Below are 268415 nucleotides of genomic sequence, written 5' to 3'. Positions count from 1 at the left end.
TATTTTTAATATTATTATATTTGGGGGGGGGAGGAAAAGTAGCAATAAACGAAGCAAAATCCCTAAATCCTTATAGTATAGCCAAGTTTCACAAGGTCACTGTAAAGAGAGTGACCTTCTCTCCTTGGATTTGTCAATACGTGGCAGAATAATGAGAAGATTTTTTAATTTGACTGAATGTTTCTCCCCTTTTTTTGCTTAGGAGCTTGATAAAGAGAAAGCACTTTAAATACTGATTTATCATACCTTTAATTGCCTAATAGGAAATGTACATTTTTCCCACTTTTGTAGTATTTCTGTTTCATAAAGTACGGATAAGCACTTTGCATCTAGCGTGTGTAGAAATAGTCAGGGTGTTTTCCCCATAGACCTTCTGCTTCTGTGGTGATACTCTTGCAGAGCCATGTAAAGTAATTTTTGTGTAATGTTGATTTTTGTTGTTTCCTTTCCAGTTGGTCAGGATTGCTACACCAGAATTTGGAGTCTCCAAGACACCCATCTGCTTAGAACCATCCCTTCTCCCCACCCATCATCCAAAGACGCCATTCCTAGTGTGGTGTTTTCTTCAAGACTTGGGGGTCGCCAAGGAGTTCCTGGCTTACTCATGGCTGTCAAACAGGACCTCTACCACTTCTCCTATATCTGACACAATATTCCCCTCAGACCTGGTCTACAAAGCTGCCAGTCTATACATGACTTCAAAAGTTTTACATCAGTCATCAAGCTATTGAGTCATGTGCTGCTCTTGCATCTGCTTTAATTCTGAACCTCCTTCAGCAGGTTTAGCAAATCTTGCTGTATAAATCTCAGACCTCTTGTAAATAAAAACTGAATGTTGATTAACTCTGTAGGCAATATTCAGCCTCTTTGAAATCTAACTTTAAGGCCTGTGAAGCGGGTAATTTTAAGGGTCTGTGTTGTCCTAGCTGATTTTGCTGTCAAGAGACTGTTCTAACTTAATCCTAGTTTAGTCATAGGTAGCTGTGGTCACATCCACCTGAGCAACTAGGCTGGCCCAGCGGAGTGGATTAGCAGAGTGAAGCAGCTGGAGTTGAGAAGCTGATGCTTTAAGCGTTCTGGGGCTTTTTTTGGAGTACCTTTGGTCTGGGTCCTGCTTCAGCTGCCTCTACTACATCTATGGTCAGAAGCAGTCCAAGGAATAGCTGTTTCCTCACTCACAGTGTTGGTCGTTTGAGCTGGGCCATACTAAACTTTGTCCTTGTCAGATGATGGTAGCATGCTACTGTCGTGCCTTTAAAAAGCAACAGGCATAGAACAAAGCCCCTTTTCTGGTCCAGTAGCAAAGCTAAATGTCCCTGTTGATTTCTCATAGCGTTTCCTAACTAAGCCCACATCCCTAACATGATCAGCAGACTGGAATGGCAGGCTTGCTCATGCAGCTGTAGCTGGACACAAGCCCAATCTGGACAGACCACACCCTCTTTAGGATTTGAGATCACCCATGCAAAGTCAGGGCTTTTGCACACAGAGGTACAACCGGGCCCTCAGCTACAACGTTGTAGCACTAGCTCCCAATAACTGGGTGATACCATATCTGTATTTGAAAACAATTACTCTCCCAGGGAGCCTCCTTACTTCTAGCTCCTGCTTGGTAACCAGTCTGGGTTGGGCAAGACTGTCCTGCAGACAGTATCTGTAGGAAGCACTGACAGGATCAGGAACCCATGGGGGGTGAAGGCCGATGAACTAGGATGGGCTTCACAGGAAAGACACACTGCACTCAAGTTTTCCAAAATTCTTATTAAAGGAGTGCAGGAACCACCTTTTCATCCCGGGATCCACTTAGAGCATTTAGATGTATAATTGATATGTCAGAAATGTACTTTCCATGGGGTCCTGCCAGGTCAGCAAGTGAGACACAAACGGGTTATAATCACACCCAGGCTGCACAGCATGTCCACATGGAGGCTGTGTCCAGCTGGCTCAGGGAGGTGGCTGTGTCAGAGCAAGGCTGGGCATCTGCATTCCAAGTGCCTTGTGACAGCAGGCATAGGCTGCACATGCACACACAGATAAGTGTTGCTGCTGTCTACAGGTGTGGCCTATTGTGGGGTGTACCTAGCACAGCACCCTCACCTGGGATACCATCTGTATCCTCACTGGAAAGGGGTTAACAGTGCTAAGGCATCCTAGGAAGGAAGGGGCTTTCAAGTCCCCCACTAAGCAATTCTGTTTCTGCCCTCAGATAAAAACCACCCTCTTAGGCATGTTACAAAGGTTTCTAGCTATTTCATTTCTTAAGAGATATTATTACTCTTTTGCACCTAAAGCTTTTGGCCAGAGCAACCTATTTATGGAGACATTGCGCCCTGCCCCTTTCATCCTGATGGCCCATCAGTTTTGTTCCACCTCACACTGGTGCATATGCAGGGAAAGCTCTTACTTCTACTCCTCTTGAGCCAGGAGTATTTGGAGTTTAAAAAGTGGGTTAGTAAAACTGTTTAATCAGTCACAAAATGTTTTTCCCAGACAAGGAGAGTTTCAGCTGCAGCATGGGCACAGCACTGTTAACAGGGATGAGGCACTCAAGGTTGTGGCATGAGCTCCCTAAGAGTTCATCGAGGACTTGGTGGTGCAGACAATTCATCCCTCTGCATCCCTGCTAGTGTCCTGAGCTCATTGAGCACACTTCACGAGTGTGTCTCTGGTTTCCAAAAGGAAGCCTCGCAAGTGCCCTGCAATGCAAGTCCTATGCAGGGAGATCCCCTTCCCAAGCCCCATGCAAACCTGACCACAGCCTAGGGGTTTTTGTTTGTTTCCAGTGGATTCCTCTCCCCTTCCCTTTTTCAACTGACTTTGAATAAGAGGGAATTATTCAAATATAGGTTCCAGGAAGGGTAGGCCCTATTAAAAACCCCCTCTGCAGGGCTCCACATTTAGTTCTCCTGTTCTCTCACAACCTTCAGGTGTAAGCAATGTGCTGTTCTAGGAAACTGTGTTCTCAGCAGCTCTTCTTGCTCACCAGCACTCCAGTGTTGTGTGTGGTGATCTCCTTCCCTTTCTTTGTATTTCTTTTACCCGTTAATCTTTATAGAAGACAATATAGAGCAGGAAAACTCTCCTCTTGGGAGCAGTGTAAGACTTTACAGTGTGAATATACTCTATATGAAATAGCTGTTGCAAGGGTAGTCAAGATGAAAGATGAATCCCAGCAAATATTTAAAATGGTTTCCTCCCCCTCTGAGTATACATTCAAAACCCCCAAATCTTTCTTCTACCCCATTAACAGCCAACTTCTGTTTCCCCAGGGTCAGACTGAGCTGTGAATTCCTTACAGCTATGGCTCCTCTGATACATCTGGCTTCAGCATTCCTGTGCAGAGCCTCCTTTCTCATACAAAACAGAGTGGATGCTGCTCACAATGTACTCTGTGCTGCCCCTTCCTTCCACAGACATTGTTTATAAGGCATGAGAGTCTCCCGTTCTCCTAAATGGTAAATCTTGCAGGCTCTTCCCATTCCCTCTACTACCCTTTGATAACCAAGAGACTCAATTCCTGGCTTGCTTTTTTTTTTTCTCAATTCAAGTAAATACTTCGAATTTGTCTTGATTGGTTATGTTAATTTTCGACATTTTCTGTTGCATGCACAGTGATTAATGTACACAGCACAACTTTCATAAGCATTTGCATTGCCTTAGTTAATAATGCATACTGCAACTAAGCATCTGCTCAGAAACAGAAATGTAGTTAACCCCATCCCACTGCAAATTCCTAATGTTACATCTGATTATCAACTCAGAGTTGCAACATACTTTATATTCATCTTCTTGCTAGTAAACGTGTGGTTCAAACCCTTGCAGGTAGCAACCTACAAAGATCATGAACTCTCTTAAAACAAAATTAATTCCAAAATTTAAATTAAAATTTAAACTCTTTTCAGTGCTCTTAACTCCAGTAATGCCTGTTCTGCAAGAACAAGACCGTGCAACAAATATGCCGTTACCGTGGGAAACACAAACTAGAAATTGTGGCAGAAAGGCAACTTACATAACTGAAGATAATTTCTTTCCTTTGTTCCCTTTTAGGCAAAACTTGTAAAAGAAAAGAAAATAATTTCCTTTCTGTCCTTTCCAGGAACAAAACGTACATACATGTCCCTGCAAACTCACTCACCCAATTAGTGCTTTTGCAGCCAACACTTCTAATTAGGCCTGCAAGAGCTGTAAGAAAGGAGAAGGGAAGGAGGGCAAGAAGGAAGGCAAGTTGGCTTCAGTGACAACAGCAAGCAGCCTGCAGGCAGTGGCTGAAGTATATTAAAACATCTATTTCATTATGCAGCAATATCAAGACCCTAAGGTAGTTAAAAATGAACTGCAGCACTCTTTCTCTCTGCTACAGTATCAAAAATAACCTTACTTCTTTGCCTCAGCTTCTCAGCAAGTACTGAACTAGAGGGCAACTTCAGAAAGGCCAGACCTGCACTCCAAGACAGGTTGCAGCATCCCTTATCCTGCAGACACAATTTCTTTGGTCCCTTTTGTTCATTGGAGCACAGCACAGAGCAGACCAGGCTCTTCTCACTGACCAAACTGTCCCTCCCATCAACACAATTCTCTCAGAAGCCACAGTCTCACCCATGCTCTGTTCCATATACTCTGCTGCTATTAGTCATCTCTCAGCCCTGATGAATAAAGCTCTTTCCACATAAAACCCTTTAGGTCACATAAGGTTCTTAGACATAACAGGCAGAAAAATTTCTATTTTAACTTGAAATGTCTAAAGCAGGGAGGGGATTTGTTTCTGGGTCTTCTGTAGTGGTGTTGGTTATGTCTTTCTGTTGGTCCCAATTTATTGCAGTACATGGCTTCACGGTCATTCCTCCTCTATTATCCTGATGAATACTGAAACTAAGAGATTAAAAAAAATCAAGTTACTAGTCACAAATTCACACAGGCATTTTTGCATTCCTGAGTTTAATAGGGACCTATTCTAACAGGACTAGAAAATTAAGCATTTGTTGTGAGAATTCAAACCCAAATGTGTACATAGTCCCAAGGTGTCCCCTTACAGAAGCTGCTTTCAGAAAAGTTATAATCTGGCAGTGGACAATTCAGCTTTGGTCCCCAAACCTTCAGTTCTTAGTGGCTGCTTGTATGTACTATATATACTACAGATACTGTAAGCTGAATCAAGCAGTCAATGCCAACCTAAGGTACTTTCTAGACAGGGGTTCTGGGGTAAGGGACTGGGGTTGAGAGATGCTGGATCCAAGTGTTTAAAACACTTCACATATTAGTTTAATGTTTCAAAAATGGAAGCCAAGGCACCAAGTTGATAAACCTTTTAAAGTAATGTCTGAAAATATAACGAAGATCACCTGCCTTTTCTTGTTCAAACAACTTCTTTCCTATCTGCAATTCTATTGATATCATGGTGGCTGTGAAGCACTCCAATGCCTTCCTGACAAGTCATCATCTCTACATCATCATACATACGCTATTGCTTCTCTCCAGTGCTACTGAAAAATTGCCTTTTAAGCAGAAGCAGAAAGATTTAACCAGCTTTTCAAAACATCAGAAATCAGTGTTTCAAAATCTCCAGACATTCTTGAAATTAGAATTTCTGTAATACCAGAAAACATTTCCTACATAAAGACTCCCATATATATATGTGTATATATATGTACACCACTTGTATTTGTATCTTTTTTTGCTTGAATTATATCCAACAAAAGTGAAGTTAAAAAGCTGAATGCACTTTAATTTTGGCTTAAGATAACTGATTAGCTGCCATTCTACTTTAGCTTTGTATTTGTCACACTATACTGTTGATTTTGAAAACCCTCATATCAAGTTTTTATTTATTTTGGCATTACCATGATTTCACAAATACATTTTAAGACATACTATGTGCTGTGACTGACAGAATATATATATCAACATTGCTTTACCATGAAAGAGTGCTCAGGTAAAGCAGGGGGTAGGGACAGGACCTGGATGACAAAAAACAGACAGTTCTATCACTTGCCCAAATCACTCTGTTCTCAAATTACTAGCAGGCAAAGACATATCTGTTGGTGCAAAATTATATTACAGCCACAGCAATAACTGAATGCAAGGACAATGCCACGATATCTGGCATTATAGTGACTGACAAATGAAACATGAAAATGAGAGGCTGCAAAATAGAGTGATATTAGCATTTAAACCTTATTGGAGTGGTTATGCTGAAAGCAAAAATATGAAGAAGAAAGTCTGTATGATCAGGTGGAAAGCCAGAGTCCTGCAATGTTAAAGCCCAGGCTCCAATGTAACTGGGGCATTTATGAATGTCTCAGCACAGTCAGGGCAGACAGACACCTGATATAAATACAAGGCAAACCTAACATAATGATGGTGTTTATTTCCAAGAACTCTTGTTGACATCAAAAGCTAGGGAAGGTTGTCATGTTTTCCAGAACACAACCAAAGGTCCAATTCACAAGGGACATAGATGGGAACACAGAGGATACCTTGGCCAACTTCAGCACATGCAACCTGCAAGGAACTGGGCAGGAGAATGAATGAACAGGAAAACCAATGGGGGGGGCGAGGGGCAGGAGGGGAGTGAAAGACAAAGCAGTTTTTCCTGTGCAAGTAACCATACATTAGAGCCTGCTCCTACCCTGACAACAGCTACATGTTACAGCCGTGCTGTTCTGCCATCCGTTTCCCCAGCTGCAACTCTCAGGGGCAACGCACACACGATACACATTTAAGCCAAGATTAGCCTACAGGTTTTGGGTAGGGAGCCTAACTAAAAGTGTGCACATCTACACAAAGCTCACATATATTTGCTTCACAGAATGAGAGAAAAACCCACATCACCTATTTGAAGATGAACTTTCATGCTGAATTGGCATACGTACCTACAATGGAAATAAATCCATCAGAACAGAGCAATCATATCAGATGTTTTTTTCCTCTATAAGTCTAGGCTTGTTTTGGGTTGCTTTGGGTGAGGAATGTGTTTTTCACTGGGGCACACATCTTTGTACATCAGTTAGATCATAGGATTCTGATTTTACTTGATGTTTTCAATAGCATTCCTTATAAGAAGAGGTGGGGACGCTGCTTGATCTGCCAATAATTAATCTGATATGATTTTTTGCCAAGAGATTTACATCAGTCAACTTCAATCTGTAACTCAGAACACGCTTTTATCGTGTCACATCTCAGACCAATTGAATTCATTATCCTACCAAGTAAGAGTGTCAATTTTAACTTCTGAAATGTTAACATTACAGTGAACTTCAGTTGATCCAAGGGACACATTATCATCTTGACCTACTGCAACTTCATGGTAAGTAATTAATTTCTCTTCAGTATAGCACACATAGTGATCTTCTAAAAATTTCCTGGAAAACAGTCCCCTCCTATTGCTGCCCTTGTAAATACACAAGACTTTTTCACACAGGAGCTGCATTAATGTCAGACCTGTCTCATACTGCCATTATGAAACAATCATAGTTTGTGCTTTTGCAGAGCTCCAGCAACATTGCTGTTAAATTTTGACAGGTTTTCCAAAGACTCACTCTGGCTAGATGCTACCAATACCTCAGCACATAAAGCATCTCTCCTACTAGTTTAGGAATAAAACTCTCGCAGGTTTCTACGCATAGTCCCATCCCCCCAAGCACAACATGCTCCCAATATTGCTTCAGTGATATTTTTTTTCACGATTTCCATTTCCTTCATTTAAGTTTCCTGTAGAGCTTTCTGTCCACAGATGTATTTTAGAGCTCTTTTGTTTATTGAATTTTAATGTGTTAATACCCAATAGTGTTGGGCTCCGCTAAAATACGCATCTAACCCTTTTAAATAGCTAAGCCATTTAATAACCATAATCCTATATCGTGCATTCACAGCACCAAACAGTATCAGAAAAAATAAAGGCTATTCTGTACAGAAAACAGCAGTGAACATAAACCTTACAGATCTTTTTTTCATTTTGGAAAACAGAGATCCCAAATACACCTCTCAACACTGTCCATAAAGAGTAACACCAAGCCTGTTGTAGTTTAAGCACCACATAAGATTTTGCTTTGTTGAGAAACAGCATAAAAGATTCAGCTCCAGGATAATCAATCAGGAATGGACTCAGATGCTGACAGGTTGCTAAGTGATTAAGATCACATATATATTAAAAACGTTTAGACAATATTTTTTTTTGATTGAGTCGTAATTCTGGCTGTGACAAGGAAAAAAAAATCAGACAAGTTGTTGAAACAGATGCCAAAGATTTTATACAAGGAATGTCATGGCTGCTTTCTCTTTGTGCATTAACATGGTAGTAAAGCTACATGCATAAACAGCACACAGGGCACAGCCTACAAACCAAGAACACATTGCTCACCCATTAAAAAAATAAAAAATACTTTGAAGCACAGAATTATGCTAGATATACAGAATGTCTTTTAAAAGAGGATTTCTACCTACTCATGTCCTCACTTGGACAACTCTCAGTTTATGGTGGACTTTTGCTTACAGAAACATGAGACAGTCCCCAGTAAACTTGGCCAGTACCGAAGGTGTCCTGGAACATCTTCTAAATCTACTTCCTTGTGTAGGCTGGATGTAGTTGCAAAGGGGCAATCACTTTGTGAATATGTTCTTTCAGAAACAAAGTGAGAACCCACTTGTTACAAGGAAAGTCAGTACGCTTGTTCAGAAGATAAAGTCCTTTATAGCAGTTAATTTAATAATACAGTCTTAAAACAGGGTGTTGGGCACTCATCTACAGAAGAGCACATTTAATAAGCTGGGGATAAAATACCACAGTTCCAGGACATTGCATTAAACTCCAGCCACTCCAAGAGGAGGCAACTCCCATGGTGAAAGAATTCATGTCTATGTAAGCCAAGAATGGAGCATTTTAGGCAGTTTAGTCCACAATGGTCTCTTACTTTGTATAAGTGGAACCACAAATCCACAGTACATGACAGTATAAGTTAGGTTAAGTGGGGCTTTTGATAATAAACTCAGTGAATTCTTGCAGTCCTTTAATAAAAGGATGAAGTCCAGTGAGTGCCAGTTGCAAGGAGCAAAGAAGAAAGGTTCCCATTTTCCAGGTTGATTCGTAAATTCATACGATTAGAAGAAAGATGAGTCAAATCTGTGCAGTTTCTATGCAACCACATTTGAGAACATAGAGGCTTCAGAGACTACAGGATCACTTAAAAAGTGGGGGGAAAGAAAAGTCATCACAACCCAAACAATTTAAATTTCATATTTCAGAACTGCCTACAAAACTTGTTCTCTTCTGCTCTGGACAAAACTTTTAACTGCAATGATCTGACAGTGAAACTTGAAGAAAACCTGAGTACATGAAAATACTGTCAGGGAGAGCAAGACCCTGCTACTTTTTGATCTGGTATTAAAGTTGAAATGGCAAAATCAGAATGCTTTGCCTTGTGCCATATGATGTGCTTTACTTTTCAGAGCTCTACTGGTCTCTACCGAGAGGTCTATTTCAACTTGATACCTCTTGCACTGCAAGACCATTGCTCATACCACAGTTCAAACAAACTTGCTCATAAATCTGAGTTTAATCTTGCATGGCCAAAAGGACAGCACCTCCAGATGTAGGGCTAGTTGAATTGCCAGGTGTAATTCATACATCAACATTGGAGATTTCCTGGCAGCAGAGTCCAAACCTTCCTCACAGGACATCACGATCAGCAAGACATTCCAAAAGAAGAATTAGAAGGCCATAAGTCTGATCCAATATAGTAAGGAACAACACCATCCATCATTTGAACTAGGAATACTCGAAGCTTCATTAGCCAACCGTATTCTTAATATCCTGAAGTATACATAGTTGATATATATATATATTTTTAATTGGAATAAAATACACTGGATTTTGGTTTGCTCATTTACAAGGGAGCTCCGTCCCTTTCCCAGTTAATTTGAAATTAAAACTAGAGGCTGAACATAGGCTCATTCCCAGCGTTTCAAGATGGATATAACACAAGAGGAGGCCAGAAACTGGAAACATGCACTCTGGCTGCAACAGGTTAAAAGGTGAAAGGGAGACCAGATATTTTCATTTGTAACCCTGAGAACATAAGGAATTGCAAAGATCTGGAGAGGAGCCTGGGGTTAAAGGTCACCAGGCTTTTTATTACAGTTAAAGCAAACTCGGACTGGGTGATCCCATCCGCGAGAGGGAACCGCTCTGCGGTCGTGTGAGCATTCGTCACAGAATCCCTGGCCACAGGCCCGACAGTGGTGTTTGGAGAGTTTGATACTGAATTCCTTCCGGCAATTGTGGCAGTGCAGGATTTCATGGTCTGGTACCCAGTATGCAGGTCGGGCAGCATCTTTTACCAGACCTGAGGAGGAATTGAGGTGAGGGGATGAGAAAGAGGGACAAGAAAATAATCTGTCAACATAAGCAACATCAAGAATGTACTCCAGGGGAAGTACGCACGCACTGCAAGTCATACTACTGCCATTAAGGGGAGGTGATCTACTGACAGAATACTTTAGTGCAATGGGTAGCCATTTAAGGCATTCTGCCATTCTCCCACATTCTACCTCTCTTCAAAGGGGCAGACTGTTTCTCCTTAAATAGCGGCATCTTCCCTTACTCAGACTCTTCCAGAGGTTGAGACACTTGCTTTTTCCTATCTTCAGGTTCATGTGTGGCCAGAAAACCCCACAGTTACCAAGCTAAATATTCAGAAACACATGTACTGTCTAAACTGAGAAAGGGATTTATTCTGCCCTTCATGGACTCTGAGAGCAAACACCCATAAAAGTGATAGCAGGACATGCTGCAGGCAAAGCAGTTGAATGATGATCTGCATAATGAGCAGGAAATCAGGTCCAACAACAGAAGATTCAAATGTGAAATGTTTGCTGACATACCTAACTGCCACCCAGCACATGAAAGAGCAGCAAACGTTCCCTGTACAAGTTCACCATTAAAGATCACATTACTGATTACTTCCCCATCATTATCAATCTGGACAGCTTCAAATTCTCAGCCCTCCCCTAGAGAAGTACCAAGTGCCAGCAGTATCTGAACACACTTAAAAGGCACTCAGCATCTCTGGAAGAAAACCAAACCTGATAAAATGCTTCCTAATTGGTCAGTCTTTAGGGAGCTCCAAATGGCAGGTCACTGCAGTGAATGCATCAGGGGAGCACGAATTACTCACAGCTTGGTGCACAGAGATTTGCATAATAGGGACAAGAGAAAGTGTGAACTGCAGAAAAAACATGTTGAAAACCAAGAGGAAACATTAGGCAGAAGAGGTAGAGAGGGCTGTAGAACTCTCAACCAACAGTGATAGCATAGAAGAGGTGCCAGCCTGTCACACAAACTCTTGAAGTTTAATCAGTTTGAGCACAAAAATGCCTTTAGGCAAAAAATCCATCAGAACAGAACAGAGCTCACCTAAGGGAATGTCCATGGCTGTCACCACTGCTCCAAGTGTGTTTTGCACAGCTTCCCCCACCTTCCTGGCAATAAGTGTCCCCCCTTCCTCATCTGAAGGCAGTTCAGCCACATCTGCATGACACAAGAGTGAAGGGTTCAACACCTACAACCACCACAATTTCTGCCAAGTTTCAGTTAATTTACATTAACAAAAACCAGCAGCAAACCCAAAAAGGCATGTTGGAGTCCCTCCTCAGCCTTTATCTCCCACATCCCCAGTCTTGGATTGCAGAGTTTTCATTTTAGCAATAATGGACAAAATACTAGTCTGCTGAAACAGCAGCATGCCTGCTCTGATGGTAGTGCCAGACCATCAGAGTTGTTGGAAAAACAAAGTAAAGATACAATTAGAAAGTAATTTTGTCAAGGGGTAGCTCTTTGAAAGGGTTATCTTTCTTCCAAAAGGCATTGAGCTCTTGAGCTTCTCAACCAAAAACTGTATGGAAGCCCAGTTTGAACAACACTGTCTACACCCAGTGGGAATGGTTGTGATCCAGAAATCAGGGGCAAAGACTTCAGGCTGTTGCCCAGGGATAATTCTGTCACAATCCACTCAAAATTACCTAACTGGATGCCCCTGTTTTCATAGCAGTTGTCACACACACGCACTGGTGCTGGTCCCCAGCCTCGCTCAGGCACTGGACGGGTCTTGGAAGAACAGCCATCACAGAAGCCCTCTCCGCAGGCCCGGCAGTGATGCTTAGTGTCGTTATCTTTAAAAGGCGTGTTGCACTTATTACAACTCTAATCAAAACAACACAGAGAGGAAAACTGTTAGTTTCATCTTCCTTAAGTCAAAAATAGAGAGCAGAAGCCCAGGACGCCAAGTCTCAGACTGAAATTGTGAAAAATATAGTTACACACAAGACTTGGGTCCTACCAGCTTCATAACTTTACCCTGGGGAAGTGATTCAGACAGGTAGGTGCACAGTGGTTAATCAAATATATTGCTATGATCCCTTCATTCACAATCACAAATAAACACAGCCACATGATGCAGGGCTGAATGGTGGTTGTTTGACCTTCGTGGGGGGTAAGAATTCAGAAGGCAGTTTTCATTGAAGATGAGTGAAGATGAGTCTGTTTCTTGTGAGACATAGGGAATCTTTTCCTATTTGAACTGCTTGATGCTTTTTGCATCTGGTATGAAACCAGAGTTTAACATCTGCACCCACAAAAATAGTACTATTAGCTGCAATAGTCAGATTTAATATGTTGTTTCTTTGCTTTGAAAAGAAAGTTCATGCAAGCCAGGGGTTTCTGTGATATTGCTGGGAGAGGAGCTCACAAAGAGTAGGGAGAAACGGTCTCTCTAGCAGGGCTGGGCCAAGTCTCTGTTCATACTTTCTCTGGATAAGTCAAGAATGGGAAGAGGAGAAAACATTTCAGTTTTCTCAGAATTGTAGGAGAAGGGATTGTTGCAGTAAAACAAGAAGCATTTGGAATCTGCAAAGTCCTCTATCACTTAAAGGGTAAGGAAAAGGGATTTTAGTTATACAAAGCCTTTCTCTCTAGCAGCTGCTATTTACCAGGATCTGAGAATTGGGTCTCCAGTAAGCTGGGGCAATCTGGTCTGTCAACCAGGAGGTCACAGCTTTTGTGGGTCCCAGGCTAAGTTCAGATACTGATTGAGCCATGAAATTCATGCCATCCAACAAACGCTGAGCTGCATTGTTGTTGTCTTTCAGAAATCCATCAGTCTGGAAAGAAATGGATATTTACTTGAGAATAAAAACAGGAAATATTTGGGTTTTTTAGATGCAGATGCCTCTGCAACCCATTGCTCCTCTTAAACTGGAGGGCAATCAGGAGAAAAAAATTCACCAGCCATGCTCTGAAACAGGGGGGTAGGTCCATATACATAAAGTGTTCATACACTGGCATCTTAGGCATTTCAAGATAGCCAAAAGATGACTGGAGGCCTTGCAAAGGTTCTTTTGAAGAGTAGAGATAGGAAACAGCTGTAATGAAAGCCAATCCATTTTCTCCATCAACATCCAGAAGAACCAAATTAACATGGCTGCCCACATACGCAAAGACTATCCAGCAACCAGACTTACCCCTGGCCAGACGTGCTCAATTTCTGTCCTCACCACAGTGTTCACAGGATCTTGGTTGCCAAACCAGTACTGCCGGCTGCGGTACACCACCCCACAGTTGGGGCACTCAATCACATACCTGCAGAAGAGGAAGACAGGTTACCTCGGTGGTAACCTGAAAGCACCGGAGGTCCAGTGCACCAGGTAGCTTAGAGGCAACAGGGAGCAGAGAGATCTCAGCTGCAGTACTCACCCTGACCAGGCATACTTGGCAAGACCCAGCCAAGGAGAGTCCGTGGAAGCAGAGGTTTTTGGCACCACACTGACCTCCATCCCTCGTTCATAACAGGCCTGTAACATAAAGGCTCAACTAAAACTGCATTCTTGAGAATCCAAATGTGGATCTGGCAGCTGTTTGGACACCTAAAGCATATAATTAAGATACAAGGGTCTCCACAGCAAAGGAGCACTCATCAGAACTGATTTATAACAAAGCAAAACTGCTGTTAATAATGACATCAGGGAAATATTTCTATATCAATAAAGACCATGATGGTAGACAAAAATTTCCCTGTCTCCTGCAGATATCCTTCAGAAAAAGTGGCTAATACCAAGCAATGGGCATAAGGAAATAGGAAGAGTAGCCACACCGAATACGTAGAAGGTCAACATTACCCAAGTTAAGAGCAGCTGGCTTCACAGTTTAGCTAGAAAAATGAGACACAGCACACAGAAGTGATAACCTCTCCCAGCAAACATACAAGTTGAACGAGGATCAATTTTTCTTGTCAAGGCCATGAGCACCTCTGACATTTTGAAAAAAAATGGAAGAAAACAGGTACATGCCTATGATATTCCTCATATACTGGGTTATACTTTCCTTTCTCACTCTTCAGATCTTGTCCTTATATCGCTACTCACCTTGCAAGTGTAGACTCTGTTATCATACTGGTGAGAATATCTGCATCGACTTTTGGATTCATGAGGGACTCCTTCCTTTGCATGGTTCATGCTCCTCTTACAGCCACACCTGAGTATGCAAAAGCAAACCCTGAGTTGTCACTGTTAGATACAGGACAGATGTCACCAAGATTTCATTTCTATTACTATTCTTGCATTTATACAGATGCTGTACCCTCAAACCATTTCCACAACTGTATATACAGCAATGACAACATTTATCATTGAAAGGCAGGCTTTTCAGAAGGAGGTGTAGCAACTGTTTCACATACAAAGCAGCACTACACAACAGTTCACTGCAGAAAATGATCACCGTAGCAAATTTAAATTTCAGAGAGTATTTTGGGAAGGACTAAAGAAGTTTGGAAATTGACCACAATGGACTTAACAGTGCAGCCTTTGCAAGGAATTGCTGGAAATTCTCTAATGAACATAAGAGAGCAGAAACATAGCACTATATCACATTTGAGAGGAAATGCTTCCAGAAGTACAATCAGCCATAACATCATGCTGCTATACACCTCACAGACTCACACCACTGACTGCCATCTACTGCCCTTCCCAGGTTCAATCTTGGGGCTCTTCCCAGAGAGCTACAAGTCAAGGTCTAATCAAATCCGGAGCTCCACTTAGACGTGGTCACTGAACACAGTGGCCAACCATGATGTATGCTTTAGGACAGTTTATACCATTTAGGTAACAAAAATGTCAGGAAAAAAACACAGGAAATTTCAAGGGATTTATTTAGGCACTCCTTTCTTCCTGCCCCGCTTGCATTTGGGAAAAGATATGGGCAGCACAGGTTTGTAGCCATGCACAAAAACAGAGTAGGCAAAAACCATGCATCCAGTTGGGATGCAGCAATAATAGTCATCCAATTCACATAAGAGTTGAATTTCAAGATAATTCTGCCTGGAAGTACTAGCTGATGATAGGTGATGTCAGCTGTCAAGATGTCACAGAAACTTTACGTTCTGTGGCTGCAGACCAGAGCAGCACTGTCCTCTAGAAGGATGGAGAAGCATTTTTCATCCACTTACCCACAGCTGAGGCACACAGAGGAGCATGTGAAATATTCATCTGGAAAGAAAGAGCTGTGAGCCATCTGGTCATCAGGGATCTCCCCACTGAACCGGTCACTTAGAGCCTGTCAAACAGAAAAGAATGAACTGGTAAGGGATGAAGAGCAATGAAGACATTTTACGCAAGCTTTTGCAAGCAAAAGCATGGATTCCTCTACTGGAGGGAGAGGCAAAGAGAGTACACAGCTAACAAATAATGTCTTACTAACCTGGAAACCAAGACAAGGATTGAAAACCAACAAAGAAGACAGTCTTGCACTTGTTGGAAAGTGACCTGATTACTTGTAAGATACTCTTCTCCTCTCCTCCTCTCCCTGCTTTGAATTTTGTAGTAGAAATGGATGAACGAAGATTGCATCCACCTTTGTGCATACAATCCATGCCCAAAATAGTAGGGCTCTTGCTAAAAGGGCTTTGCATTCTGGAAACCTCACAAAGGAAACTCAGAGGATCATTTCTCACAGTGCATGAGGACACATTCTTTGCCTCTCAGCTCAGAAAGTGCTGCCCTGAGCTTTCTTCTGCCCACTCAACAACTGCTCTTCTCTGGTGAAACTGCAAAACTGAGACAAAGGGATTTGTATCCTTTCCTGGAAACATCTATTCTCAGATTAAATCAGTCCTTAGCCTTGGCATAATTACCTTTTCCAGTTCTTTTGGGTGTTATGATTAGGAAAAAAAAAAAAAAGCAAGCACTGGAACAAAGCAAATGGTTAAAGCTTTTCTTGACAGAGATCTCTGAAGGCATGAGGTCTAACTGAAACTCTTCCTACAGCTGAGGTTAATACAGTGGCTGTCTGTCTTTCTCTTCCTTCCTCTCCCCTCACAGGGTTGGGGGTGTGTGGAGTGGGTGCATCTCTGCTGTCCTAACAAGGGTTGGCTGCACCAGACGTGTGTGTATCTCTCTCATCATAGCTTCCCTCAGATAAGATCTCTATGTAGACATTTGATTTTACATAATTTCAAGGAAATTGGCTTTACATTCTCTTTCAAGCTTGACTGATACTGGACAATGAATTCAAAAGTTAGAGGAAGTGGATATAGATCTCTAGGAAGCCTTATGTCCTCAATAAGTGAAGCAAAAAAAGTTAATTTGTCAGTAGCGATCTGAACACAGCAAACACTCTACTGGACATGAATTTAAGTATATTAGTATCTATATCTGAAACCAGGTTACTTCACTATTGCAATAAAGTCCTAGAAATTAAACTGAAATTAACCACTCCAGCTGTTTTCCGCTTGCTGCCTGTCTGCTCCCTAATGCATACATGCCACCCTGATACTCCCAGTGCTTCAGCTACCACAAATACAGAGCAGACAGAATTATCTGTTCCAACAGCTGTGACTAACATCAGAAAAGACTGCTAGCACTACCTTCTTCTGCAGATATGCCCCAGCTCTGCCTGCCCCTCCCTGATGACAGCTGTGCTCTTCAGGCCAAAGAAAATACGATGTTAATCAGGTAGTGGTAGCAATACAAGTGGAAACTTGTAGAAAGACTGCAAATTTGAAGACCCCAAAATCCCTCTGACACCCTAGCAAAGTAAACTGTCTAAAAAGATCACTCATTCAAGTAATACATCATTTGGCTTTATCCCATCCTGTTCCCTAGCTACCAGCACATCTCCTAGGCCTTGGGTTATGCTACATTCAGTGCTAGGTTTTGCCAACTACTAACTCCCTCCAAATCTGTTGCATTTTCTCCTCTTGTGCTGAGGCCATCTTTAGGAATTTCATTAAAAAAACTCCTTCTGAGCCTTCTCTTTGTAAATCACTAAATGCTTGTTACTCACAGCCCCAGTCACTTTTTTCTTCCCAGCTCAGTTTTTTGATTTTGCTTAGTTTTGCTCTACAACTTTTCTTGACCTTTCATGGTCTTTACTAAGGTGCTTGTTAGTTTTCAAGTAAAAAACAACCAGCCTCCCTGGTTGTTACACAAAATTATCATCTTCATGGAAGACTTGCTTTATCCAGACACCTGCTATCTGCATCAGTGGTTCATGAGCTCTACCTTTATGAGCTGCAACTGAGTTACTAGCAACAGTGATACAAATAAAGACTGTGACAAACTCTTCTCCACTTACTTTTAGTGCTTTGTAGATAACCCCAGGCTGTCTAGGTGACCGAGTAGTATTGTTCTCCAGCTGCTGCTCCACAGCTCGCCTAAGCCCAGAGAAATCTGTTGGAGGATTGTATGTCCTTGTTCCCTTGTAGTGAATTGAGCTGAAAGCCTCAGGAAAACAGCTTAGCTTCCGAAACCGATCCTGAATGAGCTTCTCAGGAACCTCAGAAGGATGATCTATACATAAGAGTATCAGCAAGTACATAAACAACTGACTGTTCAAAATAATATTTAAATGGCATAGTGCTTTCATATGCAGTATAGTTCTAGTTTCCTTAATTGAATCTTCTAATACATCTGGAATGCAGTTATCATTGTATTTTAAAACAAAGAAAAGAAACAGTTTCCAAAAGCAGCCTTTGCTTTGTGATACAAAGCTTTAGATTCTAAGACCAAGTTCCTCAGGTAAAATTGGAGACATCTAAGTTTCCAAACAGATATCCAGATTAAGGAGCAATTTAGGACATAATACAAGGTAACATCATGTCAGCACACTAATTAGTTCTTCTCACCAGATCATAATTTGGTATAGCTAGTACTAGCACCTGATAAGTGGAGGACATGAACCTTACATGGATTGCTTGTTCTCCATGCCAGTAGTGTAGCAAGGAGGACCAAGCCTTTATCAACCATTTGTATGTGGCAAAGCACTTCAGAGCTGGTCACATCAGGTCAGACTCCACAGAGCCAATCGAATTCTTCTGCCTGCTTCCAAGTACCTGCTGTACATTTCAGAATAAGGCAGGCCCTTTCTTCCCTGCCCTAAAACTATATAAACACACTTATCTCAGTTGTCCATTGAGACAGATGGTTATGGCTTTCCGCATATCCACATGCTAAGTGGTTTCTTTCCTATTCCTACTGTGACCAGCAGTGATCATAAAAATATAATTTTTTTACTACCCTGACTTTGCATACGGGTGCAAAGTGTCCTCACTAAAGGCTGACCTGCTGAAACAGTAAATGTCAACAACTACATGAAACTTTGAATTGCTAATCAGCAAACTGGTATGTAAGAAAAGGAACTGCCTTGCAAGTAAGTTAAAAGTTATTAAGAGATTACTCTAATAATAACCAGAAAGAATGTCAAGTTCTGCTAGCTCAAGACCTCACTGGTTAGAAAAGCCCAAATGAGAATGTGGGTCAGCCAGGACTGCTGTGGTATTACACAAGAGAAGTCTCCTATATGTTCACAGATAGCAGGACTAAGCCTCAGCTGTTGCAGGCCAATTCATCATGGATCTTGTTTATCAGAACACCAGAAACGGACCAAATTAAGAAAGGTTTCATCATACCTTTTGAAACATGCAAAAAAATGAGAAGAAATTTAGATCCCTGTATGGTCAAAACCAGAAGACACCATGACTTCCACAGGACAGTGCATTTCACTCAGATACACAAATAAAATATGAATTTAAATACAAATAGTCAAATGTTACATGAGCCAAGTTAAAAGTACTGGTGAAGAACTTTGAAATTGGTGGGAATAATAGTGTGCCAGGTCTGCTCCTTTGGCCATATCAGATACTTGCACAGAGAGAAGTGGTGTCAAATCATCAGCTCCGTGCCACCACAAACTCAGTCCCACCCTCAAACACCATCAGCCTCAGAATGATGTTGGTCCACAGAATTAAAAAAAGTAGAGTGACATTCATCAAAGTCATTATTCTTGCTCCTCCTAGTTTCTACACAGAATTTTATCCTTGTTTTATTTGCAACAGGGTAGTACATATCCTTGCCAAAATCCCAGGGTGTCTCAGTTGTGTTGGGTTTGTGTGGCCAGGTTTTGGTAGCAGGGGGGCAACGGGGGTGGTTTCTGTGAGAAATTGCTGCCCCATGTCTGGCAGATCCAATGTCAGGCAACTCCAGGACAGACCTGCTGCTGTTTAAGGCCAGACTAATTAGGGATGATATTAACACCTCTGTGATAACATATTTAAGAAGGAAAAAAGTTATTGTGCAGATGTAATTGCAGACAGAGAAGTGCAGAGTGAGAACATGTGAACAACTGCAGACACCAAAGTCAGCGGAGAAGGAGGGGCAGGAGGTGCTCCAGGCACCAGAGCTGAGGTTCCCCTGCAGCCCGTGGTGCAGACCATGGTGAAGCAGCTGTGCCCCTGCAGCCCATGGGGGACCATGGGGATGCAGAGATCCACCTGTAGCCTGTGGAGGAGACCTGCGCTGGAGCAGGTGGATGCCCGAAGGAGGGCTGTGAACCTGTGGGAAACCCATGCTGGAGCACGGTCCTGGCAAGGACCTGCTGACCCATGGACAGAAGAGCCCACGCTGGAGCAGGTTTTCCTGGTAGGACTTACAACCCTGTGGGGAACCCATGCTGGACCAGGCTGTGCCTGAAGAACCGCACCCCCTAGAAGAGTGACCCACCCTGGAGCAGTTCATGGAGGACTGTTGCCCATGGGATGGACTCACGTTGGAGAAGTTCATGAAGGACTGTCTCCTATGGGAGGGACAGTCCCATGCTGGAGCAAGGGAAGGACTCTGCTCCCTGAGCAGCAGTGGGAACAACCTGGGATGGACTGACCGTAACCCCCATTCCCCATCTCCCTGGGCCGCAGGGGGGGGAGAAGATTGAACTTGGGAAGGACAGAGGGGTGGCGAGAAGGTGTTTTCAAGATTTATTTTACTTCTCATTATCCTGTTCTAATTTTATCGGTAATAAGCGCAATTAATATCCCCAAGCTGAGTCTGTTTTGCCCGTGATAGTATTTGGCGAGTGATCTCTCCCTGTCCTTATCCCAACTCATGAACCTTTCATTATATTCTCTCCCCTGTCCAGTTTTTGGAGGGGAGTGATAGAGCGCCTTTGGTAGGTGCCTGGCATCCACCCAGGGTCAACCCACCACATCACTTTTCGCCTTCCTCTGCTGTATCGCCCATATTCATGATTTTGTATGATGTCCCCTCCTATGGCTGGGAGAATTGATGACTAGTCAGTGCAAATGTACAGCTGGCTAAGAGGATTATTCTAGCTGATCTGGAATAGTCAGATCACCAACAGGGAATGCTCTGCTAGTTCCACAGCCTGGTTCCCAGACTTAAACAAGTGAGAGCAAAACGTGAATCATATCTTTACATGGTAGTAAAGAATGCTGAATATTCAATGCAACCTGATAATTTATAGATAGTGTTTAGCACATTGTAATTCAGTTTCTTACTGCCTACTCACCAGAGCCCAGTAGTTTGGTGTACACAGTCTCGTGAAAGATGATGACACCTGGACCCAAAGTTGACAGAGGAACATCTAGGCCACAACGGGCTGTGGTAGCTTTTAGCTCCTTAGTGAAATGTTTTAAATAAGCCTCCGAGGCATCACCAAGGAATTTGAAGAGATCATTGTGGAGCCTGTCAGCACGAGTACGGTAGATGACAAGGTCAGAGATGGCCAGGACCTTCAGCAGCAGCCGTGTTCTCTGGCTCAGGTTCACAGTGGCCCCCAGGAGGCCCTCTGTATCAATTACCACCACTTTGCGGACAGGGTCATAGGCTGCCCAGACGCCAACTGTGCAAGACTCTTGGGCTGGAGACGTCTTGAAGACTTCCCGGCCATAGAAGAAAGTGTGGTTAAGGGTGTGAGACTTGCCATCCCCTGTGTTCCCAAAGATGGACACCACCTTTAGATGCTGGTCAGGACTGCAGTCCAGTTTCTTAATAAAGTCTTCTTCATTCCTTACCTTCCAAAACAAAAAGAGAAAAATATTATAACTATGCAATTGGAGTAGACAACACTGAAAACACAGCTGGTTTCAGGATTCATAAGTTTAAAAAAACCAATTATCTCCTCTTCAGATTTCATCATAAGTTGCTGAAGCACCAAGAAGTACAAAGCAAAATATTAGAATACAGTTTCGTAAAACATACACATCAATGTGATTTACTGTTCCATCATGTAGCTGTTTTGAAGTGATGCCTCACTGTGATTACATGTCTGGTCAAACCTCTTGCACCTCACCCCATTCCCTGAGGCAGTCCTTTCAGAAGGAAGCACAACTCTCTTCCAAGTCTGACAGAACAGCTACTTGGAGCATGGCAGACTTCCGTAGTAGCATTAGTCTCCTGGCAAGCATCCAAATTCAGGGGAGTGCTTTTGTCACTTTAACTTGCCTCATCCACTGAGGCTGAGCATCTGTTTAGGGAGAAAAACCTCTGCCATGCATCTGTGCTGCAGCCTGTCCTGCTCCCATTGCTCTCCAGCTGATCAATCCTTCAGCTGGAGAGGCAGAAGAGGGGCAGAGAAGAAGCAAAGTTGTGCACTGGAGTCAGGTGCTCAAAGCAGGTCAAACTGGCTCTCACAGAGGTGCCACAGCTACCTCAACAATCCATTTCATAATTTACTGTATTGTACTTCCATTAAAAAAAAAAAACCACAAAAGAACATGGAGATACAAAACCAAAAGGGAGCAAACAGCCTTCAGCAGTTAACTTCTCTTTAGCTTTGCATAAATTAAGTGACAAGTATCATGCTATCTAGGTTAAAGAACAGGGCATTTTTCAGATACTAGAGCAACAGACACAGATAAACAAGCAATGAAATGGAGTTAGGGCTCTGTACAAGAGTTTGCCTTGATTTTGTTGCCGAACATGGCCTTGGCTTTCACAGGTTTTATGCTTCTGGCTACAGCTGTTTAGTTGTCCTAGTTAGAGCAGCCAGGAGCAGTTCATCACTGTGTGGGTGTAACTCAAACTGTGTATTCTATACCCCCTATGTAATTTCCCAGGAACTGTTAACAATAGACTATTTGCAGCAGCTGCCCAAAGCACACCTGACCTCCTCAGACTAAAGTTATGGGTGATGTTAACTCCCCTCCAGGGAGTCATTAGCACTTCCACACCCAGCCTGAGGGGTCAGGTCTGCTAATGGGCCACCAAGGATTCAAAAAATATCTCACAACTCACAACCACCCATTGTGGAACTCCTCGCCCTGGGGGGGTATTGGACATTCCCACTCAAACCTGAGTGTATATAATCTTGGGGTCTTGGGAATTCTGGTACCACTCATCGGATTCAGAGGATCCATTGGAACCTCAATAGGACTGCAACCACCACTCTCGATCAGACTGTGATCACCACCCTCGACTAGACTGTGACCAGCACTCTCACCAACAGGCTTTCCCCCCTCCTTTTGCTTTGGACTCAGGGACCACGTGGCGCTCAGCATGGGGGCCAACGAACACCACTCTGTTCATGCCCCACGGTGCTGGGTTATACAACTGGGTTTTGTGGGTTAAAACCAATTGCTTGTCCATATAATTGTATTATTGTATTATTTTTTATTAAATTGTAACTCTGACTTGCGGTCTCTTTTGAGTTGGGTTCATTTCTCCTGCTGGTTTACCTTTAAACCAGCACATTAGCCCTTGCTTTTTCTTCTTCCAACAGGTTTTATCCATGTATTATGTGACACGGAAGAATATGACAGAAGCACTCTTTGTGAAGGATTGAATTCACTTTCTCCACTTCAATTCCCTCTTCAAGGAATCCCCATCAACTGAAACGATCAGGGCTTCTATCCCATCTTGCCTGCCTCTCAAGTTCTGAAGCTCTTAGCTATTTCCCTCCTGAGAGGACACTTGGAAGGTCTCACGATCCATGATCGGGAGAGCCCATGAGGTAATAAATGGTTTCTTTGAACAAGTTCATTCTTAGATCCGTAAATTAAAGCCTACCCAGCCCCATTTGCTTTGGTCAAATCTATCAGCAGCATCTAGACTTTGAAGGAAAATAAAAGCCAGCCAGTGCACCAAAAACATAAAAAGTAATCAGTGTGCCAGATTGTGGTTGGGAACAGCATTCACAAAATAAAACTGTGGGCTGTGGGGCTGCAGTAGCTTCTCATGGACTCAAATCATTCAAGGCAGCCTCATAGAGTAGAAGAAAACAGGAAACAGAGAAATCAAAATGCTCTCAACAGAATATTTCCTGGTGTCTGTGGGAGAACATGAGGATACACTCAAGTTACAGGTGAACCCAAGAAAGGGTCTGTTTTTTTGGTAGCTGTTATTATTATTTTATTATCATTGTTATTATTACATTATTATCATCAGGAAGGTAGTTTAGATGACAGATGCAATTTTTCTTAGTGTATCTGGAGATGTCTCTGTGGTTGAAAGGAAGCTCTTGGTTCATGAGATAGCTCCTAAAAACATTTACAGATTTGACAATATGTTACGTGTGCATAAGCAAAAAGGACATAATACTGTCTTCTTCAAAGGATTTTGTTTTTAACTCCCACCTTCCAAACTTCTAACCATAATGGTGGCAGATCCTTTCTGCCAGAGTCAGTGGCTAGGCACTCCCTGGACAGCACAAGGAAATAGTTTTCAAACAGCTGCTTAAGTATTGGCAGGACAACTAATGACTAAAGTCTTTCAGGCAGCACTGGTTATTATTCTGGTAGCAGTTTGGGAGAGTTTGTGGAAGGGGCTGAGTCAGTAATGTCAGAAGACACAAAGGACAGTAGGGACCACAGGGATAAGGGTAGCTCTGTGATGCATTCCCACCAATAAGAGGCAGGAGTCAACTCATGTGGAAATTGTCCTAAGCTGAGCTAATGCAAATGTCCACACCAACAGCTTTCTTTTGCATTCAATGTACTTTAAAAACTGCTGATGCCAAGGCAACATATTGTGGAAAAAAAGAGGTGGATTGCTGAGCCAGACAGAAGAAAAACTGGTTCCAGATCAATAATTCAGATTACTCCAGCAGAAAAAGTTATGCTAAATATCAAATCACACATCCAAAGTACTGAGCTGTTACCCCCTTCTAAGGTTCTAGGCTCTTTCAGGCCTCCTTTCAGGAAGGAACTCAGGAGTGATTCAGACAAGCAAGTTACCCAGGAGCACAAGAATACACCAAAGTCTAGCTAGTCCAATGCTGTGTCTTACAGGTCTTGGTAATGACTGAGAAAGAACTTAGATACAAAACAAGTAAATTTTTCCTAGCATGCTTTACCAATTCTCAGAAGTCACATAACAAAGGACTTCCTGAGCAGCAGTTGCTGAGTAGAGAACCAACAGACCTATCCTCTGGGAGGTGATCTAACCCCATAGTTTTGGATACTGCAACATCCTTACAATAAATTCCATGTTGGGGGAGAAGAAACAAAACCAAAAAACAAACTAATACAACCAAAAAAACACCTTCCCTGCACACCACTTGTCGTGCATATGCTTGTACGACATTGGGTGCTCTCTGCTCTTGTGCACGAGTTGACTTTAACCAAAGCTGAGCACAGGGATGATGCTCTCAAAAAACCATCCACAACAATCCCCATACCAGTAGTCAAATTTACTTCCCTTGAGCAAGTTTCTTTAAGACATTTAAAGTCAGAGTGTACGCGTACTAATCCCTACTAGATCTATTAAGTCCCACTTCTCCGTTTTGCTTCTCATCTCTAAAGAAATTTGTATGGTACCGCCTTCTGCTGTATATGCAAAGGGATCATGTTTCCATAACTGTGTCTAATCCCACATTGCCAATTGCCAATTGCTCCAAATCTCTGATGTTAACAGTAGAGGGTAAATATGAAGCCTTCCTTAAATTGCACAACAATGTAAATTAAGAATGAAAACTATATGTCTAACCTAAGATCAGAGTCATATCTCTTCAGTCCCTTCCTATTTTTGCCATTTCTAGTATCGGAGACTCATTTACACTTTTGTTACAGCTCTTAGAAGACCCTCTTCTAAAAAGAACAGTTTTTACTCTATCATATGGTAGAATCCTGGTTAGCTTTCTTTTATAGTTTTAACTACATTGCTTTTAGCAACTGTCATCCAGCTCCTTATGCAGTCCCTTTGCCCAAGCTCAGCTGAACTGAAGGTGAAGGTCTTCAACAGGAAAAAAACAGAACTTGATAGCTAAAGTCTTCCATAGCTAAAGAGGGCACAAAAACTCATACCATGTGGCTGTGGAGCACATTTAGGACTGAAGCTTCTTTAAACACCCATATTTGGAAATCTATTATACCTAACATAACAAGTTTCCTACATCTGAGCCCTAATAAAAAGTAGAACCATTTAGAAACAACTGCTAAAATGAAACAAGAACTGCTAAACAAGAGAGTTCTTGTTAAGAAACAAGAATTGCTAAAATGACATTCCTGCCTATGAGTTTCTTAGTAACAATGTTATTAAAACAAAAATGTTAAAAAGCTTAAGAAAAGAAAATCTAAAAAATAGAACAGAGTTTCCAATGACCTGTACTTGTACAACTTTAAATCTGCCTCTAGGCAAAACAAACACATTAAGAGCATCAGACATTTTTACCACAGTTTTCTCCTTTTAAAACTCTTTATGAACCCTTTAGGGCTTGCTAATATTCACGGAAGTAGTGCACAAAGCCAGAGTTGTGTCACAACACACAATAGCTCAAAACAAAAATCAAGAATGCTTGGCATAGTATTCATCAGAGCGCCTTCATTTGCTAGTCTTACACTGTCATTTTGACTCACATTGGTACTTTTGTTGTTGTGTTTTGAAAACTTACTCTTTGCCTGACCTCATTTCAACAAAGTATTTTTAATAACTAACATACACTTTCTGCAATCAAGAAAGATATCATCATATAAACAATTAAATTTCTGAGTCAAGGGTTATCAGGCATGGGAACAGGCAGCCCAGGGAAGTGGCAGAGTCACCATCCCTGGAGGTATTTAAAAGGTGTGTAGACATAGTGCTTAGGGACATGGTTTAGTGGTGGACTTGGCAGTGCTGAGTAAATGGTTGGATTCAATGATGTTGAAGTTCTTTTCCAACCTAAATGATTCTAAAATTATACAACCAGCACATGACAATATCTTCTGATACACAACCATGACATCAATAAAGAGGATATAAATTTAACACTGTTTTCAATGAATGGAAATATAAGCTACAAGATTTGTAACAGCACATCCAAATGTACACCAGCATAAAATTGCAAACATCTGAAACAAATCAGTCTTCAAGTACAAGCAGTCAAAACAATCAAGTGGAAGAAAATAAATACTATTTCCCCTAAAGGATTACTTAACACTGGCAATACAAGTAATTCTGCTCACAGTTCAGAAAATGCTTTAAAAAGATAATGCTTACAAGAATTCAAATTAACACCTGAAATCAAAGGGAGAAACAGCAAAACAAGCTAAAGTAAGATCTGCAACCTTTTAAGCAGCCCTGAACTTCTAAAACAGAAAACTGAGACAATATTAGGTAACTGATCTTAAGGACAGAGTGTTATATCAATCACTGAACCTGGAAACAGAATAGATCTGTCAGATCTGCACAGCTCAGCACAGACCAGTTCTTTAATACACTGCTTCTAAATCTGTGTTTTAACTTTAAAAAACTGAGCTCTATCCAGAGGTAGATTCACACAACAGTCTTATGGGTGCATACCTAAAGCCCCAGGTCCTACCTTTAGGTCATTAAGTCAGAATTTCAGTGTACATTGAAAACAAGAGAGAAATCTATAAAAAAGATTTATTCCTTTAACTACAGCCTGTAAGACTAACCTGAGAAGAATAAGCCCCACCATAGTACAGTGCTGCCACCAGAATTCACACCTCTGCAGGGCTCCTCACAATCACTCCTGAAAAGGCAGTGCATGAATGCAAAGAAGTGTAGCTGGCTTACCCCAGCAACTCAAGTGCAACAGGCTATTACAAAAGGAACTGGAAACTCCCCGCTTTTGCCCCAGGAGAATTTTTTTTGATATTCCCAAGTGTTTCTTGTTATCAAGTGACAAAAAGAATTGGGTAGCTCCCTGTGAGGAAGACAAACTCTGCTATGAAACCCGTTACACCAATAGAGTTCTGAGACAGGCCCTAAACTATAGTAATTCAAATCCCATTTCCTATAAGATCATAGACTTATTCCAGTTAAAAGAGACCTGAGGAGGGCATTACTCCCTCTCAGCTTTGAAGATTTTGATCATAAGCAGGTGCTCAAGAAGAATCAAGGCTGACTTTTAAGTTCAAGCAGCTATAGTTTTCTACCTTAGATTGCCTCCTATACCTTTTGTTATGGATGACTTCCCCAAAAAAATATAATTTATGCTATTGCTCAAGTCTTCCATATATAACTTAAAATCCATAATGGAATTACATAGACATATTTGATAGATAAATAGGTGCCTCTAAATTTCTTAAGAGTTTGATGAAAATAAACAGCAAAGTAGAAAAGAAAGACTCTAATAACGTTCCTGAGGAAACAGCATGTTTCATGTCCACCCCATGCAGCCTCCAAAATACAACAGTAAGCTAACCAGTCATATCCCTAGTTGCTAGCTAGTAAACATGCTGGCTGGTAAATGATAGCACACATACTGCTTCTTACCCAAAAGACAGAAAATGTGGATAAGCATTGGATAATGGGAGGCAGCCCTCTCAGAAACTAGACTTCATTAATTCTATAGGACAAAGTTACTTGTTACTATGTAAATGTTTCACAGTAGCTTGGTAAACTTTCCCAAAAGGGTTGTGTCACCAGGTTAGTTTATAAAATTGTGTATGTCATACCAGTAGTTACATTCTGGTATTCAGGAGTAAGTTATTAATCATTAATCCGGCAAACACTTAAATATATTAATCATTATTGCCCTCAGTAATCTCCTAGACTTCAGACAAGCTGACAGTGGACACATCAGCATTTTCAGGACTGGAGTCCTACAGATTCTCAAGCCCAAACTGAGGGACCTGACACCAGATGCAAGGAGGGCAAAACAAAGGAGAGGACAGACACACCACAAGGACCCAAGGTTAGATTATAACAGCCCTCCTCAGTTCTAGCTGGGTTTGATCTTTTTCCCATGCTGGGTATAGGTCTGGCTCAAGCAAAGGAAAGCATTTGTATTTGGAGTGTTTCCCAACCTGAATTTTTTTTCCTTCTTATTTGCCTTCACTGGGTTCTGTTGAGATTTGTTATTAGCCTGTGTACAGACCTGTGACAATACTGTCCCTGAACAAAATGTCTTTTTCATCACTTTATCCTGCTCCTTCCCACAGCTCTGGCAAAGAAACTCAGGTTCAGTATTTTCATGGGTTTGTACAGAGCTTAACAGCATGAGTCTCAACAGGACCTACAGGTGCCTGCAATGAAGGATGGAGGATGCCCATGTCTGAAGCCCATGTCTATTTATTACAGGACTCTTTCAGAGGCAAGGAGAGAACAGTTATCCTATTTCAAAAGTTTTAAGATAGTCGTGGAAAAAAACTTTAGGGGATGGGAGGTAACCCAATTTGATTGGACTCCTTCCTAATCCAAGAGGCGATATTGGCTGAAATATTGCTATTACCAGATAAGTTACCCTTGTAGATGATTGCTGAGACATATGATACTGCTGAAAGCAGAAATAAGACTAGAGATGCCACTAAACCGCTTGCTGAAAAACTACTTTTGCAAGAACTCAAAATCAATAGTCTTTGAGGTAAATGCAACTGCTGCAAAAATAACACTAACATAACAGTGTCATCTAACTCTTAAAGAGAACAGTTAACAATCATTATTTTGCATCCTAAGTACCTTTCAAGTTCCCCACGGATGTTAATTTGGCTACAGAGCTACCAATCACCACCCCAATGTCACATCTGTAGCAGCAGACCACATCCAGGTGAAGAGGCTTGTTCAGAAGACAGCAAGTTAGTGAGCAAGTTCATTCTACAACTATTAGTCTTCCTCAATACTAAGAATAGCTAGATTACCTGTGTGGACACTACTTTATACCACTGTCCTTGTTAAGAGGGCCATTTACAAACTTACTTATATTACAGTTCCACTCTTCCTATAAAATAGGAACTCTGCTCATTTTCCCAGTTTCAGGTTGTTTTGACAGGCAGACCAAAGGACTCAAACTTCTGCCTTTATGTGATCCTACAGCAGGGCATTAACAATCCAGGCAAAAAAAATCGAAAGTCTACTGCAACAACATCTGCAACAACTTTTAGTGATCCCTGCAGCAGTGAAAAAGCGGAGGAGAAGGGACAGAAGGGCTGGAGGACAGTAAACTGACAGTTCCCCTTTTCTTTCTTGAATGTACGCCAAAGCATTTACATTCTCCTCCTTCTGGCAGCACCCAGGAGCCAAAAGGATTCATTGGATAAGTGCAAAGAGGGGTACAGTGGAGGAAGCACTAAAACACACCATTTTCCCCACCAATACTATTTAGTTCAGGAAACGAACTAAGTTCAGGAACTCCTTGAATGAAACACTGGGTAATTCCAGACTAGCTTGTTACCAGCTTCTCTCGCCTGTGAGATGCTCTCCTTGGCTTCCACACCCACACTCATGTCAGCATATGGACAAAAGAGACAGGAAGCAAGCAAAATACTTGACTTTAATTACTGCCCAAGAGTACTGCATCATGAAGAAGGTGTAAGACTGGTTCCAGGAAAAAGCAATATTTGTATGTGGCTATGTTCAAATTAGCAAAGAGTCAGCCAGAGACTGTTAAAGGAGCTGTGTATTTGTTAAAAGGATGGCTCCTCTCCTATCTTCTAAAAATACCCTTCAAAATACTGGTATACGTCCAGTGGAAGAAAGAACACTCCTAACCAGCAACTGCTAAGTAGTTTTTCTACTGCTTTATTCCAAGGACAGGAAAACAGTGCACTTTAATGTAAGTGAACTGATAACAGACTGGGATGGGAAGAATACTGAAAAATAACAAAGTATTAAGAGAAAAATTCCTAAAGCGTAGGACAGTAAACTCCCAAAAATACTTTGGGAAGGAAATTTCTCTAAAGCACAAAGAGGAAGAAAACTCATTAATAGCACAGCAACAGTATCAAGGGACAGAAATTACATATCCTGATACAACAGATCACGCTGACCTAAAAAAATTCAGATCCTTCAATATTTTTTCCTCCTCTTTTATATCCATAGCAAATATACTAGCTGTGACTTCTCAGTTTATAGAACATGGACTAAAATTCACAGAAACTTACAGCTGACTGTGCTACCCCAAAGCACAAAAAAAACCCTACCAAAAAAACACAGTCTCCCAAAAACGGATCAAGCAAGGGTGTCAAAAGAACTAGCACTATTTGCTAGACAAATGCAAGCAGTAAGACTTAATAGATCATGATCTTCTTTTAGGAGAGAAGACATACATTACCTCCCATTAACTGCCAAAGAATACTTGACAAGAAATAGCATTCCTAGTGACTCTCCATTCTCTCATCCCTAGACTTTAGTCAGGCTCAAATCAATAGGTAATAAGGAAAAAAATCACAGTACTTTCATCAGGTTTACAGTGGGAGTGAGAAAAGCAAAGCAGCTAGCATCCCTAAAATTATCACTATGTATGTGTAACTTTTTAACGAGGAGGGACAGAGGAGGACAGGTGAACTATTGCACCATTACCAGCTGGTTATTTAATGATTGTATAAAATGGTCTGCATTTAAATAAGGGCTACAAGTGCTTTCGTGTCATCTCAACTGACTGAAAAGCATGGTATAGATCCTGCTTTGTATTTGCTGAGGGGAAGAGTTTAATCCTTTAGATGTCTAACCCCACCAGAAGGCATAAAAATAACTCAAGGAATGGGGCTGGATTTAGGGAATTGAGATTCCTATTGGCAAAAGAAAAAGACCCTGCAAATTGAAGAAAGGGAGCTCATACAGGTATCTCAGAGGCAAGACAGTAATAAATGTACACTCCTTTCACTCACATAAGATTACACTGCTGGGAATATTTCTGTGACTAGCTAGAAGAAAAACAATCTTTTCTTCTCATCTCCTTAGCAGGTCAGGCTACAAAGTCAGTACCTTTTATTTTTTGTTGAAACCCATAGATTAGGTAATTTCTTGTGACAGAGTTAGTTTTTGGTCAAAGATCTGTAAACTCTAAGGCAGATTACTAATAACCACACATCTCCTATCTTCTGGGGTAGATGAAAGACTTTCTCTACTTCTGTTAAGTGTATGGGCTGAGTCCTTAATTAGGGCTTTGGACAAAGTGTTATCGTAGAAGCCACTAGTGACACTACAACTAAGTTCTGATCCTGTGGTAAGAACTCCCAACGTCTGTTCCCCAAGATAAAAATATCAAGTTGTTGTTATGCATTGTTAAGCACTTCTCCCCTGCCTCAGAAGTAGTAGTAAATAAAGTTCATTGTACAACAGATACATAACTCCCTGCTAAAGCAGCTCTATTGCAAGTGTGTTGTATAAATACAAAGCAAAAATGGATACTGTTCCAGAAACTGCATAAACATAAGTACCAGAGACAAAGACAGATGCAGGTGACATGGGACAGTGAGACAGTATCAGCACTTGAACCAAGTATCCTAACCTGAGTCACGTTTTTATTGTTGTATTTCACTGTGCTTTTCTTAATAAATCCACAAATACAGGGGAGTTTTAAAAAATATCAGTTAATTGATTCTGTAAGTTCTTAAGGGAAGTGTCTCCTGTGTGTAAGGGGCAGCAATAGTGACAGCACAATAATGCTTATTTGAGAATCCAGCAAGTTAGAGACAAGAAAGAAAAGCTGACATCTTGACAGAGCAGATCAGGAGATTCAGTTGGGGGATTTACACATAAAAAAAGAAGGCGAACAGTTTGAGTCTAACAAAGCAAAGAGGAGATGTGGAAGATGTAAGGACAGCAGTGACAATACCAAAGCAATTGACTGAGGAAGTAATCTCCACAATATCATTCTCAGTAGAGTGAGCAAAGAAGATAGACTATGTTAAAGCCCATTAACAAACAGATGCTGCAGTTATCAAGAACAATTTGATTGAAGCCTCAACTTTCAATATGTGATAGATAAGGTCAAAAGTTTAATACTGTGTAAAGAGAAACTGCATAATACAGCTTGAGAAAAAGCACCTAGAATAGGGTCTAAACTGCAGGTGATGCCAATTTGTTAAACAGTTTTGTTTTCTGATAGAAGTCAATAGGGTCTTATGAGGGGCAACAACCCCTGGAAGAATGAAGGAAAAATTTGTCATGTATGTCAAGATGACTAGGGTCTAACTCACAAGAGCCACAAAGCATTGCACTCACTGCATGGTGTGTGAGACAGCTGGGGCAGGACTCCACGAGGAATAACCTCTCTCTCTGTTCTTCCACAGACTTGCAGTGCGAACTTGGATTTAACCCCTAACAGCATTTTCTTACCATGAGATAGTCAACCTCTTTTTGAGGAGCTCAGATATAGTGCTGTTATGATGAACATGATAGAGAAGCTTGTATTTCACAGATACAAACTTTAGCTACCATCAGTTCTCTACAAACAAGTGGTGGTCTAAAATGGGACCTTTCCTGACTAAATGGATTTGAACAAGCACAAGAAGTCCTCAGCTTTCTGAGCTTATAGTTATGTCTGCAAAGCACAAAAAGCTTTGAGCAGGCCAACACATCTGTGCAATATGGCACAAAGACAGTTATGCAGATCTCAGAATTATCATAGCTGTATCAGTGTGGTGCTGAGCCCAGGCTCAGAATTTCCACCTCTCAGCTAAATGAATTTGCTCAGGTACAGCTCCTTATGGATTAATCCACAGTGCTTCTGCATCTAGAACCAGATCAGGCACTTGCTTACATGCTGTAAATGTTCTTTGGTTTCAGAGCTACCACCTCCAAGAAGTCAACAGGAACAGTGAGGTGAAACATAACTTCTTGAGCTTAACAACTCCAAGTTCCAAAGAAAACTAAAAAAAAAAATCTTTTGGCCTTTTGTCCCCATTTCACTGAACCACTGTCAAGTTAGAGGTTTGTAAACAAGTATACACCTGTAATTATCTCAATCCATCATGTTTGTTCAGCAGCATAACTAGTTCTGCCTAATTTTGTATTTTTTGGTAGCTTTTAACATTGCTATGGCAGAATCTAACACTGATAGCAAATCAGCACTTTCCTCTCTTATTTCCTAACTAATGCAACAATTTTCAAGTTCCAAAGGTCATTAAACACAGTTAAAGATAACTAGACTCCAAATTCTGATAAATCCTTATTTTTCTACTCAAGCTTAAAGAGACACACACCCTCAAACTCTGAACCTCCACATTTCAGTTATTAATATTTTGGCATTTTTGGACAAAAAGTTGGTTTAAATAAAGAATATTCTAATGATTTCTCCCCAAATAATGACAAGCACAAAATTATATATATATATATATATATATATATATATATATATATATATATGTAATATAGCTAAATTGGCTGATCAGTATTATCAAGAGCAAAAGATGCCACACAAGATGTCTTCAAAGCTAGCTATTCATCTGACAGGCTTCTCTAAAAAAAGATCCTCATGTTCACTAGCAGAAACATTACTATAATAGCAAGCACTCTTCAAATTCCAGCTGCCAGAAAATATTTTAATTGAAAACTCGCAAACTCCTTTGACACTGGCTGTGAGATGTCACAGAAGTATTCAGCTGTGAGGAAGAGAAGATCACTCCAGATGGAAGAGCTCAGATTCAACATCTTGATAGTGATACAAGATCATTTTTGGAGGGCTTTTTCAACCCAACCCTGTTCTGACCAAATTGCTATGATCTGATAAAGGACCACTGCTGTCCAAATAAGGAAGTTGGCTTTATTGCCCGTGACATTTAAATAGCAAATGCAGTTGCTTGCAAGAGGCAGCCAAAGGTCTACCTCAATAAGGCTTACAGATTCATGAGTATAAATATAACTTAAACCAGTACAACCACAGTTGTCACAGTTCGTGAGCAGCTTTCCAAGACAGCCCTGTTCCAAGGCATTTCAGAGCTTGCTCTAGTGGCTAGATAAGGATTATTGAAAAGCCTGCATCTTAAGAGTAATAGTTGCATCTGTCATGCATTACAAGGAAATGTATGTTTGCTCAGGGCTTAAAGATACACAAACTTAGGACTGCTACTACACCTAAAACTCAAGCACTCATTTTACAGTCACTAGTGTCCCTCAAAGTGTGTTTTCTATGTCAGTGCACCACAAGGACTGTCATCCTTTCCTCCCTTCCCCCTTCAAAAGCCACGTGAGTTGGCAATCCGTACACCTGAATGGACAAAAAATGTGACCTAAGTATTTTGCAACTACTCTATACTATGGTATAATTACTGTGTACATATATATACATACACACACACACACTCTTCTATAGTATAGAATAGCTATGAGATACTTAAGTCATATTTCCTTGCAATGCATGATTGGCGCATTGACTAAGATGGATACAAATAACTACAATACCAACAATCACAATATCATCACAATTCTTTTTACTGATGTTAGCATGAATATGTTAAATTAGAGCAACCAGACATGGAATCTTCAGGTGACTATACATTTTCTTTCAGTGTCTCCTGAACAAGGTTTAACATAAAAAATGCAAACTGGAAGTCAGAAGACAAAGTTGAATTTTTACTTGTGTAATTAACCTGCTCCATGACTTCCAAGCATTGCTGCTTTTATATTTATAAATTATTTTTACCTTGCAAAGTGCTTATGCTCATCAAACGTAGGGGTCAACAGAAGAGTTCTTTAACTGCTTATATTGAACTCCAGACACTCTAAAATAGTGCCTCATGAGCAGCTGTTCCTAGTCAAATAGTTTCTATCATTTTTATCAGCAGGCCTACCCCAAATTGCTGGCAATTTCCCCCTCTTTCACCAAAAGGCTAACATGTAACAGTATTTGTGACAAGCAATATAGCTTAACCACGATATCTGTAGGACTTGGATGGCACACTTGGGACACTTATTTCTACTTTGTTCTATTTCCAAAAATCAGGTAGATTTACTGGTACTAAAGGAGGGCAGCAAGGGGCTTTAGTCTTGCATTAGCACTGCTTGGTACAGTGCCCTCTCCTAGTTATACAGTAGGAGATTGGCTACCAGTACTCCCATTTGCAGGATATACTGCCATACTGTCCATACAATTCTGTTCAGGAATGATCAGCATCCTGCACAAACACCTCTTATCTTAATTGTGTGTGTCTCAGTACAGTCAATTCTTCCACCAGCTTTGCTTACCAAGCCTCTTAGAGGAGGCCCTTGCCACACGTAAGGTTTTAACGAACTTGACCTTTTGAGGAACTCATGAGCAAGGCCACTCACTCCAAGGTGCTGTGTCTTCTTAGCCCAAGATGCTCCAAGGCACTTAACTGGCCACTGTTTTGCTACCACTGCTGCCAGTTACACTTCACATACTAACCATGCATCACAGTAGCCTGTTAGAATAAGATAGAAACTAAAGGATCTTGCCTGTTCAAACAAACCACAGTTCTTACCTGAATCTCCTCAGTTTCATCCACTAAGAGGAAACTCACTACTTTCTCTGTCATCTTCCTTCTCTTGGTCTCCTCATCCATCCCCTCCTCCTCTTCCTGTTCTTGGGCTTTGCCAGCATGGTACACAGTGACAGGGTGCTTCCTTCTGTTCCCCCCAGCATGTGTTCTCTTCTGACACTCCACACAGAGGTTGATTTTGCACACCTGGCACCTCACTGCTGCTACTTGCCTTGAGCCCGTCATACTGGCATGCATAATGTTCCCATTGGCACCTTTGCAGGAGTCACAGTACGGGACATGGCCGGGTCTTATACGGGTCCGTTCGTGGTTCCGTAACCTTTCTGGCTGATGCAGCTCTTCTTCACAACGCTGGCACTGTAGGCTCCTGCACTCGTCACACTCAAAGATTGCTTCATCTGTCCCACTGCAAACGTAGCTTTCCTGGCACAGGAGTGTCGTGTTCTGTCCCTTCTCTGCAGTTTGCGTGTGGGCACTCATCTTCAGATTTCTTTATAGCAATGTTTTTCCCTCCTGTTTCTGTTTCAAACAATGATATGTGTAAAAGTCAGTTGCAAATTTAGTATTTTCATAAAGGAAAGAAACACAAGAGGAGTGTTGTCTGTACTTAATTTTAAATAATTAATATATATGTTTCTGTAAGCTTCATACACTGACCTGCCTCACGGGAAGAGTCTTTTTAAGTGTTAATGAAGTTTTCTTTCTCCAAAATAAACTTAAACACCGTGGCTGGTTTCATGTATTACTATACCCAAATGTCAGTGTACATTCTTTCTCTGCTTAGCTGTGTCACATACTTTCAGTGATGAGGAAAAAAATACCCCAGTCTGGTGCACTTCAGGAGGTACAGCAAGTATTTCCCTGAAGCAGAGATCGAAGGGAAACAGCTGCTGACAGAGACAAAAAAGGCATCAGAAACACACAAGTACATATACATGTACACACACACACAAAAGGACCGTGTCAAGACTAGAAAATTCTCTGCTTTCACTCCACAGCTAAGCTCCTCCTTCAGAGAGTTCACAGTATTTATTTGCTGGGAATTTCCTGATGTGCTTCGCCAGATAAACAAAAATCCGCTCTTTTGGTGCGCTCCTTCTAGTAACGCTGGAAGACGATTGCTACCGCGGCCAGGCTTGTCAGAAGACGGATTTTCTCCCTCTTCCTCAGCGCCCCAAGTTGCCAGAGCAGAGCCCCGAGCCCCGCGCCCGCCGAGGGCAGCCTGCGCACCCCTCCGCCGCCTTTGTCTAGACCCGCTGCCTCCGGGCCGCGCGGGGCACCAGCCCTGGGCCGCCTCCCTCCTCCAGCCAGCGCGGACGCCCCTCGCTCCAGGATGACCCCCTGCGCCTCCTCTGCCGGCCGGCCCCACAGCCCCGGCGCCAGGCGGGCGCTGCCCTGCGGCGGCCGCACTTGTGGCTCGACCGCCCCCGGGGGCGCCGGGCGGACCCCGCGACCCGCCCGCGGTTACGTAACGGCGGTGCCGGCCGGCGCCTCCCCCCGCCCGCGCCTACCTGGGGCTGCGCTCGGCGCCGCGCCGGCCGGGGGGAGCGAGGGAGCCCCCGGGTTCCTCCCGCCGAGCGGCGGCAGCGGGCGGGGAGCTGCGGCGGGGCCGCGAACAAAGGCGGCGCGGCGCGGGGCGCCGCGAGCCGGGCTATTGTTTACAAGCCGGCGGCCACCTTTCTTCCCCTTCCTCCCGCCGGCACCCGGTGACTAAGGACTCGGGTCCCGGCCGTCGCTTCCTCCTCCCCCCCGTCCCCTCCGCGCCCGGGGGGGGTGTCCCGGTTCTCCTCCCCCAGGGGCCGACCATGCAGTCGGGGCGCCCGGGGGGACTGAGCAGGGCAGGGCCGGGCAGGACCCGCGCCCCCTCCGCCTGCTCCCCTCGTTGTCAGCCGGGATCAGCTGATCGCGGGGAACTTCGGGGTTATTTTCTCACCGCGGAGACGGGAAGGCGGCGGCAGGAGGCGGGGCGGCGCTGGCACGCCGGGAGCTGTAGTCAGGGGGCCGCAGCGCCCCGGCCCCGCCGCGGTTGCCGTCGGTGCAGTGCCCGCGGTGGGCAGGCGGTACCTCTGGCCCTTGCCATGGCCCCGGGGTTCTCTGCTCCCCTCGTTTTGTTTTCCATCCCCGCCTCGCACCTGTCTGGGTTCCCCGAGGAGCTGCGCCGGAGGAGTGTAAATAGCCCCCAGCAGGGTTTGAGAGCAAAGCTCTTTACTCCCACTGCACGGAGAACAACCAAGCGGCTGCTCCCAGGCCTCCAGGTTTGGCAGATGAATAGATCATGGTTTAAACGAAGTCTCGACAAGGAGAGCCACCGGCCACTGTCATTGCGACCTTGTTTTTATATTTTTTTGTGACAGTAGCCTCAACCAGTGGGTGAACTGCTGCCATTTATTTAGCTGGAAGAGAATGCACATCTGAAATAGAGGCACACACCTGCCAAAAAATGGCAGATTCACAGTCACAAACTGGAGCTGTGGGGGTGGGTTGTGGGAATGCCAGACAGAAATGGTCAATGGAACTGCAAGGTGAGGAAATAACCTTGGCCAGTAATGGCTCCACTTTTGGCTCATGGTACTGGCTGGAATAGGTATGATGCTACAAGAAAATGATGAGTTATTTTTTCATTCACTGTACATGTATATGAAAGTATATGATTTAGATAATAATATAATAGTATTTTTGTTGTAGCATAGCCAGTACACAGGGAACTTCTCTTCTAAAGTAGCAAGAATTTTTGGCTGGATGCTTGGATCAAATGCTAATGGTTACCTCACCAGAGGAAGGACACGCCGTTTCCCTTCAGTGGACAGGCAGCTATAAACTGCCCCTTCTTTGGTCCCCTGCTTTGGTTATAGACAAATAATTTCAAGAGGGAGCCAAATTACATAACTGGATATCCACGTAGAAGGCAGTGGTTGCGAGTTTACCTTTTCTAAGTTGAACTACTGTCATTTCACAAAACTAAGTCAGCAGGTCCAATTACCACAAAAATGAGGCACTGGTGAAGTTCCTAACACTAGGAGTGACTGAGGCCCTCTCAGAATTCAAGTGTATTGTTGAAGTATCACAGAATATTCACAGAATGTATTCACAGAATATTCTGAGTTGGAAGGGACCCAGAACTATTGAGTCCAACTCTGGCCCATACAGGGACCAAACCCACAACCTTGGCACAACCATATGAGCACCGTGCTCTAAGTACTGTTGTTCTACTAGATTCTACTATATATATTTGTGTAGGCATCTACATGATTTAACTATTTCTCTCCTATGCAGTTTAGTGATAATGAATGAATGAAGGTTGGCACAGTAACTCTCTTCCCTGTTCTCTTCCATACTGTTATGATAATGTATTTGCACTCAGTGTTATGCATAAAAGATTAAACAAAAAGATTAACAAAATAGATTGACACTATGGAATACAATATAGCTGAACTAAATGTCTTCGGAGTGAAAAAAATCCTAAAAAGCGTATATAATGAATACATATGAGATAGAAACTTTATAATCTCACAGTGCTATTCACAAGGAGCCAAGGAATGCAATAACTGAGTCTGGCATCTAAGGGATACTCCTCTAAGTGGCTCTATTTAGACTTGTAATGTGATAGAGGGAGTTATTAAAGAGTATGAGGAAGAAAAGAAGAGTGTGATTATTAATTTTGTGGTGTTAAAAAAGTACACCTGAAGACTACTCTGTTGCAAATATTACAAAATGTACAAAGTAGTTACTACTTTCTGCATAAAGCCTAAACCTTTGTCACCCACTGTTTCCTACTTCTCTCTCTTAATAAAACTGCAGCACTGCTCCTCCTGGAATAGGAAGAGTAGATTTAATTTCTCTTTTTAATTGCCCTCCCTATAACCATAGATTTAGTTTTGTTATATGTCAAAAATCATCTCCGTCTGTTCCTTGAAAACAAATTTTACTGATTTCCATTAGTGTAACATAGCATATGCTGAAGAGAGAGAAACCTGCACTGATTAAAGCAGATAGGCAATGAAGATCCAAGTGATTAGTCACAGTGTTATAAAGACACTATCCCACTATCCTTCACCACTGTGGCAGAAGATCCTTTTCATACACAATTCTGGAACTGTGAACTGTTCACCCAGAAAACATTTATAATGTTGAAAGGTGCATATATATATATATATATATATATAAAATGTTTAAAATGCATAGTCTAGAAACAACATGACCCCTGTAGCCTGAGGTGCTGCTTAACATGTTTGGGATGATCTCTGATGCTTGAAATGCAAAACAATTTGTAGACATAAAAAGCATCTCTTTTCATTTTGGCCTTAATACTAAAAGCAATCTACTGCACTCTTCTTCATTGGCTTGAGCATGAAACTCTGGAGTTTGCAGCAAGGAACTGAATAAAGTGAAGTGCAGTCAGTCTCTGGAAAGGGATCTCAGTTTCATAACTGAAGGGTAAAAAGATAACATGGATAGGTTTAGTGGTAGGTAATTCCAAAATTTTATAGCAGAAAGTGGAGAGATGTGAAAGTAGCTACATTTGCTGGGTGCTTCTGATGCTGTTCTTCCTTGATTAAGAAGGATACTGGAGGCTATTTGTCTAAACAAAACAGATGAATGTGTACACTAGGAAAGCCTTTGCAATGTTTCCTGTAAATACAAGCTTATTACAGCAGTGCAAGTGAGTTTGTGTTTCACATTTCTTTTTCAAACAGGCAAAAGTTTCAGTCTAAGACAAGAGCATAAAAACAGAAGACTGAAGATTTTTGTTATGCCCTTTCTCTTTTCCTTGGTTTTTCTAGATATGCTTATAAATTATTTTCAATATTAATAGTAGTCAGTATTGCAGTTATTAAATTTATGTTAGTTAAAGGGAGATATGCAGGCTGCTTGGAATAAGCTGTAATTAATAGAAAGTAAAAAGGCTGTTTCTGATTGGGGGAAGGAATTGCATTCAAACTTGCAGTATTTCCTAAATATGCTACTGCTAGAATATTTACCCTTACACATCATCATCTTGTAACGCAAGGTGATGAACAGGACCTTAGTTCTAGCTCAGTTGTTGACTCTTCAGTAGCATGTATGACATTAGCCAGATAGTTTTAATCTGCTTTGTACTGAAGAAGTCAGTCTGCTTCAAATGTTTTTCTTGCCATTACAGGTGGAAGAGATTTTGTCATTCGACTCTAGTCTTCTGAGCACTTTTCCTTGAACAGGGGAAAATGTAATACAGATTTTTTAAACAGCTTTATGCACGTCTGTTTATTTTGTGGTCTACCTCATAATCATCTGTGAGATTGCCTTCCTTTAATTCACAGTCACTTCCTCTTTCCTTTTGCAAATCCTTGCCATCATTGGTGTGACTCCAGCAATTACTGTCTCACACGTAATGTGGAGGGAAATTGTACATTTTAAATTGTCTTTTATTGTAATCTAAATGCTGGAAGTAGGTCAGGGAAAACAACAGTTGTAGACCATGGCTAGGCCCAGCAGCACAGTGACATCTTTCTGATGAGCTTACAGCTGCTTAAGACACTGGTGTTTGCTCCTCTTGCTCTGTAAATCCTTAGGTTTTTCCAGCAGATAGAGCCTTCCATGAAAGCCAACCATATCCTGAGCTGCACCAAAAGCAGTGTGGCCAGCAGGCTGAGGGCGGGGGTTCTGCCCCTCTACTCTGCTCTGGCTCCACCTGCAGTTCTGCATCCAGCTCTGGGGTCCCCAGTACAAGAAAGACATTGACCTGTTGCAGTAAGTCCAGAGGAGGGCCACAAAAATGATCAGGGAGCTGGAGCACTTCTATGAAGAAAGGCTAAGAAAACTGGGGCTGTTCAGCCTGGAGAAGGATGCAGGGAGAAGTTATTGCAGCCTTCCAGTACCTAAAGGGTGCAAGAAAGACGGGGACATGCTTTTTAGCAAAGCCTGTAGCAACAGGACAATGGTTTTAAAGGAGGGTACCTTTAGACTAGATGCAAGGAAAAAGATTTTCACAATGAGGGTGGTGAGACAGTGACCCAGGTTGCCCAGAGAGGTGGTGGATGCTGCATCCCTGGAAACATTCAAGGTCAGATTGGGATGGAGCTCTGAGCAATGTGATCTAGTTGAAAATGTCCCTGCTCATTGCAGAGGGGCTGGACAAGATGACCCTTAAGGTCCTTTTCAACCCAAGCTATTCTGTCATTCTGTATCTTTACATCTACTGGCTGTAAAGACTTCTTTTCGTTGTAGCTTTCTAGGCCCTTAAAATTTGCTGAACACGGCTAAAACACGTGTTCTCTCCGTATTAACAGCAAAAGCAAGAGGAGTATTTACCACGCGGCTGTGCCTGAGGTGCAGCCCGTCACAATCGGGTCGCAGCTCAGCCTGGCCCAAGAGCTTGGCCAAGTGGTCCAGTAGGACGGGCAGAAAGGCGTGGAGTCGGTGACACCCACAGCCGGCGGCTTTCCCGAGGCTTTCCCGGGCCTCCAGCCGCCCCAGCCCCGAGTGGCGCCGCTTGACCTCAACATGGCGGAGCTCGGGGCCGAGTTACGCCTCCGCTCCACCTGCCCGCACCAAAGATGGCGACCGCCCGCCTGCCCTTTCCCTACCCCCACCCTTTTATCCTCTGCCGCTCTATGGTCGGTCGCGTTACAGCCTGGGCGCGCGGGAGGGCGCTCTGGCACGGCCGCCTCTGTGGTGGCGCGGCGCGGTGCATGCCGGGCCGCTGGCGGAAGAGGCGGGTCACATGACCCCGCGCGGCGCGGCGGCAGCGGCTCGGCGCGGTGTGTTTGCGGCCTAGCGGGGCCTTAGCCGGCCCAGTGCCTCCCGCGCCATCCCGCGGATCCCGCTCCGCAGCGACGGGTGAGTGGCGGCGGGATGCGGGGGCATGAGGGAGGACCGGAGGGCACGCGGTGGTGGCGCTTCGGCCGCCCGCTGGGCGGAGGCGCGGCCGGGGCCGCTGGGCCGCGGCGGGCGCTCGCTAGGGAGGCGGCTCGGGCCTGGTCGGGGCGTGGAACGGGCGAGCGGCCCCGGGGCGGTGCCTGCGGGGCCCGTTCCTTCCTCTACCGCTGGGACGCGTGGGAGTTCCTTCCGCCGGCCCGGAGCCGGCCACGGCGGGCGGGGCGGGAGCGGCCCCGCGGGGGCCGGCGGGGGAGCCCATCGCAGGCCCGGGATCAGGCCCTGCGCTGAGCTTTGCCGGCGCCCCACGCTCTTCCCTACCCCGGCCGGGCCGCCTTCGGTCGTGAGTGGGATTTTTACTTTTCCGCGCTGGCGAAACGGCTCACGCGATGGAACGGTTTTCGACGGTATCGCGACAGAGAAGTTATTGTCCTTAGTGTGGACGCGGGGGGTGTTCTTAAAACACGTGATAGCAGCTCGTGCATAAAGGAATCAAGAGTGATTCAGCCATGTCAGTAACATTTGTATGTGCACACTGCATGTTTTTCTCATTATGTGTTTTTCCACTGTAGAAGAAGACCTTTGTCTACCTGAAGGAAAGTAGGGTTTTGTTTAAACCCGAGGAACGTCCTGAACACAAATAACTTTTTTTTTTTCCAATAGTAGTTCTTTAACGGGCTTACAGGAAGTGAAATTTCAAAGTTGGATAGTTCTCAGTCCATTCCAATTAAAATGCAGGCACACGGATTTTTACTAATTTTTTTTGTGTGGCAGAAAATCATTGCTTCAGGTATTGCATTAGCATTTATGGAGGTGGTCCACAGCAAATTAGAAGGAAGAACAGGACTGTTTCTTGCTTTCCCAGTAGAGGAGTGGCGTTGTACAGAGTGCTTCCCGTTTCTCTGCTTCTCTGCCTCTGAGTGCCCATTCACATAAACGTTGTAATGCCACAGCCAGGTTTATGTTTTGGGAAGAGTTAATAGCCAAGTTAGAATGGAGAGTCACTTATTGGACTGACTGGGGCTTTATATGGGTGCAGAGGCACAGAACTAGGACCTAAATCAAATATCTTAAAGTACTGATGACATACTTAGTGGATCCTAGGTAAAGGGCTTTTGGACTGAGCCTTTGGTTTGGATAAACGTGTTGCTTCTTGTGTTGCTTCATAATAGTTTGGGATGCTACTATCCCATGGCAGTTCCTGAATACTTTCTAGATCACCTCTGAAAAATGAACTTAAGCAAATACTAGGCTTTTTTTTCAGAAATATATATACTTAGGAAATCTATAGTATGTTTTATCCCTCCCTGTGTCTGTTGTGTTTAACATTTAATCCTTACTTAGCTTGCAGGCAATTTTGGAGAAAACTGTAGGGTCTGAGAAAGCGGTCATTTTCACTGGGAAAACCAGTTGTCTTGAAATAGATGATTTTTCTTTTAGGGAGCTTTTTTTTGGTGACAAGCAGTAATATGAACAGCACCTTCATTTACTGACAAACTAGGAGACTATTTTTAAGTGGCTTAAATATCTGTATATCACATAGAGACTGATGCAAAAGTTTATTTGATAGTACCGACTTTAAGATTGCTTAACGGCATATGTTTTTGCCAGTTGCTTCTGAAAATGCTTTTGTTGCTCAGCTGCACCTTTCATGACACAAAATGGGTAAAATACTTTGTCATGCATTAGAGGAAGTGATTATTCACTCTCTGTTGCTGTCTAAGTATTGACATTAGAATCAAATGTGAAAACATTGTACAATTCTTAATAGGAATTACTCTAGTTCTTAAAAAGCATTAAAAACATTTTTATGTGTGAAAGCCTTTCTGTAGGGACATTTCAATGAAACATAGTAATATGAACATACCAATCAAATGTCTTGGTGTAACAGCTCTTTAGGGTGTTACTAAATAGTGTACTGTTACACAGTTACCATAGATGTGGATTTTAGCAGGCACTCTTGGAATAATCTAAACGTTAATAGCTTAATCAAAGTCGGACTGTAGTTCATTAAAAAAACAAAACAACATTTCAAGTGAGTTTTGCGCTTACCGCTCCCTTATTTGGGGGGCCATCCTGCACAGATATTTTGTGCAACTTATTCTAGACTAAGTGTACAGATTTTTTTGTTGTGCAGAAGAATTGTTTAGTGAAAATATTGAAGTAAAATCGGATAAGGTGAAATCAAACTATGTCAGCCATACTGTCACTGCTCTTATACTTTATTATGTATTCTTATAACATATGAAGTTTGTTTATGCATTAAGACTTGAGGGTTTTTACAGTTAATTTTAACTTTGTTTAGTATAACAGCAGTAAGTATTGTAACTGTGTTTCATGGGGAACTTAACTGTTTTGAAAATGGTGAATATGTTTTGCAAGTTTTTAAGTAAGAATATCCTTAGGATATTAACCCTGTGACGCTGGTAGAATTATACTGCCCTGAGATAAAGTTGTCAGATTAAAATACATTAGTTACCAGTGATTTTTATTAAACTTACATTCCGTTTATGACATATCTCTTCACTCCTTTATTTAAAAAGTAAAGTCAGTCAATAAAACAGAAGACTTAAAGAATATTATGGTTTAAAAAGAAATTACTACGTTAACAGTGCAGCCAGACCAGTACAATCTCGGTCCCCTTTTATAGGGACTTTAGGGAGTCGGAGATAATAAAGAAGAACAGGGCAGCAATGTCTGAATGATATTGACCCTTGTTTCATAGTAATTGTGAGTTCTGTGTAGTCTCAGATGGTTTAGTCCAGCACTCAGGCCAGCCCTGCGCACTTGCTTTGCTGTGCATCAGAGACAGTGTGCTCCTAAGTGGACAGAGCTCTGTCCCAACAGGGATTGCACCAAGACAGAATTAACAAGTCCCAGTGGATTTTACCAAACCTTAGAACCATATGGATAGCCCTGTACTCTCCAAGTTTCAGAAGATTGGTGCAGTTGACTCTGCATGGTGCTTGGTTCCACCAGGACTTATTAACTCAGAAGAGCAGTGTATGAAAGCAACTGAACTCCTTCTGGGCCAAAGTTGAACCTGGAATATTATAGCTGTATTTATGTGGCGCTTGCTTTAGTTAGTAGCTTCGGCTGTTTCTGAGCTGGGTCCGTGTAGAGTAAGCTTACAAAAATGGCCCAAGGCTTAATAACGCGTGCGCCTACTTTACTGTGTTAACTCGGATCAAGGGTGTGCTCTTGAAGGAAGTCTCACAGTCGTCATCATCACTTGGGAAACTTTTATTTCACATTCGTTTGCACTACTTCAATGGATGAGCTAGATTCCTTTTGGAGGAAAATATATTGCAAAATGCACCCTTACATGCAAATGGGTGAACCACCCCAAAACACGTAGTGTCGACATTAGGGTCTCAACTCCATTAGTTTTGTTTAACAGACTTGCTCCTGTTGCATTGCTCTGCTTGCTGGCACAGACATAGCCTAAATTGACTACATGCAGAGACCTGACACAAATCCATCATTTTGGGGGCTAAAGATTTCATTGTTTCAATATTTTCACTGACATCAGGCCAGTTGATCACTGCTTTTCTTTCTCTGGTATTTTTGGCGCCACTGTAATATTCACTCAAATTACTCTCTTGCTTAAAGAGCTGCTAGTTAAAATGCAGTTGTCAGGAATGCTGCTTACATTCGGTTTCACTTGAGATAATACTTCCGCAAGCAACAGAAGTTTTAAAAATATCTCAAGACTGTTTAGTTCCCCACTTACACATTTGAATAAATTGGGGAAATCTGAAGTTCACCATATAGAGTACTGAGGCAACAGTGAATGTATCAGACACTGATCAGTGAATTGTACTGCCAGAGTAGTAGGACAGTCTGCAGAGAAGTTCGAGATACTGTTCCTGAGATTTTTACAAGTGTATTCTACATTGATCCAGCTTAGCAACTTCTAACTTTTCATGCCTAACCTTTGGTTTCTACTTGTTTAGAAGTTGGATGTCAGAGGCCCCTCTGACTTGTAAGAGTATCTACATTTCCAGTGTGTTCTGTAGCTCCTGACAGAAAAGAATGTGCTGTGCAGTTCCCTTCATTGTAGCATCTTGGGTGCATCTTCCTCTCTCATCCAGATCTCTCACTTCTCCAGTGAGCAGTTTCAGTCTTGGTATCTGTTGATCCTCAGAGCTTTCATAATGGAAATAGAATTAAACTGTTCTCTCTGCTGGTTTCACATTAGTAGTTACATATAGTAGGGAGAAAGAGACCAAGGCTTTCTTTAATTCTGGTATTGATCTTCAGTGTCACAGGCAGTAGAGGTGCGAGGATTGCTCCATGCAAGAATTAAGTTAGTAACAGGGCAGCTTTCTACATATTTAAAATAAGTGTACAAATATAGGGGGCGGAGGGGAAAGAACAGAGTGTTTAAGTGAAATGGATTGTTGAAGCCGTATGGGTAATTGTGTTTCACATCATCTAACTAGAAGATTGAAAGACTAAATTTGTTCTCTTCTTACTGCCTTGTCCCTTTTATGCAGTAAATAATAACTTTGTTGGCTGCTAAATCTTTGCTTTTTAAATTTAAATTAAAAAAAACCAACCAATTTCTCCTGTGTGCATATGTAACATCCACCGAGTACATTATGTTTCAGCATCTTTTAATTCAATGAATTGTTTCACCTCTTAGTCCCTAGGCTTTTTTTCATTTGGTTCTCCAAAATGGTGGCTCAGATAAAGTGCTTATCAGAGTGAGAGAAGGGACTGCACCTACAGGCAGCCTGGAAAATTACTTCCCCAATTGTTCTTTGTTTTACAGACCACTCCTTAACATCTTGTGTACCTTTGATGGTGTAACACTGTTGTAGCCTATTTAGAACCACCTCAGACCCAGTAGCTTATTGCTGTACCATCTGCCCTAAATCACCTTTGAATCTTGTCTGTCTGTCAGCTTGCAATATAGATAAGGACCGAGAGCCTTAAATATCTTAATTTTGTGCCTTTTCTGTTGGCTATTTTTGTGTGTGTGTGTGTGTGTGTGTGTGTGAAAGTTTCAAATAGTGATACCAAGGCAGATAAGGGAGTTCTGTTCCTTTCCATACCATCTAAGTTTCAGGTTCTAGATGAATGTCAGCTGATATGCAGATAGTCTGAAGAGACAATAAATAGTTTTTATAAAAATAAAATGACATACATCTTTGCTGCTTTTCTTTTCCTATGCAGTTTTAAAAATTCAAGAATGACAGAAAGGAAATGTGTTCTTAGGCATATGGAGTCTAAGAGAGAGGGGAGTTTTTATGTTTATTATATTACATAAAATCTTTATTGAACTGTTGGAAGAATGCTTGCATTCGCTCTCTTCTTTCTTCTGCCATCTTAGATCTTTTGTCACAGGAGTGTTCATTGTTTTGCCTGATGAGGTGTTGATAAAAGCCCTTTGAGGCCAATTAATGAATGCCATCATCACACACCTCATGTAATGGATGTAGTTGTAAGTGTGGTTTTGAATTAATTATGTGATAGGGTTATGTATATGTTCTTAGACCAGAATAAATAAGTTCTGATGTTCAAAGGTGTTACCAAATACATTTGGGTTTCTTTTTCATCTTTTGCAGTCCACTATATACATTTATCTCTCATAGTTGTTTCCAGAGTCTAGGGGAATAAAGTTTTCCTACATAATTCTCTTGTAATTGTTTAGCTCTTTCAAAGTACCTACTATTATGGTAGAGTACTGATGCTAGCTTTTACTTCTAGTATTTAAGACTGTCATTAGTGGCTTGCTCTTGTACATGTATGGAAGGCACATCTGTCTTCTGCAAAACTTGTTTCCCGTTCCTTGTGTGTTCAGTGCTGCCATTGTGTTCGTGCCTTGAGGAAAGCATGAACACAATGATACAGATCTGTTGTACGTATCAGAATTTCGCTTACTGTAACTGTCTTTCTCAAGACAGCCTGCTTAGTTTTTGACTCATGGTTGCCTTGTTGGAAAGCATTTGCAGTGAAGATACAGGACTGTAGGTTGTAAGGTAGTCTGTACAGTCCAATGAGAAATGCAAATATTTGTGCGGACAGCTAACTGGATTCTTGTGATAATGTGTCTTTGTGATTCCTATCCACACGATCCAGTGTGTTTGCAGTTCCTCTAGTGCTTCCTCGCTGCAGTGTGAATGTACGTGTATGCTCAGAAGCATTAACAGTAACCAAGTTTGGATTTTTTACGACTGAGGGCCAATCTTTTTTGAAGACTTGACTCTGTAAGGTTGCCAAAATAATATTGGAAACAAGAATGCATGCCTCCTTAGTTGCATTACGGGTGATGTGTTGTTGAGGTTTTTGCTATTGCGTGGTGTCTGTTTCAGGGTCAGTAACATAACAATAACTATCTGAATAGCAAATGATGTTGAAACGATCGGTAGCATGTTGACTCTTAGCTCGTGGGCTAATGTCCAAGTTGTGCTCTAGAAGATTTGTGGACTGGGAAGTTAAAAATAGATCACAGAACTCTCTTCCAAGCTTTTAACTCTCTCTGTGCTAGAATTTGGGGAATCTCCCCAATGTCATCATAAATACAATTCCCAATAATGCTGAGCATTGGGATGTCTCAGTTCTCTCTCTCATCTTGTACTTCAGTTGTATTGTCTGCGATCATTTCTTGTACAATAGCACTGCTTCCTTTATTGAAAATATATTACAAGATTAATTTTGCTTTCAGATACTGCAAAGTTAGCTTTATTTTAAAGAAACTGTACAAACTGTTAAATGCTCTTTATTGGTATGAGGAATCAGATACAGTTTTGTTTTTTTCTTCATTCTGAAACACTTCTCTAGAAGTACTGTCTACTACTACTATTAATGAATAGTTGGGGGAAAAAAGTTAAAAATAGTTTTGATTTGGAGTTGAATGTCTTAAAGATTTAAATTAGTTATGGACACTTATCATATGCCCTGCTTTTGTAATTCATGTTTGACAACTGACTAGTACAAGTTTTCTTTTCTGTCTTTTTTGGCAGATTGTGACTGCAAGAATGTCTTTTCCACCTCATTTGAATCGCCCTCCTATGGGAATCCCGACACTTCCCCCTGGGATCCCACCTCCACAGTTTCCTGGCTTTCCTCCACCTGTACCTCCTGGTAAGTTATATTAGTGTATGGAAGTGTTGTAGAAATAAATTTCCTTTTATTATTCTGAATTGTTTAAAAAGTTACTGGCTCTTAATGTATTTCAAAACTCTGATTTGTGTATGTTACAATTGAGTTTCTGGTTTGCCCACTGATCATGTCATGTGAGCGAGCTCCTTTTGGTCTACCAAAAGCTGTTTACTTTTGGCCAGAAATGAGACCATTAGAAATAATACTGGACTTTGTCTTGGACCTTCATCCAAGACTGAAGCTAAGTGGTGATTTTTGTTAGCGTTAGGTGTTCTAAGAGCCACTGTTTTGACAGTAGACTGTGATTTTTAATTCCTTTCACATAAGCCGTTGTAATAGCCTTTGGATACTCTTGGGTAGTACGTGTAATGTGAAAATAACAGGAGTAACTTTCAGAGAAGGTCCAACTTGTTGCATTGTTTTCCTTTGCTTTTTTATGTCCCACTTTCTTTTATTCTGCTTGTTACGTACTTTCCTCCACACATCTTGCAAACTTGCTGTTATGTTCTTCATTGCTTCTAGTCTTCACAAAATTATTCCCATCTTTTTGTCTTTATTCATCTGTAAGATCAGCCTCTGTTTTTTGCATTGAGACTGTAATTTGTTGGTCTGGAACCACTTTTTTTTCTGTACGTGGCCTATATGGATGACAGTGACTGGAGGCAGGAGGCCACAGAGTGCGTGGGAGAAAGGAATCCATCAGTTTTACCTCTTTAAAATTCGTCACAAGGGCTGCAGAAAATATCTTCTGTCTGTGTGGTCTTAAGCTGTGTTGTGCACAAGTGTTTTGTAGACAATAAAGGCATTCAAAAACCAAATGGCTGAACTACCAGAAAAGATTCTGCACATCCATTTATCAAGTTAATCTTTACTTGCATTTATTTTTCCAAGCTTTTTTCATCAGATCTATGAGCTGTTATCTATTTTCTGCTAAGGCAGAGTTCTTGTTCAGATAGCATCCTGCCATCAAAAATTTCAGGTTAAATTTTAAAACCATACCTCTTATCTTTACTAGCTCCAGTTTATATATACTAGTGTAAAACACCAGATACTTTAAAAAATAACTTTCTGACAAATATTTTTAAATGCCTGATAAATTTCCTTCTCTGAACAATTTTCTGCTTAACATATGTGACATAGATCTTTTTGTTCTCTTGCTGTGTTTGACTTTTTATATAAATAGTCTTGTGTTAGGATTAGGAATCTGAAGAGTAGAGAAGCCTGGTATCAGGTGAGAATAAAATTTTTCTCTGCACACTAGAAACATGATTTGCTTACCTGTGCAGACAACGTATTTTGACATATAGAGGATATGGATCTCGGTTCTTAGTGTAAGTGCATCAGTAGAGTTGAAAATGCTACAGAGATTTTATGAAAGTCTGCTCTGAACTTATTCCATACATAAGATCACAGTTTTAGTGGCTTATAGTATTATTTTTCACTAGCTGTTTGGTCAAAATTTCATGTTTAGCCTATAATTTTTTGAAAAGTTTCAGCTGCAGTAGTTTGCTATTATAAGAATGAAGTTAGGGAAAGTATTTTGTTTTGCTTAAAAATATTGTTGTTAAAAACAAGAAGTTCTAGCATTTCCACATCTCAATGTGGAAGATTTGATAAGAAGCAGATCGTGACAACTCTTGTCATCTCTGAAGATTATCGGATACCATTAAGATGTAAAAAATTCCAGTTTGTATGTCAGAAATGCTGTAGTGGGTTAGACCTGCAGTCCATATAGACTGATGCATTGTCTGGGCAGTGGGACTACAGGATGGCATTTTGGATGGGCATGTATATCTATCTGCTTTCTCAGTCTATTCCCTCATACAACTGTAGCATTAAGGATCTTAGAATATGATCTTTCATTTGACCTTTATCTTTTTCTGAGCCTGTCATTCATGAACACTTTGGTATTTTTTGACCTTGCTGATACTGTCCATTTCCACTATCACCTCTTACACCAAATTTGAGAAGTTCCTTAACTGCTGTGTAAAGTGCTACTCTATTATTTTTGTCTTTAAACTGATTACCTACTTAGTGTCCCTCTCCTGCCCCAGTTCTGATGTGGGAGTCAGGTGAATTGTGGTTTGTGCTTTTGTACACCTTAGCCACGTTCCATGTCTTGCTTCCAAACCTCCACACTTAAAGAGTCTCAGAGTGTACAGTGTTTCATAGTAAAGTAGCTGCTTTACCAGTTAATTCATGTAGTTGCTCTTCTCAGCCTAAGGCTGGGTGGTGTTCTTGTGTTGCACAGACCACGTCTGTAGACTGTTGTCAAAGGTGTAGGTGCACCAAGCTTTTGTGTAGCAGTTAAATTATGCCTGTGGTCAGTATGTTTGGTGACGATGCCCAATATTTCAGTGGATTTTTTTGCTTGTGCTGAGCATTGGGCTGATAGTTTCATAGAATTGTCAGTCATAACACAAGTATCTTTACTGAGATGTAACTTTAAAATCATTGTGATAATCATAGTTGTAATAGTTATAGGGCTGCACAGTCAGTCTTGTCTGGGAGTAGTTGTTACAGTCTGTGAGATGCCATGATGCATTAAAACTGAGAGCATGAGAGAGCAATACACTTCTGATTCTCTGAGTGGCTTGGAGGGATAAGAGGTAGTATGACTTTCATATGAAGGGACTGAGGAAGAGGATTGAGTGCTAGAAAAAATAAATAACATAAATAAAACAAAACAGGAGTGGATGAGAAAGCTGAAGAGGGAGGAGACTTCTTCTGTCTGAGGAGAAGTGCTGTTTCAGGACTACACACTAGAGAAAGTGGGGTAACAAGTCCAGGAACAGTATGTTGCAGAAGTTTAGTTAGGTATGAAAAAATGGAGAAGGGAAGGATCAAAAGGGAAGGATTGAGAGAGGAAAAATGATGAAAACTTTTTGTAGAATAATAAAAAAAAAAAGGATCTCTACAGGCTATTTTCTGTGAAGGACATGAGATTGACTTCATTGTTCTTGAGTCTCAGTGTCTTTACTGGCCAAAAAATAGTTTTGATGAAATCCATTCACTTAATATATTTAACCTACTCTAGCAGCTGGCATGGAAAGATGAACAGCCTTTCTTACAATCAAGTATTGCTTCACATAATAGTACTTAGAGCTCCCATTGAATTTGGTGCTGTGAAAGAGGGGTATCACATGGTTTCATCTGATTATATATTGTTTTAAATTAAGTGTTAGAGACTGCCGGTCAAGTATTCAGCAGGTAGGGAGCTTCTCAATTGAGGTTTTTTGTGCTGCCTTAATTAAGCTATTCCATAAATAGTAGCATGAAGCTTGATGCCATTTTCTAGAGGACCTCATCCTTAAGCTATATGCAGAATCGACTGTGCTGTGTGAATGGTGTAAGTCAGGAATGGAATTATCATCTGTAGGATATCAACTGCTTTTGCTCTCTATTTATGGAATTCCCTGCCGGGTTCATTACACCGCTACCTTCTAGAACAATATTGTGGTTTGAATGTGCTCTGAAAATAGATTTGTTTGTGACAAACAAAAGTTGAAATGGTATTATGAGAAAGCGACCTGGATGCCTGTGGTATGTTAGTGTACCTAGACGTTGTTTGAATGCTTAAGGAATTACTGGTGGTCAGTACTGTGAAATTCTTATTTGACCAAAATTGCTCTCTAGTTTGACATATATCTGCAATCAGTTAATTTGTATTCATTAGTTATCTCAACAGGGCAGACTAAAATTAATGTCTTGTCTTTCTCAGGGACCCCTATGATTCCTGTACCAATGGGCATTATGGCTCCTGCTCCAACTGTAAGTATTACAGTGGGGATAAGATTATAGCAAAATCAGATGGAGAATAAAACTTAGTAGATGTCAACAGTGTTTTTGTTTTGCTCTGTTTCATCAGAATACTACTATGAAAGAAAATGATTCATTTTAAATGCAACTGTAATGCAAATTTTATGCTAATTTCTGACCTAGACGAAGTTTGAAGTAGTGTCTGAAGCTGCTAACTGGAAAGGTGAAGCGATTATTGTTCTTGCAAGAAGGTGTACTTCTCTCTAATACATTTGTTTAGGCTTTGCCTTTGGATCATATGTGTACGTGCAGTACAGCTAATTCAGTGACATTCCAGGTCTCTTGGCCTTGAGTTTGTTGCCCTAACGTAGTACCCTGGGGGTATCACCTCATCCAGGTTTATAAGGCTATCACGCAGCACTACTGAGTTGCCCAAAAGTATGTGCTTTGACAAGCTTACACATAAGCTTTCTTTCTCCTTGTTGCAGGGAAGGAATAATTGCATGTAATACACATCTATGGAAGAGCATAATGAAAGGTCTCCATGTGTCTTAGTTAATTTCTAATTGGGAGGTTTATGATTTTGGGGCGGAAAAAAGTGCTCCTTAAAATATAAAGGTTACTTCTTGGCTTCGAGGTAAATTACCGTTTCTGCAGTTTTGCAGAAGTGAAATCTCCCCAAAATACAGATTGTTTTGGGGCTTGTTTTGATAGCTTGTATTATCTCCTACTGCAGGATATATTCATGGTAACCAGTCTATTTAAGACAAGGATACTGGAACAAATGAATTATTTAGTTTTGTGAATAAAGTTATTTTTATTAAGTGACATTTCTAGAAGGATATTTTGAGAAGAGAGACTCAGTGTGTATGTACCATTAAATCCTAGGGGAAAGGAGAGAAGTGCAGCAAAACGGAGCAGATGACATGCCTATCTCTGTATAGTTATTTTACAGATGTTTGCTTCTTAACCCAAAGAGGCTTTGGGTAGAGTATTGATTAAATAAAGCAGTAGTGTTAATTCACTGTGTGAAAGCTTGAAGACCTGTACCATGTCCATTGAAGCCTTTGAGTCAGATCTACTTTTATATTTGCAGCTTGCTTTTTACACAGTTAGGTAAGGTAATTCAACTTCCCAGTGACTCAAAAGTTGCAAATTAGTTATTTGTATAATACCTAACTTTACTGTATGCTCATCTTGAGACCTTCAAGTAGCTATTTTCAGGTACACCTTTTGTTTTCTGTCTTTGCCAGAAAATGGCAATCTTTTTTTTGTTGTTTAAAGTTTTAAGACCTGAAATGCTTATTGGTGTCTTACTCTGTAAGCCTAACTAAGGTTCATATGAAAATTTAATTTTGAAATAAATGTACATGCCCAAGTCTTTTGTCTTACGGATTTAAATAAAGAAACAAAGCAATCCAATGCTTTATTTTACAACCTTTTCTCCTCTTTTTAGGTATTAGTTCCTACCACAGTGTCCATGGTTGGAAAGCATTTGGGAGTCAGAAAAGACCATCCTGGCTTAAAGAACAAAGAAAACGATGAAAACTGTGGTCCCACTACCACCGTTTTTGTAGGCAACATTTCTGAGAAGGCCTCAGATATGCTCATACGGCAGCTTCTAGCAGTAAGTACAGTGGACTGCTTGTTAGGCTGATGAATGAAGTAATGACCCTCAAGCAGTGTGTTGTATATGTACTAAAAGCAGAGCTATTCCCGGTCACTGGAATAGCAATCCACTATGTTCGAGTTGAAAGTCAGTAAGCGAAGAGTACAGATTTTTTATGCTGTAGATGTCTTTGAACATAGACCTATTTTATGTTTTGTAGTGCTTACCCTTTTTAATTTTGCCATATTTTGCAAAAAAGCTTTTGTAATGTTTTGAATATAAAATAATATTTAATAATATTTATCTTTAATGCAGAAATGTGGCTTGGTTTTGAGTTGGAAGAGAGTGCAAGGGGCATCTGGAAAACTTCAAGGTAACTGTTCATACTTTTCAAAATCTTTAGACAGACACACTCATGTTTTTATTACCTAGTGGCATTTTAAATATCTTGACACATTGCTATTCTTCATAATTTTACATTTTAAGATACTGTATATGATAGATAACTGCTAAATACTTTCTGTTAGTGAACTACTATTTTCTGGACTTGGGAGAGAATGAAAAAAATAAAATTGAGAAAGATTAAATGGGACAATATTGAGAGCCTAATTTTGCTCACCTTTCTGTTCTGAGACTAAATGAGGAGGTTGTAAACCATCCCTGAGGAAGGCTTGCCACTTTCGACTTTGGAGGCTACTGTTGCAGCACTGTTACTAGTCACTTCCAATAATGTGTGTTGTCCTTCTCTCTTAAGGAGGTTTTCCTGATGTAAAACTAACCTTCCCCCTTGTCAATTGAACTGATTTATTTTTTCTTGTGGCCTTTCTCCAGTGGATACGGGAAACAATTTTGGTTACTGTTTTTTGCTGTTAGTGTTTTAATATCTTCCTAGTTTGTTTTTTTTTTTCCTTTTAAGGGTGTGATTTGGTTCCTTCAGCTTTTTTTTAATATATCAAACTTAGTTTATTTTGCTCTCATAAAATGCTTTTCTGATTTAAAACTTTCTGAAACTGTTGTGAAATACCCATTCCTCTAGGTTAACAGTGAGCTGTTGATTAATGCCCTTGGTCTTCAGACAATTGCAAATCCACCTGAGGTGCCTTATGTACATCATGTAAAATGCATTTCTATGTCAAAAGACAATTGTCTTTGATGTACAAACACAATCATAGAATAGTTTGAGTTGGAAGGGACCTTTCAAAGTTCATCTAGTCCAACCCCCCTTCAATGAGCAAGAAGATCTTCAACTACATCAGATTGCTCAGAGCCCCATCCAGCCTGACCTTGGAAGTTTCCAGGGACAAGGCATCTACAATGTGTGTATTGCTTCCACCTTATTTACTGCACCATTAGTTCCATCAAAGATTAATGCAGTAAGTGAACTTTCTGAGTTTTTATGGTGTGTACTCCTGGCTCTTAAAAAGGGAGTGCCTATGTTCCAAATTTATTATTTGAAACCACGTTTTTACATACAGTAAATTGCCTGAAGAGCTTTAACGCTTTTACTTTTCATTTTAATCATCCATTTCAGCCTTTGGATTTTGTGAATACAAAGAACCAGATTCCACACTGCGAGCATTGAGACTACTCCATGACCTCCAGATTGGAGAGAAGAAGCTGCTGGTCAAAGTTGATGCAAAGACAAAGGCTCAGCTAGATGAATGGAAAGCAAAGAAAAAGGCATCTAATGGGGTATGTATATAAATCTGTGATTTGCATTCTTTTGGTAGGGTGTCAATGTAACATACTCACTGGATCAGATTTCAAGCATGTTTCTTAGTTTCTGCTCTTGTCTCTGCCCTTAATGCTTTTTAGGATTTTGCCAGAATCACATTAATGAGTCTAAAGATACGTTGAAAGGCAGAGAAGTGTAAGCTCTTAATTCCATAGTATTCAAACTTATCTGTAAGCTACAACTGCATCTCTAGAATTTATTCTGAAGTTCATTCTAAAGTGCTGTACCTTATGATTCCATTGCTTCATTTTTGTTTAGAAACTCTTGAAAGTGTATAAACTCTAGAAATGGTTGTTACTGTGTCAGTCTGTAAATTGGATGTCTGAAGGGAATTGAAGTTTCTGTCCCCTTCACTGATGATCTTCTAGACCAAAACATCAAACAGGAAAAGAAGTAGATCAGTCAGTTGAAGATGCAGTTATCAGACAGCAGGCAGCTTTTAGACATTTAGTAGATGGAGAAATTGCTTTTGTACCATTCCTTTCTAGAGCTAAGGATCTCTTAGGGAATAATTGCAGATATTTGGTATTTTGAATTCTTGTGAGATACAAAGATAGTTAATTGACAAATTTGCATTAAAATTAATTATATCTGTTTCTTTGCTAAAATAATACATTTCACACCACAATCAAGTTGTTGAGCTTGTTCTATAACAGTTTTAAAATTTCGCATGTGCCTTAAGATAGCTCTTAAAACAATTTCTGTAAAATGAAAGTGAGAAGAGGCTCTTGTTTAGAAAACTAAAAATACTAATCACACTATAGCAGGTAAATTTTTAAAATTCCAGTTTGAAATATTTCTTAAATGTGTGTAGAATATAGTGGAAACACAAGTACTTTAATTTCATGTTACTTACCCAGAACTAGAAGCATATCGATGACTTGAGGTACTTGATGTATCTTTGACTGCATACTCAGTGTGTGGGATTGAATGTAGTGGCTTAGAAAAACAGAGCGTGAACTTCATGGGCTTTGAATGGAGTACTGTACTAGCTGTTAGCCTGGGTAAGGGTCTGATTTGATTGCCCCTTTCATTCCATACTTCCTTGTTTCATGTTGGCATCACCTGTGATACTGTGCTTCACAGCTGATGTTGTAAACAAGCTTAAAATATCTGTGGAGTTATTGTACATCTCTTGTGAATTTTGTTTTCTGTGAGCCCCCCTGTGGGTTACAATCAGTTCTAGGGGATTGATTGTAATGAAGTGGAGGGTACTGTTTATAGCTTTGCTGAAGACAATGGTATGAACCCATTCTGTTGAACTGTAGAATGAGATTAGCTCCATGGTTTTTGTTAGGTTTTGTTCGGTTTGTTTGGGTTTTTGCGCTTTTTTTTTTTGTGGTGGTGCAAAGAAAGTCTGTGAATTGCTGAGGGGTATTGATGAAGTAATTGAACTGCTTGCAATTGCTGCTTCATACCATCATCGGTGTGCTGGTGCCACTTGGATCCAAAAGTTGCAACTTTTTCTTTAGTATTTTTAATTAAGAAATCAGACATGTACACTACAACACAATTTCATGTAGACAGACACCAAGCAAACCTTTATCTAATTAGCTCCTCTCCCTGATCACTTCTTCTCCCTGGACCTCTTCAATTCCACTCCCTGTCACTGCCTTCTAGCTCTTTTCAGCCTGCTCCTCCTTGGCCTGGCAGCTTCTTCAGCTCCAACTGAATCCTCCCTTCCCCCTCATTCTTAGCTGCTGCTCCATCAGACCCTTCCCTCCCCCTCACTCCACCCACCACCTATCGCTTGACGGGATACGCAGCTGGATTCTCAGGTGAGATTCCATTTTTTTAAAAGATTCAGGGGATCAAGAGGTGGGCTACCTTGCTCAGTGTGCAGATCATCGTTCTACCGTTTCATGTAACGTTTAGTGAAAGGCACTTCTTTGTGTTCCTTTTCCTCCCTACAAGGTTGAAAGGGGCAAAAAGATGAGGAACTGCAAAGTACTTGATCAACAATAATTTAAAGAAAGAGTTTGCTGTGCAAGGAATGTTTTCCCTAATGATGTTTCTTTAACATAGTTCTGTTATAGATTGTAGCTTGAAAGTTGTAGGTAGGCATTTGTATTGCATGGCACTTAAGTAGAAGGCTTTGAGGAACTGCTGTTGAAATGACGTGAAGTTCTGGAATATACAAGGCAAAACTTTTGATCAAGAGCTGCAGCTATAGTGATTGCCTTTCTGGGAGTGTGTGTGCACTCACTCTTTTCCTGTCCATTGCCTTAATCACCATTTTTCTGTTCCGTTTTATTATGCGATCCTACACTTGCTCTCTGCAGCCATTCCACATGTAACACTGTGTGGTAAATATGGTATTGCCAATGTGAAAAGCTCTGACTGAAATTACGCAATTGATAACTACTTGTAGGTGGTTTGATTTTCATGTGATGGTTTGTTTGGGATTGTCTTTTTTTGGTTTGGGATTTTGGTTTTTTATAGTAAATACTGTAGGGGCATGAATGTTGATCATCAAACGTGAACTTCTGATAAAACTACTGTTATTCTTAGTTTCTTGATTCCTGTTACTTTGCCGTTTTTCCTTAGAACTCCAGACCAGAGACGACAAATGACGATGATGAAGCACTGGATGAGGAAACAAAGAGAAGAGATCAGATAATTAAAGGGGCCATTGAAGTCTTAATACGAGAATATTCCAGCGAGCTCAATGCCCCCTCCCAGGAATCTGACTCTCACCCCAGGAAGAAGAAAAAGGAAAAGAAGGAGGACGTATGTGTTTTGATTTTGGACAAAACAGATTTTTTTTCTTCAACTCACCTTTATATAATGGCCAAACCTTGTGCAAATACTTTAAACCTAAACTTCTGATGAGAAAACACATCAACAACCATTGATGTCAGCAGCAGTTTTTTGGTTTTGGTTTTTTTTTGAGCTGAAAGCTAGTCAGTTATAGACACCATCCACTCAGGATGGTTTAGGCATCTAAGCATCTAGACTTCTTGGAACAACAGGTTTGAATCTGGGCAGGACTGAACCAACCTTTCATCCCTCTGAAGGTGGAAATACTGAATTTAGTGCAGTTTAATCTGTATGTGCATGTAGATATTCAGATGAGAACTTAAAAAACAACTGTAAAGAGTTTCTGCATACCGTCCATTTCCAATGAAAGATGCCAGGAATTTGGTAGTTTTTGACAAAATTCTTCTCTCTGCTTATATAGTATGCATTCTTGTAAGTGTGCCTTGATCCAGCTGGTTGCAACTGTCTACCCAGGTGTGGAAGCACTTCATTAGTTATATATGTGTATACCTTACAAACCTTGAAGGGATCCTTCAGGGATGAAAGGCACATTATAGTCTTCCTGCCTTACAAAATCACGTCTCAATTTGGCTGTATTTGATCAGCTGGCTTTCATATCTTGTGCAATGCAAAAAAAATCATGTTAAGCAGGAATGAATGTTCTGGTTTAGACCTGCCTCTGTCAATGACCTTTTTATGGATTAAAACAAACTGGAGAAGGGGGAACAAGAATAAGCAAACTCAGACTTAGCTTTTCCAGCAAAGTTTCTAACCATGGGAAAATGGGCTCTCACACCTACCATTCGGCACCCAATATGAAAGAGATTGGAAAATGGTTTGACCAAGATTTTTACACATTTAAGTCTTCTGCAAAGTACCTATTCCAAGGCAATAAAGCAATAATGCTTATGGAGTTTAAGCATGGTGCAAGAAGTAACATCTCCCACAGGGAGCAAGTATATCTTCCCACAACATTGTTAGTCATGGCCAACCTGAGGTATAAAAGTGCTGAGCTGAGAATTTGTTTTTCTTTCCCTCCCTTTGGGAGAAGATGTTTTTTTGGATGAAAATTTGCAAATGAGTAATGAGTCATTGTTTAATGCTGTCAGCTGTATTTTTTTGTTACAAGCACTGTTACAATGTCTGTTGTCCTGTGGGTAAATATATATATGGCCATGAATAATGCCAGGTAGTTAAACATTGTAAGGGACCATTGCAGTCGTTGAAGAGCTGGATGCTGACTATGTCCCTGGGACAGAGTGATATTCTAGCTCTGTGTTGTGTAGAATTTTACCAATCTGAGCTAGTCAAGTAGGCAAGTAAGTTCTTTTAAAATACACGGCACTTTTGGGTTGAAATGCATCCCATCATACCTCCCATATTGGGAAGGAGGAAAAGAAACTTGGAAATTGCCATCTTTGGCCTGTGTGGATAGAGGTGGGAGTGAAGAGATGGTACTAGCTTGTTGCTCTCATCTGTAAAGGAGAGTGGAGAGAAAGACTGTTGAGGGTGGGGGGGAAAGGGAAGATGGATGCAGATATATTGGGGGGGCAGAGGGAGGGTGTGGAAACTTGCCAGCCTTGGGGCTGTTGTGCCCTGAAGAGCTTGGTATGAAGAAGACTGTGCTATCAATCCGCTGGTGTTAGCAGCAGAGGCTGTTAGTTCTTCTGGATGAAGGCATGACTGATGTGGGGGAGTTGAAAATGTGTGCGGGGAACTGAGAGTGAGTGGAATCTGGTTTTCAATTTCAAGCACGGGGGAACCTCGCTAATTCGCACTAATTATAAGTTAGCAGGTGCAATCTACCAAATTTTGCGAATTAGCGAGTAAATAAAATCAAGACATACAACATTTATTTTGGCAAGTGTAGCTTAGCCTTGTTTATGATGCTACCATAGAGTACTAATATCCTGTAGTACACTTGTAATTCAGTGAAGTCTTACTAACATGAGACATCACTATGTGTTTTAAAGTAGTTCAGCGAAGGGAGAATTAGCGAGGTTCTTCTGTAACTTTGTTGAATCAAAGAAATGAGATCACAGCAATACAATATTGCTTTGTAGTACAAACATACAAAACATTGTTTTTCAGAGTAGTGTGCAATCTATTTTTAAAAAAAAAAATCTTCGTGGATTTTTCCGCAGATTTTCCGCAGATTTCCAGTGGCCCCACTGATACCTTATCCACTCATCACCAAGGTTCGTTTACATTGTAGGCTTTGACAATGACTATGTTTACTGCTAGTTGCCAGATTTGTGACTCTTGTCCATCTGATTTTTTTTTTTTTTTTTCACTCATTAACATCAGACTGTCAGGTTTGGTACTGCAGAAGGACTTTATTTATCTCTTGCAAGACTGGTTGAAAACTTCTAACCTGCGGCTTTTCTCTTGTTCTCCTGTGTCTGTACAGATGGCTCTTAATGCTTTTACTCCTGTCCCCCTTGTTTTTTAGGAGGATATAAATGCTATAGAAATGGAGGAAGACAAAAGAGACCTGATATCAAGAGAGATCAGTAAATTCAGAGATACACACAAGGTAGTATTCTTGTTTTTGCACTTGATAAAAATTAGGCTTTTTCAAAATCCAAAAAACCACTATTATAAAATTTAGCAGTACATTGCATTATCACTTAAAATGATGTTTATATTAGGTTTAATATACATATAGTTCTTTACAAGTCAAAAAAAGACAACTACCACGTTAAAGTGGCCCTTGACATCTTTATGCTAAGACTTTGATTGCTACGGAGTATTTTGCAGTCTTCTCACTTTAACATGAATAAAGGCAGCTTAAGTTGCTACACATACATTAAGTCAAGATATTTATAACTAAGGCTAAACGGGGCTGCAGCGTAAGACATACACTTGAGTGTGTTTCTGTAGGTAGATTTGTAACATTATCCAAGATTTTATGAAGAGTTGAAACTTGAATTAAATTTAAGTCTTTTATTTTAATAGTTCTAAGTTAAGAGTGGGGGAAGATAAAAATAGGTCAGTGGTTACCAGACTTACCAAACTTTAGATGCATGGAAGAACTGTAAATTCCCATAAAGCTAATCTATTCATTGACCCCCACCATTATGATAGAGATCATATGGTGACTAATGCAAGATGAAACTCACAGCTTGGAAAGTAACATGGAATAGGATGTAAGTATGAGCTTCTGTTTTTTATTATACTTATGGATGCCCCCTCAGAAAAATATGCAAAGGGGTAACTGGCTTGGAAATGTTTGTGCACATCAAGTCCCACCTCAGGGTTCCCACTTACAGAAGTTTCCACTAATGCTAGTGCATCTGTGAATGTTTCTGCTTTGGAAAGTGATACTTGCGGATAGTAAAGTGCAACTATGCATGTAACGTTCTTATTTTGATGTTTAGCTTAAAGTTGGTATTAATTTTTCCCCAACAAGATTGGATATGTCCTTGGCCTAGAGAAATATCAGCAAGCTCCTCTTTTGAGCACACACTTTTCTTTCAAAATACCCCCAAATCAACATTAAAGAAAAGGTGAAGTATGCCCATGTTATTTAGCTTTACCACATGCAATCACTGGGGTTGGTATCATGTTTTCACACAACTGTATCAATATAAACACAGGTGACTACATGTTATTGTAAGTACACATATTCAGTTTTGCTCTTGATTGAAGTTGTTGCAGATAAAAACCTGGGGAAAAATTCTAGAAAAAAATCGTCTGGAGAAGCTCAGCAATTGAATGTGAAACTGGTCAGTGGTGAAACTTCAGTAGAATTATGTTCAGTTCCCAGCCCCAAGTTGTCACTGATACTAAGATGCAAAAAAGTAATAATTTTTTAAAAAAAATTACAAACAAAACAAACAAAAACCAAGCTTCATTGTTTCAGAAGCTGTTGGGCATTTTACTGCCTTTAATCTCTATTATTTGGGGGGCTGTTTTGGGTTTCTTAACATTAAAAATCAACTGGAAGTAGTCATTGTATATATTGGATATGTTTAAAAGGGGCTGTTGAATCCTTAGCAGCTGGCTAGTGAGCACAGTGAACCTTTGCATGTTTTTGGTATGAGTTTATAAAACAATAACGACAGACTGTCAGGGTGTCAGCATTGCAGGGGGCGTCCATTTACAGCACGGACGAGTCTGAAGAGAGCTCAAGGTAAGATTTATAATTCTACTACCTGTTCATTTCTGTTCATTACTTCAATTTATCTGATACTGTTCCCATCCCATTACCCTTTCAGATCCTTTTATTTAGGCTTACAGAATTTAAAGGAGGTCAGATTTTGATTACAAAACAGACCAGTTGATTTTTTCGATTGGATTTTAAGAAAGTGGACTTAGAAAATGGATCTTAATGTATCGAAATTTGTGTATGTGTATTTACACTTGTGTGAATATATTTAAAAAAAAAAAAAAAGAAATCCACTCTCTTGAGAAATGTCACCACAAACAAAGTTTTTGAGAGTGGCAAAACAGGAGTTCAACCAAAGATAACCTGTAAGTATCAACCACTTCAGTATGTAAACTTTTCTTTAAAAGTATATGAAATTTGAGGTAAGTTGGATTTTTAAAAGTTGACAACCTAGTTTAATATCTGACCGTACTGAGGTTTAACACTGTAAAGCTCCTGGAAAATGCTGTCCTTAGAAATTAGTTTTCAGATTAGTGTATATTTTAGGGTCTAAGTTTGATTTTTTTTTTTTTCACATCAGTTTCCTACCAATTCCTGCCATTTTTAGTCCCTTTTTCCTTTTGTGATTTCAATGTATCCAATATCGGTTTGCCTGTATTGTGCTATCAATGCAGCATAGTTTCACTGGATACATTAATCACTAGTGAATTAGCTTTATTTATGTAATCCTTTGTCGGTTCTCTGGTCCCTGTGCCTATGGCAGAAGAACACTAATCAGGTAAGATTGCTTTTTAAAGTTGTCTTAAATGCTTTGTTTAAAAGAAAAGAAAAAAAACAGAAACCAGAGAAAATGCTGTTTCATTGTTCCAGTTTTTAATTTCATTTCAGTGATGGTAAACGTGGAGCCAAAGGGGATAAACGTGTTTATTCTGCTCAATATTTGTTCAAAAAGTGGTATTCTGGCATCCATCAGGTTGAAATTTGGTATATTTGGTTGTTATTTGGTATATTTGTGAACCGTGTACTTGCTCTTCCTCCCAGAAACATAGCTTATAGGCAAGGTTAATCCAGTGTTGGCGGCCCATGTCCTAGCACAGCATCTGTAAGTTAACACATAACAATTGCTTCCAGGGATGGATTTATCTATCATTCTGTTGATGTATTTTCTAATGTCTTATAGGAATTCTGGTCACAAGTACTGTTTCTAATTGAAAAAAAAGGGGCAATTTTGTACAGTTTTTAGTAAAACTGTAGCAGGTAACCTTTAGTTCCTGTTTCAAAAGAGCTATTTCCAACCTTTTGTTAACTGTCTCCATCTTGCAGTGGTGGAAGTTAAGAATTCCATTCTGCAGAGTCCAGTTCTTACCAATGAACAGTTAGAACTTTTTTAGGGAGGGAAAAGGGGAAAGGTGTCAGTTTTCTTTACTGTTTAACCACATGCACCACATGTAAGTGGATGTATTTCTTTACCCAAGTTTTCATATAGGACGGTTTTGGTCTGCCAAGACTTTTTGGGAAACAACTCACTGTCCCAGTAAGCATTCCACTGAAACATATTGTCCTAGATGGACAGAGTTAATTTTATCAGCTAGAAGTTCACTTACTTGTACCTATGTGGCTTAGAGGGCAAATGGAATTTGAATCCCACCTGAATGATGACTGGTAATGCACTGTGTATGTGCAGTTTAGTCAGTTTATAATCCAAGGCCAGCCCTACTCTGCTAAGGTTGGAGATTGCTGGTCCATGTAGATCTATGCTTTTGCACGAAACTTAGTCTTGTGATTGCTGCATTTTGATTTCATACTTATGAGTTCCAAAAAATACCCACCAAACCCTATTTAATATTTCAAAATTAGTGGCGGTTTTGGTATTTCCATTACCAGCCTTGTGTGTTGCGCCGGGAATATCCAGTTCCTGTAACTGCAAAATTAACTATGAAAGTTCTCTTGTTGGTTTTTAGAAACTGGAGGAGGAAAAAGGCAAAAAGGAGAAAGAAAGACAGGAAATTGAAAAAGAACGCAGAGAAAGAGAAAGGGAGCGGGAGCGTGAACGAGAAAGGAGGGAGCGTGAAAGAGAGAGGGAGCGTGAACGAGAGAAGGAGAAGGAACGGGAGCGTGAACGGGAGCGAGATAGGGATCGTGACCGAACTAAGGACCGAGACAGAGACCGTGAACGAGACAGAGATCGTGACAGAGATCGTGAAAGGAGTTCAGATCGCAAGGATCGGAGCAGATCAAGGTAAATGTATCTGGATTGCTGTTCATTTCAGTTTTTCCTAGTGGTGTTTACTAAATGCATGTAGTTCAGCAGATGAGCTGCCATTCAAAAGAGAATAGTCCTTGTGGAAGATCAGAGTAACAATAGGAAATTAAAATTTTGGAAAGAGTTGTATTTATACAGATTGGGAGAATACTTGATTCCCTCCACAGCACAAGAGTATAAGGACTGCAATATGCAGTAAGCAACCCCCAAACCATGACTTAAGGATACTGGTTTTATCTCAAATCTCTCTTATTTTTCATTATTAGCTTCATTCCTACTTAAGGTTGTCTTATGTCTGTTGTATGCTTTAGCTTAAGTGGGTTTTACTTTTTCCTTTGTTATGTGGTGGAGTTTTTTGGTTGGTTGGTTGCCTTGGGGTTTTTTGCGGGTTTTTTTTTGTTTGTTTTGTGGATTTTTTAACAAAAACATGGGGATTACTCGGTCTCAAACTGTGACTAATCATGTCATACTCTGCTGCTTTTTCTCTCTTCACCATAGAGAAAATAGCTGTTTCACTTCAAATCATCTAGTCAGTAGTGTTAAAATTGCCTGTAAGCCACATAAACATGAAAGATTTATTAAGGATACCCTTTATTTGTGGTGGTTTTAACTGTTATTTATAGAGAACTACTAACACAGTCTGATAAGAAATTGCCACATGCTTATGCTTGGTTTCTGTAGATATCGCTATTTAATGGTTAGTGCTCAAACAACTACTTTTAGGTAAATGGGTTTTTGAATACATTAGTAGTATTGATTTATGCCTATTGCTATACCAACTAATCATCTTGTAAATTGCAGAAGAAAAATAACCTAAAAGATGTTGTAAATCATTTGATTGAGTGGAGAGGAAGGCTCTGTACTTAACTTGGTGGTTTTTCCTTTCTTCAGAGAAAAAAGCAGAGACAGGGAAAGAGAACGAGAACGCGAGAGGGAAAGAGAACGAGAACGCGAGAGAGAAAGAGAACGAGAGCGGGAACGGGAAAGAGAACGAGAGCGGGAAAGAGAGCGGGAAAAGGATAAGAAGAGAGACCGAGAGGAAGATGAAGAAGATGCTTACGAACGACGAAAACTAGAGAGGAAACTGCGTGAAAAAGAAGCTGCATATCAGGAGGTAGGTTGGGATTTTTAAGGTTCTTTAAATAAAATATTGTGTCTGAGAGTTGATAATAAAGTCTTCTACTATAAAACACATAGTTCCTTTTCCTAAAAAAGCTTTTAATCCTTTGAGTACGTGAATTGGGGCAGAATATGTAAGTCACTGTCAAAATAACTTTTGACTTCTTATTCTGATGTTTTAAAACAAAATTTTGCAAATTATTTATAATGCAGTTGTTTTAAACAACAATCCAGACTAATTCTGAAGTAGTACTACTGTTCTTAATGTTCTTGAGATTCCAGTGTGTGTATTTCCTTCTGTTGTAGCGTCTTAAAAACTGGGAAATCAGAGAACGAAAAAAAAGTCGAGAATATGAAAAAGAGGCTGAAAGGGAAGAAGAAAGAAGAAGGGAAATGGTAAGGTTCACAGTTTTACGTATAATTTTTCCTGCTTTGTTCTCTTGGTCTCATTTAGAATGGAACATTCTACTGCTGTTTATCAATAGTAGTAGAACTCTCATTTTGTGAGAAGACCATGTGTGTTTTTATACAAAAACCCCACACTTAATAGACTTGAAACACAAGATGTCTAAGTGTGAGTACTATTTAGAGTCTGGAAACAAAGCCTAGTGGCTTGGTCTTGTGAAGGCAGGAGTGAGAAGTGGGCAGCTGCAAAATACGGTGGTCTAATCATCATGCACTATTACATCTGTAACTTGTATTTGCGTCAGATTTCTGGCAAAACTTACTGTATATTTTCTGCCATGCAGGTGGGACTAGGCCTGGTTTTTAATTTCCAGCCTGCTCATGTGCCCAAACCTTCTGTGAGATATGATTTTAAGTTATAGGGGTGTTATTTCCCTTCATAATTTTCCCAGAGGAGGAGAGGAGATATTGAGAGTTCTAAGTAGACGATGGGTTAGGAATTGCTTCGAAGCCAAATATGCAAAGAAACATGCAGGGGTGAGAGGATTATAAAATACACTGTTTCATGTGGAATTTGAGTTTTCCTTCTAAATGCATAAGGGGGAAAAATGTTTGAGAATGACTCAAGGATATTTTTTATTCATAATCCTCCTGGATGATGGCTATGGATGGCAGTTGTAGAAGGCAGTATTAAATTTTGTGCTGAATTTACAACCATAATCGTAATTTGTTTCTCAAAGTCATCAGCATAGCAATATATCTTACTGTTGGTTTAAAGATATTGCTTAGATACAGGTTAGAATATCCTAATTTAGATTTCCCTTTTGATATGATCAGAGGGAGAAAAAAAGTCTCCTCTCTATCCCCCTTGCCGTCTTCAGTTTTAGGCCTGTACATTATTACAATGCCACATAGTTTGGATTAGGAACAGGAGAGTGCTTATTCTAGAAGCAGCCATCTGATTTGTTTCTGTGCATAACTAAATCTTTTTTAAAAAGCTCTTGAAACAAAGCAGAACTGATAAAATACACTTAAGATGCCATTAGAAAATACCCAGTACTTGATTTATGGATTTGGAGAACAGGAACTTTTTATCCTCTTCATCTGTAATGAAAAAAAACCAACCAACAAACAAACCAAAAAACACACGTGTGTGTGTGTGTGTGTGTATATATATATGTGTGTATGTGTGTATGCATATATATGCAAATCAGTGGCACAATCCTAGTGAACCTGATGGTTCCATTTTCTCTTTGAAAAACTCTGTATTTTTAGTTGGAAGTGTAGTAGATCTACAATTAACTTACTAATGATATTACTAAATTTTAAATTCTTGGAAAGAAAACCAGAAATCATTACTTAAGTTTCAATTCCTTGCAGACAAAGGAAGCTAAACGGTTAAAAGAATTCTTAGAAGATTATGATGATGACAGAGATGATCCAAAGTACTACAGGTATGTCTTTGTATTGTTTCCTAACAATTAAGTCTTCATTGTTCATTTCAACATAATTGTGGGGTTTGTTGGCAGAGGCTTATGGAGTTTATATTTAACTGATGATGTGACACTGTAAGGGTTATAATGATCTAAATTTTTTCAGTGTCACTTGACAGAGGGAAAAGGGAAACTCCTTACTGCTACTTGTTAATGCTTGGGAGTAGCTGTTCATTCCTATCACTTAAGTTGTGGGTAAGGCAGGGTAGAGGTCAGTGTAATGTCAAAATAAGGTGGTGGGGGCAGGGAGAAGGGAACAAGCATGCCTCTAAATAATTCACTATAAGGAAGCTGTAAATAGTATGAAGAACAAGCTTGTTAATAGTAAAGCATTGGAAACATCCTTCAGCGTGTGACTAACATTTGCATTAAACTAATTTAGCAGAAGTGGTTCTTGTCAAAAACCTATAAAATAATTTGATTCTTTCTCTAAAAAGATCATCAGCCACATTCTACATCTGTTTGATGTGACAGAGTAGGTTCTGTATAGTAAGGTTGATAGCTGGTATCTTATATTTTTCTGTTACAAAAATAGAGGACACTAGTGCTCTTATGAATCTTATTTTCATTTAGTGGAAGATACATCTGTATTAAGTTTTTCTTGTATTGTGGTACAAAGTTCTCACTGAAATGTTCTTTGAAGTACAAATTGTGTATCTCTTGTAGGGGTAGTGCTCTTCAGAAGAGGCTACGAGACAGGGAGAAAGAGATGGAAGCAGATGAACGGGATAGGAAAAGGGAAAAGGAAGAATTAGAAGAAATTAGGCAGCGTCTTCTGGCAGAAGGACACCCAGATCCAGATGCAGAACTCCAGAGGGTGAGTAGCTGTTAGTCTGATAGGAAAAAAGAGTCCTTGGTATTCTGGTTGCATTGAGCAAAATTGTGTAAGCGATCTGATATTTACTATTTCCTCTCTCCACTTTTTCTTAAAAAGAAGTCTAGATGAGCAGTAAGAACAATGAAAAAAAAAAACCACTTCCCAGATTAACATCCAGATTGGATGGAGTTGGAAAACAAATCTGAATTAATCACTATTTCTTATAATAACGCCAGTAGTTGCATGTATTTGTCTTGACTAACAGTCTTCTAAAAAGGTGGATCTTTAGATTCTTTTCAAACAGTGCTGGTTTTGAGAGAGCTTCTATTTTGCTGATTGTTTCTTTCATTGTAGATGGAGCAGGAGGCTGAGCGGCGTAGGCAGCCACAAATTAAACAAGAGCCAGAGTCTGAGGAGGAAGAGGAAGACAAGGCAGAAAAAGAGGAAAAGAGAGAAGAGCCAGAGGAAGAGGAGGAGGAGCCTGAACAAAAGCCCTGCCTTAAACCAACATTACGACCCATCAGTTCTGCTCCATCTGTTTCTTCTGCTAGTGGAAATGCAACCCCTAACACACCTGGTGATGAATCTCCCTGTGGCATTATTATCCCTCATGAAAATTCACCTGAACAACAGCAGCTGGAGGAGCATCGGCCCAAAATAGGACTTAGCCTCAAATTGGGCAAGTTTACATTTTATTTCAATCTTTCATATAGGATCAAAGTGAAAAAAAAGCCAAGCTGAGTAACCACATGGTTTTCCAAATGTTTTGATGTACTTATGTCACATTCTTGTTACCCAGATGCTGTGCTTCATTTGCCCTATCTAGAAGATACATTTTATAGAGCTCTCTTCTTCCAAAATTTAGAGGGGAAAAATAAAGGGAAGTCTTGGCATGTTCAAGGCTTAAATTTTTTAGGAATGTTCTGAGCTGGGATTGGTTATTTTCACATGCTTTTTCACCTTAATATAGCTATAAATATCTCTTTTAAAACTCATTGCTACTTTTCATTGGTGTAAGTATATGTTAAATTTAAGACCTAGATAGTTCTTATATTTACTTTAAAAGACTCTTTTAAAGGCAAAAAAAAATTAGATTTTTTTTTTCCTTCCTCTTAGAGTATCACAATGAATGGATGACAATTGTGAGTGGAACTTGAGCGTATAGTTCCTTAGTACTTGAGCAATTTCTGGGTGTTCTAAAAAAATTTAGTTCTGAGCAGCAGAACTAAAGATATTTGTATTCCAGAAGGTTTGTGCATTTATTATTAACTATTTCAATTAAATTATACGAGGCTGCAGTTTGAGCTCACACTGTGTTAGATCTTCAGAGAAGAGAGACTCTATGGTATTAGGCTGATTAGCGCTTTTCCTACAGCAGGATTCATTGCAGCCTTTCACTTCTGTGCTCTGCTTCTGCTAAGGTCGGAACTTGGCTTTAGCCTTCCTTTCAGTGAGAGTGCTAATTGGTTTCAGGGCAGAGAAAAAGATCCTATTTTTCAAAAATCTTGAACAAGATTTTTACCTCTTTTGCCACTTTTATAACAGAGTTTAAGAGATTAAAAGCCGATACCAGGCATTCACAGACATTTATATAACATACAAACCAACTTCCCTCAAGAAATGTGTGAAGAGCAAACTAGTTTCAGTTGAAGTTCATGAATATGTTACTCTGTCTCTTGGGTTGTAGGTGCCTGCAATAGTCCTAATCAGCCCAATGCTGTAAAAAGGAAGAAGCTTGCTGTGGATAGTGTTTTCAATAAATTTGATGATGAAGACAGTGATGATGTGCCCCGCAAAAGGAAACTTGTCCCCCTGGATTATGGAGATGAAGATAAAAGCAATATCAAAGGCAGTGTCAATACAGAAGAAAAACGCAAACATATTAAGAGTCTCATTGAGAAGATTCCCACAGCAAAACCAGAGCTCTTTGCTTATCCTCTTGATTGGTCAATTGTGGATTCAGTAAGTTGATTTCATTTAACCATTTACAAAAAGGCTTAATTTTTCCGAACCTTTAAATTGAATAGAAAAACACTGTTACTGGGACCCCAGTGGATTGGAGCATTATCATCAAATGGAGTCAAACTTGAGTCCTCTATTTCTTGTTCATATATAATCCTTATTCTGAAGTATGCCTGCTTATTTTTGTTTGGTCTCTCTTGAATCGCTGCTACATATTGTCTAGCAGTTTTATGGAAGAGGGAAAAAACTTGTCCTGTAAAAACATGTTTGAGTGGCTGTCAGAAATACTTGCAGATGCCAAATCTCTGAGGACTGTCTCATTGACAGCAATATGTATCTTTTGCTAAATAGTTGTTTGAGTCTTCTAATGCCTATCTGGCAGTTGTTACAAGACAGTGAAGTTTAAGGTAATTATTCATTTTGGGTTTGTGTTTTTCTTTTTCCAGACATTAATGGAACGTCGAATTAGACCATGGATCAACAAAAAAATAATAGAATATATTGGTGAAGAAGAAGCCACGCTAGTTGACTTTGTTTGTTCTAAGGTTAGTATCTTCTGCTTCCTTTGTGAAATCTGGGGTTTGCTCCCTAATTAAACTGCACCGGTGACTGCCATATCTGTGTTTGGAGGCAGTTTGTTCTTAGCTTCTCAGTAATCTGTGATATTGGTCAGCAGAGACGGTGAACTTGGAATCAGTACCCTGATGTTTTACAATTTAACCTCTGTTACTGCTTATGCACAATATGTACATGTTAGATGCTATGTTATCTGTTAGATAAACATGGAACTAGAGAAAGAAATAACCAGTTGTCAAGAACAGCTGTTATAATTTTACTATTAGATTTCAGAGTTAATATCTCACTTGCCAGTAACATTTTTTAACTTAGAAATAGGCTTTGTGTGAATGTAGGGGGAAAAGAACTAGTAGTTTGATTTTTTACGTATGTTTCTGGATTAACTAGGTGAATTTCTTAAAAAGTTGTTCCTTTAGTAGTAAGCAAATACTAAGGTTTTAGAGTTAGCGTCAGAAATCATTCTAACGCTAATCATTTTAACCATTTGCATGACTTGTTTCAACTAAAGTCTGTGGAGCTTCTTCCATCAAATAACAAACTGAATTCTTATAATTTGCCTTTTTATTTTCTCTCAGGACAATTCTATGGCTTTTTATTAGGGAATTTGGAAAACTGTTCAGGTTCATGGTACTCATGTTCATAATGGCTTGTCTTGGTTTATCTTTTAGGGCCGCTCTGTGAGAAGCAAAGGAAATGTGATGGTTTTGTGACACAGTTGATTAGTACAAAGTGAAAAGCAGAAGTTGAATGTTTGCCATGCTTATATTATATATATGTGTATATACATAAATAAATGAAATTTTATAGTATTGAAAGACAACTTATTTGGTTCTGAAAAAGATTTTAAATACTTAGCTGGATTTTGCATCTACCTGTTATGAGGATTGATACAGGGAGAATTTTGCCTTTACCTTCGATTACAAATTTATTGTTGAAGAAGGGGGAGCTTCTTCCTTGAATTAACAAAGCTTAGTTGGAGATGCAAGAATAGCCAGCAAATACCTGTGAATCTCAGGAGCTTCCTGAAACTTGTTCTTTAGTAACCGGCCATAAACTTGCACTATGATGGACTCTGATGCAGTTTAATACTAATTTTTGCCTTGGCTAATACTGGGACCTAATGAACTGCAAATACTTAGCGCATGTGCATAACAGTCAGAATCCAGACATAACTGGATTTTGTCCAAATATGTTCATACGGTTTATTCTAAGTTTTCAGTCTAAAAACATTTGTTTCTTTCAGGTTATGGCTCACAGCTCACCACAGAGCATACTGGATGATGTTGCCATGGTAAGCAGAAATTGTGTAACTGATATGCCTTCTACATTTTACTGAAGCTAACAGTCAGTTATACAAAATGGCAGGAGTCCATAACAGAAATACTTGGTGTTCATAGAACATGGACAGAAAACACACATTAGATATGAAAGCTGTTTTGATTAAAAAGATCGTGCTAGTGCAGGCATTATTTTGTGGTTACAGCACCTAGGTACAAACTACTGACCCCTGTTCAGAATTTCTCAGAATTCGGAAACATGGAACAAAAATTTTGTCCCAAAGATGTAAGAATCAATAATAACAGACCTGTACCAGAAATCAAACTTTTCCTCCTTCTCATTCTTGTAACTAGATTTTTATTAGGGGTTTAGTGGGTCTTTTACTAATAAATGAGCAAAAGAGATGATTTTCTCTAGAAGGGTAAAAGCTCTTTTTTGCCTGGTGTTGGAAAAGAGAAACTTTATGAAATAGTGCTACTGTTTCACCATATTTTCATACACTGACAGGTGAATAAAAACCAATTGTCCACTCTCTTTTGGTAGGAGCCACATGCAAAGTAGAAGTTAGTAGATTGTTCTTGGTGTGACTAGTGAGGGACCTGGGGAACTTCCCAAGAGATGTTATGCATGCTAAAAGTTTGTATGGATTCAAGAAGAGCCTGAATAATGAGTTCAGGAAAGAGAAATTCATTGAGAGTTTACTTAATAAATATCCAAGGAAGTTCCAAGCTGAAAATGAGCAGAAACTAGCAGATAATTAAGGGAAAATACCACATGTCTATGTCCTGTTCTTATATTCTTTCCAAGCCTGCCATTTCTATGTCTCTTCCCAAACCACTTTTGGAGACTAGTTTACTGATACTTTTATCTTAGTGCTCAACAGCTGTATTATACAAGTATATAATTAGTGATAAATGCAGGACAGAAGTTTTGTTCAGTCCATCCCTCAAAGACTTAACTTGTATTATGCTACCTTCACTTTGTAGTGCAGATGTATCTACAATTAGTCTTTATAAGTAGAATGCTTAACCTAAAAGTAATCTATAAAATGTGTATTTCCTACAGGTACTAGATGAAGAAGCTGAAGTTTTCATAGTCAAAATGTGGAGGTTGTTGATATACGAGACAGAAGCAAAGAAGATTGGCCTAGTGAAATAAAGCACTCTCCTTGCTTCTAGGGTTCCATTTCAGTTTTAGGCTTTTTTTTCCCAATCATTCAAAGACTCTGAATTTTCTCTGTTCTCAGAGACTTGAGACCTGTATTTTTTTATGTAGAAAATGTGAATTTTTTTCGTCCTCTGCTCTGAGGCCCCTTTCACCTTCACAATTAGTTATCTGAATCCTGCATTTGGTTCTCTTTATAATACTCAAGGTACAATTACCAGTATGTTTTATAAGCTGCAGCTACTGTACATGCTCTTTGGTAATTTTGTTATGTTACTCTTATTCTTGTAAATATTAAGAAAAAAAGTCCCCTGTTTTGCAAAACATTTGCACTTAATGTGGAACTATATCAGTTATAGGTGAAGACAAAGGATTTTACTGCAAGTGCTTTTTTGGGGGGCATACTTTCCCTCTTTTTATTTAAAAATCATCAAAATAAGATTTAAAAATAAGTGGCTTGAGCTGTTTTCACAGAACAGCTTTGTGTGTTCATGTGGACTCTTCATCTGACTCTGGAAAAGGAGTTCCTTCAGATTTTTCATTCTGATGTGAACCAGCGGTAGTCTTGGTACTTTGTTCCCCATTTAGAATTACTAGTGAAGCTGGGAAGTTAATCTCTTGCAGATGCTCTGCTTCTTTCCCAGAAAGTGCAAATCACGGGAAGTTTTTTATTTGCTCAGTTAAAACAAGAGCAGGACCTCAGTAAGTGCTATCTAATGATTTATTTTTTTTTTTTAAACCTAGGACATCTCAATTTCATTTTAGCCCTTACCCACTATCTCTTCTGTCTCCAAAATAATCAGATTACTTTTTTTTAAACAAATTATTTTTAAAAACATTTTTAGTTTATAGAAACAAAACAAAAAACCTTGTTTCAATGTAACTGTCTCAAAAAAAAAAAAACCAACACAAAACCCATGAAAACTAAACCGTAAGTTTTCAAACAAAGCTGAAATCTTGTTTTTATCCATAGTGTTAAACTAGCCCTGAATTTTGTTTTCTACTGTACACAGTCTATTGTCCACAAAAAGAGGGTAATATTTTCCTGCCTTGTTTGTATGGGTTTTTTTTATAAATGGTCTGATATGGTATAAATGATGACATGTACTGTAAACTGCATTTTTTTATCTCATACCTGGGTAAGAAGTCAAATCTATAATATGCTGTGAGCGGTTCTGATTGCAGGAGGACTGTATTCCAGGGAGCAAACTGTCTCAAAAATATTTTTAATTTTTAAAACACAGTTCTTAATAGCAAACAAATAAAGTAAAGGTGTTCCAGTATCTCTATTGTATTTAACTGAAGGATGCAGGTTGACCAGTTCAGAAAACATAACTGTGACCTTGAGTTACTAGTTCTTTGTATCTGGAGAGGACACTTGAAAACACTGTTCTTAACAAATGGGATCGTGTAAAGGTTCCACCATGTAAATATTTCAGATATTAAAAATGTATATATTTGATTCAAGGGCTGATATTCTTTTGGAGTCTTGTGCAGCATGCAATTATATTTAATACTGCTTACTGAATCAACAAGTGTTCCCACATGAGGGGTGGGTTTTTTTTAAAACTACCTCCTGCTTTTTATTAGGTGACAAGAAGCCTGCAAATTTAGATGTGATCCCGATATGTTCTTTCTCATCCCTGTGATACTACACAGCACAAAATGTTCTTTTTTTAACTTGAAGTGTAATGCTCAGATATTACTTTTATGTTTTGCTTGAGTTTGCATGAGAATGTTTTGTTTCACATGCTTATGCTGCAATCTTCCTATTTTTTCTGCAACTTGATGTTACCCTGAGAAATCACTTCCCCATTCTCTTCATACAGTTTTGCATCAGCATTTACCAAAAATTTTTCAGATTCTAAATAAATTCAAAACTTGCTCTGTTTGTAGTAAATACAGAGAAGAGGGAGAGTGAATTTCACGAGTGCCTTTTGACCTGGTTAATGGCATTCTCTCAGTAGTAGTAGTAAAATAATACAAATGTGACAAATGCGTTGTAATGCCACTATGTGACAGATTGCCCAATGTCCTAATTGAGATTCTTCAGTGAAAGCTCAAGTTGTGAAACTTCAGTTTATTTTATTTCTGCCCTAAAGCTGTACGTGTATTGGACATAAGATTGTACTCTTCCTTTGCTAAGGAGACTGAAGGTGCCTGGGTGAGAAAAAACATCTAGAATTTAAGCTGGAGTGTTAAATAGCTAAGTAAATAAGTATATAGAATCATTGTGACATCTTAAAAAAATTAATTTTGTGGAACTTGAGGTTTCTTTCGGTAGTGGAAGAAGGAAGGAGTGTTCATTATAGCATCTCTCACTTGGCTTATGCAAGTACTTCAGCAAATTTTCTTCTTTCATAATGCAAGTATGAAGTCACTTCTATTTTTACCTCTTACTCAAATTATTATGTCTCAGTGATGATATACTTTGGGTCTGTGATGCTGGGGAGTAGAATACAATTATGTACTGCTGAGGTTCTTAATAGAGAAAGTAACTTCTGTTTGTTAAGTTTTTCTTTTGAAATGCAGTAACAATTATTTCAAGATAAATCAGAATTATTTAAAGATAAATTTAGAAAATCTGAGGTAGAAAAAGCCTTTTTTGCCAATATTACAACACTTTCTGAATATATGACTTAATATCCACTAAATGTATTGTGTTAGTGAATGCACAGACCAAGAGTATGCTCAGAACGAGCTACGTTAGGAAATTGTGCAAGTTGCCACTGGATATTCAGTGCCTCGTGCCACAGTGTGATCCATTCTGTGATGGAAAATGACTTCAAAACTTCCACATACTGTGCAGTGAAGAAATACCAGTATTTACAGAACAGAACTGGATATATTAGTTGTTGATCTGGACTTTACTGTAGAGTAAGGCTTTGCACCTTGACATAACACATGCCTTTATTCTCCTGATAATCATTCTGTATAATTGCCATTCAGTGCTATTTGGAATATGTGAGTACAAAATATAAAATACCATTTTTGTCCATTAATATGCACTGAAAAGAAATGGGAAACAAGGAACAAGTAAGATGCATTACCCAAAAAGACATTTTTATATTACTTTTAAGTTGGTAAGAGACTTTTTTTCTTAGAATATTTAACTTGATCACATACCCATTTAGTCTTTCTAATCTTGGCTGTTTTCTTTCTCCATTCTCTTTAAGCAGGAACCTGCACTAAAAATAACCATCTAACTAGTTGATCATAGCTCTAAATATGGGCAGGGGGAAGGCCCCAAACAGAGTTAAGTTTCTTACTGAATTCCTGTATCTTACTACTAATGCTTTCCTATTATTGAAAGGGAAGCATTAGACCTTTCATGCCTTTATTAAACTGGGTTGCTCAATAGTTGCTTGCAGGAGTAGTATTTTGGAAAGTGGATACACTTTAAACTGGAAGCTGTTGGGTTTTGTATTACAATTCAGTCACACTTTTTTCCTATTCTATACATTATTCTGTGTAGGAACATTGGATACAGACTTACAAATTAGTGCACAGTCATGCAGTGTGAGCAGTGTAAGGTATTGTTTAAGAGACATTTCATCATAGATCAAACTGATATTAGTAACAGAAAATAGTCTGGTGGAGCTGTATGCCCACATTTGGTTGGTTGAGGTTTGGGTTTTTTCTTTTCTTTTTTTAAATTACAAGTAGTTTTATTTGGTTAATGGTTAGACATCACTTTCAGTCTAAAAATGGCTTCTTTTAAATGCATTTCATATGGATAGGATCTCCTGAAAGTTGATACTTGTGTTGCAATGCTTACATCAAACCTTTTAGGTGCAATCGTGCTATGCCACTTCAATTTACCATAGATCTTCCTGTAGTGTAGTCAATACAGAAATACAGCATTGTTTTAAACATGCAGAATTACACAGTCCCTCAGAGATTTCACATTTTTTATATTCAGAATGATTACATTTATCATAGCATTTAGCATATGTTAGTAACCCAACTAATTATGCACTTAAAAGGGAGTTGTGGATTACGCTTCAAATATGGATAGCAAGGTAAGTGTCAAGTTTGAAATTGACTTTGTTTCTTCCACAACCAAGTCACAGGTCTACTTAGAGACTTCTTGAAAAGATACCATGTTTACTTTTAATGTTTGTATTTTGAAAAATAAATATCCCTTCAAGTTATTTTCATAATGCTTTCTTGCGGGACCATTTTAAAACAGGGTTACTAGCATATATATGGCCAGAATTCAAAACAACCGAGAAGTATATTTTCTCATAATACCCCTCTCTTTGTTTGGTACCAGGTTAAACAGGACAAATTAGATTTCCTTTGCGAGACTCCTCTGGCTGGAGCTTCAAAGTGTGCTCTCTCTCCATGTCCAGCCAGCCTCTCATCACTGGTACCTCTCTTCGGTCCCGCCCACTTGTCTCGGCTCTATGCAGTCGGTGGCGCCAGAGTTTTCAGCGTGTGCTTTCAGCGGCGCTCCCGGGGGCCGGTGGGGGCCGGGCATGCCGCAGTCCCTGCGGGGCCCGCCCCGGGCAGGGGCCGCTCCCGCGCCGCGCCGCCCGTGGGAAGTGAGGTGGCGGCGGGCCGGAAGCGGGCGGGGCCGGGCCGGGCTGCGGCGGCGCGGAGCCGGTGGTGGAACCTGGGGAGGGGGCGCCGGGCAGGTCCGTCTGTACGCGGGGGGCCGGGGCGGGGCGAGCGAGGCGCGGTGCCCGTGGGCCGGGCAGCGGGAGCAGCGGGCCGGGCGCGCTGCGCCCCCCGAGGGCGGGCCGGGCCGGGCCCGGTGTTGGGGCGAGCCCTGCGTGCACTCCTGGGGGCCGGGGCGTTTCCTTGCCCACTCTCCCGCTTGCAGAGTCGGTGGGGCTGCGCCAGGCCTGGGCAGCTGGTGACTCCGGGCGGGGTTGGGCAGGGCCTGACTCACACCCCCAGCGCTGCAGGGGCCTCCCGGGAGCCTGGGGTCCCGCGCCGGGCCGGCCCCCGCTGGGGCGAGATGGCTCCGGCCCGGTCAGCGCTGAGGGCGGGGGTGCCCCCAGAGCGGCCGCAGCTGTTCTTGCTGCTCATTTGAGAAGTAAAGCACGGGTTAACCGCGCCGCGTTTGTGTCTGATCGATACTTGCTTTGCTTTCTCGCCTCTGCTTATTATGTGTGTTAGCTCTGCTTATTAGGGTAAATGTAAGCGCATGACAGCGACAGTTGTAATTCCTGTTGTTACGACCTAGGAAAGCCAGAAGGAAGCAAGGAAGAACTTTTTTAGACCGGCTATTTTAATATTAACAGCTTCATTAGAAAAAAATTTTTTTGATGAGTCCCTTTTCAGGTAAAACAAGTAAAACTTTAGTTTGTGTCTGTTTATGCACAGTTCATTTGTAGAATTCATTCATTCATGGTTACGTTTCAAACGTGAGAGTGTTCACTTATTTAGCAATATAAAATAAAGTTGTTTGGGAAGATGCCCTGAATCCATTTTCTGACTTCTTGAGTTTTCAACAGGAATTGTTTTAACAAACCATAAATTTTGAGGTCTGTGGTTCAAGCTTTGGTGCAATTCTGTCAGTTACTCCCCCCGTCTTCAAATTCTCTCTGCTCCTTAGTAGCTGAGGTTTTTATTGTTTGATGAGTTTGTGTGGTTTTCTTTACCGATCTTTAATCAGGATTTTGTGACTGGTGTTAAGTTTTGGTTTTCTCTCTAATTTAATTAGAATTTTGACATGCTGCGATGTGAAAAATCTCATTCCACATATGGATAAAAGTTCTCAACTTTTTCAGCTGTGGTTGCCCTGTCACTGAGAATTTCTACTTGATAGCAGCCTTAAAAAAACCCACTGTTTATATTCTGTAACCCTACCAAAGAATTAGAGCAAAACTTTGAACAATGGAATTCTTATTTATTTTCATCTAATCTTATGTTTAAATTATATTTTAAATTAGTTAAATTCTACTTTTAATGGCAAATGTGGAAGGGAGCTATTCTAGTGAATACTAACTTGTCTTTTTCCAAACAGTTTGCACGTTCCCACTAGACTTTTTAAATTGGTGTTGTTTCCTAATGGGTCTTAAGTGGAAGCTACACTAAGTTAGCTGCTGAAGTTAGTAAGCACTGTGCCCTAGTCTTGTTAGATTTGTATTTATTTGTAAATTGAGAAACAGCTTCAATATGGTCACATGTATAAAAATAGGCTTAACTCTCTCTTTAAGTAAGATGCTGTCTTGCTGCTGCCAAAAATGAGAGACTTTGTTTTGTGATGTCCTCTATTGTAGGAGTTTTTCAAGGTCCCTCTATACATTAGCTGAGTATACTAAAACAGCAGAAAAAATTCTTGATTTTTTTTTTTTCCTGGATTTGTTTTCTTCCATTTTAGTGAGTAAAATCTACTGTAAAGAGGACTGATGAGTGCTGGAGTTGGCACAAGGTAGGAACAAGAGCCTCTTGGGAGGGACTATCACCCCACCCTTGAGGTTTATTCGTTATTTTTATTATTTGTATAACCAAGCCTGTGATTTATCTAGGCTTGCTCACTGTCTCTTAAAATTATGGGGTTTTTTTTAAAACTTAGGTCAGATTTCCTCTTTCTCCTTAATTACTTTATCCTCTTTTGTTATGGAACACATAGTTTATTAATGTTTGCATAGGAAAATGTTAGCATCTGACTTTTTTATGGAAGAATGTATGAAGTGTTACATATATGTGGCATGTTTATGTAGATGTTGCTGGTACATAAAACCTATGGGGGACTGAATGCACATTAGTTCTTGAGGCTCAGCTGAAATACTGTCTTGTGTAGCACTAGGTCACTCTTAGGACATTACAGTGTTATGGTTATATGTAGATTTTAAATGATTCAAGTGTAATTGAGTCATCCTTACTTGAAAATTACCCTTGAGCTTATCAGCAATACAAAACCAAACAGCTTGGAGCAATTGTACTCTGCTGAGGTAAAAATGTGGAAGTTGTGCTCTGAGCAAGTGTGCAGTGCTTTTTGCTTATTGCACAGGAAGCAGTGGAGAACTGTTCTGAATGATTAGTTTGTTGCTGGCTGGTTTCTGTCGCTGATGAACTAATTTGATAATACCTAGAGGCTCTTATTTTTGTGCTGGAAAATCCTTATTATGAGCTCTTAGTAGATGCAATGCAGTTTGGTATCATCGTTGGATAAAAAAAGGTTGTCTTTGATTTGTGTGAACTCTAAAAATTGGGGTAGAGAGAGAAGGGTGACTCTGGTCATGTTAAGAGCAAAGGCTTTTTACACATCCTTTTCCTTTCAGCATCTGAAGAGGAAAGATCCGTTTTGTGTGGAAATAAGTGATTTCCAGAGGACTGCTCCAATGACAGAGCTGTCTGCACATTTACCCCAGTTTCAGCATGGACAGCTGACAGAAAACTTCCCTGATACCCACCTCAGCAACACCGTATGTAACGACCAATTTTATTGTCTAGTAGCAGTTAAATAGAGGTGAATAATTTGTTGGGATTCATTTTCTGTATCTGAACTGTTGTGGTGATAAGCAGTGCCAAAAGAAATATGTTGCAAAATATCTGATGTTCGAAACTTATTTTTATGTACAGAGAAGACTTCCCCCAGTTTAAAGTGGTGTTGGAGCGACCAAGCCATCAATTGAAAAAAAAAAGAACTGGGTGGGACACTCTGGTGTCAAACATTGACCTGTAGAGGATTTAGTGAGTTCTCTTGATCTAGCCTGGCTGTGGTCTACTTGGTTCGCAGGTTTCTCAATCACAGAGTTTATTTTAGTCTAGGTAGAGCTTCAAGCCTGAGTTTTGTTGTTATTACTGGAGGACTGTTCCTATGCAGGAAGAACAGCTCTGTCTTATCTTACTCTAAATAATTGTCAAGGTGCTCTCAGAGTTCTTGAGGGTTTGGGGTGGGGGAGAGGGAGGGCAGAACTCAAACCATGCAGCTTTCTATGATTGCTTTGTAAGACCTAAGCACATACTTGTTGCTAAAACTATACCCATTGTACTGTATCTGTTTTGGTAAAGCCAAGTTCAGATGATCTGCCTGGGTGTGGTGCTCAGACTCTTGGATTTGTCATGCTCTATTCTTTGTTCCTGCTATAGCTCTTGAATATCAGGTTTCCTTTTGACTCAGAAATGCTCTTGTGAGTCTGGGCCACTTGTAGCTGTGTTTGTGGCAGAATATTCAAGAGAATATTCTGATCCCTGCTCCAACTCTTTTATACAATACAGCAGTTTAAGTAGAATTTTGAAAAATCCTTGTCTTAATCTCAGATCAGCATCATGATATAGCAGTTAAAATATAAAACATTTGAAAAAATAATTTTTAAATTAAGAAGTCAGTTTGACTTAAGATCTTACTCTTTATATATAATGCTAATAAAAGCAGAAAAGTAGGAAACTTTCCTACTGCATCCTTTCTGCTTTTACTTCAGAGGGAATGAAAAAGATTTCTTTTCCTCTTGAACAGGTGAGAGATTAATTTTTATTGAACACTTCTGCCAGATTAAAAAGGCAGAGCTCAGCGATAAGCCGTGGGCTCACCATCCTTACAGATAACTTGGTGATGCTCCTTACCAGCAATGGGTTCTATTTTCTCCTTACTAACAGACTGTACTGATGAATAACTGCTACTTGTGCTTTTTCTTTCCATGTTTAAGTAACTCTGTAGTTTTGATACTTAGTTGTAATGATTTTTCTCCCCTATACACATGTACTTTGTTTTTGGACATATGTACAAAAGTCCTCTTTTGCTCAAGTATATCTAGCTTTTATGGCTAACAGTCAGCATGTGAAATCACTAAGTGCTATAATTTGCCATCTCTTCTTTTGCTCACAGATGAAGAGTTCAGCCCAGTCTTCAGTATCTGTCACTGTATAGCGACCTTTAAACATCAGTGGTTGTATCCGAGAACTGATGAAGTCTGTGCCCACTGTCAGGCATGGTGGTCTGCTCCTGATGTATAAATCTGGATATAATAACTAAAAACATCAAATATGCTAGGTTTTTATCTCTCGGTTCAGGGGCATTAGTCTGGGTTTGCTATTAACTATTTTCCTGATAGGAAAAAAAAACACTAGCATTTACTTTTGAAATTGTTTATTCGCCTGAAAGCGCGTAGTTCGTAACTTACATTTGCTTACGGTGTTACAACAGGTGTTACTGACTTTTTAGCTTCAGAATTTTCACTTTTAACTATGTCTGAGGACAGCGAAGAGTCTGTTCCTTTGCTTCCACTTCAGCAAGAGTCCATGGCCTCTGCTCTGTTTAATACTGATCAGGTAGGATATAAGTGCACTTTGTTCTTTTAAGAAGTGGGGCACACGCATGTCACATTTAGCTAACTTTAGTAGCCTGAAAGGACAACTTATTTTCTAGCTTTAACTGCAAATGAGAGAATAACTCATATAACTCTTGATGCTGATGTGGTTTTCATGCACTGTGTTTTAGTATGAAAAGGCATTTTGTGATTGTGGCTTTGTTCCTAACTAGTGAAGGGAGTAAAATGGCACATATTGGTTTAATTTCTTCAGTTTTTATGTTTGGTTTTGCAAGTTTTTTGTAGTGGTGCGCTAGTTAATCAGGCTGTTAAATTGGCTGGTTTTGTGTTTGCTCTCCAAAGCTGTAGATTTTTATTTTATTTTTTATATTTCTACTTCAAAGATGGGGTAAGTGGTGCCTCATGCAGGACTGCTAGTACAGAAAAGAAAGAGCGACACATTCTGCAAGTGTGCAGAAAGCTAGATACTCGGTTTGCTTTGCTTGTGCAGTGTTCCGAGGCTCTGTTCATCTCCGGTGTCGCGTTATGATCATCTTAGGCACTTTATTTAGACAGTTAAGTTTATTGTTGTCTTATTGTAGACTGAGAGAAACAGGGTATTTTACTATCAAAGTGAAAAATTTTACATTTGGGCTATGATCTGTACAGAAAGAGGTTCAGTTGCAGCCACATTTTAATTAAACATGATCCCTTTATTTGCATTCTCCCATATTCCCATTTCTGACTTTCAGTAACTGTATGTGAGGACTTTACATAAAATGCCAAGTGATTTATAACAAATCTTTCATTTAGTAAGAGATAATATTGCATCCAAGATATTTTTCAGGACATATTTTAAGTTAATGATACTAAATTCAAAGTAAGGTTAAAACCTTAACTCAAAAAATCTGGTTGCCTCCTAGTTTTAATTGCTTAATTTAGATAAGTTTATTTTTTTTCTCCTCTTATATTCCGTTTCCTCTTTGAAAAATAAAACAGATTTTCTCAGAGGACAGATCTTGAAACTCTGCTGAGCTTGATTCTGAGGATACCACAAAAAATGAATAAATAGGCATAGCGTTTTGTGTACATTGTTACTTTGTACTGTTCTTTAAATTTTTTATGACTTGGGGAAGTTGTAAAGCTTCAACTAGGGTTTTAGCAGTGTCAGTATTTGCAGTTCAAAGTCCAGGGACTTGTGTTCCTTAATCATTTAAGTGCTTTTAAAACCCCATTGTGAGTTCCTGAGTGTATACTTGAGATCTTATCTTTTCTGAGGTGGGACTGGGAAAATTCTGTATAAAGAATTTCCAAAATTACTATCGATTTATCGAAAAACTGCAGTGAATTAGTGAGATACAAGTCAGCAGTTATGTTTGGAAATGCTACTGAGAACAGGTAATTAAACTTTAACACACTGCATGTTTAATAAACAAACTACATGAGTAAGAATATGTAAGGAGAAATTCATGAGGTTATTTTCAATGCCCTATCTTATGTCTAGATGAATTTTACTAAAACCGAGTAATATTTTAAAGGTATTGCAAAGGTATCTTCCAGTGCACTTATTTAAACAGAACTGGTTTAGATTAAGTAATTCTGAAGAAATGAGTTCAATTTTAACAAGGAATCAAAAATCTTTGTGTTTTATCTCTTGTATTAAACCTCTTGAGTTTGAACAGTACAGCATTGACTTTGGACATGGTAATACACTAAAAAAATGGGTAGTCTGTATAAACTGTTCCATTTAATGCTTGTTTAGAGTGTCTGGTAATAGTTTTGTTTCTTTGTAGTAAGAACAGGTGAAGCATAGCTCACTCTCCTGTTGTGTTCTCTATGTGCGCACAATATATAAAAGGTGAATGACCCCTGCTTGTAGGGCTTCTTGAAAAGGGTGCAAAAGATTTGTGACACCAGGCCGGATCATTTACTTATAGGTGATGTTCCTAGTTTGTGCTTTTGCTTCCATTGAAAGTTTACCACTGTCTTTGTGTTTGAATTATATCCTTGATGTTTCACGTAGCACTATTAGGAAGGGTAGGCGGCTCTTTCATATTTGTTGACAAGAGTGGTGGAATTTCTTCAATGTCAGTGGAAGGATGTGGCAGTAGTATCCTTGGAAAAGGAGAGAAAGAATCTGTATGCTTAATTCATCACACTAAAACTTTGGAATCAAATCTCAGTATACAGACTGAGAATTACATGAGCTTGATCACCATTTATGTGTCATTCTTTTTATTAAAAAGGTGGGAACACAACACCTCTATGAGACTCCATTTTAATTTATATTCTACTTAGTATACTGTAGTGGGAGTAACATATTAAAGAAAACCGACATTTTCTTGGAACTTTCATGGAGAAGGGATCATAAATGTCTGTTTGGCATTATTCTTAGGAATTGATACAGTTAATTCTTGTCAAGCTGTGGGCATTCTACTGTCATGCACCCTTGTCTCAACTGTAGTTGAACCAAGGGAAAAAGCTGTCTGTCTCTATTCATCTTTAAAATTCTGTTTAAAGGAAAGGTGACATAGGCTGTTAAATGACACCAGCCTTCTTTTAATTGTTGATAGTTTTAATGTAGATGTTTTTAACCCTGTGCTCCCATTCTTTTGATAACTATGTGATGCAGTTAATTACTGCTGGTTAAGTCCCTGCTGTGGCACGTGTTCTTGACAGTAAATATTACCTTACGTATTTCCTCCTCAAGGTCATGTTTAGCTTAGTGTACAAGAATGATTGTGGAGAGTTGCTGAGGAAACTGGTTTTTATGTATTACAGAATGACAACAGTGAAAGGCGTCGCCATGATCATAGTGAGCGCAGAAGAAATGACCATTCTGAGTCTGAGATCAATGGGCAGCCACAAAACAACATTCAGCAAGTGGTGGAGCAAGATGAAGAAGAAGATGAAGAGCTGACACTGAAATATGGGGCAAAACATGTGATTATGTTGTTTGTACCTGTCACGCTTTGCATGGTGGTCGTTGTGGCAACTATCAAGTCTGTCAGCTTTTATACGCGCAAGGATGGACAGCTGTATGTATCAATTTTTTCCCATATCTTTTTAACGGACTCAGATAATTTTCTTTAAACTCCATTTCTTCAAGAGTCTAATTCTTGCCTCCCTTTTCCCCTTCTCCAACCCAAAGATAATTTTGTTTTATTCCTTCCAGAGACCAGACTCTTATGCTCATAGTACTATTGACATTTGTTGTCTGTCTGGTGATCAGTGGGGATAATATCTTGATTGTCACTGCTTGATTCAGATCCTAGTCCTCATTTTAATACTTCACCATGCCCTATGGTATTTATAAAATAATTCTAAGCCAAAGCCATTTCAGTTGTACTCTACTAGAATACAAAAGTTTTGGAAAAGAAACAAAACTACTAGTTTAAATGAAATAACATATGTGCCAAGTTCTGGTTTGCCCATGCTGTTTGATAAAAAAATTCAAATGCAAGGGGAATATAACTTTATGAGGTTCACTTTTGGTGTAGTTACAGAAACTTTCCTGGCAGTTGACTGTGTAAAATTTTGGGAGGATTTTGGTAAAATATTAATGTTGAGAAGGAAAAAAGGCAATTTTAGTGAAAGCTGATGAGAGAGAGGAGATTAAGGAAGCACACTGAGCCTGTCAGAAACTGCAGCAAATAATAGAATGTTGAGGGGTTGGAATACACCTTAAAAATCAGTCTCAATGTTCCACTGTGAAAACATTTAGATAAAATGATTCAAAGTGTGTTTGGTTCTGAAATGTTTGTATAATATAAGTATGTCATAAGATGTTTCAATAAAACACAGTGTTCTTTTTCACTTTAATAGTTGTTGATCAAAGAAATTTTTTTTGAGATTTTATTTATGATAACTGTTTTCTTCCTGCCTTGCCTTCTCTTCTCATAATGAAGCAGTTTCCCCAGGGGTTTGTATTTCTATAGGAAAGAGTGAGCTGAACTCCTAATGTGGTTTTGTTGAAATCTTGGGGGAGCCTTCCGTGGTGAATCCGTAGGTGGCATGCTGTTGAAACTCCAGCTGCACTGACTGGAACATGAGTGATGGCATGGGAGAGTGGGAAGGACACATGACATGGGAGTAGCCATATCAAACAGAGGGCAGTTCTGGGCTTTGTTTGCTTTACAAAGTAGAAAATAGTAGTAATCTTAAGAATGTAGGAAAGGCAAGTCTTGTAAGGATTTTTTTTTTTACTTAAAACTAGCCTAATATGATATTACACCACCTTTCAAATTTTGCCTTAGTAGAAAATAGCTTTTACAGCTCTGAATTGAAAGATTACTGCAATTTTGTTTGATGTTGGCCTCATATATCAGAAACATCTGTGCATTCAGTGTGATTTCAGTTGACTCTTTGTTGTTGTAGCATCTACACTCCTTTCACAGAAGAGACAGAGACAGTAGGACAGAGAGCCCTGAATTCAATTCTCAACGCAGCTATAATGATCAGCGTTATCATTGTCATGACCATACTCTTGGTTGTGCTTTACAAATACAGATGCTACAAGGTAAGTAGTTGTGCGAGTTTTATTTATTAGTACAGATTATTTAGAGAATGGAACACAATGAAAGGTTGTCAAGGATGAGTGAGCAGAAGGAGCAGAATTGATGACTGGATTCACTGTTTCAGTTTTGTGGCTTCTGTTCCCTTGACACAAAGCTGGGCAAAGGCCCAGTGCTGACACTGCCATCTGTTTTGTCAGTTAGAATTAGGGTGACATTGCTTTCTATTCTTTTGAAATGTTCATGCACGAAAATCTTTTTGTGGTCAAGAAATACAAAGGACAGGCCTGGACCTGCAATTTAAAATCTCTTCAGGGGCTTTTTGAGGGCTGCCCTCTCCCCACCCTGTCCCCAGTAGAGATGTCTTCCATCAGTGTGATGTGTGCGTGGCTGTACATGCCAGGTGATATCCTTATAGCAAACACAGAGACTCTGAGGCTCTTTTGTGAAAGGCTGCAATCATATAATGATGTAATCTAGGCAAGTCCAGGCTTAGCATAAATAATTGCCATGTCACTTGTCTGGGAGGAGTTGTGTGTGAAAATTCCTGGTTTGTTTTGGTCTTAATGACCCATTTGATAAGGCTTCGCCTATTAAAACTCCCCAATATGCAGACAGGACCTTGAATCTGTTTCATAGTTGTAAAACAGGCAGTGGGATTCAAAGCTTTGCTTCACTTCATTTTGTTTTCAAGAGGGAACAATGGTTTTGGTCTTCATGTCTGTGTGTGAAACCCCTTTACAAAGTATCTGTAGAGTGACTGGGGAAATTATTTTTGCCTGAATCTGCATACATCTTAGAATAGTGATTTTTAAAGTATGGACCTTATCTTTTGTTACAATGTGCTGTTAAATCTGAACTGACAAAGTTTTCCTGTTAAACTGCCAATTCTCTTCATTCTGTTGAAGTCAAATAACTGATGTGCTTTCATTAGGTTCCTTAGTAGCCAGTTGCTTCTCCTCAGGTGCTGAAGGCATCAACAAGTGTTTACTAAGCTTTTGACATTTCTGGCATCCTTCTTGACCTTACAAAGCAGGACACGTTCTTGCAAAAATAATTGTTCTGCTAAAAATCTAATAAAGAATTATTAGATACCAGATATTTCCTGTAGTTATATTGTATACTAATTACATTAAGTAATTATTTATTTTTAGATTTTCTAACGGAGTATTTCTATGCTGCTATATCAGAATGCTGTAAAATGTAGTTATCTGTCCATTGTATTCTATTTAACATGCAATTCTATATGAAGAATGTAGTCTAGATTATGGGGAACGAAATTTATAATGAAAGAACATTAGGTCTCCATCCGGTAGTCATGATTTGCTTATCTTCACAAGATTTTTTTCTGAAAACTCCTTTGAAGAAAGGAAATACTTCATCTTCACTGCTGTCAGTTTCCTGTGTTTGTCCTGTATGTTACATGTTAACCATGATCCTGATTTGAGTTCCTAAATCTAACCAGAAACAACATCTTTGAAGGGGATTGTATTTGATTAGCTTTTTTCTTTTTAATTTCTTATTCTTCACATTCTTCATTGGTTTAGTCTGCCTAGCCAAAGTCTGACTGCTGTAGCTCACTTTAATTATCTGCATTCTGCAGTTCATCCTTAGTTTTTATTCAAGTTATAGCAGGCAAAGCCAAATCTGTACCAGCAGTCTGTTAGTGTTGAAGTTGTTGTCAAATGAAGAACGAAAATTCTTTAATGAGAAGGCAATAAACCTGTTGTGGTAACCTGCTAGGAAAACACTGACCAAAACTTACAAGAAATACTTTAGAAAAATCACGGGTATGAAAAGAGGCCGGTGATCTGGAAAATGCTATAGTAAATGAGATGCATACTGAGGATAAAACAAATGTCTGTGTAAAATGTCGGCTCAGGTCAACTCTTGAAACTGCCCCCTTTAATACTGTTGACAGTAGTTATGCAAAGTGTGTGTAAAAGTATACTGGACTATGGCCTTGGTGTTTGACACTGTTAGCATTTTACTGTTTTTTAGGATGAAACATTAGTATTCACTTTATTTTCTTAAGTGATAAGAAAGTTTAAGAGCTTATATTACAAATAGAAGAACTACAGATAGAAGTCATGACACAGCTTTCTTTGCCATTTTCTTTAAACATTTTCAACTAGTTTTACAGATAAATAAAATTATTATTCCTAGGTCACTACTTAGTAGCTTCACAAGTTGTTGGAAAATTGGGTTCTATTTCAGGTACATATCAATCTTCAGCTTTTGTATGGTTCTTTCTCCTACTTGCTCTGAGTGGTGACAATTTTCCATATTGAAAGTGATACTTTGGCAGTTTTCCTGCAGCATCTTTACAGGCACTATGCGTTATTACATATTGGAAATTCTTAAGTCTTTTTGAGAACACATTGGCAAAAGCCAGTCTGAGAGATTAGAAGTTAAATTACAGGTTTGTTAGGTGAAGGTTAAATTTGAACCTGTTTTGAAAGACAGTGTGAAGGATGAGAATGAAAGTTTCAAAGATTGCTGAGAATTTTAAAAATGCTTATGAAAAATTTAGCATTAGACTAAATGTACTAAATTACTAACTGTAATAGCCATATTCTTAATTTACCAGAAAGTCCTGGTTGCATCACATAAGTGTGATTCTTTTAGTCTGTGTGCATATGGACTTTGCTTTTAAATTAGCCTTTGCAAAATATTTTAAGAACTATAAGATCTATTCTATTACACATGTTTAAGAAGAGGACAAAAAGATAACACAGTTATTTATCAGTTTCTGAATACTTTGATCTGGTGTACATATATAGCTAATTTAACCAGTTAATTTTCCACTTAGCATGTCTGTTCAAAGCATAATTCCTTATGCAGCTTTAATTTCTAGATTATTGTTTCTGACTGGTTATCTATTTGCAATGCTGAGTCAGGTTTTATATATGAGATTCTGTGCTGGGACTTTGAACATATATTTGTCATTCTCAGTTCAGAGATTACTGGAGTTAAAGGGCTCTTCAATCTTACTTTTTAGTTTGGCACAGTAAATACCACAAGAGCAGTATGCATTTTTGTCAGTGCAAAGTCTAAGCACCTGTCATTTCCAGCTTTAAATCTTTGTCCCTGCTGAGTATAACACTGAACTTTTTTTTATTAAATTGTTGGGCATGTATGTCTGCTCCCATATCAAAATTAGGGATTGTGTGTATGGATGACTGATAGAGAATATAAAAATCCTTATGTAGTTGTTCATTGATGATAAGCACTGAGGGTTTTTCTGGGTTCCAGCTTTTAATTCTGTAACTGTATTCTGAAGATGGTTTGGAATCAGAGCAGCACAAAAATGAATCATGTTTTCCATCTGTGTTAATTCTGGATATTTCTGTTATGTTATCATGCCACTCGTATCAAAATGGTCGAAAAATATGCAAACCGTAGTTTTCAGTAGAGTTGAAGAACCTCTGTTGAAAGACCACAGGTCACCTAAAATTCATAAGTTTAAATTGAAATACAATAAATACGAATTTAGCAACAACCAAAGAGAGAAATCTCTTAAATCATTCTCTTGCTTTAATCAAAAGGGAAAATAACTTTAAAAGCATTTTAATATGTATTAACTTTAAAATAGCAAGTCTAAAAACATTTGTATTGATATCTGTATCGATGTCTTCTTTTTCAGGTGATCCATGGCTGGCTTATCATTTCTTCTCTTTTGCTGCTTTTCTTTTTCTCATTCATCTACCTGGGGTAAGTGAACTAAAGTATTAATATGCTATTTTTCTTTTATCACCTTACGTATGTATTTATTCTAGAACTAGGCTTTGAATCTTAAGAATGATTGTGAGTAACCTATTGCAATAAATTGCTTTGATGCTGGGCTGTATATGCTAAGGCTGTTTGCATGGGAGTGATGGAAAAGAGCCGGCTGAAAAGAATCTACTATCTCACCAAAATATATTCAGTGCTTTTCTTTTCAAATTTAGAAGCATGCCTTTGTCCAGACATCAAGAAAAGTTGTCCATAGTATTTGGTATTGTCTAAAATGAACAACCTGATCTGGGTTTGTATCTAGAGTTATGTCTTGAAATTACTATTCCATGTATATTTTTATCCCACTTGATGACAAATACACTTCTCTCTGAAGAAGCTTACTTAATTTGGTCTTTGAGAGGAGAAAATGATGTTCCTTCAGTCACTGATTTTTGCTAAAAGTGATCTGTGATGCCTCTTTTGGTCAGTAGTTTCTCTAACCTTAACAGAAACTTGAAATACAAGGCAATTCCTGTATCTGTCTCTGCTGCCTCACTTTTTTTTGTAGTTCAGTGAGTGAGTTGGTAGGCCAATTATACATTATGACAGTAAGAGACATCCTGTTAACACTGTACTTCTCCAAGGCCAACTGACAGCTACAGAAGACGAATTTCCTGGGGGAAAGTATTATGCAAATTATAGGATTCTTAGTGACTTGATGATCTGGTTGCAGCAGAATCTGCAAAAAGCCATCACAACCATTTCTTCCTTGTGTCAGTGAAGTCACCTGTGACTTGGTGACAACGTATTTGTCTATTTTGCTTTTACATATTGAGGGCTGTAATTAGTTTTTAGTATTTGGTATGACAGTGACATGGCTCATCCAAAAATAAAGCTTTTTACTTGTGGTAAGGAACAAAATAGAGTAACCATGTATAATACTTTTAGCAAAGCATTCTCCATGCAGCACGTAAGTAGAGAGAGATCTGTTTGCATGCCTTTAAAGTTCCATTATAACCTCACAAGTTCTGATTATTCTGATTTTTGTAATTATGAGCATAATCAAAATGACTGATTTTGCAATAATGTCCTTTTCTGTCAATTTCTGCTTTGATTGAGAAGGAAATAGAACATTTAGGAAAAGCGAGAGGTGGTGTGAAGAAAACACTGGTAAAATTATCCCAATTGTGAAGAATAGTTAAGTACTAATTGGAGGGAGAATTTTACGTTTGTACCATTACATTGAATCTGAAATTTTTTTTAAAGATATTCTGAGGCTTGCATCTTTATTTTGTTTCTGTTGTTTTAAGCAAATGCAGTCCATATTATTTTCATTTTTTTTAGTGAAGTTTTTAAGACGTATAACGTTGCCATGGATTACATTACGGTGGCACTCATGATCTGGAACTTTGGTGTTGTGGGAATGATTTGTATTCATTGGAAGGGTCCACTTCGGCTCCAGCAAGCATATCTCATTATGATAAGTGCTCTCATGGCCTTGGTGTTCATTAAGTACCTTCCTGAATGGACTGCGTGGCTTATCCTGGCTGTCATTTCAGTGTATGGTAAGTTTTGGGGCAAGGCATAGTAATGGGTACTATGGCAGGAATTTCTTTTATTTCATAACTTTTCCTCTTGTCTGACTAGACCTTAAAAAAAGAGTGTGTGTGGGCATCATCCAAAGTAGCAGATAAGGTGATTACGGACTTCAGAAATAAGGTTGTGATCTAAACTGAGATCAGATCCCTCCAGCTGAGGGCTTTTTGTGACTGTATGGTGCCATCTTTCTTCATGTTTCTTGGACTCATTAAATTCTTTGGGAAACAGAATTGAAGTAATTCAAGAGAGGAGGAGATGAGACCTATGTTGCTATTTTGATCTCTTCTATGAAGGGGGAGAACTTTCCACTTCTCATTTTTCCCAAGAATCCTTGGAACCTCTTGTACATTCAGAATTTAGGAGCTTATTGTTTGCGTACAATCCCATACAAGTAGAGATCTGCCCAACCTATGAATCGCTCAAATTTGTGGACATAGAAACAAAACCTGATCTTTACCTGATAATATAATGAGAAGGAAGCGAGGAAGGATTAAGGGCAGTTTGCATTGCTCAAAGTCATTTTGCATTTAGAAAGATATAGTTGTGAGACTTGTTTCCTTGGCTTCTTTTTTTTAATTAAAGAAAATTGTTAGAATTATTACATACTGCACTTTTTCAGAAGGATGGCTGAGAAAAACCAAGATGTAGTTTCTTCATGAAGCTGTAGGGGGCACTGGGTACTTTTGGTAAGAAAATCACTATCCTGAATACTGATTTAATTTACAGGCAATACTAAAATTCAGTTACTTAGACATAATTAAAACATTACACCTAAGTAAAGATATGCTCATAATTTGAATTTTCTTGGAAACATGTAAGTGTGATGGATGTGTACTCTCAAAGTCACGGATAACGATAAAGACTGAGAATCTGATAAGTTGTAAGTGCAAGGGTTAATAAGATTTGCTTGGCTCTGATACCTCAGGTTACTCCTTAAGTGTCCTCTTTCTTCAGATGAAGGGAAGTTGTCCCTTGTGTGTATGCTTGTGGATCAGAAGACACATTGAGAAAACCTTCCCATCCCCCATCCCCACTTCCACCCTTCATATGACTGGAACAAATCTGAGTATTTCGAGCATTCAGCCTTTATTCAGTGACAGCAAAACAGAATAACTTTGAGATAAAGTTCCAAGGCCATAATGCAGTTGTTGTGAGTAAAGGGATGTAAGTTTCAAAGCCTGTGACCCCACACCAAGAATTCTTTACTTGAGTGGGACCAGCAGCGGTGCCAGGGCAGTTAGCTCAGGTGCAGAAGACCTGCTTTGTGCAACATACAGCTCCTGACAAGTAAGCCCTTCGTTTCAGTGTCAGATTTAGTTTCAAATGAATTTAAAGACATATGGTGAGTGGACAACTGCAAAGGGTAGTAGCAGTGTTAGAGCTCTCTCTCCGAATATGCCTACTTTGTAGAAGTTATGTAGACCTCGTCTGCTCTCTTAAAATTTGTTTTAGCATTACAGTTAGATTACAAAAAGCTTTGATAATAGAAAGCAAGCTTGGGTATTTCCATGGTGTTAGTTGAATAGTAGCTTTCTTGAACTACTTGCAAGTCGACAGATAGACAGATTCATTTCCAGTTAATATAATATCTTAAGTGAGAAATATTGTGTTTTTAAACTTGTATACATATTACAGTAATATGTAAAATAGGTTGTATAACTGAGAATATTAAAAAGTATTCCTGTAGGATGCTAAACTGTGGCCAGTCACTGTCTTGGAAGCCTATGTCCAGGGTGCATTTTACTTTGTTACAAGTCTCTGCAAGTGTTATAGAAAAAAGCTTCTTTTAAGTATGTCTGTGGTGATGTAAGATCTGTTCACTCTTCCTTTCAGATTTGGTTGCTGTCCTATGTCCTAAAGGTCCTCTTCGTATGCTAGTTGAAACAGCTCAAGAGAGAAATGAAACTCTCTTTCCAGCACTTATTTACTCCTGTAAGTACATTAAACTTGCAATCACCCACTTAGCTGATTTTCTCATTTTTCTGTGTTTTAATAAGATGTTTTTCAGCTGAAATTCTTGGTCCATTCACTTGGGCCTCAGTTTTCCTTTCACTGTTGACTCAGAAATTTGACTCATAGTTTGACTAAGATGTTTCAAGATAAAACCCAGTATATTTTGTTACTAAATACAAACAAGAAGAATGGTAACAGATCTTGTTTTGGACAAAGTAACATGTCACTAGGCTGTGTATTAAACTTATTCAAAGGCAGTACTTGTTTTCAGAAAATATCAGGTTTCAGTGCTTAAATAACCTGTGTATTACTATAATGAATGTGAGAAATTGCTAGGAAGAGATTTGTTTACAGGACTGTTTTCTCCAGGACTTGTCTTTTTTTATATGTTGTTTCTCCCTGCAGCTGTGAAAAATAACCTACTGAATTAAATTTGCTGTTATGACCTGTGTATCAGTTAGTACATAATTCCACTGGTTTTGGAGTTCCGTATTGCTAGGTGGAGTGATGGATAAACAGTGGAGTAAGCTAATCATAAGTCATTATGCTACTGGTGCTCCTGACAGGCCTGTATTTGGAAGCAGGAGGCGTGCTGTAGACTGGCTACTTCAGGGACAAGCTTACAGTGGAGAAAAGAGAGGGGTTTCTCTATCTGCTACTCTTGCTGTGTTTTACTTGTACTGTGCATAGCTGCCCGTTACTCTCTTTTGTGAGAGGAGAGGTTCACGCTGAGAAACCACTAACCTGAATTGAAGTACACCAGTTTGACAATACGTTGTTACCTCCAGATTGGAGAATATTTTACGATGGTGGAGGCAGAGAACAATTAACTTTGATGCAGATGCTGCCTCTGAGTTGACATAACTCAGTTCCAGTGTTAATAGACCTTTTTACTTGCAGATAAAAGAACTGATTAATGAAAAAAAGGTAAAGAAATTGTTGATTCAGATTTTCAGAGTGAGCCTCATATACAGAAGTAATTTCTCTGGCAACAGCTGTTGCCATTTTTTTCAACATATAGGAGGAATAAAATTTTATTCACCAAATTCTGTAAATATGTGTTGTAGTTGGTACTGACTGTGTTCCAGATATTACTGTGCTTTACTGAGAGTAAAAGTGCCTATTGGAAAAGGATGTTGTATCGAAAAACCCCACAAAAAATGAGAAAATGTTAGCATCGATCCGTTTTACCTCAGAATTGCATACATCTGAAAATATGGTATGCTATGCTGTTGTGTTTTTTTTTTTTTATAAATAGCAACGATGATATGGCTAGTGAACATGGCTGAGGAAGATCCAGAAGCCCAACGGAAAGCTTCCAAAAACTCCACTTATGATAAACAAGGTGAGTTTTTCTTTGACAGGCCTTTATAGTTGTCAGTTTATTGGAATACATATTTATGGATATTTATCTTTTAGTTTTTTAAGTGTCCTGGTTGCTGTAGAGGAGTGAAAGCATGGAGACCTAATTAGGAATGATGAATCTGTCAAGACTTCAAAAATTGCTTATTTATTGTGCAGTTAATGTTATTGCATTTGTTTTTCTGGGTTCCATGGTGTTGATGTTGAAATTACTTCCAATAGCCAACTATTGACAGCGCTTAATTGTTTGTCAAATTGGGAAGATATGGTATAATACAAACCCATTTATATTTATATTAAACAGAAATGTGTCTAGCCCTCTTGGCTATGCAGCTAGTGTTTAAAAACATGGGGTTTGTTTATTTATGTGTGTTATTAAAGCAGAGTAGAGTTTCAGAATTGAACATGCTTGAAGGCATCTATATATATGTAACTTTCAGTAAAGTTTTGTATTCTACTGGAAAATTAAGCTGTCAGTACTGACTAAACAAGCTACTGAAATATTAGATGAGAGTTTATTCCTTAAATTGTGATCTTTAAGTTAGGTCACCACAGAACTTCCACTGTTATGTGGAAATACCCCTGAATACTAGGGCTTGAGTACAGCATGTAGATGCTGTGACTGCAGAGTGGGTATTGACTCCTGATTGTTTCAATAAGTATTAAAATCCTAAATGAAGATGTCTTGTGATTGTGTGTGTCTGTGTTAGATGTTGCTAAATATTATGGCATACCTCTTTTTTCCTCGTTCTGCTATGACCTTACATGTGGAGAGATTTTCATGTTTTAGATGGCAAATTTTTGGAGGAGGTCTTAAATGCCTTTCTTCCTTTGAGCTCCGGCAAGCCAGACTCAGAATGAAGATGCTGAAGCAGATGATGGTGGCTTTAGTCAGGAATGGCAGCAACAAAGAGACAATAGAATAGGACCCATTGAATCAACACCTGAATCGCGTGCTGCTGTTCAGGCTCTGCCCAGCAACTCTCAAACAAGTGAAGACCCTGAAGAACGTGAGTATGGAGTACTGTGTCTGAAAAATTTACTAAATCTGAATCTAGTCAGTCTTAGTCATCCTCACTGCACAGATACACCGTGCTGTGAGCTAATAGCAAGCTGAAGATCATAACCGTCCTCATTGCTCATGATCAATCCTGATATGCCTCATAGAAATAGATTGCATTGCTTTTTGGTAGCATTTGGGTTTGCTGCAGGAGTGCGTGGTATTGGCCAAATTGCTCTTAATTTGATGCACAGACTCAAAACTTTAATAGCATGAGCTGTTTTCAGACCATTATACAGTCAGTTGCATTAGTTTCTGTCCTTTTCATGCAGCGTTCTGCTGTGTATCACTTCTTTTGGATTATAGGCCCTGTAAATGCAGTCATTACCTGTTTTTTTTTTTTGTCTCAAGATTAAACTACTGTTATCCACTCTGTAGAAAGCAATGTTTCAGCAGTTAAAGGATGTTTTAGTGCTTACGAGCTTTTCATGAATGCACTGTTCTAGACATTTATTGGAGGCCTGTTGAAAGAGAGTAGGGTTGCCATTTTTCTTTTATCTATTTCTCCCCCGTTTTTTCCTTTTTTTTTCTTCTTTTTTGTTTTTTTCCCAATATTTAACCACGCATATACCTCTGTTCCTCTTGGAACTTTGAAGTGAGTTTTGGGCTGGACTGTAGTCAGGTGACAAAGTAATCAATAGGCCAAATGAAAACAGCTGATCACCTGGTGTTGGCCTTTCTTACTTAATATCTTGTACTAAAAGCTCAGACAGTGAACTGGCATTCAGGAAGTTTTGTAGTGCTTGCAGAAATAATTGAGTATTTTGCTTGCAGAGTTGTTGCTATGATGGTAGTTACTGTTTAGAAGAATAAGATATTAAATCACAAATTTTCCTAAACCTCATGTCTTAGACTAAGTATGCTGAGGTTTTGCCTCTGTTATATGCTTTGTAATTACACACAAGTGCTGTTAAGAGCTACCTTCTTAAGAATTCTGTAGGAAAATTGGGAAGGCAGTGAAATACTTTGCTGTGTGTAGGTTTCTAACTGGCAAATTAAACATCATCTGTAAGGGATTTATTTGTTTTTCCCCTCCCTCAGCCAGCTTAAAGGAATTGCACTTCGATATTCTGTTGAATATGACAAGACAACACGAAGTGGACACCCCTCCACAAATATAATTACAAATATCTGAGTTTGTATATATTGCATTTAGATGTCCAGGAGACTGGGAATATATGAAAATTCAAATTATAGGATGAATTAATTAAGTAGTGTAGTATTTCTAATCCATCTTGTTTTACATGAGTTTATTGCTTGATTCAGGAGTGGTACTAATTTTGAAAATAAAATGTTATTTTTATCAAGTCTTGTTAATAGTTAATGTAAATCTGCATTTTTCTTTGACAGTTACTGATGTGTAATATTAGTAGATTGATACTTAATGCTGCCATGTGTTCACTTTGCAGGAGGGGTAAAACTAGGTTTAGGAGACTTCATTTTCTACAGTGTCCTTGTTGGCAAAGCCTCTGCAACAGCAAGTGGGGACTGGAATACAACTTTAGCATGTTTTGTAGCCATATTAATTGTGAGTATAATGTAATATTATAATAGGAATAGTTTCTATTGTTTATCAGGGACAAAGTCATAACTGCAACATTTTGTCTTCCATTTTGTTTATTGGGTGGCCAGACTGAAAACTGATGAGGACTTTAGCTGTGATTTGCAATGGCTGTACATCTGTCACTTAAGCATTTAGTTTAGGAAGGCATAAACTGTATCTTTTATTTCTGTGGCATTCATGTTTTTATATATATATATATATATATATAATCTTTTGCTTGTCAGAGTTTCCTAATTTCTCTGTATGTTTTTTGTGTTTTGTTTTTTTTTTTCCTCCCCCTCAGGGTCTGTGCCTTACACTTCTGCTTCTTGCCATCTTTAAGAAGGCCTTACCAGCTCTTCCGATCTCCATAACCTTCGGGCTAGTTTTTTACTTTGCTACAGATAACCTGGTGCAACCCTTTATGGACCAGCTAGCATTCCATCAGTTTTATATCTAGCAGACTTGATGCTGGAATGGGTTTTTGTAGCAAATCCGGGAGAAGGAAAAGTGTTTTTCCCTCAGTTCTCAAGTGAGATGGAAGTTAATTACTCAAGATTCCAAGCCTGAATCATTACAACTTCTTCCGATGGTGGTTTTTGGTTTGGTTTTTTTCCTGAGACAGCTGCTGCACTGGGCACCAAACGAATTTTCCTGTGTGAAAGTGGCTCCTTCCTGATGGCCAGTCTAAACCAGGTGCTATTATATCAGAGATTTTCTGATATACATATCTCTGGTAAGGACCACCTATATGAAAATTGCTAATGCTTCCACCAGCAGTGTGATCTCTTACCACAGGTTGATTGTTTTCACAGCATTAGGGGTGCTCAGGACTTCCTTGATGTTAACAGAGGAAGCTGACGAATCACATGGAATTTGTCCCTGTAACTGCTTGAAGAGAGAGAACCCAATCTGGACTTCTTCAACAGTGATTTTTTGACAGTAGAGTCCTGACTCTGCTTTGTGTAACAAGAAGGGACTTTGTAGCAATTTGACAAAGGGAGAAAGTACTGTCACTCTAAGAGTGCTCCATGATTTCATAGCCTCTGTGCCTGAGTGTGTTTGGTTTAGTAAATTTGAAAGCTTTTTTTTTTTTTCACATTGGAACCAGATCCTCTTCTCAGTTTTAATACTTGTATTCTCAAGCATGGAGTGCACCTTCTGTACACCTGCTCCAGTTTATGTAGCTGCTTAGACTTGGACTGAATTATTTGGCATTAGAAGATTATAAGGTCCTAATTTGGATCTTATATTTTAAAAGGTTAATAAACTACATTAAAAAACAATTTCAGGACTTATTCTTTGTGCTCTTGCAAATCGTTTTGCTAGAACACCATTTCAAACCCTGCGTTTGAAAATAGTCTCCAGCAGCACGGACTGCATTGTTGCTGTATGTTCCTTCTATTGAAATTCTTCTGAAATAAGTAGACATTTGCAGCAATCCCGGATAAAGTTTAGCTTGCCAGATCTAGATATCAGAGTGCTATTAAAAGCACTTCTAATGCATCACTGAAATTCTTCATCATCAAAAACGTGGTTTAGAGTTCTGTTGACCTGAAGTATTGGTCACTCAGCTGTCTTAACACCTGAGGCTGGACAGGGATTTTTTTGGTGCAGTGTCTTTATTGGTGAGCACACTTAAGTTAGGGGAGACATTGCTAAATGTTACCAAGGAGCAAAATTTGTGACCTTCTTCACTTTAATTACCTCTCCCATGAGGAACTGAAGATTGGAGAAATGAAAGAGAGTATCACTGAAAAGAAGATGGCAGATTTTGAACTTCTTACAAGGAGAAGAATCTATTGAAACCTTAAAACTGATCAACTGTTGTCTTCTTCATTTGGAAGAACTTGTTTATGAATAATTGTGTGGAAATGAGACTTGTGTGAGATGAAGTTGGTTTTGCCATAGACTCTTACTCTGTACAAGTAATTTTTTCCTTGGGAAGCATAGAGAGTGGATGGGCATTCCATTTTACTTGCATCTTGATACTGGAGTCCTTGCCAAGTAGAACAACTGTCAAAATCCTCCCACTAGCTCCTTTTACCTTTTTTTCCGGGGTTTTGTTTCAGTGCCTATAGATTCAAAGGACTGAAACGTCAAAGATGCTCACCAACCATTGCCCAAATAAAGGAAGAAAGGCTGTAATGTGTAAATCTGCTTTAAAACTAAGAAAGGCTTTCTTTGATTGTCCTTGGTAATGTATGTTTCTTTTCTAGTATGACTTGCTAACTATAGTGTTAGCACTTACATTTTCATGAAATGTATTGTCTTGTCTTATCTGAAGTACTCTTATTCATCTCATTTGTGTTCTGATTCGTCTTGGATAGCATTAATAAACTAACCATATCAAAATTGCTTACAGTGACTTTTCAAGTCAAACTTGTTTGTGTTTTCTGGCTTACATCACTGTTCCATATTTTGCTGCAATGAAGTCTGACTTAAAACAGGTTGGTTGTTTAGGGTTTTTTGTCGTTTTTTGTTTGTTTGTTTTTTATGGTGTTTTGGGGTTTTATTTGATGAGACTTTGAGTTGGTTTTATACCATTGTAACTTGTCCCTTTCCTGAGCATTATATCTAAGAAAATTCCCTTGTGTATTTTATTGGACATCCCAGCTATAGTTTCATTGTATAGAACAGGATTGCTAAGAGTTGGCATCAGTGGCATTTCTTTGCATATTTGAGCCAGCTCTTGGTTAAGGGTTCTTACTTAAATGCAGCAGTCATCTCTCGTGTTTCTTTTTTGGCTTCAATATGCGCCATGGGAGCACTAGCTCCATTAAGAGTTGCTTTAGAATCTACAGAAGTACACAAAAGCCTTTTCATATATTTGAATGGGTGTTAGATGTACAACCCAAGGAAGAGCTCAGAACCTTCAAACACTAAATTGCCAGTCTTCCACTCCCCAGAGGCGCTTCTGTTATCTTGCAGTTTCTGAGCTAGTGTAGAGTGACAGTGGTGGAGAGTATTAAATTTGTATTTGTAGAAACTGTTCAAGTTTGTGTTTGAATCTGAAAATAAGTTCAGAAGGGAAATTGCTTTTTGAGCCTAGGCAATGGTATGTTAAAGTACACTGCTTATTATCAGATCTTAATACACCTTCAGAAACCATATGAAATTTTCTAGATCTGCCCTCTTAGACGAAGTCACGCTAGCTTATGTTTCAAATGAGATCTAGCAGCTAAAGATTATCTCAGTACTTGGGTCCATATAAGGTTCAGTTGACAGTAGTTTTTGTTTGCATTTGGGTTGTTACTACACAAATGTGAAGGTTGTGTCACATTTTTCTCCTTTGTCTTGAAACACTGATCTGAGATTCATCTTGGTTAGATTGTTATAACTGAAAGACTTCTGATAAGTAGTCTGCACTTTTGAGAGAGTTTTTATTATTATTAAATTAGTATGTTAATGACAGCACATTAGACTGTAGCTCTGAAAGAACTATTGTGTAACCCTAGTAGCTGGATTCATCTCCTTTGTGCTCAAGCAGACTGGCGGTAACTGTTTTGTGACTGTTTCAGTGTTCATACTTTAAAACTGGGTGTCATGGTAGCTTTCTCTCGCCTTTCAGCGTATGCCAATGATAAGTCTCATTTTTTGGCTGAGCTCCAAATAAATATATAAATGAGAAAACATAATAACAAATTACAGATTTTCCTAAAATCCAGGCACATCCATTTTTCCTTTTTTTTTCTTTTTTTTTTTTTCTTTTTCTGTTGGGGGATTTAATCCAGGGCAAAAAAAAAGAGACCCATGGAAGCTGGTCTTACAGCAAAGCGTATGATACTGTCATATCTATGTATGGCTACTATGGTCACACTCAAATTTAATGCCATCTGTGTGAGGTGCATCTTGAAGGTGTAAGCACATGATAATGCAACACATTAAGGATAGTTCTAGCTGGGTAGATAATGACTTCTTTAAGCCAAATAATCAAGGGCTGTGCTCCACTAAAAATGGCTGATCTCCTAAATATACAAAGCAGACACAGGCTATTTCAGGCATAGGAGACTGGTGCTTCTTGGATATATAGATATATATCTGTACCTATGGAGATATAGATACATGTACTCCGGACCTGTAGATGACAACTCTTCTGCCACTAGTGCAGTCAAGGATTAAATATGCAGAAGTAAATTTTGGGTGGATGGTACTGTACAACAAAACTTATCAAAATGCTTTATTTCAAAAATTAGTTTTGGCAATGCTGTTGAAGCAAGTTTAGTAGACTGTGGAACATGTCTGCACTGTGATTGCATCTCAGTGGTAGCTTGGTCATTGGAAATGTTGAAACGTGAACTAGAATGGAATTCTTTTGCATTCAAAGTATTTGCTGTTTTCTTTTTTACAGACACTGGTTTGTACATAACCTGAATTGAATGTGAATGTTTTTTAAACACCTTTCCGGTTCTTGATAAGATATGGTTTTGATAGATTATTGCAAATTTTCCTGTATTTGTCTAATCATTAAAATAAAAGTTGCATGGATCCTGACTCATCTTGCCTGTACTACATTATTTTAAAGCCATCATTTAAAGCACTTGAAGACATAAGCGCTGTAGATGTTTTTATTCAACATTTAATGAGTAAGATTCCTTTCTTAAAACACTTAAGTAGCTGCTTTATTTCCCAGCAGAAGAGCTTCAACTGATTCCTGTAGTACTTTCTTCTAAAAGCTGCTTTTTGTATACCTTTAAAGAGTCAGACAAAGCCTGTTGCAAAAGCATCCCATAAGGGAAAATTAAAGTATGAAAAATGGTACGAGATTATATTGAAAAACCAGCTGGCACAATGAAGATTAGCAGGAAAAAAATATACGAAGTTCAGAAAGAAAACATTTAATGAACAGTGTTGTGTATTGTTATTTTGGTGTCAATTTCTTATCAATATGATTGAAAAAGAACTTTTTCCGTAGCAGCACTTTTTGCTTGTTTTGAAGAAGTATTCACTGCAAAGTTCAAATTTGTTTGTGTTGATTATCTGCTATTGAAGATCTTTCTTTGGGGGATTACCTTGTCTCTGTGTGAAAGATCTGCATAGAAGACCTAAGGAAGGGTCTGTCCTGACAAGTAGAAAGTAAAGTACAGGTGTTAGGAGGCTTGCATGGATGAGCAAGGAGCTCCTAACTAAGCCCAAACAGAAAGTTGAAGAAATGGTGTAAGCAGGGGCAGATAACCCAAACAGAGCATAGAGTTGCTTTCCGATCTTGCAGGGACAGGGTTAAGGAAAGCCAAGGTCCCTCTGGAGTTACATCTGGCTAGGGATGTGAAGGACAAGAAGAAGGGATTCTACAATTACATAATGGCAAAAGGAAGACTAGGGAAATAAAAATGCCACCCCTGCTGAATGGGGCAGGGAAATATGTGACATATGATATGGAGAAGGCTGAGGTACTTGTTGCCTTCCTTGCCTCAGTCTTTATTGTTAAGACTGGCCTTAAGGAGTCCCATACCACTGAGACAAGAGGGAAAGTCTGGAACAAGGTAGATAACTTTGGTGGAAGAGGTCAGGTTAGGGAGCTTGCAAACAAACTGCATGTATTTAAGTGTGTGAAGCCTGACAGGTTGCATCCATGAGTGCTAAGGGAGCTGGCTGGCATCATTGCAAGGCCACTCTGGAATTATCTTTGAGTGATCATGGCAGTTGGTGGAGCTTTCTGAAGATCAGAAGAGAGCAAATTTCAGACCTATCCTCAGGAAGAGCAGTAAAAAAGAATGGGGGAGATACAGGCCATTCAGCCTCACCTGAGTCTGTGGGAAGCTGACATGGAAGATCATCCTGGAAAGAACTTCCAAGTACATGAAGGACAAGAGGATGACTGGGAGTACTTAGCATGGATTTATGAAGTGAAAATCATGTTTGACCAACCTTCTTGCCCTCTACAATGAGCTGAGTGTCTTACTGAGTGAGGGGAGAGCTGTTGACGATCTCCCATAACCTCACTCTAGACAAGCAGACAAAGTGTGGGTTAGATAAGTGGATAGTGAAATGAAAAAATTGACCCACTGCTCAGGCCCAGAAGGTTGTGATCAGCAGCACGAAGTCCAATCGGAGACGAGTCATTAGTGGTTTATCACAGGGCTCAATACTGGGATCAAGCTGCTCAGCTTCTTCATTTATGATCTGGATGAGGGAATGGAGTGTACCCTCAGCAAGTTTGCAGATTATGTGAGAAGTGGAAGTAGTGGCTGATAGACCAGATAACTATGCAGCATTTAGAGGGACCTCAATGGGCTGAAGAACTGGGCAGAGAGGAATCTCTTGAAGTTTAATAAGGGAAGCACAAAGCCAACCGTGTGGGGAGGAGTAAAGCCAGGCACCAGTATATGCTGGGGTCTGACAAGCTGGAAAATAGTAGTATTTTATCTTACTGAGGATAAATACTCGACTTAGAGATACAATCTAATATGCTAATTTAATTACCCATTTGTTTTCTTACTTAATTCCATTTTTTAATGTAATCTTTTGGGGATAGGTAAATAAATTTCCTTTATTGACAGCATCAGCTCTCACGGAGAATTCAGCTAGGTCTGTAGCAGTTACTGCTAGGTATTTTTTAATTACCAGGAAATCGCTATTAAAGTTATATTTAAGGCCTCTAAATGTCAGGAATTTGTGAACTCTATAGAGAAAAGAACAAGGCGGGAGCTAACAGAACAGGTTTGGATAAGGCAACAATCAATTGCTTCCTGAGTTTTACAACCTGTATTTGTTTCTCTTCTCTTTAAATCCTGATTTGCTGTAGGAAGGTCAAGAGACATTGATGTAAAATACAAATGTAATTGGATTAGATTTGATTTTTCTTTGGTTTGAAGTATGCTTTTAGTCTAAACTGAATGAAGTAATGAATAGACATCTGTGTTCATAATAATTTTCTGATTTCGATAGTGTTAGATAAGGGTTACCCTCCTTTATCGGGGTAGTGCTGCTGTCAGAATTAAGGATTGTACTTCTTGCTGGTTTTGTTGTACAGGTCAGCATGAATGTACTTGGAGAATGCCTCAGAGCGCAGCTGGACATTCATCGAATACAGCAGCTGCATATTTGATTGAATCAATGGTTTATTTGACCATCTTCAGCAATAAAATGCTAATCACTGATAAAATAGCATACTCAAGTGAAGAATGTCCTGCTACCATTTAGTTATTGGCAGATTTATGCCCTGGGCACAAGCCTCACTGATACTGTTTGGTAATGAACTGTGTGACAAATTCTACTTCCAGAAGTGGATGTTACTATGAGGAAGGAATTAATTCAGACATAGACACTACAGAATACCTGTGAGCATCAAGGGAAAGATTTTTAAGGCCAAAAATGGCAGCGTAGAGCAGGTAGAGGGCTGATTAGACCCCACTGTGCACAGGGTGGGGTGATTACTGTTCGAGGGCAGTGCCTGTCCTGGTGCCTGCAGCCAGCTCCCAGCAATAATCACTTCTAAAGCTGTAATCACAGCCACATGGCAGCACTGTGCCTTTTTTACTGCTTTCTATTCTTAGTGCTCGTAACAAGGGATTAAAGAGCACGGTAAAAATACATGGTTAAAAAAAAGTAGACTGTTATGAAATGATTTCTTTTTGGAGGACTGTACTTAGTACATGATGAATCCTGTAGGGGAGGCATGTATGCATTTCTAGTCACTGCTAAGGTTTCAAAACTATTTTAAGAACAGCAGAACCTAGCTGTTGTCATAGTAGCAATAAACCTTTTAATCTCACTTCCTCTGGAGATGAAGCTGTTGTGTGCTTAATCTGCTTAAAGATTGTCAAGGCTGTTTAAGTGACAGGCAGCTAAGGATACAGTATGGAGAAGATGCTACTTATTGCATTCAGAAAATGCAGTGCTTTTTGTCTACTTTGATAGTGTTTGAGATTTGCTGAGAGACAGACCTTATGACAAGCTAGCAGGAGAACAGTCACCTGGGAAGCCAGCCTTCATTTATGCCAGTGTTTGTCATTGAGAACTTGTCATGGTTAAATGACACTGTTCCTAGGTAGTTCTGGGCAAGGGCTTGCTGACATCATGGTTCTCCTATAGTTTAAAAGCATCCTTTTTGAGGAAGTCCTTTCATCCTCAATGCTTCCATTCCTTACAGTCAGGCTTCTCAATCAACATTGAGTCACATATCTATATTGCTAAATAGTGAATGCAATTAAAAATTCCTTGAAGTATTTGTATAATGCAGAGTGACTTGTTCTTTTCTTAAAGGTACAACAGGTAGTCAAGAGAAATGCACAGAAAATTGATGGGTTCTTCAACTGTTTTTTGGAGATTGGGTTAGCTGGATAAAGTGAGTTTTAAATGCCATGTCAAAATAATCATTATAATTTGGCATCCTGAACCAAAAATTACATGAGTGTTCACATGTATCTAGAACTAAAAGAGGACTTTCTTCTCACCAGATCAAATTTCTCAATAATTGCTGACATCTGCGCCATCGCCAGTTTATTTGGTCTAGTCTGATTACAGTACTGGATTACATAACCTCATGTCCTGCAAATAAACATTGTGCATCTTTTCTTTGAACCAATATTTCAATTCGTACGTACTAAATAATAGCAGTTTGGGAATTTTTACTTCTTTGTTTTCCTGAAATTTGCATGTTCTGTCAGGATGGACACTTGGTCTTTAGGGAAAAAATGACACTACAGAATGAATGAAAGAATGTTTCTAAGGTTATTTATATGCAAATTTAAATATATATGTATTTATATTTGCTCCTCTGTAAAGTTTTGCTTATGGATAATTGGGTTTTGCTCATGGATAATTGGTTTTTGCTCATTCCCCTCCTTTCCAGCAGCCCTTAATTCAACATGTCATGGAAAGATATATTAGACAAACCATTGACTATTATGTTATCATCAGATCTAATTACTCCTCAGGATGCCTTGCTCACTGAGTTACTGGGACCATCATTTGAGTCCTGTGCATGTGAACTGCCCTTGCAGGCTCTGGAGGTGCTGGCTGGCCCCTTGTCTGCACTAAGGGGTGAGGAAGAGGTTTCCTTCCACTTTCCCCTTCCTTCTCACAGTGTTGACTTCAGGTACCATGGAGAGGGAGCACCCCTCAAGATGGGGCACAAGCCAAGGAGGCTGGTGTGGGGGAGAAAGCCCCAGGGACGATCCCTTGTGGTCCCCAGGAGGTGTCCTGTATAGTCTCCTTACCAGAAGACTGGTTACGTGCAATAGAGGATGTCTTCCCAGCAGAATTGCTTGTGTTACTGTTTGGAGGGGCTTTGGAAACTTTCCAATTTGACACTCTGAAAAAAAGAAAAGTTCTTATTTTAGAACAGCTACTGTTTTGAAACACTCTTAACATTTAAAAATAGTCATTAATACGTTCCACTGTTTTATTTAATCTGAAGTATTCAACACTGTCCCACTTTGGAAATTTTTTCACCTCCAATGTTAATGAGGGAACTGTTTCTTCCCTTTCTTAGACGGTAGAAGTCCTAGTAGAGGGTTAGGGTTTTTTTCAGTTTATATAATCAACCTGTTGCTGCTTGGTATTTTTGCTACCCGGTTGATTTCTTAAGGAGAAATCAACCCAGTTTCGGGATAACTGTTAAAGGTATCAGTTTTTCTTTACTGAGCTGTAGTATGCTGAATTAATTGTTTTGATCTGGCTGCTGAGTAGCTGGAGGCAGAATGGAAAAAGGTACCTCTGTGTTCATTAATACCTCTCTAGACACCTACAGTATTGAGACATTGAGACATTTGTGTCGAGGACTTTGATCATAGTTTTGGGTAGGCATCCTTTTGGTGCAGTATTTTAGATCAAAACCTGTAAATCATGTAGTTTTTTGTGCAGCTAAATTCAAGTTCTGCCAAATTGCATGAGATATGGTTAATGCTTATAATAGTAGCTAAAATTAAATCTCATGTTTTAATAAGAGAGCAGACTTTATCAATAGTCTCTAAACTCTGCAGGATGAGATCATCATTATGTCAATGCCTTACACAGTGCTGAGTATTTTGACACATGTAACAATGGTGTTTGTCTTTTATTAGAAACAAATTGAATAGCTGGGGACAAATGTCTCCCACTCTGGTGCAAGAAAGGTCAGTGCTTTCAGGTGCTGCTTGGTCTTTAGTGGGTTTTTAGTTGGGTTTGGTTTTTTGGGGCTTTTTTGTTTGTTTGGGCTTTTTTTCAAGTGGTTTTAGTATAGAGATGAGAGCTCTTTATGCTTAATCTTGCAATAAGTTTATATAGAATGCCTTTACCCAAGTGGAATTCTTAGACTGTGAAACACAGAGCTTGCAAATGCTGCACTGGCTGCTAGATATGCCATTGAGGATAAACCAGGGATAAGTGAAAAGGCTGCAAGAAAAAACAGTGTCAAGGACTCTAACACTTTCACTACAGTTAGTGACGCACTGTATGTCTTTAAAAAAATAATTTGTTAAAATAATGACTATTCTTAACTGGAGATGATAACCTTAAACTAGCTACTCTGAGACATTAAAGTACTGTCTCCCACTGCAGTTGTGTGAACATTGCACTGGACATTTGTGTCTGTGACTGATAAAACTAGGAGTAGATACAGCAACGTAAGTATGTGCCTGAGAAGATATGGTATGTGTAACTTTATTCTGCAGGGTTTGTACCAAGTGGCATGCTTCATCAGCCTGAGCAGTCATTTAAAAGCCATTCTTCTTGAGGTTTGCAGTTTTTTCTTCCCATTTAAAATTCTAGGCCAGTGAACTGTCCCCCTTTTGTTGCTGCTTAGAAAACTCCAGAGAGAGGGTGAGGTAGCTTAAATGATTTTTTCCACAAATGTTCCCAGAACCTGTTTTAAATACACTAGAAACTGGAACACCTTTAATCTGCTTTCAGGTGGATACTTCAAGAGTATGATTTTTGTGTCTTCTCCTCAGATTCTCAGAGGTATGCACATGATAGGAAAACTGCATTTTTGGCTTGTGTGTGCCTGTGGGTGAGAGGAATGGTTGATTCTCTTTGGCTCAGAGACCTATGAAGAAGACACAAGTATGTATGAACCATCCTGAGCTTGGCACCCTCATACTGTCATCTGCTTCTAGTGCTAAAACCAGCACAGTTGAGTTTGGTGTTACAGTCAGATGTGGTAGCTCCCATCCATTATGGGAAAGCATGAGAAGTTTCACTTCTACCCGTGCCACTTTCTAAAATTTTCCCATCACCCAGAGAAGCAGGGGTGAGTGTTTCCAGTGGTTGCTCCCCTGTTTTGTTCCAAACTAGCTCTGTGTTTCCTTCTTTCATATATCTCAAACTCGTATGCAGAGTGAAAGGTAGAATAGATAAAGAATGTGCACAAGAGAGCTGATAGATTTAGCAATGGTGTCTCTCAATGTAGCATGTACTGTAGTGAGAGGTTTAACACCAATTTTTCTTGATTAGTGTGGCTATGAAATGACCGGAGAGGTACCATTTGCTGAGAGCACAGAAATCACTGATGTTTTCAAAAATACAATTGCACAGTCAGACCCTTAATAATTACAGAAACATTCTTCCAGCTGAGCTGTCTTCCCTGAAATGTGCAGAAGACCTGGGCATGATTGCAACACAGTCCTAGAAATATCTTGCCATGCAGTTTTCAATCCTTCTTAAACCTGGTTCCTAGAATTCAAATTTTTTTGATATCAGCATCTTCTCTGGACACTTGTCTAAGTTTCAAGGGGTTTGTTGGCCCCTTTATGACAAGATGTCCAGAACAAAACATTACATTTTCTCTCCTGCAGAGTGGAGAGAGAAGCTGGAGGTACTTCATCCCCTTATGGTGCAATGTCTCTTTGTAATACAGCCTAGCAGTGCTTTATTATTTTCCCCTGCTATGTAGTGTCACTAATTTTTGTCTTAACATGCTATTTCCCCAACACTCCTAAGACTGCTGTTTGTTGTGTGTCCTTGTGCACTGAATTCTTGTGGTTTGATTTGTTTTTCTCAGGTATGCTGTTCTGCATGTTTCCCCAGCTGAATTCACTCTTCGTGTTTGCCTCTTCCTCTGGTTTGTCTGCAACAGTGGAGTCCAGCATTGACTAAAGGTAAGAAACTATAGTTAGTCTCATTGCTGCATTTCTCTAAGCCTAGTGATTTTTGCATCATTCTCCCACTGCAGTTTCCATGAGCACACTTTTAATTCCCTCTTCTTCATCGAAGAATATTTTAAATCAAACCAAGCGTAGTAATTATTCCCATCTATCTTTGTAGAAACTCTTCATGCTACTCCTTGTTTTCGTTTTACATTGTTATTTCAGTAGTGTCTCTTACCCCAATTCTGTTGCCAAGATTCTGTCTGTATCCAAGGCAACTTAAATAATTCTGAGAGTAAGATAGTGAGAGGTGATGTATCAATTACTAATATCCAAGTAGATGACCTCTGTGGCACTCCCTTTATGCATCATTGTAATTCTGCTTTATTTAAACTGTTTGGGTGCAACGTGTACAGTTGTGGAGACAGGGAAGATTCCACACTAATGAAGACCTGCTGTTTTGTAATGCTGCAGCATGTTCCAGCCTATTCCAGTGCCATGTGCATCACGTGGGATCTGGGCTGACAGCCAGTGCAAATGTTTCTTCAAGGACTTTAGGACATATTCTAATTATGTTTAGATTCTCCCACTCTCTTTTCATCTGAAGGATGTCATTCTGCTCATTTCAAAGTGTGGTGCAAAGCACTCCATCTGCCAGGATGAGAGGGGTCTGCTGGTGCATTTGTGTGAGAGGCAGTAGGATGGCTGGCTTTGTGAGCGACTCTTTAACCCCCAGCTGTGAGAAGTCCCAGGCCTTTGAACACTGTCAGAGCTTGGCCAGCATCCAGCAGTGTTTTCATCCAGTGCTGGAGGAGATGTAAAATTTCCTGGAAGAAAGAGCTTCATTTCTCTGAGCCTAGCAGGGGAGAAGGGGGAATGAGTTGTGGGAGGAAGCATCTGAAACTTTCCATAGCGAGAAAAAAGCAACAGTTTTGGGAGAAAAATTAAGAAAAAATGTATTTGGGGGAGCTACACATGTGAACACGTATATTCTCTCTCAACCCGGTATTGAATGTATGTGATGGAACTACAGGATCTTACTTAGGGGTCTTTTTAAGGGGAATTGGAATTGCAAAATGGCATGCAAGAGTAAAGGCCATTATGCAATACTGTGCACTGGAACATAATTCTGTGAGGTGAATACAGTGAGGACAGGTCTATGTGCTGTATGGCAAATGAGGCTCTGCATTTCTGTGGGTGTGTGGAATAGACTGAGGGCTTTTGAAAAGGCGCAGATTCAGCCTTGAGGAAATGTTCCTGATGTGGGGAGGAAGGAGAGACATGCTTTTCTGCCCTTACTTTGCAAGTTACCCAAGGGCAAACCTGTATTCTTGTCTCTGCTGTGGTCTATGCCCTCTGGCCAGATGATCAGTGCTAAACTGCATGGATTCTTTCCTGGAGAGCCGCATGCAATAACACCTTCTCAGCCAAATTAATTTCTCAAGGGTGATATTGTTACATCAGATTGTTGGCTAATTAATGATTCTTATTGCCTAGGCAAGTGCATTAATTAACTGGATACATAAGAAAGTCTGGGTCAAACTTCAGAAAGTCGGCCAGACTCTCTTAATCCCTTGTGGCTGCTGTCTGGTGTGACCTGAGTAATCAGTGTATTGAGACTGGCATGTCTCAGTCTCAATTCTCAGAGGTTCAGTAGTGCTCAGTGGCTGTTTGACACTCTGTTGTGTGTGGCAAGTGTGTACACAAATAAGTTTTTGTGTGAATTCTAGAGCCAATGTTACTGATGGAGCTGAAGTGAGAGAAGGGGTACCAGGGTTTAAAATTTCTATCCTGCATGTCCCTAACAGAACACAAGCCACCTTCAAGTGGTACATGACTCAGTAGCTGTGGTTGCCACTGTGACAACCATTGTGAATACCTTCAATAGAAGATGAGGTACAGGCTGTTGCAGTGTTAATTGTTGGATAGAGCTTCTGGAAAAAAAAAACAGGAATTTTGGTTTGTTTCTTCCATCTTGCCAAAACATAAGATTAGGAGAGAGGAAGAGAAACTGAGGCCAATTTTTTTTGCCTGTACTTGACTTGTATTGCTGTAAGCTTGCTTACCTCAGTAAGATGAAAGTCAGGCTGTGCTCTTGGGACTGGGTGCACAAGACTGGAGTAGGCATCTGGCTTGAAGAGGTTTCTTTGTACTTTAATGGGTACTGCAAGGGCTTCCCAAGAGAATTCTTCAGATGAAAGCTGTTTTTCTATGGATAGGCTGCACAGTCTCATTATTGCTCTGGCTTTTGCTGCACAGCACATATGTTACTGCAGGGTTGTCAGCCCCTCAGTCAGTTTCTACAGCGCAATAAAAATAAGTAGATTAAGCAAGTAAAGAAGATTAGAGTCACTTTGGGGAAGGGAAGGAAAGGGAAGGGAGGAGGATGAGCAAGAGTGAGTATAAAAAGAGACCACAAGACTGTGATTGCCAGACTTCCTGGTGCATGTTGCACAGGGTGGCTTTCTTTGTCCCTTTTGGGTTTGGGTTGGGCATATTGAATAGAACTGATCCTGACACCATGTCCAAAGAGAAACTGGAGTCACTGGTCAAGAACATGGAGATCATGCTCTCTGAGGTAGAGCAGCTGAAGATCCACTGCACCAAGCAGACAGAGGAGGTGAACCAGGTGGTACAAGAACTGCGCCGAGAGAACAGAGAGCTGACAGAGAAGTATGAGCTCATCTGTCAGGACCTAAAGGAGGCCAAGGAGGCCATTGCCCAGCTGCAGGACACCAAGTTTGCCTTTGAGGCAAAGGAGCGGCAAGCACAGAAGCTCAACCGGCAATTGTGAAGCAGCAGGAAAGAGAAGCAAGAGATTTCTTACCCTGATCTAAGAGTAAACAGAAACCTTCAACTGCTGCAACTGAAAATCCCTGGATCGGTAAAAGCAACCCTTTCCCTTCCTCTTCAGACTGAATCTGTGTGCTGGAAAAAATCATCTCTTTGTGGAGGCAAGATCTCAGGCGCAGCTGGAATTCTGCCCCAGAAGGCTCCTTTGTTAGTGACTAAAGACCTCATTATGCTGGAGGGAAATCTCATTCCAGAATCCCTTGTTGGAGATCTACACGGCTGCCAGGATCTGGGCACCTTCTCATGCCCCGTACGGGTTGCACAGGGACAGAGCCTGGGAAAAGGACTGTCTCTGCCTTGAGCCATGGGAGAGAGCTGTGCCACGAGAGTCTGCTGAGATGGAGAGAAGGATCATCATCTTGACAGCCCCTGTTGCTCTGTTTTGTTGCTAACTCTTCTCTGCTGTGCGGCAAGGCTGTAATGCTGTTCTTAGTACAGTGTCAGCTTCCTTGCTGCATGATGCTGGAAGATATCATCAAGAGCTTATGTTGTGCCTCAAGCTTCCAAGTACTTACTATCAATGGCATGTTGGTCCAGAGGATCTTTTAATGCTATTACAGTCAGTGTTGTCCTCTTCCAATTCCAAAGTGAAGTATAAGAACTGGAAAGGTTTCTGTCTCAATTTCCATTTCAATAGCGTTAAATCTTAATGACTCCATGTTTAGTATGCTAGAGATTAAACCACTGCTGAATATAACACTTTTTTAACCAAAGAGCTATATTTTGGCACTGGATTTACTTTTCTTTAGCACAAGTAATGTGTATAAATGGACAGGGAATTACTAGGGATAAATGTATGTGGGGCATGGGGGTGAGAATTGCTTGTCAGAGGTTTTGCTTTCAGCTTTTTTCTCTTCTCCTGTCTCTCCTAAGCAGCATTTGGGGTAATCAATGCCAAGCCCAGCTAAGAGTCACTGTGGATTTTCAACTCCATAGTGAATAGTGTGAGATCTCTGGGGGGAGTGTGGAAAGAGTGCTGAGAGAAAAAGCCTGAATATTTCAACAGAGAATAGCTGGAATAGTTCCAGGGGGATCTTTCTTCATGTTGGCTGTGATGTAGCCAGCTTCCTTCTTCCCTCCAAAGCTTTCCTGTATTGTTATCTCTGCTTGGCAAAGCTCCCCGTGCCCAGCAAAGCCTGATGTTTGGGAGAAGCAGAGAAACTGTTTCTATCCTTGAGGGCCTCAGGGTGTGTGTGGCACCAGGAGCCCAGGAGCACTGTGTGGGGGTGAAGGGGACTATCCGCATTGAGAGCAAGGAGTCAGCTCAGAGGAAAGGAGAACCTGGCTGCTTTGGTTCCGTATAGAGGTTCAGGCAGGACAGAACAGTTCAGCAAGACCTCCTCTTAGGACTCAGTCCAGCCCTGGTGGCAATAACTGTAGCTTTGTCAGTGATTATAAAAATACTGAGATCAGGCCTAGAATTAGCAGGTTATTGTTCCTTGACTGCCCTCCTCTCTGTCACATCAGTCTATGCCTGGTCCAAAGCCTTTGGAAATAAAAATCTTCCCATTAATTTGACTGAGCTCTGGGCAAGACCTTCTGAGCAAAGAGCTGATGTTTGTGTGGCAAACAAAGCACTGGAACAGCCATGGGGAACAGGTTTTCCTGTTTTTCTTTCATGTGATAACATGTTTTGTTAAATTTGTGTGACCTAGACTTTTACTTTTTGCTATTTTGGGTGGAGCAGATTGGAATATTTGGAAAACATTTGGGAGACTAGAGAGAGTCCTTTATGTTTTAAAATGTAATCTGAATACAAATGGCCAGCCTTGACCCTTTGCTCCTTGCTCACCAGTGACAGCTTGGGGAGCATGAGAAATCAACATTAATCACTATATTTGTTTGTATAAGAACTAAAAATGTTTTCTCTTGAAATCAGTTCTCTAGCTCAAATCTGCTTGCCACCTGTGATTTCTTCTACTTTTTATATATCATTAAAATGTAAAACTAACAATAAAAGGAAAAAAAACAGCTGAGGGGAGTGTCTGTTCTGGATAAGGCATTGCCTCTTTTAATGAATATATATGTTATTTTTTGAGTGAGTGTGTGTGTATGCTTCCTGAATATAATTATTCCCGTTTAAATCCTGTGCATCAAGGAATGGACTAATGGAGACCCTCCAGATCTCTCTGTGTTCGGAGATTAATCTCTCTAAATGAGATTCTCTGTGTGGCTGCCAAGTTTGCCCTACGCAATATTTAAATCCATGATACAGAAAAAGAAAATGGGATTGTAGTGTTCTTATGATCAGTTTCTTAATAGTTAACAGGATTCAAAGTGTCTGGTTTTAAGGAAAGCTCTAAGAATGATCTCATGTAAATAACCTGAGATTTGAGGCAGGACATTGGAAAAACTGGATGTGCTATCTGATGCTAGAAAAAGTTAATGTAACACCCCTTCCATTCCAACTGACTCAGTCGTGTCCTTGTTTTGACTACATAGGTTAAACTCAGGAGTAATTGGGTTGGTTTAAAAATTATGTACTCTCCATTACATGTAGGTCCTCTGGTTTTTTATACACAAATCTTTGTGTATTCGAGTATAGTCTTAGCAATGGAATAGCGCCTTCACTTTGTATCCTACGATGCAGTGTATTGGACTGCCTTTTGCAACAGAGTTTGCATGGAATTGGTCACAGCACTATGAAGTTGTTTTTGCTTTTTGAACACCAGCATTATCAATATATGCTGCTTTTCTTCTTTAAATGTCGTAAGGATGAAGAGCTGAAACTTGATGTAGCATTACCAGCTTGTTTAGAAAGTTGACCTGAGTGAAAGTCCTACCTCATTTGAGTGAGAACCAAAATAAATATGAAGTGACAGGCTTGCTATTTCCCTCATCTTGGAAACGGATGAAGAGAGGTATCTATTGAATATGAGGAGTAAATTTATTTGAAGGGTCTCTTGGAGAGCGCAGCACAGGAATTGGCTTGTCATTAAGAAGAGATTAAGAGAAGAGAACCCTGCTAGACCAAGTGCTTGTGAGTTGGTCCATTCCTGGAGCAGATTATAGCAAAATACTAATGATTGCATTGGTTTCCACTGTTCTGGGCTGCATTATATGGAAGTGTCCAAGAAGGGAGACTGGATAGGAATGAAGCTGATATCCCTTTGCTGTCTTGCATTGCCAACTTCAGTGGCTGCATGCTGGCAAACCACAATAAAATTGCCTCTGCTAGTAGCAGTATCTATACAAAAGTTGTACAGGGTCAACTCCTCTGTAACAGTCCTCAGCACTTGAAGGAATTCATAGGTGGACAGGTCTCTGGAGCAGATATGAACCAGTGCGAGAGTTACTGCAGGAGGATAACAGGCTTTGATGCAGTTAGGTTGTACAGCAGAGTTCATCAGTCTGTAATACACTTTCCACCTTTCCTCTAAGGACTTTGTAACATCTGGACATGAAATTGAGCTGCTTTTCCTGAAGGATTGACAAGGATACATTCTATATACTGAGAGGCTGTGATTCCAAGGGCTAAACCACATGCCTACCCTGCGATAGTGAGAGTGAGTGTGAGAAGAATGAAGTTATTGGTGCACTACTCAAGTTTGAAAAAAGTTCAGTTCAGGTTGAATCAAATTTTACTTTACTGTCATTTCTTTAAAAAATAATAAGAAAAAAACCAGTATGTCAAAAGATTAATTCTTTGCAGAGTAAGCCAAAGCCTGCTATTTTCAGACCCTTGTGCAGCTGATGGAATGAGTGACATGCTGAAATGTCCCCAGTAGCAGTGGACTTGGTTTGACATCCCAGAGACCCTTCTTTCTTTACCTCCTCATTCAGCCATCAACACACTTACCTGGGATGTCAGATTACTGTTCAGTATTATCCTATGCTCAGAAATATTTGAGCTTGTCCCCTGAATAAAATGCCTCAGGTAGTAGGCTAAAGTATGTAAATGGCTGTACATTTCCCTTGATTAGGCCACTGCACTTATCTAAAAAACTGGATATTATTCTGAAAACAAAACAAGGCAAACATCCTATTTTTAAGCATGTGACCCAACCATAATCAAAACAGCCCAGATCCTTGCTCTTTGGCTAAATGACGAAGTGAGCGATCCAGAACAGCAGTTTGTAATGTGACTCTGTGCCATTGTTTCCTGGTCACAGAAATCTCCTTGGAGGTCCAGATTTTGAAACCAAAGCTGAACACAGATTCTTCCCTGAGTGAATGCTCAAGCTACAGAGACCAGCTCTTCTTCTGGAGGCTTTGTGAGTCTTGTCTGAATTTCTTGGTTGCTGCTTAGGGAGAGAGGAGAGGAGGTAGGAAAGTTAGGAGTTAAATTCCTCCCTGGGAAGAAGGAGGAGTGTTTTGGTTTTTTATTTCTGAGTAATTAATGTCCCTGCAGTCAAGTCTGTTTTGCCCATGACAGTAACTGGTGAGGAATCTTCCTGTCTTTATCATGTTTGACAAGTTTTTCCACCCATTTTTCTTCCTCTGTTGTGTTGAGGATGAGGGGTGATAGAGCATCCTGGTGGGCATCTGACATCTAGATTAGGTCACTTCTCTACAATGCTGTAAGTATTAGACAGTCATAACTAGTTAGACTGGAGCTGCATCCAGTAAAGCATGCAAATCTTTAGACAGTCTTTGGAAACAGCCTCTGGCAGTAAGGAATTCTGGTGGTTTGTTCCCATGAAAAGTACTTCTGGAGTATAACAAAGGAGAAAGCAGAAGCCTTACTACTGACCTCTGGCCATGGAATTGTTGAAATCCCAGTGCCACAGCTCCTGTAGAGGTTGCTTCTTGCCAAAAGCACTTCACTGATGCAGTTAGAAGGGATATCGTGTTCCGTATCAATTCAGTATGCATTCACCTCAACTGTTCCTTCTTAGTCACATCTGTGACACCCAGATGCCATTGCCTCCAGGCTAACCACTGGATAGAACTAGTGGCAAGAGGCAAATTCCTCTGGTCCTGACTGTATTGACTCCATAGTGACCCATCAATGTCTTATGAAGAGATGAGAACGGTCTTGAATCAGTGGGTTATCTTGCTTTCACTAAATGGGAAGTGTTGAAAACTATTTCAACACAGGGATCTCGTCCTTTCTCACAGAGAAAAGGTACATGCGCCAAACTTTCTGTGGAACCACAGGGCAAAGGTTAACTTTATATTTGCCTTGTCTTTTTCCTGGTGAGGACTGGCCTCGAGTTCAAATCCTATACTAACAGGTTCTGATTTTGTCACATCTCTGCTGCAACCAGGAAGTATAGGCGTATTTTTCTTTTTTGAATAAAAGGAGTTTAATCAATGTTTCATGTTGCTTAGTTGTGGTAAAAGTCCGGTCACTTCTGTTTTTCATTTCAGCATCTGAGGAGCTTATCTATGAAGTCTCTATGGGGTTAAAAATTACTCCAGATGTGTTTACACAATAACTTCTTCAATGCAGCAGGCAAAGCTGTTTTTTGGATGTATGCTGTCTAGATTCCAACACGGGCAGTCATATTTTCCCCGTCTCTGAATTCCCTTGTAGTTTAAACTATCAACAAGAACACAAGAACTACAAGAACTTTCCTAAATTTTGTATTTCAAAAAATCATTCATTGAGGGTCCTGCTGCCATAAGAGACATTTTAATAATTGCGCATTTATAACCTCATCTGAAGTTGTGGGGATTTTTGTCTTCTAGATTTTGAACCTTTGGATGATTTCAAGCCTTTTCTTGCCAATGGTACCGGCTAAAAGCTTTAAACTGTTCTGAAAGTTTGGTTTATTCATAGAAGGCCAGGAGGTCAGGTTTTGGTTTGATCAAATATCATGAAGCTTAGGAAATAAAGTGACAGCTGGCAGGATGACATTAGCCAATGGCCAGTTGAGAGTACAGGTAGATAAAAAAAAAAGGATGTGCTGATGTAACTTCTTTCTGGTGGAAAAGGAGGAGCCACAGCTTGGCCCAAGGCCCAGATTTATTTTTCATAAAAGAAAATTTGAATCTAAAGGGGCAGGACAATAATTTCTATATTCTTAATTAAGGCATTTACAATGTCCAGTTGCTGTCTCTCCTGACAAGGATTACATAAGTAGCCATGTATCTGCACCACCATTAGATGTTCTTCTGTGTCTTTCAATCTTTTGGAATTCCCCTGCTGCTATGTGGAGGTGTTGATGTTTTGTGTTGGGTTTCCTGTTAGGGCTTATCCTTGTTTATTGTGGCAGATTTAGCTTTGACAGGAAAGTACAGGATTGCTTTTGCTTGTGGAAAAGATGTGACTTTTATTTGAACTCTGTCCCCTGTGGGATGTGTAACAGCAGGATTTGTACCTTTTGCAGCTAGCTTCCAGACAGGGATTGAACAGCAGGGATGAAAAGAGCTGTAGCCCTGGAATAAAATTGCTTCTGTGTCACCTGATACGTTTATGAGGCTGTTAGAAACTTTTTTTTCCATTTGGAGCTGTGCACATCTAGGCTTGTCAACAGTTGCCAAGGATATTGTCTCTTTTTATCATCTAAAGCAGTAAGGCGGCCAAGAAGACAGTAGTGATGTCAGTTCTGGAAATTTCATTGCACATTAATATCTTCCTTGGAAGATCCAGCGTGTGGAGTTACCTGAAGGTAGAAGCTTCATCTTTCCTTTTGAAAGCAAGGTTCTGTTTCTCATGGTTACAAATGAACTACTGATGAAAAAACCCTCTAAAACTGGAAGGCAAATATGAAAGACCAACCCAAACTTAAGACTTTAAAGCTATTCTCATAATCTTGGAGACCTCAGTCAAAATATTAAATAGGGTTGCAATGCTGGTAGCTATTGTAATTGCTGGACCAGAATCTATTTTTCTAGATCTGTGATCTCTGTATTTCATTATTTATTTGCTTTGTACTAAGCAGAGGACAAAATCTGGGGGGGGCAGAATTATCTCTTGCAAAATAAAACAACAGCAACACCAAAGTTGTTATGCAATGATTTCTCCAGTACCCTCATGGTTAATAATGCAAGTTTTATCTTGTAATGCGTCCAACTAGATTCCTTTTCATTTAGCAGTCTTTATCTTCTTAAATTGTTCCTTCACAGGAGTTTTCAGAGGGTTTCTGAATTGCATGGCATTTGTTAGAGGAAAAAATAGAGAAACCTGTGCTGCTATCATCTTTGTTTAAATTCCGATCCATATCTAAAGTGCTGCTATTTTCAGACCTTAGGAATCTGCTTGACTTTGCCTACACACAAATCTAGTTGTGAATTGTATTTAAGTTCAAACTTTCTTTTGTCAAAAGCATATCTGTGAACTGTGATTCAGGCCATAGTTTTAAAGTAAATATTAAGTTAATTTTTTTTTGCAGAGTTAGGAACATACTGAAAAAGAATACCAAATGGATCCGTGGATAGCTGTCTCTCTTTTGATATGCTGCCTACAGCTAAAATGAAACTAGTTACAAAGTGCTCCGCCCCTTGAACAACTTTAGGCACAGTTTAGAGATCATATGCGTGCTCACACACAGACTACAGAAGCTAGAAACAATTCCAAAGCAGCCGTGCCTGCGTGCATGCTTATGACTCTGGCCTTCCAAAGCAAAAGTGAAAACTCTTGTGAAGAAACTGAGAGGCTGAACGGGTTAAATGAAATACAACTCTCCTTTTCCTGTGCAGTAAGGATTAGTAACCAAACAGAAGCTGGAGAGAAGAGTACTGAAGTGCCACTGTTTGAACAAAAACTATAGGAAACTGGTTTTTGAAGCTTGGCTGCAGAGTGGTGCACGTATCTCCAGTTTTTGCGCTTACCTTTCACAGGCACATGGAGAAGGTAAGAGTTGACTCTGTGTTCTGGGCTCTTTCCTGATCCCTCTACCTGGATATCTGTTCTCTATTAGTCTTTTCAGTGCTGTTTGTGCTCTTTAAACTATTTTTTATTTCCCACCATTTTTTTCCCTTTCAGTTAAAAGTGTACAGGGGAGAGGAGAGACCAGAGTCCTTATGACTGCAAAATTTTATTTCCCAGAAGGGAGGGAAGAAGATACTCTATGTATTTGGTGAACATGAATCCCTTTCACACACAGTTAATCACACTGAGACTTAATATAATCAAACCTGCTGTTCCTGATGTTGTGGCTGGGTGGAGCAGGGAGGTAGAGGGGAAGGTACCCATTGGATAGGATGCTGGATGAGCCCACTGGGGTCAGACATATACATGCTCTGTTAAAAAGGATGCAGAATGCAAGACAAATGTAGCCGGGGTATTGACTGGAGAAATGTAATTTTTGCATGTAGGAATAAAAGCCTGCCTAAGGTTCTAAGACTCTTGTACACCCTCACTATTGCCCCTGGAGTCTCAGCTGCTTCTGTTCATGTGCCAGCAGGTGCTGAGGGGAGGGAGTGTCTCCGGATCAGTCTGGTGTTGCTTTTAGCCACGTGAGACAGGATCTGTGTGGGAGGCCCAGCCAAACAATGCTATCAGAGCCAACTGACCTGTTTGTGAAAGGGAGATTTTCTGGACTAGATCTTCCATCTGTGAGGAAGTCTGATGTGTGAGGCCTGTCCTGGCATGGAGGTGATAATGGGCTGGTAGCAATGTGGAACGGCAGTAGATTTACCTGGTGTGCTGATGTTCCTTGTGGGTGGTCAGAGGAGCAGTTAATTTAAAACTGAGTTTCAAAGCTTTGATGAAAGTAGTGTTGGCTTTGAATGAAGTCCCTAGGACTAGGAATAACTACTGTTAGTACAGGAGCTTAGTGAGATGATATGTTTCTTTAGGTCTGTCTGTAGAGACCTTAAAGAGGGTTTGTAAACACCTTTGCTTATTACTTTAGAAAGTGTCTTCACAACATTTGTTTGGTTGATCCGTTCTGCATCGTACTTATGTGGCCCTTCAAAAGCTTCTCTGTAACCTGGCTTGCAGCTTATATGTTTTTACCCTGGCTTCTTAGAGTTGTACCACACTCTTTAATCCCAGTCTCTACAGATAGAGCAGCCATGAAAAGCCATTCTTTCTGAGGTGCAGTGTGGGGATGAGCCAATGTGCTATACAGGCACGTGTGTATTGGACAACCTCATTCTGGACTTCCAGGACAAATGCTCTGCTGTTGCAGGGAGCGAAGGGAGGTGTTTGTGGTGGGGAACAAGGGTGCATAAGATTACATGTCTTTGGTATGGCACTAACTTAAACTAATACTTGTTTGTTGACAGTGAATGAAATGATTAATAAAATGAAAAAAATTAAAAACAGCCAATGTGCTATCTCTGGAAGTTTTTATCTTTTTTTCTGTTCAGAGTGAGATAATTAAGACTCCTTTTTCTGGCCTATTTTTAGGTTCTTGTATACTGTGAAGTGTCCTGACACCTCAGAGTGTTTGTTTTTAAAATATTTCACTCCATGAGTGTAAGTGCTTGATAGCATTGCAGAAGTGCTGGGGTTGGGATAGTTTCTTTGTAGCATTTGCATATTCCAAATCTGTTTACTAGTAAACAATCCACTCTGAATGTAGCATTTGATACAAGATGTTTGATTAATGATTTTAGGTGATTTTCAAGCAAAGATGTAGAGCTTTGTTTGCTGGTCTCTCTATGTATATACATTAAAAAGAATATTAAGTATTAAACAAAATTGTCACAATGTTAAGGGAAAGTAGCAATCACTATGATATAGAGCACTTAGAGATGATCTTAAACATTGCTGTTCAGGACGTGTAGTAACTTCTGATGCAGATCATTTAGCTTTGGCTTTGGGATGGGCGCTCTCTCAGATCCAGCTACTTACCAGCTTGGTAAAAGAGAATGGTGGTAGATCTCACCTGATCTAATTGCTTCAGGGATTAATTGCCTCTGAAATTAGGTACCAAGATTCACTTGGACTCTGTGGGAATGGCTGTGCCCTGACTTGCTAAAAGGGTTTAGGAAGCAGGAAAGGAGTTACGTTGCTGCAACTGGTTTTCTTGGTAGTACTTGAGTTTGAGTTAAAGGAACAAATGTTATTCTATTTGTTCTGTTAAAATAGGAAACTTGGAGGAAAAAACCCTCTGATCTTGATTGTGGGCCCCTTCTTCTGAATGTAATGCAAAGAAGACAAAATACTGTTCTGTGCCTCAGAACAGGTAGGGCGTAGGCACCAGAAGGCTTTCTCTTTGTTCAGGGAGGACTTTAACTGTCAATAAAACATTAAGCATTTTATTAGTTCATGTATGTACCTAATGACTCATAATACACAGAAAAAAAATAGCTCTTTTTTAAGAGAATGGGAGCTGCTGTTTTGTATGAGAACAGCACCTAGAATACACAGGATGCAATTATAGTAGTCCTCACAATTAGTGTTATAGGTTCATCATTAGCTGAATGAAAGGGGAAGTGTTTTCCCAGTGATATATTGGTGCTCAGTAAACTCCGGAGGAAATAGATTGCTTTGCTCTTAGGTCTGTGAGAAGGATTGTACAAAAGTGGTGTAAATCTCTCAGTGCACCTAGTACAGCTGCTGAGCCTAGACAGTGAGAGATGATTGCTCAGATTCAGTACAGTCATTTGCAGTTATGCCCAAATATGATGGACTTGTTAAAAGAACTTATTTCTCTCAAAATTATACTCTGCTGGATACAGTTTCTGTCTCATCTTTTAGCACTCTTGGATCTGAACTGTGATTTGTTGTGGTCCAGTCCTGTCTTGGAGAATGAATAATAATGGTTGCTACATGTTTGAGAAGAGACTTTTATATTAAAGTATTTGAGTGGGTTTCTACTCATATGCATAGTCTATGATCAAATCATTTGTTTAGGCTTCCTCACACAGGAAAGCTCACCTTCTTGACATGCAGACATGATGTATAGAAAACAAGTGGCATCCACAGATTGTTTGTTTCTCTGCCTGGCCCTTGGAGCAGTAATTGGATTCTGGTTTCTGTGGGAGAAACCAGCTTCAGAGCAAAGAACCAATTTATTTTTAGATCAGACTGTTGTCATTTTGCTGTGATCACACCATTGAGCATGTGCTTCCTTTGAGAGCTCTCCAGGCAGTGCAGTGTGATCGCACCCTCCTAGGATCATTTTTTATGCAGTTAATTTTTAGTGACAGATGAAAGATGCTAGAGCCAGTATTCTTGGAGACAGCAGCCCTAATTCCACTAGCACACATTCTGCCTCCTAAGTTTGTTAGTCTAAAGTTCTGGTTTAGGTTATGGGGTTTTCTTTCATTTCTGTTTCTTTTAGTTCATCTCATGTTAGTCATCTCTCTCTTGCACAGTAATGTAAGCAAGCCCACAGACTTCTCTAGGGAAATTCCTGCTTCATGCCACTGAAGCTATGTCTGCATCACAGTAACAGTAAGAGTGATTCCTTAGGGAAGAGATGTACCTGTACAAGTGTGGTGTGTTTGACATGTTTACATACACACACATATATATATATATATATAAAACTGAGTTAACTTTAAAAAAGTAACTTAGGTTCCAGAAATGTAGAGGCAGCAGCAATCAAAACCCACATGAGGTTCAGGGTAAATACTCTCATATTTTCCTGTCTATTATTAGTCCCCAAGCAAATTTATTTAAATTATTATACAGGTGTTCCTATGTATAAATACTACAAGCATACTGTTGAATGTAGCACTAATATCCTCTCGGTGAACAGAGATGTAGATCTTGCAAAGAGACGCAGAAAAAATTTGCATTGTTTTAAAATCTCATCTTGAGGCAATGCTTTTTAACCCATTGCATAGTGCAGAAGTAGCCATATTTATATTAGGATAGAATGAAGTTAAATAAAATTTGAAGCAATTTTCTAGCATTAAAATCCCTTTTTTTCCTAAAGAGTACTTCAAAATTTGAACTGTAAGGGATTAGTCTCAGCTGGCTAACATGCTTGCCCAGGTGTTAGGGACTGAAGTCCCTCCCACTGTAAGTGAAGAGCAGATTTGAGACCTACCTGATGAAATAGGCACAAGTCTGTGGGGCCTGAGCAGATGCATCCCAGGCGGATGTGGTTGCCAAGCCACTCTCCATGATACTTGAAAAGTCATGGCAGTTAGGCAAACTCCCCAGTGATTTGAAAAAGGCAAACATTGCTCCTATTTCTAAAAAGAGGACACAGGAAGACCCAGAAAACTAAAGACTTGTGAGCCTCCCCTCTGTGCCTTGGAAGATCAAGGAAGCAATGTTAAGATGCATACAAGACAAGGAGGTGATCCAAGACAGGCCAGCATGGCTTCACTAAGGCAAATCATATCTGACCAGTCTGGTGCCCTTCTGTGATGGAGTCACTGCAGCAGTTGACAAGGGAAGACCAACCAACGTCATCTACATAGAATTCTGTAAGGCTTTTGACACAGTCCCATACAACATCCTTATCTCCAAATTGGAGAGAGGTGATTTTGAAGGGTGGACTATTCTGTGAATAAGGCATTGGATGGTGGATGCAGCCAGAGAGTTGTGGTCAATGGCTCTATGTCCAAGTGGAAGCTGGGGACAAGTGGTGTCCTCAAAGCTCTGTCTTGGGACCGGTGGTCTTTAATATCTTTATCAATGGCATAGACAGTGAGATCAAGTGCACCCTCAGCAAGTTTGCAGGTGACACAAAGCTGAACAGTGCAGTTTACACAACAGAAGGACAGAATATCATCCAGAGGGGCCTGGACAGGCTTGAGCAGTGGGCCCATGGGAACGTCACCAATGTCCAGGTGTAAGGTCCTGCACCTGGGTTGGGGCAATCCCAGACCTGAGTACAGACTGAGAGATGGATGCATTGGGAGCAGCCCTGCAGAGAAGGACTGAGGGGTTCTTGTGGATGAAGAGCTGGACATGAACCAGCAATGTGTGCTTGCAGTCCAGAAAACCAACTGCATCCTGGGCTGCATAGAAAGCAGTGTGGCCAGCAAGTTGCGGGATGGGTGTCTCTCCCTCTGCTCTGCCCTTGTGAGACCCCACTTAGAGTGCTGCATGTAGGTCTGGGGTTCTCAGCATAAGAAATATATGTGGACCTGCTGGAACGAGTCCAGAGGAGGGCCTCAAAGATGATCAGAGGGATGGAGCCTTCCATCTGCTATGAAGACAGGCTGAGAGAGCTGAGGTTGTTCAGTCTGAGAAGAGAAGGCTGTGAGGAGCCCTCATTGCTGCCTACTGATATTTAAAGGGGCCTTAGAAAAAAACGGAGGGTGATTTTTTTGTATGGGTGGGTAGTGATAAGACAAGGGACAATGGTTCTAGACTAAAAGAGGGGAGATTTAGATTAGATATTAGGAGGAGATTCTTTACTCAGAAAGTGGCGAGGCACTGGAACACGTTGCCCAGAGAAGTTGTGGATGCCCCATTCCTGGAGGTGTTCAAGGCCAAGTTGGATGGTGCTTTGAACAACCTAATCTAGTGGAAGCTGTCCTTGCCCATAGCAGGAGGGTTGAACTGGACGATCTTTAAGGCCCTTTCCAACCCAACCCATTCTATGATTTATAAACAGCAGCAATGCTCAGTGTCAGGTGATATTTCTGGTCAGGGTAAATATCTCATAGAAATGAAGCTTAAGCTGTGACAAGACAGTAGTAGATGTAAAAGATTGTTAGCCATTCCTCTTCAATTATGCTAGTGTTTGGGAGACTATATCCTTTTCATGTATTTTCCATAGGCAGGCTTCTTGTTGCAATGTCTAAATCAGTCTGTGTGTTTGTCATTATCCCTACATGCTCCCAGATTTAATTAACAGCTAAGAACTGTGAGACTACCAAAATAGAAGGCAGAATCCTATCTTTACTCCTTATAATAAATCTCTTGCTGCAAACCTAATAGTGGGAGGCCATTGACTCTCAGCTGATATTAATAGGTAGACAGAAAATTGCCCTCATGAAATACTGTATTAGCTCCTGTAAAGAGCTGGCATAGTGAACACATTTACTTGGAAGATGCTGCTTCACTGACTTAAGCCTTAGATACTTCATTGTAGATTTTGGAGAGTGAGGAAAAAAGTAGGTCTGCTTCTTCCACACTCACTGATGGGGTATTGTGTGAGGCCTTACTAGAACCTCTGTGTGTTGATCTTGCTCTTGAGACTGATGATTTTTCAACTACTGTTCTGCGTGATTTCAGTATTCAGATTAAAACTGTGTGTCACAGGCTGCTATAGCTTCCCCAGGTGTTGCTGACCTTGACATTGCTGTAGAAGTCCTCTGTAAAAACACTGTCAGTTTGTGTCAGCCACATGAAGCAATGGCCTGGTGCAGATTCATGTGCCTGTTAGGAATCAGGCTGAAGGCTTAGTTGAAAGACTACTGATAAAGCAGGCTAGAAGATTCTTCTATGTTACTACTACTCAATTCTCCAGCTGCTGTACTTGTTAGTAATTTTTTGTATTTTTTTTTTAATTTAACAAGGTGAATTTTAAAGTTATTCCAGCTGAAAGTTTATCTTTCATAATATGCATAACACAGCTGAAAGTATATCTCAGTGGGATTGCTTTCTTGATGAGGATTCTTCAACTCCTAGCATGTGTTTAGAATTAATTACTAAATCTGGGTACCAGTGGTAAAGATATGGCCGTAAGACTTTTACTCGGACAACTTGTGTTGTTTTATTTTGGTTTTCTCTCCATTTCCAGTAAGCCCTTTCAACTAGTCTTTATTTAAACTCATTTATAAACATTTATCCCTTCCTTTGTATACAAACAGCTCTTTATGACTGTGGTTCATCGCATGGTCAAGGCAAAGGAAATTCAGCATCCTCCTGCTTTAACAGGCACATGCACATTAATTGACTTATCTGCCCTAAGCCAAAGGACACCAGGCCCAGGATTTTCTTTGGGAATTTTTTTTAAAAAAGAATGGCTTACTGTAGTCGGGGAAGAAAACAGGTGTGTTAAGAAGTATCTTCAATGTGATATCCTCTGCCTAAAGTGATGATTGGTTTCCTGGTTCCTCTGGGCTGTGTGATGTGGTCTTCATGCTCTCCCAACTCAGCACACAGCCTAAGTAAATGGAAGTTTTTCCCTATCCTTCATCCCTGCTTCATGGAACCCCTTTCTCTCCCCACCTTCATCTTACCTTCTTGCAGTATGTGTTTATTTTCCCTTTTTTAATTCTTCCAGCAAAAACTTAAAGGTCCTTCTCAGTTGTCCAGCAAACAAAAGCAAGCTGGAACCAAGATATCCTGGAAGATTTTTAGAGCAAAGCAAAAATCATAATGTCTTCAGGAAATGTAGTGAGTCCAAAAGCTCAAATACTTTGCTCTGAGTCAATGACTGAAAAAATTCATGTCAGTAACTGGGCAACATATCATCCTTTCTGACTTCCCACCACTGTCAACCAAATCTCTAAACATAAAACATCAAAATGAGATCTCATGTGTTAAAGGGGAGTGGAGGAAAGGTGAGAGAATTCTGAAAAGGCGTGAGTAGTGGGATCACTGAGGCAACTTCTTTAGTGCTGGATGTGCTAAACTCTGTTGATATTGCAACAGGCAAAGATTTATTGCCAGGGTGGTCAATCTGTACCTCACAAGCCATGCAAAGACAGCTTCTGTGTCAGGGCTACCTCAGATGGGAATAATAGATCCATGTTGGGTAATTCAAATCCCCATCTGGGAGATTAAATGAGCTATAAAGACCTGCCGAAGTCAGTAATGCTGGATGGCTTTGCTACTTGCCTGCATGTCCAGATAAGTCTTGTCTAGGGAACCCTGAAGGGGTCTTTTTACCTTCTGCCTATGAACCACTCCTAGAGCAGTCCCTGGGCCACATATGTGATATGTATCTGTGGCCAAAGATGATTTAGAAATGTGATTCACAGGCCAAAGAAGGCTGGTCTGTCTTATGTGCTAAACAGAGAAGAACCATGTAACACCGACTGTCCAATTATTTTCAAAAAGAATAGAGAAAAACTGATAAATCTGTGAGCAGTGGAGCTTATGAAACCTGTTTTATTCTGACTTTATGATCTGATTCTGTAGTGCCCAACCAGCTTAGGTTCTTGTTTATGCAAGGCTGAATTATTCATGACATTTCTTTCAAGTCTGAATTTCCTTCCTATTGAAAAGAAAAAGTTGTCATCTAAATGGATTAAAAGTCCAACACTTCTCTTCATCCTGGCCTAGTATCTTTTCCCTCAAAATGTAATTTTATTGCTTTTGAGACCCTGAAATTAGCTAGGTGATTCAATGTTATCTTTACATATATGTACAGGCAAAATAGGTCTTGTTTCCCTAGGAACATGGATGTTAAGAGGTTATTTGGAAAAGTGGCCAAGTTTAAGTAAGCAATCTTATTTGTGTATTGGAAGGCAGGATTTACACACATAAAGTAAATATGGGAGTCATTAAAACTGTCCTTGATTCTGAAACATACTCCTGGTCTTAATGAAGATTTGATTGATCTTGCTAAGCCTGCCTGGGCCTGGATAGTTTTACAGCAGTTCACTGCTGGCTCCACTGTAGAGAAGTCTCCAAGTCTGCCTATCTGTCTTTTCTAGAATTTCTGTTTGTTAAGGCAAAAGATTCTTTCCTAAGTGGGTTCAGTGTTAAGCCCTGAAATATGGGTACCCAGTTTCCAGTTGTAGTGGAGTTCTTGTGTTCTGTCCAGAGTTACAAAATTGCAGCCATCTCCTCCATAGCCCTCTCACCCACCTGTTTTGGAATAGAAGTAAGGTTCCTGAGCTGCTAAAATTAGATTTGAGTTTGAACTTCCCCAGTGTTTGGAGGAGCTTGGGTCAGCACCTCTTACAGAAAACAGTCCAGAGCTGAACTGCAAAGCGGATTCTTTTTGACCAAGCTTACAGATGGCTGGGACTAGTCACCACTTCAACCTTTTTATTCATCTAACCTGAGCAGTTAATGCCAGATTGTGGTTGGATAGACAATTTGAATCTTTTCTGGTGTATGGGGCAGAGCTTTCAGCTGCATACACGTCTAGTTCTGGTTGAAGATTCTGGTGGTTCCTTACTTGTTGTGAACTTATTCTTGGATTGTAAATCCTCTCCCTGAGATAACTTCATATTTTAGTACTATGGCAGAAATCCCTCTGTGAGCTTTTCAGCAGCTGTTCCATATCTTACACATAAAGTCACCATTTCCCCTCAGGCCCTGCTGCTGTTTATGGGTGGAGGAGGGGTGGAGGTGCTGTTCTAGCACACAGTGAGAAAAGGGAGCTGGGAAGGGTTGAAGAAAATCGGAGAAGGGCAGGAGGCACAGAGAACAGCAGTTGCTGTTGTTACAAGTGGAAGCACTGCAAGACACTGTCATTTTCATTCCTTCCCCCACGTACTCAGCCTTCAGTGAGAAGAATGGCAAACAATCAGAATAAACATATGCTGCTGTACCCCAGGTTTTACAAGGAGTTAGAGCCATCAAATCCAGAAACAGAACTTGAGGGTTTTTTTAAGCTTTTGGACAGATTCCCCAGTTCCATCTGTTGTGGTTGAAACTAAGGTGAAAGGGATAAATGCTGAATTCTGTATCTGAGGAAGCTTTTAAAATAACAAGTTTATTGAAGCTCACATAATCAAATACAAGATTTGTTTTACAATTAGAGATTTAATAGGATACAGACAGCCCTGTTCTTCCTTCTGACAATCCTTCCTGGAATCTGTTGACTAATTTATTAGGGCTGGATGGTCTAAACTTTTTAATGCCAAATTTGAGACATATGATAGCAATTATGATACAAGTGCAATGACACAAAAATACAAGCAAGCACCAGAGCTGTAACCTCTTGCTGCTTTGATGCCTGGGATTGCCCCATACATTGGGTTCTGACTCTAGTTGTCTCCTCAGAGACTCTTTTTATCCTATCTGACTAAAAACATCCAAGATACTAATTGCTTGGGGAGTGGGAACACTGCTAGCCCTGATGAGCCACTCCTCTAGCCTCTGCTCCAGGAGCCTCACGTGGTTTGGTCCCAGCTCCCTGTCTGCTTCTTGGCTCAGATGTTAGAAAGGGCTGAGTGGGCAGTCCATTAGCGACAGAACAAGCATTTGATTTTCAAGGCCATCTCCAAAATCCTGAGTGGTGCCTGGAATGGCATAGGTGAGAGAGGAATGATGGGGAAGAGATTTTTTTTTCTGCTGAGTAGTAGGAAGAGGAGGTGATCTCAAATACTTACCTCTGATATCAAGATGATTCAAGGAAGAGGCTGCTTTCACAGTGCCCTTTGCTAGTGGTATGAACTACTTCAGGAGAGCTTTGCTGTTTGTGTGCATGGAACTTGTAGTAAAAGGATCTCCTCTTGCCTGTCCTTCCACTGGGAAAGGATTTGCAGTTGGATAGGGTTTCGACACAGATCTAGCCTATGTTTTGGTTGTACACAAGTACACAGAGAGTGTACTTGACCTCTTCTGGAGGTATCTCTGGGTTGTTTCTTCCTTTACCTGAATGGGAAGAGTAGTAGTAGCATGTGTGGGTAATAGGGTGTACATAGTCTTCCCTCCGTTTCTTAAGAATGACTAATCCAAAATTAATGAAAGTCTATTCATATGAAAAGCTCCTATAGCTCCATTTTCTTATGAATCTTATGTTTGGCATTCAGTAGTTAGAGAGAGACGTTTACCAGTGCTTGTTTTTCCAGTTACAGTTTCCCTGTTCATTGCTATTTTGCACACAGAATTTGGTGCAACTGGATTTTTCAGAAGTTAGTAGCTTTTACATATGAAAGAGAAAAACATTTAAGAACGTGCTTTTTTATCCCCAGAACAGGTAATGTTGGAAATGTCAAAATCCATTATATATATGGACTTGGAGAGTTGTAATGAGCTGTGATTCAGTGAGACCTAGGACTAGGAGAAAAATGGTTGCCCATGATAAAATAACCTGAAATGCGCAAATACTAGATCAAGTAGGTTTCATTTTGGATATTTCTTGGTTCTGATTTGATATTCTCTTGCAACAGTGATTTTATATAAATGTTATCACTGTTAATAGTGATGCATGTTCTGTATTTTAGCTGGATTTAATAGGCTAGGCTAAAGGAGCTATATGTGAAGTTTTAATATTAAAATAGATGTTGTTACAAGGACTAATGAGAGAAGCATTTCTTCCTTGATTCTTTCATGCATAGTGAAAGGAAAATTTATCCTTCTGTCCTTTTACCTTTCCTTTCCCAAGTTAGAAAGAAGCCCAAACTAGATAAAACTATACTAGGAATATCAAGTCTGTCTCTTTTTTTTTTTCTGGGTTTAATCAACTTGTCATGAGGTCATGAGAAAATGATAATGAGAAAGTCAGTCTCTAGTGGCTGAAGTGTCCATGGTCACAGCTGTGAATGCTGGTGAGTGGTGGTTGTTGTGGGCTGCAACTCAAAAGAGGAAGGATTAAATAGCAACAGGCAATGTACCAGTGAGGTATTGTGATCACAAACATGCATAATGACCCAAATTTAGGAACTGTTGTATGCTGCCATACCAATCTGTGTGACCCGATCTCCTTTCTAGCTCTGCAGAAGGGATATAACTACTCATTGTTGAATGTAGCTATAGCTGTCCATGATGAACTGTAGGATTTTAAACAAATGAGACCACACAAAGACAGACGTGAATCTTCACCAGTCCACGCAAGATGACTAAAGGATACAGAAATGTTAACTGTGGAATTTCTTACCTTGGTTTGGTGGAAGTAATTGCAATCTTCAAGTATTTTATCATGCGTATATGTAAATGGGTGGGAGGGCAGACATGCAACAGCATGCACCTTCCACTGTGCCTGGGGATGATGTTCTCATAATATCAGAGGAAAGTTCAGGGAAATATTTACACTCAGTAATTACATTCCGGCTTTCTGTACAGGGTAATTTCAGTCTTTGCAATTGCCTTCATCTGTCCAGGGAGTGTAGTGATAAAACTGCTTTTCTTCTCTCACCTTCGTTTTAGTTCCACCTCTGTTTTTAGTGTGTGGTATTGTAGTTCTTCCACCAAACAAGCAGCAAAGAAGCAAGCAATTCTAATCAGTAATCTTTCTGTTCCCACAGGCAGAGATGAAGAACTTGTTCCTTCTGCTCATGCTAACAGTGGTGCCACCTTCTGTATTTTCAGTAAGTAAATTCTATACACTGTCACAAGATATGAAAGATACTTCTCTTAAGAACTGTCAGTATTTGTAACTCAAGTATTTTGTAGAAAGTATTTTCTGAAAGAGCTGATGGGTTCAAGTCCTCAGTCCTGTTGTGGTACATCATAAAAATCTAACGTGGTGATTAAATAACAGAATTCTGGTAGTCCGTTTGGCTCTAGGGATGTTATCTGCAAAGCAGTAATTGCTGTCTCCTGCTTCAAAGCTAGAAAGAATTGTCACTTGAAGTAAAGAGAATTAATTTTTGGTTAGCTCGTTTACTCTTTTCTTTGATCTTAGAATTCTCAGCCATGTGATTTAGCTTTACTGGGAGAGGTAATCTTTATGTTATGCCAACTCGATATTATCAGAAAAAGAATGCAGCTGTTAAGAACCAGGATCCCTCTTCCTTTCTGAGAGAGACGTAGGATCTTTCTGAGAACAGTTTCTCTGAGTTTAAGTCCAACTTTATTAGTGAGTTGGACATGGAAGGTAAAAGATGGCCTGCTGAGTAGAGTGGAAGTGTTAGCAAAGGAAGAAGTTATATGTTTGTTAGGTGTAAAGGAGCAGAGATGGGAGGAAAAAGAAAAGATGCAATTATCACCTGGAATAAGTGTTTTGCTTTCTAGGCCACCTTTGAAGATCAGGGATGAGAGACCAGAAATCGGGCAGAGTTTGTTAGTTGTCATATTTTCTGTCTTACAGATAGAAATATGCTTAAATGAGCTCTTGCTATCTAAGATCTAGTAGAAGACCATACTGTATGTTTAAAGAACCAGAATGGAATACATTATATTCAGTTCATCTCTTCACCTGCTTATCTCCAACCTGGTGATTTTTTGGAAGGGATATGACTGAAACACGCTGCAACTGTGAAGGCTTACATTTCTCTGTAACATTAGACTCTATCCCATCAATAGCCTGCCATCAATAGCATTCTTGAAGTCTTGCTGAATGAAGGGAGAAGCTTTTGCTTAGTCATCACTAAACTTCAGTTTCCTTGACATGCTGGATCTGTCCAAGTCATGAGGAAAGAAGAAGATCCATCAGCCCTGAGGCACTCTGCTGTGGTAATTCTCCATTTTGTTTCTAGTAGGGAAGAGAGAAATGGCATTTGTTTGATATGGACCATTCCTTACCAGATGCTAATGCAAGCAGGCTGAACCATAGCAAGAGATGGTCGGCTTCCACAGGGTGGAGCTGGCAGGACTGATTGTAGCAATGGCAACTCAATTCTGTGCTAGATCAGGCTAAGCACCCAAAGAGTAGTGGAGATGCCTGAACACTCGCAGCCGGGACAGCTCTGAAAAAGCAGTGTCTGCACTTATCTAACTGCTGCAGAAGAGGAGTGGTAGCTCTGCTGCTATAAATGCAAATGGTTAGAGAAAGGAAGGGAAGCAGAGGGTGAGTTTGAAAACTGAGGTAAGGAATACTGCATGGTGGGGACATAAGCTGGAGAACTGATTGCTCTTCTAGATCCTTCTCCACTCCTTTAGGACTTTACCTGAGGCGGCAGGTTTTTTTAAAAATAACTTTAATCCATATTGCATAGCATTGAAAAGCTGCCTTCCCTATGCTGTTCTTTTGTAATTCCCAATGGCAGAAGTATAAGAGATTGTCAATGACATGGTGCATTTCTCCACACGGAAGGAGAAACACTTCATTTACTTTATAGTAGCACATATCTAAGAAGTTGAGGCTCTGCCTCTTTATTAGATATTAGATCTAGAGCAGCCTTGCAGCTAAGACAGCAGCAATTGTTCTGATTTTCGTGTCAAATGAGCTGCCAGTATAGCAGCACATTGGTAGAAAGGATCACCTCCAGCTATACAGTGAATCGTGTATACCCCAGGAAGAACAGGATGGTAGTGGTAGAACTAAAATCAGCATGTGTGGCTTTTATTCCAGAATTAATTGCTTGCCTCTTAGATCCCTTCTGTCTACTGATGCACACAGTGATTGCTTCTTGGACACCTTTTCTTTGACCCGGGTGTAGGAGAGAATGAACTTGCATGCAGAGAGACTTATAGTGCAAAAGGGAGTACAGCTATAAATGTGTGAACTGCAGGCTTATACAAGAGTAGGGAAGTGGGTCTACAGATCTGCATGTGATTAAAGGATATAGATTGATGCCTAGTGATTTTCATCTGGTTTTGGAAGGGAGTAGCTGAACTTGTTTTTACTTTATTGTTAGGCTAGGGAAAGCAGCAAGCAGAATAAGGGCAGAAATGACATCTTCTCTCTGCTTGCAGTGAGTGTGGTGGTTTGTCTGCCAGACATGGCAGGCAGTGTTAAGCAGAAAGAGAGGGACTCCTGCTTGTCAAAGCCACTCACTGTAGGAAGCTTCCTGCCCAGTGCTCCATCCTTGGTGGGACCCATTGTACTTTTCAATCCTTCTTTCATGCTAGAATATGGAGAGAGGCTTGCCATACAGTACCTGTGGTGTGTGTTCCTTTTCACCAGGCTTTGAAGGATCTGGAAAGGGAGGTCACCCATTACTTGTAGCTCCTTTATTGTTTGTGTTGAAGTAGCACTAGAAACTGCAGCTGGGTGAGCAGGAGGAGTGTATGTATTGTATGCTTGGTGGTGCAAATTTTTGCATCTGGAAGTCCTTCTTTCCAGATGAGAAATGTCGTATCTGCCCCTACCATGGGACAAATTCAAGGGAAAGCTGCTTGTCTGAGGAAGAGTTTTGTTTCATCTTTTATGATCTTTAGGCATTAGCTGATCATTAGATTATGTCCAATACTTACATTTGCTCCTAGATTGTACTGCAGGTGTGCTTAAAGTGAAGGCTGGCCTGAGGCTTGGCTGACAGCATGTTCAGATGCATTTCATCTGAACACCATTGTTTTCTATGTATCTGCAGTTCTAGGTTAAAATGCTGGTTTTAATTTATTCTAAAGAAATTAGCATTATTATTGTTTAAACAGTGTTAATGTATTGAATAAACTTCTAAATGCCTTAACCAGATTTGACAGAAAGGGCAGAAGGTGCACAAGGACCTCAAAGTTAAGGTAATACAGAAATAGTAAAAATTACTTTGAGGAGTGAGAAAGAGAAGGAGATTTTACTAGTATTCTTATGGAGTGAAAGGTAGAAAACATGCACAAGAATAAGTGTACTGGGTAGGACCAGTTCATTTTGCCTATATCCTGTCTCCAGCTATGTCACAAACGTACATCTAGAAAAAACTATTAAAAGATTGGCAAGTACAATTTCTCCCAATACATTTCCAGTGTATGGACCCTTTGAGCTAGAGATGTCTCTATTTCTCTTCCCTGAATTTAGTCAACGTCTCTTAGAAGCCATGTAGAGTTCTAGCAACACAGCATTTCTATCATAACACCAAGATCCTGCTCTTGAGGGCTAAAGATCAATTCATATGTAATAATTTTATTTGTTAGGATAGGACTTGTGTTTTCTCATGTGCATCACTTAAGTTGCCTACATGAAATCTCCGCTGTCATTTTAGTGACAAGTCACTTATACTATAATGTCTTTCCATAATTCTTTGCAGTATGTCTCTGGTTCTCTGTTGTCCTTTATTACCCTGATTTACCCTTATCAGCTGCCTTCACTACTTCTGTGGTTTTTGCATGATTGATAATAAACATATAACTAATAAAAAACTAAGTAATAAATGTGTTGAGCAGTTCCGGTTCTTTATGGAATTCTGCTGCTAATGTCAATTCTTGCAGTAGATGGAGATTTCACTCCTGCCTTTGTCTGTGGGTGACCTGCTCATCATCCGCTGAAGGACTGTCCTCTGGCTGCTTAACTTCCTTCAGAGCTTTAGGTGAAGGATTTTTTTTGAAATATGAGTGTATCTGACAGGTTACCCTTGTTGACATGTTTGTGAATCTCTCAAAAAACTGCAATAACCTTAGAAGGATTAGCCTTTAAAAAAGCCTTATTGGCTTTTTTTCCTGAAACATCCTGTATTTATACAGGTGCCTGCTCATTCTGTTCTTTGTTATAATTTCTATTAATTTATCGGTTGACATCAGTTTTATACTATGTGAGTGTAGAGTTCCCCTGGGATCCTTTTGCAAACTGGTGCCAGATTTTGCGCTTTCCAATAGTCAGATGCTGAAGTGGTTTTAGCTGAGACAGTTGTCTGCTAGTATGCAACAGTTTATCCATTTCAACCTTGAGTTCCTGTTAGGCCCCTTGGATAAACAACTTGTGGTGACTTCATACTGTGTGTATTGTCCACTTTTCCAAATAAATTTGGGGTCATAAAGTTTCCTCACAATCGTCCTCTTTGTAGAGTTTTCTGACTGTCCTCCGTTTCTTCCACAAGGATTCCAAGAATTAGTTTTACTTCTCAGCAATGGCATTATCGTTTTAGAGAGTTCTTTAAATACTCTAGTCATCTCTAGGCCACCCAGAGTTTCTGGGAGTCTTTCCATTTCTGAAAAGTAACTAGCATCTGCTCTGCCCACTAACCAGCAAGCCAGCATAGTCCCATGGGGCAGCATGTACCTAGTTGTGCAGTGGGCGAGGCACACAACGTATCCTGCCCAGCTGACAGGAAGTCAGTGGATGGTAGGACAGACCAGAGAGAGGTAGCGGAGTGAGGGTTGTTGGAGAGGTGAACAAAAGGAACATGGAAGAGACCTGGGAATCATGAGGGAGTGGATACAATCATGTAGGGACAATCTCAAGTGTTTTGAGAAAATGAAGGTGCCAGGGAACTGCTGGATTTTAGTGGATTTGACAGGATATGCTAACAAGCTGTGACTAGCGTGGTAGAGAGGAATGAAAGGAGACATACGCAAGTGTAAACCACAAGCCATTAAAGCTAATGAAACCTGGATTTTTCCTCTTTTTTGTAAAGCAGCATGTCTTAATGAGATTCTTCTTCTGTACCATTTTGTATTTAGCTTCCTGCTGTCACCATCTTGTTCACTTTCATTCCTGTTTTTCTAGTTTTTCTCAAATACAATTCTTTCATTATTTATTCATTATTCATAAAAGTGGTACTTGGCATTATTCACCTTCAAAGCTCTTTGCAAGCCTGCTGTGTTTGAGCCAAGATCAGTGGTTAAGACAGAATTATAAAAAATGCCTTGCTGATGTGGTTTGGATTAATTAGCTTATTTTTGGTTGCATTTTTGGCTAATATCCTAGCTTCTTGTAGATGGATTTTCTTGAAAATGCATCTCGAAAAAGCATCTATTGGAACAGTAGCATGTATCTAAATTATAAACGTGTAAGATATACTGAATGTTTTCAGCTCCCTTTCAATTATGTTTGAGTGTGAAATGCCACATGTCATGCAGAGCTTAGCTATATGAAAATATTATCAATGGTCATCACTGTAGTACCAGGTAGGTCTTTTGGATATAGAAAGGAGAAGGAAACGATTGACCTCCTGAAGACCACATGGTCTAAGGATTGTGGGTTGTTTTTGTTAGGGTCCTGAGAGCACTACTAGGCTTTACTGGCACTGACCGGACTCCCCTCACCCTGCCGACTGCCCAGGACCCCACTGTAGGTTCCAGGGACTGTTAGTTCCTACCCCAGTGATGCTGTACTGATGATGCATCCTGCATCATCCTGGTGCTGCATCCTGCATCATCCTGATGCTACATCTGCACAACCCTTCCTTGCCCAGCCGTGGACCCTGATAAGCTAGGCTCACCTGCAGTACCATGTCCAGCCTGTCTTTGGCTGGAGGTGCCAAATTCCCAGGGCTGGGTCTGTGCCCTGGCTTGCCCTGCTGCTCCAGGACAGCCTCCTGCTACTGGTCCCCAGCCCACAGGGAGCAGTCAGCCCTTGGGGCACCTGGATACTTTCTTTCTCCCCTTCCCTTATTAACTTTTCTCTAAACAATTAACTTTTCTCTAAGCAATTACTATTCAAACTTAACAAAGCTGTATTTTTTCACTGGAGACTTCTTAATTGCCAAGACTTCAGCAATTAAACCATTACAGAAATTATTGTGGTGATAATTTTCTTTTGTAAAGTCTTTGGTTTTTATCCTTCTTTCATGTTTCATAAATGAGGCTACAGTTCAGGGTGTGTCAAAATAAACATTAATTTTATTTCAAAAACTATAAACCCCAGAAAGTAGATATTTTGAAAATAAAAGGATGCAGTGTTATTTCAGAAATACTAAGAAAGGTTAAAGAGAGAGTGAGTCTGATTTTGAATGTAGTTTTAAGCCACAGAAACACTGCATAACATAACATGAGTAACACCACATTACTCATTTTTTTCATTATGAGCAATATCAGTTTTCAGTGGGTAACAGTTGTACAGGGCCTTGTCATCAACCTCCAACATCAAAGACTCCCCACCATGTTCTCACTGTCAGCACAGATTTATATCTGGTCTGAATGGAATCTAGTAACTGTGAAGCAGCCCCAGAAGTCACAGTAACAACTTTTCAGTGTCCAAAATGATGCTTCAGTTGCAGCTCAATGGACCAAAGCTATGCAACCTGCTGGGCTAAAAGCAAACACTAGCCTTGTCCAAAATCTCTGGGGCATAGCGTGATTATCAGTAACCATGTGCTTTGAGCAATGACACAAAAAAACTCACGAAGCAGTTCAGGTTGATTATCTCTAGGCTCTTAAAGATATCCAAGGAGTAAGGGAAATACTAGGGGTAAGCACTTGACTGGAATGTAGGTTGTTTGGACATGTGACTGCAAAACGTCACTGTTCACTTGTGACTCTAAATTGATGTTTACTTTGATAGCTTGGTAGTATGTGAGTTGCAGCAAGGCACTAGGAGATTATTCACACTGAATCACTAGTCCCCATTTGAGTATATGGACTTTGTGGATCACTGCATGCCTGCAATGTGTTTGTCTGAGAAGCACAGTCCTCTTCCCATGCATATTTTCCTATTCATCTCATCAGACTGACTGAAAAGTCTTTCAAGGGTCCCTTCTAAAGTGTTCCTACATACTGACAGCATTTTATGTCTTTCTGAGTCATGTCCCATTCATAACTTCTCTTCCAGTGCATATTTCATACATAAAAATAAACATTATGTAGTATATAATATGCTATCTAGGACTCTTTTCCAGAATTCTTTTGTTTGTATCTGATGCATACTGGAATTCTTTGCAGATGGAGTCTGGAACTCTAGAGGCTTTTTTACTTGCTGGTTATATCAGTTATAGTTGGCCTGGTAACAGCAGATGCTGCAACTACATCAGCAGTTCATCCATAGGAACTGATAAAACCAATGCAGTGTTCATAAAAGTGGCATTCTAAACTTTTATACCGCAGCAGCCTGTGTGCAAATGAGCACTGAGAGCATGTGGTGCCAGGGTCACAGGCAACATCAATATTCCCAGAAGGTATGCATTTCTGGTGTCTTAACTGGCAATAAAACTAGACAGAGCAGTTGGGCATTAACTGACAGTTCTTCCTGGAGTTTTTAGAAATCAAGTAAGATAGTTATATGCATTTTCTCACTTTTCTTGAAACATTAAAATATATTCATAATGCAGATAAAGAAGCTACATTGTTGTGCACATGTTAGGCTGAAGCAAGGGAAGAATGGAACCAAATGAATTTGTAACAGTGATAAAGATCATAGGTTATTAGTTCTGGAATCCAGGAGGGAATGGAATTTAGTTGTCCTGGCTGACAACAGATAAAAACATTTCAGAGTCTGAAGAGAGCAAAAGAAGGCTTTTGGAACAGAAACTATCTGACAGCATCTAAAAACATACTGTTATCAGACTATGTAATATATTTATTATTTATTATGAATATGTAGCTTTATAGTTGCCTGTATACATGTGTGCAGTTACTGAAGTAATGAATACTGTGCACAGATTTCCAAATATGGGAGTTGGGCCCCTATTAAAATGTTTCTCTAACACTCTACAGCTTTGGGAGGATTCTTTGGGCTGATGCTCCTTTTGGGGTGTATGTAAATGGAGTGATATTGAGAAAAATTACTGTTCCTGCAGTCTGCAGATGATTAAGCCTTACAACAAACAGTCCCTGCAGATTTTCCTCTCTACAAAAGGAATAAAGAATGCTAGTTCTGTAGGAGGGATGTTGGAATATTTATCGGAGGGGAGTGTGTGTGTGTGCACACGTGTGTGTGTATCAAGGAAGGGCTTTCTATTCTAATTGCCTTCCAGTAATCTGACTTTCAAATGCTCTTCCTTTGGATTTTTATCTACATGTTTCCTTCTCCCTTATGCTGACTGAAAGGTCCCTTGTTTCCAAGGTGAGATAATACAGTTCCTAAATCAGTCAGTTGATACAGAAGAATAAGATTGTAGAGAAAAAAGTGCAGAGGTAGCATATTTTATTCTTTTGAGAGTAAAAGAGGAGGGCTTACAGAGGGAGAAATTAGATGTCTGAAAGAAAAACTTGGGAAAATAAAATGCCTTGCTGAAAGTTGAAACTCTATTGTTGGGATTACTCCCAGAAAGGCAAATGAGAATGCAAAAGACAAATACTGAACTCAATATCTGGAATGAAAGAATGGAAAAGGGGTTTGGCATGAGGTCAGGGAGATGTTGACTTGGCCAAGAGAAGGTATGTAGAAGTGGCTGTAACCTGGGTAGTGCCATTGAGCGAGTGGTGAAGGCAAACAGACTTAGTCTGAACCAGAGGTATTAGAAGGAATTGCACAGAACTTGTGTGAAGTAAATTAGATAGCATGGGCTAGGAAGAAAGTGTTTCACATTAGAGCAATGTAGATAATAATTTGGGGTGACTCTGCAGCTAGATAACTGTAGGTAATTTAATGGTAAATGCATAGATATGATTGGCTAATATCTCTGCCTATTACTCTGCCAGTAGCAGGGAATTATTCTTTAAAAGAGGGTGAAGGAAAGAAACAAGACTGTAATTTGGAAATACAGTCAGGCAGCGAGTGTGTGTAGAAAACCATTAAACCTGTCCAAATGACAAGGGAGGATTAACCCATGCATCTCGCCTGAGTTGCATTCACTGGATGATTTATTAGACTAGCTCCTATCCAGCAGAGACTTGGATGTCTTGTGTAAAAGCAGTTATCAGTTAACAGAAGTGAAAATTATGCTGTTAAATTGAGGAGCTTTCTCCTCAGTGCCATCCTTTTCTGTAGACCATGGAAAGTGACCTGCGTGGGTGGAAATCACTTGCTGATCAGGGTTCATATTCCTGCCATGGTGAAATCTCCACTTCTGGGATATTCCTTCGCTCCTGCAGAAAACCCTTATGATGGCACTTACTAGCTGGGGTGATCATCAGAAAATAGCTTACGTGAGGGTACCAGGGGGACAACGGGAAGGAATGGACACAGGGCACAAGCAGAGAAATGTAGAGTATGGGAGCGTGGGGTGCTGTGTTCAAGTCAACAGGGACTGTGTGAAACTAGGGGATGGACTGGGACCTAGACCAGGGGGTTATGTAAATTTGGTGGGATACAGTGTGTATGGAAGTGAATTATATTACCTCACAATAATTTTTTACCTTTTGTTTCTCTGCCTGCTGCATCTTGCAAACATTCTTTTTTTCTTCAGGATATTGCCATTCTTCCCACTAACCACCCATGTCCTGATGTATGTAGATCCCATGAACTGCAGTAAGCCTTTTTTTCCTGAAAATATGATATTTTGTGTTTTGGTTGGTTGCATTGCACTTGTAACTTCTTGTCTATATTGTTGTGGTTATTTCTCTTAATGTCAGTATCCATTCAGACTTTCTACATACAAAATTAATTAAGGCTGTAGCTAATGGTGGCCTTGACATCATCAATGGACACAGTTGGGTAAGGGGAAAAAAGGTCCATGTATGGAATTTTGTTGCAGTAAAAAGTGTTCCAGGGCTTTCCTTTCTGCTTTTATTTCTCCTAAGTATTGGGCTTGGAGCCAAGGATTTGGGATTAAGTGGCTCTATTGATCTGGTGTGCAGTGACGGTGCTCATAGTCCCTGAAGTAATGATTTGCCTTTGCTGCCTTGCTGAGAGGAAGATGTTATCCTCTTTTAGATGGTTATTCAAAACTGCTGAGATTCTATGAATAGACAAAGAGTAGCAGTTAAGGGAGATTAAAAAGCTGGATGTGCTATACGTCTTCAGGAAGCTAATACTCCTAGAGATTTGAGGCCTGATATTTCTGATTTATTATTCTGTGCCACTTCTCATACTAGGAATACAGCACAGCAGGACAGCCTTTTTTGCAAGAGAACACATAGGTTCTGTCTCATTTCCATTTGGGTTTTTTCCTGTGTTGCCAGGCCTGTCTGATATGTCTGTGGGTTTTTTATTTACAGGGCCACCGTATGAAACGGCAGGTTGATGTCTGGGGGAGCTGGGGTGAATGGAGCAAGTGCAGCCGGAGCTGTGGCAGTGGAGTCAGCTTTCGGCAGCGGCGCTGCTATTCCCAAAGGTGAGGGCTAACCTCTGGATCTCTCTCCCCTCCCATGATGTGGGGCAGCACCAGTCCTAGTTCCATTTCCATCTGAGGAACCATTTCCGACGGCTTGAGGTGGATAGGGAAGGGGTTACTCCAGCTCCAGGGGTTTCTTCAGGGTCCTGGACCACAGTTTTCCCATATAATGCAGGTTTACTGCTACACTAACCTCCTTTTTTTGAATCTTTAAATGTGTTTTTCTGTTACTGAGCTCCTGCAGTTATGTTCTAATATACATCCAGAACAAAAATGACCCAGGGGAATGAGACCCCTTTGAGGTGAACCTCACTTTCAGTCTTATAACTACTTTTTTGAATAGTGCCCTCTTCAACACATCCTTGCTTTGGATCCTCTGATAGAGCACAGCAGTTTCTCTGTTGATCCAAGGCTGTGCAATCAGGTGATTGGCATGGCAGCAACTGTTCACTGAGGTCTAGTGTGGCAAGCCCTGGGGGGGATGGAGAACAGTCCAGAGCAAGTTGGTTCCTCTCCTGAGAGCTGGTGACTGTGCCAGGATTTTCTCAGGCTCGTAAATCCCAGGAAGGTAAGTTGCCCCAGAGGAAAGGAAGAGCAGAGTTGGCTCAAGAAGTGTTAGCACTGTGCCACCTCACTTGCAGCTGGCTTAGCTGCATTCTAATGAGGATGGTGACTGGTACTGCACCTCTTGGGAATGATGCGCCTTAGAGATCCTGTTGTGGATGAAAACAAAGAAAAGGAGGGGAAAAAAAGCCAGACTCTCAATAATATCTTAAAAACCAGCCTCTCTGTGTTTAGAGTAATGAGAGGGGGGGTTTTGTAATAGAAGAATCCAGATTTGTGAAGAGCTGCTGCTTCCCACACAGAATAAAGAAGGATCTCTTTTGAAAGCGGCCCATTATGGTATACACCTGCCAGAATCCCTGGAGACCTGTCTCTCCATTTTAGGAATGTTGAGGTATTAGACACTGGTTGACTTTTCAGATCAATTTCCTCCACAATTGTTACTCTCCATATTTCTCAGCCAGAGTCATTTGACTGGAATATGGGTGTTGCACGCTTTCCATGGGCATGTTTAGCTCTTCCTACTAATGGGCCTAGTCTGCCTGTAAGAAGCACGATAGGTGATGTACATACCTCTTCTGAATTGGCCACTACCCTCCTGCTGCTCATAACATGTTTCTCTGTCTTGTATGAACACCTCAACTATTTGCTGGTGGAGAATGGACTAAAAGCTCTGCTTCCATTATTTAGTTGAAACATGACCCCAAAGAGCTGTACTGCTATTGTTCATGGTCTGTGTCTCATTCGTGCCAGAACACAAACCATAGCAGCAAACAGAACTAGAATATACCAGCTTGTTTTAGTGGTGCAGAACTGCATTTTAGTTATTTTGCTGTTTCAGGAGACTCTATGAGGGTGATATGCTTGATGTGAAGGTGATTTGTAATGTCTGCCATGAGATGACTTTTTACCTGTGTATTCTTCAGAGAACTTAATGTAGTTTTATGACTTTCAGGACAGAAGGTCCTTCCAGTTGTGTTGGCCCAACACGAAGCTATCGGTCATGTAATGTTCAGGTATAGTTCTCTGTTTTTGTTTTTTCTTGCCTGTTGCTGCTTTTCCCCAGAAAAATGTAATTCTTGTTGAGAAATAATGTGTCATTATTAATTTCTGTTTCTCTGGCATCACTGGTGAATGCAGCACCCCTTCAAAAATATATTGAAATTATGCCCCTGATTTGATATGGGAGGAATAACAATAAAACCCAAATTTTTACTGTACACTCAATTTTCCTCCTTTTACAAAGACCCAATACATTTTCTCCTCCAAACAGAGCTGCCCAGAAGGGTCCCAGGATTTTCGGGCAGAGCAGTGTGCTGAGTTTGATGGGACAGAATTCCAAGGAAAGAAGTACAAGTGGCTTCCATATTATGGAGGTAATGATGAACATGTAGGGTTACATTTCATCCCTACTTATGAACAGTATGTTTTGAAGTGACTGTAATGTTTTTTACTGTAGTGTCCTCACAGGATACTTTCTTAGTTGGAGTGTGGGGCAGGGGGTGGCATGGAAAAAAATCTTTTTGCCAGCAGCAAGGCATTGCTGTCACAAAGACACTGGATGCATGGGCCAGGAGGCAGCATTGCAGCAATATATACTTGTCTCTTGTAACAGCCATTCTTTCAGAAGAATGCTAAAGAAATTTGGAACTGCTTGCAGTATGTTCTGAAGTATTAGAGAAGCAGAAGTTCTGCTGTATTTTCCAATATTGGCAAAAAAAATATTAGTAGGGCACAGAAGAAACAAGTGCGTATAATTAATGAGTGCTTCAGAAAATATGACATTTCTTCAACTGCTTTCTTGAGGAACCAACTCAGAAGGCAGGTGTGAGAACCAGGGGGTCCTTCTCTGAGTTTTGATATGGTATCATTCATAGTTTGTTAACAAATTATGAGGGATTTTAAGATGGATCTAAAGGGGGGTTTTGTTGGTTGTTAAGCTAACAGTTGTGTATCGGTACTTGTGCTCATTCTAGAAAGCCTTGTACTCCAGGGGAGCATAAGAACAGTCTTACTAAGAGTAACCGAATATCTGCCTGAATCCATGTCCCCTGAGGAAACGGTTGCATACAGTGGGACTTTACCAGGGTATTTTTACAGCCTCCAGCAGTTTGTTCAATATCTGCCACTTAATTTCAGTCCATCCCTCTGTTTCTGCTCCTGTGATCTGAAACTAGGCTTCTGCTGTGTGATATCAAGCTATAATACAATGTTTGTTTTTTCTCTCCTGCCAGCACCCAATAAGTGTGAGTTAAACTGTATTCCCAAGGGAGAGAACTTCTACTACAGGCACAAGGAAGCTGTGGTCGATGGGACTACCTGTGAACCTGGCAAACGGGACATCTGTGTGGAGGGAGTTTGTCACGTTAGTCATCTTGCTGCTTCCTTCATTCATCATTGGGTCTGTCAGTCTTTCTGTTGCTTCCCTTTGTTCTACTTGACCTTTCATAATAGCATGAGAAAAGGTGAATCATTCAGCTTTCAAGGTACTGAGGAGCATGTGGACAGCATTTATCTGTCTCTGGATGTGAAATAGTAGATATCAGCCCTGTCCTTTCTCTGTCAATTCTTTCTCTGCCCTATCTTGACTTCACAGACTTCATACATTCAGGCTTTCTTATTAGATCTGTCCAACATTTGGCCAATTTTTTTATTTTCTCTGTCATTATGGTTTATTCATATTAATGCTCCTGTGCTCTGACAGGCTGTTGGCTGTGATAATATGTTGGAATCTGATAAGAAGGAGGACAAGTGCCTGCAGTGTGGAGGAGATGGCAGCACCTGCTATGGTGTGAAGGGCACTTTTGATGTGACCAGCCTCCCCAAAGGTACAGATGATCCTAGGTAGTTTGGGCAGGTGAGAAGGAGAGAGTTAAACTGAAAGTCAACTGCTACAAGGGCTGGTGGGGACACCTGTTCATGTGATGGTTGTAGGCACGCTTGGATGTTCACTTGCAATGTCTGTATGGTGTGTGGCCTTAGCATCAGAAAATGTACTGATGGCCTTATCCTGGGAATCACGTCCTTAATCTCTGTACATGCGGAAGCTCTTGCCATGATGCTGGTGTCTTTCCCTGCTCCCTCTCAAGCAGGTGCTATAAATGTACCATAAGAACACAGCCATGTACTGCCTTTGTAAGACTGTCCAGTATCTTGAGAGCCCCACCAGGATTAGTGCAAGGCTAGAAATGGGACTGCATCTGCTGCATTTGGCCAATTTTGAAAGATTTCAAGATAACAAGTACATTTGTGGTCACATCTCTCTGTGTTGAACTCCAATATGATGCTTGCTGACATTCCAAAGATTTTAAAATCTAAAAAGTAGAATATGCACTGACCCCTGTGCTTACTTTTCTGAGGAATTTTTTACACACATGACCTGTGGATAATGTAGGGTGAAACTACCCAGAATGCAATCAAAATGACAGTGGAAATGCTTCAAGACACCTGCAAAAAGCCCATGCTTTTCAGGCACCAGCGAAACCGTGAGCATCTTTGGCACAGAAGAGTGGCTGTGTGGCATCCACAGACAGATATTGAATAATTCCCTTTTTTTTTTTTTCAGGTTACAATCAAATCTTTATTATCCCTATGGGAGCCACAAGCATCCAAATTAAGGAGGTTAAGCCCAGCAGGAACTTTCTAGGTAAGACTTATGTCAGAATCTGTGTCAGTCCGTTTGGATTCCAGCCATTATATTAAAATCTGATTTTGAGGTACGGGCTTTGGGATGTTTGTCTCGACGGCTTGATATGGCAGAGGGGAAAACTCTCTGGACATCAGGATCTGAATACTGAGTAATCTTGAACTGTTACTGATGCACAACTCCGAGCTTCACATTTATCTCCTTTTCTGTCCTGTGGAGATCTTACTGTTAAGTGGAGAATAAAAATACCCACACTGAGACTTCCTGCCCGGAACTTACAAGGAGTCCAGTGGATATAACAAAATCTGGCTATGAGTTCTGTTGTTTGCTGAATGTAAACCCTAACTACTCCTGCCATCCAAAAGTTTGGAGTGGGATTCTTTTCTCCATAGATTTCTTTTGGGCATTTGTACAACCTCAAGTTCTGGTCATGTGAGGGCATAAAGGAGAGAGAAATGTCCTCACCTAGCTTTCTGAACAGGGCTAAGGAAATTCCAGTGGAGAAAGCAAATACTCATCTGCATTCTGACTCTTCCATCACCCAGTGCTTTGGACAAATCAGTCTGGTGATGTTTTCCTTTGTAGAAAACTGGATGCAGCACCCATCTTTGTTTTTTGAAGAGAATATCTGATGAACTAGTTAGTGGTGTAAAGGCAGTGGGATGTGAATCTCACATCTTAACGGCAAGCAGGACAAAGACTGAGCCCTAGCACAGTAGGGAATGCAGAGGCAGGGCAGGAACATGCTGGAGGCATTTGTCTGTTCAGCAAAAAAGTGCTTGGTCTGCAGCAAAGCTGGCAAGAACCACCGTCTGAATGTGGAGCAGCTTCTGGCAGAGAGCCATATGGGAGGACAGCATTGTTGGAGGATGATGGTCACCTTCATTTGCTTGTGACACAGGGTTGAGTGAAAGCATGAGTATTCCAGTGGAATTCTTATGATCCTCTCTCTCTGGGGTGTGGGTTTGCCCAGCTGTTAAGAACGTGCGAGGGGAGTATTACCTGAACGGGCACTGGACAATCGACTTCAGCCGGGCGCTGCAGGTGGCCAGCACGGTTCTGCACTACGACCGGGGCTTGGAGGGTGATCTGGCCCCAGAGCTCCTCCATGCCCGGGGTCCCACCACAGAACCCCTCGTCATTGAGGTAAGCAGCTGTGCCTGCTCCCTGCTGATGCTCTGCTCTCTTTGCATAGCAGTGCTCGATTTGTGCAGTGGGAGTGCATTGGTGGATACCACATGGGAAAAACTGGCAAAGTGATGGGGCTCCTGGGAATCTTACAAGGCTGTAGGCCCTCAAGCTAGACCAAGGTGGTCTTCTTTCAGAAACAGCACAAATTGCTGCTCTGGTTCTATTGCCCACAAATGAGCAAGGCAAGGCTCATTTTTGGTTTCCTGCCTATTCCCCTAGACTCTGACTTTAAGGGGGGTGAGAGTCAGGACCAAGCAGTGTTGGGGCAGGGACAGGCTCCAGGACGCTGCCTGTTAAACTGTGCTGTAGGGCAGGAAAGGTACTCACTGTTACAAGAGCAGCTGGATCTTCTGAAGCTAAGAGGGATGAATGCACCCTTCTCTGAAAAATAGTGCTCTCCAGAGTATGATAGAAGGCAAGAAGAAAATACAGTGCTTCTCGAATGGGAGGGGTGCAAGTCAGCTCAAACCCTCAGACATGGTGGAGAAATGCTGTGGAGAGGAAAGGTGTTATTCCCCTGACTTCCTCCCATGCTTTCACAGCTCATCAACCAGGAGCCAAACACGGGGGTACAGTACGAGTATTACCTGCCCCTGCAAGGACAGGCCACGAGTTACAGCTGGAGCTACAGTTCCTGGAGTGAATGCAGCTCCGAATGTGGAGGAGGTAAGAGGAGAGGACCTGGTGTCTGGCAGCTGGTGTGGGGTTTATATCCACACCCTGCAGACGGTGTGCTGCCCTCTGCAGCTGCTTCCCAGCAGTCTTCTGCTGGAAGGCAGCAGAGGTATCTGCAGGGGGCAACTAAGGTTTTGTCAAGAGAGGGTAGTGCATGGAGTCACAACAGGACTGTGCCCCATGCCTTGTCTTGTATTATTTTCCATGCCCTAGTCCTTAGACTTATTACTACAACCTGTTAAGAATCTTCATAGATAGCCTTTGTTTTGTTTTGCTTTGGCTCTTCGTGGTCTTTTCAACCACTTTAGAGGTCCTGTCCAAACTGGTCTGACCTACATTACTAAATCACATCATTCTTCTTTACCACAGCCTGGAAGATTCCCTCTCTCCAGGAGGACTGTCAGATCTCCTGGAGTGTCATGTCATGTTCAGTTTACAGATTCTTCCATGAACATTATGGATTTCAACTTTAAAAGAAAAAACAAACAAAAAATCACCAATCAAGCAAAAAACCCCCTCTCCAGCTGATTAGTATATAGAGTTCTTATTAGCCTATTCCGGGCTTCTGTGCTGATGGCCACTTTGGTAGCTTTTGCCATATTTTGGCTGTAGGTGCTGAGACTGTATTTGCCTGGGCGCTCATATCCGGTAGGAAGCATGAAGAGCTGCAAGTTTTATTCCCATATCCAGTCTTCACAAGACTGACCTTTTAAGTCTAACAGAAGGACCTCCCCCTCCCAGTTCTTCAGCTGTATACTGCATGCATCTTGCGGGGTTCCTTCATGAGCAACATATGGGTATGGCACTTCCCTTGTGAGTCTCAATCCATAATATAACAGGAAAATTCCCTCAGCTACGCAGAATTATATTGTTTCCCTTGCCCTTCCAGTGGATTCCTATACTGTGGGAAGGCATCATTTGTACATATTGTCAGAGACAAAGAACTACACCTGGTTCTTTTCCAAAATGGCTGGGACAGGCGCAGATTCTACACGAGTTTGGAAACTTGTCTTGCCAATCCTAATGCATTGTAAACCTCATCCTGGGTAGCTTGTGTTGATCAGATGCTCTCTTGCTTGTACTGTAGGTTTCCAATCCCGACTGGTGTTTTGTACCATAGACAATGAAATTTATCCGGACTATATGTGCAGGAATAAACCACAGCCAGACAATAACCGGACATGTGGTCATCAGGCTTGTCCCCAGACAAAACGGTATGATTTCTTTCCTTCTTCTGAACTCTGACTTCTTCCTGAGGTGCTTTGGAACTGAGAAAGAGAATGACGTGCTCACTTCTACCCTCCAGCGTGGTTCTCTCCAAAGAAGTGTTTCACTTCTTAGAGAAAGCCCAAGACAAAGGATGGGGGTGATAGCACTGTGATGAGCATTTCTGTGTGCACAAGAAGAGGTCTTAATATATTGTGTGTTCATTTTATAGACTAAATTAAATCTGTTTTCCAAAGTATGGAAAGTCTTCTCGCTCACGTAGGAGATATGAAACAAATTCTCTGGTTTTTGTTTTCTTGAGCTGGAGCCTGCACAGACACAGTAGAAGGTCAGAGCTGGTGTCATTTAAAGTAATTTCTGCATTCCTAGTGTCCTTGCTCTTGGAAAGGGATGAATCCTGGAGTTTTTTCATTCTCTAGCGTTTTCAAACCCCTTCACTCAGCCATTTCCACCTTGTCCCTTGTTGGCATAGCCTTACAGTTGGCTTCACTTGGCTCTTAGATGGGCATCCAGAGCTGTAACAGAGCCTTAGCTGTGGATCTCTCTGTGTATCTGGTGGGTGCAGTGGAGGCCTCTGAAAGCGCTTGTGTACGTGAGAGGGCACCTTGGAGCATTTCTGAATACATTAATATGTTAACCTGTAGTTACTTGTTTTAAGTTCTTTAAATCCTTTGTTCTGTGTATAAAGGACTTCTTACGTCTATCTGCCGCAAGCCTGGAGTCAGAGTGGAGCACGGAGCTCTCAGATAAAGAGGTAACGAGGAGAAGGAAGTTACAGAAAGCACAGGAAGGCAGCTGCTCTCTTCTGCTCTCCACTTAATTGCCCAATAAATCCATGGGGGCTTTCCTCTTTGGCACTGGTGTTAGCAGTGGGTGTTGTTTTGCTGTTGATTCTTGCCAGTGAAAATGATGGTGGAGGGTGCTGGCTGGCAGCTTTGCTTAGGTGGTTGCACATGCCTCTGATAACTTTATTCTTATTGGACTGAAAAGGGGACAATTTCTTCATATCTGGCTGCTTATTCTGATAACTTGTTTTTTCTCTGGAATCAGAGTAAAGAGGTTCTGGAAGACTTTTAAAATTTATTTATCAAGATAAATAAAAGAACATAAATGAAAAGAAAGCATGATGGATTGGGCAATTGAAACATTAGCCAGGATGCTAGCATGCCATAGCAAAAGCTGCAGTTTCTTAAAAGCTCTTCTTTCTTTGGCGTGGGCCCTATAGCAGGCAGAAAAGAGCCTATAAACTGTGATGAGTACCAGGATATGACAGATACAATAATGTACACTGAGATATGAGAAGTTAAAAGCATCAAAAGCAAAACAGTTGTCTCCTAGCAAGCTGCTAATAGCTTAGGACTTGCAATTTTTGCCCTCTGATGAGAGTCCCAGCCTTATGGTTGTTGACCTTGTCTTACAAAGAAAATGAAACAAGCGTCAGAGATGTCTTGACTTGCAATTGAAGGAAGCTGTAGGTGAGTACATCTGATTGATACAGTGTTTCTAAAACTGTACATTTGCTTTACAGGAGGCAGAAAACAGTTGGGGTGGGGTGTTATTACCATTGGAGCTTTTGAAAAATCTTAATTAATTTGTTATAAGCCCTGCAACCACACTGCTGTAAGTGGCTTCTACTGGCTGTATTTGTTCCCTTTCCTATTTTATAGCAAAGGCCATTCAGTTTTGGGCTGATATTTGCATCTTTAGCAATAAAGAAGGGTATCTATGAAGGTGAATGTGGCCGAGTTTACTGTGGAGTTCCTGTTAGGGTGTGAATGTGAATTGGCTGGCTGAAACTCAGTTTAGGTGTGGCAAGGGCCAGACTAGGGAAGTAGCTGGAATGCTAGGGAGGAAAACATGAACTGCCTTCACTCCCTGGCTAGGGCTTATCTGGCTGCAAGGGGATATAGGTGCTGGCACACAGATCATCATGATGCTCCCCCTACACAACCAGTGCCTTTTGACTGCACAGCACACTGGAGTCAGGGATGAAGCATCATATTGTCCCTGAAGCCACTCCATGTTAAGCTGTGCTCCCAGCTGCCTGGGCAGCTCTGAGACACTGAAGCAGCCACAGGCAGAGATTTTAGCATCCAAACAGATTGTTTGGTGGACATTCCCCCTTCTGCTAGCAAGGGTGTATCGCTTCTACAGCAGCTTCAGCAATCAAATACAGGACAAAATCTATTTACATTTTTGGGGGCTTTTTTCTATGTGTGCTGTTAGAGAATTTGAGCGATGGAGGAATAAACCAGCTTTCTACTGGCTCTCAGCGAAAAGTTAACAAGCACTTCTGAGAGTGTGTGGCATGGTTTGCAGGCAGAGTGAGGGCTTGCCTTGGTTTTACTGTTTCTGATAATGTATAGTTAGGCTGGTGTGGGTTGCTTTTCTTTTAGTTGATGTGGATTGTTTTCCTTGGTTTTTTTCTTTCTTTTTCTTTGATGTTTTATTCCAGGCATGACATTTTTGCAAATATCAGGAGACCAAAAGCCATGGAGAGAAATCTTCCCTTTTTGGGAGAGCTCTGCACTTCCAGAGAAACAAGTGTTTTGTAGCTTGGGATATGTCTGTGGAGTGGCATTCATGTTCTGCATTGCCAATTAAGCTGAGTGGTACTTGGTCAAATGGGAACTCACTTCTGACTCTGTTCTGCAAAGGGACATTTTCCCTGTTGGATTTCTACAGGAATTTGGCACTGACCTCCTTTGTGCCTCGAGGCAGTTTAGCTGGGCTTACTTTTTTTTTTTCTTGATTCTGTGACCTGCAGGTGGAAAACAGGAGAGTGGGGATCCTGCTCAGCTACCTGTGGTGGGGGCACCCAGACTCGCTCCGTTTACTGCGTGGCCTTCGACGGCCAGAGCTCCCAAGGGGTGGTGGATAATGCTGAGTGCATGGCCTTCGCCCAGCAGCCTCGAAGCAGCCAGCCCTGCAATGTGAGACAGTGTGCCACCTGGAGCACGGGGCCCTGGTCAGAGGTGAGGGGGTGTAGGTAAAAGCCTCCTGGCACCTACTGCAGGAGGATGTGCCAAAGCTTGGGGATAAAGAGCCAGGCTTCTTTTCTGGGACTATAAAAAATGTGTGTCCCTGGACAGGTGGCGTGCAGAGGTACAGGACTTGTCCCTGCAGCCCTCCTATGCCCTCCTCCTATGCACACATCCCTGTTCCTCAGAACTGTGCATGCCCCTGCGCCTCTGCGCTTCTCATTCCATATTGTTTTTATTCTGGTCTGCCAATTCTTTCCCCACTGCTGTGTTTTTATCAAACCCACTAGACCCAGCACTGGCTGGGTTTCTGAGCCAGGCCTGGTGAAGGCAGAGAGTGGGCAGGAGAGCTGCTGTCCATCAGCTGAGGATGTGCAGTAACACTCCCTCCTCTGTAAAACAGGAGCTCCTGTGCTGTTTATTTCCATATTACTGCCTCAGCATTACAAGCCCAGGACAGCAGTACTTCAGTCACAAGAGTCGGTAAGCAAGGTACTCTTGTAACAGTGGTGACCTGCTGTTTTCTGTGTGTCTGCACAGGCTTCTCCAAACACAGCCACATGGTGCATTTTTTATGCCTGTGTGCATTTATATCTACGGCATTGGAAACAGTTCAAACTGTATGTGCTCAGTGAAGCCAGCCAGGTTTTTAGAAGGCATCTTATGTTCCAAGGGCTTAGAAAGTAAAGGGAGTGTCTACTTAGTCCGTAAAGCACAAGTGAATTTTCCTCTTTTAGAAGAAGGACGTGCACGCTTGTAACATTTGACTTACAATCTTGTGGTGGTACTTTGAGTAGTGCAGCAGCACAAAATGCAACTTTGAAGCATGATAACCTAGACTGGGAAGTCCTTTTTTATATTTTTTTTTCCTTTTGTGAGATTCCAGGTGTGACTTTAGGATTGTGGAGTAAGAGCACTGTTTGGGGAAGTTCTTACAAACTGATTCCTAAGTGAGTCATTTTGGGGTTCTCAAAAGCGACTGTGTTACATGTACTCTCAGAGGTAAAAGGTCAGTCTAGTAAATGAATGGCTGAAACACAGCTGGGAAACTCATCTAAAGTAATTCATACTGTCTCCAAGTTAATGCTCTCTGTTAGAGAACTTGATAATTCACGGAGAAGTAGGCTGGATTCCTGGAAACACCACTGTGAATTTAAGAGGGCATTGAAAATGTCACAAATCAGTTACTAGTATAGAAGCTGTGTCCCAGCTTCACATCATAAAAATGGAGCACAAGGTCTTTAGGTAAAAGACATGAGCAGTATAAGAACCTAATCTTTTTATCTTCTCTAGAATTCTTTACCGTGGCTGATTTTAATCAGGTGTAAATAATATGAGTTTCCAGATATTTTCTACCGTGTATTGTTCATATCCTATTGTTCATAGGCCAAAATCATCCAGTGACTTCCATATCTCCCAGGCCCTATCCCATGCTCCCATGCCTTATTGTCTCTTCTGCAACATAAACAACTACTCTGCTAACTCCCACCCCAGAAGATTATTTTAATGATAGCTGTTTTTTTAGGCAATCTCAAAATGGTGTTCTGCCCTAATATTAGGGAGAACGGCCTTGAATTGCAAGAGGAAACAAGGTGCAACTTTGTAATTTTTGGGTCCCCTTTCTGCAGTGTTCAGCCAGCTGTGGGGAAGGAGTGCAGACCCGGACGATCACCTGTAAGACGCAGCAGGGTTCTCAGGCTCAGGACTTTGCTTGTCTAATGGAGCCAAAGCCATCAGCCACCCAGCCCTGCCTTAGGGAGAACTGCATCCAGGAAATTGGCTGGCACGTTGGAGACTGGGGTCTGGTGAGCACCGCACTTTCATGGTTCGGATATTCCTGATTATATTGCTGTGCTCCTCACAACAAGCTTTGGTCCTTGCAGCCTGCACATTGGCTGAGGCTGGGAGCATGTACTGCCTCATTACCAGCCCCTTGGCTCTCAGTCACGTTGTAACTGGCACGGGTAATGCTCCAGTTAATCTGCCGCCTGCTTGGTATGCAGCTGCTACAAAAATAAATCCTTCTGAGGGGCGGATTATAGTTTCAGTGACAGTGACAAAATGAAGCCAATGAACTGAAACAGTCCAGTCTTTCTGCTTATTCCCAGTTCTTTGCTCCATCTCTGTGATCAGCAGAAGAGGCCAAGTATGGCTTAGAGCTTGGAGTATTTGGTGACTGCCATTGCATTTGGTGATATGTGATTTAAAGTACATTTTTGTAATTATTCGGATAAACTGTGCTTCCGATGGATTAATCTTGTCTTTGTGGAGGAAGCCAGACTGTGTTCAGCCTGGGAAAGGTGCCAGGGGGTGGAGATACAGGTAGATCCAATGCATCAGGTGACTTCCAAACACACTTTTTCATTTCTGTGCTAGCCAGACCAGCTAGTTCTGAGTCAAAATGTGTTACATCTGGTTATTCATGAGATGTGGGCCAAGTTTTAGTATCAGCTAAAGAAGTTGCATGTCTTAATCTGATTTTCCCCTCACTTCCTTTTTTTGGAAGGGCTCCTATCTGCCTCTGAATAAGAGAGAAATACTCTCCCAATCTTTGTGGAGCTTGCCATGAGCTGGGTGGGTTACACAAGTATGTCACACTATCCCCTCCCCTGAGCCACTGCTCGTTGCTCCCTCCTCATCCACAGTTTCCAGTGAGGTGAACTCCAGTTAGCTGCTTACAAGAAAGCCACACCAGTTTGTTTTCCAGTTGTATATTGTTGCTCTTGAATGAATAGTTCAAAACTGACTCCCTCACAGCTGGTGGATCCCCAGAGAACTGAGGTGCCTTCAGGCTGAAATAATTCGCTCAAGCTCCATGACATACCACTGTGGGTAACAGCAGCTCATCTGGGTGTTACAGGCCAAGCATGGCTCAGAGCCTAATGCTTCAGGGATGGGTGGAACAGTTGGTAAAATGGTTTAAAGTATGATTTTCTAATTGTTCAGATGAATCCAGCTGAAATATTTTTTGCTTTGTCTTGGTGGAGGAAGCTGTGCTCAGCCTGCAGCTATTCATGCAGCTGTTCCGCACTTCTGGTCTGTGGGGTTTCTGCATTCAGCCTCTGCTGCCTGCTCACTGCCTTGTCTCTGTGCCCAAGTGTTCCAAGAGCTGCGATTCAGGCATCCGGACACGCCAAGTCATCTGTGCTGACGGTGACTCCAAATTCTACAGTCCTGAGACATGCAAAGCCATCCAGCCAGAGAAACCAGCCACCCTGGGTAGCTGCAACATGCAGCCCTGCTACCTGCCACAGCGTGAGTGGTATTGCTGCACACCAGCTTTTCCCAAGATGCTTTTTTTTTAGGAATAAAAATTCCCAGCTCTGCCTCAGCTTATGTTCTCATCTTCTTGCCTGCCTGTCTCCATCCTCTGAGTTTGCCATGGTTATGTGCACAAAGCATCTTCAGAGTCCCAGTACCTGTGCTGTTTGAAATGTATGCAACAGGCTTGGGAACAAAACTGGTGTGTATTCATTTTGAATTCAGTATTCTGTGATGGCTCATCCAGTGTGTGCTGCAGACTGACTCCAGGACTCCCAGTCTAGAAGGATGGTAACCTGGGCAGGCTCAGTAGCTAAAAACTATAGCAAACTTTCATCCCTCACTGGACCAACTACAAAGAAGTCACAACTCTTCAGAAAATTTTGCTTGCTGTCTGTGTCTAGTCTTCACATCAGAGCTGAAATGCTGACTTTTGTCTGCCTCCCCATTGTAGGTCACTTGTCCTGACAGTCCAATTGAATCCAATTGCTGCTGAGCAGCTGTTCCAGGAGAAGAGAAACATTTTCATCTACTTTCATCTCCTGCTGACTACTGGATGTATTTGCAATTATTAGAGAATAGGGCTGGACTAACTGCACTCATTTTCTGTATGTCTCTTTTTGCAGAGGTCCCCAGTATGCAGGACACTATGGGATATGATGTCACTCGCCAGTCCTTGCTGACACGTTACAACCCAAACAGCCGCACCCCAGGTTTGGAAAAATTTTCTTAATTTGGGTTTTTGATGATGGAGGACTTGTAATAGGGTGTGGTAGGGGATTTCTCTCATTCTTTTCATGGGCTTCTAGAAATTCATGGATCCAGGGATAAAATACAGATTCTTTTACACCAACAGTGAGCAGTATTTGAATATATCCATGCAGAAGACTCTGTATACGGCATATAGATCCCGAGTTCTGTCAGCATGACTTAGGTCGTGGCTGAGAGAAATGGTGCCCAAAGCAGATCGTAGGAAGAAGAAAGGAAGATGTGAAGGGATCACAGTAACATGGCAGGTGCTTTTTCATGGGACAGCAGAAAGAATGGTCAGGGCAGTGAGCAAAGACCCTCAGGACAACCATATCTGGAAGGGTTGGCCAGAAGATACACATTCAGGTGATGCAGAAAAGCCTGTCACATAGCCTTGGGCAGGTGAAAGAGCAGAGATGAGGAAAACTGACCAGATTTTGATGCTCACCTGCATACTTTAATGAGTTCTCTCCTCAGATTCTGGTGATGAAGGGATGCTCCCTGGGAACACCAGGATCCACAGTACCTCTGGGAATCACCACATTCCATCCACCAAGGACCATGGCATGAACTTGTTTGCTGTTCGCTGGGAACCCCAGTCACGCTTCTCAGGTTCCCATCAGCTCGGCTTCTCTCAGAACCCCACTGCAGGGCCTGGCTCTCGGGACTGTCACCAGAGCCCACATGGCTGCTGTCCAGATGGGCACACTCTGGCTTCAGGCCCTTTGGGGAGAGGCTGCCCTGTCAGCACCTGTCACCAAAACAGGTAGTTGGAAGTAGATAGGCCTGAGCAGGGAGGCATTGCCTTTCCTGGGGGCTTCCTGAAATGTATAGCCCGTGCCTGTTGAGCTGGGCAGGTAAGGTATTACTGCAGCCCTTCTGTCAGTAGGTATGGGTGCTGCCCTGATGGAGTTTCAGCTGCCCAGGGTCCAAACAATATGGGATGCCCACAATATTACCGTGACATTCGAATGAGCCAAAATCATCCCACTGCGGCCACTCCAACAGTAAGTACAAAAGCTCTTTGCAATTTTGGAGTTCATCAGATACAAAGATTCAGATTTGACCCTGGTGACTCACTTGTGGGTTTCTGCTGGGCTTCATCTCTGCTAGTAATGCTGAAGAATCAATACTCCAGGCGTGTCATCAAGCCTTTTGGCCTGCCTCACTCCTGTTCAATCTGGAGCATCCACCTGTGATCCTCTATAAGCAGGGAACAGAGTGGGTGGTGGGGAGCTGTCTGAGAAGTAGACGACCATTCTATGTAGAACTGATTGAATAATCCCAAATAATCAAATTTCTGTCAGTCATGAAATTGCCATCCAATTTCTAGGATAAAAAAAATGGGGAAAACATGGCCACTATTAATTGCCTTTGTTTGTCAACTCTGCAGATTAATTGAAGGTAGGGAGATAATCCCTCTCATAGCTTGGGGTTCTTGTTGGAGCCAGCAGAAAAAACTGTCTGGCTGCTGGGCTGCTTGCAGGTCTGTCTTGCAGAGAAGTGAAGCCCTGGCTCCATGGCTGACAGCCAAGTTCCCCAGCCCTTCCCAGCATGAAAGCCTCTAGGAGGCAAACAAACAAACAGTGGTGCCTCTAACAGCTGGCCTTCTGCAGCTGACAGCTTGGACACAGTGCCTTGCATGTGGTACTGTCCTCATGTAAGCATGATAAATTTTGGCTTTCAATTCCTGTCTCTAAGGCAAGCCAAGCCTTGTCCCAGCAGCATCCCTCGGGCGAGTGCCGCAGTTCCATGTATGGCTGCTGTTTTGACAATGTCGCTTCAGCTTCAGGTCCTCGAGGGGAAGGATGCCTCAATAGGCCCAACTACCGTAAGTGATGCTTTGGCTACTTGGTTTAGAAACACAGAAAAGAGTCCAGGAGGACGTGCAAGCTTCCTGTGCAGAGGCTCTGCTCTCTGTAAAATTTAGTAAATTATCTCTTTGAAAAGAAATTCTACCTGTTGGCTGGGGCAGCATAAAATTGGAGGGAGTGTAGAAAAGCAGCCAGAAGGTTCAGTTCTGTCAGCCACAGCAAAAATTCTGATCTTCTGCTGATAGTTGGACAGAAGTGTGTTTGTGTGTAAGACTACTGGGGAGCTGTTTGGCCCTGAGAAGAAACCCTGATGCAGCCTGGTGTGCCCCAAATTATTTTCCCAGGTATAGGAGAAGTAGGGCCCCTCTGAGGAATCAGGGCCATTCTCAGCCTTCAAACAGCTCATGGGCAGGGGTGAAATGAGAGCTGCATCAGGATGGAGGGATTGCTCAGGGTTGTGTGCATGCCTTTTAGCCAGCAAAGTTCAATCAAGTGCCTGCTGTGCTATAAGGGTGCTAGAACTACTGGGCAAAAGCATCTCTGTTCCTTTAGTGCCCAGTTGTACCCTCTGCAGGCACATTGCTCCTGCATTTCCTTGCCCTGTTGCTGCAGCAGACACGTTGCTTTGTGGCCAATCCTGTGGGGCTGTCATGGGGAAGGGGAAAGCTCTCTGGATCCTCTCTGCTGAAACACAGCTTGGCAAAGGACCCCTCAATCAGAGCCCTGCCTCCGATGTTTGTCAGCATGTGACTCAGAGCACAGTGCCGGGTTTGTAGACACATTGGGCTGTGCTCTTCTTTATAGCAATGTGGAGTGGGAAGGGGAGTTTTCTGTAATGCATGAGTCTTCACAACTGGGTCTAATCCTCTCACTTTGTGGGCTGGAAATGTGCAAATGGTAGCTAGGAAGAGGAAGCCCCAGAGGCAGCCTTGCAGTCGCACAATTCCCCAAAGAAGGCTGTAAAACGTCTGTCTAGTATCTAAATTCAGAAATGTCTTTGAGGATGGTGGTTCTTCAGTCAGAGACAAAACTGATGCAAAAAGGAAAATGTGAGCTGCTGCCCAATTTCAAAGCAGAGCTGGCTGCAAAACCCAGATGTCCTACTTTTCCACCTGCCCTCTGCCCACATCAGATCATCTAGATAGGTGGCTTGAAGCAGCTAGACCTTTGTGCTTTGTGACCCTCACATCTCCCTCTGTTGTGCTCCTTTTGGTAGCGTACCCTGTGATATGCCTGCTGCCCAGTGCTCACGGCCCCTGCACAAACTGGACCACTCACTGGTACTTTGTGAGTGTTGTTGGCAAGTGCAACCGATTTTGGTATGGTGGCTGTCATGGCAATAAAAACAGCTTTGCCTCAGAAAAGGAGTGCATGAGAGTGTGCCACAACTCTGTGGGGGTCAGTCGTCTGGAACACCAGCCCTCTTCTGGCACAGGAGCCCTGCAGCGCCAGCAGACTGGCTCCTACTCTCCTACAGGGGATGCTCAGGGTCAGCAGCAATCACCTACAAGACAGTCTGCAAGTCACAGCCAAGAAGGAAGAACCTATGGGGCTTCACACCCTACACAAGGCAGCCGCAGACAGGACAGCTGGAGAAGTGAGGTGCTGCCAGAGTCCTTGCCAAGGACTGGTATATTGGAGAGCCGGCACTGGAACACACAGCAAAGCAGGTTGGACAGCCTGAGCCAGCTGTACTTGTGGGAAACAGCAGTGCCTGGGCCCTCAGAGAGCCAGAGCAGCAGTGGCCAGCAAGTGCTGCCCCGTGAAGGCAAGCAGTGGCATAAGGCTTTTGGAGCAGGTGTTTCCATGACGGACGGATTTGGGCACCAGGAGTCTGCAGACTTGTTCCCAGCACAGGCTCTGCACAGGTGATGATTTTTACCTCCACCCTTTTCTGCCAGCTGATTGTGAAGCATCAGTGCAGCTTCCTCTGAAGTTAAAGTGTTGCCCCACTGTGACCAGCTATCTGGGAATACCATGTGATGGATTAGCTATACATATGACCCCTTGGTAAACCAAGTTATTGTTATTCAGGCCCTGGAGTTACCTGCTGTCCTTTTCCTTGCACTCTCCCTGGTCTCTGACAGCACTTCAGTATGGTGTGTGAAACGATTGCAGAATCCTGGAATCTTTGTCTGGGAGGCCTTCTTACACAGTAAATGAGAATCCATAGGTGTTTTCCTTGTTCTGACCAACAAATTTAGCTGACTCTCTGACTTCAGAGCCTTTATCTCAGCACTGCATAAAGTAGCAATGGGTTGTTCTATGGAAGACTTTTAAGATGCAGAATTTGGGTCAGGATCCAGTCAGTATTACCCTGAAAATCAGGAATGCATAGAGCAAGATCTAAACATGTCTGCACTGGATCTGTGTCCATCTGCTGAGCTGAACTTCATTTGTTCAGAAGAGAGGGGTTGCAGGACTCTCTTCAGGAGAAAGGGCAGCTGGTCATGCTTTGTCTTGTGGTTGTAACTCATCAAGAGTCAGATTAGAGGACACAAAGGAGGGCAGCCAAAGTGCCAATAGAATCACTTTCTCTTTCAGAACAATCCTGGAGGAAGCCAAGCCCTCTCTTGTGACAGCAGTTGCGGGACAAAACATCCAGCTGTTCTGCAAAACAGGCATGTCCCCGCTCTCCAGAGTGGAGTGGATGAAGAACAGCCGACCGGTCTCCTCTGACAGGTGAGCTCAGCTCCCTTCATTGTAGAGCAGATGGGCTCCTTGCTGGGCAGAGTGCCAAATATGCAATCCAAAAAGGACTGTCACGGTTTCACCCCAGTTGGCAACTAAGCCCCACACAGCCACTCACTCACCCCTGGTGAGATGGGGGAGAGAATCGGAAGGGTAAAAGTGAGAAAACTCATGGGTTGAAATAAAGACAGTTTAAAAGGTAAAGCAAAAACTGCAGGTGAAAGCAAAACAAAACAAGGAATTCATTCACCACTTCCCATGGGCAGGCAGGTGTTCAGCCATCCCCAGGAGAGCAGGACTCCATCACACATAACAGTGACTTGGGAAGACAAATGCCATCTCTCTGAATGGCCCCTCCTTCTCCCTCCTTCCCCCAGTTTTACATACTGAGCATGATGTCATATTGTATGGAATATCCCTTTGGTCTGTCAGAGTTAGCTGTCACAACCATGTCCCCTTCCAAATCCTTGTGCACCCCCTGCACACTGGCTGGTGGGGTGGGGTGAGAAGCAGAAAAGGCCTTGACTTAGTCTAAATACTGCTCAGCATGAAAATGAAAACATCAACACTGTTTTCAGCACAAATCCAAAACACAGCCATATACTAGCTACTCTGAAGAAAATTAACACTATCCCAGCCAAAACTGCCACACGTTATTCGTCCCCCCTTTTTTCTTAAGAAATAAAAAGGCCCATGTATTGACCTAAGAGCACGAACTGTCCACCTGTTCTGCACATAGCAGAAACAGGTACAGTCTGCACCAGTAATGAGATGTTGGCTAGAGTTATGGGCAGAGCAAGTGCTGTCCCATAACAAGGCACTAGTGGAAGCTGACATGTGGGTAGCGATGCAGAAAAATGTCTCTCTCGAATTCATCTTGGGGCAGCACGAAGTCACTAGTCCAGAGTGAAACTTACAGCCAAATAACCCAGAGTTCCTGTGGCTAGAAGTTTCTGGCACATCAATTTTTTTTTTAAACTAATTTTAAACCTGTTTTTCCTGGGAGGTGGAGTTTGGAGTTTGGAGCCAGTCAATCCCTTTGTGTTATGAAAATTACAGTTAAGAAAAGCCCGGTTATGCTTTTCTGTTTGCAGTTGACTGCTGGGACTCAAGCTCTTCCCTGGGAGGGCAGTTTGCCTCCTTGTGGGAGAGGATTACTGAAAGCAGTTCCCTGTTTTCTCGTCTCAGTTTCTTCTCCGTTCCTGACCTCCTTTCTGGCACAGTTATTTCCCCTGCCTGTGACCCCTCTGTGGTCAGCAGGGTTTTGTTTTTTCCTAAGCCAGTGAGGGCACTACATGGTGATGGTTTATGTAACATCAGCACGAAGGGTTGCTCTGCCTTGGCCAGTTGCTTCCGGTGGCCAGGCAGAGGCAGTCAATCCTTGCACGTGTTGCAGGCACACCTACCAGTCTGACGGCTCCTTAGTGATCAGCCACATCAAGCCAGAGGATGCTGGGATGTACACATGCCTCACTTCTGACGCGAAGACAGAGAGCCGACAGATTCAGTTACAGATCACAGGTGAATTATCTTCTGCTTAACACCAGAGAAGTAGCTCAGGGCTCCTCGTTAATGGTTATTGACCACAGGCTCAATAAAGCCAGCTGCAGGAGCAAACTTTCTCCACTGGCAAGAGGGAGTGTGGAGGCAGCAGGGCCTCTCTTGGTGTGGTGTTCTCTCATGATAAAGCCTTAGCCCTAAAGCACTTCTTTCCCTGCAGTGCCACCCCGTAACTGGAGTTGTGGCTTGCCTGTAACCTGCCCCATTTTCTAGCACAGCGATCATATCGTCCCTGAGAGCCATCAGCTGCCCCCTGATCCTTGTAAGTGCAGGTGCATTTATGTTTTGTATTTTGCCCAAACAGATCCTACTGGGTAACAAATGATTCCCTGTTCTGAAAAATGTGCCTTTTTTCAGAAACAAGCACAAAAAATTTCTAGTCTCAAAAGATGGGCCAGCAAGGCACCCTGTAGCCTTCCATCTCTGAAGTGTGCTTTGCAACAGCAATGGCAACTGAGGCAGAAGGCATTGTGGCCTAAGGGATGTTGCAACATGCTCACTGACAGAGGAGAGAAAGGAGTCTAAAATTGCTTGCCTGCAGGTCTGTGACTCTCATTAGTAGACAGTGCAGGTTTACTGCACTAGTCAGCCAGAAAACAGATGGCTAAAGGGCTCTTTGGCTCCAGTTCAGCAAGCTCTCCCAAGCTCATAGAAACCCTATGCAAGAGGTCACAGTAAGAAGTGTCCTTTTATTCACATATGGCATTTTGTTTTGAATAGAGTACCAGAGCACTGTTCTGGCAGAGGGTGAGAGAGGTCGGGTCCGTCACAAGGAAAATCAGCAGCTTCGAGAGTTATCCAGAGGCAGGAAGGTTGTACATGCAGCCAGTTCCCCTGTGCATCAGCAATTCACATACAGGTAAGTTCACACACAGCAACAGTTTGTCTACTGTGACCAGCTGATGAACCATATGGCATCTCTTCATGTAGAAAAGCTGAAGATTGGAAAGGTCCTGGGTCAGCTGTTCTGGGGCCCGGTTGGGAAACAAGCAGTACTGAACTGCTGACAACGGGAACGGGAGAAGATCCCAGTCGCAAGCTGTCTTCTGTCGTCCCCGAGGGTCTCTTGAAAGAAGCATATTCTGAGCAAAAATGCACAGGGAAGCTGACAGCAAAGGAGTTAGGCTCAGACAAAAGAAGTATCGGGGCAGCATCCTTAGATGTTCAAGTTAATGTAGGCAGAAAGAGAAATCTGTTCTGGAAAAAAACAAAGCAAATAGGAACTGCCTAACTAGCACTAAATAGACATATGTATATTTTAAACAATTCTAGTTGCTCTAGCTTCCACCCATTAATTTTAAATATTTTGTGCACAAACCTGTTTGATCCAAACCTATCTCACGTGCTGGCGTATTTGGTAGCTTCTCGCATGGTTTTTTTGGTGCTTCTAGGCTCCACAGAAATAAAAGTGGACAAATTATTTTTGCCTTAAACACAGGATGTTGAGACTCCAGGATAAATGGGACCATGATCTGATCCCTCCCTTTTTTTGAGTTTACAACCTAAAACCCAGCCAATTTGCTGAACTCCCCAGCAATCTCCTTAGCTGCTTCTGCCTAAAAGCAGTAATAAGTGATTCACTGAATTAAGAGCGTTGCTCTTTGGTTTTGTTTTTTGAGATCAAGAATTCAGGTCAGAGAATGGGGGTCAGGGAGATGATGTTTTATTTGACTCTGGGATCATCATAGTTTAGTTACCTTGTAAAATGGTGCTTAGCTGTAGTTATCAGAGAGCAAAGAGCATGAGGAGATGGGTGTTGTGAGAGTCTGACCTCAACCTTTCTGCTGCATGAAGTGGATGACCAGCTCCTGGGCCTTGCATGCATTCAGGTGGTTGCAATGGGCTCTTTCACATCCCAAAATGGTTCATTTCTGTGTGCCAGATAAGCACCTTGGGGGAAGCTTGCTTGGTGCCCTGTTCACGACTTTGTACCATTTTGCCATGTGTTCAAGTTGTTAGTGCTTCCTCAGCTGTTAAATGGAGGGTTGCTGTAAGAATCGGGGTTGCTGTCTGTAATGGGTTAAGCTGGCAGGAGTGCAGCACCAAGCTGTGCTGAACTGGAGCAGGATTTGATGGAGGTTGCTGTTTGCTGAATGCTGGTAATGGCAAGCATCAGAGCTCTGATAGGAGTGCAGAGACCACCCTTTTCTGTTGGAGACACAGAATAAGGCTTGTGATTACAAAAGCCTTGTGCTGAAGGTCAAATGCTGAACAAGGAAGTTTCTACATCTTTTGCTGTCCTTGTGAACTTTGCAGGTTGAGAATGGATAAGAGTGTGCCCACAGTAGTGGAGGCCAGTGTTGGGGAGAGAATCAGACTGCCCTGCACAGTAGAAGCATCACCCACTCTCACCATTGAGTGGCAGAAAGATGGGCGGCCCCTCTCCTCTCCCAGGTGAGCTCCCAGGTGGCTTCAACCACTCATGTGAAGAAGACCCTCCTCCTTTCCTTCCCTGACTCCTTGAGAGAATGATGCTGCTGGCCATGCAGCAATGGCCTGTCCTGCTTTATGCTGGCTAAATTCCTCCAGGGCCAGACTGTACTGCTTGCCTGCTCCAGCCTCACTCACAGACCAAAGTCTGAACATTGAACCCTTGAGTGAACAGCTGTGACACAGGGTCTACAAGTGAGTCAAGGCTGAAATTTGTTCATCTACAAAGTTAGCAGAAAAAGTACACATGGCAAGCAAATTTGCCAAAACCCAGCTGGTCTGTGAGCAAGGGCAGAGGTTCACAGCAGAGAGAGATCAGGGTGCCTGCAGTGAACTTTCATGGCTACTGGTGCTGCTCTCCTGCAGCTATCATCACTCTGCTCCCAGAAACCTGGTCTAGTAGCAAGCTTTTCCAGCGTCTACAGCACCAGTTCTGGGATTTGACGACTAAGGGTTGTATTACAACCCCTGCAGTGTTTGAGCAGCTAAACCTTTGCTCAGTAGTACTACACAGTTGTGCATGAGGCGCTGCTTCAGCTCTGCTGTCTGGAGGTCCATCCTGACCTGAGCGCAGACTGAGGGAGGTTCTGGTTTTGTTCCCCAGACACAGGCAGCAGTCAGATGGGGCCCTGGTGATCAGCCGGGTCAGCCCTGAAGATCTCGGCTTCTTTACCTGCGTTGCCTCGAATGGACGTGACCTGGACCAGCGCCAGGTCCTATTCCGCCCCCTAGGTACTGGATGGATGGAGGAATGCATGACGTGTGCACACAAGCGGGAAACAGGGAGGGCTGTGCAGGGAGTGTGGGTTTCTTGGCTGGCCATACCTCTCTGCTGTTGCACCTCATGTTTAACAGGCAGCTTGAGGGCAAGGGAAGAGTGAGTTGTTTTGCTCAGTGGTAATCTGCACATGTCTAGTACATCATGGTGCTCCAGGCAGTGGGAAAAGGCGCTGATAGCACAGGAAGGGTCACTTTCAGGGCCTTGTTTGTGGGACACTGGTGTGGAATGGGTATAAGAGCAAGAGAAACTGAGTAGATCGTCCTTCTGTGCATGTAACATGCATGTGTCCAGCTGGAGAAAAATGCTCTTTGAGGCCTCTACTACTTGCCCTTGCTCAGGCCAAAGCCCTTAGGAAATCCACATTCCACATAGCAATGGTAGCACAGCCTCAAACATGCTGTTTCAAGGCCTAGGGACTTGCAGCTCATCATGGGTTGTGTTGGACTTGGGCATGAGTCTTTTCCTGCTACCAGGTGCAGCTTGGCATTGTCTTCCTGCCAGTAATATTTTCCCTTGTGGTCTAGGAGAGCTGAGGATCACTGGTCTTCTGCCAAGCATCATGGTACCTGAGGGAGGTACTGCTCAGCTTCATTGTACAGTGACTGGCAACAACGTGAATATAAGGTGGTCAAGGTGAGCAAAAATGAGACAGAACAACTTCCCATTCCTTCTCTTTACAAACCTCATCATTTACCCTGCAAATACTAATGCAGGGTGCCTGCCAGTTATGGCAGAGACCACAGTTCTCAGCCCAACTAGTATTACCTACCCTTTCTTAAACAACTTGGATGTTACCAAGATCCCTGTGGGGTGTGGCAGGGTCATCAAGTTCATGTTCCAGTCAAATAAGGAGGAAAGCAAACATTAAACGAAGATTTCATCGAGTTCAGAAGGGCTCTGTGCTGGAAAGCTAGTAACATGACGATAGCAAGAACTAAAATGAGTAATCAGAGGAAAACCTTTAGTTGCTCTTTATAAAACCCTCTCTGCCTAGCCCTAACAAACATTCTAGCCCCTACAGTAACAGCAACTCTTCTCCCAGCTTCCTGCTGCAATACTTCTCTCCATGTACTGTTAAGTGGAAGCAAGGGAGATTTAAAAGTGTTTTAAGGTGAAAAGCTTTGTCCTCTTCTCTTGATTGTTTACTGGGAAACTCTGAATTTGTGCAAGTGGTTGGTGGGGATTTTTCTCCTGTTTGGCAATAATCAGTTCTGTTTCAGAGCCTTCTTACAAAGTATTCTGAGACATGGACTGGTAATTGTTTAAATCCCTCTACTCTGAGGGTTAGGACTGAAGTGGGCCATCTAACAAAGAGAGCTTTTCTTCCATACATGTTTGGTATTTGAGTTTACAAAATGTTGCATGTTTCAGAGTCTGAATGAAACCCTTTTCGGGGAAACAGATTTCATTTCATTGGTAACTAGGAGTTCAGAATTCAGGCAGTTTTCCTGCTGGGCACAGATTATTCCAGGAGGAACTGAACAGACACAATCTTGCTGTTTTTTTAAAGAAACTTTTAAGAGAGAGGAAAGAGGGCACATTGCTCACTACCCCATATGCTCATCAAGCAATATGCGCTGCTATCAATGCCAGCCAAACAAGTACTGCCAGACCACAACCTGGAGAGAGGGAAAGGCACATTGGATTTTTTTCTTGGTCCCTCAGACCTCAAAAATGTGCACTAGTGGAAAGGGCAATGTCTTTATATGGAGCACACAGCGAGCTACCTCCCACGCAGACTGTGGGCTAACGGATGCAGACTCCCTCAGGCTCGTGTTACTACACAATTGTAGGGACAAGTTGTGGCTCGAGATTTCTTCTTACTTCCTGCTGAATTTGTAAAAATTCTCCCTTTTCATGGAACATCAGTTTCCAAAGAGCACAGAGAGCTCCTTTAGCCCCCATGGGTGGGAATAGTGATACAAAATGTTTTTCACCACAGGAACGGAGTCCCCATGCGGGGGGATGGCCACCACATCCACCTGTCCCAGGATGGAAGCCTGATCATAAGCAACGTCCAAGAGGCTGATGAGGGATCCTACATATGCAGTGCCTACAGCAGCAGTAACTCTGTCAGTGCCAGCACAGAGGTGAAAGTGCTGAGGAACAGGCCTAGCAGTGAGTACAGCCTGGTCTTCCTGCTTCTCCCTGCACAGTGCCTGTATTTTGGCCACTGTTATAAATCTGCGCATTGCGTGTGCCAGTCCACCACCAACCTTGGGCTTTGGGGAGCAGCAGGAGCCTGCTTTCCCTGGGCAGAAAAGCAGGATGGTGCAAAGCAGGGCACTGGGAGCCTAAATAACATCCTGAGGCCAAAATGCCATAGTTGGTTGACCAAATAGTTGGCTGCAAGATTTGTAGTTGGACCGTGGACACCATCCAGCTGGCTTTACACAAAGTGTAGGTTGAGTGGTCTCTTGTCAGGAGGTCAGCCCCTGAAAATGCATTCTCCTCCTGGACCTCACCAGAGGTGTCAGTTTCATCTTGAAACTCATCATCTCATTCCTGATGTTGGACTAAATTTAAAACAATCCCCTCAGAACCAGTGAGGTGGAGGAAGCAGGAACATACTGTGTCTTTTGGGGGGGAAAAGCAAGCTGAGAATAAATTTACAGCTGGTTCACCTTTTGCTTGACTGCAGCTACTACGAGTCATGTTGTGGATCTGAATAGAGAGTGCGTGGACCAGCCCCACCTCGCCAACTGTGACCTGATCGTGCAGGCCCAGCTCTGTGGTAACGAATACTACTCCAGCTTCTGCTGTGCCAGCTGTGCTCGCCACCGACCGCAGGCCAGCGCACCCTATCACCGCGGGTGACAGGCACCCCCACGGCGAAGTACAGGTGACCCGGGACAAGGCTGGAAGTCTGAACTCTGTTCTTTGACTGCGTGGGACTGTTCTGGGAGCTTCGCGCTGCTGCTCAAGAGGGTGAATTGAACAGTGTGTAGTGGGTGTAAAGGTTCAAATGTGAGAGACCCACTACCCTCAAGTTTATTGTAAACTCCTTTTCCCCCCTGTGTGCCTTGCTGTACCTAATCAATCTCTTCAGGGTAATTGCTGTCATTCACATAACAAGATAATATTGGGAAAGTAAGGATGATGTGACTAGAGAAAGCAGATAACCAGCATGAAAGAGGGAGACACCAATTCTTCATACAAGCAAGAGAGAGAAGTGCTCTTAAAAAAATAATCTCTGAAGTGTTTGAAGTTGGGCCTCAACCACCTTAACCAAAGCATTAACGAGCAATGAACATTTGTAATCCTGAGGAGCGCTTTCCATCTAAATGCAAACAGCTAAATGAGAAACAGCTGGATGCATATAAAATTAGTGTTTGGGTTCCAGGGGCTTACTAGCTCTGGGGTTGCAGCTGCAATGTCAGGTTACTGTAGCTGTTTTATTCCAGTAGACCTTAGACAAATTTCTAGTAGGGTCAGTTTGGTTTCTACTTGACTGTAATCAGCTTTGGAGTGAAACACAGGAGCAATGCTTCACAGAAAGGTTAAGACAAAACAGAAAAATACTTCTAGCCCTTCGTGAATGTAAGGGATAATTTAGATGAATATGCCAACACTGTTAGCTGTTCTGAGCTGCTGCAGTTTAAATATCACTCATTCTAGGAAGGCTCAACAAAGAATTTTTTTCCTCAAACCAGAACCGTGCTGTTCAATTTATCGCAAAACCGGGGTCGGTGGCAGCATTGCACTGAGTTTCAGCTTGGAGGAAACAAATAGTATACACATAGAAATACATGTGTAGGTGCATTTGACTTGACAGAATAAACCTCCCAATGATCTGCTGTAGTCTCAGTTAAGTCCTGGAAAGCCTGGCTTTCCAGGAAAAAGTTAGTTAAGTCATGGAAAGCCTGGTTCTGCATGTGGCCTGGGCTGATGCCTGCTGCTACGGGCTAACAAACTAGGACTTCCAGATGCACAGTAGCTGTAGCTGAAAAGTATCCTTCATTTCAGGCTTCTGAAAGTCTCAGGCATTAAGAGGGGGGAAGGTGAGATTATATAATTATATTCCTGTAAACCAAAAAAGGCCCTTGGGCATCTTCAGTATCTCAAAATGGAATTATTTCTGAGCAAAAGCATTTTTTTTACAGCTTCCACACTATTGTTTTACCCAAGCATCAGCCCTGACACTCCCCTTCTTCCTCATTCCAAACTCCCTGCTGAGACTTGGATGGGTTGACCATACTAATTAGCATCATTACCCATGTATTATTTGCATAGATGTAGCTACAAATTAGGAGACTGGTGTGTAGAAGCTAATGTTTTGTTTGAGGTGGTGGTGGATGGGTTTTTTTTACTTCTACTTGTGTTACTTTAAGGCTTCTAAGGAAGCAGCTAATTCAGGACTGTGCTCACACCACTCTCCTTCAGCCCCGACTCAGTACCCATCAGAGCAGCAGCAATATATAGGTGTAAATCCTCAGGCTGACAGCCTAAAGCTGGTTTGTACTCTAAGTCCAGTAAATCAGTTCGGATGAACCTAAAAATAAGAATTACTGACCTGATGATTGCACTCTCATCTGCACAGGTGTGGCTTCAGGACTGAACACAGTGCTTAAAGATGTGAACAAAACTGAGAAGTCTAGAAGCAGTCCAGTACAGAAGTGAGAGGTGACAGTCACACAGCTATTTGGGGCTGGGTCTCTTCCTGTGTCTGATAGATTCTGTTTGCTAGAAAAAAAACTTATTTTGCAGTTAAGACCCTTTAATTTGATCAGGGAAAACTTCCTCTGCTGTAATGCAGGGCAAGTGTTACAGTTAAGTTTTGAAGTAGAAATCACTGGCTATTTAAGGACAATGAGATAGTCCTGAAAATTTCAAACTGTGTTTGTACATATTTTTGCATTTCACAGCTCAGACCAGCACCTCTTTGTGTATTTAGGATATTATAGTAGGATTTTGTCTTTTGAGACCAGGGGACTAATCACAGACGCTGTAAATTCCAGTCTTATTGAAGCCCTCAGTTTATATGTGGCAGGCATCCATGGGTAGTCAAGGGCTGCAAACCTGCTCAGGGGCATGGTTAGAAGGTGTATCAGACTCTTGTCCCAGCGTAAGTAGTCAGTTCTATAAAATTCCTTTCTACTATGTCAGAGGTGCTATTTTTAGAGTATTTAAATATTCTCTGTAGTCAGCTATCATTTAAGCTGTGTGGTTACACAAGATGGGGTCAGAAAGTGCTTTCTTAAGACTTCTGAGGGCTGCAACAGCCCCCTGCATTCTAATAGCCAGGACTTTTGACACTGAAAATGCTTTGTTTAGGGGAGAGTTTATTCTGACCTCCTTTCAGCTGCATAACCATGGCAGGAAGGATGAGATTGGCAGACATGCAGTTCCCTGCTTTAAATACATGCCATCACTGTAAAAGTTATCTAATGGGTCTTTACATTTCTTCTATTTGACAAGATGAGCTTCTCCCTCTCTGTAGTACCACTTACTTAACCACTTGACTCAATGTTTACTTTTTTTATCCAACAATCAAGATGTTCATTTTCTTCCCTAAACAATGGATTGTAGGAAGTTCTTATCTCTAGGGCAGGAGAAGGGTGTAGCTATACTGGGCTATTTTCAGCTATCTTGGGGCACTTACTGTGAAAGATATGAAACTAACAGAATAACCTATGGCTACTTTATTTCCTACTATAAATGTCTACAACTGTGTTAGCTTTTTGGAAGCTGGAAAAAGCATTAATACCAACTCAAATACCATAGGGAGTATTTCCATTACTATTCATATTCAGGTAAAAATCTGTAAAGTAAAAAGTTGCTGTTCTTTAGACTGTGTCACTGTGTGACTCACTGTACTTGCCTGGAAATGGAAGCTGCTGGCAAGCTCCAATACAAGGGGCAGACAAAGGAAGCATTTCTTCCCCTTCACGTTATGGAGTCTGACTTCTCCTTGTGCCTAAACTGACATGGTGCCCATAAGAATGCAGTGAAAACCAGTCATACTAAGAGGGTAGATATGAGCTCAGTGGAAGAACAGAAAAAGAGTGAAAATACACCATCATCTCATATGGCTCCTTTTAGTAGTAGGGAAAAGAAAACCAAAGTGAGTTTTCCTCTTTGCCCTTACTAAATGTTAATGTCCTCATATTTGTCTCTCTGTAAATATTCAGTGACAGAAAATGCAGTGATGCAAACCTAGAATCTGATGTTATCAGTAACGGCCTCCATTTTAGAGCTTTATATGGTTATGGGTCACAAGGATATTTTGCAAGTTCAGTCTTAAAGTTCAAGGTAACTTTACATTGTAATAAATGAGAGGTGTCAAGATATTATTCTTAAGCTTTTAGGTTGGCAAGCAGGGCTTACCTATATTCACCTAACAACACAGAAGATACCCAGAAGGGCAAATACTGAAAACTGAATCAGGGTGGGAAATAAAGTTTTCACAGACAGTGCTTCTACCACCAACATTTATTTCTGTTAAAGCAGATTATAAATCATCAGTACAAATATATATAACTTACATTTGCTTGTAAGGCCAAAGTTTAAAAGTAAAGTTAAAATGAGATGGTTTTCACAAGTCACCAGAGGCAGAACCTGGACCAGCTGCAGCCTTAACCACAAGGTTTCACAAATCAGTGGGAAAAAATAAAACCAAAGTTAAAAACTGCTAAGAACTATTGACAGACAAACATAAAATGGTTTCCCAGGCAGTCCCAGGATATAGATATGATTACAGTAAGTTGTCACAGTAGTGTTAGAACCAATAGATTAAGACAAAGAAACTGCAGCAATATATGAAAGGAAAAAACCATACTATATAGAATATGTAGATTGATTCCAATAAAAAACAGTAAGTTTTCCCCATGGTTTTCAAACCATGACAATACTGTTCTTTAATTTTCTTTGTTTAAAACTACGATATAATGACTTATTGGTTGTGATTGTTGTTGCAATATGCTACTTACAATGAACAGATACAAGAACAAGCTAGAGCCCCTTTTTCCACCCCCCCAATATTACTTACAATAAGAATCAGAGATAAATCAATCTTATGTACAATTTCTTACATCCAACCCCCATTTTTTTTAACCTTTGGCAAGATTACTTACAACTCATACAGCTTTTAATATCCAACTATTTAAAATATTCTAAATGCATAAAAATAAAGATTTTGGCTTTACTTTATTCTTTACATATAATATTCACTTTGTTACTCAAAATGGAAGCTCAACTTTTTCCACAAACCTAGCTTTTGCTAAGGTGACAACATCCCATCCATATCCACCCCCCCACCCTACCCCATTTTTCCCTGAGGGGGAACATCCAGGACTTGCAGGGCATCAGAAGGACACAGGTACAAAAATCTGCCTTCCTTTCTGTGTGAGATGATTGATGTTTCTGCAGAACAGGCTTTGGGACGGGGTGCCTTTATTTGCTCCATTCAACTTCCAGCTTTCCAAGGGAGGAGGGAATGCAGACTGGGGTGACTCCAGGATTCTTTTTAAGAACTGCACATTAAATTCTGTGTATGTTTATGTCCTCCCCGTAATGCTCCCTCTTTCTAACCCATTTTTGTTTTAAGGGACCTTTGGGATTATCAAAGCAAACTGATCAGAAACAGTCCCCTTTGCTCCCTTTATCCCTCTATCCTAATGTACAATTTATCCATCTCCCCCATAGGACTGCTTAAAGTTCAATCTCAAATGTCTTCTGTAAATCGCTCGAGAAGGGGTTAGTTGGGGAGGGATTAGTGCGCTGCTTTGCCTTGCTCTCTAGTGCTGCCCACTGTGCTTCAAATGCGTCTACCTGTGGAGCAGCCACGGGGGGCTGGGAATGCTTGTCCTCGGCAGCCCATTTCCCACCATCGACTCCGTTGAAAGCTGCGGAGCCGTTGTGCTGCGCGGGGGGGTTGAAGAAAGGACTGGCTGTGGCGCTGCTGCTTTCGTACTGCGGGAGCGTCTGCTGTTTGACAAGACTGGGGGACTGATGCGGGTGGGCTGCTGGAGTGTGGCTTGCAGTACCAAAGACGTTGGCTACCATCTGGGAAGGTGTGATTCCAACCACAGGGACACTTGGGGCTGCATAGGTCATCCCATTTGCTACAGCATAGGGCTGAGCTGGAATAAATGCTGGCTGCATGGGTGGTACCACACCCACCGGCACAGGCTGAGGTGCAATGAAGGTGCTGACTGGGAAGGCTGGTGCTGACTGGGAAGCTGGAGCTGCTGGAGGAGGCTGGAGCAGTGGCTGTGGGGCTGGGGCTGAGGTTGGCTGCTGTTGGGCTCTCACAGTCTTTGAGACCTCTTCCAACCAGCGGTCTGCCTCTGAGGGAGTACGTCTGTGATTTCCTTGGAAGAGACTTGGTGAGGCTGCACCTGAGGAGGTGCTGCTCCATTCAGTCCCTGGGAAGAAAAGCATAGGCAAGTCACTGATATTTCCACTCCTCACTCTTTTTTAAGTTAGAAAGGCTGGAGGGTATACACAAGGACAGACAGGCCTCCTCCCACCATGACTGAAAGATGCTACCAACACCGGAAGCATCTTTATGCATCCACTGCATTGTTCTGTTCTAGGAAGACATTTATCAAGAAGGGGTAGACAAGAGCTTTTTTGCTAAAATGCAGATTTATGGGTATTTTTCTTCATAGGAGTCATCTGAGACTTTAGGGCATGCAGAAGAGCATGCAGTTATGAGCCTGCACTCATAACTTGGTGGCAGTGATCTAGTCCATAACCACTAGTTCATCTGACTGGGGAGTATCAGTTGCTGAATGTACAGCCAGGACTGGTGGACTTAGAACACAAAGCTATAGAAACTGTTTTAAAGACGAAGTCTGGTGCTCTTACGAGGCCAAGCAGAACCTACTACTTCACTAGCAAAGTTTCTCTTGTTGAGTGGCTCTTACACCAGGAAATTATTTTAGTTAAGATTGTAGCCTTCTACAACACGTGTCCACATGGGTGGCAGCCATTTCAGGTACCTCCCTACACTGTGTATAACTGCAGACGAGGCCTGGAGGAACAGACTAAACTTACTAAACAGGGGAAATGAACCTCTAAAGCCTTTAAGCAACCAACTTAATCCCTCCTTATGTACGTTAGTGGAAAGAACACACAAAAATTAATTTGGGTACACATCGATTCTTTTTCCTTCATACACACGCACACATATGCAACTTCATTACTTCCTTTTTAAGCACTAAATTTTCTAAAATGCTGCCAAAATAAGAATCAGTCCAAATTATAGACCCAGAACCAGCAAGTTCATCGCTTCCCTCCATCCACTCGTGCAAAAGGCTACTACTTCCGTCTTTTGTTCCTGTTCCTTCCACTTGCCATTAAGTGGCACTGACAGTTGTCTCAAGGGCTTAATTATGCTTTTGATCCAAGTTCTTATAGCAGTGCACCGGATCTACTTCCAATCTTACCAGTGACCACGGCTGCAGCTCCAGTATTAGCAGCAGGAGCATGAGCCCAAGGATTGGTTTCACGAACTGGCATAGCTGTGGACACTACAGCAGCTTGGGATGGTTTAGCAGCAAGCACACAGAAGGCAGAGGCAGTGCCATTAACTAAAATGGGAGCAGACAACATCAGTGCGATTAATTCATGCAAGGCATGCACATGACTGGAATATTAGTGGGCCAGGTCATACCTATCAACATACAACAATTTTAGACACTTCCACATGACAGCAGTTTGTGTAAATTAGCCAAACTGGACTGACAGTCGATAAAAGTAGTAAATCCATTTCATCAAGCCAACACTTGTGAAGAGAATTGTGGGATTGAGAATTAATTATGTATTCTAAGAGGCCTTGACTTCTGATGACCAACGGAAGTTAAATTTGTTGTTTTCATAAGGAAGAGAGAGGGCTCACCAGAAGTTACTGTATGGTTAATTTTAGATTCAAAAGAACACATTTTAGATACAAAGTAACAATAACCACATTTAACATGGAGTGGTTCTTTTTTCACACAACTTGCATAAAAGCACAGCAATGAAATGAAGATTAGCAGCTGCTATGAGTTCTATCTCTCCACAATTTATCTAAGAATTTCTGTGAAAAATAGTAATTGTGGTGGCACAAAATCTCTTCTCTTGTGAGATTTGGTTCCTATGACACACAATTGGTAAGGTTTTTGAAGTTCAGGAGGCAGAATGTTAAAATAGCCATTACATCAATGCCAGTCCCTTTTACAGGTAACTATCGTGTGGTAGGTGGATGAATTTTTTGTTACAAACAAAACCACAGAAAAACTAAACAGACAGGATGAAAAAAGCCGGATGCATTCACCCAAAATACTGGTAACAGGACTTGCACAAGAAATTAAGACCATGTGTTACTGGAAAGCAACATTTTGTGCATTCAAGCCTAATCCAGCGTGACCGCGGCACGCAAAGAAATCACAAACCTTGAAAGGCAGGAGACTGTGGTGCGACTACTGTCACTGGTTTTGTCATGGGGGCCGAAGAGAAAGGGTCTTCTGAGGGTGTGCTGAAAGCACTGGTGATCTGAGAGCACAGGGCACTAATGCTGTCTGTTTCCCCTTCTACCTCAGGGACTAAAACGTAAACAGAATTCATTAAATCGGAAGTTTAAAGGATACAGAAACAATTTACAAATACCAATGTGAAATTGAAATATAATTAGTTCCCTTATGTCCTAGATGTTCTTGCTACTGATTTGCACTACAGCTTTTTTTAAAATTAGTGTTGACGATTTGACCTGAAATGGAACACCACATTAGTGTATTTTGTGACTAAGTCAAGAGGGTAAGGAGATCACCATTCCAAATTTAAAGGATGCTCATAGAAGAAATAAAAGGGTTTTCTATAGCTTTAGTAGGGATCTAAATCTTTCAGTATTAAAGTGCTAAACATATCAAGGATTTGGTATTAAGATTTGGCACTCTGTGAAATAAAAATACTTATGACAGATTTAAGTGTTCCAACAACATACTTCTACAGTAACTACATGAAGTTTAAATGTGCTGACAGCAATGCAGAGCAGCAAGTTAATTCTGGAGTTAGAATGTTGATTGTTCCAGTTCAGCAGTAGCCGAAATCCCCAGCTCCTGTGCTAGAATCATAAAAGCAAAAGCTGAATGCTCAAATAAAATGGACACTCAGTTTTAAACCAAGTAGCAGCATCATGTGGATAAAGTAACATCTGGATAAAGCTGCCAGCTTACCAGATGTTCTCATTATTACTAATTGCATTGTTTATCAAAAGTACCTATCATCAGTCCTTCATTGCACAGAACTGACATAAGCAGGCATAATCAAGCACAAATAGTGTAAGAAACGTAAGATGGCTGGACTCAACATGCACCATACCTAAAACATAGGGGGAGGCATGCCCAAAAATTGTTTCTTTGAGGGATAGTCCAATACAGTGCATGTAGTGTGACAGTAAGCAGCACTGGCAGTGGCATATATAGAAACATGCATAATAATTATTCTGAATCATGAAAAATTCAGATTGTAGTGTGCTCAGTGAGTATCACTAGTGAGTAGTGCACTATTATTGTAAAACTGATCAACTCAGTGCTGGTCTTAAAGCACAGGTCACTAAACAAGGAGTCAGTTTTTTTGTTGAGTTTGCCTTTGCCACAGTGATTTTTACTTCAAAGCTTAGAACCCCAAAACGAGCCCTGTTGCCAAGTGAGAGTACAGCTGGCCTCCAGGATAACCTAGCTAAGGGAACTCTAGGACATTATGCAAGGTACTGAGCATCCCAGGTTTTTATGCTGGGATGACTTTAGAAAACCGCACTACCATCATGTGGAAACTGTACAACTTAAACAGTTAAGTTTCTTTTAATGCAAGGTGAAAAGCAATTTCATTGTTCTCAGAAAGAATTCAGACAGGCAGAAGGACAATCATCACATGATCCCACGACAAGAGGTTAAGGTCTTGAAGGGATTTGTCTCTCAGGATGCCCTGACAGTAAGTGGAAGAACTGGTTCAGTGACTCAGAGGGAAGAGCCAGCACCTACTAATTCACCAACACCCATTCCTGGAGCACTTCAAGCTGTGATCCAGTATTTCAGACAGTGATTAGAACATTTTGCCTTCTGCATGTGGACAGTGCATTTGAAATTCTTGACTATTTCAAAAGCAGAATTTTTCTGAAATAGCGATGTTTGTTCATGATAAACGATAACATGAAGAAGAAGGATTTACTAGAAAACAAGGAGTTATTTGAAGCCACAGAGAAAGAAAGGAGGAACAGACAATATAAGCTAATGTTTCACTGGAACCATTTGGTTTTACCTGAGTTTTTCATGGGGAAATCGGTCTTCCTTTGCACTGTTGAAGGCAGCTCATTTATTCGCAAAGACAACTGGCGTTTAAAAGGAGACATCTTTTGGCTAAGGGCAGGGAAGCCCCTGAAAGACCCTTGCCTGGCAAGCTGCTCTATAGGGGCATGTCTCCGTGGGATAGCATGGGGATTGCTCATTTCTTTATCCAGAGAGGCAGCAACTTCAGCAGTAGGAGAGGTTGGTGAGCCAGAAGAGGGGGCAGTATTGTTTGGTGCAGCACCTGGTGCTACTGTTTTCACTTCTGTTTCGACTGCTGGAGGAAACAGGGTGAGGTTAGAAGAGTAAAGCAAAGTACTGTTCAACTGTCTGCCCCTATTCCCATTTTTTTTGAAAAGAGAAATTCCAAGGATTTGCATAACCAGTACTCTACCAAATGAGTTTCTAATAGCACAGCAGAAAACTCAGTTCTATATACCTCCATGGCTGCCACTGTGTCACTTTACACACATCCAGGCTCCACAGTTTACTAAGGTCACTTCCCAGAAATGATAGCTTTACATATGTATTCTCTCTAGCTGTTCCTGAGACCCCAGCTCTAAAAATACTTGCAATTCATTTATGAGTAAGACTGAAAAATGTATTGTGTGTTTGAGACCTCTACTTTCCCTCACACAGAACCATGGCCAAAATATTACTACAAACTGTATTAAGTGACTTAGGGTGCCATAGCTCAGCAGCAACAGGGAACAGAACCCAGCTCTAGCACCTTCTTTCAAAAGCCACCCTGCCAGCCCTGCAGAATCAGCAGCAGACACCAAACACACTGCACAAGCTTTAGCAGGCCAAAGGTAGCAGCAGCATTTAACAAGTTAGACTGCATTCAGCGCTCAGGCTGCAGCTCCCCAGCTCCTCCAGGAAATAATAGAATAGCAATGGGGAGTTTTCCATCTCTAGGAGAACTCTCTCTCACTCATAAATGAATTGGCTTTGGGGATCATCAACACAGCAGGACAAGGGGAAATCTCACTATGCTGGTATGAACTCTTATTTTACCTATATCGTTTTCCAAAAGTTTTAAGAAAAACAATTACTTTTTTTTTGACATATCAGCAGAACAACCAGAAATCTGGTAAAGAGAGGAGTCAGACTAGAGATTTCTGAGGAGCTGGAATGGTAGGAGGAACTAATTATGTTGTCTTGCAAGCTTCAATACCCATGAGTTGCAGCTGCTCGTTCAAGTGAAACTTTTCTAATCAGTCTTTCTTGGAAAGGATTTCACACACCTTCATTGAGTCAAGATTTTGACTCATGCCCTCAAGTAACAAAGGCCTTGTGTTTAAGCTTCATTTAGCACATTCTAAAACTAACGTACGGGAACAAGCAGATGGATGACGAAAACAAAGATTAAAGTTTTGCAATCGAGGGGCAGCATAAAACTTGCTGTGAAATCCTCTGAAACAAAAGTTGACTCCACTGTAAAGAGAGTTATGAACAATATTTATAATATTTATTTTTTGTTAGCTGTAGAACTCCAGTACTTATAATAAAACTTGAGTAACAAGTTCTACACTTTAGTTTCAGAACACTAACTCCTCTAAAATCAGTTAGTTATTAGTTTTGAATGTAATTAACAGTGTAACAGTTGTGTGTTTTATTGGGAAGGGGTGGTTGTTTTGTTCTGGATTTTTTAGAAAGGACTCTGTTCTTCCCTCATGCAGTATTATTCTATACATACGCTCTGTAATCTGCCATAAAAATAATAAAAAAATTACATTCCTTTCTAAGAAAAATGCATTTCATTTTCTGTTCATTTACCATAAGCTTTGGATGTGTCTGGCAAACTTGTCCTATTTATATAATAATTTTGTAATAAAGCCTTTAAGTATAGTACCTACAGTGTTCTCTGCCATAAAAGCAGGCTGACAAAACAAAGCAGAAGCAGCTTTCACATATGAAGCCACAGGCACCTTTTCTAGAAGGGATATGGGAAAATGTGCTCTGAGTGATTCTGGGAGCAATTTTGCATCCTGTGAAGTGACAAGAGTCTGGGAATATTGTTTGAACATAGCAAGGTTCAAGAGAGGGAATGCTCTAAGGATGTTAAGCCTAAATCCTTGCACAGGCCTCAGTGCTGGTTTTGCTCGCTATAGTTGATTGTTTAAGTTGTACCTCGTACCTTTAGCATCCGGCATCTGTCTCATAATTTCCTCTCTCTCTGCTTGTTCAGTAGCTGTAGTGACCCTGAATGACCCCTCTCTAGTGAATGTGGTTCTGCTGGCATCAAAGGTGGCAGTCACTCCACACTCCTTCTCTCGCTTCTGCTTTCGCTCCAGGCATGCTGCAAATGCACAGCCCACGGCATGACTCAACCTTTCCCCCTGCACAAGACAACATTGCATCATTCAGTAACTGGAACAGAAACATACATGTGCTTCAAGCATCGCAAAGTGATAACCTGTCTTTATAAGACGCATCTAATTCAGGCATTAAAGAGAACTACTGTAATTGGTCGTCTTTAGTATGGCTCTGAATTAAACCTGGTATATAAAGACACCCAACTACTAATGCACAAGCCATGTTCAAGAAGGTCGCCCAGGAATGAAGGAGACTGTTGGATAACCTGTTTAGTTCAACTGTTACTACGATGATAGTGTGATAATGTGCCTGCATTGATCGCTTGCCTCTGGATACATCTGTGCACAAAGAAACTCTCCTGAAGCCATCTTAAGGTGTAAGTCCTGAAGGACAGATGAGTGCTATTCTTGGAGCAAGTCTACAGAGGGCTCAGGGAGACACAACCTTTGTGTGTAAGTGTGAAAATTAAAAGTACAGCGGTGACTACTTACACCTCTTAATGGCCCTGACCAAATGCACAAGTTAAGAGTGCCTTCTGAAAAGCACTTCCATTATTCACCAGTGAGGTTAAAAGGATCCACTATCCAATAACTGCAATAAGGAAAGGAAATTCAAGTCGGAGGAAGTCCAGCAACCCAGCTGATACGGCGGCGACAGTTGAGTCAGAGGCACTATTGCTACCAGTAGCTCAACTCATCTATCATAATCAGTAAGTGAATTGACCTGTTATTCACAGAGGAAACCAGAAATGTTCCAGCTCTAACTTAAGTTTTACTGGGAATTTCTAACTTCATTGTTAAAAGAGAAATGATAAATTGTCAAGTACCACTACTCTGAACACGCAGCTCTGTGGAGTTCACACAATAAATTTGCATGAGGTTTCAAGCACTCTGTATAATAAAGGCAGGAATCAACAAAAAGCAGATAGAGGGAAAGGCCAGATCATGGAGTTAAATAACTTACTTAAGTCTACACAGCAAGAAACTGATAGAGGTAACTTAACTTTAAACCTTCCACTCAAAACACCTCTATCACTTAGAAGCAAACAGAATGCTAATTTAATTCAGTTTAACTCCATTCCTTAACATTCGGATGACTTTTCAATCAAGAAAACATTTGCATACAAGAGACTACATTCATAACCAGTCTGTATTTACTTTGATTTTATCCTGGAAAAACTGTCATTGCTGTTTCAGTTTTTGGCTGTAAATATTTTCAGATGAAAAAATTTTCCATCTATTCTTAGAAGAGTTCCTTTCTGCTGGAGATATCTGAGGCTGACTGCGTTCCTTTTATATACACGCTGAGCACCATTTCTCTCCACAAGACGACACCACAGAGCAATGGCAAATAATTCAGATATAGGGAATTAGAACTAAAATGATTTTCAAGGAGTAAGTAACATTCCAGCTGGAGTCAAAACGTATTGCAGTATTCCAGGTACTCAATTCTTCTGACCATTACTTCTAGCTAGGAACTAGAAGAGTTGGGCACACACCACATAAAACTTACCGTGTCCTTCACAGCCATAAAGCAGTGGCATATCCAGCGTCTCGTTGTGCCATCTCGACAGATGTATGAGAACGCCCGGTCAAAGTTCCTGTCTGGTGCGCAGAAAGAAACTTTCTCTATTGTCTGATCAACTATAAGATCCTAGAGGGAAAAAAATCCCCCCCACAATAAAAGACACATGAGGAAATATGGAAAAGCACTGAACAAGTAATTTTTAGTAGTAATTGCACAAAGATGAGTTATAGTAAAAAGAGGGTAACCTGATCTGGCTATAAATTATCTGTCAACGAAGTCACCATTCAGAATCTGTTCCCGTTAAGAAAGAAAAAGAACAGATCACATTTTCCAATAGACGCCTTTGGCAGAAGTGTGCCAAAGCACCACTTAAGAATTTAGGGACCCAAACAATTCCCATGATCTCTCTCTAGACTATGGAAGCACACATTTTTGTTTTGTTTTGTTTTACTTTTACAGCAGCTCCATAGTCTTGCAATCAAAAAGTCTTTACTGTGGTTAAAACACAAACTGAAACTTGTGGGAAAGGTCTTTAAGTGTGAAAAGGTCTAACAGCTTCTACAAAAAGAGTAAAAGTGATCTGCCAACTAGCTAAGCAGGGATGCAATGGAAAAGCACCAGCAGCACTGGTAGTATCAAACATCTCTGATTTAGTCCCATAGATTGATAGACGTGTTTTTAAAAAGGAGATAGTACAGTTTAAGACTATGTCATCTTCATTAAAAATTATTTTATCAACTTTTTTCAAAATTGTTTCTTTTGTTTGGTGGCTAGTACTTGGCCCCTCTGCTGATGTATTGAGCCACTAGAAGGCAATAGTACATTCTCTTTTTAAATTCCATACTTTTAATTAACTCCAGTATCTGCACATCTTATTAAAATTCAATTTGAAAATATTACATATATGCAGCAACATTTCTAAAAATAATGTATTATTACTTTTAAATGAGGCAATCAGTAGAGTGAGTTCACTCACATCAGTATGTTTGTATTAGAAACTGAATTCTTTAGAGATGGCAGTTTTAGCCCTGATGAAGCATTCCATAACAGCAGCTCTGGAGAAGTCTAGTCACAGAGCAGATATTTGACAGGCAGTACTGCGGAGGGATATGAATTACCTCTGCCTGCCAGTGCTGGCTTGTAGAAACATCTTGTAGGTTGACAAAGTAAGTGTTAAATTGAATGAATATAAAGCAAATTATTTCAGACTGACAAGAGTCAGAACTGTTCTGATAGCCATGCCATCTTTTAAAATACTAGTACACTTGTAGTAGGAAGCCTAAAGCTCTTATTTCTAATTGCCTACATCTACATAAAACCAAGAATCATTTGCTCTTACTTGCACACAGGTGCCTTGGTGGTACATACTCTGCTATTTCACAAAAAAAAAATATGTAACTTCACAATAAAAAAATTGTAAAATAATCTAGAAGGATGCCACAAATACTTCAGACCAACAGCTTAGATATTAGAGTTAGAGACTATCAAATTTTATATACTCAGATACTATTTAGCTTGAGTCTGAAGGCACAACCCCCCTATATAATTTACTCTCTTCATTGCATTCTTGGAAGCTCTTGTTCTTTCAGACCCATTCTAGGATTTGGATACACTTGAAATTATATTGATTTATATATATTATATTGATTAATGTCAGTTTGCCTATGTATTATTATTGCAACCTTTTGCAGTGGTGCAGAACAAAGTCAAGGGACTCTCCAAGTTCACTGTCAACAGAACTTACTGGGGAAAAATATGTTTTTTCAGTAAATGCAACAAAAAATATTCCAAGCTTGTGCTACACTTGCCATGTTTTATAAAATATGTCTTGAAAATAGCGTGGAATTAACTGGGAAAAAAATTAGCAGGCATACATATGTTTACAAAGCAAGAAATGATTAAACTAACACACTTCAGTCTTCCTTTCAAATACCAACATTTGCATTAACATAGAGATTGGTGTCCATTTGAAGATATAGCACATATGTTATTATAGAGAGATTTAAAACTTTTGCCCAGAGAAATCTAACCTTTGTTTTCTCGTCTACAACTCTGAGTCCATCTGCTGAAACCCACAGGACTGCTTTGACGGCCTTCTTCCCAGACTTTCAAGAAAAAAAAAAAAGGAAAGAAAAAAACAAAAACAAAACAGTTTTATGCCAACAGCAGACTGCCACCTGCTTCCCCTCTCCAAGAACCATAACATTAAGTGTAGATGAAGTCCACGGTCAGTAGGGTGCCCAAAGCTCAATCCAAGTTGCAAAACATTCAGAGAACCAAGCCAAAGCCAGTATTTCAGAAACAGCACATCGTGGGGATGGGGAGAGGGCACAGGACAGGTGAGGCAAAAATAAGGTGTACATCCATTGACAGTAAAGAATTCAAGACTGACCAAGTGGGTGAAAAATTCCACTAGAGTCAGAAGACACTAATTCATAAGGAGTTACACCACAGGTAGCTTCTTTAGCACAAGTTTAAACATAGGAAAATTCTTACCTGATATTTCCACCAGCCCTACCCTCTGCCCCAATAGTCACGTGGCAGAATCATGGCATCACCTTAAACCGGTGTTAAAAGCACTCTAAAATCATCAGGTACTATGTAACTCATCGAGCTCATAAGCCTAATGCTAAGATCAATAATCCAAACATGTTCCACTAATTTTTTTATAGCTAAATGTCAAATCTTGGAAGAGAGGTAGAAAAATATGATTTCTTAACCATTTGGTGTGTATCTTGAAAAAGCAATGGTGTGTGGCAGTCTGACGCAGCGGAGGAGAGGTCTGGCTTTTATCCAAGACCCAACTGTGGGAACTTTCAGCTGTTGCAAGCTGAGGGTAAGTAAAAGTGGGAAACACAGGAAGGCTTCAGGAGCCATTTAAATTACAGATTCTTTCTAGACTGTTTACTTTTCAAGGGAAAGTTACAGAAAACAGTATAAACACCATATTCTTCTGAAACGAATTCATTCAAAACAAAATATGTCAACATAATTCTACTGGTTGTTACTGAGAACTACTACTAGAAAAATAGCTGGGTTTTTTCTTAGCGTGTTACTTTAATTCACAAGCCCTGTACTTTAACCAGTTAATAAAATATTCTCCCCATAATGTTTTTTGAAGCACTGGGTTTACATAGTTTGTGGCTGCTAATGGCACCCACCAGAGACCACTCTAGGGAGTGAAGAAAGCAACAACAACAACAAAAAAAGATGAAGGGGTATCAGTGGCTTCAAGCAAGAACTGCAACTTTTTTATAATTTTTTTTAATAGTGTATTGCAAATGTATATAATTTATATTCTTTCAGCAAGTAACGGAATAAGGACACATTCTGACATAAGCTACTGCATGTTCCAAGTCTGCAACACCAATTTTAAGGTAAGGATGAATTATCTTGGAATGAAAAGTTTCCAATTATATCACATTGGTTTCATTCTCAGAGAAAGCAGCAAGTGCGAAGAAAAAGGGCCTGGCAGAACTTTTGTTTTCTGGGGAGGAACTATCTGTCTCCTTTTCGGAAGCAGCAATGACACCCCGGGCCTTTTCAAAAGGCTTGGTGAGAACAGAGCATGGTACTGACTTGCACAGAAGAGTGTTTAAAGAGAAAAGAAAGAAAATAAGCACAGCATGAAAGCAAACTACAGAGATGTACTTGCAGAAGCCAGTTTCTAAGTGACCATACAGTGTGGGTAACCCAGAGAAGGTTTCATTCAGAATCTGGAATGCCTAATGGAAACATTATAATTCCTAATGGAAGATGTACTTAAATTTACCATCATTTGTGTTAAAAATATTGCAGCATTTAAAAGTCACTTCTAATTTTGGTCTCAAAAGGCAGTAAGTATCAATACCCACAAAATACAGTCTGTATTTTCAATGCTCAGATAGCTCCCATAGCCTAAAAGTCCCTATTATTTCCAAAACAAATGGTTTGTAGAGGTGTGTCTCCTAGAACTGTTTCAAAAAGAGTATCAGTTTCTTATAGCCATTAATAGTCTTTAAGATCTTTATTTCAAGCAAATACAAACAATCTAGAGAAGATAATGCCTGCAGGTAACTGGTTTAGATTACCATCATTAGAACAAGAGCTACACATCTTTCCCCAGTAAACAATAAAAATCTTGTTCCTACAGAAACTGTGAACAGTTCCTAAAGTTTGTATTAAAGTCAAGTTTAACTGAGCTGGGTACTTCATAAAACAGTAATGATCTTCAGCAGCACTACTCTTCACCTGCTATTTTACCAAGTGAGGATTTAGAAATAGCTAACACTTGGAACTTCATTTTTCTCAGAATAAAATGAAAAGACTAAAGGGCTTTCTAAATCCTCTCTTCCCACTGGAAACATAAGTTTCCACATGCAAGATAACCTAACATGGGTTTGCTACATTAAGGGAAAAAGAAAACATACTTTCATCTCCCAATTCCTTCTTCTAGATTTATGGGTGGTGGATGCAGTTCTTTGAAAGATTAAGAGCTCACAGCCTACACCCCAAACCCACTGCTACTATCATTGGGCAATGAATGATTTTCCAGTTTACTGAATTCGCAGCTTATCTGTGCCTCCCAGTGATGTTTAAAGGAACATACTTCTCCAGATCAGTTTATATTGGATATACAAATCAAAGTACTACTCCACTATGGGCGGGATACTGCCAAGTAAATCATGATTACCAAGTAGATAAGAGCATTTGCACTTCTGGCACATACTGGACAAAGATCAGACCAGATACAAGATACTGCATGGAAAGCAAACTCCACTGCAGAATCGTAGCTTGTGTAATAAACACTGAAATGTACAGGTAACTCCAAACACAAATATTTAAAGCAAATTGCCAATATCCACTGGAATGGTATGGTCTTAAATGTTGCTACCTCATCTAGAGATCCAGAGCAGTAGCTTGTCTTCATATGAATTCCAGAGTTTTTGGATGACAACACTGCCTGAGGAGAGCCATATGTGGAACTGACTCCTGGAAGCCTGATTTGTCAGTGCTGAGTCAGCACCAATAGAAACATTGCTGCTCAGCACTTCCAGGGAAGTCACTAACCTGCTGCAATACAAGATTCATTATCTGGACTAATTTCAGAGTCCTCAGACATCTCCAGGAGGGAGGGCAGGCACTCGTTCTTCCAGGTCCAAAGACAAAGCAGGACCATGGTGGGCTGGGCACAAGGGAAACCTCACTGACAAACTGGCAATGCCCTAGAGATGGGCATCCACCAAACAAAAAGTAGCTACTCTATTGTAAGGTGGAAAATAAAGTTTTAAGGACACCAGAGCACAATTAAAGTTGCTCAATAATGCATTTTTTAAACATTTCTACATTGTTTCTAGTATTTCTGCCTATTTTATTCTGTCCTGGGACTTAGAAACAGCTCTAAGATGTATGTAGAGTCTGAGGTATATATAAAGAATTTTTTTTCATTTCAGACTCCATAGAAAACATTGTGTGATGAGAAATACACACACTCAGTGGAAGCAAAACATAAGAAAGATCATCAAATCCGTACTACTACACTTTTCAACAGAAAAGCTTTAGTTTAAAAAGATGAAGAGCTGCCTAAAAAGGCATCTTATTTGATAACTGCAGAAGCCTAACCCGGAGCTATTAACAGACATCTCATTTTTATTTAAAGTTGAAAGAAGCATTTTCAATACTAAACAATTGAACATTTCCAGACACAAATCTATCAGATTTACCTTTTATGAGGAGAAAAATATGAACAGGGAAAGTAGCAAACATGTCTAGACTGACTTTCTGAGGGCTGCTAGCATATTTTAAGTAGTTCTGCAGTTTGGAATATTATATTAATCCCAATGCAAGGCATCTGGGGAGAAATTATAGATGAGACAGCCAAAAGATATTAGAGTTATTAGTATTTCTCAATTATTAATAAGAGAACAGCTGTCCCTTTCTTTGCAGATTTCCTTAGATGTGGGCTACTGTTGTAGGCCAAAGCTGTAAAAAAGGCACTGCCATACTGGTGCTGTGGGGATATCTAAACACTGTGGATTTAAGTGATTTCAGTGCTAATTAATGAAATTCACAGGCTGAAGTAGAAGTAGGTCCTTCTTTGTCAAAATATTATAATACAAGACAAAGCAAATCTACAATGATGTAGTAAAGTATCAGACTTCATTAAGAAAGCAACTAAGATGTAATAGGGAAGATGGCATATTTAAAAATTTAAAAAGTCAAAGAAAGATTTTTATCTAAGTGCTATGCCAACATCTGTCCTTTTACATCTTTGCTCTCTCATGTATCCTAACATAAGTTAATAACAACAAGCAGAGAGAAAACTAACATATCTGATCAGGCTGAGGTAGGGGTTTTTCTGCTTGTTTTCAATTTAGCATTTTGGGTTCAAAAGCAAACAGCATGTTTTGACTCCAGTCTTTGTAGATTCCAGCTCTTAAATTTCATTTGTGCATAGGAATGATCTCATTAATCTGACAGATCTGCCATCTACTGTATTTTAGCCCCTCACCATCACTACACTTTAGATGTGTGCTTTCCTAGATCATAGGAAGAAAACTGAATCGGGGAAACAGCTGTCCCTGTGTGACACGCATCACTAACTGAGTGAACAGTGAAAAAGGAGCAGCTGAAAAAACCTTACTTACTCCCCAAAGCCAAAACAAATCGAAGACCACAGAATAATCTTCAAAAGACTCCAGTATGCATGGATGTTACAAACCTGTTAGTTTCTATTTAAGCAAAGTCTCATTTTATAACAAGATACTTCAGAAGCCGTATCTTAGATTAACTCCATATGAAAGCTAAATTAAAACGCTTTATGAAATTTTAAACACAGAGGGAGGAAAGAGATAAGAGGGAAAAGAGAGAGTGGTCTTTCTGCCTTGTGGAGACGTAGACAACAGGAAGAAAACCACCCAGACAACAGTAAAGCACATTCTTAATAAGGACAAATAGTTGCTTCTCTTCTTGTCTAAGACACCGTCCTCGTGAAAACAAGAGCAATGACAGAAACTGTAAACTGAGTTGAAATTAGGAAAACATAGTAGGTAAATGCCTGGTCTCATCTCCATACACCTTTGAACTAGGACTGTCCTCAAAAAAGGAAGGTTTAAAGAGATGGCACACTGCTTTCTCCCAGTGCTAACACTTGGGGACCAACTCATGGTGTCAGGAAGCTGAGCACAAACCACTTACAAGGCACAGACCTCAACTGTTCTCTAGGTATTTGCCCAGGTGATGTAGGTTGGCATAAGTTTAAGGGTTTAAAAGGAAAATTTTAATTTTTTTCAGGAAGACCAAATCACTTCAGAACACTGGATCTCCAATACAGTTCATAGAGATTTAAATTTCTGTTTCACGTTACTTTCTAAACCATATTCTTACTTTGATCCCAAGTCTGTTTTAAAAGTAAATATTCTGAAATGGATTTGGGAACTCTCAACAGTGCTATACCAGGGATGTAACTCCTTATAGTGCAAGCACAAACAAGGCATTAAACTTACTTTTCCAAAGAAGCCTTTGAAGAACTTCCTTTCCTGGAGGAACAGGGGGGACAAGTCGAGCGCTATTACTGTAGGTAGCTAAAATGTCCCAGGGTTTTCAAACCAACAAGCACACACAAGAATAGGGTTTGGAGGGAAAGGAAGGGGGTTTTAGAGTTATCCATGAGAAGGTGCGACAGGCAAATGTGAAAATAATCCCATGAAAATGCAGATCAAAGGGCACACACACAATTCTAACAAGCTACTGCCCTGAAATTGGTGGAAAGAAGAAAACCTCAGCCCCAATTTCATGCAAAGTGGTTACTTTATTTTCACTCTCCCTTGTTTAGTCCCTTTTAGTTAGGTTATAAACCAAACTTGGCAGCAGCCACAGTGGTCAAACAATTAAAATACTGTATGAGCTCTTGTGAAATGCAGAGTTCTAACTCCAGAACTACAGTCAAGTTTGCTCTGTATTGATCACTCTTTCCCACGCAAATGCTCTGTAAGCTGGAGAAGCACGTATGGTTGTTATAAAGCAGGGGTAAATACTGCTTCATTTTATTCCTTTTATTTGTTGCTCTGGTTTACACGCTATTCTTATGCTTCACGTCTTATGCAGTCTTCATTGAAGAATGAAGAATTTCACGTTACCTTGTGGTAAAACTAAAACACAAATGAGAGCCCTTCCTCTTTCTCTAAAGCCTTCCAAGACTTTATGTAATATTTATACAAATACTAGTTATTCATTCTACAACTCTGAATGGACAGGCTGAACAGTCTTTCAAGTCAGCTCAGACAGGGGAAAGACAGTTAGACAAGTGCAAAGATACCAAGGGCTGAATTACGACTTCCTAAATTGCTTCAGCCTGGAAGCGATTATACTGCTTGCTACGTTTGCATTAAGAAAAGAGCAGCAAGCAATTTTAAGCAAATTTGCATGCAGTTTAGTTTACTAGCTTTATTTTGTTATCAGACTGTGAAAATTAAACTAGAAGATCTGAACCGATTGGCTGAGAGAACACTTCCCCAGGCCTGGTGCTCTGTGAGCACAGCCACATGCTGCATGAAGCATAGAGCTGTTCCTGCTATCTTTTCAAATTGTTTCACTTCTAAGAAAGCTTTTGTATAGTAGTAATGAGAAGGAGGTGGAGAATTGCAGATGAGACAGGGAGCATCTCTGTGACAGCTCCTGACCCCACATTTACACTGTGCAATTCCAACCTGTTGATCACTGATAATATTATATTAAAAATATTACCACAAATATCCTGAGGCAGTGTCTCCAGAATTGATTGATAAACAAGGTTATATTTAAAACAAAGCTATGGTTCTGATGCAAGTCAACAAAAGCCAGGAAACGCAAAGTTAAGAAGGGAGTGTCAATCTCAACTTTGCATTTCCTGGTCTCTGCTGCTGTGTGCCTCTCTGCCCGATGTCCTTCTATGGTACGTTTTACCAAGTATCTGCAACATTCATGTCAACTCATAAAGAACATCTTCAAGTTCAGTCAGCTGAAAAGCTTAAGAATTTTTGGAGGCAGGAACGGTTCTGTATTTGGACAGGATGTGCTGAACACTAGGAGGGGAACTAATGGATTAATCGCAATGTAGTGTACATAATGAGAAGGGGTTGGATGCTGCTGCCAAGTTGAGCAATGACTATTCCATTACACTAAATAACAGCTTTGTAAAGACAGCAAAAGCTAGAGATTCACCAGAAGCTACCTCATTTTTAGGTGACGGTTAATTTTACTCTCAGGAAAATGCTTGTTAAACAAGTTTTTTTTTTTTAAATAAACTAGACAAGGTTAATGGAAAAGGCATCATGCAAAATGGGTTTTAAACAACACTAAGTTAATGTAGTTTAGAGATAACTAATGCATATTTTAAAATATTAAATTATGTCTCTTTACCTGCTAAAACAAGAACATATATTAAAACAAATGCATCATTTAAAACAAAAAGTGGCAAGTTAGAAACCATACTACAAGCTAAAGCTGATTTAAAATAAAAATATGACATGAGTATACTTTTGTCTTTATATGATGTTACCACACCTGAGTTGAATACACTTACAAGGCCCTTAAAGTTACTATCCAGTTGGCACTAAATATTTTAAATTCAGTTAAATGGTTATGAAGAAACCATTTAGAGCTTAGTGTCCAACTACAAGGATCTTACCAGATAGGAAATGTATACAGAGTTAGCAATATATCCCTACTAAGGGAAAAATGCAAGCTCCATTGATAATATAAACCCATGTTAATAATAGACTAATAGCTGAATACATGGATTTCTGATCTATTAATGAGACTGTAGTGCCATTTCATCTGACAGAAAATTACGTATTGTTGGTGTGCAGTTTCACAGCTACAAAACTGTAACAACAGAATACAGTATGGATGAGGGATTCTCGAGCTTAAAGTGGCTTCTTTTACTCAGTTGTCAATTAAACAATGCCTGAATAAGATGCTCACCCATCAACTGGTTTCAGGTTCTGCAAGATGCAATACTCAAAAATAATTATGCTACATAAAAGGAACAGGTAATAAAAAAATCCTTGAAAGGTTATTACACACAATAAAGAGACAGAGAGATTTGTTTGCATCTTTTCTTTCAAAAAGCAAAGCAGTAATTAAACTGATTAACACTGTTCTATATTCTTGACAAATCCCATTAAATTTTTTTAAAATCCAGGAGTCAGCCCTATAAAAGAACAGCCTCCAGTTCCCCAAATGAATTGCCAACTGTTGTAGAGCAAGAATTAAGAGGGAAAAAATATATCTATTAAAATAAGTAAAGACAGACAGAACTTAATTATTAAAAGCTACAAGACATAAGTATTTCAACAATTCTCATTTTTATTGACTGGATTTATAAAACCTACACCTTACCTGCAGAGAAAAAAAGAAAGACTGAAGTAGCTGAGATACATTTTGATGTAGTTTAAGCATACAAAAAGTGAAGTCCAATTTCCCTTAAGCTAGTCTTTCAGTATGAGAGCACTGCACCTTAACCTTGTAATTCTTTCAAAATCAAGAGAAAGCCCACTAAAATAACTAAGTAGTGTGAAAGAAAGAGACTACCAGAAGAACAAACTGTTTTCTTACCACACTCCTCGCATGCTGAAACATTACCCAGTGTTTGGCTTCTGCTAAATTAAGAGAGCATATTGTACAGAAAAGAGCTTTAGGCAACAGTGGTGTCCTAAAGAAATGCCTCTGGTTTAAAAACTACATGCTGGGGAGAGGGGCATGGCTTGAATTGCAGTGAGCAGCTCCAAATGAACCTTGGATCTGATGGAGTCTAGCAACTACAGCACATACAAAGTACTTTCAGTAACCTGAATCTTCCTCTTGGGGCCCAAAGTGAATTTCACCTCTACTTCTCAACTTACAACACTGATAAAGGAGACAATGTAAATAGCAATTGTAAGAGATGTGCGCTTCTGTTCAGTTTATATACAGACACCAAAAACTTCAAACTGCAGAAAAAATCAAAAGTGTCTGAAGAAAAATGTTTAATTTAGGAGAACGGGTATAATTCACACCATCAACAATGTGGACTAATGACATCGCACAGAATAGAGAAATTAAACTATTTATTTCCAGGGAATGCACTGTAAAAGTTAGATATCTAAGTCTGACATTGAATCAGTAATTCATGTGATCAAGAACCATAATCCTGGAATTATCCAGACTCCAGAAGAAACGGGGTGCTATGCTTTTACTATGTCTCATTAATTATAAGCTTAGCTACTCTTAACTGACCTGTGGACTTGTAAGATTTTTATAACCAGAAAACAGCTACTTCACGGCATAGCTCCCCTGGGAAGAGAATGAGAGAAGTTCCATAACGTAGATACTGCAGTGGTATTTGGTGTGCTAACAGAAAGTATTCCGAGAGAACAAGAACCAGAAAAGGACAAAAATGAATGCAATTCATTATGTGGTCAGTATTTGCACTTTTAGGTACATAAACTAAATCCACAGAACAAAGAAATAATTTATATTTTGTGTTGCCCTTTTTAATAAAAATCCACCAATCACTGTGGACTGAATGGGAACAGATGGGATGCGTCTTTAACAGGTTGCTATACATTAACTAAGAGAGAAAAGAATGAAAAGACTTGATTTTAATCAAGCAATAAACCAATTCAGAAACTTTACAGCACAACAGAAGGCAGAAAAGATAACCTATAATCTTCCACTGTGTGCTAGGAAGAAGGGAAGAACAGTTCTAGATGGAAGCCATTTGAGCTCTCAGATTTGGCGAGGAAAAAAAAGGGACGTCCAATAGCAGATATTTTAAGTAAGCAAAAGTGCAGTAGAAGGGTTTGACGGACTTCCAGTGATTTTGTTGAGCTGCAAAGATACAAGAATTTCTTCCACTGAAGGCATACTGAAGAATATATAGCTAAAACATGTAAGAGCAGTGATGACAAGGATTGTGGTTCTCCATCTCCATTCAAAATTCAAATTTTTTATGTCCTTTCTCTTGTTCTTTTCAATGATGTTACAGCCTCAGTTCCTTGCCTTTCTAGAGTTTGCTATTTCCACAGGATTTTGTGGTATTATTACTTCAGGAAAGAGATGACAAGACCTCTTCAAATGAGCCACAGAACTACAGAGAACTACAAAGAGCTTTGAACGAGTGCCATTTACAGGAGCAAACGTTCACAGAAGCCAAACTAAGAGCAGCCCACTTCATGACATATCAGAATTAGGCAGCCTTCAGGCCACTTTGAGCAGATGCAAGCCAGATTATTTCATGCATGACTACAATGTTGCAGTGCATTACAAAAAAGCAGCCTAAAATAAGTAATATTTTGTATAATAATGGTGAATTAAGTCACTATTAAAGTGGCAGGCAACAGAGGGAAAGAGAGAGAGGGGGAGAAGAGAAGAGAGAGAGGGAGAAAGCTGTTAAAAAACAATGGTTCAAGTCCCATGTGGGTACCAACTTAGCCTGAAAGGTCACAGAGAATTTACACATTTGTTTTGCAAATAGTTTCTGCAAGTAGAAAGAACAGTTGTAACTCTCTCTCTCATCATCAGATCAGCATGTCCCCCTAACTGCAGCAGTGGTCCCAAACTGGCCAACTGTTCTCCTAACATGGGTCAAAAGTTCAGTCCTTAGCTGGGGCACTGCTGCCGAACTGACCTTTTCCAGTAACACTCACAGCCCCAAAGCCAACTTTGTCATGAAAAAAATATACATACAGATTTCAGTCTCTTCACAGCATCTTCACAGATATGCATTCCTCTGGATTCATCCACTTCGACATGTCCCAAGTACTGCAGAAAAGAGAGTAGGGAGAGAAAAGCTTAATACTAGCTCCTTAAACTCCCAGGGTTTTGATGAATCCAAGCTCTGAATTCATCTCAGTACAGCTGACAGACACTAACAGCACTTTGCCAGCCTTGTTTTGAGACCTGCATTTGAGGGTTTGACTGTGTATATATATGGTGCACCAGCATCAGCAGAAAAGCATAATACAACTAGGAATTTAGAGGGAAAGACAGACTTCCCTTACTCAGAAGAAAATATGAAATTGAAAATTTCATTTTCCTGCTTATTCAGAATGAGCTTCAGTCTTTTCTTTTACCAGCATAGCATGAAAATCTTACATCAATATAGGGATGACAGTGAATAACTTAGTTTTGAATAATGATAAATATATTTACTATCAAAAACTGAATTACACTACACGGTAAGATGAATAAATATATTCGAATGTTCATGTCCAAATACAAGAAATTTCAATGTTGTAAACAGAAAAAAAAAAAAAAAAAAATCTTTCTTTGCTCCCTTCCCCTCTATACCACCTTTTTTTTTTTTTTTTTTTTTTAAATTGTAAACCAAAATTGTTTATCTTCATTACACCAATAGGCTGTTAAATGGACACAGAGACATTCATCATTCTTACAAAAAGGTTGGGGTTTGATTTTTTTTTTTTTAATTTTTTTTAATTTTTTTTTTTTTTTAAATATGCAGATTTCAAAAAAGCATATTCATCTTATCAAGCACTACTTAAAAAAAAAAAACAAACAGCAAAACAACACTGAATAGAAACTTTAAGTTTCAAAGCTTTCAAATTTACAACCCAGAACAATATTAGCCTATAGAGAAAGCAATTGCAGGAAATATATCAGAGTGTAGTGTCTGCGATGAGACCCCTGGTGGCCTAGTGGTTAGCATGCAGGACTCTCACTGCTGCGACCTGGGTTCGATTCCTCGGTCTCCCGGGCAGATGGAACCCGTTAGCCCTGTGAGGCCATCCATCTATGAGAAGGTCACTCTAAACAAACCTACGTCCTGAGGACCTCACTGCCATTGTCCAAGCTTGCTTGGCCCCGGCAGATGAACCTTAGGATTAAAGGGTGGGCTCAGTTCAGCGCAGGCTGTGTCTCACCTAAAAAATCCATTGCGCAGGCTGGAAAGGTAAAAGACCTTTCCCCAGATCTTCGTTCGCGAAGACTGGCCATTATTATGTCTGGGATAGTTTAATTCTACATTCTGTAACTTTTAGCTCTAATTTTTCCAATTTCCTTACCTTTTCCAATCATAGTTCTTTTTGATATGGGAAGGAAATGTTCTCTCAGAAGAATTCATATCCTTATTCAAAGTACTTAACTCTTGAAGAAAACTATGGAAACTATTAAAAGCTTTCTGAAGTTTTGTAATAAGAGCTATAGGTCAGAGAAAGCTTTCCCTGATTTACGTGAATTGTATGCAATTCAGTATTTATATTCTAGGCTAGCTAGAGAGTGAATAAGTGGTTTTAAAATATAAGAACCAATACTTGTGTCACGTAATGCAGTAGCGACCTAGGTTTAATAATCTACTGCCACGTCCCACTCAATAACAGAATATTCTATCATGAGTTACCTAAAATCTCCTAGATTTTGTTTCAATAATTAGGATACCATACTTAGCTAGATGGACAAAAATATTTCACTCGTTAGCACCATACTGAAGCAGTCTCAAATTAACATAATAGATTCAACTAAATGGACAAAATCAAGACTGTTTTAAAGATTCAACAGAAATTTGAAAGTTGAGGTTTTTTCACGCAAGGTAAGGCGCTCCAGAAGAAGAGACTCTATATATCATTAAACTGCTGAAAGGTTTAAATATCTTAAGTGACAGAGGGTTTTAACATTAAATCTCACTATGTAGCGTTTTCTTCAGAGTTAAATGTGGATGGAACAATTCTATGAGAATTTCATTTAAACCAGCCCTCACAGCTGGAGAACAGCTTGAAAAATAAATTGCATAGACACTAGAAAGTAAATAAAAGAGATCTGACACTTCAGAGCTTTTTGAAAATGAGCTCTGTGAGGCTGAAGTCTTATAACTGAAAGCTGGAGCTGCCAAAGCAGCAACTGTACTCCCTCAGCTGAGCTTGCGGAACACTTGCACAATATCTTGATTTCTCCAAAACACAAAGTAGAACATATTAATCCTAAGAATACGCAAATAGTAACAGCTAAAGATGTAATTACTATGTGTCTGGAAGTATGTATGTATATTAACAACTATCATAGATGGATCTTCAGTTGTGCCATGACTCCTTTGGAAATTCCATAGTCCAGACATGCAGAAGTTCTGTCGTTGAGAGTGATATAGAGCGATATAGACAGAACAAGACTGAAATTTATACTGGACAGAAAAAAAATACATGTAGGGAATGAGCCATCTAGTTTGCACAACCACTAAGTATCATTCAAATAGAAGACAACTTTCAGATTTCCTGAGCTATCTGCACATCTCATTTACTCCAGTGCAGACAAAATGTTTTTAACTGAAGATCCAAACCATTCAGTCCCTGTTCTTGGCAACCTGCCTTTTGGTTGGAAAAAGGAGAAACAGAGCAGAGTAAATATTGCCTCACGCTCCAAAACAGACAACCATTTTCCCCTGTGTTGCCAAACCTCTATTCAAGTCCCATACTCCAACTTTCAGCAATCAGTCTCCACTGGTGCTGGAGACAGCAAGTTTAGGTGCAGTTTTCAAGCACTGCTTCCACCCCAGTGAATGGGGACATTATCACACATATCAAGTGCATCTACCCACACCAAAAGGCTACAATCCACAGACCTCATTGAGCATCAATCAATTCAGAATTATAAAAGAAATTACACTGTCACACAATACTTCTTTATTATATGGAGGACAAAAGCTGCTTTGTTTGCATTTACACATTACACTTTCAGTCCTTCATCAAAAAAACCTTCTTTTTGCCATTGTACCATTTTTGCAGAAACCAGAAGCTCATCGTTATCAGTGGCCTTGCACATTTTACAAGCAACTTCCAATTTTTTCCTGCTTTGTTTTTTTTATTTTTTCTGGGATGGGGTGGCGGTACATTAAGTCCTTATACATGCCAATTTACTTTTAAGTTTCTTTCTTGTAAAAATAAATTTCAGCTGTATGATCAGAACACTGTGGTCCTCTTCTTCTTTTAGCCAAGTGTCCCTTAAGCAGCAGGCCTCCTTCAAAATCTTCAAGCTTATTTCTAAAAACCTTTTTCCCCTGCCAGGCTGAGAGCAGATATATGTGGCTGCTGTATTTAACCAGTGCTACAATATTTATCTGACTTTAAATGGGACATAATCAAAAAACTAAATATTTCCTTAAGAAAATTGGCAAAAAACTCCTTCAAAGCCTGAGACCTTTTCTGGTATGCTTACATATACACAGAAGTATCGAATTGTAATTATATCACAACCTAGCCTTAAATTTGAAATACTGGCTCAACTTATTAGTGCAAAGTGACATTTCAAAATTTAATAAAGGAAATACAGCTACTAGTTAAGAGTCTGAAATTAAACACCAGAATTCAGGACTTAGGAAAAATAAACCATTGTTAAATTCTGTTGTTCCACTACAGTTAAGAGATTACCTGGAAACCACTTTAAAAAGCAGATACACAAATCCCACACTGGTATAAACAACATTTCAGGATCTCTTAAAGGAACTTTCCTTTCAAACTAAAGGAGAAGAAACATACTGCTGAAGTGCCTGGGCTCGCTCTATATAAGTGAATCTGCAAATCTATGACAGCCCATTACCACAAACACGCTCAAGGACTGGGACACACAACAACTGCGTACACAAAAATCAGTGTGAACTGCCTAAGCCATACTGTGGTGGATGATGACTTTGAGAACAGTAAGGAAGAGAGTACCCCAGACATGTCTGCAAAGAGCATTTCTTGTCACAGGGATTGCTGCAGCTAATGTTCCTGGAGAAAGCGAGTACTTTTCCATCAGGAAAGTGCACATAGCAGGAATGCAGTATTAATATTGAATGCACTCATACTTAATTTCCATAGCAACCAACGAATGATAGTCATGACATCAGCAATTCTCGGACATAAGATGTTCTGTAAGAGATTTAATCGTTATACCAGAAATTAACCACCAATGCTTTTACAGAAAGCTGAAATCCTTGTGGACAGAATCCACATACAAAGTAACATAACATAAAAGCTCTAATCCAAATAAAATACTTTCAGGGGTTGTTGGAGAAGCTCTTAATGCAAACATTACTAAACAGAAGTAGAGCTTATATTAACATTTTCAGAAAAAAAAGGATGATGGTACAGCAAATTAAACAAAAATCAAAAAACTTTCCCTCTTCACCTCCGATTTTTATGTTCTCTTTCACTGACGGTGGTTTTTGGTATCTCAAGTTAAACAGAAAGCAATCGACAGAAGAACAAGTCACATAGTAAAACATCCTTACAACTTGAAAAGTGCTTGAGAAACTTTATTCTTTTTCAACATTTTAAACTTTTTCCAACTTCATCTAAAAATGAACAACTCAAATTACCATACTAAGTGTTTGTGGTGAAGCTGTCAGTCCTACTGTCTTCCCCCAAATATATGCTACTGAAATAGTTCCTATAAAACATCAAGGGGTGATATATCAGGTCAGAAACATTGTTGATGAGAAACAAAACAGATCTACCATCTGTGTCCTAGTACAAGAAATAATGCCCTCATTTTCTTTGTTTATTTTCATTTCTTTCACAAATACTGATTTTCAAAATTTCAAAGTTCAACAATAATAGCTGGCAAAAAGATCCTTCACCAGAGCTCCTTCTACCTAGACAACTCACTCATGCCACTTTTGTTTCAAGTCTGGTAATATGCTATTACAATCTTTCTTTGAAACAGACTCAGCTACACAAATAATTGGGCGTTCTCTCTGTATCAGCAGATGTTCACATGCGCTGTTTACTTTGCAATAACAGATTAGGTTCTTTGGATTACATTTGAAACTAGATGGACACAGAAAATGAGCTTACTTGAAGTCTTGTCCAAGGTGTCCTGTGCTAGGAAACTAGCTGCCACAGAGAAGAGCACACCAGCATTCCTTGGTACTTTTCCTAGAGGCAGCAACATTCCTCTTTCTTCCTCTGTGTAAGTTCTGGGGTATTAGTTGCAACAGTAAGACTGACTACTTGACATCTGTGTAGATATGCTTCTGGGATTGGCATTGCTCAAGAATTAAAGCCTGAGCTCCAAAGTTTCACAGTGAAATGCTGTCTTGCAACTAGACATAAGCTTAAATCCAGAAACACTGGATACATCTTAAAGCTGAGCTACTTTTCTGCTCACTTCTGTAAGATTTACATTCCAATGCTGAACACTTTATTTCTCTCCTCTCACACCCATGCTCCTGCCTTTTTTTCCTTTATCAGTATGAAACAGATGTTTGTTTAGACAAAGCTGTAGAAGCACAGACAACAGAAATTCTATGATTAAGCCTCAACAAGGTTTAATTTTGACTGCTCAAAGCTATAGGTTAGTTAGGATGCTATGCACATCACTAGAAATCAAAATGTCTCATCAACCTGTTAAACACCCCAAAAAAGGAGCTGTAGCAGCCTAAGCCTGCTAAACGTCTATGAATAGTGTGGATCAAAAGAATCTAAAGCAGTATCCATCCCAGCAGTTCTTTGTGTCTTTCACTTCACATCCACCTAAGAGGCACACTGTGCATTCACTTACTGATTCTCACGTTACATTTATCATTGTGAACAGAAACAATACTGTGAGGGAATAACAAACATTTCCAGTTAGGAATATTGAAGATGAGGTACCAAAGTTCAATACAGGATATACAAATGCTGTATTCTTCATATTCTTACCAATCCCTAAAATGAGGCAGAGAAGGAACTCAGGAGGTTATGTAGGACAGCACTTGCCTCAGGGCAGGATCTACTTCCACATCGACATCAGAGAATTCAGCCTTGAAGTATTATGACATTTCTGCAACTGGAGATCAATAGGCTGCACCTTCTACTCTGTAGTTTATATGCCTCACTGTTAGAATGGAACATTATTTTGCCAAGCTGCTACTGCTAATGCCTATCCTAAATTTCCCTTGATGAAGTTTTCTCCTAGCCCCTTCCCAGCTTCATGCATGTACTGTCAGACTTCGGTTTTTCGTTGCTTGCTCTGATGTGCAATTCCTACTTTTCCAGGAATTCAACATTCTTAAATAAATTTAAAACTTTCTTTTAAAAAAAGAAAAGAAAAAATAGAAGAAAATCGAGTGTTGATAGCACCAAGTTTCATACACACACTGCACAGGGGTAGTCTGTACCTTTTCTTCAAGTCCTGCAAAAAATTCAGTTTCCATGTATGACACTGGAGATCCCCTAATTTTATAAAACAGAATTAAAAAGTATAACTCAATGAGAACTTTGATTTCCAACACCTAAATTACATTTAAAATGAATATTTCTGCAAGGACATCCAAACCATTTTTATGGCTCTAAACATTAACTGTCATTTTTAAAACAACTTGAAGTTTATGAAACTATTTCAGAATTTGACCTTCACCAAAGACACGAGGTTTTTAAAACTGAGCTAAAAGCTTCATTTAAAACTCCTTGTTTGCAAGGCTCTTCAAACAAAACTAAGGATTGGACACAAGAGTGAAACGTTTAAACATTAGGGATTGCGTTACATTCCTTTTAATTGTGACAAAAATGCATAGGAATATATTGTAGGCAAGCATCACACCTTCCATTACAATCACCATTCTTTTATAATTACCTGTCTTCAAGCCTTTTTCCTGTGATGTTATATGCTGCAGGATTTTAAAATGTACCATTGCTTGCTGAGGGTTAGCATTCAACAGAACGGTCATTGTTCATTGCTAACATCAATTCGTGCCTTCAGAGGTAGGGATTTCTAGTGTTTAATGTGTAAGGCTGTGCAACATTTCAGAAATCAGCAGATTTGTCACATTAACTTCTTAAAAATACTTAACATAGTTTCCAAAGACTATTTAAGTATCTCAAGCTTTTACAGTCAAAAATATCACATGCCTAACTTAAAGGCACTTCAACATGCTGGTAAATCCTTCCACAGCTACTATTATTTCAAAGTAGAAGTGCACTTAAGGCACAGAACAAAAGCCACAGCTACCTGTGCTGGTACCAGTCTTTCTGACCTGGGGGAACAGAACGGCATGCAAGCTGTATTTATAAACTCATTAAAAATAAGAGGTAATTTTAAATGTGAGATTTATATATTTGACGTTAAGCAATGAAGTCCAATATGCAAATTCCAAAACTAAAGAAGACAATTGGGAAGCTATGAGTGGTGTGAGAGCACAAAGCAAAGTGACAGAAATGGCCTATCTCCTACGGATAGTGGTTTCAGCAGGGCCACATATGGCTTAATGACATAACACGCTGTTGGGTTATCCCAGGGACCCCAGGGATGAGAACTGACACTCACAGGTCCCAGTGAGCATACTCCCAGGGCTCAGTGCCAGTTGGTCCCTTTTCTTCTGTCTCTGCTTGAATACAGGGTAACACAGTGCCTTACAAACATCTCCCACCAAAGCAAGGCTTACATAGGAAACAGTGGAAGAGTATTTGCTCTGAAAAGTCAATTCTTCTATATGTGGAAGTACAACTCTATCCATACAATTTTTATTTATCAACACTAACACAGAAATCAAGATCCAGTGGAAAGGCTAACTTGAGTGATAGCAGGCACTCAGAAGAAAATCCTGGACTTCAGAGATAGAAATGTGGTTTGTAACTCTCCCACAGGGGCTTTTTTCACTGATATACCTAGTCTTTCAGTTGGAATAAACGGAATAAAAAAATACAAGTAAACTCACAGGCTATAGGCAACAGTAGCTTTAGATACCTTAAGGTCAAAGGAGACTGACCACCAAAAACATGACAGTGACAGTAATTAAGTTATCCAAAATGCACACAACAGTTGTGTCTTCTACAATCACAACAATCAGCTGTTAATATTCTGTTTAACATGTCCAGTTGGTTAGAACCACCAAGAATTTGTAAATGTTTGGTTTGTTTAGTTCTGTTAGGTAGAAGGAAATGACCTAATTTTTCTGATATAAATTTCACAGGCCAGTTACTCTAAAGTACATTTGTATGAATGAAAACCACTTACCCAGAGGGACACTCGAAAAGGCATTTCAGACAAAAGAAGCCCTAGTGTCAAATATTTTAGTCATTATAACATAGAACAGCTGCATGTTCTCAGTGAGGTAGTGTCTGGTGCAAGAAAGCAAGTTTGAAAATGTGTATGTCAATGAACTGCAATTTTTTTGCAGTTGTGATGCATACAATTGTGTAGAAATAAATTATAGCACTGATAAGCACAGCTGTAATGTCTGTTAGAATAATACACTTCTGAATAGTTTAAAATACAATATCTTCATCTAAGGCCCCTATGTCTTGCATGTATCTGGCACAGTTTTTCTCTCAGAGGAAGGATTCGCTACTGAAACACAGTATTTACTTTTCAGTTTGTTAAGACAGTGGAAAAAAGAAAATTTCCCCCTGAAAATACTCTTCTGCACAGATTTTCCAGTAGAAGTACCACTGCCCCATTTAATAACAGGGCAACTCTTGTTGTACATCTATAAAAGCTGCAATGTATCATGCTTCCAACACCACTGAAGTTAGGAGAGTAACACCATTTAGGTTCCCAATGGAATAGCAAAAGTCTGCAAGTCACACTTTTCTAAACACATCTTTTTCATACCTTTGCTGACAGACAGGCACCTGTCTCTGCTGATGCAGTGGAGATGCAAAAAACCCATTCAGTCACACACTCCAGCATCTTTCAACGTGCATTTGAAGCAGTTTACGCAGAAGAACATTACAGGAAAGTCAGTAGCCATTGCACAGCCGTACTCTGAATGTGTCAGATTACCACCACAAGTGCGGTCAGAATTCCAACACAGAGAACAACCATCTGTAAATACCTCAACACACATGAAGATCACTGAGAAAATATGATCAGTAGCTGGTTATACACAACGCAGCCTCACCAACTAGTGGAAAAACAGACTTTTAAACAGAGTTAAAAAAGAGTGTCATTGTCTTAAAGTAACAGTACACACCCATGATTATCACCATCTCCAAATTTATGAGCACAGCACTGGAAAGAACCAACCGTGCATTAAATCCACTGCCCTGAATTTTAAAGCAACAACATGATAGGTTTTACCAACACTTTCCACAGAGCATCTTCTCTACCAAAGCAAAGGCAATCCATAGGTTTATCAGATTTGTTCAAAATCCAACAGCACACTTAAGGACTTTAACAATAAGGATCAGTGTGGACATAGCACAGGAAGAGCTTCAAGAACCATGCCAACATAGAAAACCTTTCAATAACATTAAATGTGCTTGCAGTATAGCATCCTCAAAGCTACTGGAGACCCTGTCCAACACTAATGGAGTGAAGCCTGGAGGCAGGATGAAATCCTATTTCCAACATGACTTTCAAAGTGCTTCCACATGTTCTGTAATGTCTAGAAAAGGATAAATCTGTGCTAGCACTCTACAAATACCCCAGCTCTCGGCAAAATATAAATACCCAAAGGCAAGAAGTTAAAACACAAACCAACTTAAGAGAGTGACGTATATCTTGATCTTTTTCTTTTACAAGAGAAACTGAGAGCAAATTTTCCCTAACATTTGCACAAGTCTCCTCTCTCTCGAGGGGAAAAAAAAGAAAAAAAAAGAAGAGAATATTAGTCTTACCTAAATAAAATAGCAGCATTAGGAGAAACAAACACGGCCACTACTACCTTAGTTTCATGTACTTAACTTTCAAACAGAAAACCTTAGAGGCAGCTGCAGAATATTTATTAACAATTCTCAGGTCTTCACTGAGCACAGGTAAAATTTTCATAATCCCAGACTCTGGTCTTGCCACTCAGTTACACTTTGAGCTCCAAAGAATTATAGATGATGATTTTTAGGGAGTGGGCAAGGCAGTTCATAATGAATAAGGACAGACTAATGCCACCCCGAAACTATTAAACTGTTGTTGAGCAGCTACATTACAGGCAACAGACCACTTTGGAATTCCCACTGAGGAACTTGAAGAAAATTAAGGCATTTTCACCATCTTTTAGATTTGAATGCACTCCTATTAATCAACCATTTTCCCCAAAATATCTCAGTTTATCCTGCTCCACTGAGGAGCATCAGGAAGAAAAGTCACCCCATGAGACATTTAAGGACATAGGAGACGGCATACTTTTCCTGGAATGTATGAATTTAAAAAAAATACCCAAGAACAGTGTAACAGGATACTCTTCTTCAATAGGACAAAGTTCTATTCTTTCTGTGAGCAAAATATAGTGCCACCCACTAAACCGATGACTCTACATCTGGTTTATCTCGTTCACTCACAATGGCATACTTCCTGTCTGTATCTATTAAACACCAGTTAACACCCACTTTGCCTCTGAAGCCTAATAAAAATTTCCACTTTGTCCATATCAAGGCACAGTATTTTGGATGATAAATTCTAATCAAATAAGGTATAATGCCTCTTAATATCAAATTGTTCTGAATTTAAGTTTTCATCTAATTGCAAATTATTTAAATATTAATAGTTTACCATTCTGACCAAACCAAGAAACATATGCAGAGGTGTGTTTAGCTTAGAGTATTTTTTCCAAAGAACAAATTAAATTAATTCAGTGAATTCCAACTAAAAGTGGACTAATAAGTGTAAATAAGTCCCATTATGATGACAGGATGCAAAGATTCATCCATTTCTATGCCTTTTCAGCAAAGAATAGCTCAAAACCTTTTTTTGACTTTGGGTACATGTGCCCAGAATAGATGAATGCTTTATTTAATACAGGAAGCATTTGTCATTAGAAGTGCAAGTCCTAACTGACAGTTTAAAAAAAAGTCAGTCTTTAAACAGCGAGCAGTGGTTCACACCCTTTGTGTTCAGTAAAGGATTGAAAAAGCTTGAATAAAACTTAATGTCTAGAAATTGAGCACGTTTTTTTCACCCTGTATAATGCCTAAATTATGAAAAAATAACCATCCTCAAACTTACAACTCTCTTCTCCCCTAGACTGTGTTAAACCTTAAACTAAGTTTGAGCTTCCACAGAGCAGTTACTTCCAAAGCTTTGGCAAAACACCATCTCTGTTTAGTACTGAATTACAGTTCCTTCCTTTCAGCAGAAAAATAACACAAGACAAAGACAAACAAGCAATCACAACATACTAGAAATGTTGTACCCACTTGAGTATATGTAAAAGCAACTACAATAGAGCATAACCCAGTGTGAAAGTTACTTCAAACTTACTATATATATCTGCACAAACCCACAGCTTCACAAAAATATGAAACAGCCAGTTTCAAAAATTCCACCTAGCAACATCACACTTTTAACTATCAGAGAGAATTACTTTAAGCATAGTACAGATAAAAATTAATAAAAGGTCCTTAGGCATCAGAACCATAGACTGTCTTCCTTGTACATATATATTTAATCCATTAGCTTTCCCCAACTGTCATCTGCTTCCAATTTATTGTAGACCTAGTATTAGTGTACCTTTAGGAGAAAGCTTTTGATTACAAGGGGAGTATATGCAACAAGACACCTTAAATTTTATACTAATTTCTATTATGGTATTTCTTAAGGATTAATATTAAATATTATTCTAAAATATTAAAATACAGTTTCTTAAAAAGGGGGGAAGCAGAATTGGACAAAGAAAAGAAAATACCTATTTATAATAATCTCATCATCTGGAAGAAGTTATCAGAATTCAAACAGGTAATTTCAGTTTCATATGTATTAATAGTCTGTAAAATAAACACACACAAAATTGTAGCACAGAAGGCATTATCAGAAGTTAGCAAGTGCTTCTAACCTCATGCACTGGTCAAAACTCCAGGTGTTACTTGACAATGTTTTAAATTATCAAGAGGGAGGATTGCTTTCCAATCACAACCCATCACTTACCTTACAAGTCAAACCGTAACTGCAACTACACTTTCAACTTAGAGAACTGAGTACCTTTCCATGCAGTTCAAGAGGTCTATCATTTCTGCTCTTCTAGAAAAAGGAAGACAAATATTGTATCCTCTGCCCAGCTACCTAATTTATTTCAACTAGATAATAATGTAGGATATCTCACACTGATTTTCCGAGGCACTTGTTACACAAGTCACCTGCTTTTAATAAAAAAGCCATATCCTTTGCAACAAGAGCTGACTGTAAAATAGGTGTGTAATGAAGCATGCTGCTGGTTATGCTTGCCAAAAAAACCCCAAATTATAATTCACAGCAAGAGTACCTCATGGATAGCCAAAAGAAAGGCAGAAACTCTTACCTTAACAGGAAAACTACACTTGCCAGTACGAACGCCTTCTTCATCAGTCTGCCACTGATGGGGCCTGCTGGCCTCTGGGACATAGACATCTTTCTTTCTCCTAAAGCTTTGCCGTAATTTGTTCATTTCTCAGATTTTCACGTCCTAGAAAAAGAAAAAAAAGAATACTGCCAATAGGCACCAAACACACATTTAGCCACTCTGGGTCAATCACTATCATGACAAATGTCCCTGTGAAAAATCTGAGCTTTTGCAAAGATGAACAGAAGTACCTGTGAAAGGAGAATATTTTGAACAATGATTCAGAGAAAAGTCAGATATTCACTTCAAAGCAGAAAACACAAATCCATTATTCGTTAAGTAACTTTCTACAGCAACTGAAACATTAGACCCAGAAATAACTATTACTGGGAGCATAAGGTTACCTAAAATAGACAAAGGAGAGGCTCTAAAGAGTGATGAGCATGAAAACCTGTCTCCCCAAATTCAAACACCTACCTAAAGCAACCAAGCAGGACAACAGCAGCACAAGCTTACAAGGCACTCATGCAAGGCAAGGATTCATAGTTCTAAAACTGCTCCTAAATTAGGTGCTTCTGCTGTTCTTTAAGTATGAGAGATAGTTTCATGCTTTTACTGAGTGGAACAGTCCAGCCCTTGCTTAGTCTACTGGTAGAAGTTCTTACATTTAAATGAGAAATGAAGTTCTCAAAAGGGGAAGATAGTTCTGTAATCACACTTCCAAAGCCTAGAATTCAAAGCTTTTTATACACTATTCTCTTATGTATCAACTTCTATATACAAGTCAGTCTATACTTTAGACATGCTCACCCTTATTGGATTCAAACTACAATTAGCCACGACACTATTGGAGAAATTACTACTAATAAAAAGACTCAATATTCAGAGTAAGGGCAGGGACAGGAAGTTGCTCAAGGATTCTCAATCAAAATTATCTAGTTATAAAGAAGTGTTAACTTCATTCCTTCATAGCTGCAAAATTCCTGACATTACTAGTAACCTAAAATATTTTCTTGAATTTACTTAGGCAGATTCAGATTAGAACATATGTGCTAAATAAAAACCATGCACATTTCTTACCACTGAACAAGCTGAAGCAGCAGCTCTCTCCTGCTTTCAGCTGGGACAGAGTTAATTTTCTTCCTAGTAGCTGGTACAGTGCTGTGTTTTGGATTTAGGCTGAGAATAATGTTGATAACACCCTGATGTTTTAGTTGTTGCTAAAGAGTGTTTATACTGAATCAAGGTCTTTTCTGCTTCTCACCCCACCCTACCATTGAATGGGCTGCAGGGCACAAAAAGTTGTGAGGGGACACAGGTGGGACAGCTGACTCCAGCTGACCACAGGGATATTCCATACCATATGGCATCATGCTCGACATGTAAAAGTTGGGGGAAGAAAGAAGGAAGCGGGGACGTTTGGAGCAATGGCATTTGTCTTCCCAAGTAACCATTACATGTGATGGAGCCCTGCTTTCCTGGGGATCACTGAACACCTGGCCTGCCCATGGGAAGCAGTGAATGAATCCTTTTTTCCCTTTGCTTGCCTTGTTTTATTTTAGCTTTTGTTTTACCTATTAAACCGCCTTTATCTCAACTTTTTCTCACTTTTGCTCTTCTGATTCTCTCCCCCATCCTCCATGGCAAATGAGCAAGCAGTTGTGTGAGGCTTAGTCGCCATCTGGGGCTAAACCACAACACTCCTCTATAAACACGGTTTCTTTATTTTACAAGCTAAGAGCCATTTTAAAATCTTTGAATGTGCAAAGCCAATTCTCTAAGTTTTAAGAGGAGTTGCAAGGATTTATTCTCCATTAAGGCTTAGAGAGGCATTATAGCAATATAGTTACGTATTTTGCTCTACAAACTGCAGATGGAGGAGTCTAGGCATCACTCAGTCTAAAGAAAACAGAACACATCATACACGTGCTGCAGCTCACAAGGACAGACACACACACTTGCTCCTGCTGCAGATTGGCACTCCCACAGCATGATGAGCAAAACTGCTGCTCCAGCTGCTTCAAAGAAGAGCACAGGAGTGTGGCCAGTGCGTGGCTCACAGCCCAGCTGCCTGACCCTGCACTCGGGGAGTGACAAACGGGCGCGGATACTCCATTCTGCCAAAAAGGGTAACAGACCCTTAAACCAATACTGTCAGATGCAGTAAGACTAATGTGCCAGTTTTAAATTTCAAGGTAACTCTGAGCCTAGAAAACTTCAATGAACAACAAAACAAGAACTGAGAACAGCACTGTATCACCTGTGAAAAACCGCAGTCTAATTGTCTTATCATAACATTTGCTTATGTGAGCATTCTGTAGGACTTCTCCCTCCTGGGCATTGCTTTTGCCCATGAGACTGGTGCCTTATCAGCCATTTACTCTGACTAGGAATCTCAATCCACAGGGGAGGATGAGAATAGGAGTTCCTCAACTACACTTACTATATGAAGCCAAAGTGGCATTCTGCCTGAAGTATTTCCCTTTTAATGAAAAACAAACCCATTTTCCTACATGTTCTAATTTTGAGGTCACACTGGCAACAAGCAATTGAAAAATAGCTTATTCTATTTGATAGAAATGCTGACAAATAGCAAAATAATTTCTGGTCAGGCAACCAGCGAGCTCTCTCCAATGCCCACACTTGAGTATTCTGAAATGCAAAGACTTATGAGTAGGCTGCAAAGCAGTTTGTCCTACAAGCACCTAATTTGCTGATAACATGCATGTCTGCCCCATATAACTAGAACTGTCATCTGATGGGAAAGTGTTAAATAGAACAATTCACACAGGCTGAGTATTTGAGGATTTAGGAGAGAAGCACATGACTTGCTACAATTTAAGAGCTGAAATTTTTACTAATTTTGTCTGGAGCTCAAAACCCCTGCGCTCTAAAGAAAGATGAGTGAGAGTTTTCTACTTGAATTCTTTGCATTTCCATACAAGCATAGCATGCTTGCTAACACAACAGACATCAGCCTAGGCTGCAACAAGCTATCAGAATATTTTCTACTAAACTGACAGCATCACTGATATTGTACAAAGTTCTATACTGTTTTGGGATTATGTAAGATGAAAGTTATCTGTCTCTGACATTTTTATATTTAGCAACTTGGTTTGTCCTCTAATTAAAAGTATTTTAAAATCATCCAAGAAGAAGCAAATCAAACCACCAAAACTACTTTTCACTTTTACAAATCCAGCTCAGGCCCAGAGAGTGAGATGACAATGGAAAAACAGTATGTGAAGATAAACCTGGTGAGAAGCCAAGACAGGGAACTCAAAATCTAATTAAATCACAAAACATAACATTACATCAGAGACAAACTGCTAACAAAGACTGAAAGCACTGAGACCTTCTGGAGAAAAGAGGAAACAGAGCCACTTTGGGTCCTGGTACATTTCAAGGTTATCTCTAACAGGCAGTTTACTGCAGAACGGCTCGATATTTGACTGGTCATGTCCACTGGAGAAAAAAACCAAAACAAAACCACCTATACAACATGAAAACCTTCATCACTTTTGCAATCCAAGAGATTACAATATGAGACTGAACATTAGACCAATTCCCAAAGCACCATACAAGTACCTACAAAAGGTATCAAAAAGACAAGTGAGTTTTAAAATTTCTGGTGCCATTTATTTTTATGCAAATTGTTATATTTTGGAAACAGAACTCCTAAGCCAATTTAAGGAGAGCTTTAGCACTATTATTCTTTTGACCAGCAGAAAAGCTACCATTTACACCTGTATCAGTCCACTGACAGCTCAGGGGCACAGCTGTCAGAAACAGAAACAACATTGTCATGGATAAAAATGCATGTTGAAGCACCCTTGGCTTCATTGGCTTATGCATCATCAGGTTATGGCTGCAGAACAAATTACCACAAGATAAATCAGCATGTTAATTCATGTCTTGCTAGCTGCTCTGCCGTACAAGTGTGTTCACTTTTACCCTTCGGTAAGCACAAGCCAGCAATTTACCCTTCAGTAAGAGATGGGTAAACTTTCATATTAACTGAAGTTAGATCAGGTGAAAGCTGATGATGATGCAAATTTGGAGCTCAGCTTGCCTTGCAACAGTTTACCCATGTTTCCCCTTACCTTTAGGTAAGCAGTTAATTTAGATTTTGCATGAATGTTTTTTGTATAGCAGTTGCAGCTACAAGAGGATCCAAGCTACAGAATCTGCAGGGCAGAAGGACAATATGAGTACCTGAATTGTGTCCATAAATTTAAGTGCTTAGATTTTAAGCCAGGGCATACTACATATTTCACCCTAAGCAACCACTTACAGTTTCAACACTGAGGACAAAGAAACAGCACAAACCCATTTTTTAATCTTTCTTCTGAACTCTAGCCTTCACAAAGGTTATTTAATCTGCATTCAATTATCTGTTATCTTTTCTATTTGCAATGGAAAAGGATAAAAAATGGTATTTAGTCTTCGGCCAGTTTTTTAAAAAACATTCAAAGGGTTTGGGATTACTTTTGTTCTCTTTCAGAATTTAATACTGTTTCCTATTTACTTTAACTAATTTAGAAAAAAGAACGTCATGGGTCAAATAAGGGCAAAGTACCCTCTGCCTGCAACAAATACAGAGTACCTGGGGGCAGGAGGGAACACCCGCCTCCCCACTCCCCCCACCCCGGGGTTCCATCCTCCTGATTTATAGTACAAAGTCCTCTTGCAAGCCTGAACCACCAGCAGTAGTATCGACACTTGAATCAAATTCCTAGAAGTATGCATTTCAAACAGCAGGGAAATATAGTTTTAAGAACAATGTGTTTTAGGGATCATTCTAAAATTTACAAACCTCCATCATAAAATTAATCCAATTAACATGTTACTATCAGATTAAGTAATTAAAAAAACACAAACAACAAAGAAGTCTCATTCACACCTCTATGCCTGCTGGACACACACAGGTTAAGTATAAACAAATGCACAACTATCAGCTCCTATGTGCTCTTCCCCAGTGAAATGCACCTAACATTGCCGAAGGAACAAGTCAAAAAAGAGCCTGAAACCTACAGCAAGATCATCCACCTCTAATGTGGATTTTGCATAACAAATACCAAGCATTTCTTGACATCAAAGGTTTCTGAATCAAGATGTATTTTTCCTGCCAAAGCTACCTGATACTTCAGACCTAAGAAGACATACAAATTATCTTAATTTCATTGAAAAAAATGTGTTTACCTAACCTCCTTACCAGGAAAACACTTCAGAAAACATTCCTCTGCATGGCTGTGAAGACCTGTATCCTTAGAAAACTCAGCGGCTGAGTTGTTGTGCAAATACAACCTGGTCACATCTGCTCACAGGCTAATGGTTAACAGCTATCTTTTGAGTATTATCAAAATTTGAATCTTATTACAAAATCCATAAGGGTCTGCATCAGGAAATGCACACAGCCCACACTTTTGTATTCCAGATGAGTATTCCACATTTCTTTTTCCTATAAAAGTCAATTCCCTGCTGACACTTCAACATTATTGTAGATCTTGGCTATAACCAGGACACTAGGACATCAGCAAGGAAATATGCTTGTTTCAGGTCATTTTCTTGGGACGATATTTGGGTTTGGCAGGCTTACCTGCAGTACAAGCACAAATAAGAAAGAAGTAGTTCAAAACATTTAGATCTATTTTGCTTTCTAATGTACAGTTTGAATCCCTAAATTTAAGACCACAATGTAAGAACATTTCATTTACAACAAAGAGGCAGGCTAGGAAAGCAAGTCGATTGCTGCCAAGGTAAATAGTCTGTCCCTGTCTATTATGAAGCTGCCAGAATGGAGTTTTACTTTTCTGAAAAATCCTTATTAAGCATTGCTGCTAAACAAACGGCCTCCCCTCCTCTCCCACTTACACAGTACAAAAACATGTAATGTCCTATCTCTCCAAGCCTACTGCAAAGGTTAGCCAAAACTCGCTGCAATTGCCCTGCAACAGCTTCTCTGCAATTATTCACCAGCACAAGAACACAGAGTACCCTCATCTTCTAAGGAAGAAAAGGTCACCCCATGTGTCAGATTTTGAATGCAGAACTTTGAGCCTTTTTGTAAGTTTAGATCCCATAAAATCTAATTAAATCCAGCACTGTCACACTGAAGCAAATGAAGGCATGTAACCATATGAGCATGCCCACTAAAACGTTAATAGTCCTGCTTTCACAATCCAGTATGACTAACCACATTATTCACCACATGGCTTTCCAACCCATTTACCCTTTCATTACCCAATTATGATCTAATAATACAACACTACAAGTAAGCATTCTAAGACATCAAAATATGCATAAAGGTGAAGCATTTCTTCAATTTGTTGAGCTAATAAATACATTTTGTTGTTGTTATCATTATTATTTAGAATTCAAATTAAGAGGATTTTCCTTTTGGAGATAAACAAAGTATTGGATACATAATTAAAAGACTACTGAAACAAACATACCAGATGTAGAAAACTCACCTTCCAGCAGTGAAAGCAATATTTAGGTCGTACTTTGAAAACACAACAGAAATCGAAACCTCAAAATATTTATATAAGACCAAAGAGGTCAGACCTGTGACAATTATGTCTCTGACAGCATTTTTAGAAATCGTGATGCATTGTCACCATAAGCTGTGAGGTACTAACCATCCTCTCAAACCCATCACATATCTTGCTGTCTCATACCTGAGCTAAGGTATCATGAGAGCACACCACAGCTGTTTCCAGAGCACTTTAACAAGTCTATTTGTACCATGGATGAGGGTGGAAGGAGAGGAAAAAACAATGTTATGACAGCAACATCTTACTGGCAAAAGCCAGTAAACAAAAATTGCAGATAGCTTATGAAACACCAGGAAATGAAATAATGAGCTGTACTGCAATACACTATTAACAACTGTGGGGCTAAAACATCCAGCTACTAGAGGCCCTATCCTCTAGAATTTTGTAAAATAAGCTAGACTTTTCAAACATAAATAGCCCCAGACTGCATCAATTAAATACAGTACTCAGTATTCCATAATGTTATGTAACAGAAATACCACCACAGAAAACACTCAGACTCTTAAACTCTCACAAAAATACAAGTTTGATCATTGCAAGGCAGAAGTTATTACTAAAGATATGCAATGCTCTTTCCAGCAGTTGTAAGAGAAATAATTTGCCTCTCACAAACCTGTGAAGTTCAGCAAATGAAAGAAAGCAAGACTCATTATCTCCATCAATAACTATTCTAAAGTAAATGTACCAATTCATCGGACACCACAGCAACTACAAGCTCTGACTACGGTCCTGTAGAATATGCTAAGAGCTTTAAGTGCAGATATATAAGGCAGTAATCCCCTTGTTTTGTAGGTTCACCCTAAAAATACCCTGCAGACTGTCAGTCACCAGTGTAAAGCAAGTCTCCTAAACATTTTATGTGATACAAAGCTAATTGAACTATGTTATCTAAAATAACTGAAAATAAGTAAATGTTTAGCAAAGAAACACTAGCCATGCCTTGTGGAAAGATGTTCAAGTCTTTTTGCTTTGCAGCTCATCTGCACACATGTGAAGAATTTTAACTAATCAAGGCACATCATTTCCAAGTGAATCATTCACATTAAGGGCAGATACATACATATAACTCAATGGTTTTCAAACATGAACATCTTAGTTTAAAAGGTATCCTTAGAAATATATGCTGAATTTTGAAATGAAATTAGATATTAAAGAAAGTACAAAAAGGGCTGAAAGACCAGAAAAATATGTCCCTTGATCACCCAAATCCAAGACCTGAGAGGTGCAGGAAGGTAACAAGGAAAGCAAGGACTATATCAATTATATCTGTTCAAGGACAGATTAGATACATCAAAAGTCTTCATCTCAGAAGAGCAATTTGCTAGTGGGGAAAGACAGAAAAACTATAGTATCACACATGTTAGAAAATTAAATTACGATTTTCCAATTCTTATGTTGTAGAAACAACGAAAAACAATAGAATTCTGCAGCAGCCCAGGTTTCAATAAAAGGATATTTCGTCATGATACAGAATTAACTGTACAATTCCTAGCTCTGGGAAATTTTACAAACTAAAAATAAAAAGGGATTAAAAAACACACACAGAGTTTAATTATTTGATCAAAACTTCCAAAGGCTATAGTGGAGGTGCAGCCTTCCATTCAGGAAATCACCCAGTCCAATCTGACCAGCTGGGAAGTCTTACTTCATGTCTGCCTTAACCTTCTATTCTTCCTTGGGATCCAACACTGTATCAAGAGAATTACTGTGCTATGGAGCCTTTGTTGCGAACCAGTACAACTCACAAGCTGGTTTCCCTTCACAGCTAATTCAGCTGCCCAAACCCCCATGTTGCAGCTCTCACAGCACCACAGCAGAGTTGTTAGCTCACAGCTATGTCTGGACCACCAAGAGCTGGCTCACTACAGGTGGCAAGGATCTCCCTTTCCCAAACCCACAGAAGCAGAAGTTTCTATAGCTCAAGACATTCAAATGAAATGAATTCGTATATTCCAGATAGCTGACAAAATTTGAATTACTGTGGCAACAACTCATGGGTGCACTAGTCAATCTCAATTACAAAATGAAAGTTAGCCTAAACTGCCACAAAGTTTGTCATTCACAGAATGACAGATGACTCCTTGTTATACCATTACTGCAGTGGGCCCAAGCACTTCAGTCAGTCACTGCCTGGCAGCTGTTACATGGCAGTTCAAGACACTTCAATCACTCCCATCCTCCAACAGTTAGATAAATATAATTAAGGTCCTTTTATCTGTGCATTTTCCTCAGCTTGTTCACGCTAAATCAACCACACTATTGACTGCAGCCAATGCAGAGAAGGAGGGTGAGTGTCACAAAAGGCATTTTAATATTAATTTATAACTTAAAGCGAAATTGTGAAGGCTTTGCAACATGCTTTTGTGGAAAATGGCAGGTTTTGTTCATAACAATGAGCCTAGAGGAAAGATGCAGCAACTTTTTCTGGCTGTCAGAATATCAGAAAATCATTTGATCATCCCTTATTAAGCCTAACAACACAAAAAGTTCACTTCACATAAACATGGGCAGAATCTTCTTACAGAACCCACTCTTGTGTCCACCATAGCAACTGTGGTTGACTTGTAAGAACATAGATTTTTTTCTTCACACAAATCTTATTTATTATATTAGGAATTAAAATTAACATTTGTACACCTGTCCAGTGCAAGTTTTGAGTTTTCCATAACTCTTTTCTCATAATAACTCTTCACAAAATATTACAAGGAACTAGCACGATTATTTCCCAAATCCCTTTTACACAAACATAATCAAATCAGAAGCTAGCTTAACAAAGCCAGATAGATATAAGCTATAAATTCTTTTAGGCACACAGGATGCAATGTTTTCTGAATTCCCTCATCAGTTAAATACCTTAAAAAATATTTTGCACCCTTTCTAGGATGCTAATAATAAGCCACATGTTTCATCACCCACAGAAGAATTCACACAACATCTAAGGAATCTGTTACCATAGCCCCTATGAGAGGTCTCTAAGTAGGGTATTCTAACACAATTCCAGCTTTCTGGTACAATTTTGTATATAGACAACTAGCATTCCTTATGATTACACATAAGTAAAACCTCGTTTCATGCCTAATGGTTCCTGTGTCTGCTTATTGAAAAGCCTTAAGATCCAAGCACAACTTCCGTGGCACACTTAGTGATTTTGAAAATTACATATAGCAACATAACTAAAGAAATATGTTTTACAGGCATTTACCTTAATAAAATCCTGATCTGTGTAATTTTGTGCAAAAAAAATCCGCAAACCCAAGTATGGTAGAATCAGTTATCAGAACATGAAGTTCATACAACAATAGCAAGAATACGATGACTTGGTGACTTACGTTTTGTTTTTTTTCCCCTCAGGTTCTGCAATAATAGTTTTCTTAAAAATCCCTCTCTCAAAATCCTTCTTGCTTGAAACTATAACCTTGATTCCATGGTTATAAAAAATATGAAGCTATGGGCTGAAAAAAAAAGAGAGATAAGGTCAAGACCAACAGGGGCTATAAAAGGTTTCATCTGAGAATTTATGTCCTTTCCTCCCTGTACCTAAAAAGACAATGGATTTTGAGATTATTTCAAGTGTTTCTTTTAAAGAACAATTGCCACAATCTGGAATTATTACACCATTATACCGATTTGCAACAACTCCAGTCAAGGCTGGATTTTCCTCAGTGGAACTGGGGAGGATTTGGGTGGTAGATTTTACTGGTCAAAAAAAATTAAGGGATAAAAAGACAAATCAATCATACTGCATTTAAGGTTTTGGATTTTTTTGGAAGAACTCTAAGTCACATTTTTAACACTAGCTGTTATAAACAGATGCATACTTCCCTCCCCACTCCCTCTTCCTATCACTTGGCATTTAAAGCCTTTTGCCTCACAACTTCGGTCTTTATGGAGACAGGAGATAGGAATTTAACTGCTATTGCTACTAAATCTCACAGGCACTGTTTTTTTAAACACTGATAGTAATCTCTGAGACATTTCCTTTCACAGAAATCACCAGATTTCATGATGATCAGTAAAACTAGTAACACATTATTGGTGATCAGCAATAATGTATTATGAATCCACCATTACATGCTCAGTGAGAATTATGACATAAAGCTTGAGACATCTATAAATCCAGGGGTCCCCCTCCAAACTGGTTATTTATACTCCCATTAAACTCAGTGAAGAGAAAACACAGCTCAGTTATACAAACCCACTTTAAGTATACCTAACAATGAAAATATATTTTTCTAACTAAATAACTCTGTAAGCATCCAAAGAGATAGTTTCTACCCTTTTCACCTAAAATCAAATTAATCATTACAAAATTCCTTCATGATAATGAAGATTTTTTTTTTTAATCAAAACATTAATCAAAAAATGGAAGCAATATGTTCAATTCTCTAACAATCTAGTCAACATATTTGGTTTTCCAAGACCACAGTGAGATCTTAATTCCAGCCTATAAGCAATATTTAAACCAGTTAGTCCAATAAAACATTCCGGGGTGGGGTAAAATCTCATTTCACTACCTGAGACAGACTGCTCCAAACTTGTAGAACTGCTTTACCTACCAAATACACTGCAAGCACTCACATCAGCATTTTATCCTCTAGTCAAAATTAAATCTATGGCAGTTCAGAACACAAGCCAAGTCTTTGGCTTAGGGTATAATAGATTCAATCTTTCTCTACCACTTTCCTCGTGATAAAATATTGGGATCTTAATTCAACTTTTTTCTGTTAGTTTTCTCTTACCCTTGAATTCCAACTGTTAGCATACAGGTTTTATTAACTCTTTCAAGATCAGCACAGAACTTCTGCTACAAAAAAACAAACATGCATTAAAAGCCAGAATGAGCCTTTGAATGCGTGTTTTCTTCACAAGTTGTATCACGCCTCAAAATCAATGTTAAGAAAAGGCCAGAATGTGCATTCCACTGAAATTGTCTGTAGAATCTAGAAATTAGGATCAAAAGTGTTCTTAGTGCAATAAGACACAGAACACTTATTAGTGAGATGAAGTTTATCCAACTGCACTTTAATAGTTGACCAATTCAAAAGACAAAGTTTAGACGTGCATCTCAAAATGTTAGTGTTGCCTTTGGGGGTCCCAGTTTATCTAGACAAAGAGCTAAGACTTTCACCTATTTCCATGAATACCAAAATCCCAAAAATACTCACATTCATAAAACTCCTGTTTCACTGTTGCTCATGAACAGTTCTGCCACCTAACTGATTCTAAACTACTTTGTTTATTTTAGCCTTGATCTGTAAATAAATGGTACATTTAAGAAAAACAGCAAAAGAGCATGAAAAAGTGCCTTTTATTACAAAAGCAATATCTGCTGAATTAACTCAGAAATATCTCAAGCCATCAGTAAAGCACATTTCATCAGCTAGGGCCACTAAGAGCTACAGAAATATTGTATATTGTGCTGCAATTGAGCATCTATTAACTTTATTTAGAATAAGGGGCCAGCTGAGACATGGAGAAAAAGACAAAGATATTCATTATTCGAACAAATTGAGCATTTGGCTTTTTTGTTACAGCTGTTCAAACTCAGGAATAAAGTCCAATATTAATATCACTCTGAACTACAGATATAAGTAAGTCATTTTCTTATTGGTATAGAAATTACCTTCCTCACTCCTGTCTTGATCTTAAGCAAAGTAGGATGCTGTGTGTCACACATGGGATCATGCTTCCATCTCCTTCAGAAAGTTAAACATATCCCACAGCTACATAGCCAGTCATGTTCTCCCAGAGGGAGATCAGCCTACCCAGGAGTCAGTACAGGAGTACAGGCAGGGCTGCCAAAAACAGTGGCAATTCAGCAGCTCCAGTGCTGCCAGCAGTCCTCACGAACACACCAGTCTGACTGAATGACCTCAGCTAGGCGGGATCTGTGAAATCCACAGATGTCTCTCACCTTTCTAAATGAAATGTTGTTCACTACAGTAAAGCAGCTTCAATGATGTACTGCAACACATACAGTTCGGTGGCAGAGAGTTCCAAAAAGTGCACTTTTACTGCCCATAAGTAACACGTGCTGGAAAACCACACAGCTGCAATAGCCTCTTGAATCATAGACTAGCTGTCATCTTTCCAACTTTAAATTGCTTGGCAAAGGACCAAGAAAAGTCAAACAGGAAATAAGAAGGAAAAATTGTTTTCATTCTCATGTCCATCAGAGCAATCAATGAAGCTTCAAGCTCAGCACAGACAGAAATATCACCCAATGACCCTGAAATCCTGCACCCCATTGGCAGCCTTTCTACATCTACAGCAAAGCACACTGCTACCAGTCACTCCTCAAAAACCAGACACAGCACAGAGCAAGTGGCAGACCAAAGTAACCAAGGCATCACTCAAATGAGTTTCCTCTGGATAATATATTCAGATTCTACCATTGCCATATTGTCTGTTGCCTGCCAATGGAGGACCACAGTGGCAAGCAACAAATTTCACTCCTGTTACGGATGAGCTTGACACAGAAGCAGTATGAGTTTTACAGTCTGGGCAAGTAGGAAATTGTGCTGCTGCTGCTGCCCAGGTTGACAGATGAAATAATGTGCCTTGTGTAGCCGTCTTGGTACAGAGAACATCACCTCACCTCCACAAAAGACAGCTGCCTCCTGGGGCGGCAACAGAACTTGGCAGCAGAAGACAGGATGAAGAGGAAGGCAGTCTAAAAACACCTGCAATGTAACAGCTGGCACCCAGCAGCAGAGACTCAGTGAAAAGGACAGTCCAGAAAACTTTTTAAAAGTAAATCCTTACACAATGTGTAGTTTTCCCTGACACAATAGGCAGCATATTGACAATGTGGATAACACCATTTAGAATGTCAAAAATTACATAGGAGACAACACCACCTTTCTTCACAGCAAATCAATTATACATTCCTTAATTACAATTCCTCTATGTACATTAACCGCCTTCTTTACTACATTCACAGAAATAGAACTTTTAAGGAAGGCATACAAATAGTGAGTTAGTGACACAGGTACTGAATTGAGGTAGAAAGTGAGCTTATTCCACTCCAGGAAAATCAGATCCCCGAAGGAATTGTCATAATTCCTTCTTGCTGGCAAATTCCACAAGAGTGGATCTTGACCACAACCCCTGTTTATGTCCCTTTGACATTACCAAAGTCATACGTTTCACTTGGCCAGAAAATATCAGTCCACATGGCAGAACTTAGGAAGTCCACTCAAACTGCACCACTCTTCCAGCAGCTTTAGCATTCTTCACTCCTGGTTAACTGATGGCAACTAGTGTCTTGCAAAAATATATCAACAAAGCACTAGCAAACCAAAGGCTGCCTACATCAGAATGGGTTGGGTCTCCCTACTTACATTTTCTAGCACTTGCTGGGTGTTAAGTACCTCACATTACTTCTTAAAGGTCAGATTTAATTCCAAAGGCTGATCATCTACTAGGTGCACTGCAATTATCTTTAGTACAGAGCTGTCCTTCTACTCTGCTTATGGTTTGTTCTGTATCTTCCCAGCTCAAACTTCACCTCCTGATATCACCTACACAGCAGCACCTTACCTGCAGCTTTCTGGAGCTGCACACATCGCACCAAACAAACTGCTAGCATGACATAAAGGCAGTGGTCTCCTCCAGTGGTATTATTTTCTGGAAAAGGAGAGAGTTCTCAGACAAGAACTACAGAACTCCTCATCCACTAGAAGAGGTTTCTTTCGACATCCATAGCAGTTTAACCACTGTAGATAGAGATGCATTTATACAAACCCTTCCCTTCTGAATACGAGCATAAATACACAGCTTTGCCAAGAGTGAGACTTGAGAAGTTGGATTCCTACTCAGAAAGGGCGACATCACAGAACTTATATAAATTAGGAGGAGAAAAAGCCAAGTAGCTATTACATATATTTCTCTGGCCAACTTAGTCTCATGACAGTAAAATTATGCAAGTGTCTACAGGCATTTGAATCACATGCCTCAAAAAGTACTGTTGGAAGCCACAAACCACCCTTCCTCAAAGTTCACACTAAGCACATTTAAGAGTAACACCCAACTGATATTTTGCAGTGGTCAGGCAAAGTTGATAAACTCATAAATATCACCCAAAAAGATCAATTATCAATGCAATAGCATGTTTCTTCAGTTATCATACTCAATATTTTCAATAACTAAGGCTTCTTCAATGAAATCTATCAAGTTGCAAAAGTAATAACACAATCATTTCTAAGGGCAGCCTAGTTAATCACTCCTTTTTTATTAAGGAGAGATGAGGTATTTTAACAAATTTAGAATTCTTATATTCTTATTGTTCCCTCACAGTCTATAAGAAAATATTCTACAAAGAAAGGGGCCACATTCACAAAAATCAGGTTCTCCTTTCCCACCTCTCTCTGTTGTGAAACCACCGGAAGTTCACCACCAGCACTGTTTATATAGGGATTATAGAGAAACATTTTTATAAAGTACACAGTGTCTGACTACACAAGCCGACAAAACTCCCTCAGCCTATCCATGTCTTGAGTTTGAGCAATGCCAACATTATTAAGTGACAACAGTTTCCAGTACACTCATATTCACGTTGCCTATTGGAAGTTCCTTATCACAAGAGGGGGTTGTAGTCCGTGCATCATGGCTGACAGCTACTGTGGGGTTTTCCATGTTCAGTCCTCGTTTTCTTTACTGTACTTGATCCTTCTGTAGTCAAACTTAATTCGAGGGTGAGTCCTGTCTTGGTCCATGAACTTGCCTTTTAGAAGCTTCTCAAGATTAAACACTGCAGCCATCCTGACTGGAAGTAGACTTACTAATGTTACAAGGTGAAACCTCCTTAACCATGAAACTACAGCAGAAAGAATAGGACGAAATTCAGTATACCCAGGATTGCAAACCCTAAAACTGACAAGCCACCACAACTACAGAAATTTTTATTCCCATGACTCAGTATTTTAAAAATGTATATATTCAATATGTATTGAGTTTGTGAACTACACCAGGCCTTTCTTATTAGTCATATAACTTCTCTCTCCCTCAAATCTTACAAAAAAGAACTAAAGCTAAAGGTGACAGAATAACTTCAGAGTCTGGAATTAAATGCTTTGATAGCTGTAACAAAGCCAACTGAGGTTATCTTGGATTGTCCTACAACCACACCCAGGAATGCAACACATGCCAAAACTCAACAGTTGGTCACCGACGTGGGCGCAGGAGGAATCACAATGTGCACTGAGTCAGTTTCTCACCACTGGAATAATACATTTAGGCGGATTTGCTATAAATATCTAGTTCTGTAGATACAGGAGGAGATTGCAGCCATATGTAGGAGATCCAAATACTAATTATATGCAAAGTTTCAGCAATACAAAATTAAGGAATAAGAGGAGATCCAGGAAATGGCCTACTTTAAGGCATACGGCCTGCATGTTCTGAACTCTCACAAAAAGAGCAATCAAGAAACAAGGCTGTGGAAAAAAAATCAGAGGTTTGGGCTACAAATTCCCCTTTTCTACTACATACCAATGCAAACAACCCCGTTATTGAATTTCTCTTTTCTAGATAAAACAGGTAAAATATGTGTGAAAAAAAACATATTATCTGGTAGCAGACTGCCCTGTAACACAGGACATAAGGATGAAGTGTTTGTCACACTGTCAGGTTAAGGAGCATCATCATCCTCCCTAGAGGCTCCAGTTTTGCACTGCAAACAAAACTCTGCAGCCAAGAGGCATTTCCATGTTTTCTGTCTCAGAGAGGGGCTGTAAGACTTGCACTTGTTCTGCCTCATTTCTAGCCTGCTTCTGCAGTAAAAAAAAAAATATAGGTTACAGACTTGACAACACGCTCAGAGTGAATACATGCTTTACTAAAATGAACTTCTATAATTCCTGATCTGGTGGTAATTTCCAGAAAAACTGAGATTAATCTTTAACAGTTCCGGTATTTTTAAAACAGTGCAAGTTAAAACTTGGGACATCAGTGCTGATCAGATTTGCCAATTCCATCCTTCCTTATTAATTATTAAGGCAAAAAAAATCCCAAAATATTTGAATTAACATGTAAATTAACTTCACAGAACATACCTAAAATCTGCCCACATGTAGGATCATATTCATAGATGAACATAGATGATCTGCTCCAGTTTTTGCAGTTAAATTGCTCTTACTTGAATCTTTTTTTGTTGGTTGTTTGTTTCATTTTGGGGGGAGGGTTGTTCTACTAAGAATATTTTTACTTTTTAAAATGTTCTCTGTAGTTTAGTGTCTTTTCTCGAAGAAGGAGTTTTAAAATTTCAGTACTGTTACAGCCCTCTTCAGAAACAATTAATATCTGAATAGAATAAAAATTATCTTACATTTCACAAGTCAGGACATCTAAAAGCAAGTTTGTAAATTCTTTTCCTGAAGGGGTAGAGGGGTGGGGATAGTGCAGGACAGGGCTATTTGACACACTAATTTCCCTGATGCTGGAAAGAAGGTTAGAAAGCATTCCTAAAATATTGGATAGTCTTGAGTTCACAGTAGGAAGCTACATTTCCTGCTGGATAATAATATTACATTATGTCGGTAAAATTAAAATAGCTACAACACATGAAGCTCTCAGTAGAGCTCCCCTTCTGCTTGAAGGGAGACTCGGGAAAGTACCAAGGGAATAGCAACGCACCAGCAAGAGGCATGACTGAACACCTCTGCAAAATCTAAGCATCCCAGGTTGATGGCCATCATGCAAAGTTAACCCATGCTCATCCTGGTGCAAAATCGGAACCGAGTCTTCTGACACTAATTCTCTTTCCTACAATTATTTTGGGAATGGGAACAAAAAGAAACAACGTGTTTTTTGTAGATATAGTTACTCGGAGATTATGGGAGCAGACAGTGTGTGTCAGTATTACTGATTATGGATTATGTCCATAAGGACTAAAACATGAATAAAAAGAAACTACTTCATCATTGGCACAGCTATTGCTAAGTGACATCTTATCCAGCTTTTACGGTGGCGAATTATTGACAGGCATCGCAGAAGAAATAGATTGAGTAGAAGTCTGAATATTATTAGCATTATGGATCAGCTTAATGAGGGTGATGTCTAAAAGCGAATCCAAGCAAGGCTCAAATCTTCAAAACAAAGAAACATTTAAATGTATCTACTAAATACAATGTAAAAAACCCCAGTGTATATTTAATAAATTTCAAATGTTCAAACTGTTTCAACATATCAGCAACTAGTAACCTTTTCTGAATGTACTATAAGCAGTTAAAGATTCTCACCATGCATACAATTAGAAGTACTAGGTAAAGATCTAACTAAAGTAAAAGGTTTAGGTAGATATGAGTTCTGAGAACCAGAAAAACACTTCTACACGATATTCTCAGCTACATCGGGATACACACTTAAAAAAGGAGTAAACTTCCTGAGGATGCCTCACAATTAATTTATAATCTTTCATAGAATCTCTCAAATTTTAAAACTCACAAAGTCTTAAGATAAAAAGATGTGGTATTCAGTTTTTAAGAAATGATGGGGATGTTCACAAGCTTAGTTCAGGGAATAAACACATTGCACAACTAGTCAAAGAAAGCAGAACTGACTGAGAGCACCTTGTTGTACCTAATTCAAACAGAAGGGCTAACAAATACTTCCTTCAATAATTTAAATCCAGTTCATCCAGGATTTGAAAACTACAAAACATTCACTTCTACCTACAGAATTAAACTGATGGTTCCCATAGTACTTTACTTACCATTTGAAAAAAAAAGTCTGTTGTTTTAAGGAGTCCATAGATTACTACCCACACAGACTTGGCCAGTTACACTACAGACAAATAAAACCAGATGATACAGTTCTCCAAAATTCAGAGCACGCAAAGGTAAAGCTCTGCAAGAGCAAGAACGCAAGGCAAGAATGTGCCTGTGACACAGGATTTGCTGGACAGGCTGCCCTGAGACACTCCCTGCAAATTCTCTTCACCACCCACGTCCCCTCACATTAGGTATACAGACACGAGACACAACAGGAAGGGCCTGGACAGCCTTCATCCTGGGTCAGGTACACTGAAACACTTCTGGGAAACCTATACCAAATGGACCTGGCCTCAAAATAAAGGCTACATGCAGGGTACCTAACTTGGATCCGTGAGAGACTGCAGTGCACACAAACCAAAGCCATCTTCAGCTGCCTGGGTTTGCACAGGTTTGGTAGCACCTGCATCAGTTCTGAGAAACCTGACTCCAATGCAAACATTTTCTAACAGAGTCCTACAATCATAATATATTAGGACAATTCAATCAGAAGCAGTAGCTATATTCTGCTACAGAAACTAGCATAGCATACCATGACTGCCATATATTACATTCCACCAGAAGCAGCATTGACACTGTCTATATAAAATTAAAAATATAATCTCCTGAACCCCTTTTTTTCTTTTCCTGCAGTTAATGTCCTCATAAAGTCCATACTTCCGTGACAGAGAATGGAAACTAGTGAGTTTTAGTAGGCAAAACCAGTCCTCCTCTTGGTTACAAACAACTTCAGCAAACACCATGCCTTTTCTGCAAAGCCTGAGCAACTGCATCAGTGGGACGGGCCACTGCAGGTTGCTTGCTCTCTACAGGAGATGCCTCATTTCCCTCTGCATCTTCAAGACATATGCAAGGCTTTGCCAGCTCCAGCTGTGAAAACGTAAGAAAACTTGCAAAAAACAGCTGACAAGGAGCAAGGTAAAGTCCAGAGTGAAACATTTTAAATCTGCTCCCATGTATGTAAACCGTGTAGTATATTTAGTTCTATAAACTGAACTGAGAGTTATTCATGAATCCTGCTTTCCCCCATGGCATCCAAGTTTGTCGTGTGACTGATAAAGCTACTTTACTCTTCAGCGCACACCTATAAAAACAACTGTGCAGAGACAGGATCCCAAGGTGTACTAATGAGACAGTTACAAGCCTAGACAGCAGGAAGTTTCAGCCTATTCCAAAGGAGCTTAATACTTAATGGAAGCATAGAAGCCTAGAATTACACAGCTAAGTCCCAATATATGTTTTTACAAGATTACAGCTAGAAAAATTCACCTGTCCTGAAAAGGAAAGAAGCCAAAAGGTAGACTAGAGATAAAGGTAGCCAGGAAGACATTCCCAGAATTTCTCACTTCAGCCTCTTTTACAGAATTACAGAAGTCACTGGTGGCTTTTATTCCTCCTCAACTCCCCAAAAATATTCAGTCAATACGGTTTAAGTAAAGACTGGAGCAAATATCCGGACAGTAAAGACTGGAGCAAATACCCGGAATAAGTATCTCTGGAAAAGTGGTTTACAAATACTTAGAAATACTTTTTTTAAAAATGTCAGAAAACATAAAAAACACCCATTTGGTTATAACTATCAGAGTTGTTTGATAGTGGTATAGGTCAGCCGCTGCATTTTTGCCCACTTTTCTTAAATAAACTTACTTATTCTGTCATGCCAAGTACAAACTAATGCTTGTACACGGGATTAAGAGCACAAAACCAGAACTCCCATTCAGACAGTGGAAGGGAACCTGATCAACCTGAAAAGATGCAGTTTTAATCCCAACCTGAAGTATTGTAAAATTTACATAGATGGCAATTGTGGTTGCTAAGGGGGGAGGGTGAGAAATAGTAAGTTTTCTTTCATTTGAGAATCCAAAATTCTTACAGTTACAGAAATCGTATCAAGTTTTAGGCAACACTGCCCGACCACTTCCCAAAACCTGGGGCAGCAGAGGTAGTGACTTCAAGATGACATATTTATAGCACACAAAACCCCCATACAACTACTTATTCTATAACTGAACACCAAAACAAGATGTTACTATGAACACAATGCCTCTGGTAACGTACCATGCATTCAGATGGACAATGAAATATCTTTTAGATAACTGCACTTGATCTAATCTGGAGTTGGTATTTCCTGGCCAATGATGACTAACTCTTCTAAACCATCATTAAATATCAGGAAATACCCACCCACAACATCAATCAGTACTTAAACATACACCAAAGTGTTATGTTTTGAACATGTTCACTCATAGCTATTTATGCTATAATCATATGTGTGTATTGGGGGGAAACCCTTTCCACCAGTCTTCAAATAACCAAAGTCCTAATATTAATAATAAAATGTGACTTAGGGTCAGACTTCCAACTTGCTTAACTTGCAAAGTTTCACTCCAAGATAACACTGGGCTTGTCTACGGTCTTATCTCACTCCCTCATTCACACACAAAAAGCCACCAGAATTAAACTGATCCAAATCACTCCTATGCTTGGGTTAGAGAACAGCTTGGACTAGTACTATATGTACTTTGTAAAGTGATGACACCAGTCCTGCCCAGCTCTTCCATCACAGCCTCCCAGTCCTGCTGCCCCAATCGATTTCAATCCTCAACAACCCATGCAAAGCAGAGAAACAGATGACAAGTGCCTCTCTCCAAACTCCAGCCTAAAGGAAAACACATGCCTTTTCATCTCCATTTTCTGTTCCATTAAAAACAGCAGAGGAAAGAAAGCACTTCTTAGCTAAAAACAAACAAACAAAGAAAAAGAATCCCTGAAAGACAACATCACATTTATATTCAGGAAGGCTCAGGAGTGGACAATTGTCCTCTTCATTTCTGTAGAAACCAAAATTAAAGGCTCTCAGTAGGAAAGTCACAGCTATAATCGCCTCTTCCCCATCTCCCTGAAGGTACTAACAGGAAGTTTTCATCACAGTAGTCAACACATCACTATGCTGTGAATATTAAATCTAATCCAAAGAGTCTCCCATGATTTCCTCTCCTATCCTTTTCCTATATTTTTTTCTCCCTTTAAAGGGAAAAGATTTGCTTTCCAACTGCCACAAGTGCACCAAAATTATGTCTAACTTACTTAGAATTAAAAAATAATTTCATCCCTGATGAAATTGCTAGGTACTATTAATTACTGTACCATTTTTCTATTAGAATTCTACACACCTAGCTTAAGTTGGCATGTGGTTTTCTGCAAGTCAACCACTTCTTAATTAAACCCTAAAGTCCTAAAAAGTACCAGTACTTGAAACTTCTATTTTGAAGCAAGTCTACAGCTTGTGTATCAAGAATGATTTTGTTTCAACAGTCATTCTGGTGAGTAGAGTCTACTGCCTGAATAAAGCAGCTTCTTGATTGTTTGATTTTTTGTTTAACATGAAAAAATCAAACCTCTTATGAAAATTGATATTCACTCCCAATCCTCCTCCCAAAAGAGCTAACCACTTATCAAACCACTGCATTAGGTCTTCTCGCAGCTCTTTTATTTGTAATCAGAGATCAGACTTACATTCAGACCTTAGGAGGAAAAAATCACCACCACCACAGCACAACACACACACACACCCCTTCATAATTTCATTTTAATTTACAAAGAGAGCCTCTTTACATTCATCTGAAAGAGTGTTACATGTTGGCAGTAAAATGGGCGTAGGAGCAGCTAGACAACATCAGCCACCTGGATGATAAAAGAAGAATAAAATACTGAAGCAAAAATTCGTGGTCCTTAGCCAGAGCTAAGATTAGTGTGTGTGAAAAGAATCACAGGGTCAAGCTGGAAAGCCGTTTGAGGCGATTGCTCTTTGTGACTGAAAGCAGTCACCTGGGTGTGTGTGGTATGTGTGGGGATAAGAAATATCTGGCCTGGCTCGATAGCTCGGACCCAGAGTCTGTATATATACATATACACATGGGGTAATAAAGTTACAAGAGTTAGTTCTGCCTGGACAAAGTCTGCTTAGATTCATTTGCCACAAATGGGATTCAGCTTTTTTGGAGAATACCTTCAGGACAGATTTTCTGGACCCCATAAGCAGAGTGCTTCACCTGGGAAAACACATTAAACTGCTGGTTCAGAATTCAGTTTGTAGGCCAGTGAGCAAATAAGCCCCATCTGCATTAGCTGGCATGATACCTCCTGCATTCCTTGTGTCAAATAGTTCTTGAAATGTTACATCCATGCCACTGAAATTAAACTAGTGACACTCTTTTAAACTGGGCAGCAATAATGCAAGTAATCCAGAAACAGCACTCACCTAACACCAATTCATAGCCCCGTAAGGACAGAAGGGAGTTACTCTACAGAAGAAAGTTCACAAGAAGACTTCACCAGAAAACAGCTTTAAAAACAAACCAAAACAATCCCCACCAATCCAGCTCTCTAGTTCTGCTATAAAATTGTCTAACAGTCAGTCTATATAGATGTGAACGATGTCAACTAAGAGTTATGATTGGGGGACAAAAAAAAGAAAAGAAAAGGAAGGGAAAAAGGAAAAAACCAAATACTACCAAACAAACCCCCAAAAACACAAACAAACAAAAAACTGAAAACACAAAAACAAAACAAACAACCAAAAAACAAACAAACAAACACCTTAGCATTTATCTTGCTAAGTTTAAAACAGCTGTGTCACATAGAGTAAAACAGCCTGCTAAACTGTATCTACAAAACAAGGGTAGAGTTTTAAACTAATTAGTACAAAGGTCTTCAAGAAATTGAGCTTTCATAAATTACAACTTTGCACACAGTTCAGTTTACAATGTGGACTTTGTAAAGATTTGATACTTTCCTAGTGACGTGTTCCTGAGTAAACAACAATATGAGGAAGTGCTGTAGCTGATACCCCTCTTCTCTGCAGACAAACACATATCAAAGGTGCATCATTGTTTAAAATGGCTCCAGTTCTTAAGGATGAAGATCTATTCCCTGTCCTGTCTAGACCTCAAGGGAGGGACACACTGTCCTCCAAAACATCCTGTCAGGAAAGCAGTAAGAAGTGTGCAAATTTGGAGATTAGGATAATAAATGCTCTTTAGCTAGTTACTTATTTCGGCTTTCAAAAAAATTGTTGTCGAAAAACATAGATGCTTTTCTAACCAAGCCTTGTCCACTTCACAAATCCTGGTGAACTAGGAACAATGTATTTGTGAAGCTCCCTATGTGGCAGTCTTGTGTGAAATTTTCATTTGTTAAATCCATTCTCTTTTGAAGCTACATGTTTCCTGGAACTGATTTAGTGGAACAAAAATGCTATTAATTATTTCTATTTCTTCCAATCCGGATATTTGGAATTTATCGGAATATAGTTCAGATCTGTTCATTAAGGAAACTGTATGCATCTATTTAGGAAAAATGGGATGTTTACTGGTTTTGTGGGTTTTTTCTGTGTTTCCTTTTTTAGGACTATATCACCAAACTTGAAAGGAGATGCCCATGACATAAGGAACAAGGTCAACAAGTATTTTAATCAGGTTCATTTTCCTTATTTCTTAGAACTGGCAATAAGTCCTTACAGAACAACCTGTTTAGGTCAATAATAAACTGCAGGGCTCCTAAATAAAATGGTAATATTTTACCTATTTCCCTCCTAAGTAAAATTATTGCTTTTTACTGGTCAAAAATTCTTATCTTCTCAACTACACAATTAGTAAAAGGATTGGTTCAGACTCCTTGAACGACTTCAAATGTGGTTTTACTGTGTTTTTATTATTAGATCTTTATATTTAGTTACAAGTTCCTCAAGATGAAGCAGTGATCTCCGCATTTTGCTTGAAGTTTATGCAAGTGGAGAGCACTGAGCAAAAAAGAAACATTATTTTAATTTTTTTTTAGTAAAATGTCTTCTGAAAACTACACAAAAGCTTAATTCAGGTTAAAGCTATAAACCCTTAACAATGTTTACTAGAATGAGACAGTTGGACAAACTTGCTCTCATATTTAGTTCAATCACTAAGTGTCAGCAATCAGTTTGCATTTCTAGATACTTGCATTTGAAACTGAGATGGGAAGGGAAAAAAACCTGGCAGGTGAGATCTCAAACATTTAATATTTTTTCCAGTTCAAGCTTTTCAGACATTAGATAAAATACATTACCTCACTTTTTAACATCAGGCTAAGGTAATGGCTACGAATTTTTGAGAGATAGAATGTAATTTTATCAAATAGCAAAGAGAATTGTGGAAGCAACACACAGCAAAACACAAAGCCAAGTCACAGAGTCAAATTTAAGCTTGCCTATATTAAATCCTAGTTCAAACAGTGAAGCACACTTTCATATTGTACTTTTTTACATAATGACAAAGCAAATCCCATAGTCCAGAATGAATAAACTAGATGTCAAGATTTACAGATTCCGCTTACATTCCTTGCAATATATACACACCATTTCCTAAAACGTAAAGCAAGATTAAGATCTCCATTTCTCAGGAACTAAAAGTATCACTAAATTCACAAATGCTATTTTAAATAGGAATGAAATATGTTAGTATATGGAAAAGATGCATAAGCATAATTTTTTAGAAAGTGCCACTACATTATGAGCTGCTACTTGGGCTTTGTACAAACTTGCAGGCAAAAGTATCCCTTCTTCAAAGAGTTGCTATGAAATTGTTTTGTTTTCACTGTACTTTTACTGTTCAGCTTAGGTTGCACTGAGCAAGCTCTAAGTGCAAAAGTTAGCTCTTGAGGTCCAACTTCAGATGAAGCAAAGTCTATCAAAAAAACCTCGGCTGAATTTTCATAAGCTTCTGGATTGCTTACCTACTTGTAATGCTATGGTCCCTTATTACACTGTGCCACAATTACCTCTACTTAAAATAAGAAACCAACTCTGTTAAAAACACTTCTTAACTGTATTGTCACTTCAGGATCTTCAGCAAACTACACTGCAGTTATGCTACTGTACACATCAGGGAGCTGTCTGACTACTACCTCTTTAAAAAAGAAAATCAACCCCATTTAATTCCTGCTTGGATTTAGACATCTGGAATCAAGTATATACATGAGGAAAAACCACACAGCTGCAACTATATAAATATTTTTCTTATCAATTCCCTGCCAAGAGCATCTCATAATTGTAAGATCAGTTTCACAGACAAGAAATAAAACTAGGTTCACGCAGGCAGACAGACTTCCAGAATTTGGGTACCCACATTTGGGGAGAGAGGTATTCCATGGCCTACATACAGTCTCATCTTGGATCACATTTTGCAGATTTTGCTTTCTATGAACTTTTGGGGTGGAGCTCGTGTGATTATCACTGATTTTATCATAAGAATTTCTGGCATTCACTTCAAATAACAATCCAGCAGACAACACACATTCCAACTGCAATTATTAGGATTAAAACAAGAGCTCCTTTCTATTGACATATTCCTTCCAATAAGGATTATCTAAGCAATTGCCACACTGATTGCATTTGATTGGAGTATGATGACGCATACACACTTAGGTATATTTGTCAGCAGAAAATGCTGCAGCAAATTTAAGTTTTCAGAAGTTTAATTTATAAATAAGCTTGAGAATGTCCCTTTAAGAAGTGGATATAACACAGTACCTTGAAAACCACAGACCCTAATGGATTAATATTTCTAGATTCAGAAAACTAGGAGAGACTTTTTTTTGTTCACCTCCAGCCAACTAGCCTGCCTTCTCACACAAACTCATGATACATGTGTGACTTCATTATCAAAATGAATACATATGGACATCAATCACTGATGCACTTTCAAAATCCACTCTCAGCTCTGACACATCTGCCAAGCCAACCTAAGTAAAAAGTTAACCACAGGAGCCCGCGAAAGTGTTGTGTCTATAGACAAACATCTGCATCAGGTACTAGTGGCACCAAGTTGAAATTTTTCTTTGCATAATCACATTAATCAAAGTTTTATGTTTGGGGTTTTTGTTTTTGTTTTTTTTTTTACTTTGGCTTAACTATGTTGACGAGAATCTCCATTCCAGAAACTAACTATAATTTAGAAGCTTGTGATGGCTTTTTCACTCATACACCACCATTCATGAAAGAAAAAAGCCATTGAAGGATGTCACAGTCTCAGACGAAAATAAAGATGGACTACAACAGACCAGCACAAAACCCTAAATAGCAGAAATTGATACACTGGGATTTTTAGCAGAGAAGAGCATAGTTTGTATCATGTACCTATTCCAAGTTTTTCTCCTGAACTATTATGTACTACTAAGACCAGATGCAGCACTGATGCTACAAAGCTGTTGCTTTTTGCTCCTTTCAAACAATTGCAGTCACATTAAAATTTCACTTTATGAAAAACCTTCCAGAATTCACACAACCATTACTTAATGTGCAAGTTTGGCCACGATAATCAACACAGGTCATCTTCAAGTCCTTCTTCTAGACTCCAATTTCTTGTGTCAAACACTTTAAATGGCATCATACTAGATACTTAACATACACCCCAACACTTCTATTAAAGCTATTTTGGTCACCCATAAACACAGACAACCTAAGAGTCTGTTCTTAGTCTTCATCCTCACAGGTTTTGTCTCCTCACAATTCACTTTTTGCGCAACCATTAACTCCAGCTAAAACATTTCAAAAGACAAGAACTACAAACCAAGACATCTGAAATACTGAAAGAGATGTGCTTAAGCACATCTTTACATTACAACAGTAATGTAAAGTGACATTAGTTCTGAAGGCCTAAGGACTATTGATGGAGGGGTATAAACATAAGGCATACAGGCCAATGTGGTCAGCCATATGTTCCATTTATTATTTAATTAAGTCAACTTTTATACAGTTTAGTTTGTTTGGGGCACATGCTTACAACAAGGTGATTGGATAGCTCAGTCTGTGCACGCGTCTCATGTCTCCAGTTCATTGGACCTGATGTTCTGTCCACGCGATCTGAAGTCATAGTTGGAATGTAGAGGCCTTCCTAATTAGGAACTTTCTGAAATCTGCAGGTGCACCCTTATCTATACTTTCTCAAGGCTTTCTTGCTCTAAACATACTATGTTCTCAAACCTTATAATTAGACACACAGCTAACAAGTATAAACATTGCATATTTTCACACAGTCTATAAGCATAAACATTACAGCTTACAGCTTCTAGTCATGTCAAGCAAGGCCTACAGAAATGCAATGGAAATTGTTCACAATTTGAACCCTGCAACAAAGGACAGCTGTAAAAGACGTCGCACTTTCAGGAAGAAATAACTTGCAAACCAAATCCAACTTGTGGCAGTAGGGCTGACCGTACCAAGCATAACAGATCATGGGTTCAGCAACACAGGGCTAGACAGCAGCAACTCTGAAGTTTTCAAGAGGTAAACCATTACATAAGCTGTGATTAAAACCACTTGCACATTCCTTGCTTCACTGAACTCTGGCATCAAGTAACATTTAAATACTGGTCCAGAGCTGTGAAATTCACCTCCTTGACACTTCAAGTACCCTCAAAATAAATGTTTCAGTTTTGTTATCACATTCTTCTCTAGGACTTCGACAGTTCTCTCCAAACACTTTTGCATATTTTAGTCTAATCATCACATGTAAATGGCAGTATGCTGCTCAAGGCAGAGTACAAGCAGTCTGCCAACAGCTGGCAATGGTATAAAAAGTGAAGTACCAGAAGAATGATGCCGGAATGCAGATGCTTTTCCTGCAGATTTGCTTGCGGAATTTTTTTGAACATGAGATTCAAAGATTCATGAGATTCCTGTCAGTCCATTTCTTCAGCCTGCCAAGGTCCCTATGAACAGCAGCACAACCGTCTGTTGTATCATCCATTCCTCCCAATTTTGCATCATCTGCAAACTTGCCGAGGGTGCACTCTGTCCCATCATTCAGGTCATTTACGAAGATGATCAACAGCCCTGGCCCTGCTATCAACCCCTAGGGTACTAGTAACTGGCAACTAGTAACTAGTACCAGCACCAGTAACTGGTCAACAGCTGGACTTCACACCACAGTTCACAACCCTTTGAGCCCAACATTTAAGTCAGTTTGAAATTCCCCTCCTTGTCTGCTTAGCTACCCTGGATGGCATCAGCTAGACTGTCAACAAGGGTGTTAAGGGAGAAAATGACAAAAAAACTGTTACGGTCAAACAGTACGAACTTCCCTTTCCTCCTCCACCAACTCAGTCATTTTGTCACAGAAGGATGACAGGCTGGTCAAGCACGATTTTGCCTTTTGTAAAACCACAATGACTTTTGCTAATCATGTTCTTGTTCTTCATAGGTTTGGAAATGGCTCCACAGGAGAATTTGCTCCATCATCTTCCCAGGGTCAAGGGGAGGCTGAGCAGTCTATAAATTCCCTGACCCTCTTGCTTTCTTGGAGGCAAGAGTAACATTTGCTTCCTTCCAGTCCTCAGGAACAGTCTTCTATTGTCTCAATCTTCCAAAAATAATCCAGACTGGTTTTGCTATGACATCAGCTCCCTTAACACTCATAGGTGCATTCTGCCAGCTCCCATGGACATCCTTATAGCAAACTTGTTTAAGTGTTCCATTACTTGGTCCTTTTCTACTGAGGCTAAGTCTTCATTGCTCCAGACTTTCCCACTAGTCTCCAAGGCCTGGGACTCAGAAGGCAGATCTTACCAGTAAAGACCAAAAAAAGGCCTCAGCTTTTTCCATATTTTCCCTAGTCTCCCTCTGGCTGCTGATATACTTGCAGAAGTCCTTCTCGTTGCCTTTCACGTCCCTAAACTGAGGTCCAAAGCCACTCCCAGTCATATCTTTTCTACATTCCATTCCTCACACACACATTAGCAGAAGGTGAAGCAAAGTTCGGATTCAAAAAAGGGTAAAATAAGGGAAAAGGAACTTCTTGAAAAACTTCTTACTGGGTCTATTCTAATTTCACCATTGTAATACAATAGAAACAAATCAAGGACCAACTTAACCAACTCCAAATTGCCTTTCTACTCTGTTTAACCTTTCAACACAAGTATCATGCTAATGATGGCAGAGTTTGCTCCTGCAGTCAAAAACAGAGAGTCTGACTGACAGATGTGATATCGACTGAAATGAACATGATTAGGTAGCCACACAGCTGTCTTCTCAACAGTAGCACAACCTCCCTGTTTATAACTGTGATGAAAGTGAATTGTTACCTTCAGGAATCTAAATGATGCATCCCCGTAGTTATGTATTCTGTGTTTTAGAACATACAGCTCTTTCATCTTATGTATCAACCCATACCTTATGGCCTGCCCTGCATTTCTAAGGCAAGGTAACATCATGCACATATCAAGAGGTGAAGTGTTCTAACAAACAATTTAAACAACTCACTAGGTCTGGAGAGGATGCATTAAAGAGCTCTGACTGTACATAGCAAATGACAAGCTATCAAAATGTACATAGTGAAGCCAGCTTTATGCCACAGGGTAGTAAGTGTTGTACTCTCATGTAAAGGGTGGTAAGAGCAGTTCTGAGAATTAGAATCGTACTTTAGGGTGATATGTTGGCTTAAACAAAGTGTCCCAGTGAAACAGCAGCACTAAAAGCTCTAGAGAAGTATACACTAGCTGATGTTAACAGCTTGACATCTGCCAAGAAAATGAGATCATCTTTACACTTACAAAAAGCAGTGTATTCTCAAATATTAGCACGTCTCAAAATAATAAATTATTTCAAGCTTTCTAGGGGGGATAAACAAAACCCGATTTTGCAGAAATTCAGATATACTTTAGTATATCCAGCTGGAGGCATCCCAGCCACTCTGCCACTGTGTGATATAAGGCAACTGTAAAAGGCACAAGGAGTCTGAACATCTGTAAAAACACCAACAAAAAAACAAACCAACCAAAAAATAAAAAAAAAAAAGAGAAAAACAACAGTATGTCCTTAACCAGTTCCCTACAAAGTAGTGGCTCCCAAACTGATTTAACAAGTTTATCACAAAGCCTTTGAACAAAACTTTAATTAAATCTATTCCAAAACAAGCACCCATTTTGGCTCAGTGCTCTAGGTAAAACTCCAGTGCATTTACAAGTATAATCAGTTCAGCACAGTTCTCTCTCTTTCCAATATAAATACAGCTTTTTATGTTTGACCCCCAACCCACACTAAAACTCAAACACATGCAGCTGTTTCACCCACTTCTTTTCCACAACCTGATCATCAAAAGTAGAATGGCAGATGAAGAAATGATGGGCATGGTACCTTCAGAAAATAGTCAGAAAGGGGGTTTTGTGTCTGTTAAAGTGTGGTAGTGAATACAAAGATCTGCCTGAGCAAGTATTTTTACTAGTGGAAATACATCATACCTGTAAAAATCAGTATTGTTTTCACAGAATCATAGACTAGTCTGGGTTGGAAGGGACCTTTTAAAGTTCATCCAGTCCAATCCCCTTCAGGGCACATCGTCAGCTAGATCAGGTTGTTCCAATCTGACCTTGAATATTTCCAGGAATGAGGCATCCATCCACTAACTCTCTGGGCAACCTGTTCCAGTGTTTCACCACTCTCACTGTAAGACATTTCTTCCATATGTCTAATCTAAATCTACTCTCCTTCAGTTGAAAGACACTACCCCTTGTCCGATCACAACAGATTTTGCTATAAAGTTTGTCTTTCTTATAGCCCCCTTTGAGTACTGAAAGGCCACAATAGGGTCTCCCCAGAGCCTTCTACAGGCTGAAGAATCACAATTCTCTCAGCCTTTCCTCATAGGACAGGTGCTCCATCCCTCTAATTATCTTGGTGTTGCTCCTCTGAACTCGCTCCAACAGGTCGATGTCCTTCCTCTGCTGGGGACCTGGATGCAGAACTCCAGGTGAGATCTCACCAGAGTGGAGTAGAGGGGCAGAATTCCCTCCTCAATCTGCTGGCCACACCGCTTTTGATGCAGACCAATACACTATTGGCTTTCTGGGCTGCAAGTGCACATTCATCGCCAGCTCATGTCCAGCCTCTCATCCACCAGCACCCCCAAGCCCTCTTCTCTTGATCTGTTCATCCCCCAGTGTGTTACTGATACCAGGTGCAGCACCTTGCACTTGGCTTTGTTGAACCTCAGTGAGGTTCCCAATTCTCAAGTCTGTCCAGGTCCCCCTGGATAGTATCTCATCCTTCTGTTGTGTCAACCCCACCACTCAGCTTCATGTCACCTGCAAACTTGCTGAGGGTGCACTTGATCCCTTTGTCTGTGTCACTAGTGAAGACACTAAATAGCACAGACATCCGAGGGACACCACTTATCACTGTCCATTGGGACACTGAGCTGTTGACCACTACCCTGTGGATGCAAGCAACAGCTCAGCGTCCTAATAGACATTGGTGAAAAGTGGTTTAAATTCCATGGAACAGGTACTAAACAAATGAGTAAAGAAGAAAAAGAAGGTTCTATGAAAATTAGTGTTATTTAAATTTTATTAATTTACTAGTTACCATTAACGTTTATCCATTCAAAAAGCAAAATTGTATTACTTCTCAACACAAGAAGTGAAAATCCAGGTATTAACATGAGATCCATAACATCTCAAGCCTCCCAAAAGGCCAGGACCCCCAAAGCCACGTCCATATCCAAACAATTCTGACCAAGTATTTGAAAGCCTATCTTGAAACAGGACTATGGGTGACACTACTCAGCACTTCGTATGTCTAAAGCAGCATCTGAGCATGGAACACAGAGACTGCTTTGTACCTCACTTGATGATCCCTGTCGGTCCCTTCCAACTCAGAATATTCTGTGATTCTGTGAAGTTATTTCTGCATACATCCAAAGAAAAAGTGTGATCAACTGACAAGAAGGAATTTTATTAAAATATTTTAAAATAACTTTGTCCAGAAACTTGTAACATTCAGTAATTAGAAGATAAGCATTAGAGTCACAATATTTACTTTTTTAGGAAAACATGCATAGAAAAAGCTTCAGCACAGCAAAGCAAAAAATTTTTACTGGTGATCCACAGGTCAGATGCAGCTCATCAGACAACTCCACTTCGGAGTAGACCAGGACTAACAGTGAACGCTGCCAGGTCACATTTCTCAAAGAACTTGCTTAGGGACATTCCATTTTCAGAAATATTGATATGACCAGGACAATGCTACCAAATATTACAATTTAAGTCCCCGCCAGGTCACCTGTCTGCATTAAACTGCACATAAGCATACTGTGACTTCTGTACACACCTATGGGAAAACAACCAGCACTAAACTCTCATAAAGGAAAAACCAAAACAAAAGGCCTTCAGGAGCTGAATAAAGGAATTTTCTGCTAGCTTTTCTGAAGCATATTGCTGGTTTCATTAGTTTTACAGTTTGAAATTTCAAGATCAATAAAAGCAGCACAGGAAAACTTAAAACAATCCTCCCAAAATACCAGATTACAAATGAAATGAAGAAACTATGACCCAAATACACATATTTTACATTATGCTGGTTACCACTGAACGAGAAAAACTGGTTTGCCCACATGGACAAAGGAAAAGTATTACTTGCCCAACCAATGTTTCTCTAATTCAATTTTACTAAAACGAACATGCTCTTTAGTCTATTCTTGAGGAAAATTCAGTGACTGTACAAAGTATTTCAGGTGGTCTACAGGTTCATTTCAAATATGCAAAGGGCAGAAAATGGCAACAGTGGTCACCCACTAAGGTGATGGATAAGATAAAGAAGCCATAATGCCAGCATATCACTAAGGATTTGAACTTAACAGTGCTGAAGGGTTCATGTGGTAGTTGGATATTTGAAAGTTTTTGATGTCACCAACAGTTTTGAGAACAATAAAAGCTGTCAAAATGTAAAACTGCATCTGCAAAGCTGAAGCCCAGCTTCTTAAGTATCTCTGAACTTTCCTAACAATTTCCTAGAGAAGATATTTATTTAGATACTTCCCCTATGACTTTTTTAGGTATCTGCCATTACTTGAAAAGCTTTGTCAGCCAGATGCCTTCCACTATCTAATTACTAGCTGTTCTGGCTTTTTTCAGAAATATTGTACTTGAACTTTGTCAGAAAAGTTATAATTTTGTGGTGGGCTGACCTTAGCTGGAGGCCACGTGCCCACCAAAGACATCCCCATTATTCCCCTTCTCAACTGGACAGGGCATAGAAAATATAACAAAAGGCTCATAGGTCAAGATAAGGACAGGGTGATCACTCACCAATTACCATCATGGGCAAAACAATCCTGACTCCCAGGTCAAGTTTGCTTATAATTTAATTTATAACCAATCAAATCAGAGTAGGACAACGAGAAAACTTTTCCCTGCTCCAGCATGGGGTCTCTCCCATGGGAGAGAGTCCTCCATGAACTTCTCCCATGTGAATCCTTCCTATGGGCTGCAATTCTTCATGAACCCATTGTTCCAGGTCCCTTCCACAGGTAAGACTCCTTCAGGAACAGACAGCATGGGTCCCCTGTGGGGTAACAAGTCCTGGTAGTAGACACGTTTCAGCCTGGGCTTCTCTCTCCATGGGCCTACAGGTCCTGCAAGGAGCCTGCTCCAGCACAGGCTTCTCATAGGGTCACAGTCTCCTTTGGGCATCCACCTGCTCCAGCATGGAGTTCTCCAGCATCTGCAAGTGGGCATCTGCTTCACCTTGGACCTCCAAGGGCTGCAGGGTCACAGCTGCCTCCCCATGGTCTTCACCACAGGCTGCAGGGGAATCTCTGCTCCAGCACTTGGGGCATCTCCTGCCCCTCTTTCTTCATTGACCTTGGTGACTGCAAAATTGCTTCTCTCATATTCTCACTCCTCTCTGTCTGCAATTGTTCCCACACAGTAACTTCTTTCCCTTCTTAAATTTGTTATCCCAGAGGTACTACCACCATTGTTCTGGTGGGTCTGCCTTGGAGCCAGCTGGCAAAAGCTTCCGGCAACTTCTCACATCCCACGACCAAAACCTTGCCATGCAACCCCAATACATTATGGTATAAAATTTGAAGACGCCATAAAAAAGGAAAATCATTATTATTATTTATGCTCCATTTTTAGATATTCTTGGCTATAAAGAGTCAGCTTTGCCCCCCTCACCCTCCCACCCCTCCATTTCTCTATTCTCAACTCAGGGACATAATTCTTCAGCCTTAGATGTAAAACATCACAGAGAAATAGCTTTAAAGTTAAATATTACTAGCTTTATTTAAAACACTTATATAAATATTAGTCCTAAACGACTTTATTATCCATTTAAAGGAGAGTGTTACTTTTTATAGACTTTTTTATTTTGATAAATTAAATAAATAAAAAGTGGGCTGCAGATGAATCAAGCTTTTTAATTCATCTGCGTCTATATATAAACAGAGGCAAAGTAGAAGAGTTACTCTCTGTTTGTTTTAGAAATAACCACATATGTAGCATTCCGAGGCTGTTCATAAAAGATCTTCTGTGTGCAGCATGTGGAGCCACCTTTGAACCTTGATAATGGGGTTTTACATACAACAGGCTTGAAAGAATCCTCCAAAGTATCAACTCATGGCAAGTAGATATTTTCAGCTAGAGTACAAGGGGCATTCAGAAGGTTTGATGACGGAAAGTTCTTACCATACTAACACACAAATTACAGGTTCTGCTGTTCTTCCAAATTCAGCCAACAGAGACCAAGATTTCTGAGAAACCACACACCAAGTTAATACTTGCTAAAAATAGAACATGACAGTAGCTTCAATCATGCTATCATACACTTCTTGTGATAACATGACATTTGTTGGGTTTTTTCTTGCAGTTAACTCACTGTCATCTTTTGTAATAGCCAGCTCTCAATGGAGAAAAGATGATACAGAAACACACATGGAGAAGGCACGATGAGCTTACACAACAGACGTTTCACAGCTCTGCCAGGTATTAGCTACAAAAGTCTGGGCAGTTAATTCCCTACTGCCTGATTCTACAGTTTAATTATATTTGGTTTTATTTAAATAAGATGAAGTTTTTTAATTTTGTGTATTTCTGTAGTCTGAATTTGTGGTAACAGTTTAGTTTTACATCAAATCCAAACTCGAGTTAGTTTCAGAGATCTTTATGCATACCATATTTCTTTCTCTTCAATATCAGATTGAGAAAGACAAAAACTTTTGAGTGGGAGGGAGCAAGAGAAAAAGGGAGGAATGTATCAGCTTGCCAAAAATGTGCCACAGCCTCTACAATACAATGTTAATAATTTTGCCTAATACAAATGCAATAAAGCTCAGCATTTCATATCCAGAGTCAATCCTTTTCCTATTACTGGACAAAAGCCACCATAGACTTTTTTCTTATTTTAAGAATGACTCATTTTACTATTCCTTTAAAGTGAAGGTTGCCATCTGAGGTTTCCAAAATTTTTCAAAAACTGCTTTCACATGTATGGAACAAACTATTATTTTAAAGACTCTGGATTGCTGTTTCTGGCTTTATTTCCAAAAGTTTGGACAGCACTTTGCACTAAAAAAAGCAGTGAATTACAATAGGTTTTTCAACTTCTTTGGAAAAGTGAGCATAATACAATATCGGATTCCATCTTCCTGAGAGTCACTTTAAGAGAAGTTAATTTAAACAATTTAAAATAGACTAATTTGAAGCACATACTATGCCTAATTTGGAGTACATATAAACCAGTTCATATCTGGTAAAGAGGAAAGGGCAGGTTTTTACTTGCACAATTCAGCCATAGAATTTCACCATAGAAATATTTGATTTTATAGCCTGCTTTTTATACTGTCCTATTATGTTCAGAAAATAAAATACTTTTAGAAGGGACACTCTAGAGATTCTAATGTTTGCTTCCCATCTTGGAAGCTCTTGTAATGTCCATACTAGCTATTCAGCAAATAATGGAAGGGCTGCTAAGCTCATTTGTAACCCATGGTTTCTTACATTATTAATTTGAGAATTAATCAGATCATATAGTAATACAGTAATGAAATCCTTCTTTTCTCTCTACTCAGAAATCTCCAGAGCTCCATAATACAAATATTTAACAAATAAAGAATGAAGTGCAATCTCACTATTTCACTCATAAGCTCTAAGCTTCTGTCACAAGAATCACTGCAATCACAAACTAACCTCTACCAGCATGATTTCAGAGTTAAATAAAGGCATATAAACCCCATAAAATTTAGCTGCATAATCTTAATTTCAAGTGGGTTAAATGTTTACCTTTATGATTAACAGGTAAATAGGAGCCCACCAGGAAAAGAAGAAGATGCTTCTAATTTCTATTTGCATACAGCAGAGATTAGCATGAGGCTTAATACTGCTTGTATTGTACTTATGCTTGAGAAGAAAAATATATTAACAGTAAAATCTGTCAGTATCAGAAACTGACAAATTCAGAGGCAACAACAAAGGACCGGTTCCTTCCAACTGTGAATTTATTTCAATATGGATTATGACAATTCAAACGTAAGATCATGGATACACAAAAAGGAATATAAGCTAAATTTCCATCACAGAGTCTATCTTGGATTCTACTTATGCCAGTAAGAAAGTGAGGGATAGGTCAATACTTGTTGTTGCAAGAAGAAATTACCTCAGAACATACGGGCAGTATGTTCTGAGGCAGTCCACTGGCAGTCCAATCAGCATGTTTCCCTATCTATCACTAAGTATCACCTACAGTTCAGGAGCCCATATTTTAAGATAAGCTCATCCCACTCCCACACATACATGAAAACTGAGTTCTTATACTCTACTTAACTGACTTCTGAAATATATAACAGAAAATTAAGCAACACCTAGATCATAATCTAAATGACAAAGACTTCAAACTTCTTTTCATCTTTTGCTTTTTTCCCCACTAGATCAAGTAGTTGGGATTTAATATTAGGCTAATATTTGTAGCATACTTTTAGCCACTGGAATAATTTGCCAAGGCATATGAGGAGAATCCAACATTTGAAGTTCTAAAAAAATACGCAGATGTGATTTACAGCATAAGGTATAATTCAAACAAAACGCAGCCCTGCTGCTTTAGGTCTACTTTGTGTAAGTATCACAGACAGACATCAAAAGAAACTGTATTGCTTCTAATTTCTAACTATAAAATAATTTGACCTAGTAAAAGATTTGCCATTAGACTACATTGGTGTAGTTCAAAATGGGGTCCCTAAGAAAAAAAAAAACACAATGAAGAAAACAAGAGACTCAACAGAAGCCTTACCTAAACACCAAGTTAAATGTGGAAAGAGTGGATAACTGCATGCCAGAGATGAGACTGGTTGCATTTTAAAGGTTTCACGTTTCTCTCTTTAAAAAAAGGGAGGTGCTGGAGTCATGAGGGTGAGTAGGGACCCAGGCCAAGATACTAGGTGCCCAGTCCCTAGTGCCTGTAGGCCCAATGAGCTCACATGGTATGCCTTTATTTAAGCTAACGCAAATTGTCTAAAGAGAAGAATTGTTAAGAAATGCTTAGAGAAAAGAATTAGACAAAAATTTCAGTACTACGATGGACCAAGTTCATTAATGACAACTACCCAAACATACCTGGACTGCCTAGATAAGCCCATGTACTCAATAGGGTATCAGAGTCCTTACCTCAGACAACGAGGAAACTCTGTACCTTGTTATCTTGACAGGGAATTTCATAAAGGCCAGCACTTGGGGTGTGTTTGGCACAGGCAAAGGCCAAAAACATAACAAGCTCAGTACCTGTACCTTAAACTAAATCATAAACTATAAAGGAGGGGGTCAGTTAGGTAACATTTTGACAGAATAGTACTCCAGATCCCAGAAAGCACTTAATTTAAACAGAACTCTATCTTGTGACTGAAACCCTGGACTAAGACACACTTCTCTGAAAGTCTAAGCATTTGTCTTTACTATTGTTTTGGTTTTCTCTCTCTTTTTTTTTTTTAATGTTTTAGATACTCAGAGTACACTACGAACAAATCAATTTAATTAGAGATGTGCTAAAACACATATTCCACACCACTGAGCTTTACAGAGCTATGGGAGAGCATGCTGTGCTCTGTGGATAAAGAAATATTACTCCTTTTAACTCTACTAGGATGAAGAAGAGATACCACAAGGCAACGTTTGGGTTGGTGTTTTTTTCCTCCAGAGAGAGGAAAAAAGTTACCACAGCTACATTATCTAAGAGTGGACAACTCTAACTTGGGACCAAGTTGTACAGCACACTGTTTGCAGACTGAATCGATACACAGAGGCAGACTCTCATTATTCAGGATAAAGGCTGGTTGCCCTATAGTGTACATATCATCCCCTACAACAAAGCCTGGGACCCACCCAAGTAGATTCAGCTCAAGCCCACAACTCATAAAGCCAAGGAGCTACAGCCTGGCTGCATCATCATCCCCAAACCAACTCCCTATCACTGGAACTGCTCTGGGAAGTGCTTCAAAGTATGGCAGCTACTAATGGTTCAACTGAGCTTAACAGCAACTTGTAATTGATCTCTTCAGAAAGTACAGAGGATAACCTACAACCTGCAAGTTTGGCCTTTTACTCCATCTGTACCAACATCCCTGATAGGGAATTAAAAAAAAAACAACCTAAGAATTATAGTTTTTCAACGCTGACAAAACCTGTTCAACTTGGAACTTCATGGTTAAGTATAATTAAGGCATCATAACACAAAGCATTGAGAAGAGGTAAACTGCAATACTGTCAATTGCAGCAATTGTTTCAATAGACCTGTATAAACTATTCAGAGTGAAACAGTAAATGCTTAATTCTATCTTTGCTTGTTTAGTTTGTGACTGTATTAATAACAGTTTTTCCTAATACTAATAGTTTTTCTACTAGATAGACTTCAAGGACTAAATTTAAAACACATTACATCAATTACTAAACTGCATTTCACAACTTCTTTTGGATTTTGGCAACATCTCCTCCAGTTATTAGAGCAAACCTTTGAAAGACTCAAACTTACTCTCATACTGCGAGTTTCAAAGAAATTGATGTCTGTCTTTATTCAAACAACTAAAGAAGAAAGCAGAAAAGACTGCTTAAATACAGATGTAAGAGAACATTTGTACATAACTGGAACTTGGTACTTTTTATTAACAATTACTAGGCCTTATCTTAGTCCTATTTCATTTGAATACACATTTTCAAGAACATCCATCTTAACAAAGTGAATGAAATCTGTGAGAAATTCAGCCTTTCCTGTTCTCAACACCTAAACTGCCTTCAAGTTTGAGAGCACAATAGAAGAGATAATGAATAAATACAACCCCTTACCCACCTTACTGGTCAAGTATGTCTCTACTACCTCTGCAGATTACCTTTCCGTAAAGAACAAATCACCTTCACAACCAAAAGCAGAGAGATCCTACTTTGCAAGTCTGCATGTTTTAGACTCAAATTCTACTGATAAATTTACCTTTTGCAGAATTTCTTTTTCAAACAGTGCCAGATGTAAGGATACCAAATAACAAGCTGCTTCAGTATCACCACATTACCCAATTTCCAGACATATATATTCTTTTCACTTTTCACTTTAAGTTCTATTTTGTGACTGAAAGTTGTACTAAGAATAATACAGAAGACTAATAGAAAGCTTATGTAGAGATGGAGACGTCATGTTTGTTTGGTAGAAGTATTAAGACAAATAATGACCTCTAAAATTATCTTATTCATTCGAAAAGCAAGCCCTTTTCTTAAAAGTTGATGTTACCAGTTGTTAACAGGTTAACTTCTTAGTGCTTCTAAATTTTTGGGGGGGAGCATCAGCTTGCTTTCAGCCTCCGACAGTCAGAAATAAAAAAACCCACCACATACCATTTAGGCATTGTCAATTGGCACTTCTGGTTCACACTGCCATCGTCCCAGTGGAGCTGAGGCTCAAGAGAAAAACTGGAAATGGCCATTTTTCCATCTCTACTATTACCAACTGACCCAAGATTGTCTCTTAGCAACCAGTCTGAAATTGCCTTTAGAAGAAGAATTCCTACAGACACTTCTTCATATTTTAAGTCCTGCTAGTTGAAAAACATTAGCCATTTTCAGTCATAGTTATTTTCCATCTTACCCAGCATTTAAGAATTATGTTGTCTGCTTCAGTGGATATATCTTCACTCTCAGCAAAGCCAGTCACAGAGGATTTCTGGGTGTTTAAGTCTATGTATTTTAACACAAATTCTAATTGTTAGATTAATCGTGAACACTGCTGAATTTGTGAGCCTGAAAAGCTTCAGTTGGCATGACTGAACTAACTGCAAAATGAAATTACAGACTTATGACTTGTCATAACCATGAGATCTTTCCCCCACTTTCGTATCCAAAATTGATTTTAAAAGAATCATAGCAGACCTTCTGGCTCCAGCATCCATAAAGAGAAAAAAACCCAACATACAAGCTTTGCAAGTCACCCCTATTTAAAGAGATGGTCCTCACCTTGTACTTAAAACCTCTAATTACTTAATTTCTTGTATATCTTTTCTCTCCTTGAAGTATCTTTTGAACATACCCTTTTTGTCTTCAGGAACTCCTGTATTTTTTAACCCCTGGGGGAAAAAAAAAAAGGAAAAAATAAGAAAAAAGTTAAATAAGACCATAGGAGGAAGAAAAAACTTGTCCTACACCTGCCTCATTGCTTACGTTAATGTCATGTGGGACCTGAGAGCCAAAAGGCAGAATCCACCTTGAACAGCAAGAGTTTTAAAGCAACACATACCTTTGCTCATGCTGCAAGTACTTCTTTGGTGTAGACACCATTATCTCTGTGCTAATAAAACAAACCACTTCATTGGAAAATAACTGTGCACTGACTTTTCTTCCAATGCTTTTGAAGGAAGATCTTCACTTGCACAATTTAGTCAGAGGCCTCTACGGCCTGCAGGTCAGCAATTGCTCTGAAACCAGAATCTGATCTTTGACCTACAGCGGCAACAGGCAGCAAAGTCCTCCTGAAAACACTCATGGGACTGAGAGGAAGGGTGCTGATCCAAATGCACAAGAGCTGGAAACCATACCCAGGTAAAATCTTCCTCTTAAGCTCTGCCTGCTTTGAGCAGGCATGGCACATGCAGAAATAAGCAGGAAATGTTATTTCATCTACTCAGTACGAAAATGTGCCTTTCCAGCATAAGATCTGTCCTTTCAAGTTTTCTATAAGTTTTAAGCTTTCCCACTTGAAGAATAATGGGAAACCAGGTTTGACGAGAAGAAAACTGATTTTATTCATGATCAAGTTTTATGAAACAAGTAGAAAAAAACCTTTCAGTATCAATTATAAAAAGGAGGATTTCATCCAGACTATTTCAGAATCAAACAAAAGCTGCTCTCCAAAAGCCTCACATGGTTTTTCCATTAACATGCATTCTCACTTTGAACTCTCAGCCGTTTTCATACTTCAATTTCTGTTAAACTCTTCACTTTGAAGCAAACCTGTTCACATTTATAGCCAAGAGCTTGTTCGTAGAGAAGTTGCATTGGAACAGTTGCAAAGTCAGAATCTGAAATAACTGCTATTCAGAATTAAACCAGCTGGACAAAGCTAGCTAGACTGAAGGCAACTCACTAAAGACAATTCATTCTCACTATATAATTTGAGAAAAATCAAATGAGTTGCATAAGTAATCATTTCAGGAGGCAGTGTCAACTAATAACTTGGATTATTAATCACTTGTCCTTTGTATTAAACAGTGCTCAAATGCATCCATTATTTACAGTTTTCCTCAGGCTTAGAATGCTCTGCAGCTCTCTTCCTAAGGTATATCTGTAGGACTGTGTCCATGCCTAAACACAAGTCTCACATTTGATTTCAGGCAGCCCACTCTGACATCTGTCAGAACACCTGTGCCCATGTAGAAGCTATTTCGCACAGATGAAGGCATCAAGGAATTTAAAAAAAAAAAAAAATTAAAAAAACCCACAACTGTTTCAGAAAACAATGCAAGAGTTGCTTGCCAAATTTAGAAGGAATTTTGATCTTAGGCTCCAGCAAAACAGGGACAAAATACCTGATGCTGCTTTGCTTGGCACAGATAAGGCCTCTGACTTTAAAAATCTGAATGCCTGTCTATACAAAGAGATTTATAAATTACTAGAACAACTGGTAGAGGTTTCCTAGAAATACCAGAACATCCATTTCTGAAGACCCCATAATACAAATAACCCCTCAGTTCTTTAGGCATAAAAATAAGAGTTGCTCAACACACACACACAGCTTATTGAATCAGCTTCAGAACATTAACACCCAGGAGACCTGACAACTCCATTCGGCAAAAAGTTAAACAGTTACGTTGAGAAGTTTGGGGCAAAATTAATTTTCATAAAATTAAAGCATACATAACCCCACTAAGATTTTTCTAGATCAGCTGTCCTCATCACAGAACTAAACAAACTGGGAAGCTACATGTTTGAAACTCTGCTATTTTACTGCCTATTTAAAGTCAGACTTGCACACAGCAAAGCTCAATCACCATTCTTTAGAGAAACAGGAGAATTCAGCACAAGAGTTGGAAAATTCCATAGAAATGGTAAGGATAAAGTACGAAGTATAGCTGAACAAACACAGCAGGCATTTTTACCAAGGAAGCAGATCAAAGTGTACTTAATATTCAGCTTCTTCTCCCAGATTATATGCAATGTGCAAGTTTACTTCAAAATAACTTCTAAAAACAGCAATTACTTGTCATTTATCATTACAGAAAAGTTGGCTGGAGCAGACTGAAATTAAACACTTCCTCCTATCCAAATAAATTTTCCTGAGTCTATAATCATAAAGCATTTCTTTCATGGCTAAAATTCTTTAGCTCTTCCATAAATACAAGGTGTTTACCTCCCTATTAACTGGTCCATGTGATGAATTTTCCAACTTAATTGAACTCACCTATACTTCAGGTTTCCTTGCACAGGCTACTTAGAGCTAACAATTTTTTTTTTCTAAAAACTCTGTATTCTTTGCAGACTTTAAGGACTAATAGCCTGACAATCAACTACAATGTTACCAGATGTGTGTACCTGGTACTGCTACAGCCTTTTGCCAGAAAGGTAAGTGTTAGTTAAGATTCAAGGTACTGACCTGATGCTTCACTTACACAAAACCTGTAACAGGTTAAATAATAGTGAATTGATAATTCCACTTCTTTAACAAGTGAAATATGGAATTTTACAGATTGTACTGTTAAGGCAAGTGGCTGCATCTGCGCTCCCTGGTGCCTCAGGGTTACAAGCAAAGAAATACAACACAGCCTTTCTGAAGCAAGAGCTGATCAAATGAAGACATTTCAGAAACTAACATATAAATGCTTATTTCCATTAGAGATCTGTCTCAAAAAAAAAAATCAATGCTCAGAGCTCTCTGTAAGAGGTGGCTCCTGAAATAAGGTTTCATAGGCAGACAGCGCAGACAAGAGCTGCTTCTTCCTTCCCCTGAGAGGCAAAAAGAGCAGTCAGCAGTGGGGTAAGATGAAAACAGACATTAAAGGACCACAAGCAACACCCACTATCCTCTCATGGCCTAAAGTTTGCTATTGCTCAAGGTTCAGTGTAAGTGAAGTTCTCTAATGGACACGTTCTCATGCAAGCCCAGCACTTGTTCCATCCAATCAACCCAGCTATAGCACCACCACTTCCCACATAACAACCCCCCATCTGCCATTGGACCAAGCTGCCCTCATTTAAAGCAAAAAATCACACATACCAAGTAAGAGTGTTACATGCATACACTTAAGAGAGGGAAAAAAAAGCACCCATAGTCACCAAGTCAGTCACCACAACTTCCATCAGCCTCCCCTCCTTCAGAAGGGGCCCTCACAACTGGGCTGGAAGGCCATGCTTGCCCTTAGCCCACCTCTCTAGTCCACTGTATTCTTTATTACTTTTTCTTAGAACCAGGAACATTTTCAAAGTGATGACATAAAACACTTTCCCCTCAAAAAAAGCTGAAACACTGTACTCGTCCAAGAGCAACTATGTTTTTGTTTACCACCTGTGCAACTTGTCCTCTCAAAACACACAAACAACCTCTTTTGCTCCCCTATCATCTCAAAAATCATCAATGTGCCACTTCCACATGGAAACTAAGATAGGATAAACTATCTGTAAATTATCTTCTCTATTCCCTGCACTGGAGAACCTAAACTATGATTCCTTCACATTTAAAACCAGGTTGCAGGGGGTAGCTGTACCAACACAACTGCCCATTGCTTCCCCTAGTTCCCATTCTCCCTTACATCAGCATTTACTAGACCACTCGGAGACAATCTAGCTCACCACAGCAGCAGAAAATACTCACTTTTTGCTGGTTTCATTGAATGATTAGTTTATGAAAAAGTCAAATACAAAAGATGCAGCAGAAACACACAATAGACAGTGAGAACATTTCTTCCAGTGGCAGCAGTGGGGTTAAGAATGCATTAGATATCAAGGGCCACCCTTAGACATCCTCAGTAGCATCATTGCCAGGATCAAAAATACTTGTTAGTGAACAGGACTTGCTTGGGAAACAGATTTTTGAGTTAATAGGCCTTGTTTGTTTCTCTGAATGTGATAACACTGCCTAGGAGGTACATCTAGCACCTCCTTCAGAGGTATTTTAGAAGGAATAACCCATTAACCATAGAAATGTTTTAAACTTCCAAAGAGGCTTACAAGTATAAATCCCAAGGGTTATAAGCTAGAAAGTAGGAGGACTTGAGTCTAGACTGTTTTATTTGCTACGCTGAGCAGTACTACTCTTCCTTTTCAATGAGATTCTCCTATTCCTAAGTTTCCACCATGCACCACACTCAGGAGAACCAAATCATGATTTGCAGCTTGGAGCCTGGCCTGCCAAGAACTTAAACTTTAATGTTGAAAAATTTAAGTCTTCTGGATTTAACATCAAATAACCTATCAGCGACTAGATCTGTAGAACAAAATTAGAATTAAGCCAGATCTTACAAGTTTGCCTTTCACTATAAGAACCTGCACCTTTTGCCTTGAATTTTCTATGGGAGAAGGTTAAGGAAAATAAGCAAATAAATAAAACAAACAGGAATAGAAAAGAAAAAAGCAGAGAATCCACGAACCTGCTTCTTCTTTAACAAACTTGTGCTGCGCTATGGAACATGGTTTGCAAAATCAGCAAAGAATTGGCAATTTTCTTCCACATCCTTTACTTCCTGTGAACCACAAGAATTCTTTTTTGAATGAGTCCTTCATATTGGATTTACTTCACTGATTTCACAGAATCATACAATCTGCTACTGTTCTGCCTCTCCCCCTTCCTGCTAATCTGAATTTCTGATATTCAGATATTTCATTAGTCACAGTTAAAAGAAATGTTCCTACCTGCTTAAAGACCACTACATAGTGACCTGTACTTACTACAGAATAAAGGAGAATTTTAAGCATATTAAACTATTCTGATCACCTTTCAGACAAACCCTGAGTGATATTCCTATGCCCAAATAGATGAGTCATTAAAACCTTAAATGAATGTGAAGTACTTCCCTAACTTTGCTCTGGACAAGACTGTAACATATTTCATTACTCTCAATCTAAACAGTAACCACCTCACACATTTTCCATGCATCTGAACTTAAGTGATCCCAACTCCAATACGAAATTATAACATATATAATGTCCGAAATAATATACATTAATGACAGTGCTCTTAGTTAAGTCCTTTACAAATGTTATTGGGACTAAAGACCTGTGGGAAGGGTATGGGGACATGATTTCTTATCCTCAGGAAAATAAAAACAACCTCTAAATTGCATGAAAGAATTAGCATTAAAACCCAGGAACTTCTGTAACCCAGTTCCAAACTTAAAACAGCAGATAATGAAGTCCCCCCAAAGCAAACACAGAATTATGCCATACCTAATACAGCAATGCAGCTTTCTTGAACACCTATGCATAAATGAGACTGATCTTCATACACTCCATACTAGGATTACTAAGGGAATATTACCTTTCTCTTTTCTTTTTTTTTCTTCAAACTGACACCTGACATGGCAACTATTATGTGTTTGTTTTTAAAAGATGAAAACACAGAATGAAAAAAAAAAACCAAGACCATCCTTGCTACTTCCCTAAACTAATCACTGTCTTCAATCACGACAAGGTGCCTAAATGAAGCAAAAGCTAAGGATTACCAGAATTCAACAAACTCATTGCTTAGATCTTAGGAGTTATTAAGTCCTGAGTGGAAGGGCTATTCACAGTTCCATGTAAACAGCTATGGATAGAAGCAATTCCCAAAGTATTTCACACCAGTACCATTCCCAACTTTCTGAAAAGAGAATATCCCAAAAATTAGGCCTGCAGCTTGAGAGCCCTGCCAGCCATACATGCTTTATAAATACTGCACCACATGGTAAACCAAAGAAAGTACAGTGTAAAACCACAACTTTGGTCATGAACTGCTGGCGACATCCACAAATGCCACAAAGTATATCTGAAAGCAAGTTCTAGAAGATGGAATTAATGCTAACCTGAACTTCAAAATATGACAGCTATAGACATTTTACACCTACCACAGAACAGCAGCCCAGGATTTGGGGGTGATACAATGCAAGACTGGCAGATGTCAGTCCCTTTCCACTGAAGAAACTAGGACAGCAATTCACAGTAGATTGATCTAGTATCTCTGCACAGAACTAGACCAGATGCAATGCCATCTCAAATAGAGAAGTCAACAAATCATTAGCTATTTCATGAATATAAAGGCAAACCTAGTTGCAACTCATCAGTTTTTACACATGATATGTCTCAGAGCAGAAAGATGCACATTAGAAAGTTGAAAGACTGTCTCTCAAAGAGAAAAGGAAGCTCATGCAGAATTTACCTAGACCAAACATTGAAGCAGTACACTGAACAATAAGCAATCATTTACATAAAAGCCACATTAAGGCTGGAGTAAGCATGTTTGCACCTTTCTAGACGTAACTGGAGCCAGAGACAATGTGTGAAGGGGAACAAAATAAGCAATCCCATACCCTAGCTCTGTAAAATAAATGCTTTCTGCTCTTAGTAGAAAATCTGAAAGAAGGAAAATTTTGGGACTACTTTTTTTTTTCTCTCTAAGGTAACATTATTAGCATTGTTACAAGATAAACTATCTTCACCTCATTAATCACTTTATCATTTGCCTACATTTTGCCCACACTAATTGGTTCCATTTCCCACTTGATCTAATGTCACAAATAGCAAGACATCCATTCAGTTACTACTCTTGTGGTTAGAGGGCTGCAAAGCCCTTACTTGCAGAAACCTCTACTTCTAGGGCCATTATGCAGGGGGACAGAACTAAGTCTGGTCACCAGACTGTGACGTGCTATTCGGAGAACAAGAGCTAAGGCAGTGAGTAGAACACAGCTGGTTTAGATTAAATCTTAGCATTTACTAGAAGCAGACAGCAAGACAATGTGGTAGCAGTCAGGAGATCTGCCATCACTGATGGATTTGAGATGTGTTCTCCTCTCTGAAACTTAGGTCCTATGACAAGATGATCAGCGTTAGGCTGCTCACAAAACTAGACCTACAGATGCCTTTCTACCGAAAAAGCATGGAGTCAACATTACCTGTGCCACAGAAATCACTTATAGATCTAGAAGAAACACCAGTGAAGATCTCCTGAATCCTGAAGATCTCCTTCACCTCAGGTGGGATCTTTTGAGGGTGAGTAAGGCAGGCAGGACCACTTCCAAAACATACTAGCTCACAGTTTCACTAGTCGAATGCACCGGATCCATGTCACTTCCTTTTAGCAACAGCACAGCCCCTCTGTTCATCCTCCTCCACCCAAAGCTTTAGGGCTAGCGCTTGCAAAAGTGGAAACAGGGAACTGACCCTGCTGAAAACAAACCTGGAAAAGGGAAATTTTTTTATTGTTTATTCAATTCAAGAACAGAATATACAATCCTGGGGTGCTAAACGGCAATTCAGAAGTGCAAGAAGCTTGGCTCTCATCAGGCAAAACTGGAGATAAGTCACGATCCAGCATCTCAGACAATTCCAGGATACATCATATTTCAAAAACGTTTCTCACCTCTGAACACCTGATTTATTTTTTTGTCTGAAATGCAGGAGATGAAAGAGAGCAACAGACCATCAAATCAACTAAATTTCTGCTGGTAAGAGAAAATACCCAACAGGAGAAGGCAAGCCATTTTGTGGAAAACTTTTTTTCCCCCCCAACAAATTGACAATACTCATTCAAATCAAAGCAGTACAGTACACTATTAAGAAATAAGGCATGAAAAATGAGGAATAAGGAAATTAAGGTAGAATCAGATTTTCATCCTGGATTTTCTCAAAAACAACTATTTTTATCTACTTCTTTATCTTCCCTAGGATTTCCATAACAAGAATAAAATTTCCACAGTTCACAGGATCTCACTGTGTTTGGTGTATTTTGACCTCAGCACTGACCACCTCAGAAGAAAGGAAGAACTGTATCTACAGTATTAGAACAGCAATTTCACAGTTAAACTAATATGTGGTAGAGATTTTTTTCTTCTCCACTTGAATGATAAACATTCTTTACACCGTACAATTTTCAGAATTGGATCCTTAACTTCAAGTTGACAAACATTGTAGGCAGACAAATAATGCTGCTTTTTTCCAGGTTCCTGGTCTCTGCATGGGCAAGATGCTGAACACTATGTGGGTATGACTGACTACTCTGAGAACAAACTCTTTGAATGCAAAGTAAATGATGGTCAAAGGAAGAATTAATTACAAAGAGAATAACTGATTGCAACCAAGAATAAAATTGAAGTACAGGACCATGTCTGAAATGTGAGGTAATGGAAATGAATCTCTATTATGTCATATATGTCAATAAAGGTAATTTCTGAGAAAAAAATTCTGTATGTCTAAGAATGAGGAAAACTTTCAGATAGTACTAAGCACATACCTCTTTAAAGGGGTGTACCCTACCTCGCCAGACAGCAAAGAAATATTTATATATTTCGGCTATTCAAGTTTGTGCAAAGCCAATCTAACAAGCATTCATTTAATGCTCTTGAATAATTACTAAAATTTCTATTGCAGTACTGAAGAAAAAATAACAGTGACCTTATTTGGAGGACAACACTCTCAGACTGTGAGTATTCCTTATGAAAATCCAAGACACAAAGTACTCAAGTTGGTAAAAGGCTTAGAGAAAACCTAAATATTATCTTCGATGTACCACTGTGCCACTCCTGGGGGAGCACAAGAATTACTTAATTTAGTTACCATACCATTCATTACAGACTGATGGAGGAGTCTCTGGGCCATCTAATCTAGTGAGTCAGAATTTGCCCACATAAAACCTGATAAAAAATAAAAGCCACATAACACTATTACAGACATCTAAATGAAATGATAAATGATCCATACTGAATATTAGCAAGATGCATCTATTCAAAACATACCCAGAGAGTTTGACAAAGCATTCAGTGACTCTTCTATTTGCCAGCTGCCTACAGTAAATTCAACACATAGCTTATATTCTCTATAAAATTAACTATGAAAAGGTTGTTATAAAAACAACTATTTTATAGACACTTTCAGAAAACATCCTAGCAAAAAGATTCAGGCCAACTGAATCACAGTCCTTCATTCCTTGCATGAGGCTGGCTTTCTGCTACCAAGCTAAGAGAAATACACAGGGCTGCCCAATTGCTCAAAGACTGAGTGGCTTTTTATAGGCTGCTTTCTGGACATAGGAAATCCACATACTGCATAGTAGAGAGGCGCTTTAAACTAACAAATTGCCTCTAAAAAACAAGTTCATGTTATTTTAAAAAAAGCAAACCTCATGTGTAAACAAATATGCATAGAAATGTCATTACACTATTTCAAAGCCACCCTGTGCAAACCCAATTAAAGAAAGAGCACATTATATGAGATGCTCTTCACACAGACACTGTAACGTACACAGAAATAACAAAGTTTATAGACACAAGCAAAACTGAACATTAATATTAAACTCCGACAATATTCAAGGCCTGTTAATATGAGAGTACACAATTAACCCTAACCATTAACTAGACTACTGACAATTCAACTGCGGGGGGAGGAAAGAAACCCCAAAAATCCACTTTATCAGTAAATACCTGCTAAAATACAAAAAGCAAAACCAACATCACAGCCACTGAATCCCATGAAGTCTGGTCTATGTAATACCTTAAACTAGACAATTCTTATATCTGGCATTTTCAGACGGAGTGAAGGAATTCGACGCACAGGTGATAGACATTTCAACTGAAATGCGATGACTCGACATAAATGCAGACTCTGCACTGATCAGAACTACAAAGAAGAACCCACGCAGGAACTCCAGCCCAGCACAAAGCACTAAGCCTTGACCAGCACCACCCAAATGGTCAATGATGAGTAAATTCTTTCTCAGGCTTCCTACACTAGATTAAGCCTCGCAGGCTTTCTGGAGACAGTATCATATCTCATTCTTGTAAATGAAAAATAGTCAAGAGAAAGATCATGTTCAGCAGACTTTGACAATAAAATACTCGGTTTTTCATTAAAAAAAAAAGTATATGTTTTACAAAGGCATATTAGTAAAGCAGGGGAAAAGACTGGAAAATTCATCTGTCCCACTGCCAAGACAAGGCAGCCACAACCCCCAGAGTACAGCCTATACAGCTCTGTAGCCCTGCAGTTACAGCAGTCTGTACAAATCAAATGAGTATCAACTGTCTTTTTGTAAGAAAAAGAACACACTGCTTTTTTTCCCCACAGAATTCAGGTTATTACTTTGAGTAAGAAACAAATATTAGAGGGGAAAAAAATCAAGTCAGCAATTAAGCTTCATGGGACTATGGTATTCAGCTATTTGCTTCACACAAGCTAGTCTAGTGCTACTGAGTTCCAAAGGAAAAAAAATCCAAGAAAAAAAAATAGAAGTTTACTGTTAAACACATTTAGAGACAGGAACATAATTGCTTTTCCCTCATACTGTGAAAAAATAGAAATCCAACACTTTTACCATTAGTTACTAAACAAAAGTTAGACCCAGCCTATATCAATTGTGACCCAAGGTTCTATTTATATCATTCCTCCATATGGGGAACAAATTCCCTATCATGTCTCCACAGATTTTTACTTCAGCAGTTGATGAATTAATGCCTTTGAAAGAAGACTATCCTCACCCAAAATCTTAAGTCAATACACAAAGATATCAGCTAACTGAAGACCCAAGCATTTACCAGCCACTCAGCACTGCAAGGCAAACTGAGTACCTAGGAGAGTTTGGCACTTTTAAGCTCAGTGGTGCCCATCAGCCTTGGAAAAGTCCTGTACAGCCTTGGAAAAGCCAAGGTATCTCTAGTCTTAGTGGATTACAGAAATAAGCTTCTTTAACAGTCTAAAATCAGTTCACTGCTGGAAGTGGACCCTCAGCACAGGCTTGAACTGCATTAATGAAGTTTAAACAACATTAAATGTAGAAGGAGAGAGAGACTCTTAATGTTTGGAGTTTTTTCCCTAGAAAAATAAACTGATTAAGAGTGGTCACTTGCAAATTAAGAACGAAGTTAGCACGCACTAAGAGTGGTTTCTGGCCAAGTGCATGTTTTTTTTATAATAGCCCCAGTAATACTTGCAGCTCGTAGATCGGTGGCCTCCGAAGAAGCCCAGGTCAATGACCAAGTACATACCTACAGAAAGCAGTTCTGATTAATAAACTCTCTGGGTAAAAAGATTACAGAGTACTGCTTACAATCCAATTCACCAGGAAGTTCCAGCTTGTTGTTTCCCAAAAAAGGAAAGGTAATCAGAAAAAGATTCCAGTTTGGTCCAAGTCTTAACACAATGTATTTGAAACCACTCTTTCACTTAGAAGGCTAACAACTTTGGTTCTGGCTTCAGTATCAAAACTAACCGGCAAAATCTCAAAAATCCTACAGATTCAGCACTCAAAGAAGCCAAGAACGTGTTTGAGATCCCCAGACTCTGAAATTAATGGCTTCACATTTTCCTCGAGAGCACCTTTACATTTTGGCATATATATTCCTTTCAACCAATTTCTCACATACAAATCATTTGTCCTGACACACTTTGTCACAAGTCTACAGAAAGAGAAGTTCCATAAATTAGTAGCCAGAAACATCTTAAAGCTATCACACCTGGTAACTACAGAACACCAGGACTCCACAAATAATTACTTTGTAAGACAAGTACTGAACAAAGCAATTCAAGTTTTCAGAGCTATCTCCTAACAATACATTTCAAAGGATTCTGGATGAATGTCTAACTCCAGCTACATATGACATGATGTCATTTCTACTTTTAAACTGACATCTGTCAGTTGTGAGTCTTGGTCAATAAAAATGAAAAAAAAATTTTAAAAAGGAGAAAAAAAAACAAAAACAAAACCAAACACCGCCTCCTGCACAGTGGAACAGTCCTCTGAATCTTGCTTGTTAAGAAAATTTTCTTCTTTCTGATGCAACATCTGCTTCAACAATACACCATAAAGAACATCAATTCAAAATGAGTATTTGATGGATCCCACATTTAAGATGAGAACACATCCTCTTTCAGACACATCTGTGCCAGTCTGAGGTTACTGTGCTTAGCCCATCCCTAGCTCCACATCCTTCACTTGTTACTGTTTCCACCCACATCAAAATGCCAGCTGAGAAAAATGGAAGAACACTCTTGGATATATTTGTTATTTTATTACCCAAGCCAGCTTAAACCGGTTTGCTACAGGCCTTTGTTAGCCCAAGTCATGTAAAGGTTGATGGAAAGGTACAGTTCCAGAAAAGCTCAAAGAAATTTAAATCAGAGCTCCTATGGCCCCCATCTCCAACCCCCATCTCATTCATTTCAACAGGAAGTCCCATTCCCACCCCCTGACCTGGATGATCAGCCAGTTAAGAAACATGATCCAGCCAAAATTCAACAAAACAAAAAAAAGCAATTAATTACCAGCCTGATTAACTCCCCGACTTTGCCTAACTCGCAGCCACAAAGGCTTCCTTGCCAACAGGGGAAGACGCACAGTCAAGAAGGAGAGAGGACCACCACAGCTCCAGTTTAAGCTGCCAAGTTTCTTGACAAGCTTAGGCAAAACTAAAATAGAGCCACTTCAGAAAAGAGCAGTCACAGCCTCCTCCTCCTATGCAAGCAATAACATTTGTATAGCCATGAAGTCAGTTCAGGCAGTTGATCCAACTGAAGCTTAACATTTTTTTGTACGACCATTTTCAGCTGGATCAGCAAAGAAAGATTAACATGGGGAAAACAGATCCTTTTGGTGAAAGCATTGGCAGAAAAATCAAAGCTGCTCTGGTGGTAATGCAATAACATGACTGTAGAGGACGTGTTAAGTCTTAGCTCAATTGAATTTATGCTTAGTATTCTGCAAAAAAAGAAAGGCAATACACTCCAATGTCACTTATTAAAATTGAGATCTCAATTGAGACTGAACAAATAATCTGTAGTTTTAATATATGTTCACTGATCAAAACAAACTCCAAAACCAAGACTAAGGGCATGATTTCACATTAGTTTAAACCAAGCTTGCTTGATAACTGGCAAAACTAATAAAAATACAAATAAACTTTGACATTCCCCCTAAAAAAAAAACAAGGTCAGCAGAATGTGTAAGATGAGTGCAATAAGTAGGATAGAACCCCTAAGTCATCAATTACACCATCTTAGGCTGTCATGAGAATCTCCTACCTGACAGATTCTGTAAAATATCTTTTCTAGAGTGCAGAAAATTTAATTTCTATAGCATTAGGGCAATTTAATTTTTTTCCATTGTTATGCAGCTCCATCAACATTACTGTGGAATAAAACCAGCTACAGGTGGAATTCAAGGATCCTGTAGGGTGCTGTAACAAGTTCGCACAAACAAAGAAATCTACTACAATATGTTATCCCAACAGCCCCTATTCCTGGGGAGGCAAGCACTTTTGCAAGGATTTTCACTGTCATTTCAGAAAGCTTTTATCCCACCACGTTCTTTTTGGTAAGAAAGAAAACTACTTACAGATCACTGTGACACCAAGCAGCTACATCAAACTACAAAATGCAAGAGTCAGAAGTCTTGCGAGTTTTAAGAGCCCAGCGTGGCTTGTTGGTTTGGGTTGTTTTCTTCCTAAATGCACAATGCTGTCAGCTCCTAATACAAAATCAGAGGGTTTCACAACACTAGGGTGAGAAGATAAACAAACTTGTTTACTCTGTCTAGTTTACATGCACCTTCAGTTTCCACATATTTAAGATAAGTAATAAATGCAGGAAAGTATTTCCCAGGCCGAAAAATAAATTTTCTGCTAATATGGATTTAAATGGCTGTTCTGAAATGCATTTCACATGTATACTTTAGGAAAAAAGAATCTTTGATGTGTTATGTTTAGAGTTCCATAAATCTGAATTTTCACTGAGGCTTAAAACCAACACCTTACTCAATTACAGATTAAAAAGAGTTTACTGTAGGATAACTCAGGCTACCAAGAGTCTTAGAATCACAAGTAAGCATGAACACATCTCCAAATTCATTTTTTTGGACTTCGTTCACATTATTTCTCCATAAGATTTGCTAAGGGAAAAAAAAACAGCATTTCCACAGAGAATTGCCAAGAGATGAAGAAATGGAAAACATACGCTGATGAACAAAAAACCAACATTGTTTCTCTATGGTAACTACTAACTTCTGCATAATCATAAAGACCATTTCAGAAGTAACCATAGATCAATAAGTCAAATAGAACTGAGTCAGAAATCCATTTAAATATTTACACTTTTTGCTACAAGCCATACCTAGAGTAATACTGTAGCCAAACCTAATGACTGTGCCTTCCATTTTACACACTCTCCTCATTCAGGAGCCTATCTGAAGAGGAGGAATGATCAAAAATACAAAACAACAAGAAAGCAAAGGAAAACAAAATAAAAAACCCTTAAACGGTACAAACAGACATTGTTGACAGTTATAAGCGTCCCCTACTCCGGACAGATGAATTACGAAATATTGACAACAACACCGAAAACAGAGCAGCACACAGAAAAAGCTCCCTTATCATTCCATAAACCATTAACGAGTAGGTTACATAAATCGACTGGACCGAAGGAGTTGTAGACCAGAGCTACTGCAAGGCATTAACTCTCCTCTGAGGGATGCATCATTTCATTCTTGAAGACTGGTCATCTCCGTGAGCGCAACAAAAGGAGTTAAGCGCATTCCGAACAGGAGCTGCGTTGTAACCCTTCGTGACCCCCCGAGCACCGAGTGGGCGATGCTCCCGGCCCCGCCGCAGCCCCCGTCTCCACGCTGTTGCTCATCCATCCCTTCTGCGCCCGCAGGACGGGCCGAACCCGGCCGGCTGTTCCTTTGTGCAGCTTGGCGGGCTGCCGCACAAGCACAGCGGCACCGGCCAAGCCACGAACCGGGTGGAAGGAGACGAGGGAGTCCCGCTGCTCGGGGGGGCCCCTTTCCCCTACAACTCCCGCTGCCAGGCTGGGTCCTCAGCGCCATCGCCTCGGAGCCTCGTCCCGACGGCTCCCGAACTTCATAGCGCCCCAGCCCCGGCTGAGATGAGGAGGAGGATTTCGGGGAAGCTCCAACTCCCCGGAGCCCCCGCTCGCTCCCGCGGCCGCGCAGGGGCGGCAGGCGATACAAAGCGCCCGGGAGCGGCCGCGCCAGAGGGACCCTCTGACGGAAACCTGGCTGGGATTCAAGGCCTAGGAGAGACCGCAGGCACGGCAGCCCCGGGAGAGCCCCAGGAAGCGGCGGCGCCGCGGGGGTCGCTCTCCCGGGCCAGCAGCTCGGTGCAGCCCGCAGGGCCTTTCGGTGCCGCGGCCGCCCCCCGCGGGCTCCACCTGCGCCGGGCCCCCGCCCTGCCGCACCCCGGGAATCGCGCCCCACCCCGTCGCCCCCCCCGAGGCGCGGACCGGAGGGCGCACCCGCATTGCTCCCGGCCCCCCACGCACTTTCGCGGGGCACCCCCGCTTTCCCCCCCCACGCCGGCCCCTCAGGCTGCCCCCGCCTCTGGCGCGCCCCCCCGCCGCCGGACCCACCCGCGCCCTACGGGGTTCGCACGGCCGCGCCACGCCCGCCCGCGGCACCGGCCCCCGCCCGCCGAGGCGAAGGCCGCGCTCACCTGCCGCCCGCAGCCGCCTCCCTCCGGCGCCTCCTCCGCCGCCCGTCGCCACCGAGCAGCGCCGCCGCCGCCCGCCGCCGCCGCTCCGCCCCCGCCCCCTCGGCCGCGGCTCCCGCCCCCGCCGCCCGCCACGCCCAACCCGACCGCCTATTGGCCGCGCGCCCAGGGTTTGGCCTTAAGATTGGTACGAGGAGCCGTCCATCAAAGCTGCGGCCCCGCCCTTCCCCGCCCACGGGTCCCGGGTGTTTTATTCACGCCGGGGCTCTGGCGCCCCCACTTACCCGCTGCCGGCCCCGATTGGCTGAGGCGGTGGGAGCAGCGAGCCAGGATTGGCTGCCCGAGGTGCCAGTGCGGGGTCGCGACCACCCCCCCACTCGGGGCTGGGCGGGAAGGCGGCGGGGCCGCCGCGCGGGGTCAGAGCAGGGCCCGCCCGGGGCCGCCCGGTTCGTGTCCCGCTGGAGCGGCACGGGAGGACGTGCCCGCCACCGCCTGCCGGTCGTTCGGCCTGCCTTGGTGCTCGTCCCCCCACAGCTGCGGCAGTGGGGGCACCAGGAGGAGGATGGCTCCCGCAGGCCCAGTGCCACCCTGGTTTCCCCCCGATAAACCACATACGATGACTGACTCCTGCCCCGGCGGCTGCAGTGAAACGTGCTGCTAATGCCAGCGCTCCAGAAACCGAGCACGTAATGTTCCCCATCAGCCAGAGGCCGGGCTGCCAGGAAAAACGTGAGCAGGCTCCTTTCTGCATTAAGCTCCACGATTGCGACTTTCTGAGAACCAAAATGTTCCCGGCTTATCCTTCCTTCGGCCCAAAAAACGCAAGCATGCCTCCATTTTCGAAGTGGAGGCGGTACCAGGTGCTGAATTCAGCAGGGAGGCTGCGCTTCAAAGGGAGGTTACCCAGGGGAATCCTCCGGGAGCAGCACCCTTGTGACTGCGCATACGGGGCTTGGCCTGAACGCATTATCCAGAATGCATATTTCCAACAGCTGTCTCCTTTCACCAGACTTTCAAGCTGCTACTTCATCCAAAATGCAAGCCAGAACAGTTCCAGAAGCACTCAGCTGATAAAAAAAAAAAAAATCAGGAAATTGAAATGCAAAGATTACATGAGGTTTCTCTGCATTATTATCTTCTCCCTGCATGCATCATCCCCCTTATGCCTCTTTGTCTCTGAATCAAGCAGAGAAACAGAGCAACAAAGAACATGGGCCTTAATGTTGACTGGCAAACATCCAGAAAATAAGGCAACTGAAATCACTGGGAATTTCAGAACATCGTGTGCAAAAATCATTTACCAAGTTCACATAGGAGGTGCTCAGGCAGAAGTACGAGCACTACACTGACTCTGAGTTTCAGACTGATGCTCTGACCCCCAAATCATCCCTCGTTCGTAAAGTAAACTGAGAAGATACGGAGGTTTTTTTCTTACATCTTTTTGCCTATATCCCTTTGCTTGGAAAGCAAAACCAAGGCAGAGAGCTGCCTTCCCTCTCACAGTTGCTTCTCAATTACTTTCAGACTGCTGCTCTCAGCCAGTAGTACGACACAGCTGTGTTTGAGCCAAATGTTCCAAAATGACTGGACGGATAAGATATTTCTACCAGTCCTAAGTTTTGATTTTATGAAAACATTCCTGACCTGACATAGCTCTTAAAATACTGCTTTCCCAGTAGCTTCAGTGTAACTCTGCATCTTATTCACAATCTCTGGATTTCTGACAGAATTTTTTATAAAACATGTGCCCTAAACCTTAATTTCTAATGAACAATTCCCATATTATCAAGAAGCTCTACTTCGAAATGAAAAGTATTTGAGGGCTGGCCAGGAAAAGGCCAGGACATACTATTGTAAATAGAATTCTAATGTATGCTTTAGCTATGTATAGCTTTTACAAATATTTATTAGATAGCTAAATTTATTTGTTGCCATTACTGTTTCTCTGCTCAGCTGATAGCTTGACCTCCCCATATGGTCACTGGTGACCGAAGGGAAAGGAGGCTGTGGTGGGAAAGGAAAGGAAGATGACCATAGAGGTCACCTAGCTGGACAAGCATCCAGCATAGCAAACTGCACATTCACAGTGCTGTGCTGTGTGTCCGAGTCACATTCTGTGTAATTAGTCTTCCCACAGAGTTTCCATGTGAGGAGGGGGAAATTAATTCTCTGAGGTCTGATACTGGAGGCAATGCTTCAAGTGCTTTAATCCTTATAGATAACAAAGAATTGGGAGAAACTTCATAGCATTGCCAAGAAACCAAACCAAATTTTCCCCTTTTCACCTTTTCT

At 40.2% G+C, this 268415-nt stretch overlaps 6 protein-coding genes across 42 annotated transcripts in view; 4 read left to right on the top strand and 2 right to left on the bottom strand.

Moving 5' to 3' along the window:
* Positions 1–855, top strand: part of DCAF4 (DDB1 and CUL4 associated factor 4) — a 14342-nt gene extending 13487 nt beyond the window's left edge. For all 3 annotated transcript variants that reach the window (XM_027707367.1, XM_027707377.1, XM_027707373.1), the window contains one exon: positions 453–855. In XM_027707367.1, coding sequence (XP_027563168.1) covers positions 453–646 — 194 coding nt within the window. In that variant the 3' untranslated portion in view covers positions 647–855. The remainder of the gene's footprint in view (positions 1–452) is intronic.
* Positions 856–8223: 7368 nt separating this feature from the next.
* On the bottom strand, positions 8224–37785 carry ZFYVE1 (zinc finger FYVE-type containing 1). Of its 2 annotated transcripts, XM_027707360.1 has the most exons (13): positions 37406–37785; positions 36552–36781; positions 35877–36413; positions 20840–21344; positions 17615–17829; positions 15489–15595; positions 14410–14518; positions 13742–13839; positions 13510–13627; positions 12979–13149; positions 12013–12193; positions 11408–11521; positions 8224–10337 (listed from the first exon to the last, which is right to left on the bottom strand). In XM_027707360.1, the coding sequence occupies exons 3-13, from the start codon at positions 36372–36374 to the stop codon at positions 10105–10107; spliced, it is 2349 nt and encodes a 782-aa protein (XP_027563161.1). In that variant the 5' UTR covers positions 36375–36413; positions 36552–36781; positions 37406–37785; the 3' UTR covers positions 8224–10104. The 2 variants fall into 2 exon arrangements, with proteins under 2 accessions (XP_027563161.1, XP_027563157.1); XM_027707356.1 differs by lacking the exon at positions 37406–37785 and having other exon boundaries at positions 36552–37143.
* Positions 37786–42583: 4798 nt separating this feature from the next.
* On the top strand, positions 42584–76374 carry RBM25 (RNA binding motif protein 25). Of its 3 annotated transcripts, none has more exons than XM_027707338.1 (19): positions 42584–42710; positions 49718–49838; positions 53578–53627; positions 55072–55242; positions 55540–55597; positions 56756–56916; positions 59507–59689; positions 61864–61917; positions 62172–62255; positions 65792–66069; positions 66985–67207; positions 67519–67608; positions 68998–69071; positions 69777–69927; positions 70282–70606; positions 71615–71889; positions 72336–72434; positions 73709–73756; positions 74809–76374. In XM_027707338.1, the coding sequence occupies exons 2-19, from the start codon at positions 49733–49735 to the stop codon at positions 74899–74901; spliced, it is 2523 nt and encodes an 840-aa protein (XP_027563139.1). In that variant the 5' UTR covers positions 42584–42710; positions 49718–49732; the 3' UTR covers positions 74902–76374. The 3 variants fall into 3 exon arrangements, with proteins under 3 accessions (XP_027563139.1, XP_027563149.1, XP_027563145.1); XM_027707344.1 differs by lacking the exon at positions 42584–42710 and adding an exon at positions 43074–43089; XM_027707348.1 differs by lacking the exon at positions 61864–61917.
* Positions 76375–79468: 3094 nt separating this feature from the next.
* PSEN1 (presenilin 1) lies at positions 79469–104355 on the top strand. 9 transcript variants are annotated; one of them, XM_027707332.1, is made up of 12 exons: positions 79470–79547; positions 82146–82289; positions 84097–84135; positions 86895–87151; positions 88491–88632; positions 92274–92341; positions 93689–93909; positions 95777–95875; positions 97155–97241; positions 98095–98268; positions 99728–99846; positions 100166–104355. In XM_027707332.1, the coding sequence occupies exons 2-12, from the start codon at positions 82206–82208 to the stop codon at positions 100319–100321; spliced, it is 1446 nt and encodes a 481-aa protein (XP_027563133.1). In that variant the 5' UTR covers positions 79470–79547; positions 82146–82205; the 3' UTR covers positions 100322–104355. The 9 variants fall into 9 exon arrangements, 8 of the variants coding, with proteins under 8 accessions (XP_027563133.1, XP_027563093.1, XP_027563119.1 ...); XM_027707308.1 differs by lacking the exons at positions 79470–79547; positions 84097–84135 and adding exons at positions 79991–80010; positions 80076–80077 and having other exon boundaries at positions 100166–100836; XR_003538044.1 differs by lacking the exons at positions 84097–84135; positions 100166–104355 and adding an exon at positions 99962–100105 and having other exon boundaries at positions 79469–79547; positions 99728–99929.
* Positions 104356–118616: 14261 nt separating this feature from the next.
* On the top strand, positions 118617–175616 carry PAPLN (papilin, proteoglycan like sulfated glycoprotein). 5 transcript variants are annotated; one of them, XM_027707130.1, is made up of 29 exons: positions 118617–118936; positions 122310–122463; positions 134568–134630; positions 144892–145007; positions 146527–146587; positions 146845–146947; positions 147806–147936; positions 148276–148399; positions 149137–149217; positions 150191–150363; positions 150951–151074; positions 152171–152297; positions 152999–153064; positions 155078–155285; positions 156920–157096; positions 158390–158546; positions 159179–159265; positions 159780–160068; positions 160189–160309; positions 161004–161133; positions 162333–162984; positions 163661–163798; positions 165204–165328; positions 166088–166226; positions 167624–167761; positions 168402–168529; positions 169103–169211; positions 170521–170696; positions 171220–175616. In XM_027707130.1, the coding sequence occupies exons 2-29, from the start codon at positions 122455–122457 to the stop codon at positions 171393–171395; spliced, it is 4128 nt and encodes a 1375-aa protein (XP_027562931.1). In that variant the 5' UTR covers positions 118617–118936; positions 122310–122454; the 3' UTR covers positions 171396–175616. The 5 variants fall into 5 exon arrangements, 4 of the variants coding, with proteins under 4 accessions (XP_027562931.1, XP_027562938.1, XP_027562946.1 ...); XM_027707137.1 differs by lacking the exon at positions 118617–118936 and having other exon boundaries at positions 122043–122463; positions 160192–160309; XM_027707145.1 differs by lacking the exons at positions 118617–118936; positions 152999–153064 and having other exon boundaries at positions 122043–122463.
* On the bottom strand, positions 174996–266208 carry NUMB (NUMB, endocytic adaptor protein). 20 transcript variants are annotated; one of them, XM_027707172.1, is made up of 12 exons: positions 266127–266193; positions 219736–219858; positions 209829–209972; positions 197381–197455; positions 192178–192255; positions 186724–186798; positions 184679–184819; positions 182988–183189; positions 180822–181124; positions 178958–179107; positions 177971–178114; positions 174996–176944 (listed from the first exon to the last, which is right to left on the bottom strand). In XM_027707172.1, exons 3-12 carry the CDS (start codon positions 209952–209954, stop codon positions 176229–176231), a joined length of 2010 nt encoding a protein of 669 aa, XP_027562973.1. In that variant the 5' UTR covers positions 209955–209972; positions 219736–219858; positions 266127–266193; the 3' UTR covers positions 174996–176228. The 20 variants fall into 20 exon arrangements, with proteins under 20 accessions (XP_027562973.1, XP_027562985.1, XP_027562979.1 ...); XM_027707184.1 differs by lacking the exon at positions 266127–266193 and adding an exon at positions 237796–237909; XM_027707178.1 differs by lacking the exon at positions 219736–219858 and having other exon boundaries at positions 266127–266208.
* Positions 266209–268415: the final 2207 nt, after the last annotated feature.

The sequence above is a fragment of the Neopelma chrysocephalum genome, unplaced genomic scaffold (assembly GCF_003984885.1).
Source record: "Neopelma chrysocephalum unplaced genomic scaffold, ASM398488v2 Primary Assembly neopelma1_24, whole genome shotgun sequence".
Classification (NCBI taxonomy): Eukaryota; Metazoa; Chordata; class Aves; order Passeriformes; family Pipridae; genus Neopelma; species Neopelma chrysocephalum.
The sequence above is the reverse complement of the archived record's forward strand: the minus strand, read 5'-3'. Positions and strand labels throughout refer to the sequence as shown.

What these genes read in the sequence shown, in the direction of transcription:
- ZFYVE1 (XM_027707360.1), bottom strand. Translation starts at nt 36,374, where the DNA reads ATGAGTGCCCACACGCAAACTGCAGAGAAGGGACAGAACACGACACTC. An exon ending in ATGAAACTGAGGAGATTCAG is followed by an intron (nt 21,345 to 35,876) that starts GTAAGAACTGTG and finishes TTGTTTTGGAAG; the next exon opens with GTAAGGAATGAAGAAGACTT. An exon ending in TTGAGCACGTCTGGCCAGGG is followed by an intron (nt 13,150 to 13,509) that starts GTAAGTCTGGTT and finishes ATTTCTTTCCAG; the next exon opens with ACTGATGGATTTCTGAAAGA.
- RBM25 (XM_027707338.1), top strand. Translation starts at nt 49,733, where the DNA reads ATGTCTTTTCCACCTCATTTGAATCGCCCTCCTATGGGAATCCCGACA. An exon ending in CTTATCCACTCATCACCAAG is followed by an intron (nt 61,918 to 62,171) that starts GTTCGTTTACAT and finishes CTTGTTTTTTAG; the next exon opens with GAGGATATAAATGCTATAGA. An exon ending in CAGATGCAGAACTCCAGAGG is followed by an intron (nt 69,928 to 70,281) that starts GTGAGTAGCTGT and finishes CTTTCATTGTAG; the next exon opens with ATGGAGCAGGAGGCTGAGCG.
- PSEN1 (XM_027707332.1), top strand. Translation starts at nt 82,206, where the DNA reads ATGACAGAGCTGTCTGCACATTTACCCCAGTTTCAGCATGGACAGCTG. An exon ending in ACGCGCAAGGATGGACAGCT is followed by an intron (nt 87,152 to 88,490) that starts GTATGTATCAAT and finishes TTGTTGTTGTAG; the next exon opens with CATCTACACTCCTTTCACAG. An exon ending in AAGTGAAGACCCTGAAGAAC is followed by an intron (nt 98,269 to 99,727) that starts GTGAGTATGGAG and finishes TTCACTTTGCAG; the next exon opens with GAGGGGTAAAACTAGGTTTA.
- PAPLN (XM_027707130.1), top strand. An exon ending in CGGAGCTCTCAGATAAAGAG is followed by an intron (nt 153,065 to 155,077) that starts GTAACGAGGAGA and finishes TGTGACCTGCAG; the next exon opens with GTGGAAAACAGGAGAGTGGG. An exon ending in CATCAGCAATTCACATACAG is followed by an intron (nt 166,227 to 167,623) that starts GTAAGTTCACAC and finishes TGAACTTTGCAG; the next exon opens with GTTGAGAATGGATAAGAGTG.
- NUMB (XM_027707178.1), bottom strand. Translation starts at nt 209,954, where the DNA reads ATGAACAAATTACGGCAAAGCTTTAGGAGAAAGAAAGATGTCTATGTC. An exon ending in TCAAAGGCTTCTTTGGAAAA is followed by an intron (nt 186,799 to 192,177) that starts GTAAGTTTAATG and finishes TTTTCTTGAAAG; the next exon opens with TCTGGGAAGAAGGCCGTCAA. An exon ending in ACAGTCTCCTGCCTTTCAAG is followed by an intron (nt 178,115 to 178,957) that starts GTTTGTGATTTC and finishes CTCCCATTTTAG; the next exon opens with TTAATGGCACTGCCTCTGCC.